This window comes from Equus asinus, chromosome 5, assembly GCF_041296235.1.
Source record: "Equus asinus isolate D_3611 breed Donkey chromosome 5, EquAss-T2T_v2, whole genome shotgun sequence".
Classification (NCBI taxonomy): Eukaryota; Metazoa; Chordata; class Mammalia; order Perissodactyla; family Equidae; genus Equus; species Equus asinus.
In genome coordinates, this window is record NC_091794.1 from 31,974,043 (window position 1) to 32,262,400 (window position 288,358).

At 37.7% G+C, this 288,358-nt stretch overlaps 3 protein-coding genes across 5 annotated transcripts in view; 1 reads left to right on the top strand and 2 right to left on the bottom strand.

The window, feature by feature from the left end:
- Positions 1-45,861: 45,861 nt before the first annotated feature.
- IL1RAP (interleukin 1 receptor accessory protein) lies at positions 45,862-173,012 on the bottom strand. 3 transcript variants are annotated; one of them, XM_070509205.1, is made up of 11 exons: positions 172,416-173,012; positions 131,119-131,183; positions 94,615-94,900; positions 91,881-92,067; positions 78,934-79,099; positions 76,807-76,878; positions 74,173-74,299; positions 71,715-71,863; positions 58,681-58,830; positions 57,213-57,356; positions 45,862-47,163 (listed from the first exon to the last, which is right to left on the bottom strand). In XM_070509205.1, the coding sequence occupies exons 2-11, from the start codon at positions 131,180-131,182 to the stop codon at positions 46,445-46,447; spliced, it is 2,064 nt and encodes a 687-aa protein (XP_070365306.1). In that variant the 5' UTR covers position 131,183; positions 172,416-173,012; the 3' UTR covers positions 45,862-46,444. The 3 variants fall into 3 exon arrangements, with proteins under 3 accessions (XP_070365306.1, XP_070365305.1, XP_070365307.1); XM_070509204.1 differs by lacking the exon at positions 172,416-173,012 and adding an exon at positions 141,870-142,007; XM_070509206.1 differs by lacking the exon at positions 45,862-47,163 and adding an exon at positions 51,098-54,671 and having other exon boundaries at positions 172,416-172,591.
- Positions 173,013-244,232: 71,220 nt separating this feature from the next.
- TMEM207 (transmembrane protein 207) lies at positions 244,233-267,039 on the top strand. Its single transcript, XM_014843385.3, has 5 exons — positions 244,233-244,491; positions 246,369-246,406; positions 252,256-252,300; positions 253,156-253,298; positions 261,924-267,039. The coding sequence occupies exons 1-5, from the start codon at positions 244,423-244,425 to the stop codon at positions 262,058-262,060; spliced, it is 432 nt and encodes a 143-aa protein (XP_014698871.3). The 5' UTR covers positions 244,233-244,422; the 3' UTR covers positions 262,061-267,039.
- An 8,435-nt stretch (positions 267,040-275,474) lies between these two features.
- The window catches only part of CLDN16 (claudin 16), a 20,931-nt gene continuing 8,047 nt past the window's right edge, over positions 275,475-288,358 (bottom strand). The window contains exons 2-5 of the mRNA XM_014843384.3: positions 284,370-284,472; positions 280,848-281,012; positions 278,186-278,377; positions 275,475-277,492 (exon numbers count right to left, since the gene is read on the bottom strand). Of these exons, the coding sequence (XP_014698870.1) occupies positions 277,359-277,492; positions 278,186-278,377; positions 280,848-281,012; positions 284,370-284,472 (594 nt within the window). The 3' untranslated portion in view covers positions 275,475-277,358. The remainder of the gene's footprint in view (positions 277,493-278,185; positions 278,378-280,847; positions 281,013-284,369; positions 284,473-288,358) is intronic.

A 288,358-nucleotide genomic window follows, 5' to 3' on the forward strand; every position in this document is an offset into this window, starting at 1 on the left:
ATTCCCAGATTTTGCATACAATAGATCATAATATTTTTCAAATAGGAGTTAACTTTTTATCTGCCAAATTAAGACATTTATGAGTAATATCACTATTGTTATAAAATAAAGTACATTATGACATCAAATATTGCAAAGAGTATATCTAAGAATAAAGGACACTTCTTTAAATGAAATGCTTTTAGCTTTGTGAAAAATTTACTTCATTATTCATATTTTCCTCATTTTGCAATGGACCAATGGGACGCTTATTAGTGTTCAGCACTAGTTCTAAGACCAGTAAAAAATTCCTGGTGCTTAAAATCCGGAGGTGTGAATTTGAGGTTCAGAATAAATCACTTAACCTTCTAGAGACCCAGTTTCTTTATTTCTTTCTACCTATCTAGGTAAAGAAGATTGAAGACCAAATGAAATGATGCCCCTTGAAAATATTTTGTAAGCTATAAATCTCTTTATAAATTCTGGATTTGATGTCAGGGAGAGGGGCACCGTGAATCTAGTCTTTTTCATCTAAGGGACTGGAAGTTGCTTTAAACTGATATAGGAAAGCTAAATTTGGGGGGAAAGATCAGCAGTTTAGTTTTGGATGTGAGTCTGAGGTTTCTATTAGATACTCAAGTGGACATGTCAAGTAGGCATTTGGATATAAGAATTTGGAATATATGGGAGGGAGAAAACCTGGAGATATAAATTTGGCAATTGCTAGTCAATCGGTGGTTTACACGTCATGAAGCTGGAGAAGATCACCAAGAAAATAGACAGATACAGAAGAAATAGGTCCAACGTCTGTCCTCTGAGCATGCTGCTTGTTCTGATATCAGAGAGAAGAGGAAAGTGAAGGATGCTGAGGAGGAACAGTCTTTGATGTCAGAGACAATCCAGGAGAGCAGAGTGCTGAAAACCAGGTGAAATTTCTCTAGAAACACGACGTTAGAAGATCTCCTTGATGCCCTTTGTCACTCAGGCATATGAACTCAATACCCATTCAGCCACACCAAATGTAAAACCAATACTTGCCACTGAGTTACCAGGAACAGAAGTTAAAATGTAAAGCTGCTTCCATAGACAATCCACACGTATGCACACTAACATAAATTCAAACACGCCCCGCAGACTTGAAATCTGAGCATTCCAAAGTGTGTAATGAGAGGGTAGAATTTAACAAGGTGCAGGTTTTCACAGAGGCACAGCTTTAAGGCACTCAGAGGAAGCATCAGCCGCCCAGGAATAGAATCGGTACATACGCTAAACCAATGCTTGGAGATTTGGAAATCTAATTCAAAGTTTGCCAATGGTCTAATTGGGTAGTATGCCAGTTTAGTGAATCAAGCTGCAAGTAGCTTAGCAATGTGTCACGTTTTAAATCAACTTAATAAGGAATTCGCAGTTGTATTCAAATGTTAAAATAATATTTTGCTTTCCTAAAGGAACTTTTCCCATTTTGAAAAGATCTGCTTATGCCATCTTTTAACAGTGAAATCACCCATCATCATTAAAATAGGTTTTGAATTTCAGAAACTCAATTTATATCAAACTGTTAGGTAACATGCTGATGACATGATATAAGGCACACACAGCCATCAAGCCTTAAGTCAATTACAATATCTACGTTCACAGTGCGTAGGAGAGCAGTAAAATCTAGGGCAAACACCCACCACATTTTAACAACTCTTTCTTAAACTTCAGTCTCAGTTTCAGCAAAATCTTACCTTGAGACACTTAAGTTATATCTTAGTTTGCCCTGGTGCTGTCTGACCCTATTGACATATCTCACCTTGTTCTATGACTTTCCCCAAGTTAAGGATTTGCTATTTACCTCCCTCACTGCTGACTGGCAATGCCCTCCAGTGGCCACTGTGGAAAAATAGCCCAAAAATAATGTCCCAATTCTGCAATGGAGGGTGAGAATATGAAGTAACTGGTACTGAGAAACTGTTGCCAGGGTGTTTCAGCTTGAACCAGTTTTCTTTTGTTTCTTTCTTTTTTATTTGTTTCTTCTGGTATGTATCTTTCTTGATATTCTTTCCAGACATTCTTTCTTTCTTGACATTATTTCTAAATGTATAAATCTGTATCCTGTATCAACGTGATTTTGATACAGACTTAGAAAGAATTTATGACGTAACGGGGAAGCAAAGACAGACGGTGTGATGCTATTTTAAGCTCACATGGATCCTAGAACAAAGCAGAAGATTATTTGAAGACATTTTCATTCCTGGAGAATAAATGCAAAAAACAGGATTACCTCATTCTTTTCCTAAAATATGTTGCCTAGTGACCAAGTTGAATCAATTGTCAATTGATCTGGTGGGAATCTCAATAGATGGTCTGTTTGACTACCCTTTATAAGGAAGAATAACCATGAGCTTGTGAAGCTCTGTCTACCCAGGGGAAGGAGTCTGTGGCAAGAAGAAATTAGAGAGGGGGAGTGGAACTAAGGATAGGAAAGAGCTATGTTAAAAAGAATAAGAGAGTAATAGAAAGGTTCAATTTAATTTGGATTATTTTTGTTTAAAAGATAGGAAGGAATAAGATAAAGAATGTGTGTATATTTGCCAGGCTTTATATATGTTAACATGTTTAATCTCCACAACAATTCTATGAAGAATCAAGTATTAATATCATTCTCCTTTTATATTTGAGAAAATTGAATCAAAGAAAGTTAAGGAATTTGACCAAAGAAAAAGATAGTCTGGGTCAAGAATCCGTTCTCTTAAGAAGAGCATTATGAAAAAAGAAAATTAAAAAAAAAAATAGGAAAGAGAATGTAGACGTTTGGAAATAAGTAGTAGGGACATTAAAAAAAATTAATGTACCCACTTATGTTAGTCAGCTCGGGCTGCCATAACAAAATATCATAGACTGGGTATCTTAAACAACAGAAATTTATTTTCTCACAGTTCTTGAGGCTTGGAAATCCAAGATCAAGGGCCAGCTGATCCAGTTTCTGGTGAGGACTCTCTCTTCCTAACTTGTAGAACACCACTTTCTTGCTTTGCTCACTTGGGCTTTCTTCCATGCACGTGTAGGGGGAAAGAGAGAGAGAGAGAACACACTCTAGTGTCTCTTTTCTTATAAGAACACCAGCCTTCTGGGATTAGGGCCCCACCCTGTGACCTCATTTAGCCTTAATTACCTCCCTAAGGGCCCTGTCTCCAAATAGTCACATTGGGGGTTAAGGCTTCAACATATGAATTTTGGGGGACACGATATAGTTCATAGCACATTTTTTCCTACCTAAATGAAATAAAAAGCTAAAAAACACATTGAAAATATTCTTTAATGCAATTAAATTTAAATTTGCGATGCATCTAAATTTACATTTAAAGTTTAAATATATTAAAATGTATTTAAAATACATTTAAAATTACAATACATTTAAATTTCATCTTGCATAGGCGACATAACCCAGAACTGATCCAGTATTCAATGGGAGAGCAGATTCAACTTATAAAAAGATCAATTAGCAAAAAAAAATATAACCAGGCCTTAGTTCAAAGCCTCAGAAACTGGGCTTCTGGAAGCAGGCTTATGGCAGGAACCCAGGGAGGCCCTAAGAGATAGATTAAACTAGAACTTAATCTGAGTAGGGTATTTTAGACTCAACTTCCACCAATTTGAGCTCTTCATTTCCATCCCAACATACATCACTTTGCAGCTAAAGGTGTCATTTGTATTCCCCCGAAACAGACAGTGAGGCAAATATTCAAGTGATCCCAGGAAACACAGAGGTGTGGAGAAGTAAAATAGGAAATGGAAGCACGCCAGCTAAGGCTCATTATAAAGCCAGTTACCACTATGGGCAACTGGAGCTAAATCCTGCCTGGGAACTCTAGAATCTAATAGAACAGAGTTCATGGGTCCATCTCTGAGGGAGGGGGAGCTGGAGTATTTATCTGTCAGCTCCCCAGATGTCATTGGTTGAGAGCTGTTTCTGGGGCCGTACCTGTGGCATTTCCATTTTCCTGGAGTATAGATCCAATATGCTCCCATGGTCAGGAGAAAAAAAAAAACCCTCAGGCGAGCAGTAACATACATTCATAGTAAGTTTTGAGGCAAAGCCATCTTCTCTAAATTGTTGTTTATCACCACTGATCTCTCCAATCTATTTCCAAGTCTTGTTGCTTCTATGTCCTTAGAATCTCTTGAATCCAGCCACATCTCAACATCCGCACTCCTACCAGGCTAGATCAATTACCATCTCTTGCCTAGACTGTTGCTCATGTTTCCAAAACAGGCCTTCTTCCCTTCAGCATGCTTTCCTGCAGTTTATTCTACACCCGGGAGCTTGCCTGATATTTATACAATGTAAATAAGATGATGCCATTTCCCTGCTTAAAACACTATGAGACTTCCTCCATGCCGTCTGCATAAAGTCTGAACTTGTTATCATACTTTGGACTTCCAATCATGGTCCAGAAGGTGTATTTCAGGTACCCACCCCCTCCATACATTCATACACACTCACTCTTGACATTGTCTCCCGAGTGTCCATCGTGGTTGGCAAACATGTTCTTGGCCTAGGAAGTGGGTCTCTGTAACCCTTCTCAGGCTTCCCATCCTTTAAGAAAACGATCTCAGCAGAGACAGGGAACCCAGGTATATTATTCCTCTTAGATGATCTTTTCTTAGAATAACATAAATAATCTCAGCATCCCAAACCCTTCCTTTAGTATCATTGTTTCTTGTGATGGTGGCAGTCTATTCCACATTTTCTCTGTTGCTTGAGCCCCAGCCCAGAGATGACTTGACAGTCCATTTCTTCTTTTAGGTTTGAGAGAAGTTTTTGCAGACCCTTCCCAGGCAAGCTTATGTTGGCGGGTTACATTTTGAGTCCATGGTTTGGAAAAAAAATTTAAACTAATTTACAGAAAATAACAAAAGCTGGAATTGAGAAGACTATGGGTTAGTCACACCTCAAAAACAAAATGCCAACCTCTGATTCTCTTTTCTGTCTGGATGCTGGGTCTGCAATGCCTCCTATAAGCTGCATGCAGCAGGGACCTTATGTATGGCTTAAGCATAGCATGGTTTTGTTGTAACAAAAAAATCCTCTTCAGTCAGGGACAGATTGCTGAGACTGAAGCTTTGGGTTTGAGAAAACCCCAAAAGGTGAAAATTGACCCACATCTGCCAACAAAAAGGGCACTATTTAAATGCTAACACTCATATCTAACCCCTTAACAATAAGATAGGAATTAGGAGTGAAGGAATACCATTTCTCCTTTATGAACTCTGAATAAATCTATATTGCACATGATCTAGCCCCTGGTTATCCTGAAAATTCATCTTTTACCATGCTTCTTTCTCCCAATCTACTTTTTTTTTTTAAGGTCTCCTGGCATATTGAGCTATTCATAATTCTCTAGACCTTTTCACTGGCTCTTTCCTCGGCTGCCTAGAAGGACTGTCATTCCCTACTTCCACCAGGATTGCTTACTCACTCTCCAAGTTTTATTTTAGCTGTCACCATTTTTAGGAGACTTTCTGAATTTTCCAAGTCTGGGCTTTGCCTTCTTCTTTGTCCTCTTGTGACACTTTGAATAACCTTTAATTTCATGAAAAATACATTAATCACACTGTCTTAGAATTGCCTGCTTACTTGCCTGTTTCAACCCCCAGATAGCAAAATTATTGACTGCAAACGTTTCCTCTTGTTTTCACTTAAATCCCAAGTGCCTAGGACAATGTCTGGTACAGAAAGTGCTATATGAACTATAATGCTATAAATAAATAAAGATGCTATACTAAATGAGTGAAGTGGAGTTGATGTGGCTATCTTCCCTCACCTTCATCATGTTCCTCATCTTTCCTAATCTTCCCTCACAGTGGGTACCCATCCTGGTTTTATGGCCTGTCCTCAACATCCAGTTTAAGTCAATCTAAATGTCCTGATTTTTCAGCTTAAATGAGCAGGTAGACTCACCCATAACTCTCACCTTCTCTCACTCTGATCCAGGTTAGATATGAATTTCATGACGATTTCCTGGAAGAAAGATGCTGGGATGTACAACTTCAGGAAAGTAGTAGCATGGTTTGAAGTTCAGTGGAAAATTCCATGGGACTAAGGACCCAAAGCCTGTATCCTCAGCGACTCCCACCCTCCACCAGTTATATTGTCTCAATGACCAAACCCTGTCAATTCTGTTTCAGAAATGTCACTAGAATTTGAGCCCTCTCCACCTTTACTGCCACTGCTCTGGTTCAAGTTCTTTTCTTAGAATCTTTTACCTACAAGACTTTCCTTCTGTCATCCAATCCCCCACTCCTCCCCACTCTCCACTCCACTTCATTCCCCACTCTCCAGCCAGGTTTATCATTAAAAACAAATGTTATTAAGTCATGTTCTTTTCAAAATTTGGATCACCATTGCTTATCGGAAAAAATATCTGGATAAGGTATTTCACAATTTGTGTAAGTAATAAAAGACTACTAACTAATGAACAACAATGACTGTTTCAAATTATTTCTGTAATGACAATTGCTCCTCATGCACCCAAAATTCTTGGAATTCATTCCAGGAGTGTCCCGAAAATTATTTTTGAAACTAGTTTTTGCTGTAATATATTTTCCTATTACTCTGAGCACTGTGATATTTAATCTTTTGCTAAGAGTATCCAGTTGCAAAAGAAGTGCAATTCAATTTCAGAGTTAATTTTTATTTAGGACATGCAAGGAAGTAGACAGCAAGGGAAAAAAAGTCCTCAAACTGTTAGGTGGTTGTGTTTTAAGCTCCCACCACCAGGTGGCGCTAGATAAAACTTTTTTCAAGTTTTCTGCGCACAACCTATATAAGAAAGAAATAGGGTAACACATATGATATGATTTTTTTGTTTTGAATCCTTCATTTTGGCTGTTCCTTGGTACTTCCAGTAGATTCAGCTCTGTAAAGGTGGTAGCCTACCATATTAGGAGGATTCCTTCAGTTTTCTCAGTTTTCCTAAAATCTTTCTACAACTCTGGAATACTACAATTTGAGACTGTGTATGTCAGAAATTAAACTAAAGCTTTTTTCCTGTTCTAATAAAATAAGCAAAAAACAAAACAAAAGACTCCGAGGAGAGGTAACTACTTTGTCATAGGTTTTAGTCTAAATTTTCTATGCCAGGGAGGTAGGGCAGCCCAGCCCAGCCCAGCCCATTAACTGGCCGTGCAAGTTAGTGGTTGAGATTGGATCCCCAGGGAAAAAGCTAGCGTGGTTTTCTGGCCCAGCCTGGTATTCAGGATGAGAGGATCAAAAGCGAAAGTCTAAGCCCAAGGCCTGGGAAAATTCTGGGGCTTAAAGTTGACGATGCCTCATATAATTTCCATGTAGGAAGGCTGAAGTAGGCCATATGTTGGGCATGAGCAGGGTAAACTGGAGAAGAAGTAGAATAGGGAGGGCATTACATGAAGAGAATCCTGGGAGATTGGGAAATTTACCACCAGACTGGTTATTCCCATAGATTTCAAGGCTGACCAGCTAAAAGATACAGGGTCCGATAGACATTAGTCTCAGACTCACGAATACCAAAAATGAAGGGATCTTAGAAATCCTATACTGCAGTGATTTCAAAATACTCTATGAGATTATGGCTTCATAGAGTTTACTGGAAGTAGTGAGGGCAGTGGAGAGAGGGTTGAGTGACTGGGGCTCTGGTACTCTCTCCAATTCAACTAAGGTGAGTTTTATTTGTTTAATTTACTATGTTTCCATAAAAGATTTCCTTTTGGGAGAAAAAGTATTATTTTATATATATATATAAATATAAATTTTATTTACATGTATAAATCATGCTTTTTATATAATTTTATGTAATTTCGAGGGAGAAAGGCAGATATTAGTACGTACAAATACAGGATGGTAGAATGGTTAGAAGTCCACTTTGCTAGCTGGTCAAACTACTCCCCTCAGAAAGAGCTTGACTTCCCCAAAAGCGTGTAATTGAGACAATAGCAGTGAAGTGGGATTTGATAATTCTTGAAAAAAGAGCTTACTGCAGTAAAAAGACCAGAGAATAGGTAGAGATGATGGTCCCAAACCCAAATGTCGACCCACTTCTTACCCAAGGATAGCTTGCTAATATCCAACTTATGTTTTTAGTGTTTAGAAAGATTTCACATTCACTGTCTTATTTAAAACCTATAACTCTTTGTTGGTACATATCCAATTTACCTACTCTGTCTTTTTTTTCAAGCTTTACTGAAGTATGATTGGCAAAAATTGTACATATTAAAGATGTACAATATTATGTTTTGTCATATGTATATATTATGAAATAATTACCACAATCAAGCTAATTAACACATCTATCACCTCACATAGTTACTTTTTTTTGTGGTGAGAACACTTGAGGCTTCCTTTGTTAGCAAATTTCAAGTTTATAATACGTTATTATTAACTACAGTCACCATGCTGTACATTAGATCTCCATAACTTATTCATCTTATAACTGAAAGTTTGTACCCTATAACAAATGTCTTCCCTTTTTCTCCACTCCTGAGTTCCTGGCGACTACCATTCTACTCTCTATTGTTATGAGTGTGACTCTTTTTTTCTTTAGATTCCACATATAAGTGAGAAGATGCTGTACTTGTCTTTATATTTTGTCTTATTTCACTTAGCATTATGTCCTCAAGGTTCATTCATGTTCACAAATGGCAGGATTTCTTTCTTTTTTAAGGTTATGTAATATGCCCTTATACACACACCACATTTTCTTTTCCAGTCATCTATCAATGGACTTTTACTTTGTTTCCATATCTTGGTTACTGTGAACAATGCCACAATGAACATGGGAGTGGAGATATCCCTGTGAGGTAGTTATTTTATTTCCATGGATATGTACCAAGAAGTGGGATTGCTGGATCATGTCGTAGTTGTATTTTTGATTTTTTGAGGAACTTCCATACTGTTTTCCACAATGGCTGTACAAATTTATATCCCTATCAATTCCTGCATGGCTCTCCTTCTCCACATCCTCGCCAACACTTATCTTTTGACTTTTTGAAATAGTCATCCTGACAGATGCGTGTGAGCTGTTATCTCATTGTGGTTTTGATAAGCATTCCCCTGATGATTAGTGATGCTGATTATCTTTTCTTATATCTTTGGCCATTTGTATGTTTTCTTTGGAAAAATATCTATTCAGGGACTTGGCCCTTTTTAAAAATTGGGTTGTGTTTTTGTGGTTTTTTGCTGTTGAGTTGTCTGAGTTCCTTGTACATTTTGAATATTAACTTTTTTTCAGATATATGGTTTGAAAACATTTTTTAAGCATTCCATAGGGTACCTTTTCATTTTGTTTATTGTTTCTTTTGCTGAGCAGAAACTTTTTAGTTTGGTATAGTCTCACCTGGTTTTTTTTCTTTTGTTACCTGTGCTTTCGGAGTCAACTCCAAAAAATCATCACCAAGACCAATATGAAGGAGTTTTTGCCCTGTTTGTTCTATTAGGAGTTTCACAGTTTCAAGTCTTATGTTTAAATCTTTAATTCATTTTGAGTCAATTTTGTGTATAGTGTAGGATGAGTCCAATTTTATTCTTTTGCATTTAGATTTCCAGTTTTCACAAAATCATTTATTGAAAAGGCTATCTTTTCCCCATTGTATATTCTTGGCTCCCTTGTCAAATAGTAGTTGATTGTATATACGTGGATTTATTTCTAGGCTCTCTGTTCTGTTCCTTTGGTCTATGTGTCTGTTTTTTATGCCTATATCATACTGTTTGATTACTATAGCTTTGTATATAATTTTAAATCAGGAAATGTGATGGCTCCAGCTTTCTTCTTCTTGCTCAAGATTGGTTTTACTATTAGACTTCTCTTGTGATTCCATACAATTCTTATGACTTTTTATTTATTTATGCAAAAAATGGCATTGAAATTTTGATAAGGATTGCATTGACTCTCTAAATCAGTTTGGGTAGTATGAACATTTATAACAATATTAACTCTTCTGATCCATGCTCAGGGAATACCTTTTTATTTCTGTGTGTCGTCTTCCATTAATGTCTTACAGTTTTCAGTGTACAGATCTTTTACTTCCTTGGTCAAATTTATTCCTAACTATTTTATTCTTTTTAATACTATTGTAAATGGGATTGATTTTTAAACTTCTTTTTTGAATAGTTCATTGTTAGTATATAGAAATGCAACTTATTTTTGTATTTTGACTTTATATCTTGCAATTTCACTGAATCTGTACTGAATTTATTAATTTTAACAGTTTATTGATGCAGTCTTTAAGATTTTCTATCTATAAGATCATGTCATCTGCAGAGACAATTTTATGTCTTCCTTTCTGATTTGGAAGCCTTTTATTTATTTTTATTCATTCATTTATTTATTTATTTTTCTTGCCTGATTGCTCTGTTTAGGACTTCTAGTACTATGCTGAATAGAAGTGGTGAAAGTGGGCACCCTTGTCTTATTCTTGACTTTAGAGAAAAACTTCTAGCTTTTCACCATTGAACACAATGTTAGCTGTGTGTTTGTCCTATATGGGCTTTATTATGTTGAGTACATTTCTTCTATACCTAATTTGTTGAGAGTTTTTACCACAAAAGGATGTTCAACTTTGTCAAATGCTTTTACTGTCTATATTGAGATGATCATATGATTTTTATTCTTCATTTTTTAATGTATGTATCACATTTATTGATTCAATCTCTTTACTTGTTATTGTTCTGTTTGAATTTCCTGTTTTTTCATGATTCAGTCTTGGTACATTGCATGTTTCTAGGAATTTATCCATTTCTTCTCAGTTATCCAATTTGTTGATGTATAATTGTTCATATTTTCTTACGATCCTTTGTATTTCTGTGGTATCCGTTGCAATGTCTCATTTCTCATTTCTTATTTATTTTATTCTTCTCTAATGTTTTATCAGTTAGTCTAGCTAATAGTTTGTCACTTTTGTTTATCTTTTCAAACAACCAGCTCCTAGTTTCACTAATCTTTTCTATTGTTATTCTAATCTCTAATTTATTTTGGATCTGATCTTTATTTTCTTCCTTTTGCTAACTTTAGGCTTAGTTTTTTTCTCTTTTTCTAGTTCCATAAGGTGTAAAGTCAGGTTGTTTATTTGAGATCTTTCTCTTTAAATAAGTAAGTGTTTATTACTGTAAAACTCCCTCTTTGAACTACTTTTACTGCATATGACAAGTTTTGGTATGTTGTGTTTCCATTGTGTTTCAAGATAGTTTTGATTCTTCTTTTGATTTCTTCTTTTACCCATTGATTGATTGTTGATTTAGTGTTGGTAATTTTCATATATTTGTGAAACTGTCAATTTTCCTCCTATATTGATTTATTGATCCATGGCATTGTTCCCTTCTCAGGGGGGTCAGAGGCAGTGATGGCTGTTGGTTACTTCAGTGGCAAAAGCTACCGATGTCCTCCATGGAGCGGGTCCCTGGAGTCTGTGCTGACAAACACTACTAGATCCTTCACTGTGAAAGCTTTAGGGAGTCTGTGGTTGTCACAGGGGCTGTTGAGGTCTTCTACAGGAAACCTTCTGGGGTCACCCACAGAGCAGACCACTAGGCACCACAGTAGCACCCACTGTGTGGCTGGTACTGATAACCTCCACCCTTTTCTTTGTTCCTAGCCATCTCCAGATGTCTTAGCTATGATGATCTCTCCAGCAATCCTTTCTGTGCAATTATTCTCTTTTTTGCTCCACTGTGTTTCTTCATGTTCTTCATTTGGCTCTTGAGTGTTTCCAAGGTACTTTTTTTTTAATTTCTGAATGGCTTTCTATTTGGGGGAAGGGGGTCCTAAAAACTGGTATCACCTACTCCACTATCTTGCTGACATCACCCTTCCTTATTCTATCTTTAGTTATTATGATTATTGTGATTATTGGGTTAGTCCTATCAGCCTTACTAGTTTATATGTTCCTTTTTTTATTTACGTATTTTCTGTTTACTCTTAGCACTGCTCCTGGCTCACAGTAGACCTCATGAACATTTGTAAAATAGGAAATATCCAGTGCCTGGCATATATTAGGCACTCAAAAACTGTCTGTATATAATTGGTTCAGATGAAGCATTATAATGTACAGCAAAGTATGTCTGTTAGCCCTTAGGAGCAAGAGTCATTTCTTTTAATCTCCTAAAGCTGGTTTAGCTAATATACTTGTTCCAAATGTTCACTTGCATATTGGAATAAGGAGTCTATTCCTGGAACAAACTAAATTCATAGGCTCTGTGAGAGCAATAGCTTTGCCTAGAGCACCTCACTGACATTTATTCACAGAAGGAAACCACCCTAGCATCAGAATGAGCTGAGCAAGCTGTAGGTGTTGCAAATTAGGACTCCAGTTGGGAAACCCACACAGCACATACCAACAAAAAAATCCCACAGCTCGTCTTAAGCTAAATGCACAGATGTATGTGGGGAATTCCTTAAATAGCAGGGGTGGGTTGTAAGTTTAGACTGTGATATCTCAACTGTGTGCTGTGGGGGTGTGGATAGGGGAAGAAAACTAAAGCAGCAGTGCAGGACATTTTCAGTTGGAAGATGATAGTAGGAAGAACTAAATACCCAACATTTGAGAATATCATACTTCCCTTGACATAACATTTAGATAGAAAGATAAATAAATGCATACACATACACACAGAGAGAGACACACACTATTTATATTATATTATATTCCTTTCCCTGTTGTTGGACAGAAAAAACAAGGTGGATTTATTTGGATTTCCAGTGCAAAAGAAGAGGAAAGAAGCCACAAAACGCATGCAACTGGAAGTTAAAACAATGTACTCTTTTTTTTTTCCAAGAGGAATACTTAATATATAGTGCTTTATCTGGGAATCAAGATATATATGGATCTGGGAACCAAGGGGAGGAAATAAGATCCTGCCCTCTCACCATTCCTTCCTGATCTCCAATTGCATAATTGGTCCTGCTTGTCACTGTACTCTTAGGCATTGCCAAATTAAAATTCCTGGTTCTCTTTGCCCATTTATTTGTTTCAGAGGAGTAAACACTTTTATCAGGGGCCACAGTAAGGTTTCTCATAAACTCAAAACTGCATCTACCACTTGCTTTCTTCTGGCTCCTCATGCCAGTGGATCAATAGGCAAAGTAAGGAATTGATGTAGTAAGAGTGCAATCAGCCCAGATTATTAAGAGAAGTGATGTTTTCTGCTACCTAATGTAGGCAGGAAGGCATTTGTTTGGAACTACGATGTTGCTTCCATACCCAGTAATGATAGTTATTGGACAATAGCAGCAACCACAGCCCAGGCAAGCCACTAAGGGCTTAGAGCTTACCAGGGAATAAACTCAGACCAGCCAGCATGAGTAAACTCTAGAATGAATAGTTGGAGACGAGGAAAATAATGGAAAATATCAGTTACAGCCTCATTACTGCATCAGGAGCTGGACTATATTTTAGTAACTATTTTGCTTTAAATCTTAACATCTAAGTGCCATTAAGTGGCTACTATCTAGACGGAGACTTGGTGACAGATTGGAAAAAAGTGAACGCATCTTGTTCTCACAAAAATGGGTACTCCATATTGCGGTATGGCAGCCAGATATAATATATTACATGAGAGATCTGAGTGGTGTACAGGGTAGTCTCCATCAGATCTGATCTATGGACAATTTCAGATCTTCTCAACCTCATCTCTCTCTTGTTATAGTTACAACTGTGTGCCTCCACAGCTTCACACATATGAAATTTGACAGTGCCTCATCTCATATCCACACCATACAATTCTTGCCTCCCACCTTGGAGCTTCACTATCATGTTGGAAATGGGAAGCTGTGGGACTCCACTTAAACCTACGTATGTGTAACCCAGAGGTGTGGAAATTTAATAAGCTATGGGGAAAATATTTGCCCCATAGGATAAGAGAGTTGGAGTATAAATGATTCCATTTTTCTCTCCATGAAGAGGCTGTCCTGATATGAAGATTATATGGATTCTAAAAGGATAGTCCCTTGGGATTGACCAACAGTCACATTTAGTGGTGAACTACTCAATAATACATCCTTCCATTTGCTCTCCCTCTTTCCTTTCTACTCTCCCCTTCTCCCTGATTCTTACACTATAGAATCCTTCTCCTTAGTAAAGGAATAGCATATAAGCCTTTACATCTTTCTCAGTTTCTCAAGAAACCCAGGCTAGGACACATGGACTGTGCTATTTGTCGATTTCCATAGACTTCTACACATTGAAGGATGTTTCCATCTCACCTGTAGGTGGAGCGCTTTGGAACCCTTCAAAAGTCAGCCTCTATTTTAAACAGTTTTTCAGTTTTGATGAACTGAAGTCCATGAGCACATTAACCAATGAAAAGTCTCTTCTTAGAGCATTTCAGGAAAATCTAGGCTAAAATTACATCTGATACAGCACCAAAAAGAGTTCCTAACCTGGTTCTGTCAGTCGTCCTAGTTTTCAGGCTGCTTTTCTTCCCACATATTAAAAATAAAAACAGACAAAAGAGCAAAGTCAGATTCAGAAGAAGGAGAAAGATAACAAGGAGACCATTCTTTACTGAATAGCACAATGCTGCTGTACAGGTGTAGGTGGTGTGTGAAACAGGGTCACTCCTTCCTGCCTGGGTCATCTGGTTAGGTGAGTACTTGAATTAATTCAGACAAGTCTCAGACTAGATCACCACTGGCACCATCATCATCATCATCCCCACATCATCATCATCACAGCAACAATAAAACCACACTAGGTTAATGTGGGAAAAAAGAGGGTCTGCGAGAGAAGGGGCTTCATAAAATGTAAATCTCTGTGTATCTGAGGTTACTAATTATAATTATTTTCAGCCTAGAGATTCTTAGGTTCTCTCTGTGGGCTTTCTAAGCAGGCGATATAAGATTCTAGGGGAGGCATGGATTTTGAGAAGACTTGTGTCTCGTCCTGTCTCTACTACTTACTTCTTGGTCTCTATGCGTGCTCCTTCATTCCTCAGAGCCTCAGGTTCTTCATGAGTAGAATGAGGATAATAATAAAGTCTCTCACACATACTCCCCACAGAGATGTTGTGAAGATCAGGAAGATAATGTTTGTGCAAGCATTTTATTAATAAAGAGCAGGATAAATATTATTATATTATTAATATTATTAGTTGCTATTAATATTCTCCCCCTCAGCCTATTAAGGCATTTTCCTGGTTGAAGAGGTGATTATTCCACATTATACTTGGCCAAGCAAATTACAAATATATAATTGCCTCCTTGAGCTATCCATAATTAGGTTGAAGTAAAAACTTCATCTTCTGCAGGTTGTCAGAATGAAAAATCTTTCTACATTACCACCATGGGATTTTAAGCTCACCAAAGCCTTGTGGGATATTTCCAGCCCATTGAGAACAGACACACATAGTTAATTATGGACTATTTCTTCAAATACCAAATTCTTAAATGACAAAAAAATCTCTAACCCAGAGATAGAATACAGCTGATTTTGAGCTGAGAAAACTGTAAAAATAACTTTTGAGCAAATAATTTTAGCCTCTCTGTATTTCAGTCTTGATTAGCTTGAAAATATGAGTAAAGGGACATATTGATAGAGTTTGGAGGAGAGAAGATAGAGTGGGGATTGAGTGAAAGAAATGGAGTGGAAATAGTGTGTCTCCCATGACATTTTCCCTAAGCTCCCTGGAAAGTAATACTTTTGCAATTGCAAAGTAGCTACCCTTCCACAGGAATTTAAAACAAAATTTAAATTTATCTAAAATATATACTTAAATAACTTCAAAAACTTAGCATATGACTTCATGTTTCCAGTTCCACATGTAAGGAGTTCCAAAATCACCACTCCAGCCTAACTAGTAAAAAGATGACAGCAATCAACAACTCTTCTTTGATTCATAAGAGAGGAGGGGACAGAGGACAAACCACTGCCCTAAAAAGTGGAGAGATCGACAGTCGTATACAGGGAGTCATGGCTTACAGAGCAGAGACTCATGAATGAAAGCGGTCCTAGAACCAAGGCAAGGGTGGGAAAACTGAACTGTCATTAACGAGTTGCTGGAGGCTCTGACAACTGTGAGTTGTCTTGGTGCAGATAACTCTGAAAGTTAAAAACTCCAGGGGGAACAGCCTTAGCGGGGGTCAAGAAAATACTGTGGGATTCACTTCCAGGAGCTTGATCAGGTTTTCATACAAAACATAAGAGAAAAATCTCCTGCAGCTTTCAGCATGGGGAGGAGGAAAGGAACCATTTTGAAATATGCCAGAGCACTCTGTTCCTCTTAACAAGACCTGCCCTCAGAGAGAATTAGCAAACCAGAACTTAACCTGCTGGGGTATTGTCAAAGTGTAACTGACCAGAGAAGGGAAATACATAACTTGGACCCACTGTAGCCATCATGTCCCACCTAAGGGGGAGGAAAAAATTGAGAAACACTTGTAAAGTTCACAATTCAGAGGGATAGGCTAACAAAAAACTGAAACCTAATCATAAGACTGTAGAACACTTTCCCTCCTTCCATACCTCACCACCACATTACTAAAGCCCTATTACAGCAGTTCATTTTACTTAGTACATCATGTTAAGCTATTACGAAAAAGTTACAAAGCATAGCAAAAGGCAAAAACACAATTTGAAGAGACAAAGCAAGCATCAGAACCAGATATGGCAAAGATATTGGAATTATCAGATCAGGAATTTATAGCAACTGTGATTAATATGCTAAGAGCTCTAATGGACAAAATAGACAGCATGCAAAAACAGATCTAAAATGTAAACAGAGAGGTGAAAATCCAAAGCTATAACCAAAAATAAATGCTAGAGATAAAGAAAAAAACACCGTACCAGAAATGAAGAATGCCTTTGATAAGCTTATTAACTGACTAGACGTGGCTGAGGAAAGAATCTCTCAGCTAGAGGTCATATCAATAAAATCCTCAAAAACAGAAAAGGAAAGAGAACAAAGACTGAAAAAAACAGAACAGAATATGCAAGGACTGTGGGCAACCATAAAAGGTGTAACATATGCATAATGGAATAGAAGTAAGAGAAAAGAGAGAGAAAGGAACAGAAGAAATATTTGAAACAATGACTGAGAATTTCCCCAAATTAATGTAAGACAACAAGCCACAGAACCAAGAAGTTCAGAGAATACTAAACATGACAAATGACAAAAAATCTAAACCTCAGCATAACATTTTCAAATTGCAGAAAATCGAAAACAGAGAAAAAAATCTTGAAAGAAACCAGAGGAAAAAATAATACTTTACTTACAGAGAAACAAAGATAAGAATTCCATCTGACTTCTCTTTCAAAATCATGAAAGCAAGAAAAGGTGTGAAATATAAGTGTCAAGAAGACAAAACCAGGAACCTAGAATAAGCCTAGCATTAAGGCAAAGAAAGGAAATAAAAGGTATATAGACTGAGAAGGAAGACGTAAAAACTTTCTTTGTTTGCAGATGACGTCATCGCCTATGTAGAAAATCTGAAAGAATTGACAAAAACCTTCCAGAACTAACAAGCAATTATAGCGAAGTTTCAGAATACAAGGTTAATACACAAAAGTCAATTGCTTCCCCAAATATCCACAATGAAGAAGAGGAATTTGAAATTAGAAACTCAATACATTAGCACTAAAAAGTGAAATGCTTAGGTATAAATTTAACAAAGTATTTACAAGATCTATATGAGGAAACTACAAAACTCTTGTAAATGAAATAAAAAAATAAATAAATGGAGAGATATTCCAAGTTCATGTATAAGATGATCCAATATTCTCAAAATGTCAGTTCTCAATTTGGTCTATAGAATCAATGAAATACCAATAAAAATTTAAAAAATTATCTTATGGATTTTGACAAACTGATTTTAAAGTTTCTATGGGGAGGCAAAGGCTCAGAATAGCCAACGGAATACTGAAGGAGAAAAATAAAACTGGATAACTGACGCCACCGAACTGTAAGACTTACGATAGAGGTACAGTAACCAAAACAGTGTGGTATTAGTGAAAGAATAGACAGGTTAATGGAGCAGGCGAAAGAGCCCAGAAATAGACCCGCATAAATACAGTCAACTGATCTTTAACAAAAGAGCAAAGGCAATACAATGGAGCAAAGATTGTCTCTTCAACAAATGGTGCTAGAATAACTGGTCCAGTTTTGGAACACTGATAACACCAAATGCCGGTGAAGATGTGGAGCAACACAAACTTTTACTCATTGCTAGTGAGAATGCAAAACGGTACAGTCACTTTGAAATACAGTTTGGCGGTTTCTTACAAAACTAAACATACTCTTACCATATGATCCAGCAATTGCGTTCCTTGGTATCTACCCAGAAGAGTTGAAAACTATGTCCACACAAAAACCTGCACGTGGATGTCTACAGCAGATTTATTCATAACTGCCAAAACTTTGGAGGCAGCCAAAATGTCCTTCAGTAGGTGAATGGATAAATAAACTGTGGTGCAGCCAGACAATGAAATATTATTCAGTGCCAAAAAGAAATGAGCTATCAAGCTATGAGAAGAAAGAAGGAAACGTAAGTGTATATTACTAAGTGAAAGAAGCCAATCTGAGAAGGCTGCACACTGTATGACTCCAACTATAAGACATTCTAGAAAAGGCAAAACTGTGAAGACAATAAAAAAATGAGTGGTTACCAGGGTTATGGGGATGAAGAGATGAATAGACAGAACACAGAGAATTTCTGGGGTGGTGAATATACTCTGGATGATATTATAATGATGGATATACGTCATTATCCATTTGTCCAAACCCATAGAATTTATAACATCAAGAGAGAACCCTGAGGTAAACTATGGACTTTGCGTGATTATGATGTGTCAATGGAGGTTCCTCCTTGGGAAAAATTAACAATCTACAGAGTGATGTTCATGGTGGGGGAGGCACTGCTTGTGTGAGGGCAGGTGGTATAAGGAAAACTTTTGTATCTCTCTCTACTTTATGATAAACCTAAAACTGTCTGAAAAATAGTTTTTTTTGTTTTTTTTTTTTTTTAAAAAAACCCTTATTATACATGTCTATTTATTTATTTTTTTGCTGGGGAAGATTTGCCCTGAGCTAAGATCTGTTGTCAATTTTTCTCTTTTTGCTTGAGGAAGATGGTCTCTTAGCTAACAACTGTGCCAGTCTTCCTCTATTTTGTAGGTGGGTCACTGTCACAGCATGGCGACTGACAAGTGGTGTATGTCATGCCCAGGGACCAAACCCAGGTCACTGAAGCAGAGCTCACCAAACTTAACCACTAGGCCATGGGGCCAGCCCCTTATACATGTTTATTTTATCTTTAACCATGTTTCCTTCTTGGAAAATAAAATACTACGAGGTACAGGAAAATTGGAGAAAGAAGTGCACACAGGTGTCACTTACACTGACAATAACTTCCATATAACTAAACCCAGTAGATATTTTGCAGTCTTTAATTTACTTGTCTTCTAAGCAGCAATCTTTTTTGAAGAAACATCTTTCTTTGGCCTTTGGAATACTTCATTCTCTCGGGGTTTTTTTTCCCTACCTTTATGATCTTTTCTCTTAATCTTCCTGATTCTTTCTTCCTTTACTCAAGATGTAAAAGATGAATTAATTTATGACTTAGTTTGGAGTACTCTTTCATTTCTTCCAACTCCAAACTTCCTTTTTAAGTGATCTCATTTTTACCCAAGGATTCAGTTATCACTTAATAAGATGATTTAGAGTACGTTAACCCAGAGCTTTCGTCTGTACTCTTAAAACTAGCTGCCAACTTGACATTTCTACTTGGATATGTCAACACTACCTCAAGCTCAACATATCTAACACTGAACTAATGATTTTTCTAATCAAATCAAAACATAACGACAATGACCCAAAAAACCCTACAAAACCCAAACCCTGTTTTATCAGTGTTTAACAGTGTTCTTTATCTTGATGAAAGGTAACATCACTCATTCAGCTCTGCAAAAAAAAAAAAAAATAGGATTTATCCTTTTATTCATCAATTTGACCTCCTGTGTGACAGACACTGTTTTATATGCTTAGAATAACATTATTATAAAATAGACAAAGTTCCCTGCCCATGTGAGGGGAAACAGTTTCCTGCCCTCTACACTCACCTCTCTCCAGTCCTACCCTCTTTACCACGTAATGGTCCCTTAAATCTGTGCACTTTGCTTCCATGTAAGTGCCTGCTAGTCTCAACTTCTGACAATTCTCATTCATAACATTGCTAAAATAGTCTCCTGACTGGTCTCTCTTCTCCGCTCTTGTCTCTTTCCATAAGCACTTTTCTCCATGTGACCAATATGATCTTTACAAAATAGAAGTCTCATAATGCCCTTTTCTGTTCATGTTCAAAAATCCTTTCACGTTTCTCCATTCTCTCAAGCTAAAGACAAAAATACTTAACACAGTTTATAAGGCTCTGCATGATTTGGCCACCAATAATATCTCCAGCCTGTTTTTTATTTTGCTTTTCTTCACTCTTTCTTCTCTTGCCGCACTGAAATTTTCTCACATGTCCTTGAGAACACAGCAATCACTCCCCACAAAGCTTTTGCACAAGTTGTTCCTCTCGCCAGGAATACAGGTCAACTCCATTCCCATCCCTCTTCCATAAGTTAACTCACTGTAATTCATAACTGAAGTTAATTGTTGCACAGTTAGGGAAGCAGTCTCTGAGCCCCTATACTAGTGATTTTTAATTTCATAAGACTATACACTTCTTCTTTTGAAGTTACTGGAAATAGTTGTAATCACATTATATCATAACAAATCAAAATAGGATGAATGGGAATCTTCCTTTGGTAATGATAGGATAGATTGTATCCTCTTGCAGATAATAATTTTAAACATTGGACAAAATCAAGAAAAAACAATAGAAGGTACTGAGGAGTGACGAAAAATAGACAAAATGGAGTGAGTCTATCCCTGAAAGAAGGGAAATATGCTGGGTGAACTTTACATTAATGTAAATTTCTGCCTAAGGGTTTGCTCCAGTTTGCACACCACAGGGCAGTTAGAATCTAGGCACAAAGCCACTATTTGACGAGAAAAGGGCAGAGTTTGAGGCTACTGGAGTGGCTTAAAAGTGAAGTGGAGAATCCTGGGAAAGTGGAATACACAGAGATAGAACTACAAAAATCTGCATATTACTCAACCCAAGTCTTTGATTGACCCTTGAACTATGTATATGCAGGATAGAATCCAGAAAGCCGACAGGAAAGCAATATCTAGAAGGGTGAAAGAGCTAAGCAGAGACTGTTAGAACGAAAATCATGTTTCATTGGAAGATAAGAGCATCCAGCGTCTCCACAACATATTAGGAAAATATCCAGTATAATATAAAAAATGATGATACATAAGAAAAAGCAAGAAAATATGATCAATAGCTTAAAAAAATCAATACAAGTAGACTCCAAGATGATCCAAATGTTGGAATTAGCACACAGGAACTTTAAAGCAGGTATTATGCCATAAAAAGGTTCAAGTACTTAAAGAAAAATACAGTTATGATAAATGAATAGATGCTGAATATTGGGAACTTAAAGGAGATGGAGAGATGGAAACTTAAAAGAAAGAACTGAATGAAAATTTTAGCCCTAACATTTACAAGATCTGAAAAATTTACTGTATGGACTTGGGAGTAGATTGGACATGGCAGAATAGTGTGTAAGTAATCTTGAGGATGAGTTAATAGGAAATTCCTAGTCTGAAGAACAAAGAGAAAAAATGGTACAAAATAAAGGAACAGAATCTCACTGATCTGTAAGGCAATATCTAATAATCTAACATACATGGAATTGAAATCTCAAAAAAAAGAAATAAAATTGGATAGAAAAATATTTAAAAATAAGGATGTCTGAAATTTCCCTGAATTTGCTGAAAAATATAAGTTATTGGTCAAAGATAAAAAACAATCATTGGCTTAACTCAAAAGAAGTCAGCAAACCTCAATGATGGTAGTAGATACAAGGAAATCACACATGGGTGTCTTGTAATCAAACTACTGTAAACCAAAGATGAAGAGAAAACCTTGAATGTAGACAGAGGAAAACAACCCGCTACATACAGCAGAACAAAACAAATATGACTGACTTCTCATCCAGAAACATTGGAAACTGGAAGATGATGGAATAGCATCTCTAAAATGATTTATTATAAAATTACTTTATCCAAAATTTTTTATACGAAAATATCTTTCAAAAATAAAGCTAAATAAATTTTTTTAGATAGATAAGAATGAGAGGATCTGCTTACAGTAAACACACACTGCAATAAATGTAGAAGGTACTTCTTCAGGCTAAAGGTAACAGACATCAAGTTGAAATTTGGTCTAAAGGAAGGGATGGAGAGCATATAGATGGTAAATATATGAGTAAATATAAAGGACTATATTTTCCCTATATAATTTCTTTAAAAGATATGACTGTTTACTGCAAAATATTGTAAGACTATCCTGGGGTTTATTGGGTATATAGATATAATAAGTAAGAAAAATATCACAAAGTATGGGAGATGTTAAAAGAACTATACCTTTCCAAAGTTCTTATAATGCATTTAAATTATGCAATATTAGCTCTAAGTACATCGTGATAAGCTAGAGATATATATTGTATTTCTCAGAGCAACTACTGAAAAATAATGCTTAAAAAAACCAAAAAGAGGATTAAAATTAAAATTCATCTGATTAACTCAAGAGAAATAAAATGCCAAAAAAAGATGGCACAAATTGAAAGCAATTAGAAAATTGGCAAATCTAAATCCAAACACATTAATAATTACTTTGAAACTAAATGGATAAAACTCTCTATTTAAAATTCAGACTCGATATAAAGGCAAGACTCAGCTATATGTTATCTACAAGAGATATATTTAAACATAACATAGCTTAAAAGTACAAGGATGATTGTGGCCGGCCCAGTGGCGTGTTTAAGTTGGCATGCTCTGCTTGGCAGCCTGGGGTTCGCGGGTTCGGATCCCAGGCATGGACCTACACACTGCTTATCAAGCTGTGCTGTGGTGGCATCTCAAATACAAAACAGAGGAAGCTTGGCACAGATGTTAGCTCAGGGACAACCTTCCTCAAGCAAAAAGAGGAAAATTGGCAACAAATGTTAGCTCAGGGCCAATCTTCCTCACCAATAAAACAAAAGAACAAAAACAAACAAAAAGTAAAAGGATGACAAAAATATATAGCATTCAAATAGTAAGCATTAAAAAACTGGATTGGCTGTGTTAATATCTGATAAAATCTACTTTAAGAAAAGAAATATTTCCATGGATAAAGAGGGACATTTCATCATTTTAAAAAGGTTAATTATCAAGAATACATCATAATCCTGAATGAAAGACCATCTAATAATAGAGTTTCAAAATACATGAAGAAAAAACTAACAGAACTAAGGAAATATAGGCAAATCCATAATCATTGCTGGAGATCTTAAGAACAATCTTTCAGCAACTGATAAAAATGATAGACCAAAAAATCAGTAAGTACATAAAAGTTCTAAACAATATTATCAACTATATTGGCTCAATTGGCATTTGTGGAACAATAGACCCAATAATTGCAGATAAAACATTATATTCAAGTGCACATAGAACATTCACCAAGGCAGACCATATGCTGGATAATAAAACAATACTCAATATAATTAAAATTGAAATATTTTAGAGTGTGTTCCTTGACTGCAAATATTATAACGAGGTAACAAGTTATCTACAAAATTTTCAAGTATTGGGAAATTTGACAACTCACTTCTAAATGACCCACACATCAAAGAATAAGTCATAAGGGAAATTATAAAACATTTGAACTGAATAATAATGAAAATATAGCATATTACAATTTGTGTAGAAGGAAGTAATGAAGAACAGCAATCAATCATATAGACCCAAACAATTAATGTAGGAATAATTGGTTGTTTGCAAAGAATATAATAAACTCCTAAAAGAAATAAACAATAAAAAAGAGAGCACACAAATTGCAACGTTAGAAATTAAAAAGGGGATATCAACACCAATCCTAAGTCACTAAAAACTAATAATGGAATATTATGAATAACCTTATGAAACAAATTTAATAACAGATCAAATGGACACATTTCTTGATAGAAATAATTCACCAGAATTGGCACAAAATAAAACAGAAAATCTGCAAGGCATTGAATCAACTGAATATGTTGAATTCGTTACCAAAAACCTTCACACAAAGAAAACTTAGTTCTATATGGTTTCCAAGGGTTTATTCTAGCAATTATTTATGGAAGAAATAACACCAGGCTTTACTCCTTCAGGTAATAGAAAAGGAGGGACGATTTCCAAATTACTTTGTGAAGCAAGGAGCATCGTGATACTAAAATCTGATAAAGATATTACAGTAAGATATTTTAGACCAATCCCATCCCCCTCCCATCCCCCCACCCCCCAAGATAGCCAGCCCTGGTGCTCTAGTGGTTAAGAGTTGGGGGTCTCACCACTGCAGCCTAGGTTCATTTCCCAGTAAGAGAAGCACACCACCAGTCTGTTGTCTGTTATACTGTGGCAGCTGCATGTTGCTATGATGCTGAAAGCTATGTCACCAGTATTTCAAATACAAGTAGGCTCACCCATGGTGGACAGGTTTCAGCAGAGTTTCCAGACTAAGACAGACTAAGAAGGCCCCAGCCACCCACTTCAAAAACTTGGCCATGAAAACTCTATGAATAGCAGCAGAGCATTGTCTGATGTAGTGCTGGAAAGGTGAGAGGGTGGCACAGAAAGACCAGGGCAGGGATCCACTCTGCTGTACACAGGGTCGCTAAGAGAATCAACTTGACAACACTAACAAACAAATCTCCTCCGCTCCATGAAGATAGAAGCAAAAATTTTTAATAAAATACTGTCAAGTTAAATCCAACAATACATAAGAAGAATCATACATTGTGATCCCTGTGTGTATCTCCATCCTACCAAATACATTGTCCTTATTGGAAAAATTTCAAATGACCATCCCCTTCCCTCCAAGATAGAAACAAAGCACAGATATCTCCCCTCATTAATATTATTCATCATTGTATTGGAGGTCCTAGTCAGCGTAATAAGGCAAGAAAAATAAACAAAAGGCAGAAAGATTGGGAAAGAAGAAGTAAAACTGTATTCACAGATAACATAGCTGCTTTTTAAAAAAATACATGCCAAAGATTGTACAAAGTAACTATTAAAATTGATTAATGAGTTTAACAAGGTTGACAGATACAAAACCCACTTACCATTATCAATTATATTTCTATATAATAGTCACAAACAATTGATTAAAAATGTCTGTGTATTTAAAAAATACACATTTCTTTTAAAAAACAGTTCTACTTACAAGAGCATCAAATCACAAAAATAATAGGGATGTATTTAACATAAGACATGCAAGACTGAGCAAATATAAAGAGATCTAAATAAAAGAAAGCTATACCACAATATGATTGTGGTATATCACAATCATACCAAAATTATATCACAACGGGAAGAGTTACTTTTGTTCAGAGGTTAATTCTCACAAAATTGTTTTGTATATTCATACAATCTCAGTCATCACAGCAGCAGGCTTTTCAAGTTGACTTTGCCAAGGTGATTCTAAAATTTATATGAAAATGCAAAGGACTTAGAATAAGAAAAACAATTTTGGAAAAAAAGACCAAAAGTGAAGAACTTACATAACCTGGTATCAACATTCACCATCAAGCTACAGTAATCAAGACAGTGTGGGATTAGCATAAATATAGACAAAGGGATCAATGGAACAGAATGGCAAGCACAGAAATAGATCCACAGTTGCACAATCGATTTTCAATTAAAGCACCAAAATAATTCAATGGAGAAAGAACAATCTTTACAACAAATGGTTTTGGAACTACCAGATATTCAAAGAAGGAAAAATGAACCTCAACCACTGCCTAAAATCATAAATATTGCTTCAAAATGGGTAATGAAACAAAACTTAAAAGCAAGCTAAAAATAAAAGCTTCCAGAAGAAAACAGGATAATATTTTCTGACCTGGGGATAGCTAACTTTCATAGATAAGATACAGAAATTGGTGGCCATAAAATAAAATAATTATAAATCAGAATTCATTTAAATTAAAATTTCTGTTCATAAAAAGGTTACATTAAAAAATTAATAAGCAATGCACATACAGGCAGAAAATATAATAATATATGTGTATTTATATATGTGTGTATATATATAAAATGTCAGTGTATTCATGTAACATGTGAATTTTAATTTATTTAAATTATATTAAAATAAATCTATCTTAATACTCACAAAGAGAAAAGATATATTGCATAGAGGGTAACAGCAGCATAGACGACTGCTGACTTCTCACCAGAAGTCTTTAAACTGTTAAGCTTGAATGAAAAGAAACTGTCTACCTTGAATGCTACATTCAGTAAAAATATCTTTCAAAATAAAGACATTTTCAAACAGACAAAACTGAGAGAATTTGTCTTCAGCTGACCTGCACCATAAAAACTTTTCGAAATGCTAATTGAAATTATCCAAGCTGAAGAAAAATGATACCAGATGGAACTCTGGATCAGAAGGAAGAAATGAAGAACATCAGAATAGATAAATATCTGGGTAAATATTGAAAAAGGATCTTATTTGCATACATAGTTTTACATTTAAAATACCATTATATATTTAGAACAAAATAAGAACAATATATTATGACATACACGATATATGGAAGTAACATATAAGACAATTAGAATATAACAGATAGGAGGGGGTGAAAATGGAATTACATTGTTTAAGATCCTGTGAAGTAAGATTCTGTAATAGTATTTAAAGATAAACTGCAAATACTTAAAGGTGTTTATTGTAATCTCTATAGCAACAACTGAAAAATAGCATAAAATAATTTAGCTAAAAAGCTAATTAAGAGGATGAAAAAATGGCAATATCCTGCCCTCCAAAAAGGCAGGAAAGACAGACTAGAGAAACAAAAAGTAAATAGGGTAAATGGAAAACTTAAATCATAGCAATAACTACATTAAATGAAAATGAACTAAACACTTCAATTAAAAGGCAAAGATGGTCAAACGGGGTTAAAAAAAGATCTAACCGAATGCTGTTTACAAGAAACACACTTTAAATATAGAGCACAGACTGGTTGAAAATAATAGGATAAAAAATAAAAAGATACATTATGCAACGCTAGACATAAGAAAGGTGGTGTGGCTATATTAATATCAGACAAAGTAGACTTTGTAAGATAAAGTATTACTAGAGACAAAGAGGGAAATACTATAATGAGAAAAAAATCAGTTAAGAAGACATACTAGTCCCAAATATGTATGCATCTAATAAGAAAGAGACAGAATCCTTACTTTGTCTGACTGTTAATGTGAGGAGGCGATGCTGGAAACTTCAATAGCTGTGTTATTAATCAGGGAGGAGTCCAGTCTTAGACTGAAGCCAAGACTTAGGACAGCAGAGGGAAGAGGTGGTAGGAATGTATGCGTCCACACCCTATCTTACACTATTAAACTATTATTCATGTCTCACTGGGTCCTGTCTCACCTCTAAACTGCCAGTTATAGATTAATTAATGCTTTTCTTTATCATTTAAGTCCATTTTTGTCAAATTTCTAGTATTTGTAGTCAAAGGCATCTTATTTGAAGCAGTGAAAAATAAACATGCAATTGATAATTAAATAAAATAAGCGTAATCCTGCAAATGAATTAGAAAATCAGTTCCCATTGGCAAATACTGAGGATTCTGAGGGTCTCTGAGTCACCTACCGTGACGAAACTAATACTGGGGAAGCATTCAGCTTTTTCTAGGACCCTCAAGGTCAAGTAGATGCACTGGGAAGAATATGGATTTTATGATCATGAAAGATGGCATTTTCGATTCTTCCTTTTGAATATTTTAGCTGTGACTAAAGCAGATGTATCTTGAGACAAGCAGAGATGCTGTATTAAACCTCTATTTATTCTTCAAATCACCACTTTGATACCCTTGCCTCTGAGCAAACCTCCGTCATCACATCCAGTTGGAATCAACTCTCTTTCCCAGGCACCTGCTCCCCTTCTATCCTTCTATCTGTTACTCCGTATTGTAATTCTTTATTTTGTCTTCATTAGCAACTCAACCAATCGATATAGCACTTGAAGATAAGGTTCACAGGTTACACATCTTCATACTCACCTTATCTGGTTTAGTGCCTGCTTGAGTGAATGTTGAAAGAAATTCAATTGAGTCAAATCAGACAAAATCAACTCAAATTTATATATTTGTGCCAATATTGATCTTTTTTCAAATCTACTATTAGGGTTTCTTGGACCTACATGTGTATGTGTATAAAAAAGTTTTTTTAAATTAAAAGCAATAGAGACTCTCTTAAGGTACTTTAAGGAAAGTGAGTTTATGTTAAGCACATAAGGTTCAGTAAATGATGAAAGTGCTCAGAGGAACCTGGAAAATTTGTTGCTCAGTTTCATGGAAACCCTACTATGAAGCATCCATTGACATCTAGCAGAAGCAAGAGTTCAAGACTTCAGTGATCAGCTATTAATATGAATTTATAACTTCTGATAAAAATGGAGACATTTACAAATATTAAAGCACTAACATGATATTTGAAAATATCTGTGTACGCACCACTCAGTTGATTAACACTGTCATATTTGCTTCAAGTCTTTTTATTTCCTAAAAGAAACAAAGCACTATAGAAAAAGTTGAACCCCTTTTCTCCCATTCTCAGTCCCATTTCTCTTCCTTCTCTCCAGAAGCAACCACTAACATGAATTTAGAGTACACCAATTTCTATGCTTTTACACATATGTATCCCTCCACAATCCATATGTATTTCCTGTTTTACAACTTTTTGAAGAGATTATATTTTATCAATTACTAATATATTTGAACTTATTTTTACCATCTTAATTTGTGTTATCTTTATTCTGCTTTGTTTCCTCTTTCCCTTTCCTTCCTTCTATTGGATTGACAGAATTGGCTAGGCTGGTTCCAAACTTTATATCAGTTTTCCTGCTTGGGGTTCTTCCAAATAGTTCAGGTGGTGTAAATTTGGGCTGTGCACAGGTACAGGACTAAGATCTCAGTTTCTTACTGGTGCCTTGGTGCATGCCTATGACCTCGGGAGCCATTGCTCAGTAGGCTGAGATTTCAGAGATTTTAGGACCCTACAAATATACAGAGCAGCACTTACTTGGCTTCTGGTTTACACTAAGAGCCCAGCTACAGTTCTCACAGTATGTGGGGACTGAAGTCTTGACGAATTTTTGCATGTAGCATTAAAAATTCAAGCCACTAATGCACATAACCTTACTCTCCCAGAGGCGACAAGGCTTCAGCTCTTGCTCATTGCTATGGCTCTGGGATTATTTTTCACGTCTGGCCTCTGGATGTTTCTCTTGCTTGCTTTGTAGCCTATCTAACAGTTTTTAATTTATTTAAAACGTTAACCAGCATTACTTTGTGTTCAGAGTCAGAGCAAGAGGTTCTGCTCTGTTAAGTCTGCTCTTTAGCCCAGAAGTCTGGCTCTTTTATTCCCTCAATTTCTGCCTCTTTTTTAGTGTCTGCCTATTAAATAGCCATTGCCCCTGTGAGCAGATATTTTCTGCTAGACCACATCTTATGTTAGTGGTCAGCTCATGGGTTTGCTGCTCTCTGGCCAGTCTAAATTAGTGAGCTCACTCAAAGAACAACCTAAGTCAGCTTCTCTTAGTGGAAGAGGTAGGTTGGGACTTGAAAAGACGTTAGGCCTAGAAGGCACTGTTATTAACATGTTTAATATATAATGTAAGGCTCAAGCTTATGAAAAGACTAATAGATTGGGTATCACTTAAGAAATAAAAGTGAGTGTCAAAAAATAGCTAAGCAAAATTATTTGTTGAAAGAGTGAAGGCATCAGTGAATGAATGGCCTGTGTTCTCATACAGGCTGTTCCTTCATTTGATGTGAGCAAAGCCTTTTTCTGTCCCTCAATTTCCTCAACTTTAAAATAGAATAAAATTGGCTCTGCCTACTTCACAGGTTGTGATGAGAACAGAATCACAAGGAGATAGATATGTGGAAATATTTTGAAACTGTAATAGTTATATAATGTGATTTATTGCTATGGCTATTGTAATAACATAACAAAAATTATATTTTGATGCACCAGGCCATTTATATAGTCTTATTATAATCTGTAATCTTTAATGACAAAATAATAAAGCTTATTAATCATCAAGCCATTCTTGATCATATTTCATTATTGTAATATGTCAATGGTGCCAAAAACATAAACAGCCATTTAAGAATCACGTTGATTAAAAATGTTATGAGGCAGCCTGATCTGTGAAGAAAGCTTAGTCTTTGAAGTCCGCTTTGTCTCGTTTCAAAATACTAGCTCTGCCCCATGATGAGCTGTTTGATCTTGAGCAAGTTATTTTTTCTGACTCTTGGTTATCTAATTTTTCATACTGGGCTAATTATACTGGCTTCTTGTTGTCGCTGGGATGATTGAATGGCATGATGTATGTAAGGAAGAGTTGGTGGACCCCACTCTCCATTATCTCCCTCTCCCTAGCCAGTCCCCAGCTGCCTTCCAACACAATCCTTTACAGCTAGTTTCAAGCTCAGAGAGATTGAAAAGGTCTATATAGTTGGAAGAAAATATTTCACTCTTTTAAAGGAAAACACTGACAATAAACCACTTATAAATATTTATGATAACTGTTTATAAACTACAGCTGTGGCTTTTTGCATACAGTTTATTTCAGAAATGTGCTTCAAGAGATACTTGCTCTCTGTGGTTAATTGAACTTGATAGTTAATCACTGTGGCCTGTTTCATGCAATTAATGTAATTTCCTTAGTAGTTTTGAATGCAGATATCTAGCCTAGGATTCTCCAGATGAAAGCGTGTGTAAGAAAGCAATGTAGTAGTTATAGACATGTTGTTGACTATGATTCTGTCACACTCTAGAGGGAAAGTTTATGTTATCTTTGTTTTCTCTCTTTTAACTCTTCAAAAGGCAATACGTTTCTTAAAAATAACTCATATGGCATGTCTTTGAACTACTTTTTCAAGTTGGCAAGTAATAATACAGTATTCGGAGAAGTTCTCTCTGTGCCTTTTGTGTGTAACCTTTCTCTGTTCTGTTCTGGGTTGTTGCCTAATTAACAATAATTTATTAATTAATTGATTTATAGCTCTGAATAAAAATTTGAAATTACTGACTAAAACATATGAAAGGCTCTTCCTAAGGGTAAGCAGTTTGATAAAATGTAACAGGAAGTAGACTTCCTTTGAAATATTTCGATTTTAAACTTTTCTTTGTTTCTCTCAAAGGCAGGTTTTGTCTTCACACTATGTGACTTGTGGTGAATATGGGCACTGTCATAATTGAATGAACCTTTAATTGTAGACTTTCAGTGGTTTTCACAAGGAAGAAGAATTTCCCTTTAATTATCTTTGGCTAATTATCTCTGCATTAATGACCTGAATGCTGTTATTCATCGTGTAGGAAGCGTAAACAGAGGCTTAGAGCTGAGGGGAACAGTCCTAGACAAGGGCTTTTCTCCCAACTGTCCAAGAAACTCACTGTTCCAGTTACGGGTCCTAGAAGGCTCAATCATTCTCAGGAATTTGGGCTTTGATTAATGGACTCAGGACTTCTGACTCTCCATCATATAAAGTGATTGTATTGGTCATGGTTCTTTTATTTACAAATGGAAGATGCCCACTCAAACTGTCGTAAGGAATAAAAAGGAAATTTATTGGTTCACATGACTGAAAAGTTCAGGGATAGAAAATGCTTTAGTTATTGCTGGATCCGGGACTCAAAATAGGTCTTCAGGAGTCATTCTCTCTTCTTCTCTTGACTCCTTTTTCTCCCTCTGTTGGCTTCATTCAGATGATCTCTTCCCACAACGTAAAGAAGGTGTTAGCAGCTCCTATTCTTTCAGTAACCCCATCAAAAGATCCTTTTCCTTTCTGAAAACCTCAATAATAGTCCCAGTTCAATTTCTCTGGACTGATTTGGACTATATGCCTTTTATAAACTAATTATGGAGGCCAGGAAAATACTACTGATTGGGTGAGCTTAAATCATATACCCTCTTCTGGATCTAATCTTATCCATAAAACAAAGATTGAGAGCTGGATGCCCTAAAAAAATCAGAATGTTATTACTGTGAAAAGAAGAATGGCTACTGGGTTGCAAAAAATATAGATATCTTAGTCAGGCATTTGTCAAACGTGATATTTTTGTTGAGCCTCAAATAGTGAACAAAGGTTTACAAGATGAACAAGTAGTTGTAGGAGGTAGAGTAGTGGACATTTGGGCAAAGAGGACAGAAAGACACAGGGGTGGCTAAAGAGTATACTAGTTTGGAGAAGTCGGAATAGGTTGTTGTTGTGGCCAAATCTCAAAGTAACCACCTCCATGCAATACCACTTCTGGAAGGAGCACGACACTTGAGACACTAGGCATTCCAAAGGCAAAGCATTTAAAAATGACACTGTGAAAATTTAGGGTTGAACAGAAAAGTTAATATTCAACAGCATCAAGGATGCCTAGGTCTTTACTTCAAAATGGCTTATAAGGCACTTACTGTGTGTGAGACTTTGGGGAATATAGAGAATGTAAGCAAACAGCAATAATCATTGTTTCAAGGAAGTGTTAATAGGGGACTGTAAAACATGTAGACAAATTACTGCATTCAGGGCAGGAAGTAAATAGCCTAGTTCTTATTCCTCACTTTCCATCAATATGAGTCAAGAAGAGCTCCAGAATTGTTTGTGCTCCTGGCGAGATCTCTGAATCTCTTTAAACTCAGCACAAACTGTCTCACCATCTTTTTATTCCTAGAAAATATTGGGACCTCTCCCGTCATTCTCTGTCCCTGTTTGCATCATCTATGACCACAAAACACCTAAGATTCTCTGATCATCCCAACACCATTAAACTCTCCTCCTCATAGGTCTCTTTTTACCCCCCATCCCCAAACATGATGCAATCTCCCATCCATTTCTCTGCTGGGATCCATAAGATTAATTTCATCATAGGTAACACATGAACCGTAGACTCCCAAAACACCTTCATCTTCTGCATTATAATCCATGCATGGTTCCGTTCTTCCCTGTTTCTGACCTCATTCCCTTTCCGTCTCCAACTACTACACCACTTTCACTAAGTCCTCTGGAACTCACACTTATGGTCAGTCATCAGCAAGATTTTTGATATCTTCCATCTCTTCTCTGTAAATTACCTTCTCTTCTTACTGTAACGGAAGCTGGCCTGCTCCTGAAGATACTGTTTTTCCTCTAGCCTTCTCTAGTAGTCGGTGTTTTCTTCCCACATCCCTGATACAACTGGCCTGGTAGTAAACTAAGTATCCTCCTTTCTCTTGGTTGCTGCTTCTGGAATCCTCTAGCTTTAGGTTTCATGCGTACCGCCCCGACTGCATCCTGAATGCAGTCATATACCAACCCCCAATCCTTCCTCCTTATTTTGTGATTTTGACACCTGCCTCACTGTCACTCTTTCAGTAGTACTGCCTTAAGTCTTGGTGATTAAAATATTCACATAGATTATATTTCCAATATTTTAGCTTCTCAATTCCTTGATCTCCTCCTTTCTAGTGGTCTTATCTTCAATTTTCCTCATTCTCTCATTACTAGTATCTTACTTTTAAAGTTATGAGGGTAAATAATTTCAAATTCTCCATAATCTCAGTTTCAAGCACCCATTTTCTGTCTGTCACCTCCTATCTTTCTAGCTCACTTGGCCTAGTACCCTTATTCCAACAATCTTTTGACTTTATCAAGATCTCCAACCTATTGATCTCATCACTTTCCATTATTCCTAAACCCCCTCATGTCCTCACTTCACTCTTTATGTGGCTTAAATACCACAGTTAATCAACATAATCATGCCTCTGGGCATTCTCAATCCCTGTTTTAGTTTAAATCTATCTCTCCACTTACTTACCACCTGCACATGTGTAGACAAATGTAGTGGGGAAAAACACACAACCATGCTGACTGATCTCATATCAATTTCATGATCACCATCCTCAAGTAGACCTTTATTGCTCCCCAGAAATAATACTACATTGCCTAGAACCATTACCTTTCATATTTTCCTAGATGACTATTTCATATCTGGCCCTTTTATCTCAAATATCCAGCACCGAACATCTCTTCTCCCATTCTCACACTGATTATTTTATTTTTTCACTTACAAAACAACAGAAGAGAACCAGAACAGACAGTCCTCAAGTTATCAGCACTCCATCTACTCATCTACCAGCATCACTCCTGTTGCTCTGAACTCTGTGCCATTTAAGGAAACCCTTCCACTTGTGCACTAGATTTAATTCACACAGTGTCATTCTTCCACCAATTTTCTTTTTTCTATCCTGCATCTTTAATTTTTTCCTCTCTACCTATCTATCTATCCATGTGTAACTAAATACAAGTACTGAAAAACAGACAAGTATGTGGAATGTTCTCACATCAAAATCAGGGCTACCATTCTGAAGTGAAGCTTTATTGTTGTTATTCACATCAGTGTGAGAGAAACAACAAAACACTTCTCGATGCCACTTACAACTCAAAGATTCATCTCACTTCTCTGTTCCCTTTTATAGCCAAATTCCCTTAAAAATTATTTGACTTTCTGTACCAAATTCTCTTTCCCCTCTCTCTTCATCCTTGTGTGAGGAGTTTGCTCCTACCACTCCAGGAAACTCTTCTTGTCAAGCTCACCGATGACCTCTGTGGTGTCAAATCCAATAGTCAATTTTCAATATTCATCTCACTTGATCCAGCCCTGTCATTTGACATATTGATCATTTCTTTCACTTTGAAACATTTTTTTCACTTGATTTTCAGGACTCTACGTTCTCCAAGTTTTCTTCTTTTCAGACTCCTTGTTGGTTCCCTCTCCTCATCTTGACCTTCCATCACTGGGATGCTTCAGGGATACTCCTTGGACCTTTTCTTTTCCCAAGACATCAACTTTTTCTAATGCCTTCTGATGTTTTCAATATGAATATATCCTGCCCAGGCCTTCTCATGAATGGCAGTTTCCCAGCACTAAGCTGGCTCCTAAACATCATCACTGTAAAGTCTAAAGCATCTTGAACTTAAAAAAAACTGAATCTCTAAACTTCTCCCTCTCTCAAAACCGCCATTCTCTCTTTCCAGTTGCTTGGGCCAAAACTATAAATTTATCCTTGGCTCCTCTCAAACTTTCATTTCCTTCATCTAATATGTCAGAAAATCTTGGCAGCCCAACTTTCAAAAACGCATAGTTTGCAACTGCTTCTCAGCGCTCCCTTGTGAACATGCTGATCTAAATCCCCATCATCTCTCACATGCTTTACTGCAGTAGCCTCTCACCTCCATCCTTCTTCTCCTATAGTTTTCTCTCCACAAAACAGAGTGTCCTGATAAAATATTAGGTATATCATGTCACTCCTCTGCTCAGAACCTTCCAAGAGGTCCAAGATCTGGATACCTTCTGTGTGCTACCAAGATCCTCTCTGTCCTTCCCTACTCTGTTTTATGCTCAAAAGGGCTGAACTTGTTAGTTTGCATCTACAAGATTCCTTGTCTCTGGATTCTGGTTGTTGGATTCAGCAATGAGAGGCACTAGCCAGAGATTGGTGGACAGAAGGAGAATGAGGTCTAGGTATTCCTCCTGCTTCTATCTTCTAGACACTCAACAAAGGTTGGCTCTTTCCCTCTACTGAAACTTAGCACTGCTGTCCAGCAGCCCGCTCCCTACAGATACCCTGGTTTCTTTTTTATTTTTTAGGAAGATTAGCCCTGAGCTAACTGCTGACAATCCTCCTCTTTTTTCTGAGGAGGACTGGCCCTGAGCTAACATCCATGCCCATCTTCCTCTACGTTATATGTGGGATGCCTGCCATAGCATGGTTTGCCAAGTGGTGCCATGTCCGCACCTGGGATCCGAACTGGTCAACCCCGGGCTGCCAAAGCGCAACGTGCGCACTTAACCGCTGCAACACCTGGCCGGCCCATACCCTGGTTTCTTATAACCACCCCTTCCTCTTGCCAGTTTAGGCCTAGGGTAGTAGTGCTTCCCATTATTACTAGTACTGGGTACTATACTTTCTCGTATTAGGTTTCTTAAACCTTGTCCACACATTTGTAAATAGAAAATTTGTTAAACTATCCTTAAATTTCTCAGTTTGTGTATGCCATCTGTTTCCTGCTGGGACTGTGGATGATACATTTGCTGTTCCACTCATAGTAAATTGAAAGGTCCTCATAATGGTCTACAAGGATATACCTTATTGTCACCTCACTCCAGTGCCTCTGACTTAATTTCCTGTTCTCCCAATTGCTCCTTGTACTCCAATCTTGCTATTTCAATTCAACAGTAAGTCTTTCAGTTGAATTGGAGTGTTGAGTGCGTATGTGAATGCAGAAAAAAGTAAGCTGATGAAGATAGGCTGAGACCAGAAACCTCCAAATGTAGGGTAAAATAAACCAAAACAAATTTTATCTTGTAGGAAATGAGATGCTACAGAGTCATTTAGACTAGTCACAGCATAAACAAGAGTTTGGAGAGGGAAGACTGGAGTCATTGAGAAAAATTAAAAAGCTGTTATGAGAGGTGGTGAGTCCTGAACCACAGCAGAGGTGATGAGCATGGACAGCGGGATTGTAAGTTGTATTTTCATGTAAGAGTTTATTGACCCATAGAGGAAAAAAAATACATTATGCAAGGCATTTGGAAGAACTGATCTCTTAATTACCAACTGACCTTGAATCAAGACTCAACTTTATTTCATTTTTCCAATATCATCTGGATTTTAAAACAATAAACAGGTTGAATTTTTTCTGCTTGAATTCATTAGCCAGAAATACTCTACGGTACACTGTAGGTGGAGAGTGTTTATCACAGCTTAGTGTCCTGTCATTTTGAGCCTATTTAATAGCAAGATCACAAACAGAACATCTGCCAATGAGTATGATGCTGATTCCAGCATCAGCTGTTATTGCAGAGTAGGGATGGGAGTCCTTAATGCAAGGGTGGCAACCAAGCCAGGCATAGCACAGCTGGGGCTCTTTCCACTCCTATTTGGTCATGGATCATCTGTCCTCAAGCAATGCCAAGGGCCAAATTTAGTGGTGCTGAATGTGGTGTTGGGAGGCCCAGGTTTCCAATATCAGTATTCATTTTACACAGTGATGAACAAAAGCCTAAAATGGTGCCTTTTATAAAACACTGCATCTATAGTGGAGGGTAGATGGAAGAAAGAAAAACAAGGCTCCGTTTGTTTCCACTGATAGTGGTCAAGATAATTATTTTCTTTCAGGACATGTTAATGGAAAATCTGTTAGGTGCTTGTCATCATAAGTGCTCAAATTAGAGATTCAATATGTAGAATCTGTCCTTGGGAGCTTAGAGGATAGCGGGTGATGGAAATATATAGAAATTTATAATACAATAACAGAAGCATTATGAACAAATACAAGAACAGAGGAAGGAGCATTCAACTCTCCCTGGGAAAGTTTCATAGGTTTGAAAGAGTTGAAAGAGCTTTTCCATGGAGAGGGAGGAGAGTGGGCAATCCAAGCAGAAGTAAAATTAACAAAGACACACAGAGCATAAAGTACATGGCATGTTTAGGAAGTAGAGTGTTTAGTGCGAGTATAGTTTAAATTTATAGAATTCTTGTGGGGAAGAGAACAATTTTGAAAGACTTTTTGGAAGTAGAATCAACAAGAGTTGACAAAGCAATTGACTCAGGATGAATGAAGAGGAAGACCTCTGAGATTTGGTTTCTGTTTGTGAAACTCAACTTAAGAGAATCAAATTTCTTGGACATCTGACTTCAGATTACTTGGAAAGAACCATGGATTGTACCTTGAAACACACAGGAAAGTGTTACTTTGTTATTATTACCCTGACTCCTAGAATATCAGACATGGAAAGGTACATAGTGATCCTTGTATTGTGTTGATGACAGACTATAGAGCAGTTAGTGCTTTGCTTGAGGTCTTAGAGCACAAGAAAACAAGGTAAGTATTATAGCATGGATTAGAACTCAGATTTCCTAACTTTTTGGATGTTGCTGTTTTTATACACTATGTAATTTCAAAATTAGGCCCCATTTATTTTTTTGGCATGATGAAATATAGGGACATATATCACAATAGGAGAGTCACTTAGGTTTTTTAAGGGTAAAAGATAAGGACACCAAGCTTTTCAGAAGACAAAAGCTAACATTTTTTCAACCTAATTTACAAAGTAGTGGCCTTGGAATTTGAGATTCAAATTTGTTTAGAGAAATTGGAGACACTGCAGTTGAACTATGCACAAGCTCCATGTAAACTTAACGTATCTTCTCACAGCTACTGGTTCCAGACAGTGTCAGAAAACAGATAAAGGAGGAGAACAGAAATTAGCTGTTTGGCTTTACAAGTGAGAAATGTGTATTATAGGAACGAGGTTTAAACAGACATCTTATGATTCCTTCAGTAGAATCCTTGCATCTTTTAAATGTTCTTCCAAATCTCACTAGACCCTGGATGCTGCTGTGTGTATGAATGAGGAGAGGAGAGAGTTATTTAAGCATTACTCAGTGAATCAATGAAGTATAGAATTATAACATCTTACAGAATTTGTAATCCAACTCCATCCATTTTGGGGGCCCAGAAGTCTGAGATATAGAGGAAAAATGACTTGATTATTAACATATAACTATTTCAGTTCAGAGCTAAGATGAGAACCTGGGTTACTTCAGAGAAAGCAATTACTTGCTCATCCTTCCTCTTGCGGTGGCTGCTTTTTGGAATCAATAGCCACTTCTAATCTCTTTAGAAGTGAGCCCACAATAAAACTTCTATTTCAATACTCAAATCTCAGACCAAGAACATGGCTAACCAGCTCCATTCAGCTCATCTGTCTGCAGCTTTCAGAGCTTGACTGCCTCTTTGTCGACTAGAACAGACAGAGAGGATGGTGAAGGGGAGAAAAAGAAAGAAGAGAGAGACAGAGAGACAGAGGCAGAGAAGGGGAATGGAGGGAGAGAGAAAAGAGAGAGACAGTGAGAGACAGAGATGGACAAAGATGATCAGGATTTTTTTTTAAAAATATTTTTTCCCATTGCACAATCTTTCACAAGGCAGAAGAAATGTCCAAGCCAGAACAAACGAGTTAGCTTTCATTTAAGTTGTGGCAGCACTATAGCTAGTTAGCTTACCAGGTTAGGAATGAATTTAGGAAGGCTGAGGACCAGTCACTTTTCTTTTCAGGACCTCAATTTATTCAACTGAAAAATAAATGTTTGTCTATGTTACAGTACTGGCTTTAAAATATGTCCATAAATTCTTTGATACTCTTCCCTTCAAGAGGCAAAGCTGAATTTCCCTCCTCTTGAGTTTGGGCTGGACTTAGGGATTCATTTCTAACTAATAGAGTATTGCAGAAGTGGTAAAATGTCACTTCAGAGACTAGGTCATAGAGGGCATTGAGGCTTCTTTCTAGCTCTCTCTCTGTCTCTCTCTCTGGGATCTCTTGCTCCAGGGTAAGCCAGCTGATGTATCATAAAGATGCTCAAGCAGCGCAAGGGGGAGGTCCATATGGCAAGGGACTGAGGCTTCCCACCAACACTCGTGTGCCTGCATTTAGAAGTGCATCCTCTAACCCCAGCTAGGTTTTCAGGTGACCGCATCCCTGGCCAACAGTATGATAGCAACCTCATGAGCAACTCTGAGCAAGAACCACCCAGCTAAGCCTCTCTCAAATTTCTGACATGCAGAAAATGTGAAGTCATCAATAGTTGTTGTTTTAAGCTGCTGTGGGGTAAATTGTTACATGGAAATATAAACCAAATTTAGGTGTTTTTCTACTTCTTACTTTTTCAGAGGCTATGATTTTTTAATAGCCTTCAATCTTTAGAGTCATATGAAATTAGATTATCTATTCTCTAATTTTTAGCTGTGAAAGATTACAGTTGGACCATGAGCTCTAGAAAGTACCCCAGTATTCTGCAGGTTAAGGGAGTTCTCTTGAACCTCTTCTTTTTCCCCAGCTTTCTTTTATAACATTGATAATAATAATAATAGTAATAATGCCGCTACCAAGCATGTAACTTACAGATTTTAAAGGTTCGTGTTTATTGTATAATTTTACCCTTACAACAATCCAGTCAGGTAGATATTGTGTTATTCCCACTTTTATATATGAGGAAATTGAGAACTTGAGAGGAAAAGTGTCCGATTGAAATTCACACAGTTCATAGAACTGGTATTCTAATTCAGGTCTTCTGACTCCAGTTTAATATTTTATCCACTATATTAAGAAACTCTTTAATAGAAATGGCCATCCAATGTTATTCCCCAAACCCTGACACCCACCTCACATTTTAGCTGTCCAGTCTGATATTCGGGAATTTTGACATACCTCCCTTTTCTTATACGTTACTGAGAGTTGTAAACGAGTGGGTAGGTTCATTTATTCTCCTTTTTTCCTTCTGGTTCTTCTTAGAAGTCACATAATTATCTTTGCCTATAGCCAAATGTGTGAAATTTTTAAAAAAGTGATGTCCAATCTGGTTAAGAACCACTTGTCAAAAGTGTTTAAAAACATGATACTAAATTATAAATTAATTGCAAGCATGTGGTACAGTTTTGGACAATAGAAAAGTAGTAAGTTATCATGTATGTTCTTATGTCTTAAATGAAAAATAAATAAATACATATCAGATTTGATTCGCTTGTTTGTTTCAATAAAGCAATGGAATATTAAAATTCCCATCACTTAAAGAGTGATGGATAAAATAGGATAAAAATAGCTTGTGATCTGAGTCCAGAGTTTATTTGGAATCTTTCTATTTTCTTTCCATGAGCCCGTTTCAAAGAGCTACTCTTTCCATTTAAATATTTTTAAGTGTTCGGAATTGTCCAAGAGAAAAACTTTGCAAATTATTCTCTAAAGAATTTGAGTGTGTTAATATCTCTTTGCTACACTCTGAAATAAGTTTTTTCTTTGTTTAACATTTTAACTTATTAACATAGCTCAAGGCTTCTTAACCACTGATCTTCACCAATCAGAGAGCTTTTTCTCATGATCAAATGATACTGCACAACATTAGAGAAGTCATATAAAAAATCAAATCTTTAATACAAGCACAGAATTCAAACCATAGAGAAAGCAGATGCATAGATAGCAGCAGACTTCACAATATCCACACTAGCATTTGTCTCTTCCTTCATCTGAGCTTTAGCGTGTTCAGTTTGAATTCCCTATTTAGCTCTTCAGATAAGTGGATCAAATGATGCTTTCTAATGACCGTGTTACATGCTCTACTGTGTTCTAAATGTCTTCAGTTCTAAGGCTCCCTGGATATTCAAAAATGAAATGGCTCATTGGAAGATAATTTGAGCATCACATTCTTAGAGAACTAACTAAAGCCACTGAATGGAAATTAACCAAATACAGAAATTCGCCAATTTTTAAGAAGGCTTCCTCTTAACAAGAAGTTGTAATTATTTTGCATTCCTTCAACAACTTTTCTTTGGGGAACATTTGCGGACAAGGTCTACTCTTTCCTGTATACTGTTTTTTCATGACTACCTGACTTGATACTTGGGCAAGCTGAGGTGGGGTGTTGGCAGCAAAGTCCTTCTATTCCTTCGTTATCGAAGTATGTGATATATCTCAATTTGAAGGTCTCTTGCCTCTTCAGGCAGTCTCAATATCTCATTCTTAGACTAAGACAATGTGTTGTGTTCACCAAATTCCATTCCACTTTTATCTTCCTGGGAACATAGAAAGGTTTCATGTTCCAGCCTTCCCTATGACTGTATCAACACTCATAGCTAGTTTTGGCCAATGAATTGTAAGTGAGAGTAATAAGTGTTATATTTATGCTGAAGCATAATGGCAGGAAGCCACACATTTCGGATGTCAAAGCTACAAAACTCTAAGCTCCTATGCCGGACATGTAGCATAAACAAGAAATAAGACTTCTTATATGAAGCTACTGAAATATTGGGGTCATTGGTTAGTATGGCGTAACTTTTCTGGTTGTGATTAATGTGTATGATGACTACAGCAATCCTCCCTGGTCCCAAGTGTCAGTGTTTGAGCTTTCGCATATTAAAAATATGCTCTACCAACCACTCTTCTATTCAACTGTCTCCTTGTACCGAGGCAACTCCAGGGGCTAAACATTCTCTACATTGTCATCTATTGCCTGTAAACACCTTGTTAAAAGGATGATTCGTAGTCTTCCTTGGCTGGAGAAAATCAGAGCCTACAAGGGTAAAAGAGGAGTTAAAGAGAGAAGAAAGTTAATGGTTCTTAAACTTTTTGTGCATCAGAATCACCTGGGAAGTTTATTCTAACTCCAAGTGCAAATCTGCCCCATTCTAGAGACCCTTATTTAGTTAATCTCGGATGGGTCAAGAAATGTGCATTTGAATATGAATCCAAAATGGGTCTGATGTGGATGCATCAAGGATTACACTTTGAGAAGCCTTGGACCAGACTCTGATAAAGGCTCTCTCCTCCTACAACCTAAGCAATAATATAAAAAATATAAGGAAGGTTTGAAAGAATTTTCATAGGTAGGAGTTTGATCCATGGAATACCATATCTGAATTATCAAAGGCACTCTATTGAAATGCAGACTCCCAGACAATGCTCAGTATCTAATAAACAGGTCCTCTGAGGGGAGAGGGGCCTGCACTGGAATCTTCATTGTAAGATGCCCCCCAAACGATTTTTAGACATACAATATTTGAAACCACTGTCATGAGGATTGTGTGTTCTTCTATGCATATCTTTATGATTAGTTCAATGTATTATTCATGACTTTTTCATGGACATTAGTTCAGGAACATTAGTTTTACCAACCACTTCAAATCTTCAAACTGGAAGTGAACATATTATTACTAGAAATTTGACTAGTTATAAAACGAGGTAACAGGAACTCAAGTGTAAATCATCTCCGCTGAAAGATTATATTTGTTTTTTAAGGTAAATGGTGAATATATTTTTATTTCTTATTAAGACAAATGCAAATCTTTTATTTTGTGGGAAAATTATAGAACGATCATAGAGTCTAGAAGACACAAAAATGATTTTACTTTTTAAGTGCTTAAATAAATGTTATAATATTTTAAAATAAAATTATATAAAATCATAATATGACAAGGCCAGATGACACATCAGACACTTGATATGACATTTAATTAGCTGTGTGTGGGTTTACATTAACTGCTTTTTTAATGTGAATATATTATGGTTCACCTTAAATAGTTCCAATTAGGTGGTTTTGTAATAGAAATACTTCCACTTGAATCTTACAGGGATAGTTCTAGAATTGGCACTGGATCAGATGTCAGAAGCCTAGATTAGAGGTCCAACCTTATCCTCCAATTAGCATTTCTTTAGGAAAGTCACTTAACCTGGATAATATGTTCCTGTTCTATACTGCTTTCGGGCATTTTGTGACAGTAAAAACAAAAAAATGTATATGAAATCAATTTGTAAGCTATAAATCATCATGCAAATGTAAGTTTATGCAACCGTGAGAGAGATTCCACTATGGGTGCAGTACTGGCCAACATTTACTGAGCACTCACAATGTGCCAGGCACTGTGTTATGCACTTACATGTATTATATCATTTAATGCCCACAAAACACAATGAGGTTAATTATATTATCTCCATGTTAGCTGTGAAGAGATTGAAGCCCAGAAAGATCATAGTCAACCATATAGTTAGGAGAGAAGTAGGACTCAAGTCCATCTCTAATTGACTTAAAACTCATGTTCCCGAATAGACAATATCTCTAAGTAACGATATCTACTTAACCTACAATCATATCATTTCAATTATAAATATGCATGACCCATGAGGAAATTTTCTTTTCTTATTATCATTTGCTTCAATGAAGTATATGACACTGAACATTATATTCAATTTTCACATGTTGGGTCAGGGAATAATAACATAACCTTCTAGCCTTTCTCCATACAGTGAAAGCATGGTCCATTATCTTTCTGACCCCTGTATAGCTAATGCCCAAAACTATGACTTTATACTCCTTACACTGTACTTATATTGTCAATGGAAATTGATGCTGACCAAAAATTAGCTTTTGAGAACACCACAATTATCTAGCTACTCATTCACAATAAGAGCTCGTTTAATTTCCATGCCTCTGCCACTAGTCCTTTCGTTTATTTTTCTTCTCTAAGAAAACAATTCATAAATGACAAAAGTAATTTCTCAGTTTTTCCAAAGATGTTTTATAGTTTGGGACACTATCCTAATAAGCAATAGTGCTGATTATTGGTAAAACCATTCTCTCCCTTCTTAGGATTTGGAATGACTGACATTACCCAGTGTTAATATATTTGGAGAGAAACTGCTATGTGTCCTCCATGTGAAGATCCTTGAACATCCTTGAAGAAGGATGGATTAATCTCTTTGAGAATGAATGCGATGTAGAACATGGGTGGTGCTCAATCATTTTCTGCTGGATATCCAGGTAGGGTAACCTGTCATTTCCTAACTACAAGTTCTTCGATGAGTCACATTTACTCTGGAGGGCCCTTATTCCTTCATCTTATTGTTTCAACAGGAAAAGGATCTAATAGTTTCTTGTTTCAACAGAGAAGGGATCTTCTGCTTTTCTCTCCAAGAGGATTAGTGGCATGAAACTTCTGGTTTCTTTCTCCATCCCTCATTCACTGTTAGTGACAGAAAGGCTGACACTCATTGGGCTATAGCTCACCAGCAGCCAGGGTTAAGGTATTGAAGGTGACTGTTCAGGTCTGGTGTGGCCTTTTGCTCTTTTTACTCTGCTCCAGTTCAGGGATAGAAAATTGTGCTTCTAATTTTCTTACAGTAAACCCGCCAGGCAGGGACCCTCTACAGAGTAGATGGAGGGCACAATATTTTCTAGCTTTTTCTCCTCAGTGGAGTGTTGGGTCAGATCAGCTTTATTCTGAGGGTCTATCTAGATGTGTGCCATTTGAGGAGGAAATAAAGTTCTCCCACTATGTCCTTAGGGCCAGCCTCTGTCCTCCCATCTCAGTAATGTCAGGGACACTTAAATCCCCATTTCGACAATGTTCTTTGAGTGAATACTTTCATTCTGAAACTATAAAGTGTGACCCTCAAGCTAAATATGTGTTGATGTGTTTTGGTTGGTTTTTTCTTTACGTTTAAGCCATCTTGTAATTGAGAGATTACATAAAAATCTGGACTTTTAGATTCCGTTGAAAAACTAGACTATCTGCCAACAGCAGGGCTAAGTCAGGGGCAACAATCAAGATGGAGCTTAATAGTCTGCTCCCTTTTTACAAAATATTTGCTCTTCAATTACCTACAGGGCCAACAATTCCTAATATCTCCCTGACTTGTAAATCAAACGTCACGTTCCCTTTACGATTGTGTTAAAATGTTTAGAGTAAAGAAATGCTCATCTGTACCTACGTCCTTATACACATGGGTCTTAGAGGAAGAGCCTGTGTATTATGTTCATATCTGTTCCTCTTTTTCTCATTTTTCTTACCTTCTGATCCTTATAGGCACTTGAATTGACTGTTCCTTCTCAGAACCCTAAATGGGAAGAAAGGATTCTTGCACCACACTCTACATAAACCCCTGACAATCCTGAATTTTTCACTTCTCAGTTCTACAAATATAATGAGATCTTTGCGCAAACTTCCATTTCATTTGAAACATTTCTCACTCTCATTTAGTCTTTTCCCAGATCTCTCCTAATACACATAAGAAAGAAAGAGACACCTCAACTTCCCTGGTACCTAAACCAAATCTTGATTTCCCAAAATGGAATAATCTTCAGATGTGAATTCCAGAGACATAAAAGGTAGAGGGGAGAGAGGGAGGTAAAAATTTGTTAGTACAAATAAAATCACATAAAAATATAACTTTATTGATGCCAACAATTTTAGGCAGTTTAGAGAACATTAGTTTACAGTGAGACCGAGAACACCATATATCCCTGTGTGAGTGTGTTTAGTTTTTCCAGGGAAAATATGCTGTAGGTTTTCTGTTGAGCTTAGTCCTACAGCTTCCACCAGAACCAACTCCATTCCATAATGCTCCCTTGGGAGACACACCCTGTAAGTATCATAGCCCAAGTAGCCCTGACTGACTCAGAACATGAAGTTTATCAACAAACTCAAAGGAAACACATTTAAATTTTTTGCTCAATTTTAAACCATTGGGCAGGATAGAGGAACAGACTTTAGGCGACTTTCACATACTGACCTTCTAGGGCCCAAGAAGAGTGTGCTCTTCTGAGCCCATTAGAGGCAATAATCTGGATTCAGGTCCTTCAGGTCTTTTGTCTCCTAGAAATAAATAGTTTTTAAAAATCAATAAAGGAGACACAATCTGATAGTCCATTAGATGATAAAAATGTCAACTATTCCCATAGGTTCATGACACAAAGAAGGCTGGTAGAGACAGCAGCCACCACCCACCACAGAGTAATTATAGGATATAAAAGTCATTGTTATTGGATAAATCCGTGAAATGGTGAAGAGCAAGGGCTGAGATCTGGGGTGCAGGGGGCTCCAATCTGGTGCCATTTTGTATCCATTGAGTTTCTGACTCTTGGGAAACAGGCTTACAGAGGTGTGTCTCCCACTGTGGTTGGGTATGAATCTCTGCCCGGCTCTTGCTCCTCAGGTGACTCTCTCCTTCACAGTAGGTGACACAGCAGCGACAGGCTGCAGAAGACTTTCCTCTGTGTTTGGACATCGTGCCTGGGGCTGGGGAGGCACCTGCAGCCCTCCCTGAGCTCTGGAGTTCTGGGGGATCTTTCAAACGACTTCTCCTCCTTTGAGCATGGTCCAGACTGATGTCAGACTGGGAAGAGCAGCTCTCATTCCAACCAGAGCTGGCACTCAGACTTCTCAGGGGAAGAGCCAACCGCAAGGCCTTCCAGAATTTAGAGCCAGAATGTTTGGACTTTTCTCCCTTCCAGCTCACAAAAGACACAGACTCTTTCAGCTGCAGGATGCTTGGGTGTGGGTGCTCAAGGGGACGGTATTCAACCACAATGAGTTTGGTGGCAATGGAGTTCTGGCACATGACACCCAGTTTAAACTCCAGCATACTGATGCTCTTTTCTGTCACATAATCTGGGCTCAGGACAACAATCATCCTTCGGCTCCTCTGAATGAAGTCAAAAACTGCTTCCACTGTATCTATAGGAAAATGGAAAGATAGGACAACGCCTAGTGAAAACTTATATAAGTTCCGGTTGATCATTGTCCGTCCTACAAAAGACATCAATGAATAAACACTTGAATATATGTTAAATAATCTGTCCAGTTAGGGAATCTCATTTATATCACTCTTACTAATGGTTGCTAAGCATCTGCTGCCTTCAAGGATGAGGAATTAACTACCTCCAAAAGCAGCTAATTTCAGCTCTGTTTGTAAAGTGTTTCTTGTTTTGAATTTCTTCTGTGCAACTTTTATCCGGTGGTCTTAGATCTGACGCCTTCAAATATTCGGAATATTTCCCAACTATTGTGATCTTACTGTATTTTCTTCTCATCTCTAGATTAAAGAACTTCAGGATTTTAATCTTATTCCCCATATGACGTGGTATCAAGTCTTTTCCCCATTTTTACCATTTTCCTCTGAATAATGTTCAGTTTACATGTGTGTGTCCTAAGAGTAGCATCCTGAACAGGACTGAATACAATGCTTCAGACATAGTCTGATCAGCAAAAAGCAGTAGGGAATTACCACCTCCGAACATCCTCTATCCCAGTTGCATCTCTTTATACTTAAAATTTTAGGACACATCAGTTTATAATATTGATCCTATTGTCAACCAAAACTCCCTTTCTTTTATTCTTCTGTGTGAAGAATTGGTCTAAAAATCAATTAAAGGAGAAACAACAATGATGACAGGTAAGAATTAGTCAATTAGTTAAGACTTCTGGCAAAGTATTCAATTCTAATAGTTACTGAGGTGGATTTGAACAGATCCCAATGGAAAGTTCTTGAGTTAAATGCAGTGTTCAACTCACAGTGAGATCTAGGAGCTTAATCAATGTGATTTTCTGAAGGAAAGGAATTCCAAAGGTGTGAATCACAGCCATGGACAACTCTGAAAACAGGTGCTACAGACAGAGGATGAGGCTGAGTACCTGTGCTTTCGGGGCCAGGGCTGAAACAGTGATGGAGAGAGTTTTCAACCTGTGAAGACAAGCTGAAAGTTTGCAGTGAATTTGATCATATGAATTTGACAGGGAATGGAGGAGCTGTGCTTCCTGCCAGATTAGTTCTTTCCACTTAGTGAATTTAACATGAATTCGAAGGGAAATTGGAAGAGACGTGTTCAACTTTTAAGAATTTTTGACTGGCTTTTATCAAGAGTGCAAAATGTTTTAGAGAATTTTTGTTTTGGTCCTAAATGATAAATCTAAATTTTCACTTAGCTTCAAAGCCCGTGTGTGTGTGCATGCACGTGTGCATGTGTGTGTGTGTCTTTTCAAAACTCCTCTGTCCCCTTTTGTCCTACTCAGAATCTTATGTAGCTGTCTTTCGTAAATCTGAGAATGTGAGAGTAGGAAGTCTACTGCTCCTCCTGTCTCATGATAAATACAATATAACCTTAAGACAACACGGGTAGTTTTTCATCAAAAGGAATTTGTGTACTCAAATTGTGTGTGCGTGTGTTTCACTTCAAAACAGTGACTTTAGGAAAATGTATGTTTTGTCCAACGGGGATACCACTGTTGAAAAGAAAACACTGTCCTACATCCTCTAAACAGAGAGACTGTGTTTGTTTTTTCCTTTTTTAAGATTATTGGTACCCTACCCTGAAAGTGTGGGATTTGCATTTGAAAGAAGGCAACACTAAAGAAACAGATATGGACTGGGGAATTCTAGACATTGAGGAATGGATGTAGGAGATGCTTCTTAGATGGGAGTTGGGCTATTCCTAGGAGACTTCACATAGTACTTTGAAACAAGTTGCCCCCTTTATGGCATATTTTAATATATTCCATACTGTCAAAGCTTCATATTTGAGGATGTAACTTGTTATTACTTTTTAATGCTGAAGACTCTTTGCAGAGGGAGTTGTAGATTAGGCCATTTATTCTGTTTGGCTCAAAAAAATGAGGTGTGAATATATAGTGATGAGACCAGTTTTCTTGTCTGGGACTAGACTGGTTTTGAAGTCATGTTTTCTGGTCTAGAACTTTTCAATACTCTAAAATACTCCTGCCTTTAAAAGTCATAAACTTCCTGGAATTCACCCAGAAGAAAACTGGGGCTTTAATTTTGTTCTTTGGCTAGGTTATCAGTGTACAAAATAGCAGCAAACTTTCTCTCTCTCTCTTAAAATTTGAAGTGAAGGGAAAAATAGGGGGCACCTAATTTGGAAATGGATCTCAATTCAAATATTGGTTTCTCCATTTATCTCTGTGTCTCTGTTTTTTTTTTTTTTTTGCTGAGGAAGGTCAACCCTGAACTAACATCTGTAGCTAATCTTCCTCTTTTCTTTCTTGAGGAAGATGAGCCCTGAGCTAACATCTGTGCCAATCTTCTTTCACTTTATATGTGGGTCGCTGCCACAGCATGGCTGATGAGTCATATAGGTCTGCACCTGGTATCTGAACCCATGAACTCAGGACGCTAAACCAGAGTGTGTCAAACTTAACCACTATGCCACAGGGCTGGCCCCATTTTTATCTCTGTTTTTATCTTAATATCTTCAAGTCTGAGTTCATCCATCTGTAAAAATGCATATAATGTGAGCAAACTTGTAAAGTTGTTAAACAAATTAGAGATACCCATCTGTTAATGTCTAGACATGCTAGACATTTGAATTAATCGCTGATTAAATTATTATTCAATTTCTAGTGCACTTAATAATAAAATAATGTATTGACTAATGTTGATTCAATCTGAATCAATTCTTGATGGTAACTTTAGAGAATCAGCTTAACATGTGGATTTGTAAGAGAGTAGTAAGTTTTAAAAATTCTCTCTGTACATTTAAAACAGAGATGGATTAAAAATGCTACTGAAATACTTAATTTCCTAGCCCATTGCTAAAGAAACTCTATATTCCTTTGGTAGAAACAGAGAAATAAAACAGATTAAAGGGTGAATGTGTCTCTCCTATACTATGAATTTACTTGTTTCAAAGACTGAGTGACATCAGTAAATGAATGAAGAAAATATCTTGAGAGCTTTAACAAGGTAACAGCCAGACATCCAAACTACTGATATGGAAACTGCTGATATTGAAACTACATAGTCACCACTGTGTTCTAGGAGCCCGTTCATTATGTTCCGGGTTGGAAGCAACTTCAGGCTCATCGCCACCATCCAATGCACAACGCCCCTACACAAAATCTCAATAAGATCCATCAAATCTCTGCTTGTACACCCCTAGTAATAGCGGGCACAGTATCTCCAAAGATAGTGAAATACATGATTGTCCCACTCTGCTTTAAAGTTGTTTCCTAATTGAGTAGAAATCAGCGTCCTCATAACTTCCATCCATTGATCCTAAGTCTACCCTGTGAAGACTGGTTTGAAAGAGAAAAATTCTTCAGGAGGAAAATTTTTACTAATCTAACCAGTTCAGGTATAGGGACTCAATAAATATTCTTAGAACAAATGAATAAATAGGGATTTAAAAAAAAATAAGCAAGAAAGACTCCCTGTTACTGTGGACTTAATATTATTAACTCAAAAGAAAATGCATTTCCAAATATTTATCACCGATTTCTTTGAAATTTGTGATACAAAGGCATCTTCAATTCAAATTATTGCCCATTAACTAAAAGTATGGCATTAATTAATTGATGTCATTCCAAAGCCACTTCCTTGGGGTTGCATTAAAGCCTATAAAAGCTAAGAGATTCCTGTAAGTTACCCAAGTTCCAAGTCAAATAATAAAGAATAGGCTGTGTCTTTGTTTTAAAACAAGCTCTCTCTCCTTTCTCTCCCTCCTTCCTCTCCTTCTCTGCCTCTATTATTCTCTCTCTTTTTCTCTCTTTCCGTCTCCTTCTACACACACAAACACACACGCATGCACACACACACACACACACACACACGGTATACTAGAACAATCCACTTTACTTAAGTAACTCTTTTACTCACATGTAAAGAAAATGTTCTTGAGATGAAATTCCCATTTTTCTCAGACTTCTTTCAGAGAGAGAAACTTAACTAAGGTAACTTCTCACATTTTTTTCCATGTGTCTCATTAATTCTCTTTATTCTCATTTCTTATGCTCATGCATGAAAATATAGACATAAAACACATGCACAAAATAAAACTCAAAGCAGAAAATAAATGGTTTATTTTTAAAATAAACAAATTTACAAATCAAATGGAAAATACAAAAGTTTATGAATAAAATTAAAAAAATATTAAAATATTAAAACCTATGGAAACAAAATGGATAATTAACAAGTGGAGTGATGGTTTGTTTCCCAATACAATGGAGTGCTTGTTCGTTAGAATGCTAGAGAATTATCTAAGTTACAATACAGAAGAGCATTAAATAAATTTCATATTTGTTTAATTAAACACACTATATATCATTGCTTTTTGTTAAGTTGGGTGAAGAAGGTCTTTATATCATTTATCTAAAACCATTAAGTTTCTTTTTTTAACACTAGAGAGCAATTTCTTCTCACTCTCTAAATTATGTTTCCCCATTTCCTTCAAATATTCTGCATTGGGCATCTTCTGGGACATAAAACAAACAAAACATCCTGAAACAAAATTCTCTTAGAAAGGAACATATCCTTTAGAGTTGAGATGTTTTGGGACAAGTTCAGTACCAAAGGCAGGAATCTAAATAGGAAAAAAAAAATCAAGAAATTGCTAAGGGCACCCAATAGCATTTGGGATAAATATGGAATCCAAAAGTGCAAAAAGAATGCAGCATTGGCAAGAGAATGGCCCCTTGGTGATGGGACTGTCCTCCATTTACCTAAAGCTCATTCAAGAATTGATATTCAAAGCTAATGTGGAGTCAGCTCTCCTCTGGTCTTGTGAGTGAAGGGTTAATTGGAGGAGTAATTGTGGTTTGTAATAAAGAAAAGCATTAACAAGGCTAAAAAAATTAGATCCAAGAAGGACTCCATATCATAGTTTTATAGTCAAGAATTCATGAAGATTTTCTTTCAATTTAAAATAATCAATAACTCTTCTATATAGAAACAATTTATTATGGACTTTAATACTGCAGAAGGACATTTAAATGTAGAAGACAGTTTTAGACTTGCTTATCAACATTCATACCACTGGGATAAGGGTTTCCTTAAGTTATGAATTACAGTGTTTCTTAGGATACTCAGGCTCACTTATAGGTATTTTATTTTATTTTCCTTTATTAGTCGATAGTCAAAACAGAGATTTCTCTCTCCAGTAGTTGAGCACTGAAATTAACATAGCTTAGTTTCTAAGAATGTGTGCTCAGAACATGGCAGATGATCAGTCAATGCCAGAGGACTGGCTACTGCTTAGCAGTGACCACGGAAGTTCTGTGCACAACAGACTTCACTGCACCCAGATCAACTGTAGCAGTCGTAAGTATTTATATTAATTTAGGGAAGGCAAGAGCTAACAAGGACTACCACTCCATGAGCTGTGAATTTACAAACAACATTAATGTACAGAAAACACTAACACAAAAGCATTACAGTAAAAACATAATTTAAAAACTGGACAAGAGTTCTAGTGGTTTGTAATAGTGTGCCAATGGCTTAAAGTCATAGGCATGTATATATACACATATATATAATTCATGTGTATATATATGCAATATAGATATATATCTATATATAATTCATGTGTGTGTACATATATTTTTTAAAAATCTATATGTAACATAGATATTTACCTCTATATACTCTGGACTTAGTTTTCACTTTTCCAAGTCTTAAGAACAGTAAAATTTCACTTAAAACAAACTAAAACAAGTTTCAATGACAGTGACTTTTCCAACTGACTTGTTTGGAGTGAATGTATCCACTGAACCAATGAATAAAATATGGAAAATACTAGGGGTCCAATCAATTCTCATAGAATATTAATGCTTTTAAAAGCCATTCTCAAGGTCACTGAGTCTAACTTCCACACTTTACAATGGGGAGACAGAAACAGGTGAGAAGAAATCACTTTCCTAATAGTCACATTAGCAAAGCTAAGTTTAAAAGACAAATTGCCAAACACCTGTTCTGTGCTTTTCTCACAAGCCAGAAAATGCGCTAAAAGCATTTTGCTGCTATTTTACTCTCTATTAGCACCATTAGGAGAAGCTTCCTATCGGACTCTACCAAGTATGGAGCCACCCGCAAACTCTGAATGACTGATACCAGGTATAGTAGATAGGGAAAATGGCGTGATAAATGTGAGATGACTTACAGATATTGAGGACTTAACAAAAAAATTGTGATATATTTCTCAAGTTGATAAATATAACATCAATTACCTGAGATAGAGGGCACAGGGGGTATAGTAGGAGAAAATTCAGGCAAGCCCTTTAAATCAATTAGAAGGGACATTTCAGTCATACTGCTTGATATCATCCTAAGTTGATGTCAGTCTTGCTGTGATGGTGTGTTGTACAGGAGAATGAGCAAAAGAGCTCACTATCCTCAGCTAAAGTAAATTTAGGCCCTGATTATCTATCCAATGGATGAGTAAAAATTTAAAAAAACAGAAAACTATACTTGGAAACTCATAATGACCCTGTTAACAGATGATTTAACTTTAAGGGGTCTTAAATCCACAGCAAAGGCTGCCCCATAATTTAAGATTATAAAAAAGAGGGAAAATAGAAGGCCAGCCCCAGTTGCCTAGTGGTTAAGTTCTGCATGCTCTGCCTCAGTGGCACAGGTTTGGTTCCTGGGTGTGGACCTACATCACTCGTCTATCAGTGGCCATGCTGTGATGGTGGTTCACATTCAGAATAGAAGAAGATGGGCAACAGATGTTAACTCAGGGCGACTTCTTCAGCAAAAAAAAAAAAAAGAGAGAGAGAGAGAGAGAGAGAATAGAGACATGTAGGAATACAGGATGCAGAGGGAGAAATTCACATCAACCAAGTCTTTGCCTGCAAAGAACATGGTGATATCAGACACTGGTGACAGACTGGTGGCACTATCATTCTAAACCTTACCATTGCCTGAGGAAACAACAGCCAGTCAAGTAGTTGCCCTGAATTTATCCCAACGGGGATGCTTCCATAGAATTTTTTTCTGTCCATGACACAATAAATTGGGAATAAAGAAGGGGGAACTCTTCCTTCCTGGAGTGCCCTTGGGTCTTTTTACCCCTCTTATTGTCTCTTTCATACGTTTTTCAAGGATGAATAGGAGAGACCCTGCTCGCCACTTCTAGACCATTTGGAACTTTTCTTCACTGGCATGGCCACCTGCAGCTGCTTCCAGAACCTGCCCTGTGGATACTTGGATTTCTCCCCTTTCCATTTAATGACTGTGAGCACCGTCTTAGCCCTCTTCAGCTCTTTCACCTTCGTCTCCTTCACAGCTTTGTACTGTACTAAAATGACGTTGATGTTGCCCCGAGAGGCCATGTTTTCTAGGCCAGCCTTGAGCTCCAGGAGGGCTTGGGTTCCCTGGAGCACGTAGTTGGGGCTTAGGACAACCAGGAGGCGTCTGCTTTTCTGAATGAAGCTCAAGGTCTCATCTGTGACAACTGGGAAAGAAAACACCATTGGGATTAGTGTTGGCCAAGAACTCCCCAAAAGCATGAGGCTTGAGGAGCAAGCGTAGGGAACTTAGGGTGACAGCCTGAGAATTGAGGTGAAAATTCTTACCAAGAAGCTTTGAAAACTTAATCCATAGACCCAACCACTCTATTCACTAGATGCTGCTCTCCTCAGGGAGAATATAAACTACATGCACATATTCCACCACCCAGAAAATTCTAAACAGGCAGGAAGTCAGCATGTATTTCTGTGACCTTGGTCTTCAAAAGCCTTATGCAGGACATGAGGAATAAATGGGTTGTACTGAAATCAATTTCTTCAAACTGTGTGGCATGTTGTGGCTCAGTCAAATCAGCTCCTGAGCTCTTTGTCCCCAAAGACATCCATGTATCAACTCTTTAGTGCCAGCAAACATTCAAAAAGATATACATTATAGAGTCAAAATTATAGAAATTCATTTTTCATTAACACAGGACAGCAATAGTAGGGATCTTCATTTTTTGAAAGCCCTTCTCTGTTCTGGACACCTCCCCAACTCAAACTGGTATCACTATGTTTTTGGAATAGAAAGTTAAAAAAATTTAGCCAATTGAATGGCATTTTGGCTGGCATCACATTCATCAGCTCAGCTTTCTATTCTGCTCTCTAGTCTGGAGCCTAAATTAGTCCCTGTATCTTTCTCCTTAAACTCCTATCATTACTGTGAAGCCATGTGTTTCGGCAGCTGCTAGCTGATGTGTCTGCCTTCACGAACTGGCAAATGCTTTCTTCAGGTCAAAAAAGAGAAGAAAAAGCAGGGGAAATGGAAATGCAGTGTAATTTTATTCTGTCTGATTAGTTCCTGTCACTAAATTCTTGGGAATAATCCATCTCCTCGAGGTTGCTTATCAAGAACTGTATAATGCATAATCCTTTACCTGAGGTTCAGATAGGAGCCAACTCTGGGGAATGCACTGGTGTTGTGGAAAGCTATTTCACGGCTTACTATACTTCCCTAAGCAGTCAGTTTGCCCCTTAATCTTCCACGTACAGAGGCAGTGGGGAAAGATTTGCAATTAAAATAGCATATGTAGCCTGGAGGAGAATCCAGGAATGAGTAATTGTCTACTCCAAGCAGCGGTGCTGGAGGTTGACCATGTGTGAGCATGGAAAGAGACCCAGAGGCAAAGAGGACTGATTAAGAGCAGCAGGAGGGATGCAAAAGATCACAAGGATCAACCATCAAAAGCAAGACGCAAGAGTAAATATGGAGAACTAGAATTCTTCAAAGAACCGCCAATCCCTATTGGAGTGTTTTATATTGTTGTTAGACTGTATATCTTTATATAACTTTTCACACAGTAGATAAATATTTGTTGAATGGCTGTATGAATGAATAAATGGATGAATAAATGATTCAGGACTTTAAGTCTTAAAATGTGTGGAATTTATCTGTACAATTGAGTCATTATTTCCTGGCAAAATTACACTGAAGGAGCTTTCTGCTGTAGAACACAAGCATGATGGAATTTTGGGTGATGACTGAGAGACAGAATAATTGACTCAGCCAACTCGAAATGAGAATAAACACTTAGGTCTTATTCTGTATCTCAATTATCCTTATAACATTTAAAAAATATTTAAAAAATTTTAAATTAACATTCAAAAAAATGTTAAACGTTTAACATAAACCAGATTTTAGAGGAAGAAAATTAGTTTGTCATGAAGATTAGAGACATTACATGCATTTCAACAGTAAGAAGTTTAATAATGGCTTTGGCAATGCTATCATGTATTTATTAAAATAGACTCAAATGGACTACATTTTACGTGTTACTATGTGGAGCTGAAAATAGAGGTGTACTTTTCTTTTAAAAGGTTTACCAATTCAAGCTTTTTTTTTTTTTTAACTTACTAGAATATACTGGCCTTTGTAAAATTTTAAACTTGTCTCAAATGTATAAGCTGATAGAAAGTAAGAGGAATTTGAGTAGCATTTGATTGCTAGGGAAAAAAACTGAGAAAAAGGAAATTAGCAAATGCCAATGGGAAATATTCTGATTATTATCAGTGAGTAATACAAGGAAAGATTCCATGCAGTCTCCTCTGCACTCATTTTTAATAAAATTGAAGAAACCTCAGTCTTTGTAAAAATGTATTGTTTAAACTCAACCTTTGCAAAACAATTCTAGGCAAATAAATTAGGTTAACTAAAACTTCTAAAACTTTAAATGTGAGTAAACAGGGCATTTAAAGCTGTGGCATTGAATAGAGCTCTAATCCACTGTGCATGCACACTTCTCTGACACTAAGTTTTTAAAGCTTCTAAGGGAAAATACTGCAATACCAAAAACTGCACTCGAATACTCTACATCTTACAATGTAGTTACATTCCTAGAGAGTCTCTGTCAATTACATCAAAGAATTGGACATTAAATGTCCAAAGATGCCAGCGTAGAGCTGAGCCATGACTCTCATACATGATCCAAAGTTAAGGATCCTCTTAGCCTTTCAGGGTAGCATCACTTGTACTCATCTGAAACACCTACTTCCCCCAGGTAGACTGTCTCGGTCAAAGATGCACAGCTTGTATCCAAATTCATTCTCCAAAACTCCACGGAGGGTCAGTAATACAAATTCTTCTTCTTCAGCATTCCTTGCATAGGATACATAAATATCATATTCCTTCCCATCTAGCAAAAGGAACACAGATCCAATACAAATTAGGAAAGCTTCTCAATAGTATTCCATTTTTTCTTAAATTGAACTTCTGCATATTAGATATTTCCATTTTTCACATATATAAATTATCTGACAGATTTCAGTGTGATTTCCCACTTGTGACAGGTCTCCAGGCAAAATGACTATTTTAAGGTGTAATTGCAAATTTTATCTGATGTGTCTTCTACTCTCATCTCACTGAGTTCGGTTTTTATAGTGGAGAATGAGTAAGGCTTGTCTCATTCAACTATGAATGAACAGAATCAGGATGCACATAGTTAGTCAATCATAGGTGCTGGCAATTAATACCACACAGAAAATTTCTAGTTCCTGTTCTAGGATGTCCCTCACAAATATATCAGAATTATAAAGTGAGCAAAACTTTTAGAAACTGTCTAAATTATTTATACCTGAAGATAACTATAATTAAAAATATACTTAGCTTCAATAAACCGATCTTTCCCAAAGTCGCCTAATTATAAAATCACTTCTCATTAAAAATAAAGGTTATGTGTCTCTTCCACAAACCTACTGAATGAGATTCTTTATGGGATGGATCTAAGAATCTGGATGTTTAAATGTCCCATTCTTGTCACCACACGCATGTGCACAAGAACAGTGCTTCTCAAACTTTAATGTATACGTGAATCATTTGGAAATATTGTTAAAATGTAGATTCGGATTCAGAATAGGGGTTATGCTTAAGATTCTCCTTTTAATAAGCTCCCATGCGATGCTGATGTTGCTGCTGCATGCATCACCCTCGAGTACAAAGAGTGTGGACCTGTACTGTCCAATACAGCAGACACAAGCCACTTGGAGATACTGAATACCTGAAATGCAGGTGGTCTGAATTGAGACATCCTGTAAGTGTAAAATACAATACACACTGAATTTTGAAGTTATTTAGCACCAAATGTAAGACTAAAATATCTTCACTAGCTTTTTAACATTAACCCCATGCTGAAATGTTAATATTTTTAATACATTGGGTTGAATAAGATACACTATTAAAATTATTTTCACTTTCTTTTTACTTTTCCTAATGTGACCACTAGAAAGTTATAAATTACTTATGTGGCTTACATTAATTCTATTTGGACAGTGCTAATCTAGACTAAATCACATATTGAGCCAAGAAAGCAGAATTAACACACATTAGAAAGATTTTCAATAGTAAGGGCTGAGACAAAAGGTAATCTGATTAAATCTTCCAATTAATCTAGGTTTTACCAAGCCAATATGTTTTCTAAAGATGACAGTAGAAAAGATTTACATCCAGCTTCCATTACTCACCTAAAATGGTTTCATCTGTTCCAAAATGAGCCCGGTAAAATAGGACCATCTCCAGCCAGTAGACATGGTAAATGACAATGAGGATCACCACTAGCAGGACTGTGGCTCCAAAACCACATGCCAGTTCCACTGTGTATCTTGGAGCTATCACTGGAGTGAACAACAGAGAAACAGAATTGATTTCTGTGTGGTGATCACAGAGATCCATTATCCTGAAAATAGCTGGATAAGCCAAGTAGCTGAGCAGTGAACCTGACGTATGTGTGTGAACAAGCAGAGATAACACGGTAGAGTTTAAACCCTATGTTTTAATACTAGACATATTTATCTATTTGTTTCCAGTACCTGGCACAGAAGGCATTTTTAACTATTAGATGACTGAATAGACTTTGATGATATACAAATTAAAACAGAACCTTAGCATTGGGAATGATTTAGAAGGTCATCTAATTCACAATCTGACACCTGAATCTCCTCAAAAATATTTGTGAAATATGTAATTCCATCCTCTGTTTATCCATCTCTTGGGATGGAATCCTTACTACTGCCTGGACAAGCCTAGGATATTGATAGAATTTTAATTGTTGGAACAGTTGAATTGAGCAAAATCTCAATTGAGCAAAATCAAAAATTCCATTAGTCTTAATTTCATCCTTTTGTCCAGTGCCGTATGGAAGAAATTTAATTCCTTTTCCTTTATACTTGGAAATAGGCCTCAAAAATCTTATTTTCATTAGGCAGAAACAGAGGGTATCCATCAAATGCTCAGTAGGCTTGGCTCTGAAAGTATCTCCAGGTCTTCAGTTCTAGGATACATATTCCAAAGATTGACTTGCAACACCCAGGTGTGGACAGATTTCAACATTATCTGCTTATTTTTATACTATAGGCACCTTAGCAGTTTCTTTGGAATTATTCAGAAATAGAGTGAGGTAATCCCCAATTACCTAAAAGCTAGATATTAACTCAGCCCTATAAATAAGATCTGTAAACCGCCAACCACCTCTGTCTCATTTACCAATGCTCTTTCCTCAAAAACATCAGGAAGATTTAATTTCATGCCTTTGCTCATGCTGTGGCTTCTGGCTGGAATATTCCTTTCTCTTTCTTTAGTCTTCAAGACCATTCTCAAATATCACTATTTTGTACGTGCTTTTCTAGAACAAAACTCTTCTCGCAACCTGACCTCTGCTTGGCAGAAATTTCCACTGTTCCCTTTATTTACAATTTTATTACAGCATTTTTATTATATTGTAATTTGTCTACAAGCTTGGATCTCCACTCTCTCTCACTCCCCACTAAACTCTGCCTCGACAGTCTTCTGGGTAGAGACTATGTCGCCTTCATGCATCCTACCCTTAGAACACCCAGGATCTCAATGAACATTTCCAGATAAAACACGGTACACTTCTGGGATGTTTAAAAGAAATCGAGTACTATACTGAGTATCAACAACTTCATTTGGCTGCTTAGTAGCTTGTGATAATGAAGTTGAAGAGGTTGAAAAAGGAACAGAATATTTACTGAATCTGAAGCAGGAGTGGCTTAATTATGTAATAGTTGATTTGACAATTACTTTTTAACATCTACTATTTGCCAGAAGCTGTTGGGGATACAATGGTGGTGATGTCTGGTCTCTTTGGGATAATATTCTAATGCGGGGAAATAAATATATAAGACAATTATAAATATATAAGACAATTAGTTTTACATAGTGATCTGTGCTGTTAAGGAAATAAACCAGGGTGGGGTGATGGCGGTGACCGAGAGCTGGGGTTGGGACAGGAGAGGTAGATTAGCTAGGGTGGTGAGAAAAGGCCTCTGTGAGCACCTGAACATCCTAGGTGTTAAGTGTTTTCCGAGACAAGGTGTAGAAGAATTGTGTTCAAAGCCAGGGTTGTTATCAAGGTTCCCTGACTCCAAAGTCCAGAGATCTTTGCACAACGCTACCAGGAAGTTCAATTATTGATCAGACACTAGCAGAAAAATCCCTTCGAAAATAGGTATCTACCCTAAGGGGAAAATGGTAAGCAGCCTGGAGCTGAGCCTGAAGGTCTCTAATTAAAGGGCAAATCACGGAGTTTCGAGTTCATGATACCAAACTCAGGAGACTAATCCTACCGCAGATATAGCCTGGGACTCAGTTGTGCAGAAGTTTGATCAGGTACTCTGGTACTCACTCCATGAACAGTGGGGGTTTAAAAAAAGAAAACTCCATCATCAAATGCCAGAAGCTAGGTCAGTGCACTTGTTGAGAGCTTACTAAGATCAATTTGGGTAGCTGGCATGAAAACTGCTGTCTGCTTGGTATTTCTGAGTACAAGCTATGTTAACAGTACATTGAGGTAATTCCCACTGTCATCTTCATTATTTGCTCAGTTATTTTGGCTCCCTCTGGGTGGACATTTTGTAATAGGGAGAAAAAAAAAAAGGTCAGTGGATGCACTTACCTGAAATGGATTTTGTAAAAATATCAATAGATATCTTGCTTAATGATCAGGAGATCAATTACTCTCATAATTTTCCCTCTGCCACACTCATTTTACCACTGCCTATTTTATTGCTTGTGGGGCTTTTTAATTTTGTTTTGTGCCATAAAATTACATGTGTCATATTTACAGATTATGTTTTGTGGGGCCATGTTGATGATATCAAGAAGTTCTAATGCTATTTAACTAATTGAACTCTTAAGATAAATAATCCACAGGCCTGAATTTTTAAAAGGCTTGAATCACATGCAGGAAGTGCTCTAAAAAGCTTTCACATAAAGCTTTGCTGGCTTGCAGCTAAAGGGTGACCCTCAGCCCACATTTTCTGTCTGCCCCAGCTGGAACCGCTGATGTTTTGGCATAAAGATTTTATTCTGATGCAATCCTAGAACAAAGGGTTTCCAATCAGGAAAGGGCGATGCAATTTGCCCAAACTGGACTTTTCAACTGCTTCTTTCTTTGATCTCACTGATAATCTGATTCAGGATGTAGCCAAATTTAGCTACTTGTTCTGCTGTTATTCCCTGAATCAGAATTCCCTCCATCCCTTTTGCAATTCTATAAGAATACTAGCTCCAGAGCCCAAATTTCCAGCTAACTACCCTTGGTTAAACCAGTCCAATATTTTAGCTCTAGTCTTTTTCCCTGTTTCAAGTTATTGGTCTACAATCTTGTTTCTCCCTGGAAACCTAAGTTATTATCTTCATCTTCGGTATTGTAGTTGGGGTCTTGCTATCCATGAGACTCTGAACCAAATAGCAGCGGCTTGGACTTCCAAGCTGCCACAGAACCTGTCTGTTCTTTGCTAAATTGCTGGGAGTTCTTGATAATTTTTAGAACTGTGGTAATGACCATTTTCCCAAATCACAAACAAAGAGAATGCTTTATTTAAATGATAGTAAACCAGAGACCTATGACTGCATGGATCTGCAGACCTGATTTGTTTGGGTATCACATGTGTTAAAACTTGGGTACTTTGGACTTTAGCTTCTGGCCTTAGAGGAATAATTGATACTGGAGTAGCCTTCTCTTTATAAGATTGAAAATAACAATTTTTCAAATATGGATAACTGGTAGTGCCAGAGGGTGATCTGTGAGTGAAAGGATACAAAAACGATCACTATGGCTTTTTGCCTGAAGGCAGTTTTGGGACTGCAACACAGAAAGGGGAAAAACAAAAGAAGTACAGTGGTTACAGTGAGCTAAGGAGATGGAAAATAGAGTTCAGGACTATTGAATTTTCAGGCCTGGGTACTGGAGAGAAGAAAACAGTGCAGAAAAGAGCTCTGGAAATCCACAAATATTTGGAAAAATACAAAGCTTTGTATATTCAGGGTGACACTTCACAAGGTCAGTCAAAGAGTAACTAACAGTGAAAAAAAACTACCGGGAAAGAAATGACTACTAGGGAGCTAGGAAATGATCAACTCCAGGAGTCCATGTAGGGCTGGAAGACATTTCAGTTAAGGCCACTTAGAGAGAAGAAACTTTAAGGAGACTATTAAGTATTAAGTATTAAGGAGAGACCTCAGATAGCCTATGCCTTAGATACAGGTCCAATTTAGCCTTAGAGAAAAGGCTATTTTAGACCTACTCTAGCAAAGATAAGCAAAATGCTTCCAAAAAAGCAAGCTGTTATGCAGTAAACTAACTACCCGCTACAACAAAACTTAACACTGACTTACAAAATTCAGACACTCAATAATGTAAGATCCATAATGTCCAGCATAGGATTAAAAAATAAAAAACTAGACAGAAGAAAAAGCAAAACAAATGACCCATAATCAGAAGAAAAATCAGCCAATAAAAACAGAACGACAATTAACAAAGATGACAGAATTAGCAGCTCAATGCTTTAAAATGAATATTATAAATGCGTCTGTTGAATTTTTTTAAAAAAAGTCCATGAACATTATAAGAGCAAATAGGAAATATCAATACAGACATTTTGACGGAGAAACACAAATTCAAAAACTGAAAAATAAAATTCTGAAATTAAAAATGCTTTAAATTAGGTATCAAAAGAGAAATGATCAGTGGACACCAGAAATTATCCTAATTGAAACACAGAGGGGAAAAAAGAATGAAACAAAAATGAGAAGCTCAGTAACCTGTGGGACAACACTGAATGGTCTTTCCTAAATTTAACTGCAGTACCAGAAGAAGAGAAAGGAATGAATAAATGAAAAAAATGAGCAAAATATATTTGAAGAAACAATGGCTGAAATCTTTTCAAATTAAACAAAAAATATAAACTCACAGAACCAAGCAATATTAATAATTCAAAATAAGAGCCATACAAATAAAACCACACCAAAGGATACCATAATATAATTTTGAAAATCAATGCAGAAGAGAAAAATCTTAAAATTTGCCAAACAAAAAGAGATGAGACAGACATAAAGGGAACAATGATAAAAAAATCCAAACTGCCCAATTCACATTAGAAATATTAGCCAGAATACACTGAAAATGACATCTGTAAAGGGCTGAAAGAAAAAAAAGAAAAAGAAAAGCAAAACTTCCAACCTTCATTATATATCCAGTAAAAATATCGACAAAGGAACCAGAGCAACAGAATGAAGAAATGAAAATCCTTCCAACAAATTGTGCTGGAATTGCATATCCATAGAAGAAGAGACTGAACTTCAATTCCTACCTCATACCACATCCCCCTAAAAAATAACTGGAGATGGATCATAGACCACCCCCCAAAAAAGCTGAAACGTCATGATTTTGGGGCGTGCAGAGATTTCCTGGAACACAAAAAGCGATAATCATTAAAGGAAATGCTAATAAATTACACCTCATGATGAGTAAGAACCTCTGTTCATTAAAACATACCATTAAAGAAAGGAATTGGCATGACACCGACTGGGAAAATGTATTTGCAAAACATGTACCTGACAAAGGACTGGTATCCAGAACAGATACAAAACTCCTAAGATTCAACAATGAAAACGCAAACAACCCACTTATAAAATAGACAAAATATTTCAACAGATATATCAACAAAGAAGATACCAAGGACCAATAAGCACCTGAAAAAGGGCTCAGCATCTTTCGTCATCAAACTTGAGTTATGCAATTTGTCACTATGCAAACTTTAACTAAAAAAAAGCAAGAGAATTGTAAATAAACATTAAAATCTAGATAATACAAGATGCTTAAATGTTAGGTGATAACTTTACTGATGTCTGCAACTTCTTTAGAGGTATTAAAAAATGAGATGGGGGCTGGCCGAAGTGTGCTATACTTCGGCAGCGCAGGGTATGTAGGTTCGGATCCCAGGCACGGACCTGGCACTGCTCATCAAGCCAAGCTCTGGCAGCATCCCACATAAAATAGAGGAACATTGGCAACAGATGTTAGCTCAGGGCCAATCTTCCTCACACACACACAAAAATAAGATGCATTAATGGATGCATAGAGGAATGGATAGATGCATAGATACATGATAAAACAAAGAGCAAACAAGGAGCAAAATGATGGAATCTAGGTGGGGTACATGACTGCTCACTGTATAATTCTCCCAAATCTTCCATGAATTTGAAAACTTTCTTAATAAATTATTGAAATATAAAAAGTAAGATGAAATAAGACACTTTCAGATTAAAATAAAGCCAAGAATTTGTAACCAGCAGATGTGCACCACCAGAAATATTAAATAGTTCTCAGACTAAAATGTTATCAAGAATGAATAATGCCAGAAATGGAAAACACGTAAATAAATACAAAAATCTTTTCCCTCAGTTCTTAATTTCTTTAAAAGATAATTATTTAAAGCAAAAATAATACCAATGTATTGTGGTATTTATAGTATATGCGAAACTACAATATATTATAAAAAAACAAAAGTCAGGAGAGAAGAAATGAAAGTATGCCATTGTAAGTTTCTCATAAATTATGTAAAGTGATTGATTCAGGATGGATTGTGATAAGATCAAGATAAATATTGCAAATTCTAGAGGAAAAAAAAAAGGTAGAGCCAATAGGCTAAGAGAGGGGATAAAATAGAATACTAAGAAATTATCAATCCACCAGAAGGCAGGAAAGAAGGAAAAAAACAAAGAATAGTTGCAACAAGTCCACAACAAATAGCGAGATGGCAGACGTAAAGCCAATAACGCTAATAATTATATTAAAGATTAATGGACTAGAAATGGAAATTAAAAGAGAAAATAGAATAGATAAGAAATCAAGACTCAATAATATGCTGTCTATAAGAAATATATATTAAATATGAAGACATTGATAGATAAAATAAAAAGATGGAAAAGGATATATCCTACAAATACTAATTATAAGAAATTTAGAATGGCTAAATTACTATCACACACAGAATATTAAGAGAAAAAAATAAACAGAACACAACTTAAAAGAGTCAATTCATCAAAAAGGCATAACAATCCTAGATGTGTATGTACCCAATAACACAGTTCCAAAATGTGTGAAGCAAATACTGACAGACAGACGGAATTACAAAAATCCATAATTCTATGTGAAGATTTCAATACCTCTTTCTCTTTCAAAAATTGAAAGATTAAGTACATTAAAAAAAATCAGTAAATATACAGAAGACTTGTACATCACTGACACCAATTGATTTAACTGACATTTATAAAACACCAAAACTACAGCATACACATCTTTTTCAAATGGATGTGAAATATTTACCAAGACAGACAATCTACTGGTACTTAAAAAAAAAGACACCAATAAACTGAAAAGGAATGAAATGATAAAGAATTTATTTTTTGGCCACAACAGAATTAAATTAGAAATTAGAATCAAGTGTGCAGCCATGTGCTAAATTCTTGTTACCTGCTCCCTCCAATCTCACACACACACTGGGAGTTGAGTATCTGAAAGATGAGAAGAGGAAGGCTTGGACCAGTCAGTACCAGAGCCAGAACTTGAACTTAGGTCTGTCTAACACCAAAATATATGTTCCTCCCACTCCACCATACAGTTTTCCCAGAGAGTTCTAAGTCAGAGAAACCCTTCCCTGACTTGTAATTATCTAAACTTAGATGACAATATGAAATATTACCAATTACTTTACCAAGATCAAGAGTGAACACAAACTCAGTTCTAAAATTCAAATAAATTTTAATAATTACATAACATAATAAAAAAAATGTTGTCTGGAAAATCCCCAAATATGGATAAATTAAGTAACACAGTTCTAAATAAACCATGGGTCAAAAAACTTATAAGGAAAATTAGAAAATATTTAGAATTGAATGATAATGAAAATTCAGCATTTCATCATTTGTGTTTCAGCTAAAGTAGTCCTATGAGAGCAATTTGTAGCTCTGAAGGCTTACATTAAAAAGCAAGAACTATTTAAAATCAATGATGTGGCTTGCATCTTAAGATTGTAGAAAAAGAAGAGCAAATTAAATGCAAAGTAAGCAAAGGAGAAAATGAATGAAATGCAAAATAGATAAAAAAATAGAGAAAAATAAATGAGAACACATTTGTTCATGGAAAAAAATAGTAAAATTAGGAAACATCTATCTTGAATGATGAAGAACAAATGGGCAAAAATACAAATTACTAATATCAGGAATGACAAAAGGAGAAACACTATAGATCTTGCAGACATTAAAAGGATAATAAGGAAATAACGTAAAAGAACTATGCCAAAAATGTGACAACTTAGATGAAACAGAAAAAAATTCTTTGAAAGACAAATTCCAAAAATTGAAGAAGAAACAGAAAATCTGAATAACTACTAAAGAAACTGAATTCATAATTAAAATCTTTATCATAAAGAAGACAACAGGCCCTGATAGTTTCATAGGTAACTTTCAAATATTCAAGCAAGAAACAATATCAATTTTACATATAAGTTTTTAGACAATAGCAAAGGAGGGAACATCATCCAGTTCATAACACGAGGCCAGCATAAGATCGATACTAGTCAAACGTATTACAAGAAAAGAAAACTACAGACCAATATCCTTCATGAACAAAGATATGAGCAAAATCGTCAACATGAGCAAAATCCTTAACAAAATATTAGTAAATCAAATTCAGCAACATATAAAAAGGAAAATAATTCATGATGATGTGGGGGTTTATCCCGGGAATGAAAGATTGGATCAACAGTTCAAAGTCAGTCACTATAAACCATCACATTGACAAAATTAAAAAGTCATATGATCCTTTCAATGGATGAAGATACAAATTTGACAAATTTCAACAGACACTCATTATAAGAAAAAACTCTCAGCAAACCCAAAACAGAAGATTAGCCCTCATGTAGGATCATCTACAAAATACCTACAAATAACATCATACTTAACATAAAAACTGAATGCTTGGTCTCTAAGACTGGGAACAATGCAGGAATGGCTGTTCTCAGAACTTCTACTGATCACAGTACGGAGGTCAAAAAGAGTGAAACAGGCAGGAAAAGGAAATGAAAGCTATAAAGTTTGGAAAGTAAGGAGTAAAAGTCTGTTTACTTATGGATGATATAGTCAAGTGTGTAGAAAAAGTTAAGAAACCTAAAAAAGAAAACAAACAGAAATTCTATTTAATTAGTGTATTTGGGAAAGTTCAAAGGACCAAGATAAAAACATAACAATTAATTAATTTCACTTCTATTTTCTATCAATCAGCAATTGGAAAATGAAATTTTAAAGATACCATTATATTAGCATCAAAAACACAATACTTAGGGATAAATTTAACAATATGTGTGCAAGACCTGTACACTCAAAGCTAAAAAGAAATAGCATTGCTGAGAAAATTCAATGGGACCTAAATAAACTGAAAGTTATATCATGTTCATGGATTGGAAAACTCAATATTGTTAAAATTTCCATTGTCCCCAAATTGATTTATAAATTTAATGCAATCCCAATGAAATTCCAGCAGGTTTTTTTTTTTTTTGAGGAAGATTAGCCCTGAGCTAACATCTGCTGCCAACCTTCCTCTTTTTGCTGAGGAAGACTGGCCCTGAGCTAACATCTGTGCCCATCTGCCTCTACTTTACATGTGGGACACCTACGCCAGCATGGCTTATGCCAAGCGGTGCCATGTCTGCACCTGGGATCCGAACTGGTGAACCCCGGGCCGCCAAAGTGGAACGTGCGCACTTAACCGCTGCACGACCGGCAGGCCCCCAGCAGGGTCTTATGTAGAAACTGACAAACTGATACTAAAATCTATACAAAAAATATATGTCCCTAGAATAGTCAAATCAATCTTGGAAAAGAAAAAAGGAGAACATAGAGTATCTGATTTTATGACTTACTTTAAAGCTGTTAATCAAGACAAAGTAATGTTGAAGTAAAGATAGACAAGCAGATTAATAGAACAGGACAGGGAATGTAGAAATAGACCCTCATTCAGAATTTATTTTTCTTTTGGCCAAGTTGTCATTCAACTCAATAAAAAAAGTAGAGATTTTTCAATATGAGGCTAGAACAACTGGTTTCTATATGGAAACACCACCACCACTAAGCCTTAATTCATATATCACACTATAAAAAATTAATTTGAAATGAATCATAGGTCTAAGTACAAAAGAAAAATCTATAAATCAACAATTGCTAATATAAGATTTAGAAAGTACTAACTATACGAGAAGAAATTGGTAAAATAGACACCATCAATTTCTTTCTTTTTTTGTGTGTGAGGAAGATTGGCCCTGAGCTAACATCTGTGCCAATCTTCCTCCATGTTGTATATGGGACGCTGCCACAACATGGCTTGATGAGCAGTGAGTAGGTCCATGCCCAGGAGTTGAACCTGCCAACCCCGGGCCACTGAAGCACAGCACATGCACTTAACACCATCAGGCCTGCCCCCATCAAATCTTTTAAAATTCTGCTCATCAAAAGAAAAGGAATTCACAAACGAGGTGAAAATATTTACAAGTCATATATCTGACAAAGGTGATTATACATATACACATATGTATCTCCTACAACTCGTTAACAAGCAACCCAATAACAAAATGGGCCAAAGATTTTAATGGACGCTTCACAAAAACAACTATTAATTAATGGTCAATAAATCCATGAAAAAATGCTCAACATCATTAATACATGAGAAATGCAAACTAAAAACACAGTGTGATACCAGGACCCATCTACTAGCATGGCTAAAATTTAAGTTTGACAGCTCCAAAAGTTGATGAGGAAGTAGAGTGCCTGGAATTATACACATTGCTAGTGAAAGTGTAAAACAGTATAATCTGTTTGGAAATAGGTTTGGCAGGTTCTCAAACAGTTCAATATACAACTTGCCTTAGTCCCTACCACTTTCCTATCAGGAAACAATGCATGTTTAATCCATTTACATTAGCTGCCTCTCCTTGAATACTATTGTCCCGAGTAAGACCCAGCTTGCTGAACTCCTCTCATTCTAGGCCCTAGCCCCTTCCTGTCATCTTTTTGATGAAGTACACAGAATGCTCTGCCCATGAATTCGGAGAAGGACTCACACATAAAACATATGGATGTGGACACAGACATCACCTCTGAGTTTCAGAATTAGCTGGCCCAGAATAAAAGTAGACAAACCCACAACATCTCTGATACCACTGGATGTACACAGACCCGACTGGATTATAGGTCACCTTCTAGCACAGATCATCTGGTCTAGTGGATGTACTTTTCACTTCACCTTCCTGATGACGTTCATACTAAACCATTCAGAGCAAGACTTCTGTGAAGGGAGTTACTCAAGTAGGTCTGGGGGACAGATTTGCGCATCACTCCTAGATTAAGCATTATTTTAATTAATTGTTTTGATTCTCTCCATCTGACAAGTTACTAACTCATGTCATCCTCCATAGCTATTTCCCAAAACACATGCCTCAGAAGATGAGTCCCACAAAATCCTCCATACTTAAAGAATCTGGAGTCAAATATGTTTGAAAAAATCCTTCCTGCTATATTCCAGCCCCCTGCAGATATTCACACACAACGTTAATCTAGTAGAGACTCTAAGGGGCCCTGAATTAAAGTGACTTGATTGGTTTTGTTTAACCTAGACTTTGACGATACTTACTTGATTATAAAAGCTTTTGTCAAATAACACCTATGAAAATCTCGTGGAAATAATTGTGAGAGGAGCTAACGCTTGTCGATCATTTAATATACGTGCATATATGCCAATAACTCTGCTGTGTACTTTAAAAGGAATTTAAGAGGTAGTGTAATTATTTTGCCTACTTTAAGTATAAAGAAATTGAAGCTCAGAGAAGTTAAGTGACTTTTTTCTAAGGTCAGAGAGTCAGGATGCACAGAAACCAGAATTCCAATACAGGCCATCTGAGTCTAGAGTACAAATAATGAATTGCAATATGATAGAGTCTTAGCGGTGTTCTTAGGAACTAACTTTGGGAAACACCCCTTGATATTATGTAGTTCAGCCTTCTCTCTTTACACTGGCTTCCAAGGTGCAAAAGCAATGAACTATCCAGAACCAATCCACTGAGACTTCTTAAGAGGCATATACACTTCGGGCCTTTGCTCTTTCTAAATTGTAATGAAATGTTAAGGTGAAGCCTTTCATCAGCTTTAAAAAAGGTTTAAACCCATTGTAAACTGTAACATTTGTAAATTAACTTTTTTTTTTACTTTTGATATAAATATTACAGGCTATATCTGAACTAGAATCCAGGATGATTCTGAACAACTTGACTGAATGTGTGATAAATCATCACTATCTTTCTCCAGATCACTGAAAAACATTCTTGAAGGGATTAATTGTCTGCGATTCTGCGTTATGTGAGAGACTCAAAGAGAATTTTAGACACAGTCTGTTTCAGGAGCAACAGCTCACACAATAAAGCTTTATAATTTTTATTTGTTATAGAAAAATATAGTAATATCAAGATAGAAATTATTTTTACATCATTTTAAGTCATAGTTTAAATAATTTTTATTTAAGCAACTGTGGCTAGTGGTATATTATATAAACTTGCTTGAATATTAATACATAGTGTTTAAAAAGATTGTTTTAAAATTATATTTTTGAGAATATAGCATACTTTACTTGCATACAATTACATGGCTGCTATTTATGCTTCATTATTATAGAAAATGCTTCTAAAAATATCGATGGGCACATAAATCTCTTTCTGTTGGTCAGGAAAAATTCCCAAAGTATTAAGTCATATGGTATGATCATTTTTACGACTCTTGAACTCTGCCATCAGTGATTTCTAAAAGGGTCTTTACAATTCACCAACAATATGTGATTCTACCAGTTTTATTATATGTTTAGCAGTTTTGAATATTTTCTTTATTTTTTATGACTATGCCTCATTATCACAATAATATGAATTTTTTAGTCACATTTGGGCACTAAGTTACTAAAACTATTAGAAACGATATTTTGAGTATCTTTACATACATAGGAACTTTCTCTCAAGAGTTTTCATTCAATTTTGATTCACTACTATACGTCAGATGTACTAGGAGCTGGAGCGCTCTCCTTCTCAACTTCTTTTTTTCCTTATTCACCACAATGTTACATTTGGAGTTCACGGATTCATCCGCTGAATGCATCCATTACCTTTCTGTTTCACCTTGGCTGGTTTGTCAACCTCCCCTTTGGCATTTCTAGCATGACAGACATAGTTGCGCTTGAGATCCTCAGCAGTAACTTTCTTGATGCTCAAAATCTGAGTTCTCCATTCATCTTCTGTTAGAGTCTGACTTACACTAGAAACAGGGGAAAGAAAATCAAAGCATTAGTGAGACTGAAGGGCCATGTGCTGTGTGTGAATCAGACAAGTAGACAACTACAGAGCCCCTAGGGGAGAGTAGACTGAATTCAATATGCTGAGCTGCCTGTGATCCAACAGTTACAAAAGGAGTATAGCTTCCAGATCCAACGCTATTCTTTACCATCTATATTACACACAGTCCCAAAACCTAGATCAAATCTCAGCATTGGCATATCATACTATAGATCTCTCTTCAAGGCAAAATATCTCCTTCCCTCATACTTCTGAGGCAGGAAGCTTTTGAGGCCAGAACCATTTGGATGTTGGTCCAAGCTTTACCACTTACTGACTATATACTTGGGGCAGGGTAACAATCTTTCCACATCTTGAGTTCTTCCTTTGAAAAAGAGGAAAGTAGCAATGCCTACATGGTGCATTACACGTATTAACTTTCTCAAGAATTCTGAGGATTGAGTATGTTAATGTGTAAGTACTAGAACAATGCTTAATAAATACTCATACAGGCTATTACTATTATCCCACAATAATAGTTGATGCACTTCAGGAATTCCCAAAGCTTGGCTTTTGAACATACGTAGAATATTTTGATCAAAATACTGAAAACTCACAGTTAAATCCTAATATATAAAAAGAAGAAACTTCTCAGAGCAAGTGAACTTTGTAAAAATAAATATATCCAAATCTCAGGAAGGCAGAGCTCAAGTGCTTTGGGTACAAGATCAAGATTTAAAAATCCCTTTGAACTACTTTGCTCAAAAGGGGAAAAAAATATCTCTCCTACAGCTGACCGCCACCCAGATTCTCCTTCTGATAAGGCTTATGGTTAGTCTCCAGAACTTGGTTAAGGGCTGCCAAGGGTTTAGCCTAAGCTTAACTACACGGCTCAGCTATGAACATTACGTGTTTCAACAGCAGCAAGGAGCAACAGCATGACTTTCATTAGTATTCATTCATTATCATTATGAGGCTAGGAAGCACATTGTTCAGAATTACTGAAATGATCAATAATTCTTCCTCTGTGCCTCCAGCCACAATTTATCAATTTTCATCAATTTACTTCTGCCAAAACTGCTCCAATTTTAGGAAGCTGCTTCTGTACCTCTGAATATGCTCTGCATCTCTAACCTCCAGGCTTTTGCATATGATGCTCCTTCTACCAGGAATAGTGTTTCCATTTCTTTAGTTAATTTCTTCTCATCCTTCAAATCTTTATTTAGGTGCTGTACCATCTGAGAAACATCACCTAACCCTATAAAACTGCCTGGAATCCCCAAATAAAACATCCCATAACATCCAATACTTCCCAGTCATTGCATTCATCACATTATATTGAAATTTCTGCTCTATCATTGCTACTCCTGTAAAATCTACCTAGTTTGGGACTAAGTACCTTGCATAGTACTGGATGCAAGGTGGACATTTTATAACTTCTGCAAAAAGTCCGAGTTTACTATTAGGAAAGAAATATCCTTTAAATTCTAGAAGTTCAGATAGCCTAAGATCTATATGCACATCCTGATAAGGATTAAGGTCCTGGAATTACTTTGTCATGTAGGTGGTCAGCTGCTTATTTCTATTAATTGCTGCAGAGAACCAATTGTTCTCTTGCAGTGGTATGCTTTATTTATAGCGGAACCTTTTGTCTTCAAAGATCCATATTTTCCTCCTTACCAACCAATCCCCTTCAAAAGAAACTCATGTTTATTTAAAAATAAAATGACTCAGGTTGTTATTTTAAGAGTGAGCTATATCACTACCCCATGCACTTTTAAAACAAAATTTAAAGAACATAAATGCATTTGATCAATATTAAAAAAATACCCATCAACGATAAATGTGACATACATACTGTGTGAATTAAAGAACAGGAGGAAGAAGATAGGAAACACATGCCTAGTGTAAGACAAGAAACTAACAGTTATCTGAAGCACGAATACATTCGCCTGAACTCCAAACTTGAGAACGAGAAGAACAGGGCCACACTGACAGGCTTTCATCTACCCACAATCCTATATTGTAGCCTTTTCATTCATGCAAGATATGCATTCCATCTACTTTTAAGTGGGTATCATAAATGTGTGATCAGCAGATGGCATCTGGGCCTCAGGTTGCAAGTCCAGTAATCCTGCTTTGGAATGCAGCCACTAAAGACTTGAAAATCTTGCTGACTTTTGTTAACGATAGGCAAAAATGAGAATTTTAATTTTCATTGATTAGTATACACCAGAGGGCATTAGATTGAGGGACAAAGGTTAGTCACCCCCCTGCCTGCGCCAAGGATACCTTTCATTAACAGTTACGTCCAGAGTGGTGTCATCTGGCTTTTTTCCATCAATGGTCCACCAAATCTCATTGTGAGAGTCCTTCAGGAAAGTAAAAAAGACTTTACAAGGGATGAGTAGCTCCTCTCCTAAAAAAAACAAATTAACCCATCAGTTTGTAACTTTCACATGGCTATATAGGTTCTACTCTGTGACTAATTAGAAGCTATAAAAATTACATGCACCTAAAACCCTACTTCTGACTAATTTTCAAGTGGGCTTCTGTAAGGCAATGTACCATACTTCATTCCCAAACAAACAAAACCAAGAAAAGAAAGGCAGAAACTTTGTACACTAGAACAACCATCTTTTGATACAATCAACGTATGTTCTAAAATGAAAATACTTGTTCAAAAAGGCTCCAACACGGGGCCTGCCTGGTTCGTGCGCTCCACTTCCGTGGCCCAGGCCGGTTAGGATCCTGGGCACAGACCTACACACAGCTTATCAAGCCATGTTGTGGCAGGCGTCTCACACATAAAGTAGAGGAAGGTGGCTGCAGATGTGAGCTCAGGGCCAGTCTTCCTCAGCAAAAAGAGAAGGATTGGCCGCAGATGTCAGCTCAGGGCTAATCTTCCCTGGAAAACATTTAAAAAATTAAAAAAAAAAAAAAAAAGAAAGGCTCCAACAATATTCTTTTTAATCCCAAACCTCCATGGATTGCTCTTCTCTGTTATTTCTTTCATGAAGAAAAGATAACCAAGGAAGCGTTCTCCAGCTCTTTAGTCCTTGGCCCAAGGAAATGGGGCAATGCCATCACTGAGAGGACTAGCCAGGCTGGTTGTGTCTTGAAATGCTCAAGCTATTAGGGTGCATTCAATAAATTTAAAAACAATTTACAAACAGAAAATTCTATGTTATCCTGAGATGGAACATGAGGTTAGGGGGGCATCTCCAGGTTGACAATGGTAACAATAATAATAATAACAGCCGCAGCATACTCACTATATAATTCACTGTACTAAATATTTATGCTTATTAATGGTCTTATTTAATTTTAAGAAAATACCACGAGGTATTTTTTAAATTCATGTTTTACAGATGCAAAAACTGAAGTCTAAAGATATTAAATGCCATTCCTGGATCGAATTGTTCACAAGTGGCAGACTAGGATTTGACCTAGACGGACCTTCCATTCCAGTTTGCCCAGGACGGTTCTGTTTTACGTCTGCTTTCTTAGTTAGTCATTAATATTGACTGATCTTACTCTCCAAAAGTGTCCGGGACTACATGATAAATTTTATTCTCCTCCTAATGTGAACTCAAGTTTGTGTCTTTGAGTGGTTATACTCTAACTTCTCTTCCTATGCCTGGTTCCGAGGTCTTTCCCTTCCAGTTTTCTCTATCAATATGTAGGAAGACAAGGTGAACATGGATTCAGGAATGTTTTTGTAACCGTGATCTGATAGGTAGATAAAACATATTTAGGTGATTAATAAGGGTGCACCGTGATAGTAGGAAGAATGTTCATATTATTGTATAAAGCCACTGCTAATTCTAAAATATTTGGTCCATTTGGAGTTGGCAGACACCTTACTGTGTTCTCTGGTTTTCTACAAGGCAGATCACTATTTGAAAGCTGCTTTTTTTTTTTTTTTTTTTTGGTGAGGAGGATTGGCCCTGAGCTAACATCTGTTGCCAATCTTCCTCTTTTTTGTTTTTTCTCCCCAAAGCCCCAGCACATAGCTGCATATCCTAGCTATGAGCCATTCTAGCTCTTCCATGTGGGATGCTGCCACAGCGTAGCCTGATAAGCAGTGTGTAGGTCTGTTCCCAGGATTGGAACCAGAGAACCCCAGGCCGCCAAAGTGGAGCACACAAACTTAACCACTCAGCTGTGGGACTGGCCCCTGAAACATTATATTAATATGTATATATATTTTTTTTATCGGGTATTTTTCTCCGCCTATGTTGATCATGGCCTCTATTATATTTAGTACATTTTAAACAAATGTTCTTTTATACTCTTCATTGGGTTTGCAGTGAAGTTATTGTAAAAGATATAATATATAGAAAATGTTAACATTTTCTATGGTTTTCAACTTAACTGTGGAAGGCTTTGAATCAGAAGAATAACCAATTATGCCTTATTTGGTCAGTTACCAATGATGTTTGTCTAAAGTGAAAAATTATGAAAACTAAAAGGAGACTCAGATGTCCACAGCAAACACTCAACAGTGTTCTGAATCAGGGTCCACTATTCCACCAGTTGTTGCCTATTATATTCACAGTACTGACTCCAAGCTCCATCCCCTCCCCTTTGTAGTGGAACAGAAGCTGAAAGGATGCCTTGTGCTTGTTGCAGCTTTGGTAAACCAAAGCTCTGTGCAAGCTAAAGTTTGCATCAAATGGAAATCCCCAATCAGGAGAAGAAAACTGCTCCCAGAGGAAGAAGAGAGCAGCTGCCAAGAGAGAAGTAGAGGATCCCTGAGCTGCCCATGAAATCGATGAATTAGCTAGTCCCCAGAGTTGCCTTGGTTTCTGACAACATTTCAGTTTCGTGCATGTGTCTATTCTCTTGAGTTAACCTATGTGGCATTTTACTCCTTGTAATTAAGAGAATTTAACTGCAATTCAGAGGCACAACTATAATTACCCGGTTCTTTCTCGTAGTCCACAAGATCATTGGGTGAATGGATCTGTGGGGGCAGAGCATCTTTTGGAGAACCTGTGAGAGAGAGGAAGGAACAAAGAGAGATGATGTTAAATCACGTAGTCTTCATCCCTCATAACCCATTTCAAAAATCGGCTCTTCTGTGAAGCCTTGCCCAATTTCCTGGCATAGTTTGTCAATTCTTCTTGAGAGGGCCTATTGTCCAATATATATAGTCAATTACAACACTTCAGTCATTTAAAACAAGCAAAGAAACAAACATAACATATTGAGTATCCTCCATATTTCAGGATAGAATATTTAACCAGTGGTTTTGCTTTCCAAAGCTTATGTGAGATACACTTGTCATACTACACAATTAATTGCTCTCATGTTTTACTCAATTGTTTCTTTTCTACACATTTCTCCTCAACATACCCACAGTGTCTAGCAGGGGATATGGTTAAATAAGTAGGTAATAAGTGAATAAATAAGTAAATGGAAAATTCAAAATCACAATTGTGAGGCCAGCATGTACGTCCACCTGATGTCTGGGTATCAGTTGAATGTTCATTCACAGGATTACTGCTCTTTATAAAATCCTGTATTCCTAAATTAAAATAAAAATCTCCTGGAGGGGCTTTATAGTGCAGTGTTTAAGAGCAGAAGCTTCAAATATTTAATGACCAGGGTGTTCTAATACTGACTTGGCCATATACTAACCATATGACCCCGTTTTTTCACTAAATCTTTGAAAAGCTAATTTTCTTCAACTCTAAAACGAGGATAATTAAACTCATCTCATAGGTTCATTGTAAGGATTAAATTAATTAATGCATATTAAAGCATCCACTACTGGTATATAATAAGTACTAAATACTTCAGTTTTAAAAAATAAAACTTATGTTGCTTGAAAGTTGGATAAGAAACATCCATCTTCCCATATCTGTGTTTGTCAACTTCTATATCATAAATCAGGGTGACCAAGCATGCCTGTTCTTCACTTCCCCAAAATGGATACATTTAAGTATATCTATTAGAAACAACTGCCAAGATGAATATAAGGTTATTCATTTGACTTTTAAAGTCCACTCATGCTAGGTTCTAAATTTAATTTGATTTTTCTTCTGAATTAGTCTCCAGTCCAGCACTATTCAGAAAGTAAGCAGAGAGGAAAAGTGATTATAGAAATGTTTGATTTGAATTTTTTTTGCACTATATTAAAGCCTTTAAAAAATTTATGCTGAATCTGGTGTCAGACTAGTAGAAAAAGCCTTGAACAAAGAGTCTGAAACCTTGGATTTAGAATCACTTCTCCTACTTACTCGTGGAGTGTCTCTAATCAGGTTACTTCCTGTCATTGGGCCTCAATGTTTCCATCTATTAAAAGACAGGGTATGAGAAAATCTCACTCTGATATGCCCTCACTTTGAATACAGTGGGCACAGCAGTATTTAGGGCTCTCCTCTAAGTCCACCTCTACTGAACTGGTTCTCTTGATTTCTGGGTTTGCTGGGAGTTTCTTGACTCTGCCTAGTCATGGTTCACTCCACTTCCCTAGTTTCTCACTCTCTTTCCTCTCGCTGCAAAGCAACAGTTGAACACTGCCAGCAAATAGCTTTAACACTAGCTACAAAAGTTCCCATACAGAAACACAGTTTGTTTAATTCAAGTAAAATACTTTTTTGACAATAATATTAACTACGATTCATCGAATCTCTACTGCTTGCCTGGAACTGCATTAGCATAGTACGCACACTGTTTCTAATATTCTCAGCTAGCCTGAATGTTCGGTATTCTTAGTCCCAGAGTACAGAAAAGCAGACTGAGACATTGATCAAAGCCCTATTGCTAATAAATGGCAGTGCTATAATTAGAAGACAGATCTGTCTGGCACTCTTTTTACTGCCCAAATTGCCTTTACTTCATTCATTCACATATTCCTTCAGTAGACCAATAGTTACTGAATGCCTACTATGTACAGGGAATTGCTGAAGGCTCTGGGACAGTGCAGTGAACCAAAAAAGATACGCCTCTTTTCTTTAGACAGTTTACACACTTGCTTGTAATAAACTATTAAGAGACTAAACAAGATTTTTGTTGTGCGCAGTTAATACAAATCCTGCTTACCTACCACCTTTACAGTCAGAGTCCGGCTGAGATGGAAGGTACGCCCATTTTCTGGATATGTGACAACACATGTATAATCTCCATTATTTGAAACCAAGGCTATGAGAAAACTCAAATTCATGCCTTCAGGTACCACATTATGAAAGTCCTCTATTTTACGACAACCCTAAAAGAAGTAGAAGAAAATGCATTTACTATTTAGATACATGCATAGAAAATATACAAACATATATACACATCTAATTTTGCACAGAACACACAAATATCTATGCTGGCTGTGTCTTTTACAAAACAGTTTTGGTCAAGTATGTTTCTGCAAAAGAATGAATGCAATAAGTTTCATTATATTTTCTGCAAAAGAAAATAAAAATTTTGAATGGAAATATGAATTCAAAAGCATAAGCTTCCTGTCTCAGGATCCAGTATTCAAATTCTGGGAATTCCGTGTTAATAGTGAAGGAAAGTTAAAGTTTTAAAAAACATCTAAGGCAACTTAAACAACTGCATGCTCTGTTACTTAAACAAACAATTCTTTTTCATTTTTCTACATTTCTTCACCGATTTTATTATTGCAGGAACCCAGTCACTCTGTTTGACAAACTAGCTCCCAATTTAGATGTCTGATTGTGACATTCTTGATCACTCTGTTGAATCACTATATCAATCATTTCCAGACTTCTTTGTGTTTTCCTTCTATTATGCCATTTGTCACAACTGAACATGACAGACTCCAGAATCTAGAAGTAAGAGATATTTTATGAGTCTTACCAAGAGTCAAGAGTTTATTTCTGCTCCAACTCATATTTTTATATAACTTTGCTGATTTTTAAAATTTTGAGATTGAAATATCTCATTCAACATAACTAGAATCCTACTTTGGATCTCTCAGCCCCACTAATTGTCTATACTGTTTTATTTTTTTCTTTTAGAGCAAAACTTGGTACAATCATCTGCGACAAAAATATATGTTGAACATTTATTTTTAGAAAAACTGTGTTTGTTTTTCTTCTAAAAATCACTAATTCATCTGTGACAAAAGAGATTAGGTTATCTCTAAGGTCCTTTAGACCTTTAAAACTCTGGAAGTCTATTACTGGTTTGTACTTGCAATTTCCTGTATTCACATATTTAACCTTAATTCTTGTATACTTAAGGTTTTCTTACTTCAATTCCTGGAGCATGTGTTTTGAAATATGACAATTACACTAAGTGGCATATTTTGTAATTCTTTGTCACAGGAAATACATCTTTTAGAACAGCACTAAACTTTTGATTCATGGAGATGATCATCAAGAGGAAGCTGATATATGTGCAGTTAAGTTATTTCCTGAATGCAATTTATCCTGGTTTGATAAGCAGTGTTTCCAGACACTTGTCACATTAGCAAAAGATTTCAGTAGCCTTAGGTTATCACAAAGTATAAGGCCACAAAGGCCTGCACTCTTACAAAGAATTTATGTCAGATTTGGTTTAAATTAGTTTAGACTATCTATAGAACTCTATTTGATTTTTGTGGCATCTTTCATTTAAACAGTTCAAAGCTATTTTCTTCTCTCATTTGTTAGCTTAGCTGTTCTTAAATCCCTGTGAAGTAGACAGATCAGACTAAATATGCTCTAGTGTTACATGTGGAAAGAAATGAGACAGACAGATAAAGAGATGTTCTAGATAACACAGAGCAGAGCTAATCTCAGTTTCCCAGACAGCTGAATAAAGGTCCTTCTCTAGCTTCTTTAACAAAAATGAACATCTCTTCTCAGCAGTCAGTTGAGGCTAGAAAAATTATACTGACACATGTACTTACGTGTTCTCCATTATTTCATCCATTCCTTATTCCAAGATTAGAGAGTCTGGAATGCTCTCATGCCCATTTTATTGATGAGAATACGAAGGCTTAGAAAGGATAATTGCCAATGTCATAGCCCCAGGCAGCGTCAGAGCGGGAATTTGAACCTAGATCTACCTGTTTTGAAGTCCTTGCTTTTAATCCCACCTGACACTGTCTCCCCATCCTATACTGTGGTCCTGCCCACAGGCTATGTCTGGGGCCAGCCACTGTGCTCATAGTGTGATGTGGCTCTATCATTTATATGAAGGTGATTCCTGCAATTAGTGGTAAATTGGAAAAGAATACTTTTCAGGATAAGTTAGCTGTTCGTACTGAACTTGTCAACAGCACTTAAGAATGTGTTGAAAGGAAATTTGGTTTTGACTCACCAAGTATCATTTATGTAAAAACAATTTAAAAAATTAACACATTGTTTTAGGCTTTACAGTATGTGGCTACAAACATAAAGAAATGTTTCTGACTCAGTCTTTTCATTCATTCACTCATTCATTCATTCACCTTTCGGGATTAACCAATAAACCACGTGCCAGGTACTGTTTAAGGTTCTTTGAATATACTACTGAATAAAACAGAGTCTGACTTCATGGACTGGTAATTAACAGAGAAATGACATCAGACACATCTAAATAGCAAGGAAAATGGTACAAAACAGGTGCACATTGACTTCTTGCTAGCTCCCCATTTCTTTTCATCTTATTCCAAACCCATAAGGATGAACTTAAAATTTGGGTTGAATATGCTTAAGGCTATTAATTGAGCTTGTGTCAGTGGTTTGATTGCTTTTTCTTGGGATTTTTCTCTTCTTTCCATAGCGCAGAATAAAAATGTAGGCCAGGGAGAGCTGCTTTGTCTAGAAAAAACTTCAAATTAAGGTATATTACATAAAAAGCAATGGGAAAGTTTGGAGTCAAATCTATTCCGAAAAAGCTGACCATTCTAAATTGTTAAATTAAGTAGGTTTTCGTTTTGTTTTCTTTTGCTTTTTGGTGAGGAAGATGGGCTCTGAGCTACATCTGTGCTGATCTTCCTTTATTTTGTACGTGGGATGCCTCCACAGTGTGTCCCCATGAGTGGTGTGTAGGTCTGTGCCAGGGATCCAAACCTGTGAACCCTGGGCCACCAAAGCAGGTGAACTTAACCACTATGCTATTGGGCCAGCTCTGTAAATTAAGCAGTTTTAATCAAAAGAAATAAAAAGTAAAGAGCCATTTCAAAGCTATTAGACCTAGAGCCTGTTAGAAAAGGAAATGAAGGAACTATTTTACATTCTAGTGTGCCTGTATGGAGTGCAGGTAGCGTCAGGGCATTGTTGAACTATAAATACCCATTAACTTTGGCCTGTAGTGTGTGATGAGCTCTCTCTATTTCTTAGAAGATGCATCTCTAGACCTTAGGCGCATGCACCTGAGACACACAGGATATTTTTAAACATAATAAACTGTTCCTGAAAATAAATCCTGCAAATTTTATGATGATTTCAAAATCATTTATATGGAATCTAGAAAAAAAGATATGAGCAAAGATCTAGATACCCAAAGAATAAAACAAAACCATGTTTCCAAATACAAGAAATACTCCACTATGAAGCAACCACTTGTCTGACTAGAAGACAAGTCATCCATTTAGTTGACCCATCAGTTCCTCATTCCGAATTCAAAAGAGAGAAGTTAAACAGGAGAACAACTTTTCAACAGCATGATGGTAGCCATGGCAACCTACCGCACTGCACCGTATAGGTAAGGAACAGCACAGAAAATGACTTTGAAAGGAAATAAATCACGGTAGTGATGTGTGTGGTGTGGGTGGGGGATGTCATGACTAAGTAACTACAAACATTTCCATTCAATAAGACTACAACTTTTAAAGAACTGTGTGAGGGCACAAAAATGGAAAAGACACAGTTCCTAACCAGTAGGTATGCACAGTCTCGTGGAGAATTGCAACAAATACTACGAAAGGCATGTTGGCGTGAGGGAGTGAGGGAAGAAGATCAAAGAGAAAAAATTTGGAAAAACCTCATGCAGGAGGAAGACCTGGGCTGGATCTGAAAAGATAAGTAGAATCTTAACAGCTGTTCAGGAGGAGGGGAAACATGGAGAGGGACACTCCAAGCACAGGAAAAAGTGTGAACAACTCCCTTGCTCTCATATCATTTTGTCCTTCCCGTTAGTACTTAACTAACTTTATTATAATGATCTGTTTTCATGTTTATCTCTTGCTGTAGGAGATTTACTCCTGTTGGGGCAAGTGGGGGTGGAGGAATCCTATACCCACATGGCCAGCAACATGCCCAACACTTGGCACATGGTAAATGCTCCATACATTTATGTCGCATGATAAATGAGAGAAGCAAAGACACAAGACATGGAGTTGAAAGCTCATGTAGTACTAAAACGATAATAAGAAGATGAGTAAATGGAAGACAAGACATGAGATGGGTGTGTTGTAGCATGGGTGGGTCAGTGGAAGTGAGGATACAAAGAGTTTAGCTGAGATATAAGGTTGAAACAGTTAGGAGTATCTATTGACAAACTGCATCCAACATTAAGTTGGTATAAAATACATCACACTTGTTCACAAGTCTATACATCAGTCACTTCCAATGAACAGAACTAAGTCATTCAATCTTTACATAACAGATATTTACAAAATCCCTCCCAAGAGTCAGGCTCTGTGTTAGGAGCAGAACATACAGTAGCCAGTAAAAACAGAAATGGCCTTTATTCTCATGGAATTTTCCAATCTCGTCTAATTCACTCAATTATTTAATCAGTTCCTAAATACAAAGTATATTGGCTCAGTTTTGTGCTGTGTGCTTGGTATTCAAGGAAAAGAAAAAGAGAGAGGTCACTACCAACTAGAGAGGAGAAAAATGCATCATTACAGAACAAAGATGAGATGTAAATTAAGTGCTATCAAAATACACAGTGAGTGATTCATTCACCCTAATTCAGCCTCAAACCTTCATATTTAAGCTGGATTTCAGTGTAAAGGAGGACTCTTTGGCTCTCAGAAGCCATGAAACTATACGTAAAATGCTGTATGTATATACGCATATATGGAATTAAATGTGTATAGTTTAGAAACAAAATATGATATACATCCCCTTAATACCAAGGTTAAAGATCACTATATAAGGACCGTAGGGAAAGGAAAGAGATAAAGAACCAACCAAACTAAGTTGTCAGATCAAATTGAAACAAACACTTTAAAAATAAAGTCTATTACACAGACCTTGGACTAACTTCTCAACAATATGTGCTACACCAACAAGAAGGCCAAGTCTGGTGCTTTTCCAGAAAGGTGCTTTCCTGGCACTTTGTCAGGAAAGCAAAGATTTTTCTATTTTCTGAAAGAGATTTATAAACAATATCTGACTAGTTCTGATTAATTTCACACTTAAAATTAGAGGTGGAGGTAATATACCAATTTTAATGATCACACTGAGTACAAGGACAACCAGCTTTTTGCAAATTGATATCCAGAATGATATCCATTCTTCTAAACAGCAGTTGAGAGCATTTCAGCAGTTGCTATAAATGTAATATCTGAAATACCCAATAAAGTGGTTCCTCTGCTTCTCAGTAAGAAGGAGAAAACTGCCTTTGTTTTTTCTAAGTATCTCTGGGGAAAAAAAAATTCAAATACCCAATTATAACAATGAAGAAGAGAAATAAGCCAGTATTACGAAAGTTAGGATGGTTTGCCATATTTTAAAGCTCAGATCTCTCAATAAACCTAATAATAACAGTAAAAACAACAACAGAGATCTCACTTACCTGTGTTTTCACTGCTATATATTTGGAAGTCCCTATTTGAATAAAGAGGCAACCTCAAATTTATGCACTTGTTGTGTTCCAGAAGTTCTTTTATAAGCTGGCTATTTGAAATTCAGTAAATCACTTACAAACCATGGTTTGCTTTCTAGGCTAGTTACAAAACTTGGCTTATTCAACAAACATTTACTGCACAGGAGTTTAACTCACAGGCTTGTTGAATTGGAGAACTGTGAATTCCGGGCCCTGAATGAAGAAAACACTCCCATGCAGAAGAGAGGAGGAAAGAAGAAGAGAAGACAGGTAGAGAAGGAGAATTCAGTTGTGCCCCATCAGCCCTGCAATTCTGGAACAGAAATTGTTGATTTTCTGTTCCCTCCAATCTCAGTTTTTCTGAGCCCCCCTGATATCCCAGGGCCTTCTATCCACAGGTTTCCTTCTGTCCCACAGTCCAGCCTACAACTCAATTTGTATTCAAAGATTGTTCTGCCCTTCAAAGTGCCCCAAGCTCTGAAAGTAAAGACTGGACCACCCTCTCTGTGTCACTTCTTCAGAGTACAGGCTTTGGAAGCACAAAGAACTGGCCTGAAATCCCAGATTCTCCCATTATCAGCTGGATCTTTTTGAGTAAATTATATAAAATAATCTATAAGGATAGGCTCTTGATAAAGATTGCAGAGGGTTGACTCTTGGCTCCTAGCTCTGCGACCTTGGATGAATGACTCTATATTTTGGTTTTCTTAACTATAAAATGGAGAAAACAAGAGAGTCTACTTCATGTTGAGACAATTAAGTAAATTAATTAAGCATGTGGAAGAATTCCTATGCTCAATAAATGTTAACTATTATTATTTGCCTCTCTGAGCCTCTGTTTCCTAATCTGTAAAAGAATGTTATCTACCTTGAAGGATTGCAATGAGTATTACATATGATAAAATATAAAGGACCTAGCACAATGTATTGTACTAGTAAAATGCAAAAAATGTTAGATTTCTTTCCCTCCTTTCAATTCACCAGTTTTCACCTTTCTGCTAAAACAAAAGCAAATTTGCTGGAACTGATTATTGAGCCTTTTAACTCTCATAGAGGTATTTGTATTCCTAAAAGAGACTATTTCTACAATGTTAAGGCAGGGAATTCAATTGATAATAAATGAAAGAGAACTACTATAGGAGGGCCAAGATGTCTAGGGGGGTGTAGGAAGCGGCTGCAGAAGGCACAAAATAGAAAGCAATGGCAGATTTGCCATACAGTGACAGGAGAATGCAGCAACCCGGAATCCTGATTTTCTTGCCAAGATGGATGGACCTAGAGGGTATTATGTTAAGTGAAGTCAGACAGACAAAATAAATACCATACCATATGATTTCACTTATACATGGAATCTAAAAATCAGAACAAATGAATGGACAAAACTAAACAGAAACAGATTCATAGATACAGGAAACAAACTAGTGGATACCAGAGCGGGGAGGGATTGGGAGGCAGGCAAAATATGTGAATGGGATTAAGTGGTACAAACTTCCCATTATAAAATAAATGAGTCATGGGATGTAATGTACAACATGGGGAATATAGTCAATAATATTGTAATAACTTTGCATGGTGACTAGACTTATAATTTTGATCATTTCATAAATGTATACAGATAACGAATCACTATGATGTACACCTAAAATTAATTTGACAGTGTATGTTGTTATTCTTCAATAAAAACAGCAAAATTTAAGCTACCCTTGGGTGACTTCAAACTATGCAATTTTTATTAAGCCTACTTAATCATATCCTAGAATTTCCCTAATTCCCATTCATGACAATAATCACACAAAATTTAACTTAGAAACACTTACAAAAACTTATGCACAAGGTTAATAATAATAAATCAATCATTTCTTTTGGGAAAAAAAAGAATGCTGATTTTGTTCTCAAGACGGCAGAACTCTTAGGATTAAAGGTGTCAGTCAATTATCCAAAGGTAGAGAAATAAAAATCAATAGCAACCTTTTCATAGTCAGAGAACAGAAAGTATAGCTGGTTACTGGTTGTCCTTTTTAGTCACCTGCACATTATTGGGTATCTGCTATGGCAATGGTTTTACCACTATGAATTTCTCGGTCTTCTTTCCAGGCTTTCTGATTTTATTCACCCCATGAACATTCTCTCCAGATTCTGACTGTAGTCCTTTTCTCTTCTCATTTTATTTTGTCTTATTAAGGGCTTCAACCATCACAAATATGCATCCAATTCTCTCTCTCCAGCTTTGATTTTTCTTCTAAGCTCCAGACCCATACACATGTAGCCACTACCTACTGGTCACTGCCACCTAGGAGGCTCAGAGACACATATGACTTGATATGACATTATCTAAACCTATTACTTGCTCCCCACACCTGCTCCTCCTCTACTATTTCATACCTTGGGTAACAGCACCAACATTCATTCAATCAGGAAAAGCAGAAATCTGGGAATCATTGGAGATACCGAGATGGATATGGTATAACTTTGCCCTCAAGAAATAGTCAGTCTCATAGACTACATGTATATAAATCTCTCCCTCTTCTTAAAATCAACAATATATTCTCTTTGGCACTCGTGTAGAACTTAGAATTCTACTTTTTTTTTTTTGAGGAAGATTAGCCCTGAGCTAACTGCGGCCAATCCTCCTCTTTTTGCTGAGGAAGACTGGCCCTGAGCTAACATCCATGCCCATCTTCCTCTACTTTATATGTGGGATGCCTGCCACAGCGTGGCATGCCAAACTGGGCCATGTCCTCACCCAGGATCCAAACCAGCAAACCCTGGGCCACTGAAGCAGAACATGCACACTTAACCACTGAGCCACCAGGCCGGCCCCAGAATTCTATTTTCTGATAAGAATAGTATTCTTATTTATAAACTTGTCTGAATTAAATTGTGAGATCCTCTGGGACTATTTAGGAGAAGACATACATCTCATTAATTATTGTGTTCCCCTAAACCCTGACATATTACAGTGAATACAGTTGATCTTCAGCAAGTATGTGTTGAATGTATACATGGATGAATGAGTACAGAACAAGAAAGAAAGTGAAAAGTGACATTGAAACATACATAAATAAATAGCCATGGGAGTATATAAGGGAAAAATTACTTCTAGCTATAAAGAACAGGGAACATTTCATGAAAGTGGTAGAATCGCACTGTTCTAAAGGAAGAAGAGAGAGCATTCCAGGCAGAGGGAATGCATGAGGAAAAAGGAGAAGAGAAAATGATAGAATATGAAAATAAAGTCAATTTTTTTCAGATCACAAAGTATTCAAAATATAGAAAAAGTGAATAGGGTTAGAAAAGAGAGACCTTGGACTGCAGACAGATGAACACACATTGTTTTTTAACTGGAAGATATGTTATACTTATTGATGTAAAATTGTCAATATAATTCTTTTAATCTTTTTTATGCTTTTTACTATGGAAAATTACAATAACAAAGGGAAAAATACAATGATCCCCTGTACTTACACCCAGCCTTAAAAGTACCAATTCAGGGGGATCAGCCCTGTTGCTGAGTGGTTAAAGTTCTATGAGCTAGGCTTTGGCAGTCTTGGTTCACAGGTTCGGATCCCAGGCGCGAACCTGCTCCACTTGTCAGCCATGCTGTGGAGGCATCCCACATATGAAGTAGGGGAAGATTTGCACAGATGTTAGGTCATGGCTAATCTTCTTCAAGCAAAAAAAAAGAGGAAGATTGGCAACAGATGTTAGCTCAGGGCGATCTTCCTCACAAAAAAAAAAAAAAAAAAAGAAAGTACCAATTCAGGCTATGTCTTCTTTCATCTATACCCACTCACTGCATCCCAAGATTATTCCAAAGCAAATCACAAACACTATATAATTTCATTTGTACATATTTCTGTGTGTATCTCTAAATGACAAGATGCCTTCTGCAAGCATAACTAAAGTGCCATTATCACAGTTTAAAAAGTATAATAATTAATTGATATCATCAATATTCTGTCTGTGTTCAGATTTTCCTGATTTTCTCATAATTTGTTTTATAGCTTGTTTGAATAAAACATGATCCAACTAAAGTCTATAGATCACAATTTCGTTGTTACATATTTTAAATCTGTCTCTTTAGCTCTCCTTCTTTCCCTATCTCCCTTCCTCTTAATCATTCATTACAAAATAAAACATATACAAAAAACACTCAAAACATATGTATCAGCTAGTGAAGTATTATAAAGCCAACACCTTTGTAATCACCACTCAGGTCCAGCAATAGATGTTGCCAGGCACCTTTGAAGACTTTCCACATGCCCCATGTCAATCACAGTTCCTTTACTACACTCCAAAGTAACCACTGTCTATACTTTCGTAGTAAAACCACTTCCTTGTCTTCATTTACAATTTTATCACCCATACGTGCATCCTTAGACACTACAGCCTCATCCACTACAGTGTTTTAAATGTTTCTTTTTTAAAAAAAAAAAATTATTTTTTTGAGGAAGATTAGCCCTGAGCTAACATCTGCTACCCATCCTCCTCTTTTTGCTGAGGAAGACTGGCCCTGAGTTGACATCCGTGCCCATCTTCTTCTACTTTATATGTGGGACGCCTGCCACAGCATGGTTTGCTGAGCAGTGCCATGTCTGCACCCAGGATCCAAACTGGTGAACCCCAGGCTGCTGAAGCGGACCGTGCGAACTTAACCGCTGCACCACCAGGGCGGCCCCTAAATGTTTCTTTTAATCTATACATTCCTACTCCATGTCTTTCTTTTTCTGACAATTTATCTATTGAATAACCAAAAACATTTGGCCTATAGAATTTCTCACAGCCTAAATTTTGCTAATTGCGAACTCAGTACAGAGTAATACATTCCTCTGTTGTCTATGTTACCTGCAAAATGGCAGCAGGATCCAAAAGTTTTATCAGACTCAGATTTAATCCATTTGGCACAATTATAGGTAATACTGTGTTCTTCCATCAAAAGGAATGCGTCTGGCTGTTTTTCTTCTTGTGATATTAGCAGTCATTGATGCGTAATGCTTAGATTTATTAATTCACTGGGAGTTGCAAAGTGATTATATATTTCTATAAAAACATACTTCCCAGCACTATTTCATTACTCAGTGTACATTTCTAAAAGGAAAGGCAGAATAAATACTGGATTTTTTTCTCTTTATTTACGAATTTTCAAGATAACAAATTGATTTCCTATCATCATCCAAATGCCACCAATTAACTATTTTGAAATATCATTATAAACTTATGGATTTAAACTCAATTTATGGAATTCAACCAATTGCAATTAATATCCTTACTGAAGTTCAAATTGTTCCATCTTTGACCAGTGGAAAACTCTGAAAGTTGGCTTTTAACTCATTAATGACAAACAGACACAGATGCTAAAATTTTCAACTATGATTATGGAATTGTTTCTTTCTTCCTTTAATTCTGTCAGCTCCTTCATGTATTTTGAAATACTATTATTAGGCATATATGCTTTTATTATTTATATGCCTTCCTGATAAACTGACCCTTTTGTTATTCTGAAAAGTCCTCTTTAGCTCTGATAACAGTCATTATCTTAAAGTTTACTTTATAAGATATTGTATATCCATTCTAACCTTCCTAATTTTATTGATCATTTATTTTTGATTTAAAAATTTGTCTCTCCCTTCCATTTTCTATTCATCTTAAGGCATTATCTATCACATCATTTTGCTCTTACGTTCCTCTTATTTTAGTTTCACTTCTGAAATGATCATTATCTTCTTTCTAAGTTTTTACTGAGTTATATAATTTCTGCACTTTCTTTTGAGGAAAATTAACCTTGAGCTAACATCTGCCGCCAATCCTCCTCTTTTGGCTGAGGAAGCTTGGCCCTGAGCTGACACCCGTGCCCATCTTCCTCTACTTTATATGTGGGAAGCCTGCCACAGCATGGCTTGACAAGTGATGCGTAGGTCCACACCTGGGATCCAAACTGGCAAACCCTAGGCCGCTGAAGCAGAGCGCCTGAACTTAACGGCTATGCCACTGGGCCAGTTCCTGGACTTTTCTAATTATCATTTATTTACTTGATTCTTTCTCCTCCTGTATCATTTTTTAATGTCTTTTAGCTCATTTTTGAAATAGTAGGTTACAATATGTCCTTCTGGCATGCTTTTTTTTCCTACAGAAATATTATTTTGCTTCTTACTCTCCTTTTTCTTATAACTTTGAATGGGATTTTACCTTGATTCCTCTTGTTGCTCATTTTCATGTGAAACTAGTTTTTTTCTGAGGTTTAGACTTTGGCAGAATTTTCTAACCTCACAGAGATCCCTCTTCAAAACTATGGTCTTGAGGTTTCCCATCTGTGTTCTGCTTCTCCATTTTCAGCCGGTCTTTCTCTTTCTTTCCTTTATATTGTCCTTATCCTGTTTACTTTTGATTCCACTCCCAGCAGTTTCTCCCCAGTGTGGGTGGTTGTTTTTCAGAGTTCTGAGGCAGTAGAACTATTTCAATCCCCTCAGAATTTCTCATAATACGCCTCTTGGACTCATCCTCGAGTAGAGAGCAAAACCCTTCCCAGTTTCAGCTGCTATTCTCAGGCTGGCTCACCATACTTTCCAGTGAGCACCCGTTGGCACTTTTGGGCTTCTCCTGTTCTCAATCTGCCAGATACCACACTATTTCCATCTGCTCCCTTCCCTAGAGACACTGATGCTATACGGTCATGTTCGTGGTTTGTCTCACTTGCTTTATTGAAAGTTATTCTTGTGGACAACTTGTCACTGAGTTTTAACTGTTGTCCAGGAGTTTTTGGCTTTGGCTTATATGGACATTTGAAGAGATTAAGAAACTATCCTGCTGCCACCAGGGCCACATCCAACACTTTCATTTTTGATTAAATACTTTCCAAATCTCTCAGATGTGGGGAGATCACAGATGGACTGTGCCCACAAATGAGGGCAACGTGAAAACACATACAAGTAATAAAATACAGTACTGACTAAGCAAGGAGATGAAATTCACCACTTCACTTGGCAGCTTCTAACTTCACTCCGCAGTGAGTGGAAGTGGGCAACATTTCTCAAGTTGTATTTCAGAGGAAGTTAATAGAAATAAGGTAGCTCTAGTAGTCCAGTGAAAGTAATTTAAGAAATGGTGGGTTGAGCCAGAGCTTTCTCCACTACTTCCTTTAAAATGGTACAAAGTAAGAAAGTGGTAAAAGACTTGTATAAAGTTGTTAAGAAAGAAATTAAAAATCTGATCAGAAGAATCTGTTTCTACATTAACTCAACAAATTACTATTGCCATTTTAGAGAGGGTAAAATGCCCTCTCGTTTGCTTACCATATACCAAGTGACGGTTGGTTTGACACTGGGAGGAAAAAATCCATCTACATTTGGACAAGTGATCTTCTGAATACCATATTCTAAATACAGTTTTTGCACTGGGAGTTTCATGGAAGAATTGAAACAGGTCTCTTTCTGAACAACTTCCAGAGGAAATGCAACTTTGCTGCAATATGTGGTGTTCCTGAAAAGAGAAATATGCAATGAACGGGCAGTCTCATTTGCACTTATTTTAATGCCCCAAACATATTAAAATGAGCTAAGTGAAGTAATGCTATGTACTGAGGCTTTATTTATATGTGTAAGTTCATGTAAGAATTAAATGTGTTATGGAAGTATTTCCTATACCAGTTGAAATCACAGAATAAAACAGACACAATTAGCTACTATTGATATACTAAAATATTTACATTTTTAGATATGTTCCTAAATATGTGCATTTGTATGCATGTATATGTGTAAATATGTTTAATTTTACCCTTAAAACATTCTCAATAATACTCAGTGCTGGAAAGGCAAAGGTGAAGACAGCATATTAACTCATGGCTGATAAAGGTATAACCATAATTTGGAAAATAAAAAATATGCTTCCCAAGCCATAAAAAAAGCTTTAGCTTTTGCTCTGGTAATCCAATTTCTGGAAATTTTTTCACGTGATGGAAGTACGGAAAAATGAGAATAGAGAGAGCACATGATCAAACATATCCACCCAGTACCAAATCAGCAAGGAAAGCATCGGAAAAATAGAAAAATCTATGAAAAAAGAAGACTGTAAAGAAAATTATGGTATGACAATACAAAGTTGTGGTATTCATCCATAAAAAAAAAAAATGAAGCACAAAGGAAAAAAACTAACAAACACATAAAACTGGTTAGGATGGCTGGGGAATTCCATTTACGTTTTTAATGTTTGCACAGGTCCTTTCCTCTGCTGGGAGGGCTCTTTTCCCATCATCCCACCTTTCACATGAGGTCTTCTGTGTCATCCTCTACACACCCCATATCTAAATTAGGTCTCTCATTCTCTGAGCACCTTGGACATTTCCTTAACTGAATTTATCACAGTTCAAACAAGGGCATGACCATGTGTGTTTCCTTTTATTCCTTGAGTCTAGTACAGTGTCTAAACTTTTAGTAGGTGCTGAAAAAATATTTGTTAAATGAATGGAGTGATGTAAAACTTGTGTCTACATACAGGAAAACAATAAAAGGAACATAGATAATAAAAATAACTGATTTTTTAGGGTGATGGGTAACTGGGTCATTCACTTTCCACCCTTTTTTGTGATTTCTATTTATGGTATCAAACACATATTAGATACTCAATGACTAAAGACTAAATACAATGGAAGATGTGGGGGCATGCATTCCTCTGCCCAAGATGGGAAGAGAGGGGGTTTAAATGACAATGGTAATGAAGTGGGAAGACAGAGTGGCAGGCATGGTCTCTACTTACAAATAACAAAAGGTCTACCAGATATAAGGTATTCTATAGGTGGAAGTTATAGAAGGTAAATTTCCGTTTAATAAGACACATGCTCTGACTTTTTAAAAAAGTGATGAACAGTGGTTAGCCTGGCTTTTTCAGTTCCAAAAGTCAAATCTGGATGTTATCTTAATAGGGGTATTGAAGCGGGAACTCAAGCAATAAAATCTTAGAAGATGAATCTTAACTTTATGGCCTTAAAGACATCAGGCCTCCAATTTCACATGGTTCAGTTTAAGGTCATTGTCAGTTTAGGAATCCTCTCATGACAATGGGAAGCCTCTGTTGCCCCCACTAGACAAGTTTAATTCTAGATTTTCTTTAGAGACGTAGAAGATAGGCAGACAGGTAAACTGAAGCGATAATCTGGATATTGGTAAATAACAGTAAAGTTATACTCAGGCCTTAACAGCCATATGGCCCTGCTTCTATAATGTAAAAGGTAGAAAAGTTTAGGGAAGAGCGCTAAGAAACAAAAACTAAAAAGGGACCTTGGGGAAAAATGCAGCAAAAGAACTAAGCCTTGAAATGGTTATTCTTTGGAGGAGCCTCAGTTTTTTTTAAAGTTTTTTTCACAGGAAAAATAACATTTAATCTTTAGGAAAAGAAAAATAGGTATATTGTGGAGTAAAATGCAAAACCTACATGAACTTTCAAGAAAAAACGTGTATTTGATAGAAATTTTGTAGGGTGCTTTGGATTATATTCTTAGATTCCTAGGGATCTGGTGTTTATGTGCTTCTTAGAGAAATTCTGGTGGAAAAGTTTGAAAAGCATTGTTCTAAATACATGTGATGCCTCCAACTATTCTTTCTTCTATAAGGCATCCCGAGGCTTTATTCTGTGCCAGGCACGTTGAAAGATGCTAAGAATAACAGATATGAATGGGTTCTACCACCCTCCCTGCTCACTGTCTAGGGAAATAGATATCTCCAGGTGAAACAGAACTGTATACAGGAGGTTCCAATGGCAGGGAAAAGGAACAAACAAACAAGGCTCCACCTGTAGACAGTGTTGACATAGGTCAGGGTTTGAAAAGGAACCACTTATGAAGAATGTTCTCAGGAGCACAATCATTTTCTCTGCATGTCTCTTTCAGCCAGCCTCAGCTAAGCTCAGTGAGGTGAAATGTAACTTTTTCTAGATGCTTCCTTCCCCTCCCCAGCTTCACAGCACATGCATCATCTGGATAAAGGCCCAGGAACTAAAGGGAAAAGAGAAAGTCACCACCAAGAGTCAGGCTACCTTAACATGCAGGTATAGTTGCCCGTGTCATTGAGGAGGGTAGGCCGGAACCAGAGCACGTCTTTCTCCTTACTAATGCGGTTCTCAGGGAGGCGGAAGTTAATTGGCTCCTCAAGGTCCCGGTCCTGCCTAGTCCAATACCAGATCAGAGTCAGGCCAGCTGAATGGGCTGTGCTGTAGTTATATTTCAAGAAATGTTCAAAGAGTGGGCACTTGATGCGAGCTGGCTCATCTTCAAACACTTGGATCTGCCTCATGGTATCTAGTCCCCAGTCATCGCAGCGTTCTGGAACAACCAAAAAGAAAGAAAAGGCAGATGAGTCACCTTAGCTTAAAGGCCTCCAGGGAACACACCTCCTCAGGATACCCAATCTTTTCCAGGACCCCGTTCTCTGGTTGTCTTCAATCTCCTCTTTCTAATGATTGCACGTAACAGACACCTGGGGTGAGAAGAAATGACTTCCCCTCATTCCTTTATCATCTTTTCACTATCTCTTGGACAACAATTTGATCTGATTACTTGATTCTGTTGAACCCTTCAAGGTTTGTAGGGGAGAATCTCACCTAAAAAACAAGTCATGTGCTCTTTACCTCTCTGGGCACAGAGAAGATTCTAAGGAGAAAACCGTAAGAGCAAAGACAATCCTCCAAGACCCCCAGGTCTCCCCAGGTCTCCCTGATTTTGAGACAAGATCTCACAATGGCAATATAAGGTGAGTCACATATACAATTTTAGATATCCTGGCTGCCACACTAAAAATGTAAAAAGAGGCAGGTAAAATTAATTTTTATAATATATCTTGTTAAACTTGATATACCCAAAACACCTTCAAAATATTAATGGTCTATTTTTTATTTACATTTCTTTCTGTACTAAATCTTCAAAATTCAGTGTATTTTACACTTATAACACATCTTAATTTGAGTTAATCATGTGTGTCTACTGGCTACCACATTGGATAGCAGGACTGCAGACCTCAAGAAGTCAAGAGATCTTAGCGACACTCACTGGGGAACCAAGATGCTAGAGTTTAATGACGCAGAGTCAAATTAAATTTGTAATGGCTTTTATAATTTATTTTTTATAATGAAAAGTAATCATTTGTGCATTCAGGAAAAAAATGATAATAAATGACTTTTTTTAAGCGTGACATATGAATGGCGGGCTCTAGATGTCACCATATGAAGGCAAGAATAGAGGACAGAGGCCAAGTATGATGGAGTCCTGTAAGGCCCAAAACAAAGATCCTAAATTAGTTTTATTTTCCTTGCATCCCTAACATACAGACATACACATACATATGCAACTATCTATCTATTTCTTTAACTATGTAATCTTTTCTACATTTCAGTTGACATCTAAAACTTTTCATGCTAAACATAACAACTGGAAAAGATATACTTAATGTCATAAGTAATGACATTTTAAAATAAAATGGTTATATCACCCTTTCAATTACATCCAATGGAATAGTGATTTGCCATACACAAATATCCACCTAAAAATATGTAAACAAGTTTTCTTTTAACCATTGGTGATCCCATACTGTTCCTTTTTCTCCTTGAACTTATATTAATTCCACTATCTCCCTTTTCTCCTCGAACTTATATTAATTCTACTATCTCCATACATAATTTTACTTTAACGGAATATATTTTTATGCTTCATATTTTTTAAAACTTTCATTATTTTACTTTTCTGTGCAACATATAATGCTCTAAGTGTTAAAAATTCTTTTTTATAGAATGAATTTTCTTATGACTATAGTATATACAGTTTAAATAATACATATTTCAACATTATAAGTAATTATTAAATATGAAATGTAAAATTTTATTGGAAATCATCTCAATAATCTGCATGAGCTATTTTTTAATGAGAGAGGTTAGGTATTAGTTAAAATTTTTTGACGTATATGTAAGCACTGAGGAAATGTATCCATAGCCAAGAACAAAAGGAGTTTAGTTCTTATAAGGTCATTCAATTCTTTAAACTCCTTCTGAGCTATATGCCCCATTTATATTTTTATCATCAAAAATTATTTTTAATGACCTGTCACTTGACATCTCTGGAAGCTAGAGTTTGCTAAAACAGACCTGATTCTTATTTCTCCCTGTCTCCACATGCTTTGCAATTTGATACTATGAGCCATCCAACCAAAAAGGGGAGTCCATCCCCCTCCTTTGAATTTAAGCTGTCTTTGTGACTTATATTGGCCAGAAAAATACAGCAAGACTGATAATATTTCCACTCCAAGCCTAAAACCTAAAAGCTTTTGCTTTTTCTCTTGGAACCCTGCTGCCCTCATGAGAACAAGCCCAGTGCTGTGGACTGAATGTCTGTGTCCCCCAAAATTCATATGTTGAAGCCCTACTGTGATGGTATTTGGAGGTGGGGTCTTTGGAAAGTAATTAAGTGATGAAAGTGGAGTACCTCTGATGGGATTAGTTTCCTCATAAGAAGAGGAAGAGCCTTAACTCCTGCCCCCACCCCCATCTGTCATGTGAGGACACAAAAGAAGACAGCCTTCTGCAAACCAGGAGAAGGCTCTCACCAGACACCAAATCTGCCAGGGCCTTGATCTAGGATTTCTAGCCTCCTGAACCATGAGAAAGAAATGTTTGTTGTTTAAGCCACCTAATCTATGGTATTCTGTTATAGCAGCCCAAACTAATGAAGACACCCAGGAAAACTTGCTAGTAAATAAGACACCACATGCCGTAGAGTTGAGGCACCCCAGCTGGCAGCTGGCCCCACTCCAGAAGCACCACTGTCTGGCCTTCCCCCAGTCGACCAGAGATGCAAGAGCAAGCCGAGTCTGCATCAACCGAGCCAAGCTTGTGTTAGCAGACCTGCCCAGGCAACTGACAGACTCATGAGCAAAACTACATGGATAATAAATAAAATGAAATTTTGTCACTGAAGTTTGTGGCTGTTAGGCAATATTTTTAGGGCAGCAGATAATTGATAGAACTAAATTACCGGCTGTTTTAATTTTGATAAAAGAAAGAATTTGAAACTTTATGATGAGCAAAAGGATTTGTAAGTAATAAATCCATAAGTAAATAACACATCACTGGGAAATTTAATAAACTGCCTTTTCCAGGACTCAACAAATGACTATTACTTATAAATGCTGTGCTGTCATTTAGAAACACCTTTTAAAATCCAATATACAGAGAAAGTATTGGAAAGATCAAAATGTTGTTCACATCATCACACACATGATAATACAACTTCTTTTACTAAAACATTTCTCTTATCACATTCTTTAAATATATTTTCATTCAGACTGCAAAGTTGCAGAATTAGCTCATTCAGTTTATAGGAAATTACAACCATAGTTTTTCAGATAAATATGGCAGATTGAAAATAGGCATCCAATTTCGCTCCTTTCTGAAACTCCACTAAAACTAAAACAATTTTTAAAGACATAATACCAAATAACAGCAAGAACAGGAGAAAAGACAGCAGCAACATCAAAATGGACAAACAGTAACCAGTTTAGCCATTTAAAATGACAAACCCTAAGCCAGCAGGGGAAGCTGGAGAACAAACTCAGCTACAAAGCGGAATGCGGAAAAGACGTAGGTTAGTGTCGCTTGTGGTGGGTTTTTTAAAGGATATTTAATATAAGTATATTTCACCATGTTCCCTTTTCCTCTGTCTTGGCAAATATGAAAGCACAGAGATTGAGACTCCCTTAGCTTGGGTTTTGATGTGGATGACATACAGGAAAGCTGTGTTATTTTCAGTCATAGAGAATTGGGATTTGGTTGTTACCAATATGAATAATCTATCCCTTCCTGGCAAATGCAATCAGGTTCCTCGAAAATGAGGACATGGAGGAAGTGGTAAAATAAGGAGAATCAGATGAAAGCTGTGTCACAAAGTAACATCCTTTGTTCCAATCCCTCTCTCCCAACACCCAATAAACATTTCCCCCTCAGCTCCAAGGATGACAGCAGTCAGACCTTTAACTTCCAGGCAGCAGACTGGATGAATCTTCTATGGAAAATCTGGTTAGCTTAAGAAGATCTAACAATTTTAATATCAGGAGTTCTTAACAAATTGTACAGCCACATCATCCAACAGAAAAGTTCAAGGTTAACAAGCCTCACACTCACATGTAGAATTTTCAATCAGTTTCTTAATCATTTCTACTTAAACATGAACAGATAATCTCCACCACCGAAGGAAACATCCAAAGAAACAAAGTAAAAGAAACTTTGAGAAAGCCATTCAAGGAACAGAAATCTTAAAACAAAACAAAACAAAAAAACTATCATTAACGTCCTCACAAAGTTACAGAAATTTTACATTCGTGAAGCACAAACAGAATGATATAACAAAGGAATATTCCAAAAATAAAAAAAGCTCATTAAAATCAAAAACATGATTGCAGAAAGTTAAAACTTAGATGTAGTTTGTTTGGAAGTTAAAGTTAAGAAGTTCTTGAAAAGTAGAGTAAAAAGAATTAGAAAATAGAGAAGAAAATTAGAAGGCCAATCCAGGAATCTCAACACCTCAATAATAGGAACCCTAAAAGAAAAAAAAAAAAAGAGGGAAGAAAACTATCAATTAAATAATTTAAAGGAAAAGAAAATCCCAGAAGTGAAGTACATAACCTTCTAAATTAAAAGGATTTATCAATTACTCCAGCACAGTGGATGAAAACAGACTTAGACCACAAAGACTTTTTTTTTTTTGGTGAGGAAGATTGGCCCTGAGCTAACATCTGTTGCCAATCTTCCTCTTTTTGCTTGAGGAAGAATGGCCTGAGCTAACATCTGTGGCAATCTCCCTCTATTTTGTATGTGGGATGCTGCCACATCATGGGTTGATGAGCAGTGTATAGGTCCCTGCCTAGGAGCCAAACCCACAAACTTTGGGCTGCCAAAGCAGAGCACACAAACTTAATCACCATGCCACCGGGCTCGCTCCACAAAGATAATTTTTAAAACTGTAAAAAAAGAGAAGATTCTATAAACCACCAGACAGTAAGAAAGGGAGAGAAAATAGTCACATACAAAAGACCAGGAATCAGAATGGCTTTGGAACTCTCAAAAACAAGACTGAAAACTAGAAGATAATGAAGCAATGCATCTGAGGGAAAATTATTTCCAATCTTGAATCTAAACTCAACAAATCAATCAAGTGTGAAGGTGACTTTTTCAAACACATAAAGACTTAGTAATTTTACTTCCCAAGTGCTCTTTATCAGGAAGCTTCTGGAGGATTTGTACCACTAAAATGAGAGAAAAAACAAGAGAAAGGAAAACATAGGATCCAGGAATAGGGGATCCAATTCAAGAGAGAGCGGAAGGGATCCTTAGAATCACAATGGGGATCCCAGGATAACAGCTATGGAGCAGGACTTGGTAATGAACCAGTGTGAGCAGAAAGGAATGGAAATCCCTAATAAAGAAAAAAATAATTGCAACTGATCTGATGAGCTTAGCAATGTGGAAAATTATGCTGAAAGGCAATTGAAAAGTATGAAAATGGTTACCCAAAGATACAAATTAAAGTAAGCATCTGAAAGCAAGGCAATTAATAATTCCTAAAACTAGGAAAAGTAACAGAATCATAGTTCATTAATATGTGAAGGCATAATGATTAAATGACTTGATTCAATCAAATATTGTAATCACATTATGTAGACAGGTATGGGCAGGAGAATCAGAGAGGACAGCTGTTTAAGAGAGATAATCCTAATTTACTATAGTGAAAAAAGTTAAAAGATAATGCCTAGGATTGACTAAATGAAAAATTACAAATATACACAAATTGGTTAGCAAAATATAGACAGGGAATACCAGAAGAAATAAATAAAAGACTCAAATGTGGTTGGCTCTGAGCAGGAGAGCTAGTGGGATTGAGTAAAGTTAAGGCAGAGAGAATAAAAATTATTTTGGTATAAACCTTTTAAGATCCTGGCCTTACAAAGATCTCTGTGCATGATTTTCTTTGAACATAAATAAAATAATACTTAGAAAGAAAGTAAAGAAGGTAATATCCACCATGTAATACAATTGGCAAAGCAATTCTCAGTGTCGAACCATTCTAATTCTATCTACTTTTTGTTAGAATAAAGTTTTGATTTCATTTTTTAATTCCAAAATTGTGTTAACATGCATTGGAATGACAGTCATTTCATTTTGAATTATAAGGGATAGTTTAAAAGAGAAAGAGAGAGACAGACAGTTGGACAGCTGATGGAGTCTGGAACTTCATCATATTAAGTTTGTTGTCTGGATGAAATAAGATGCCTCTGCCTTCTGTATTTCATAAAAATATTCTTTATGCTGTTCCTAAAGCCATCTCTCTCCAGAGCTCTGCACTATTTGTCTAACTTTGGATGATGGTAGAGTCAAGACCATTAAATGAAAATCATCATCCTTCCTGCAATCCCACTCTATATCTCAATTTAGATCACCCCAACTTGAGCCAGTAGACCACAGTTCTGATGCCACGACTCACTCTTAACAGGAACACTGGTAAATTGGAGAGAAAGAGGAAGCCCTTCTTGGGGTTAACGGTACCTTGATTAAAGGAAACTTCCTGACACCAAGATTACAAATTGTCTCTTTGGCCCTTGGAGGTATTTATAGTCCTGGGCAATGATTAATAGTAAGGTAGATGATAAGTGACAGGTAGATTATTCTTTTGTAAAGTAGGAGAATGCTGATTGTGAAAAGTGGAGATGGAAAAAGAAAGCTAGTATGACATCTCAACCGCAAGCATGTATTCAGGCAGACCAATGTAAGACGAAGTACGAAATGCAGTTTTGATGATACACTAGGGCAGACTGTGGCAGAGACCGGCTAAATGTACATTAATCTTGTTTCCTTTTCCTTGCCCCATCCAAAAACTACATATCCTTAGCAATTGGGTTGGGGCCATGTGATTTGACTCTGGCCAATGGAACACTGCCAGAAATGCTGTATAACCTGAAACTCCCAGCATAATCTTTGGTGCTCTCTCCTTCCCTTTCATGGAGACTGTGAAGGCAAGAAATTTTTGAAAAGGGTAGCATCACAAGATGGAAGGAGCCTGGATCCCTGCTATTGCTTGAGGCAGAGATTTTCAGGAATGCTGCCTCACTTCCAAGGGGTTGTGACGGAGTGAAAAGTAAACCTTTCTTGTGTTACGCCACTGAGATTGGCAGGAGGTACTTGTTACGGCAACTTGTATTGGCTATCTTGACTAATAAAGGAAGGTAGAATGTTGCTTTCAAAATATAACTTATTAAATCAAGAGCAGACACTTTTTAAAATAGCACTTGTTAAAGGCCCTTACATACAAAAATTTAAATACAGATCAATCACCTAGTTAGGCTGATTCCGTAGACTTAATATCTTTTTGACAAAATTAAATGCAATACAGCTTAAAGGGGAAAAGAAATCATTATACGTGCTATGTATCTCCGTTACAGAACATCTTATGGGCCAAATGAATATATCTATAAAGTGAATCAGACTTTTACAATAGGGACTGAAAGCACACATATTAGTATTCATAAACATAAGCAAAAATGGTATTATTATTGAGCTTTTTCTTTGGGGTATTTGACCATTTGAAATTAGTTCTGTGAGTTTTTAAGTTTCCCTAGCCAGCAACCTGAGGGTATTTTGTCAGAGCTTTTTAAATTATTCAATGAACAAATAAAAATAAAATCTATGGCAACAGGCTGGAGTGTCATGTAAAACCAAATTAATTATATGATTCACTACAGGCACCAGCCAAAGAAAAGACTGGGGAAAAAGCTGTTATGCAAATAGATTTGTCTCTAATAACAGCAAAGGGAATTTAGCAAATTACTGGCACAGCGAATTACTTTTTTGTTTAAAATGTCCTTTCTTATCCAGTTTACTCCACAGTGGAAGTCCTCTCTAAATTGGCCCCTCAACATGGGGGAACCACAAAGTCATCATTTCCCTCAGCCAAAGGATTTCTTAAGGCTGAGGCTTGGTGGCACAGAGGACTAATGGAAATGTGCAAAGCCGTGCAAAGCCAAGTCACTGGAAAATCCAACCCACGCTCCTGACAGCAATTAGCATTTATATAGCAGGGTATACATTTTAACTAATTAATCTCACAACACCCTCTTGGGCTTTCATGCCCATTCCCACATTACATGCCAGGAAATGGAGACAGAGAGATTAATTGACTTACTTTTGCCTGAGTGGTAGCACAAATAAAAGCTGCCTGAACATAGATCTAGGATGCTTGTCCCAAATCTATGCTCACTCATTCAAAGCAAGATATTTCTCACAGGAAAGCTATTCATATATTTATATTTATTAAATATTTATTGAGAATCTGCTGTGAGCAAGGCACTGTACTGGGTGCATGTAGATATAAATACTTAGGGAGTTCAGGAAAGGTTTAAATTTGGGAGACCTAAGGTGGAATTAATTTCTATATGTAATTATTTGCCATGTGCCCCTTACTTGCTATATGACTTTGGACAAAATGCTTCTCCTCTCAGATTCAGATTCTGCATGTGTAACAGGCTCATCCAATAGAGTTATATGAGAATTAAAGGGCCTGGCAAATGAAAGGAACTCAGTACATATTAGCTAATCTGCATGATAAATCTGAATGAGTCCTTGCCCAACAAGAAGTTAGCAATCTTGGAAAAGGAAAGATAAAGATGCAAAATTAACTAAATGAAAATACCTGGTGGAATGAATCAACTGTTAGAACAGGCTTCTAGGCAGGAGCACAGTTACTATCATATCATATCACATCGCATCATATCATATCACACCCGGGGTAGGGGGTGGAGATGGTAGTCTTGAGATCAGAACCAGTCCCTTTTAATCTCCCAAACTGGGAGCCAACGTGGATGAGGCCCCTTTAAAAACCATCACATCAGCACATTCTAGTAGTTCTCTCTAAGCCTGAGGGCAGAGACTGAGTCTACGAGAAGGGCTGGTTTTATATTCATTCTGGTAGTTTTGCTTAATTTTGTTTTTTTAGTGGCATGCATGGTTCCTCAGGAATATTAGCCTAGGACTGTGATCCTGAGAGAATCTAAGGTGTGGGAAAACTGGTTAAGCTAGCTGGCAATGTTGAATGAGAATGATGGATATGAAGAGGAAATCAAGTTAAATGTGGGCACATTTCTGAGGCAAGACACAGGACTGCCAAACACCAAGAATTAGCAGGGGCCCTGACAGAGGAGGCATGTGGTCAGAGCATGGAGCACTAGTGTTAGGGATAACACACATGGTCCAAAGGCAGGTCTGAACACCTACTGCCTTTATTAATTCATTTAAAAGTAATGCACTGAGCATCCTTTCATGGGCCAGGTACTAAAGCAGGTGCTTGGGACACATCAGTGAACAAAACAAGTCTCACAGGGCTCCCCTTCTCACAGGGAGACTGACAATAAGCAAACAGCATGCTAAATAAGAAAAGTATAGAGTATATTGGAAGGTGATAAGTTAACGGAACAAAGAAAAACCTAGAACTTCGTAAGAGGGATCAGAATGAGAAAATGGGAGAGAGAGGAGAGTCAGGAGTGCGCAGTTTTAAAGAGGGTAGTCAGGGTAAGTCCCTCAATCATTACGAACCTCAGTTTCCACATCCAAAAAATGAAGCTCATAATAACAGTACAGAGTAATTACAAAAACTGAATGAGAGGGGGCTGGCCCCGTGGCCAAGTGGTTAAGTTCGCGCGCTCCGCTGCAGGCGGCCCAGTGTTTCGTTGGTTCGAATCCTGGGCGCGGACATGGCACTGCTCATCAGACCACGCTGAGGCAGCGTCCCACATGCCACAACTAGAAGGACCCACAACGAAGAATATACAACTATGTACCGGGGGGCTTTGGGGAGAAAAAGGAAAAAAAAAAAAAAAAAAAAACTGAATGAGAACTAGGATATAAAGCATCTTAGACACTGTGAAGTTCTATGTACATATTAATTACAATTAATCTGTGGACTGCCATTTTCCATGTGACCTGTGGGAAACTATTTCCTCTCTCCCAGTCTGTGGCAGAGACTGCTGGACATATCCCATTTACCATTTCCCCATTCTCCCCTTCTTCTAGAGTACAGGAATTTTCAGCTGGGCATATAATTATTCAGAATAAAGGCTATATCTCCCAGCTTTCCTCTTACTTGGATGTGGTCAGGTGACTAAGTTTTGGCCAATGGAATATATTTGAAATTGTCATGTAGTAGATTCTAGAAACCATCACTGAGAGATACTGGTATGTTCCTATGTTTCCTTTGCTCCTGAAACCCTCTCATTTCTTCCATCCTGCTGCTTGGAACATGGATGTGACAGCTGGAGCTATGTCATGGACCACAAGAATGAAGGCCATACCCTAAAGATGGTGGAATGTGAAACTCAAAGGAGGTGGGGCTGTGAATAAGGTATGGGGCTGCCTTATCAGTCCTGAACTTTCTACCTCTAGATTTTACATGAGAAATAAACCTTTTTATATCCTTACTACTCAGAGTGTGGTCCAGGACCCACCAGCATCATCAGCATCCCTTGGGAGCTTGTCAGAACTGCAGACCTTCAGGCCCCACCCAGACCTACTGAATGAGAATCTACAATTTAACAAGATTCTTATGTACATTAATGTTGGAGAAGTATTAGTTTAAACCACTGTTATTTTAAGTCTCTTTATTAACAGCTGGTCATCACCCTAACTGATAACAATGTCCAATTTCATTTGCTAAAATAAGCGGGTTGTTGAACTATTTCTGAGGTTTTACCTACCCCATGAGTCTATGTCTCTTTGATTAATATTTACATTTAAAAATATATTCCTTTTTGTTCCTCAATGGAAAAAATATTAAAAATATCTGGATATTTTTCTAGCAGTGCCCTATTTGTAAAGGACCAGTTTTCAAAAAATCTACAAACTACATTTCCTGGAGTATAATTTAAGCGGAAAAAATATTACTAAAACTTCGATATTTTTTGATCAGGGGACAGTTTCTGAAATTTGATAGTTGTCAACTAAGCCAACAAAAGGAGAGAGAGAAGTTAAGGGTGGGGAGGAAAGCTGGAGTGGCTGTGATCATCCATCAGACATTCTCATGTTGCTTGTACTGTTCAACAATACTGAGCTAATAACTCGGCAGATGGCTTTCCTGGACCAGATAATTAGACATACCTTACTCCCACCAAAAAAGGGAGTTTTTTGATTGAGTCATTTGAAAAAATAGGAAATAGCCCTGAGCAAATGATAAGATTTGCCAGCTAAGGAAAGAATGCCAAATTCAGAAGGCGGGTTGGGGGCAGGGGGATCCACAAGCTCCAGCTTCAGTTTTGCAGGGGTTGTTCAAGTTTGTTCTAGAACAAGTTTTACTCTTAATAGTGTTAATACCCCTCCCTACAACACTGGGCATTTACTTTGACACTGTCTAAAGACTGCTATTGTTTTGCAATTAGACGTAGTAGGCCTAGCTAGTTTAAAAAAAAATGTGGAGAAAGTCATTACCAGGAAATCATAAAAATAAAGAAAAAGAGAAGGAAGTGGTGTAAAAGAAAAATGAACCCTCCTAGACGAAAACAAGCAGACCTATGAAGTTTAAATTCAGAACTTCTACCACAGTAGGTGATATTTAAAGTTATAAAACCAAACTACCTAAAGGATGACTTAGAGTTGGGATCTTTTTCTCGAGTCTAATTATTGTTACAGGACAAGCACTCTAGAATCTCTTAAACAGGTTTGTTTTCGTTCCAAACCTGCCACGTGGAGGTTCCTCTCTTAGTTGGCAAACATGAGCGTCACTTTCTACAGTTTCTTTGTGGCAGAGGACTTGAGGAAAATGCCTGGATTCTCTAGAGAATTCTACAGTTCCCAGGTCTAGAGGAGCTGCTGAAGGTCTGCAGGCTCTTTCTCGGTCTCCATCAAGTCATTTTACAACTGGTATTTGGAGCTCCAACAAAAAGACCCATCATCATCATGTGTTAGCGTCCAAGAAGGGTCCAACAGCCACCCTTCCTGCTGCTGTGCATAATAAGGAAGAAGATGGAATAGCATCATCTAATAGCCACCTAGAAAAGGCTCCGCTTCTCTCATCAAAGTGACAGCAGGGGTTAGCAGGCTAAAGAATGGATTCTGGGTGTGCTGCCTCTATACCCTGGTTCCATTATTTTCTCTAAAAAAAAAAAAAAATCACTGTAATGAGCATCCTCGTGTGCCTGAAGGGAATGATTTTCTTTGCAGGGCTTTTGTGAAAATAAATAAACTGGCTTATGTCAAGTGTGGCACAGTACACTGGGGAAACTCTAAACAGTATTTATCTGGATTTTATGGTTTTTTCCCACAAGTAATCTTTTCTAATCCATGATTAAGATGTAAAGATCCAATTACTATTCTCATATAACAATCAAACAGCCTTTGCTCTCTTTATTTTCATTATTACGTGATATTTATTCAGGGTCCTATGAATACTAGGGGCTATTAACAAAATGTAGGGAAAAACATGGTCTCTGCCTTCAAATTTCCATTCAAGAAACAGATCATCAGCATTGGAAGCAAAGGTATTTTGCACATTTTCATAGAACCCCAGAACATATGGGTCTTAGATCTGGTTGTCGCCTCCACTTCTGGTAGGATAGCTGGTAATACCCCCTTTCCACAGATGAGGTGACAAAAAGTCTGAGGGATGGGCCAACAACATGTGATAGAGGTGAAGAGGGACCAAACCAAGTCTCTTATAAATCCCAAACTACTTTCCCTACGGAGTACACAATAGCTAGTCTCCAGAGGCTGACAATCCCAGCTCAGTCCTTTGTTCTGCCACTTCCTAGCCATGTGAGTCTGTGCAAGTAAATGAAATAGTCCTACGTGTTAAAGAAGGTTGGTTTGAAGAGTAAATGACACCACACTTTTAAAGTGTTTGGCAGAGAGCTGGTCAGTAGTCTCCACTATTATTAATATTACATTTCCCTCTTTCTTAACTCCAAACTGAGTATGGCCAAGTTCAAACTGAATATGGCTCAACAAATGTTGTTAACATTTAAGCTACGGGGACTCGCCTCCAGCAAAAGTGTGTGAGGGTGTTAGACTACAAGGGAGTTTTAAAAACATTTGGAGCAACCCCTCATTTTACAAATGGGGTAACTCAGCCCAGAGAGCTAATTTGATGAATGACACAGAGCTCACAAGTGGCAAGCATAGAATCACTTCTTTTCAATCCAACTGTCCTGTCCTTTCTACTACATCATCCTGGTAAAACATATATTCCAAATACATATCTGCAGAAATAGCCCCAGTTGCTAGTGGGAATGTAAGCAGTACAATAGCACATTCCCCTTCAAAATAGGATGAAAAGGGCAAAAAAGCAAACGTAGGAAGATGGGAACAGACAACATTAATAGTGGACCATAGAAGATAATTTTGCATACATTCCACATGGCCAAGCCACACGATTCTTCTTCTCCCCACCTCTCATTTTACAGGTCAAGAAGCTGATATATGAGTGTTGTCTTGGAGGCTCAAAGTAAGGTAGGTGGTGATGCTGCCTGTAGGTGTGGAACCTGGAAAGAAAGATCCTTCACCTCAGTTTCCTCATATGTAATAGTACATGAAGCTAAAAAGAAGCAAATAAAAGTACCTAACTCCACAGAACTGTGGTTAGGGTAAATAAGATCATACACAAAAATACCACATGTCTCAGGTGCACAGTAAGAATTTAATAAGTTTCAGCTATGATTATTATGTTGATTTTTACAGAAAAGGACATTAAGACCTAGAAAGATAGTAGAGAAAGCAAATTATTTTGTGCATTTGTTTTTTGAGTTTTCAATCATTTTACCAGAACCAGGACACGAAATTCAAAACTAGGGTATGAGTCCTAAAAAGCAGAAAGCAGGCTACGCATGGACTGACTTCTTAATTAGCAAAGATTGCTGACGCCATCACTTTTCCACTCAACAACATGATGGAAATTTAAAGCCCTCCAGCTAGGGGTCTCTATTTCTTCCATCCCCACATCTCACTTCCTGAATGGAGGCCCTGGGAGGCTGGTTCACTGAAAGTACATCAGGGGCCTTCAACATTCAATTAGGAGCTGTTCGATTCCCCTACCTCAAGATTTGCAGCCATATTCTATACACAACTACAAAGTCAGAGGAAAGAGCATCTTGTGAGCCTCGCCAGCAACCTCCCCAGTAATTCCCAGGAAATTCCCTGGAGTAAAAGGGTGTTTGAGATCTTCATCATCTGCCAGAGGAGGAGACTCAGGCTATGATCCTGCCGCTGCATTTAAGAGAGCCATCACCTGTGAAATGCCAGTGCCATTTCATTCTATTTTAATAACACGTCAAGCATGTAGATTTTGCTTGAAGGCTGGTAGTGACAAGCAGAAAACAAAAGATTCTGAGAGAAAATCGGGGGAAGCAAGCATCAAAAGCTGAGAACATGAGAAACAGGGTTTGGGGAAATGTCTGATAGAAAGAATTCATGAGGTAGGGGTTCTGAGTGGCTGGGTTTTCAGTGGTCCCTCATTGAGACAACAGTGTCAGCTCCCAAGGGGAGGAGCAGGGTCTCGGAAAGATAAATGACGAGAAGAAAACATGATCCAAGTCTCTGAAGTCACCTATAATCCACTATGCATCTCAGAAAACCACTACCCACTGGGGCTGGAAGGGGGCCTTACAAATCCTCCAGTTCCATGACACGTTATTCAGATTAATGTCTGATACCAGAGGCCCAAGGAATGCAGGAACGAAAGAATGGGTTAGGAGCAGAGGCTATACGAAACTTTCCAGATTCCTAGCTATTTGCCCCGTATCACACATGACTTCTGCCTATAAAACCAACTACAAAAGAGAGTTTACACTACTCTTACATCAGTCTCTGTTTTTCTTTTCTCCTGGTATGTCAGAAGTTGAATTTTTATACGTATATTTACGTCCAGCTTCTTGACTCACTAGACTCTTAAGGTTGAGAACATTCGCTTCTTACACATTTATTGCTGAAGAGAAAGCAGAAACGACAACCCAACCTTTCTGAACTCCAGAGCTCTTAAAACACAGGAAGCAAAACAGGAGAAGGGATTTTTCCTATAGGAGGCAAAAGCAAACACTCTAAAGAAATCAAATGTAGAATTTCTTATATAATATCTCTGTTATTGTCAGCCTCTTTCACACGGTACACACATTCCTTCTCCATGCACACTCCCCAGGGAGGTTCTATCTGCCAAGGTTCTGCCACTGGAAAACAGCAAAATAATTACCCTAAAGTAGAAAAATGAAAATAAGAGAAGTAGGTGCTAGATCAGGAAAAGGGTCTGTAGTCATACCAAGGGGATTTTTGGAGCTTCATGGTACAACTATAACCACCCAGGAACATATCTCTGCTATGTGTGTGCGTGTACCCAGCTACACATCCCAAGGCAAAACTGTCAAGTCTGGGACCTTTGTCTCTGGGGACTTTCAGCCTCCTATGTTTCCCTGCCTCGTGGAGAAATTGATTATGAAAGTGGTTGATTAGAAACACAGTTTTTCATTTCCATACTCTTTGAGTCAGGAAAATGTTCTCAACTCATCACTTAGGAATCACTGCCTTCTTTCCCAAACCACATCCCATCAGAGAATACAAATCCATAATTGTCAACAGAATCCACAATAATTCATATTTTATATGCAGGATCAGACATATTCTATTCTCTGATTACAGAGGTAGGGGTCATTGCCCCATCTTGGGATTTGGAAAGAGAGGCTCAGAGAGTGACTTGGGAAGCTCGCAGGGTCATGAGGTAGCAGAGCTTTCTGATTCCAGAACCAGTCCTCTCACCACTGAGCTTCTCAGGCTCTCTGCTATCATACTCAGACCTCTGGTTTCTAGTCTGTAGACTTTAGAGACAACTCCTTCCCTCAAATATGCCACTCACATTGATTCTTTATGTTAACAAACATCTGAAACCATGTTCCTTCCTTCTGTTTTACAGCAAACTAGCTACTGAGCTTTACTTTGACTATAGGAATTCACTTTCAGACAGATATGTTTAAACTTCTTTGCCATTAAATATAGTTCCTGAGGTATATTTTGTAGTATTCTCTACAGAGAATAACAACATATGGTCAGGAGACCTGATTTCTTGTCCTAACTCTGCCAGTGTGACCACCATTACTATTATTATAACTGCCACCGTCACCTAATATTGAATGATTTCTATATGCCAGGTATGAAGTACTTTACATTTATTATCTCCTTTAATTCTCATAACAACTCTTCTGGATGGTTTTAGTATTGTCTTCATTTAACAAATGAGGAGCATAAGCTTTAGATAAGTTAAAGAATATCTACATGATTACACAGTGTTAAATTGATTAAACAAGGAAGCCATTCGACTAAGGGGAATTTAATGCTTAGTAGCCTCCCTAAGCAAACTAAAACCCAAGACTGTAATGCCTCAAGGTCAAGAAATGGAAACCTAAGGACAACCAATCACAAATAGCCAACTAGACTTTCTCAAATAATGCAACCGCTTAAGCTACAGTCAATCAGATAATTTCTTTGCTTACACTTCCACCTGTTCTCTATAAGTCTTTACCCCTAGCTCTTGTGGGTAAATTACTTCTAGCCACTTCTGGTTTGGTGCTGCCCAAATTGAATCAATTTTTGCTCAGATAAACTCTTAAAATTTTTAATATCTCTCAATTTATCTTTTGACAATAGCAAGTTAGAAAAAAGGATTCTAACACAGGTTTGCTTCTTCCCAGAGTCTAAAATATAACGCTGACTGTGGCCAAGTAACTTCCCTTTTCTTGGATTCAGTTTTCTCATGTATAAAAAGGTGAAACCAGATGATCTCTAACTCCTTCCATGTCTATAATATGTTGGGTTTATAATCAATGCCAACTTCAAGAGCGTTTTCTAGCCTAAATCCTAAAAATGTAAAATCAAGCCAGTTTTTCACGGAAAAGAGCGGGGGTGGGGTGGGTGGGCACTAGTTAATAGAAAGTAGAACAAACTGAGTGAATCTCTTTAATGAGGAGCATCAAATCCTTGATTAGTGGTTTCCAGCATCAGAAGGCACATGTCACAGCCAAGAGGCAGTGGGGCAGATCACATCTGTCTGAATTAGGGAGTGTTATTAGGTAGTCTTATTTCCAGTAGAAACTCTGAAGCTATCTTCATGCTCAACTTTCCCTCATAACACCCACTTTTAAAAAGCAGAGGAGTCAGAAATGTCAGCTTGTCCTCGAAGGCAGCTCCCTCGGGCGTTAGCTGCCTCTGTCTTATTAAGTATAGTCAGGCATGACTCAGCTCCTCCATCAACTGTCTGGGAAGGAGAACATTTCATGCTGGTAGAAAATCACCTTAAGCAGAACAATGGCAGGCATTTAAGGTACACAGTTAGGGCTGGGTTACTTATTACTCAAAATCAAATCACCCTTTTCCTACCCTAGACAGGAAAGCATAATCATATCCAATAAAGAAACAAGACTGCATCTGCTTAGAACACATCAGATCACCCTGTCACCTTCGGGTACAAGTATCAGCCACTCAGACACCTCTTCTGTCTATGTCACAAAGCAAGGTGAACTGTGGGTTATGTCATGTCCTTCAATCAATAAACTCCGTCAGTGAGAACCTACCACAGGCAACAGTTTATAATAGGCTTCAATCGTGGGGGATAAAGATACAAGGAAGACATGGTCTTTGCTCTCAATGATCTCATTACCTAGAGAAGGTGAACAGACAGGTAAACAGTTAATCGCAATGCAAAGCAAAATGAGGTAACTGCTAAAAAGAAAAGGATGCAGCATGCCATAAGAGAGCAGAAGGTGTTCTTGATTCTGACTGCGAAAGGGGAGAGGTTCAATGAAGTCTTCACAGAAGAGATGGCATCTGATTTAAGATGAAAAATGAATGGAATGTGCACCGACAGATACAAGGGGAGGAGTCCAGGCTGATGGAACAGTGTACGTAAGGGCATAGAGGGTGAGGGAGCCTGACCAGTCTGTCACTCAGCTGGGGCTGGATAACAAGATGTGGGAAGATTTAGCAGAGCATGAGTACGGATGACTAGGGTTATACAGGGTAAGAAATTCCTACTCTATCTTGATAGCAACTAAGAGTTACTGATGGTACTTGAAGAACGAAATGATACCTACTAATGATAACTATGGCAGAGACAAAGACTGGATTGGGAAATATGTTTGTGCCTTGCGGCTGTCTGATGGGTCACACACATGCAGTTCCACATGTGGCAAGAATGGAATTTTTTTATCCATGTGTTATCTCTGCTTTTATGAAGACAAAAGAGGCAATTACAGCAACCTGGGAGGGGGTGTGGGAGGAGGCAGTGAGGCTAATCCCTTCTGTGATGGTCCTTTTGCTCTGCAACTGATGGAGTGGAAGACTGTGATTTATCAAGGTGAGAAAGACATTGCCCAGTGCCTGTTCCTTCTCCATCCTCCAACCCCCATCATCATCACTGATAACACATGGGGTTGTAGAGGGGTAGCCACTTTATTACAGTTTCTGGAGCTAATTATCCAGAAACTTTATTTTTTTCTCTCTTGTGGAGCCTATTCTCAAGGTATTTTAATAACCAGAAGCCTCAATGTATGCCAAAGTATGGTACACCATCTATACATCCCTTATGGCACTCAGAACATCATTCCATAAGTTACAGATGTTTCAACACCTGGGTTCTCTCTCCGACTACCTAAAGGTTCCTTATCAACAGGACAATTATTCTTTTCATCTTCATGGCCCAACTGTGCCTGAAAAAGCCAAGAAGCTCTGTAAACATTCTGAGCAGGGAAGAGAATAGAGGAAGATCAAATGATGCACCTGGCAACAGGACTGGAAAATAACTGGAAAAATTAAAGGTTAGCAAAGACAAGCCACAGCCGAGAAGAAAATATTTAAAAATCACAGATTTGTTAAATGACTTATATCCAGGATATATAAAGAACTCTCAAAATTCAATAAGAAAACAAACAACTTAATTTAAAAAGGGACAAAACATTTCAACAGATATTTTATCAAAGATATACAGAGATCAAGCATATGAAAAAATCTCCAAAGTAATTAGTTATTAGATAAACACAAATTAAGAATTATGCAAGATACTACTACATACTTATTAGAATGGCTAAACTTTTAAAAACGGAAATTACTAAGTGTTGATGAGGCTATGCAGCAGCTGGAACTCTCATCCATCCTGAGGGGATTGCACAATGAAGTACAACCACTTTGGAAAACAGTTTGACATTTTCCTGCTTTGTTAAACATACACTTAGGTACAACCTAGAAATATTAGTTCTAGGTATTTACCCAGGAGAAATGAAAACTCATGTTCAGACAAAAGCCTGTGCACAGATGTTTATAGCAGCCTTAATCACAACTGTCAAAGATTTGAGTGTGCCAAATGAACTTTAAGTAGGGAATGAATAAGCAAATGGTGGTGTATCTATATAAGAAAATACTACTCGGCAACAAGGAATGAACTTCTGATACACTCAACAATATGAATGTATCTCGAATGCGTTATGCTAAGTAAAAGAAGCCCAGTCCCATAGGACTCCACCTAAATGACATTTTGGAAAAGGCAGAATTAGAGGAACCGAAAACAGATCAGCAATTGCTGGTGGCTTAGGGTCAGGAAAGGTTGACTGTAGAGTGGAAGCACAAGAGAAATTCTGGGGAGTAATGGAACTTTTTCTGCCTCTTAACTATAGTGGTTTGCAGTTGTACACGTTTGACAAAATTCATAGACTTCATACACCAAAAACTGAATTAAAAAAAATAAAAATAAATTTGAAAAGTTCAAGAGTTGTGCAGAGTAAAAGTCAATTCAGATAATTCCAGCCTCTTGATTAGAGATTTGACTTTACTTGTACCAATGGGCAGGGGGCAAGCATTCGCTTATGGACTCATTCCACAATGCCTTTTCCCTACCATCTCCAAGCAATCAAATCACATGAATCCTCCAAGACCTAACTTGGTTACCATCCCTCTAGATAGAGCTGGCTGCTCTCAGTTTGAAGTTATTTCTTTCACTTCTAAACCACAGTAGCAGTTTCTCTGCTCCTCTCTTGTAAGACTAACCACTTTCTACATTGCATAATTGTTATTCAAGGTAAATGGCTGCTCCCCTGCTAGATTGTGAGCTCAGAGACAGGGCTTGGGTCCTTGTCACCCAGCATATTTCCCAGGACACAGAGTTTGGTGGATATTTGTTTCTAAAGGGGTGGAATAAGGAAGCTCACTGTAAAACAAGAGATCAATAACTGCATAGAGATAAAAGTCTGTGCTTCCTCAGAACTCCCTGATACACACACCATGCTCTCCCACACAAAATAATCTCATAGCTGGTGTAAAGAAGGAAATTTTAGCCATTTACTATATCCATCCATTCATTCACTGAGTATTTACTGAGCACTCAGTGAGTGCAAGGCCTTCTTTAAGGCACTAAAGACACGGAGGTGAATAAAACTGTGCCTGTCCCCATGGAGTTGTCATTCCAGAGAAGGTAACAGATATTAAATAACAAATTAACTAGGTAATTAAGCAAATGATTATACAATGAATAACTTAATTGCCTCTGAAATGGGTACCATGAAAAGAAGCATGGGGTCATATGAAAGAGTATATAAGAAGGATCTCACTGAGCCTGAGTGCTTGGAGAGACTGGGGGGTGTTCCCTGAAGAGGTTGCTTTAGAGCTGAGTGCTATAGAATGAAGGTGTGAGAGGCAGAGTTGAGAGGAGACTGTATGAAAGCCTTAAAGTAGAAAGGAAACATTATATGTGAATGTCTGAAGGTATCTCAGGAAGCTTCATTGCCAGGATCAAGAAAGGGGAACACAAACAGGTTGAAGCAACAGGTAGAGACCCAAACATATAGGGCCAGATGAGCCACTGTAAGGAATTGAAATTTTATGGTAAGAGTAATGAGAAATACTTCCAGGATTTTCATCAGAGGAGATATTTGATTTAATTTACAATTTTAAATAGACAACATTGGTTGCCGTGTAAAGAATGGATTGTAGGGAGTAAGAGCGGAGGAGGAACAGCCAGTTTTGAAGCTACTGCAGAAAAGTTCAAAAGTGAGATGGTGTGGTGTGGACTGAGACGACAGTTAAGATGGAGAAGTGGACAGAGCCACATGAAAGAAGACCTGAGACAGACTGATGAAAAAAGCACAAAGAAAAAGAAAGCCAACTCAGTCCAGAAGCTCAAACTTACAACTTCAATTATGGGGTCCTGGAGGGCTAGAATCAGAAGGAACTAAACAATTTTACAGATGAGGAAATGCAGATTCAGAAAGATTAAGGAACTTGTCCAAGGTCACCCAGTAAAGTAGCAACAGAGCTGAACCACAGTATCAAGGTGTTTTATGTTCCTGCGTTATTTCTCATTCATACCTTTTAGAGCCTAAAAATTCAACCTCTTACTTTATTCCTCATTTTTAAAGCAAACACAGTAATGGTGCCATCATGAGTCATGGTGAAAAACAGAGACCCCAAGACACTTAGACATAAAGTAGAAGAGACTGTAAATACCATAAAGATAGGAATAGGACCTCTTAGTTCACCATTGTATCCTAACGCTTAGCAAATGCCTGGCTCATCGAAATATCTCAATGAACGAATTTTCTTTTACAATTATATTGAAAAACACAATTGAAAAATAATACAAATCTCAATTAATTTAGGGTTATCAAAGCCAGACTAAGTGGCAGAGAATCATGGGACCATAGATGGGTTTTCAAGCCACTGATTTTGTAGAATACACTCTACCTGCCTTTGAATTCTTAGAAAATTGATAAGCAACTAAATATCTGGAGCAAATGAAAACCTTTCTGGGCAAAAGTTTAACTACATTTGGAAATGTTGATTCTTGTGGGCAAACACCCACCACTGAACACAGAAATCTCAATCCTAATCTTACAGAGAACTAGTTGGTGCTTACCCACATGCCAAGTGTGTGGTGTCATTTTCAGGCCCATTCAACTGAGCTTCTGTTTACTTATTTGCTTTTGCTGGTTTCAGAAAAACTTTGAAATATATTATCTCATTGGATCTCCATAACAACTCTAGGAGGTAGGCAGGGCCAATATTATCATCTTCATTTTGTAGATAAAGACAGAGTCACATGGAACCAAGATTTGACTTGAGTCCAGGATTTTTTTTCTCCACATTATATATTGTGAATTATTCAGGCCATTTTCTGAGCTCCCATAGCACTGAGATTTAAATTTGTTACACTAACAAGAAAGGAAATGTTCAGATGCTCCTCCCCTAAATCAGAGATTAAGCACTTGAGTCCTGGGAAGACCTGTGAATTCACTGTGACCTCATCTGCTATCCAATACTTCAAAAAGACATTTACAATGGCACAGCCACTTTATAAAATAGTTTGGTACTTCTTCAAAATGTTAAACACAGAGTTACCATACGACCCAGCAATTTGACTGCTAGGTATATACCCAAGAGAAATGAAAACATATGTCTACAAACACACTTGTACACAAATGTTCACAGCTGCATTATTCATAAAAGATAAAAAATGAAAACAATCCAAATGTCCATCAATGGTGAATGGATAAACAATGGAATATTATTTATCCATAGAAGATAATGAAGTACTGACACATGCTATAACTTGGATGTACCTTGAAAACATTATGTTAAGTGAAGCCATAAGACTAAACCAGTTATAAAAAGCCACATATAATGATTCTATTTCTATGAAATGTCCAGAATAGGGAACTCTATAAAGAGAGAAAGTAGATTAGTGGTTGCCTAGGGCTGAGGGAAGGGGGAAGAGGGGATGCAGATTGGCAGCTACTGGATACAGTGTTTCTATTTCGGGTGATGCATATACTCTTAACTTAGATTGCAGTGATGGCTACAAGGCTAACATAACTGGTTTCTATTGCTTTCAAAACATGGAGTCTTTAGAAAAAATATAAAATAATGTCCTTGGTAGTGAAAGACTTGGAATCCCCTGAGTCTACTAGGAAAAAGAATAATAGGTTGGGATTGGAAGACAAGAGCTTGAATCTTGGTTCTCCTGTTCACCAACTGCCTGATTATGGCTGAGTCACCTAATCTCTCCAAGTCTCCGCTTCCTTATCTGTGAAATGGGATAACGATATACTTTATTGTTACTCTGATGATCAAATCACGCAAGCTTTTTTAAACTATGGACACTATATGATGTCATTCTCCACCGTAATGATCAGTTGGTATGACAATGTGAACCTTATATGGCACACACTCTACGTCCAATACTACGTATGTGTATGGCATGGAGAAATGAAGGAATGCTGGCAGATGGAGGAAGAAGTACTCATTTATTTAACACATATAATCATGCCTACAAATATTGAAATACTGGCAGCTAGTTAAGTATACTCTGTAGTACTGATTTCTTAAAAAAAAACAAAACAGAAAACTGCCTATTATCAACAGAAATGAGCAGATAAAGTAGGCAAGAATTAGGGTACATAGGTACTTTGTGGGCTGAGTATAAAGCATCGGCAAACTTTGAAGCAAAGAAGTGGAGGCTCGCTGATTCCAAATTTCAAAAATTTGGGCAACTAATCTTTATTTTCTTTTGACATTACATATCTAGCAAATACACAAATAATAGCCACGGTTATAATGCAAGAAATTCAATGGCAATATCTCTTTTCCCTCACAAGTCTCCAAATTTAGTAGTCAACCAAGGTCATTTCATGAATACTGAAATTATCTCTCTCTTAGGGAAGTTATAAGCATCTCAATTTATAGATAGAAACAGAGTCAATGTTTCCACAATAGTATTTCCCAATTGCTCCTTGCTTATCATCCCAAGAATTCCAACAGTTCAGGTCTTCTTTGTTTCTTACTTCCAAAAATTGTTACTCTTTATTTCTAAATATAAATACAATTAGATTGTAATATATTCAGATGATACATAAAATTATTTTAAAAGGGGAAAACAAACTCAAACATAATTCCACTTTCTAAAGATAAGGACTGTTAAGATCCGGGTGTATTATACCAAAGGTTTTCTACATATGTGCACACATGTGCATACACACATGCACACAGTGGTGTGCAGTAAATCAGCCAGGGGGTGGGGTGAGAGTCTGCCTTATAGTGTCTGTTTATCAATTTCAGTGGGATAAATACTCTCACCTTGGCCCATTTCAAACTACCCACAATCTAACAACTGGCTCACAAAATCCCTAAAAATTGAACAACTAGCTCTCATAAGCTGGTGCAATCTAGCTCCAGCAGAAAACTGCCACAGTTTTTTAAGTTTCAGACTAGTCCTGCTGGATGGCACTGTTTTTAAACAGAAGTATCTATCATGAACTCACTTTCATATCAGCAAATATAAATACATATTTTACTTTCAATGGCTCAATATTATTCCATTTTATTGATGTAACAAATTATTTAAGCATCCCCTATCAATGGATAATTACACTGTTTACAATGTTACCTATTTTAACAATTGTATGAAAAATACAGTTGTGAATATATCTTGATGCATTTCTCTGATTATTTCCTTAAGATATAAGTGTGGAGGGTTCATTATGAGGTCAAAGGGAGGCACTTTGGTATCTTTGAAATAAATAGCCAAGGTGCCCTCCACAGAGCCTACTCCAGGCACACTCTCACCCACAGGGTATGAGAATACCACACCTGATCACTAGACCCCTCTGTCCTGTCCAAGGCAGGATCATTCTTGTTAATTGTTGCTAATCTAACGGGTGAAAAATGACATCTCATTGTTAGTTTAATGTGCATCTATCTTCTTACTTATGAACTTGAGCTTCTTTTTAGTGTGATCAATTTTTTATCTCTTTGGAACTGCCAGTTAAAAACCTTTGCTCATTTTCCCATGGAGTATACTTAATATTGGAAGGATTTCTTTTGTGTGTAAGAGCTCCTTATAGTCTGATGATATTAACTGTCGGTGTCGCAATCCAATGTACACATCAGGATAGATGCGGAGAGGGCTGATGGCCACTCTGAGTTTATTATGACCAGTGTTTCAATATATACATAGCTCGCATCTGTTAAACATACACAGGGGTTCTGGATGAAATAATTAGCGAATGCCAAGAATTCTTAGTGGTTTCTCAAAGAGCCCTCCCTCGGCGTCTGTTTTGATATTATCATGTTATTGCTGTGCTTGTATATTTTTATCTCGGAGCAGGCAAGGTCTCTTAGGCAACAGCCCCTCCTGCGCCTGATATCAATATCGTTTCTCCATCTGTGCCCCCGGGCGGCCGATTCCTGTCTTAGGTTGCCTCCCCTTGGAGGTCTTACCCGTCATTGGCTAACCGGCCTTCTCACCTCTGGGTCACAGTTTGTTGGCAAGCTTTTTCCAGTGACTATTAACCCTTCCTGTGTCGGGGTGGCTACATTTACCATATACCTATATTTTCCCAACTTTTCATTCATCTTTAACTTATAATAGGATGATGCTACACTAATTTGTCAATCTTTATGGAGCAAAATACATCAAAATTTATTTAATGGCCCCTATCTTTGATGATATAAGTAGAAAAGCCTTCTTCATCCCAACATTTTAAAAATGTTTGCATATATTTTCATCCAGTACTTTTAGAGTTTAACTTTTACATTTAAATATTTGATTCAACTGAAATTTGTTTGGTGGTGAGGCATAAGGTAAGAATGTAACTTTATTTTTAAAGAAATTATCCAAATGTCCTAGCATTTAAATGCATCTTTTCCCACTAATTCTGGATGCTACCTTGGGCAGCTGCCAGCTGCAGAGCTGGCTTCCTTTATTTTCTGGATTCCTGTTTTCACTTCAGTTTTGTCCTCTGAGGATTTCTTCCCAACTCAGCAATTCATGTTAAAAGATAATTTATTTTTAAATGCAGCATTTCTAGCTGCTTTACAGCAAAAGGGTTGTTTAGGGGACCTTGTCCACCATACTGAGAGAAACTAAAATCTTCTCCAATCTATTTCCCACATGGCAGCTAGCATGCACATTTAATAATAGATGTCACAGACCTGTTCAAATCCTTTCAATGACTTTTTATTGCAGTGAAGGGAAATGTAACAATACCTTGATAAGCACTGGGCCCTGCCTACCCCTTCCTCCTCAGCTCATGCCGCTTTCTCCCTTGCTCCTGCCGCTCCAGCAACACTGGCAGCTTGATCCTTAGGGTTCAGGCCTTCTGACATGCCATCTCATGGCCTTCTCTCTGCTTTGCATAGGTGGTTCTTTCTCAACAGAAAGAACCTTCAATTCTCTTCTTCTAAAAATCATTTAGTTCTCAATAGAATGTCATCTTCTTAAATAGATCTTCCCTAACCACCTGACAATGGGAGTATTGTCCAATTACTTTCTATCAATGTAATGCCCCATGACTTTTTTAAAAAGTGCTTATTTACTTCTATTCTGTCCCACACCCTCCCCAAGACTGTAAGCTCCATGAAGGCAGAGATCATTTCTGTCTTGTTTACCAATAAATATAGGCAAGCACAGTCAAGCACATACCCACACATTATGAATGAATGAATGCAAAGTGTCTTACTCATCTTTACACTCCCTGTGGTACAAAGTTTTTCGCGTATCAGGTGCCCAGGAAACATCTGCTGAGATGGGTTTCACATCTAATCATGAAGGACCAGCCTCCCTATATGTGGAGGTTATATAGATCTTCGACCTTCTTCTATTAAATCACAAAGCTGCATTCTCAAAATAAGAGGGAAATATTTATCCTTCTGTGATAAAAGTCTCCTTCTGTGATAAATACATGAAATGCTTTAAAATGGATAACTAGCCTATGGAAACACTGATTTCTCTGGGACTGAAGAGAACTTGTGCATTAAACCTGAACAAATTTTCAGTTTGTAATTCTGGAGAGTTCACAGCCAGTGAAATAATGCATCTACGTATGGATTGGTGATAATGCCCCCAGCCCAATCTTTTGTGCTGGCTGTATCCAGGTGACAGTTGTTCCAGCTGTTTTGCTGCCACACACACACAAACACACACACACACACAGACACACACAAAGTGACAGTTTCTCAGAAAAATAAAACATTCTAGCTCCATCAGGAATAAAATGGAACTTGGAGTGAAACCACCATCAGATTTCAAAATTCACACGCAATCACTGCCAAAATCTAGCAGGAGAAAAACTGATATTTTTAGACTGAAAAGAATTTTCTAGACCTGTACTCCACTGGGTACCAAAAAATCTCTGAGCCATGTGTAAACATCATTTACAAAGTCCGTTAACACCTAGGAGGAGGGACAGAGCCTGCTGAAGTTGGGTAAGAAAGAAAAAACAGGGAGTTACAGCTAGTATCTCTGAGTCACATGGGAAGCCCCATAAATAATGCCGAAGCAGCCAGGCAGCAGACTAAGGTTAAGAGCATCCCCCTCCACTTAAACTCACTGTATCCGCGCTGAACCACCTTCCACCATCCATCCGTGATCTTATTTAGAACTGATGTCCTTTAGGAAATCTTTTATAACTGTGGGAAAATTTATCCAATCGGAATAAATGCAATTGAAAGGTCCTGCAGATGTTTCCGGAATCTTGGAGCAGCTCAATTTGAAGTAGTATTTGCAACATGAAAAATCACGTGCTATGTTCTCTGTTTTTTTAACAAATTGGTTGAATGTTTCTTTTCAAAGATGTGTGCTCCATATTGTCAATTACTGACAGGCAGCATGACTGGCTTATTTAGCAAGTGAAGAGTTTTAATTATACAAATTCAGTGGCAGCATGGTATCGTGCAAATAGCATGCATTTTAAAGTCAAACGGGTATACAAGTTTTGCGACATAATAGCTATAGTAAGCTATTAAGTTCTTTTGGGGGCGCGTGGAAGATTAGCCCTGAGCTACCTGCTGCCAATCCTCCTCTTTTCCTGAGGAAGGCTGGCCCTGAGCTAACATCCATGCCCATCTTCCTCTACTTTATATGTGGGACGCCTACCACAGCATGGCTTGCCAAGCGGTGCCATGTCTGCACCCGGGATCTGAACCAGCGAACCCTGGGCCGCCGAAGCGGAATGTGCACACTTAACTGCTGCGCCATCGGGCTGGCCCCTAATTTAGGTTTTTAATTCACTTTTATGATCTGGATTTCCTCACTGGTAAAGACAGATGAAAACATCTATCTCTAGCTCATGGGGCTGTTCATAAATTTATGAATGTTGTATATATACATATTCTCTAGTTCAATTAATGTTACTTCCCTCAACTTCCTTCTTTGTATTACAAACACACACACCTCCACTACATAATTATTACCAATTTACAGAGAATTAGAATAAAAGACATTTAAAGCTATGCTTAGCTTAACATGATCCTCTTTTAGTGATTATAAAATTCAATATTGTATGACGCTTCATGGCTATTATTGCCGTCATCAATTATCGCTGCATTGTAGATGAGAGGAAGAACCTTTTTAATAACAGGATATTTGGAGTAATAATGGTGAAATAACTAAGGATTTTCTCTAATAAAGCAACCAGGAACAAAGACCCTGTCTTCACTTTCTTCCTGAAATTCCCCTTAGTATCTCACTAAGAGCATTGTATGCCGTAAGAGGGACTCCTCCAACACTTCCATTTACTAATTGCTCTATTCACAATTTCCACGATTTCAATTATTCTCCAAACAAATTATTCTCCTCTTAGACCTGAATACAACCTGCGTTTCTACTGAGCCTCCAGCAGTACATTGCTACTAGGAAAGACATTTTACAGCTCAGTGCCAACTGCAAACAATAGCAGACTTTTCTGCCTTAGACCTTACATATGCAGAATGCAAAAGGGGATCCAGAGTCCTATATTCTTGCCTGCTATCTCCTCTCCCTTTGTTATCATGGAGGCTGCACACGGCTCTGTGCCTCCACCATCTCTGCTATACACTTCCTTCAGAATACAAGTATCCCGGTGGACAAAGCATTATTCCTGGAGATGCTGATGGCTCTCATGGCTGGAGGTGCACTAGATGTAAGAAAATCTCTATACTATTTTAAGGCTTCTATTTCCTCTCATTATTTTACTATACTAAGAAGGAGGGAAAGAGCCAGAATGTCAAAAAAAATAAGAACCTAGAAAACACTGAACTCTTCTAAAAGGATACCATCCAATGTAAAGTTCAGGAAAAAAGGGGGCATATTTAAATGTGTACTAAAAAAAGTTTTTTATGATCTGAAAAAGTATACACCTGGGTTTGCAGCTACTCCAACAAGTCCGTCTGTGGGGAGACTGTCTCTGCATTTCTATCTTTTTCCTTGTATCTCTCTCTCTGTATATATCTCTATCACTTTCTCTTCTCTCTCTTACTCTCTCCCTTTCTATTCCTCTTCTCTCCTCCTCCCTGCTCCTTCTCTTCACTTTCCTTTACCTTGAGTGGACAGTAAAAAATGCTTCAGAGGCATTTAGAATCAAGCCATGGATATCATACAGTCTTGCATAAGAGAAATTCAATTTTCCCTTGGGGACCAGACAGATCAAAAGGTTCAAAGCAACTTAGAAAATATGAGGATAAAATTAGTGCTTTCTCTCTGAAAAGCAAAAATTAGTTCATTAAGCAACTTCTGGGGCAGGCTAGAGTCTCAAAGGAAGTAGAGGGACAGACTGAACTCAGGTTCATCAGTTTAAGCTATTAGGTATAATGTGTTTAAATAGCAAACAAGTTTGCAGTCAATGATTAAAGGTTTCTCCCCAAAGTAAAAAAGGGCAAACAGAGCTAAGGTAAATAATAGTTAATAATGGTTGAAATTCACTTGGGAACAACAATTTGTATATCTGTGTTTGCTTTAACAATACAGTCCTATAATTCAACTATAGTTGGACTTGCATGCAAGTTTAAGCAATTACGAATCAAATAAAACCCATGATATTATGTTAATAAAGAGCTGTATTTATGTAGAAAAACCACTAGTGACTGAGGGATGCACTCTCTTTCCATTTCTTTCCTCTCGAATATCTACACTTACGGCATAGGCCCCACAAGTTCCATTGAGGAAGCAGAGTTGGCAAATATTCTTCACTTGGTCCCAAACTTTAAAGGGACCACAATGTTCTGTTATATAAGCTAAGGGAAAAATGCAAACATCACTACCTTGGTGTACATATCACAATGCACACTCCTGCCTAACTCAAGGAGTACTTCAAAAAATATGAAAGTATCTCAGAAGATAAAAAACAACGGACTGACGGGCAAAGAACCTCAAACTATCATTCCAGATCCTACAAATACTGCAGGAAAGTGACATATATTTCTCAATAACGTACAGAAATACCAAGAGTTTCGAATCTGACAGAAGGAGAAATGAAATTTATGAAACAACAGAACTCAGCCAAGTCTAGATTATTGAGGGCGTGATTATTTTATCTTTTTTCTCTCATTTTGTATTTCCATTGTTGCTACTGCCTCTAAAACAGAGAAAGACAAAAGAAGCAAATTCTATATATCAGTTTTTATAGGTTTGGATGACAAGTACTTGAAGTTATTGACTGAGGTTCCCAGATTATTTATAAAATGTATCCATCTTTTTCTCTGTCCCTAAAAAATAAATGAGAGATAGCAGCATCCAGTGGATTTAAAAATAAAGCAATCAATATTTTGTTATCTTGAGAGTGGATATATATTTTATTTTCTAAAGAAGTTAATCAGCTAAATAGAAAAGAAATTTTAAAAACAGTGGAATAATGGGGCCAGCCCAGTGGCACAGTGGTTATGTTCTCATGTTCCGCTTTGGCAGCCCAGGGTTCGCTGGTTCAGATCCCAGGTAGAGACCTATGCACCACTTGTCAAGCCATGCTGTGGCAGGTGTCCCACATATAAAGTAAAGGATGATGGGCATGGATGTTAGCTCAGGGCCAGTCTTCCTCAGCAAAAAGAGGAGGATTGGCGGCAGATGTTAGCTCAGGGCTAATCTTCCTCAAAAAATAAGTAAATAAAAACAGTGGAATCGGAATGGGTGAGAACTGGCCCAGGAGTGAGACACTGATAATCAAGTTGGTGATTTGGTTCTATAAAGCTCATCTCAAGATGGCAGAAACAAATGTTCTGGGGGGAAAAAATGCAGAAACAAAAGTGATTCAAAGGGCAGAGTAAATTCTTATAAACCAGACACTGTCACCTACAACCACGAACATCTATGTATTTCCTGTAAAAATACTGACTGACTTCCCTTAACTACATAGCCACGTGAGGGAAGAATCAGGTCATTTTTCTAAACATAGAATTATCAGTGTGATACAGGAAGCTGTTCTAGAAAGTTTATATTAGCGAAGTCAGCATCAGGCCAATAAATTGTGGCACTCAAACCTCTTTTCAACACCCACCTCTGGGAAGTATACGTAAATTAAAATAAACGTCAGCGTGTTTCAAAACACAACTGCAGCTAAAAAAAGGAAAAAGGGTGAAAATACTTGCTCCTAAGAGGCAGTATTCAAAGAACAACAGGGTGAAATGTTGTAATTCCAATGACCTTTAGGTATAAGAATAAAATGAAACTGTGTTCTTCAGACACTCTCCAAATGTTTGGACTAAATTGCACAGAAATGAAGTGTGTTCAGGATGACCAGCCATGAGCAACAGAGACAGGACTGAATGTCACAAGTACATCCAAGTATGGAGTTTTTCAAAAAGGACATTCAAATAATATGAGCTCATGGGGGCAGCAACAAATTGAATTTCTACCAAAAGCTAAAAGAACCATTACATAGCACTGAAAATATTATATGTCCCGGCAGAAGTGAATAAGAGAGAATTAAAAAAAAAGAACAAGCCAACTATATCTACAATACATTAAACAAGAATATTCTCTTTACCTGCAGGGATTGCTGTCCTTCACAATCTGTTCCCAACCTACCTTCCAGCTTGGCTTCTAAATGTCCTCATGCCACCCCTTCAGTTGCACTGCACTATTCTGTTCTCAGATAAGAGACGTATTTTCTCCTTCAAAAGAACAGTTGTTCTTTGATTGAGAAGTCTTCCCCAATACCTCTCTACAGGACTGATAACTTTCTCTACCCTCTCATGGCATTCTATTTGGTATTTATTTCGTCTTCTTTCTCCCAGACTTTACTGCAAGATGCTTACAACAAGAACTTTTCCTTATTTACCCTGAATTCTAAAATATAAAATGGCCAAAGACATGATCTTTAGAATGAAGTGAAATCATTGTAAGATAAACACTTGTCATTAGAAATTCCTTAATTGAATAACAGGAACAGAGTACGATGTGTATATCCATGACATACAATAATGTCTATAATGCTCTTTAATAAAAAAGTAAGAAGGTAGAATTGGTTGGGGTTTTGCTCTGGTTGGTTGGTTGGTTGGTTGGTTAGTTGGTTTGGTTTCTAAGTAAGGACACAGTGATACCAAGTGATTAAACGATTTCTTTAATATCATTGAACAACTCACAAAGTAGAATAGTCAGAACTTAATGTCCCTTGATTCCTGGTAAACTACAGTGTTTTTACTTATTTATTTATTTTGCATAGTATAATTCATTCTCAGTAAGCCAAAAGACTATTTCCATCCTCTGCAAATTTCCTTAAAATAATGGAAAAGAAATTAAGAGATCTTACCTCCATTAGCAGAACCAAATCCTAAAAGAAGGTACTGTGGTATAAAGGGAAGAGCTCTGCTCTTGGAGTCAAGGCAGCCTTCAAAATTCAGCTCTATCAGGCATGCCACCACGAGCACTGTTAATTGAGGCCACCTCCCTGGCTCTTCATTTCCTAAACTATAAAATGGATGGAAGAATCTCTTGCACCCTCCCCCGCCAATGTTTTCTGTGAAGTTAATGACAATGTGTGTAAAATTTAGCTGCGCATCTGGCACAGAGTCAACAATTTGTTGACTTTGAAATACAAAGCAATATTCAAAGATATGTGTGTGTGTGTGTGTGTGTGCCCCTTTTTGGGAATGCATTGCTATCATTTTGTGTGGTCTGTGTAGTAAATAATTTTGATATGGTAATATTTTTAAAATCTGCCATATTAAATGTGGTGCCATTTTTACTACCTCCCTAACTTGAAATCATAAGTTCCAAATATTTATTTCTACTCTAAAGGTAGTTTTAACAGTTCAACTTTCTAACACGCTGCCAGTGCAACACATCAAGAGAAAAATGTGTGATGAGATGAAGTTTGCTTTTGGAATTCTTGCAAAGGAGAACTTCCTCGGGTTTAGTATTGGACGTGTTTAATACTATAACAAACAAAAAATGGGAATATTGAGTTTTATGCTTACATTACAGTGATTTTCCTCCTCAAGAAAACATCTTGGAGGAGAGGGGAGTAAAGATATTCCCTATCTAGAAAGCAAAGAAATCGATTACTGAGTGTTTCTTTAGCATTTAGCTAAACCTGTGACCCCTTGGATCTTAATCTTCTTTCTAAATTGTTCATATGCTAGTAGAATCCAAGAGGCGTATATCTGGTAAAAATAACATGGATCATGGGAACTGAAGAACTACTTGAAGTCACAGTTATGCTAAGTATCAGCTTTGTGACTTTGGGTGATTCACTTAATCACTTTGATCTTAATTTTCTAATCCAAAAAGGAGAGTTACAGCCTGATTACTCCATGGTTTGTGTGTGAGAATCAAAGGACATCGAATATGCAAAATGCAAAGTGCTTTCTCAGCAGAGAGCTTTATTATTACCACTTTAACTTCCACATTATAATTACATTATCACTATTATAACTATCTAAGCTTTAACTCCTTAAAAGAAAGTAAATACCGTTTTTTGATTATTTGCTTTTATCACCACCTGAGATGAAACTGTGGCTCCCATCTTCCTGAGTGAAGAAGGAAATCACAGTACTGCTACCAGAAGGACTATGTTCTGAAGACAGAACTGTGTGCCTTTAAGTCCAGTTTATACCACATGGAACTAAAGGTCTTATGTTGTTATGGTTCCTTTTTTAAATTTGAGACTTTCCTTAAGAGAAAGGTCCACATGGAAGGTCCTAGAACAAGACAAAAATCATACTAATATCATAGGCATGTACAGTGCTTTAGGGTTTTCAGGTGATTTTTCCTTTGTCTTCACATTGATCTTGATTCCAGTAAGATGAGTACCTGATGCACAGCAGGAGCCTCATGAACCACCAACAAGTCTGCCGCCATCTACAGTGCTGTAAGAGGCAATACCTTTCTGCAGGAGAGGATGTGCAATGATCCCTTTTTTCCCCTAGTAGTCCAGAGCCAGTAGCCCCTTTTATTTTTGTCAACAATGCTTCCTTTTTGTTCCTCTCCCTCCAACTAGGAAGCACATCACTGACACAGACACAATATACCTTTTCATAGAGAAGGCAAATGAATATGTGCCAGATGGGCTGAGGGGATTACAACATGTTTCCTGCTCCCATGGTGACTCAATGGGGCTGGTATGAGAACTCATCTTATTCAAGAAGTCAGCTTCCCCGGCAGAATTATGAGTCACAGTTCCTGGGTAGAAAGCTCACTTTCCAACAGCATTTGGGGTGGGTTGAGGGGGTTCCTTGGATGGATTACAGAAAAGGTCATTCAGAAAAGCAACACGGCTAGGACTGCTGGGGAGGCACCAGCATCCACTGGCTTCTGAGACTTCACTGATCTCTCTGCAAAAGTAACACAGTCACCTCTCCCTTTTCCTTCAAGGTGAGGACCACACTGATGGATTGCTGGTATGAATCTCAACAAGTTCTATTACAAAACTGTCCATTTTGGCAAAAAGGGATGCAAAGGGACATTTTTTCATCCATTTAATATATAGCTATGGAGTGCCTACTACATGTCTATGCGTCAATCATTCTTTCAAGTGTTTATTAACAAACAAAAAGGACAAGTCCCTATCCTCAGGTAACTTAAAAGCAGAGAAATAGAGAGAGGAGGAGGAAGGGAAAGAGAGAGAGAAAGAAAGAATGGAGAAAGCACAAGGAGTCGGGGGAGGAAAAAGAGGAAGAAGGAGGAGGAAGGAAGGAGAAAAAAGGAAGAGGAGAGAAGAGAAAGAGTTACTATGTCGAGAAATGATGAGTGTTATCAACAAACTAAAGCAGTACAAAGGAATAGAGAGGGACTGGCAGGGCTATTTTAGTTAAGATGGTTAGGGAAGCCCTCTATAAGCAGATAATATTCAAGCATAGAACTAAACCCAATAAGAACTAATTATAATCAGGGGTTATATTCAACATGTTTAAAAATCAGGACATCATGGCACTGACCAGTCAAATGGGACACTCAGTCAGCCAAGACAGATGTTGGCCTAAACAAGCAGTAGAGCTGTTTACTAGCGTATCTCAGCTGAATATCAGCCCTGGTTATGATACAAGCTTTCCTCTCTGAAGCCCCCAAGCGCCAACAAGGTGGGAAGTTACCTGTACTTCTCTCAGCTTTGAGCGGCACTCTCTCCTAGTTCTACCCCTCCTTTTGTGCTATTTTTGGCTTCCAAGAAAATGCTTTAAGTGGCATAGAAAAACTAAAACACACCCAGAAAAGATATCAGGATGGTAAGGGCTCAAATCCACGCCATGTGAAGAATACCTGAAGACATCTATTGAAGAACACTCATCAAGGTTATATGATCACTATTCTAACATTTCTGAAGGCCTCTCACACAGAAGAGGAATTAAAGCAATGAGATTCAAAGTACTGCCAAGGTCTTCAAGAAAATTATACATGAGAAGCTTTTTTAAACGAAGATATCTAGGTTTCCTGAATTAAAATTAAGAGAACCATCGGAGTAGGTGTATTCTATTTAAATCAAGAATCTGAACCAAAGAAATGTATGGTATGACAGAGACAAATTTCAGGAATATGTACTAAAAGTTTCTAAGAATCTGATCAGTCCAAAGACATAATGGATTGCACTCGATGATCGCTTGTTAGAGTTACCATCAAATGATTCTGAACAGTAATTCTGGAGATGAGAGGAGACCTGAAAAGACGAACTTTCAAATCCCTTGTAATTCTGATTTCATATGATCAGGTTCATGATGACTGAGTTCGGTTATTCAAACTCAGTAAAGGTTTTGGCTGGCTCCTCTTATGAAGTAAAATCCAAAGAAAGAGTGAACTTAATGACAGGTACTTTCTTTCCTAGGTAGAGGGAGTAAGACAGAAACCTATCATGATTTATTTGTTCTTACAAGGTCTTAATGGAGTGTTATCACTGGCTGTCTACCGCCGGCTCAAATTTGGAAAACAGAGTCAGTCTACCATCACTGTCATTTCTTTTCCCATAGGACCTGAGGTAAGGGAAAGAAGGAGGGCTCTAGTTGGCTTGGATGTGAAAGTGAGGGAAAATTCCTATATTTATACACACCAGACCACTGCCTCAAGTGTACTGTGTCCCACAAAGACCAGAGATATCAGTGGCTCATCCCATCACCAAAATTCTATGATTCTCTCATATGTGTGATTCTGTGCTACCACAGAAGACAGTGGAAATAGACAACATTATGTTTTCTTAACTAATTTTCAGAAAGAGTTGACACATTACCCTACTCATGACTTGCATTTTAATAGACTGTCAAAAGCCATTCACTTACCTGAGGCATGACTTTGCAGGATCCCATAAAAGTAGAGACTCATTACACACCACAGAAGTCCCATCCTGTCAACATAAGTACAAAGGTAAGGGAGGTTACTTATTACTCTCAATTCCTTAAATAATAATTAGTGCATATGCATGCTGACCATAGACTAGGAACTGTTCTAAGAGTTTTACAATATTAACAAATCTAATTGCCAGGACCAACCAATGCGATAGGCTTTTTTTTAAACGCCCACATTACAGATAAGAAAACTGAGACAAGTTTAAATAACATAACCAAGATCTTTTGGCTAGAAACTAGTAATGATCAAACTCCAGCAATCTGACTCCAGAAATGTCTTTTAATCATTGAATATAACTGTCTGCTTTAAAAATCCTCTGGACTTTTTTTACCAGGAGTCACATTTCTCACAAATAAATTTGATCTTGTTACCCTTCTTTGAATTCCCTTAGTCTATGCACAATTGGAAATATTTTATGATCCAGGCACTTTTTCTTCTTAGTGATGCACAGAAAGTCTAGAAATCCTCGATTCAGACTTGGTCTGCAGTCTGCCACACTCTGAATTTATAGTAAGAGGAAATACATAAACCTCATGCCCTGCTGTGCCTGCTCTCCTCTTCTCACTGGAAGAGACAAATGATGAGGCTGGAGTCCAATTTCTATGATCTTTAGCCTTTCTGTTGACAACCAGCTGAGACAGCCAACTAGCAAGAACCATGCCCTTACATTTAGTTGTGTGATCTTTAATAAAGAAGGCCTGGAGATTTATCAACTCTGTGAAATATTTCTTTTCCTACTACCCTAGACATATCCGGCCCCTGATAAAACCTCTGTAGGGTTACAAATACTGAAACATGGATATTTCTGAGAAATTCCATATTCAAGACTTCTGCTTTCTGTTTTGAACACAACAGACATAAAAGGGTGCTTATGGACATCTTGGTCACTTGTCCAGATCATATTTCTAGTAAGTGAAAGAGATGAGATTTATACCCACATCTGGCTAACTACAGGTATATTATCCCAAACATTAGCCCATGCCACAAGTTCTACAACCACAGGGAACGACCATTTCAAAAAGATGAAAGAGGCATTTGAAAAATAGGGTGAGAATATCATAGCATTTAAAAGGGGACACTTTTAAGAGTGCTACACTGAAACAAAAGGTATAAACTGGTACTGTCTGAGCAATCCAGACTGTGATCACTTTACAGGACAATGCGAGTTTCCGATGCCTGTCACCTCTCTTGACCACACACTAACAAAAATCTCTACTTCATATTGTGTTTCCTTCTTTAGCATGATTGTACACAAATTACTGGTGAGTCTACTATATCTTAAACAATCATTTTGCCTCAGATTAAATTTCTTTTTCTTACGATCATCACTCCCTTCCGATTCCTATGCCATTACCTTAGGGAACTCTTCTCTCCTCCAATCATTCATTTATTCGATAAAACACGTAGCGAACACTTTCTGTTTACAAGTCACTATGATACAATTGCAGGGGCCTCTGGAGAGCAAGAGGTAGGGCTTCCTCTAAAGGCAATTCTCCCGAGCAGAGGAGATAAACCACATGCGAACCACTTCAACATCATCAACCATGAACAATCACACGCAGGGGTACTGTAGGATATGCAAACATTTATCAGACAGAAGCACTAGGCAGAGTCTAGCAGACTTAAAATGCGTACAAAAAACCCCTACAATACAAAGTAAACAGTGATAAAAAGAGTCAGAGAGGAACAGATAAGTGTTAGTGAAGATTAGCAAAAGAAAGAGATTACTCCAGCCAAGGCAATCAAAGAAGACTAAACATAAAAGGTAGAGTTTAACTGAGCAAGAACTGGTCTGGAAATTTAGAATTGAGGGAGAAAGAAAGTGTAGGGCAAAGAGACTCAGTGGAGAATAATACTCAAAGATAGGGAAAGCATGAAACATACATAGGAATAGTTTATAAATAATTCAGTTTGGTCCAGCGCAGGGTATTAGGAAAAGAACTATAGGAGATTTTGTTGGAAAGTATGAAGTATTAGGATCAGAATACGGCAAGGCTTTGAATAGCAGGCTAAGGAATTGGGGTTTAATTTAAATAGCAAATAGGGAACCACTGAAGGATTCCGATTAGAGGACTGATATGATCATCAGGTTGTGCCTTATGGAGATCATTGCTCCAGGCATGTATTGGATGGATTGCCACTAAATTCTGTCTTGAAATCATTTTGGCTCCGGAGTCTGTCATCACAATAATTGTTATCCTCCTAGCTTTGTGTCATCCCTAAATTTGATCAGCATGCCACCTAGGTCCACATCCAAGTCATTAATAAAAGTAATTAATAATTCTGCATGAATCCTTGTCAACGGAGAGCAACTAGATATTTTACTGCAGATTCAGGGCACAGTAATTTCAGCCCCAAATATTCAGCTAAGCTAAAGCACTCTAGCCTCCCAAATTGCTTTTGGCTGTTAAAAAAAAAAAAAGCAAAAACCTCACACCTCTAGATTTTCCCAATTTGCCTGTTTATAAGCCGCTGCTGCTGAATCTCTAAAGTAACACTTAGAAGATGTTCTAATTAGTGTGATTGAGGGCCTTAATTGATATTCCCATGAGTAACTGGATTATGTAGGAGGCAGCAAAGAGTCAGGTCATCCAGGTAAGGCTAATATAAAGATAACCTGTGTGCAAACACGAATCCAGGGCCAGTCCTGCCTGTGATGAATTAGAATAAAGCAGACTAAAAAGAAAATGAATATGCAGGCTGATTTTGACAGACTAAAGGTACCAAGGTTAGTGAGAGGTGATTGGCTGGTCTAAAACCTCTTGGAGAAAAGTGGTTCATTTAACATTGTCTTGCATCCTGCCTCAGAATTTTATTATTGTGACTAGTAATACACTTCTGGTTCTTGTTTTTTTGGAGGGGAAGGGGCTGGGTATTTTCAGAGAAGGAGAAGCTCAAAGGAACCTGCCTAATAATGCACGGTTTCTCACGGTCTGAATTACAACCTAGCTTTAAATTATTGTGATGGGGTTTAGGAGACTCTACCCTTGCTTCAGATGATTGGAACCCACACATAATAAATTTCCAGTCAGCTTTTCCCACATTATCCATTTTACTTGCTATATGATCATTTTCATACTTCCCCTTTTAGGTATTGGTAGTTCTTTCATATTTCATAGCTGTTTCCCAGTATAACAACTTAGATGCTTTTATCTTCTAGCAAAATGTTTCAAATACGGACTTAGTTCTAAGTAATCAACAAAAATGGTAATGATGATTGTTAGTATGTGCTTAACATCTACCCCTGCATATAAACCCTTCCCTTGTCTGCATTCTGTAGGCTTAATAAGCTTCAGTATCTCTTTAGCTCTGAGCCAGCCCTGACTACTGGATTCTCTCACTGGGCCAGCAGGTGACAGGCTGAAACTAGATTTGCTGCCCCAAAGCTGGTGTTATCTCTGAATTACCATTGGTTCAGCCTTCCTTCTGAACAGCAGCATTTTACCAGGCCACAGGACTAGATTTCTCCCTCATTCCCCTGATTCCACATACAGCTCCACACTCAGATAACCGCCACTCTTGGAAGCCCACCAGCCTGGGCTGGTGGGCCTTGGACCTTCAACTTGGTGTTCATCAGCACTCTTTACCAGGAGCCTGCATTTTGTCCTCTGTAAGGTTTTGCTCCAAGCTGGAAAATCCTCTGGTAACCATGAAGCTGCTATCAACTGCTTTATTCCTGGTTGATGAGACAATCTTTGCTATGACCTGCCCAGTGAAGACTTGGCCATTAACACCAAGGCACAAACACTAGACGATCATCCCTATGCCAGGTCAGCCTTGCAGCCAAATCACTTCCTTGAGTCCTAACCCCATCCAGATCCTTCCTTTTCCCTTCTCTAACTTACTGATAAAGTTTGAGCAGGTCTTGCATCTATGCCCACCTAAGATATGACAGACAAGCCTTTGAAAGACATAGGACAAGTTATTATTAATTATCCCATTTTACAGAAAAGGAGATAGCATTTATTATGAAATCAGAGTTATTTTCCCCATCAATCTTTTATGTAATTTACAGTCTTTTGAACCATAAGAGGATGGTTGTGCAGAATATTTCAGAAACTAATATTTATTAGTAAACAAAAATTTCAGTAAAGTGACATGGAAGGCTCTGATTCCGGGTAAAATGAAGTAAGCATACTCTACCCTGTCTTTCTCAATGAATGCAGCTATAAACCTAGGCAGAACGCATGCAGCAACTATTTGAAGACTCTAAAAAGTAAATAATAGAACACTATTTCCAAGTATACATAGGATATTCACCAGGATAGGCCGTATCCTGCACCACAAATCAAACCTTAACAAATTTAACATAACTGAAAGCATATCCTCTAATCATAGAATTCAATCAGAAATCAATGGAAGACAAATAGTAGGAAAATTTCCAACACATAGAAATTAAGGAATGTAATTCCAAATAATCCATGGGTCAAAGAGGAAATCTCAAGGGAAATTAGAAAATATTTTGAGGTGAACAAAAATGAAAATATAAAATACCAAAATGTGTTAAAGCAGTTAAAGCAGTGCTTAGAGGACAACTGGTAGCATTAAAGGCTTACATTAGAAGAGAAGAAAGATCTCAACTCAACAACCTAATCTTTCATTTTAAGAATCTAGAAAAAGAAGAGAAAAATAAACCAAGCAGTAAAATCAAGGAAATAATGAAGAGTCGTGATCAAAGAATTCAGAAAAATAAAAAGTACAGAAAAAAATAATGAAATCAAATTTGATTCTTTGAAAAGAACAACAAAATTGCTAAACCTCTAGCCAGGTGAACCAAGAAGAGAAAAAAAGACACAAATCACTAATATCAGAAATAAAAGAGGGTACATCACTACTGATCATGCAGGGATTAAAATGGTAATAAGGCAATACTAAAAACTCTAAGCACATAAATTCCACAATTTAGATGAAATGTACTGATATCTTGAAAACCAAACTACCAAAGCTCACCCAAAATGAAAGAGACAATCTGAATAGTCCTATAATTACTAAAAGATATTGAATTTGCAGTTAGAAACCTTCCAAGCTTTGGTTTCACTGGTGAATCCTATCAAACATTTAAGAATAAACAATATCAATTCTACATAATCCTTTCCAGAAAATAGAAGAGAACAAAAGAGTTACCAATTCATTTTATGACACAACATTGATTCCCAAACCTGCCACAGACAGCACAAGAAAACAAATCTATAGATATCCCACAACCAAGCAGAGTTTATCCCAGACTTATCCCAGACTGGGTTCAGTATTTGAAAAGTCTAATGAAGAAAAACCACATAGTCATATCAAATGATGCAGGAAGAGCATCTGACAGAATTCATCATCCATTCATGATAAAAATTCTCAGCAAACTAGGAATAGAAGGGAACTTCCTCTAACCAATAAAAAGCATCTACAAAAAAACTACAGCTAACATTACATCTTATGTTGAAAGACTGAACGCTTTTTCACTAAATCAGAAGCAAGGCAACGATATTCATTCTTAGTACTATTCAACATCACAACGGAAGTCCTAACTTGTGCCGTAAGGCTATTCACAGATGACATAATTTCCAACATAGAAAGTCCAATGGAATCTATTAAAAAAAAACAGAGCTAAATAAGTAAGGTCAACAGACAAAAATTAAACATAATACTATATACTAGTAATGAACAATGGGAAACAAAAATTTCAAAAATGATTGGTTATAATAACTAAAAAAAATGAGATGTCTAATTAAACATGTATAAGATCTGTATGCTGAAATTTACAAAATATTAATAAAAGAAACCAAAGAAGACCTAAGTAAATGGAAATATGCAGTTGGAAGAATGGTCCTAGGCCCTAAATCTCTGGAACCTGTTATGTTACCCTACTTAGCAAAAGGAATTTTACAAATATGATTAAGATTATAGACTTTAAAATAGGGAGATTATACTGGATTATCCAGATGGGCTCAATCTAATAATATGAGTCCTTAAAAACAGAGGACTTTCTCTGGTTAAAGTCAAAGAAATGCAGCAGAAGGATAAGCCAAAGAAATTGGAAGGCAGAAAAAAACTCGATAGGCCTTTGATGTTTAAAGATAAATGTAGCAACATGTCAAGAAATGCAGGCTGCCTTAAAGAGCTGAGAGAGACTCCCAGCTGACAGCCAGTAAGGAAATGAGAACCTCAGGCCCACAACCACAGGAAGAGAAATTCTGCCAACAACCCTGGAAGTGTGTTCTTCCCCAAAGCCTCTAGAAACGAATGCAGGCTTGCTGACTCTTCGATTTTAGCCTTGTAAGACTCCAAACAGAGAACCAGCTAAGCCACACTGAACCTGGAATTCTGACTCACAGAAACTGTGACATAACAAACAAATGTTGTTTTAAGACTAAGTTTCTAGTAATTTATTACAGTGGTAATAGAAAACAATACAAAAGACATATCCTATTCGTGGATCAAAAGATTCCACATAGAAAAGATGTCAACCTCCCCCAAATTAATTAACAAATGTAATGAAATTCCAATCACAAATCCAAGGTTTGTTTATAGATATAGACCAGCTGATTCTAAAATTTACATGGCAAGAGAAACGCCTTAAATACTGAAAACCATTTTTTTTTTTAAAGATTGGCACTTGGGCTAACAACTGTTGCCAATCTTCCTTTTTTTTTTTTTTAAGAATTGGCACCTGGGCTAACAACTGTTGCCAATCTTTTTTTTTTTTTTTTCTGCTTTATCTCCCTAAACCCCCTCCTTGTACACAGTTGTATATCTTAGTTGCAGGTCCTTCTAGTTGTGGGATGTGGAATGCCACCTCAACGTGGCCTGACAAGTGATGCCATGTCCGCGCCCAGGATCCAAACCCTGGGCCGCCACAGCGGAGCACCCGAACTTAATCACTTGGCCACGGAGCCGGCCCCTGAAAACCATTTTCAAAAAGAAGAATAAGGTTATAGGAATCACGCTACAAACAATCCAATTTTTAAATGTCAAAAGTCTTAAAGAGACACTTTGCCAAAAAGGATATTGAGAAGGCAAAACGATGTTCAACATAATTAGCCATAAGTGAAATAAAAATTAAAACCACAAAATTAGATACTACTATACATCTTTCAGAATAACTAAAGAAACACTGACAACAGCAAGTGCTGAAGAGAATACAGGGCAAATGGAACTCTCCTGCTGGGACTACAAATTGGTACAGCCTCTGGAAAACAATTTGCCAGTTTCTTATAAGTTACACTTACCATAGGATCTAGCAATCCCCCTCCTAGGTATTTACCCAAGAGAAATGGAAACTTACATTCACACAAAAACCTGTACATGAATGTTTACAGCAGCTCTATTATTAATTGCCAAAAACTAGAAACAACTCAAATATCCTTGAACAGGCAAATGGATAAACAAACGCTGGTACATCCAAAAAAGAGACTATTTTTCAGCAATACAAAACAAGGAGCTATTGACAACAATTTGGATGAATCTCAAAGGTATCATGCTAAGTGACAAAAGCCAGTCTCAACAGGTTACCAACTATCCAACTCCATTTAAATGACATCCCTGAAAGGACAGTGAACAGATCAGGGGCTAGAGGTAATAGGAGGGAGCGACTGTAAAGGCACAGCACAAGAGAGTCATCTGGGAGAGAGAACAGTTCTGTATCCTGATTGGGGCCGTGATAAAATGAGTCTATACATCAGTTTTTATTCATAGAGCTGTACTTCAAAAAAAGTCAATTTTATTGTATGTTAATTAGAAATGTATTTTTTAAAGTGGCATGATTTTTCTTTTTTTAAGAGCTCCACAAATGATTTGTGAACCCTTTTAGACAGTTTAAACAAATGAAAGCTGTTTTAACCTAAATATGGTTTCTATTTTCAAAATTTACTTTGAAAATAACACAGCCCTGTCGTTAAGTACGGAATGTTCCAGGAAAGTCTAGCCGTAGAGGTACATAGAGAGATCAATGAACTGTCCCAGCTTTCAGCATATCAAGCCAGTGTTGCTAATCTCGATACAACAGCAGAGTCAAAGTTCACACTAGAAAACATTAGCACACTCCTCTTAGATATAGCCTTCCCCTTTCTTACCAAATAGCTTCAAAGTGCTTGGAACTCTGAGAGGACATTTATAACATAATATAAGAGAGAACTACAACTAGGTTTTCAGTGACATAAGGTGAAAGAGAACCTTAAAAAGAGCACTGAACTTGGAGTTCTAAGTGTGACTGTTTGAGAGACAGCCTGAGAGAAGAGGAGAGGAATATTCGCAGCAACCACTCAGATAGCATTATAATCTGGTCACTGTCTTGATGACTAATTTAAGACTGACATGCTAGGCATCCATGGGCACTTCTTAAGAGGACGAGAAGAGAGTTCCATTGTACCGTTTCCCTAGTGGGTGAAGAATTTGCTGATTAAGTATTCTGTATTTAGAGACACTGAGGCAGGAGTTATGCATGGGGTGATAGAAACTAATAGCTACCTCATCAGTTTGTTGGGAAAAGTCTACTTGATAATACCTGTAGAGTGATTAGCACTGTGCTGGAACATAAATGGCTCTCAGAAAGTGCCGGTTATCATTAGCTCTTATTAAATGAGATGAAATATGTGAAACACTTCAGAAACCAAGGAACAGGAGATGAACGTGAGTTACCATTAATATTATTTACAAAAAAGAGCTCAAGTGACTTAGTTCAAGTTGAACGTCGACCATTGGACAAAACTTGCCATGTTCTACTCTTTCTAGGTACTAGGTCCAAGATCAGTGCTATTTCCCCAAATATTTCAGAGAAGATAGTTGCAGTTGTAAGTCCAGCCTCTGTAACTTACAGAAAAGCCAAGACTGTTACAAGATGCTCTATGATGAAACCTGAGCTTGGAGAAACCATGGGCCAGGATTCTCTAGTCCTGGAATCCCTCATGTCTTAATGAAAGTAAAAACCTCTGCCCTGACCATCTCATAGCATTGTGGTAGAGGATCAAATGACGTCACATGCGGAAAGAGACTTCTAATTATAAAGTGCTATACTAACATAATGTGATATGACACTGGCTTTTATTATGAAATAAGCTGGACTTTTTTATTTAGTTTAAATTTGAAAGAATCCAAAGGGATGGAGATCTCAAAGCCAAAAAGGAAATATGTTCTAAATTGCTTAATTCAAATCAGAACGTGGATTACCCCTGGTGACATTAACAGGGAGGGGCAAGAGTGAGCCTTCTGAAGCGGGATAATGTTCTATTCCTTAGTCAGGTGATGGTTACATGATGATGCATTTGTAAAAATTCATCAATTTGTATACTTAATATTTATGCACTTTACTGTTAATATGTTCACACTTCTGTAAATTATGAAAAAACGTGTGCTTGACTGAAGTTAAGGGTGGTTTAAAACAACAGGGAGAGGTTAGAGAAAGGTATAGGATAACACTGTAACCTTTTAAATCAAGAAAGCAGCTTAAAATCCAACACAGAAAGTGACAGGGAGTCATCTCGGGAAGCTTCAAGGCTGGGAGGACAATATTTATGATAAATATACCTAACATTCCTTCTAATTCACTCAACAAATATTTATCAAGCTCTAGACACAGTCTGAGGGAGGAGGCAGGAAGGAAAACGCTCCTGTCCTCGTGCAGCTTGCAGTCCTAAGGCATATAAACACCCAGAGCACAGTGCTGCTGCAGAGACATTCCACAGCCTGTGAGAGGATAGAGAGGGAGCAGCTCGCCGGGGAAATGCGATGTCATCTGAAGTTCAAGTAGGGAATTAAGCAAAATTATAACCGCCACAGACACAAAACAATCACATCACCTTGCAGACTAAGATTGTCACCTCCAGGTTAGAAAATTCATTACTTTTCACAGCATAGAAAAGCTTCTGAGCCATCTGAGGTTTTCTCCCCTTAAATTTCATATAACTACATCGCCACTAATAACCTCTCTAATTCAAAGGGATGGTCTGAAGATCACGATCCTGTCCGTGCAGCTCTCAAGAGAAAGACATCACCTACACATGGTTAGAAAGGCCACAAGTAAGAAAAACGTGGCCAAGGTTTCATAGATTTCTCCATAAAGACTGTACGCTCCAGCTTCTAAGTCTACAGAATCGAATTTTGCTCAAATCAAAAAGTATTTATTGAGCCCCGATTTCATACACTATAATAGAAACTGTGCAGTATACAGAAAAAAAACACACAGTTCTTATAATCATAGATCTCATAGTTTGGGAGCAAAGTCAGACTTATAAACACAAAATAAACAGAAAGGAAAAAAGTAGCAAAAAGAACAAGTAAATGGTCAAGAATAATACAAACACACCAAAATGCATGGTGTAAGCTATCATATCCCATAGTGAGCATTCTGCCAAAGGACTATACGGCCAAATGATTTTGAAAAGTGACATGCCACATATCTCTTCACATGAGCATTTTAAAGGCTTGAGTACTCTACCAAGTAAATACTGGTTGACTCTTTCAACACAGCACTTACCAAAGTTATTTGACTATGAACCCCTTCTGAATGCATTATACCTCTTAGGGTTCCATCAGAAAGACTGACAGAAGACAGGGAAAGCTCTAATTAGAGAAAGGAGAGCCCAAGCCCTAATTCCTCAATCCATAACATGCAGATGCTTTTCAAAATCACCTAACTCCCCTTGAAACTAAACTGGCTACTAGAGAAAGGAAATGAATCCGAACTTTCCCGCAGCCTCACCTTCCCTCTGCAGCCTTTCCTGGTGCTCTCTTATCTTGCGTCTGGCTAGAAGTAAACTAAGCCTTTTCTAAAAACTCTGGGCAGGTATCTGCACCTCCCTTAGAGCCATGAGAAATTTCTGTCCTGATCTGTTTTATTCAGCTTTTTTCTCTTTTCATCTCTCTTTTTGAACTAGGACTCCAAGTTTGTGTCCACAGTATATAGTCCACTGCTGTTACACAATAAACACATATAAATACAAGCAGCTGCTGAGTAGTAGAAAGAACATCTTCCTAGGACACAGTCAACCTCTGTTCTAGTTTGCTGTTGGTCACTTTTTAACTGTGTGCCCTTGGATAATTTGCTTAACCCCTGTGGACCCTGATATCCTTATCAATAAAACAGGATAACAAATATTTCCTTCATAGGCTGCTCTAAGGATCAAATTAGACAACATTTTATGAAAAGCTTCATAAATGGTGAAGTGTGATACAAATATGACTATTGATACTTTTATTTTACACACGTGTTCACATGCACACTAGATTCTTTAGCAAGGCTGCAGGCCATCCAGAGGATGCAGTCCCCTCCAGGAGTGGGTCTAAACAGACGTCACTGTGAGCTCTGTGACTCTAGTCAAGATCCACTGCCTAATGGTGAACCTGTCTTCTGAAATTAGACTTGAAGGCATCTAAGCCATCCTTGGTCTCACAACACAGTCAGTTGTCCTTTCACAAGAGCACTTCCTCGTGTCATCTTCCCGCTTCTGGCAGAAAAAAATGATTGGCTTGCTAGAGATCATCCATCGTAGCCTAGAGCTTCACCTGCCCTTGTGTTCAGGGACCTGGAAGCTTCAGTAGCTTCAGCTACACAGAGACCCTGCAGCACCCAGGGGTTCCTCATTCTCAATTACACAGAGAAACAGGATGAGTCCCAGGTCCTAGTCCGGACTCCTGCATTATTTAGCTTATTAGTGACTTTGCTGATGCACTTTAAAGTCCTGGTGCCTCAGTTTCCACTAGTTTTATTAGGAAGAGTTACAGTCAAAAGCTAAATTAGAACTTTCACAGAAGACTCACCGTGTCCCAGACCAACGCTGCGCCAATTGTGAGAAAGCACGGGGGCTCCAGGACAGCCTCCACCTTCAGGCATTCTGTCTACTGGAGAACGCTGCCCATTTGCCATCCTCCCCATCCCCATCCCCAGTCTTGTCCCTGAAATGCAGAGATAATATTCTAAGTCTTCCTGGGAATCCACAGAAGCCAAAACTAGAGAGCCTTAAAGAAAATATCATCTCTCTGTACCCAAAGTGTTAAAGAAAATCCCCTTATGAACTAACACTGAGGAGGTCTGTGTGAGTCTGTGTCCCTGTTGAGAAAATTCTATGGCTTCTTTCACTGAATTTTGGACACCAGGATCATCCTGACAGATGGCAATGTGTACCCACCAGTCCCATAGTCTGGGATGTGACCTCAGTCCACCGGATCACTCTGGATGGAGAGAAGGGGTCGGGGGCTCCGGCCACTGTTCTTTACATATGCACTTAGCACTTGGTGACCTCACTGCAAATAAAGTAAGAACATGCAACCCCCCCTTTCATCAGAATGAGAATGATCTGAAATTGTATAGTGCTATTATCTACTGATCCATAAACCACTGAAGACTCAAGTGACCCTAATTTTAACAAGTACACCTCACCTTCCCCATACAGCTACTTAGAAAAAACTCCACCCTCACAGAGAGGTGCTCAAGCAGTGCTTAACATGAGGTTTTAAAATGCCTTGACAAGAAAATTGAGCTGGAGGGCAGAACATACAGTAGAAAAAAAAAAAAATGACAGAGTACAACTAGGGCATTCTCTGGCTGCAACATAAGCTTTTCAGGGACATTTTTTCCCATTGCAAAGCTAATAAACAATAACTGAGCACCTACTATGTGAACCCTCTGTGCTAAATGCTAAAGGATGAGAAAGATTTTAACATGCCCTAGGCATCCAGGAACTCACAACCTAGTACAGCTCTCCAGCACACGTGTTGCTAATTACAACCTTGTACTTAAAAGCCTATTCTTTTAGTGAAATGTTCCAGCCCTGGCTCTGCCACTTAGTGACTGCAGAACATTGAGTGAGTCACTTAATCCACCTGTGCCTGAGTTTCCTCAACTGTAAAATGGGGAGAAGAATAGGACCTACTTCATATGTTTGTTGACAGAATTAGATGAGTTAACATACATAAAATGCCTAAATGAATATTTGCTATTATTATTTCTTTAACTGTACCAAGTAGTTTAGCTGTGTTTGCTCAGGCTATTGTTAAGTATACAAATCAGTCCAGGCAACAAGCTCCAAGGAAGGAATTACTTGCATTTTACTGGGGGGAAGGGGTTAAGGCGGGGAGACCCCTTGAATGGCATTACAGCTGGACACTGAAGACAGGCAAGGCTCTGAAATGCAGCCATGCATAGGGCAAAATTAAAACAAAACAAGCTCTACTTTTTACCACTGAGCAGAGAACAAGAAGGAAAACTTGTTGAAAAACTCTAATTAGACAAATATTATCTCGCAGTTAGGAAGTCCCTAAAACCATGGACTAGGAACAGCGATTAGAAATAGGAATTTTATTCTGCACATCATTTCTAGGGCATCCACTCCATGGAGCCGCTAATCCCATCAATGCATGGTTACCACCTTCTGGCCTAGGTAGCAGCACTAGTGATTATAGGAGTTAACAGGACATTACCCAAGCAATGGGGCCATAAAAAGTATGTTCGATTATGCCGACAATGCCAGTTCAAGAATGGATGGCTTTCTCATTAGCACAAAAAATATTTTTAAAACACTTTGCCACTCACAAAGTTTTTTTCACATACACATATTCATTTAAACCTTTGAAGACTGTCAGGAGTCTGATATTTACTATCAATCCCATTTTACAGAAAAAGTAGTGATTTCCCCAAAGTTCCACAGATAATAAATGGTGAAACCAGTGCAAACTCAGATATCTTCTTTCTTTCTTTCTTTTTTTTCTTTGCAGGGAAAGATTTGCCCTGAACTAACATCTTGTTGCCATACTTTGTCTTTTTTTTCCTCCCCAAAGCCCCAGTGTATGGTTATTTATCCTAGTTGTAAGTCCTTCTAGTTCCACATGAGCCACTGCCACAGCATGGCAAGTGACAAGACAGGTGGTGTGGGTCTGCAACCAGGAAACAAACCTGGGCAGCTGAAGCAGTGACAGCACTAAACTTTCACCACTAGGCCATCAGGGCTGGCTCATCGAACTCAGATAGATATCTTGACCCCAAATCTCATGATCTTTCTGCTGTATGCTCTCTCTCTGCTCTGGTTGTGACTACTTTAAACGTTTGTGTTAGAGACACGGGGCCACAGAAATGCTATTTTCTACTGGGGTCTGAATGTCTATCTTCTGCTTAGCAAACTGTCTCAGCATTCGTCATGTTCTAAAGAAAATCCCATGTTGCTTCATGCCATTGATCTGTAGCTGTCTCCAACAGAAGGACCTGAATGCCTGCTGTGGCCCTGGGAATTTTAAATAAGAAGTCAATGAGAGATGCTGGTAAGTGGATCTGTAATTGTCTAGGGGCGGATAAAACCTTGGTGGAATAATAATCATATCAATATGCTGGCTACATGAATGATCCTGCAGTGAATTACAACAGGGTACTTCAACTCCGAAGCCTAGGGTGGCACATCTGCATAATTAATCTCACTCTGCAATAACCCGGCAGGGTCAGCAAGATTGGCATTCTGCAGCCAAAATTAATGTCTTATTATTTCAGTCCCCTTTGGTGTTTCTTCAGATTCCGGAAAATAATATCAGATGTAGCAGCTCTGTTGACAGAGAGACAGGGTTTTAAAGGGTCACCAAGTTACAAAAAAAATCCTCACATAAATCCTGGTAGGTAGACAGAGGATAAATTCAATACATAGTCCTAAAACATCTACTAAATTTAAGGCTCTTGATATTTTTTTAATTTTATTCTTGGATTAACTTAGATCCTCCAAAGACCACATATTGATCCATATTGTCCAGCTTGGGCTTCTACAGAATCATTTTAAGAAATTACATTTTGGTACTGTGTCCTCATTTTAGAGAAACATTAGGTTATTAATATTAGGTGAAAATTAGGTTCAAAAGTTATCTTTTTCTACAGAACTTCTCAGGGCCTTTAGAATGCTAATGCACACTGTGAGTCTAAATTACTTAGGAATCACTTACAGGGCTCCTCAAACTTAATTGACTTTAGGAATCCTTGTTTAAAATATCTCCGAGCATTAGGATTCTTGGCACAGTTTAGAAATGCTGACCGAAGTTCTTTCAGGAAAAAAAAAGGGGTTTCATCTGTAGAAGGAACCCGGCAATAGACCAAGACCAAGTGATGAGAAATTCCTGTAAATTCTCTCATGGGGTGTATTAGAAAAGCTCGTAGGGGGAAAAGGGCCATGAATTCTTAATTGGGGAAAAAAGTGGGAAATTCAAAGCAATTTTCTAATTTCCTAAGGTATCCCTATGGCAAGCTGATGGAGAAACAATCGCATAATGACTAGCTAAAATGAGAGATAAGACGTGCTGGTGGATTTAAGTATGGTAATGCTTTGCTCGGCCAGTATAGCTAACTGGAGTTGATTATGATTTCACTTCTTCTAGCATTTTGGATGCTTAAACTCTGCTGCCAAATCAGAACATAAGATACCATAGAGAAAGAGTCAGAAAACAGAGGGCTCTCTAATTTCTCCAATTATCTAAGGAGTCAGCATACATAAGGAGACCTGGCAAATAACCCTTTCACCTCTGTGACCCTAATATATGATAGAAAAATTAAAAGTGCTATTATTTTTAATTGGTCTGCCCTTCTCTGAAAAAGAGAAAGAGGAGAAAATGCATGTATTCATTAGGGTGACCTGAAAACCAGTAGTTTTTTGTATGTAAATATTCTTTCTATCCACTGATGCTTGAAAAGCAGACCGAAATCTTGTTCTTGAAAGGAGAAATATTTACTAGATCACAAACAAGAAGGCTGTAAAAGCCTTAGGTAAGTTTTGGGTGCCATGAGGACACCTGTAAGGGCTGACTGATGACAAGGACCAAATCAATGTTCCTACACAGCACATCTTAATTCTATTTCCTTGATGTCCTTCAAATGACATTCTGGATCCTCCAGGGTCTGGCAGAAAAACTCCTCTATCCAACGCTTTTCTGTACCACTCCTCATATAACCTGGACTCTGGCCATACGTACACATACAGATGGTACCATAAATCACCCCTGTGTCTTCTTTCCCTTTTATTCATCCCTTCTGCCTAGAATGCCATGCATCCCCTCTTCACATGTACAAACACTGCCCATCCTTCAAGATCTATTTTCAAATCCATTTCCTTCATGAAACCTCCCCGCTTCTCTTAGCCAGATGTAATTTATCCCTTCTCCCTACAACTTTCCCTATGGTCACAGTAACGTAATTCTTTACCTTGTACTACAATTATGTGTGTATGTCTTCTCTCTTGGATCCCTTGAGAACTGGTCCACCTCTGATGAATGTCTGTCTCGTAGGGCCTAGCACGAAGCCTGGCATATGGAAAGTGCTTAGTACTGTGTGCTGAATGACTGCGGTCTTCTGAAGAGAGTGATCCTATAGCCTGTTTCTCAGTCTAGGAAAATACTATAACTCTTTCATTTGTTTTCCACACTTCGGGTCTCTCAACACTCATTTCTTTCTCCAGATCATCTTTAGGGAGGTGTTTTCTCACTAAATTCTGTTAGACAATTTACAAGAATACCCAGGGACTGTCATCTGTTTTGTCAGTGTAAGACTTGGTTATGCTTTATAATACATACATTTGCGTTTATCCTGTGCATGATGACACTGAACAAGAGCGATCCCCAGTGAGCTCCTGCCCAAGTGTCCACATAGGGAACTCCTGGGACTAGCCCTGGAATATTGTTTAATTTGAATTCACAGTGTCTCATTCAACATTATTGTAGCTCATTATTCTTTGGCCAGGGTGAAACCCCCTGAGCCTGCTGCTGCTGGGCAAAAAGAAAATTCCCTTCTTCCTAACTGTCATGTTCCAGTGGCTGGCTGTATTTCTAACTGCCATTCCTAACCCCTCAGAAGCTCTGAGGAGGCATCCAGACTTAGAAAGGAAGAGCTGATGTGAGGATGTAACAGACATCCCCTTGGCCCCGTCCCATCACTCCCCAAACCCTACACTCTGGAGTTTTTAAACCTGAAGCATGACATGGATGAGGAGAGAGGGGTGTGGTCCAGAGAAAGCAGAGGAAAGTAGAGAGTGGAGAGGTTACAATCCAAGCCAGGAGCACGTCTGGAGAGGAGAGGACTCTACGAAATTTAACCTGGAGAACAATATCTGTTCATTCATTCAATAAATACTCTCCAAATCCCTACTGTACGCTAGCTACCTTACTCAACTCAAATAACTCATGCTTTAACAGTATACACAGTGCTTCTTTCCATGTCCTGTTTTATTTGACATTCACAACACTTCTTCAGGAAAGAATATAATTTTCCTGTTTTACAGATGAAGAAATTAGGTGCAAAAGGGCGAACTGTCTTACTCAAGATATCATAGCAATCAAATAGCAGAGCTTGGTTTTAAATAAGGTTCTCTGATTGCAGCAGATGATCTGCCTCGATTCTTTGACATCTTCTCCCCAATGCCCATGGCAGGCTAGAAACCAAACACGTGAAGGAAGCATTCAATATTTAGTTTGCTGTGTTTCACAAAATAACCCAAAAGATCAATTAAGAAAGATAAAGATTCACTGGGGCAAAGGTCATGGAAAACACCAACCTACATTAGTAAAATCTCTGAATTATAAGCAAAAAATATCTCACTGAAAAAGCGGTTTTCATTACGTTGAAAGCAATGGAGTGGCACAAATGAGACGTTTCTGGGAATTGCACAGACTTAGATTATTTATAATTGGTGTAGCATCACTTGTATAAATGAGGGCAACACATTAAAAGGTTTTAAAGTTGTTTTCCGCAGTCAGTTTCCCAAGAAAACACCTTTGTGTTTCAAATCCTGGGCAAACCGACCTTTACTTATCACCTATAGGCAGGATGTTGAAATCTCAAGGGCAGTTTTTAAGAGGTAGGTTAAAATGCTAATGACGGTGGTTGCCAGGGGTTGGGGTAAGGAAGGAATAGGGAGTAAGTGTTTAAAACGTACAGTTTCTGTTGAAGAAGAAGAAGTTCTCGAGATGGATGGTGGCCACAGCTGGTGACACCACAACAAGGTGAACGTACTTAATACCACAGAACTATGCAGTAAAACATGGTTAAAATGGTGAATTTTATGTATATTTTACCACAACAAAAAGTAAAATTTTAAAAAATGATAATGAATTATCAAATCAGATTCCATCACGAAGGTATATAATTTGTTATAGAAGGCCAAAGTCAAACCTCAGCTGAATCTCTGGTTGATCATAAACTCAGAAAAACATTAAGACTTTATATCTGAACTGCATTAGTTAAACATCCTAAAATACGTCCTAGCCTCTGTAAAAACAAATACAAATTAAAAATAAGAGGTTTAATTCTCCTTGTTGAAAACAAAGGAAGAGAGTTCCCCCTACTCCTTTTTGTGAGAGCATTTACTTGAGAAAGTGAGTAACTGTTCCACACTTTCTCCTCTCTTTATACAAATCCTTTTGAAGACTAGATAAATCTCCTGTCAGCTTTGGGACCTAGGAATGTCTTTCTCAAAGATCTGGGGGTCATCTCTTTGCAATGTAAACACCAAGACAGAGGCGCTATCTCCCAGTTTCTGTGGGAGGGCAGGAGCCTAGCTTCCCTGAGGTGCCTTGCTCCAAGTTGCAAAACTACTTCCTGACAGATGCAGCAATCCCGCTTCTGGGTATTTATCCAAAACAACTGAAATCAGAATCTCGAGGAGATACCTTCACTCCCATACTCAATTGCACCACTATTCACAATAGCCAAGATGTGGAGATAACCTAAATGCCCATCCACAGATGAATGGACAAAGAAAATGCGGTATACACATACAACGTAATACTATTCAGCCTTAAAAAAGAAGGACATTCTGCCATATGTGACAACATGGAGAACTCTTGAGGACATTATGCTAAGTGAAATACCCAGTTACAAAAAGACGAATACTTCATGATTCTACTCATATGAGTTAACTAAAATAGTCAAACTCATAGAATCAAAGAGCATAATGGTGGTTGCCAAGGGCTGGGGGGAGAGGGAAATGGGAGTTACTAATCAAGGGGTATAAAGTTTCAGCCAAGAAAGATGAGTCAGATCTAGAGATCTGCTGTACAACATGGTACCTATAGTCAACAATAAAGTACTGTAGACAAAAATTTGTTAAGAGTGCAGATCTTATTTTAAGTATTCTTACCACAGTGAAACACAATTTAAAAAATAAAGATATGAGCGCTTTGCCCTTTGGATAAAGCCAATTAACTAACACAGAAGATCACCCCAATTACCAAGTAGAGTGGGAATGAACTGAGTGTGACAAATGTTGCTACCAAGTCCTTATTTGAGGACAAGTTACTGTTTATCTTGACAACATGTATGCAATGGGCTACTTGGCCATATAAAAGGGTGAGTTTCTTTCTGTTTTTGCAATATCTTAGTGGATTTCCTGTGATACGCCTCACATTCTGGTTTAATGCTTATTCAATAATAAAAGTGTTTTCTTTGTTACCTTTGTGGAGAGGATTTCTGGGTTGAGAGATTTTGTTTTTAATTAAATTTCCCCAGCACCTCCCAAACCTATAACATCTATAATTTTCACTAAAACAAATTTTAAGGGGAAAAAAAAACCAAAACACAGACACACATGAGAGAAAAGACTAATTTTTGTTATTAAAAACTGGCAGGAAAACCAAAAGAAAGGGGCAAATGAACTTCTGGAAGAAAAGGAAAGACAAATTTTAAAATAACAAGTGAGCACTGCTGTCTATGAAAACAAATTACAGTTAATTGCACATCCAGGACAGGAAGAAATTTCCCTACAGACAAGCTTAAGCAAACAGTTTGCAAAATGACTTCCAAAAAGAAAATTTTGTGCCTTTTGAGGCTTTCAGCTCCAAAATGGACATGCTACAACCATTGGTCGACCAAAGACAAACAATGGAAGGATAATAGGGGACAAAGGTAAAAAGAGACCTTGGGAAGGAGGAAGGCAGGGAGGGAGGGAGAGAGAAAAAGAGAGAGAGAGAGAGAATGAGAATATGAACGAGAATAACAGTAATCAGAATTCATGGAAACTAGTTCCTCAGTGCTCTCATACACTTCCTGCCATTTCTGTATATCCAGTACCTCACGGATTTCTCGAAACAAAATCTCTAGGACAATTTTGTTACATGTTTGTCAGTATTTATCCCCTACTACTTTGCATTATGGCTATTCTTGTACAAGTTTCATCTCTTCTACTTCATTATAAGTGTTGTGTCTTAAAGGCTTGACAGCAAAATAAGTTTCGTTTTCTTTTTTATAATTCATTTTTGATTCCATTACAACACCAAATGGAGAGCACAGAACTAGAAAATATCTTCTAATAAACTAATAAACATAAGTAGAAAGAAGTTTTCAAACAATTTCATGATCTTAATAATCTAAAAGAAATGGATGAAACAGGCATTACACATTCAAGATTTGTTTGTAATGACAGGAGAAAAAATAGCAAGTGTCCACTGGGTTTGTTCTTATATAGGGCAAATAAGCGTCTGTTTGGTTATTTATATATTTATGATTTATATTTATAATTATATTATTTATATTTACATTTATTTTATTTTACTTACTATATTGTTATAGTTACTATTTTTGTTTTATCTATTTATTTCTTTTATTTTGTGTATTTATGATGTTTATTTTATTTATTTATATTTATTGTAATTTTACTAAATACACTCAGTATTTTTGTGAAGGATCAGGGACACCATTATACTAAAGTTTTGATTATGGGAATAATGAGCGGAATGAATAAGAAAACTACAAAACAAAGATGTAGAGACTAGAGGAGAAGACAGAAGTGACAGACAATAAGAAAAACAATAATGCCAGGGAAAGTGGGAAAGATGGAGATGTTGGGGGAAAGAATCTGAAGGGGATTCTTTTTCTGTCTATAAGGGAGACAGAAAAAGCCCTTGTGAAATTATGAAGCTTCTCCTTTTCCAAGTTTTCAAAAAGCAAATATAATCAACTAAAACAATGTCATTTTCCTGAGATCAGTTGCACCAAAATCTGATTTTAGACCTTACCCTGACCTTGTGATCAGGCTTCCAATTCTTGAAACAAATACACAATTAGGCCAGTTGTACAGATATTACCTATTAATTATATTACCCTACTAATAAAATACCAACACAAAGTGTTTCCCTGTGCCTTAAATATAATAATACCCCCAAAGCAGAGAAGAGTAGCAAATTTAGATGGAAGGCAAAAGGCATTTATAAGCAGCTATGTTGAGGGCAGTGAGAAAGTTGAGCTATTAAAAGTAAACAAGAAAACTAAATAACCAAAATACAAACAAGCAAAAAACCCACAGGGATCTCAGGGTCTGTGGCCATTTAATGTTAGAGTGAGTCTTACACATTTCAACAGATCCTGAGGACATCATTATGCACAGTAAAACATAATTTATGTTCAAAATCATAGCCATGAATTGTTAATTAAATGTCTAATTTCTCAGGATACTCACTATAAGACAGCTGCGCGGAATGGAACACACTTTAGAAAGACATACTGTTAAAATGGTTACAACAAGATCTTTCACCATAGAAAACCTGAGGAAGCCTTGGGCCAACCAACTCACTTAATAGACAGAAAAACAAAGACATAAAGATAACATGATTGATCCAAAGTCAGTTGGTTGTTGGAACTAAGCAGAGCTATAATCCAGGAACAGTGACTGTTAACGCTACTGGGTTTGTGGCTACCCAACAAATACAAAATTAGTAATTAGGAACTGAAACTTTAACTTTTCATAATGTTCTATGACCTAGAAAGCAGCTATCACTGAGTATTTTCAGAGAGTTGAGGTTTTACCTTAAGAAATACTGTGATCAGAAATGTGAAGGTCAGTGGCCCTGGTGGGGACCTGACAGTTAGTTAGAAGGCATAGTTTTCCTTGGAGAAGGTGGTCCTTCTAAAGCCTACGAGAAAGAAAGGCATTTTGTGTTGGACAGGAACAGAGCTACACAAAAGGGAATTTAAGTCCAACACACTTACCATGGGGAAAATAAATCATATATGTATTAAGAAAATCTCCTTCCTAGCATGTTTTTCTGGTCATCAAACTCTATTGTTTACAATCAAACAACTTTGAGAATCTGGCCTGATTCTTTTTCTAAAGACTCATCATTGCTAAATAAACAGACTAAGCAATGCATTTGAAAGCAAATTGCACAAGGAGGCAGGAGACTTGAGTTCAAGGCTCGGTGTAACTCTGGACAAGGGCCTCGGGGTTGTTATGTGTAAAGAGAGTGAACTGAACATGATGATCTCTAAGCTTCCTCATGGCTATGATTCATGTTTCTAGTCAGGTCTTAGCAAGTAGAAATGAGACCAATAGGGGAAAGATGAATACCCCATAGTATGCAATATAGTTAAAGTTTCACATATTTGCAACAAAGGCTTGTTGCAATAAAGGCTTTCTGAGTCCTATTTAAAATAGAGGACTTATTTTCCTAAGCCCTATCCTCCACTTGGCAGTTTTTATTCTCTCCTCCTTTATCCATCTTGTTATCAAGATGACCTCTAGAAAATCAGTAAGGGCCTTGGAAGTCAAATAATGTTATTTGGGATGCTATTTGGGAGGCCCGAAAAGAGAGGTGACTTTCATGAGTTCAATAGCTCGCTTGTGAAAACGTGAAAAGATGGCTTTTGATTCCCTGTCCAAGCCTTTCTCTGATGAAGCCATGCTGCCTCTGAACTCTGAAAAACTACTAGGAAATATATCTGTCTCCTAAAAATAACGCAACATCTATATACTGGGAAAGAGTCAAGTCTAAACAAGCAATGGTCATGTGTCAAAGGAAGACAGCTACTTGGACCCAGGAGCAATGAGTGGCTGCTGCTCTCTTTCCACAACTTTGTAAGGATTTATGGTGTACATGGGAAATCTTGGACAAAGTACCTCCAGGCAGTGTTGAACCGGATCTCTAAGGAGTCCTTGCAGCTATGAAGCTTTTAACATGTTTACTTCCTGGGGACAGCGGGGTTAGCCTGACTTCAGATAGCTGTGAGCTCCTGAAGCTTCTCTGTAAGGGATAGGACTTCATAGTGTGAAATATACAAACATGACAGATTTGACCAAAGCGTACTTAGCTATAACATTTCATTTAAAAAAAAAAATTAAACTGAGTTGGAGATTGGTAAAGTCTTTTTAAGTCCTAAGGGGAAAGATGACCATATTTAATTGAAAAGCATTGTCCATTCTTCGTTGCAGCACTGGTGGGAATGACCTACTGCCAGTTTTGCTATCTTTCTTTTTATTCTTTCCTATCAAAGCTGTTGATCAACTGCCGGACACTTTCAATCACTGTAACACTCCTTCCTTCAAGAACCAAGGAACGGTCTCAATGCTGACACTAAATCAAAGGATTATCATTTTTGAACAGCACAGCTTTCAGATTAGTAGTAAACTAATTTAAAAAAAAGAGAGAAAATAGAAAAAAATGGAGCCTTGCACTCCTGACATCCTGGCCTGCAAGCGGCTCTCCTTTGAATCGGCAAAAAAGAAACAGCTCTCAAAGACACTTTCTCATATGCTGCCAACTGCAGAGGGAATATTTTTCGGGGGATGCTTGTCTGGTCTGACTCAGACTTGTTTTAGGGTGTGTCTTCATTCCTCCAAGAGGTCGGCCCTGGGCAAGACTGCATTCATTAGTAATTAAAAGAAAAAAAAAAATCCAGAGCTGGCAGCCAGTGGGAAATTTTTCTACACGGATGAGCACCTCCCACGTGCTCTAGTCACAGACACCACTGGGCTGGTGGGAGGGCCTGACGGATCCGTGCCAGGCCCAGACACAAGTCTTCCATTCTGACACCGAGGGCTGCCAAGTGCGAAGGAACCACATCCTTCCTCATCCTAAGTCCCCTTCTTAAATCGAGTAGTTGTTCAGGCGGGGAAGCACAGGGGGGAGAGAGGAGGCGACATCACTAGTTGGTGTTAATTATAACAAGGGGAAACCTTTATTCCCAATATAAAGTTTCTAAGGGAATTCAAGACAGAATCTCAAGGCCGGAAAAGCCCTCAAATGTCATTTTGAGTCAAACTTCTTTTTCCAATATTCAAATCTCCCTGTAACATCCTTGCCAAGTGGATGTCGAGGCCCTCTTTAAATATCTCTAGCGATGGTAGCTCATTACCAATTCACTTTTTATATGGCCCAAACATTGATAAGTGTCTCATTATGTTGAACTGGACTCTGGAACTGGGTTCAGTTGTCCCAGTTGAGGTCTGTGGAGCCACATCAGGCAGATGCCTCTCTCTTCTACAGACATCTTCGGGCATCTAATCCAGTGGTTCCAGTACTTGAAAGCAGCATTTCCCTGTCTCCATAGATCTCCCTTTCAAAAATGGGATACTAGTTCAACAAACACCATATGATTTCACTCATACGCGGAGGATAAACAAACACACACATAGATACGGAGAGAAGAGATTGGTGGTTACCAGAGGGGAAGGGGGATGAGGAGGGCAAAAGAGGTAAAGGGGCACATATGTATGGTGATGGATGGAAACTAGACTTTTGGTGGTAAACAACATACAGTCTATACAGAAGCTGAAATATAATGACGTACACCTGAAATTTACACAACGTCATAAACCACTGTGACTTCAACAAAATAAAAAATAAAATAAAATAGGAGACTAAGGCTTTTGGGAATCACTTCTTCCCCTACTCTCCTCTCCAAAGCTCAAAGTGAGAAAAGCACACTGAGGAAACGAAAATGCCATTAAAACAGGAAGAACTGGCATCAATCGATTAAGGTACTTCCAATACTGTCTGGGCTTAAAAGGAAATTGAAAAAAGGAGAAAAGAAAGCAATAAAAGGCCAGAAACTCCAATGACCAGTGGGGTAGCTCACCCAAGCTTGGTTTCTAGGGAATTGTTGGACAGATCAGCGTAGCATTTAAACATCTATTACAAGATGCTCACATACGTGTAAGCAAATCGGATGGGGCTGTGGGATAGAGGGCACGCACGCCTCAGCACATGGAAGCAAAGCTCAAGGTTTCCGCGTAGGTTTGGAGTCACACAGACCTGGAGCCACCTCCTCTGTAGCTGTGCAAGCTTCTTAACCATGCTGGCTCTCAGTTTCCTTACTGATGGATGGGTCAGTAAAGCATTTCCTTGAGTCAGGCATGAGGACTACATGAGATAATTTTATAAAGCACCAGACACATAGTAAGCACTCAAATTTGTTACCTATTTTTTTTTCTTATTACTAGAAGTCTAGCTTTTGATTCTACCAAACTTTTCCCTACATACTGTAGCAAATACAAGGAAGCAGAAAACCCATATATCTGGTGGGCAGACATGAAGCCAGTTCTCCTGTGGGAGAACCAAAGCAAGAGAAGCATCTCGTTACAGTAGGAAGTACAACACTGTACTAGAACTTGGAAGGCCAGTCATAGACAAGTTCAGCTGACTCTAAACCAGGCACATCTCTCTCTGGCCTATTTGCAAAGCCAGGAGTTTAGCCATTTTGATCTTAACAACCCAGAATTCTCAGAGAACCATCACAAGTACTCCATTTAACGGTAGCTGGGGAATCCTGATTTCTATTTTTTTTTTTAAAGATTGGCACCTGAGCTAACATCTGTTGCCAATCTTCTTTTTTCTTCTTCTTCTCTCCAAAGCTTCCCAGTAGATAGTTGTATATTCTAGTTGTGGTCCTTCTGGTTGTGCCACATGGGACGCCACCTCAGCATGGCCTGATGAGTGGTGCCATGTCCGCATCCAGGATCCGAAACCCTGGGCCACTGAAGTGGAGCACGCAAACTTAACCACTCGGCCGCAGGGCCGACCCCAAAAGCTTGATTTCTATCTGCCTCCTCCTACTCCCCTGAGCCACGTCTTCACATCAATAACTGCAATACTCCTAGACACCCCAAAGTGCAGAACCTGAGGTTGTTACCCCAATTTGATATGCCCTAGGGATCCGTCTAAGAGGACGAAACACTGAAGGGGTGCACTGAATGGAGGTTATAGGTTTTGTATTCACTTGCTGTTGGCTGTTGAAATCTCAAGTGATACAGCACTAGGTGTAAGTGTGTTTTAAATAAGTCAAGACGAGTGAATGAGTTCTGCTGTGTTTTGACAAGGAGGAAGCCAGGAAACACGGTTTTTAAACATTCAGGAGTATGTGCTTGGAAGCCCTGACAAGGAAGACTTATGGGATGACCTAATTCAAAGATATGTGGATCTCCTGGGGATGCTAAGGTACCTGCTCAGGTATGCTTTTGTAAAGAAGGCTTTCCTTTTGATCCTGTGTTTGGTGCTCTGTGCTTTGATAGAAAACAGTAAAAATCCTGCAAGGTGAGGAATCAGTCAGCTGGAACTGTAACATCTGGGTTACAAGGAGCCTGCTTTCTGGGTGGAAAGACACCTTAAAGGTAATGAAGTCCAAAAATTATGGACAGATTTAGAACAGGGACACAGCAGAGCCAGAGATGTGTCCCAAGAAGGTTATCAGGAAGTGGTGCATAGAGTGAAATGGAGAGACCAGCGCTGGAAAGGTACCCATTGAATCTATGGAACTGCAGTGCGTGCTCTTGAATCAAGAGCTAAGTGGTCACTCGGTGGTTATCACAACCTCTGAGCTTCAGTTTTCTCATTTATACTAATGCAGACCAAACTGACCTTGCAGAGTTGTTGTCAAACCAAATGAGATAATGGACATGGAAGTACTTTGCAAATTGTTAGGTACTTGGACAAAAATTCCCAAGCATAAGGTAATACTCCCATTACTGCTCAGTAAAGCTAAAAAGGCATTATTTTACTAAGTGAAATAAGTAATACTTATTTTTATATGCTCTTCCTCTCAAAATGATATTGACGTGGTCGCATAAGCCAATTTCATTCCAGTTGATGCTCCAATTACATATACACTTTCTCTTGCTCTTCACATACTGGAGGCAGAATCATCAGGGACTTTTAAAGAATGGTTATCTAGGTATGCCATAAGGACAGTATAGTCAACAATATTAGCCAAAGGTCACACCACCTTGGATTGCAACGTACACTAACATTTTTAATTCCTAGGATGGTCCTGAACAACCTCTTATGATGACTCTGAGTCACCTCTCTCTGAGTCACCAAATTTTCTTGCCTGGATTATTATAATAGGATGCTCATTTAATTGCCCCACCTAAGCTCCAATGCTTTGACATTCAATGGCAGATCCGTCTAAAACACAGATCCGATAATGCCCCTCCCTTGCTCAAGAATATTCAGTGCTTCTCCTTGACTTAAAAGATTAAGCACAAATTTCTCAACAGGGTATTTAAGATGCTCAACAGTAGGGCTTTTGCTGATCTTTTTTAAGTCTTATTTTCAATGACCCCAGTGCTCATATACCATGTCCCAGTAGAACTGGGCTCTCCCCAAGCAAGGTGACCGCTTCCCCCCTTCACTTTATGTTTTCATCCTATTCTCTTTATCTGCAGTATCGCTTGTAGTTTTTAACTGAGTCAACTTAGTTCAACAGGAATTAGGTTTTCCAGAATCTCCTTCTCTGTACGGTTCCTAGTTAGGCCTGGTCACAGGGAAATGTGCATAAGATTTGGATGGGAGAAGTGAAGTCGTAGCTGTTGCTTTGGGAGGCTCCAACTAGGGGCCTGGGTACCACTGGGTCTCACGCATGTGATTGCTGATCTGGTGGCTCACCTCCTAGGTGGGGGCAGCAGCCATGCTCTCTGTTCCTTCAGCTCCTGCCAGATCTCCCCCTTCAACTTCTCCAAGTCCCAGGCCAGGCTGGTGTGAAGCTCCATGGCTAAGCGCACCGGCTCCTTCTGCAGGCCACCCACATCATTGGGGTTAGGTACCGTAAGAGATAGATAAGGGTTGCAGTTTGTCCTCATGGGGTCCAACTGCTCTTTTCCACTTCACTTCCAGCGTTCCTTCCTGACTGCCTGCCTACCATAGGCAGAGGCAACAGTCTTCCACAGACTCCTTCACGGGCTCATTTGCAGAGTCCTTAGTGACTTTTTTTCTGATCTCTCAATTGTCCCCTTTTGAGACTTTAATTGCCAGCTCCTCCCACAATTGCAGGTCTAATCCCTATGATAAAGCACATATTCCACATTATGATTCCATATCATTTCCGCTCCCGTGGTCAGACCCTAACTCATACACCACTCCTCCCTACCAATCTCTCTATGTCCAAAACCTGTCCATCACTTCAATACTCACTTCAAATACCACTTCCTCATAAACCCTTCCTGAGTGACATAGTTGTCTCTCCCTTTGAAACCAAAATGTTTTACCACAATCTTTTAAAAATTATGTAATATGCTCTTACATTATTCCAAATAGTATACGAGTTGTATTATAAACCTTTGTGCATACCTTATCTTTGATAATGATCTACAAATTCTTATTCTTCAGGGGCAATGCTTATGTGATTGCATTTTAATCTCCTTATCTCACCAGTGTCTTGCCTACCAAAGGTTCTCAGAAAATGCTTATTGTCCAAAGGAGTAAGTGAATTATCCACGCTACTATTCCCTTTTAACAACACAGGTAGGTGAAACCCAATGCTGCTGGGTGTAGTATAGCCTCACGTATATGCAGACTATTTCTATAGCCACTTTACCTTTCCATTCTCTTCCCTTAGAGAAGCCTCTCTAGTCCGAAGTCAATGTTGTTTATTCTTATCATACACATGGCTCTAATAAACCTCGTGAGCCAGCTCCTTAGTCTACAGTAAAGCAGAAACAGCTAATTGAACAGGGAATGGAGAGAAAACGGCTAGAGCAAGACATGCTGAAAGCAAGAAGGACCAGACAATGAAAGAGAGAGAGAGGACAGAAAATTTATGAAAATCAGATTACACCAATTTAAAAGTATACCGGTCTGGGGCCATTTAGTATATGCGTAAATGATCTCACCTCAATAAATTCCAAAGGATTACAGTCCACTCCAATAAACTGTCTCGAATCACAAGATTAAGTAACGCCACATATTTTAGAATAATCTCCTTCTGAAATTATTTTTAAACAAAAATTAAAAAAGAAAGCTGCACATTGAAAGTTCACTGTTTCTGAAAAACCCCACAGCAGCTCCCATTCTCAGGAAAAAAAGTGTTTTTTATATTGTCATGCATTCATTCAACACATAAATAGTGGGTGTCAGCTATAACTCAGGCACTGTTCTCATGTGCATATGTGTGTGTGTGTGCACGCATGTGTTGTGTAGACCTTTCCTCAAAGGAAATCATCAAATTTAGCGGATGTGGGGGGATAAAAGTTACACCTTTTAAATAGCCTATAAAGCAAAAAAGAAAGAAAAGGAAAAAAGGTCATTGTAAATCAGCACCAAATTGGTTTCTTATAAAGAAGCAAACAAATGCAACCAACAAAATAGGAGTCCAGTTCATGGCTACCAGCTTCTTCCAGGGCAAAACAAACTGTCAACTAGAATGAAGCCTCTTGCCTTCCCCACACAACCTTTGCCTCACTTCTCTGCCAAACACCTCTTCACTGCAGGGAGGGTCCCTGGAGACTCCAAAGGTGCTGCAACCCTGGACAACTTGCTTTGGAAGAAAAATGTGGGAAAACACGCGTAAGAACTTTTGGATTTTATCATCCTAGCCCCCGAATACACACAGAGAGGCAACTCTGGTACTTTTTATTTTTGCCCCCTGGCTTACAACTAAAATTTAAAATTCACGCAGGGTTGCAATAAAGATTGAATGAGATAATGAAAATAAAGCAGTCAGCACAGCTCCTGGCACACAAGAAGCGCTGGATCAATATTAGTGATGATGATTAGCAAGAGGTCCTAAACTTCCGGCAAGCTCTGTAAATTAGCCTCATTAAGTGTTATCTGGGGCAAAATTGGAGTCTTCTGCTGTTTTTCCCTTGTCACCCAGAGGGCTCGGAGGCCATCACTAGAATACAAAATCACTTTCCAGTTAGCCAAGCCTGGCTGGGGAGAAGGATGTGCCGGGTGAGAAGAGCTGCCTGCATGGATGTCAGACGCTTGTAGGAGAGAGACAGGGCAGTCCACAGCACCTTTGCTCCCAAGTCAGTCCCCAGGACTGGCCCTTCTATCTACAGGAGGGCACTGCTGAGGGCAATGTGCCAGAATGGGTTCTGGAACAGCATTAACATCACTGATTATATCACTGGATCTTTGGCTTTGATTTTTCAAGGGTTGTTAATAAAAAAGGCACAACTGAAAAACTGCCTGAGTAAGTGTAAACATGTTTGGGGAGGTTATTTTAGTTCAAAAAATAATAGAACAGCTCGAATGGACTGAGCACTAATTCTGTTGCAGGCGCTATGCTAGGCACTTTCTATACATACCTAATCCTAACCACAGTTCTACCCAGGTGAACACAGAGGAGGAAACAGGTTTAGAGATATTAAGTAATTTTACCACATCCCAGAGGTAGTAAGCAGCATCACCCCGCCCAGGTTGTCTCAGTGTAAAACCATCTTTTTTACCACTGTATGCTAATGAAGTGATATGACTTGGAAGAAGAGGTCACCCATTCATTCACTGATTCAATACATTTATTGAACTATTCCATCATATGAGGCACCAAGAAGTGGGACAAATAGAGAAGAATAAAATATTCAGGGTCACTGCTTACAATCAAAGGGCAGAATGGTATAGATAAGCCAGTTAAGCTTGCCCAAGTCCAAATACTGACTCTACCGCTGGCACTCACTCTGTGACGTTGGGCCTCAGTTTTCTATACTGTAAAATCGTGATTATAATAGTACCTGCCCATAAAGTTATTCTGAAGTTTCAAGAAGCTAATATTCGTAAAGCACTTGAAAGATGCCTGGCACATGTTATGTTTAGCTCTTATTAAGAGGCGTGTTTGAAACTAAATATGCGTGTGTCAGTAAAGACTTGACGGAGGAGTTCTACTTCTTGAAGAGTTAGGCACCATTTAGACTTACAGAGCCAGAAAGAGGAAATTGATCTTATATGGAATTGAATTTGCCTTTCACATGCTCACTTTCAGCACAGCGGATTTCAGAAACTGGTATCTAAAATCTTATAAGGAAACAGTTCTAGGTCCAATGTTTTGGGGGACTGATTACATAAAACACCTACACAAGAACTGTAAAATTTCCAGCTGAATTGAATTGAGCAACAGTGCATACATTTCCATCCATTACTTAGTGCATTTGGAAATAAGAATGATACCATCCAGAAAAAGCAAAGGAATCTCGTTTTTGCTTATTTTATCTGTTTTGTTTTGGTTTTGAGACATTCTAATGAGAAAGAAAGGGTATGAATGACACATCAATGAAACTGAATTGTCTTTCTCGTCTCTTCTTAGGAGCCCTATATGAGATCAGAACAGTTTATCTCCTCATTTTATAAATAAGTTCTTCTATTTCCTTCACTCTCCGTTCGAGGCTCCAAATATGTCAAACCTGGTCACCATCCTACTTCAATCCTTTCAGTGACTTCCCGCTGCATTTTGTATAAAAGGCAAACTCCTCACCATGGCCTTCAAGGCCAGTCTGATCTAACCCCAGCTTACCTTAAAGCCTGACTGCCAGCCCTCTCTCCCGCTCACCGGCCCCTGCCACCAACCATGACCTCAGAGCTCCCCTGGCTCCTTCTCAGTGAGTTTTTCTTTTTTTAGCTCAAATGTCACCTTCTCAGAAGTGCCATCCCTGACTACCCATTTAAAATTGTACCTCCTCCACATCCCTCCAACGTTGTTGTTATTGTCATTGTTTTAATCTCAGCCTCTCATTTCTTATCCTGAAATCACTTGCATTTCTTCTGTTTACTTGTCTGCTTACTCAAATTTTTTTGGTCTCTCTCCCAAACTATCCTTACAGCAATACTAACAGCAAGGAATTACCTCAACACCTCTGCTTCCCAAGGCATTCTGGACAACTTCTAGATATATATACACACACATACATATACACACATATGTACACATACATACAAATGTTTATTTCAATATTCTAAATATATATACACACATATATATGTTTGTGTATGAGTGTATATATAGGTGTGTGTATGTGTGTATTTATATAAGTCAGTCCTGGTGGTCTAGTGGTTAAGGTACGACTCTCTCACCACCACAGCCTGGGCTCCCTTCCCGGTCAGGGAACCACAGCACCTGTCTGTCTGTCTGTTGTCCCACTGTGGCAGCTGCATGTTGCTGTGATACTAAAAGCTATGTCACCAGTATTTCAAATACCAGCAGTGTCACTCATGGTGGACAGGTTTCAGTGGAGCTTCCAGACTAAGACAGACTAAGAAAAAGGTCCTGGCCACCCACTTCTGAAAAAACGGGCCATGAAACCTTATGAATGGCAGCAGAGCATTGTCTGATACAGCACCAGAAGGTGAGAGGATGGCACAGAAAGACCAGGCAGGGTTCTGCTCTGCTGTAAACTGGGTCGTTAGGAGTTGGAATCAATTCAGTGGTACTAACAACAAATGTCTGTGTGTGTGTATGTGTGTGCATGTATCTAAAACAAATTTTTTATTCAATATTATATATATAATTTGTTTCCTTGTCCAGTTCTATTTATTTCTTTCCACTCCTTGAGGACAAATAATACTAACATCTATCTACACATCTATTTATTTATTCATCATTTACTCACAATTAGGCAGCTGCTATTTGCTAGATACTATACTAGCACCCGCCATACAGCAGCGAGCAAAACAAAGGTTCCCGTCCTTGTGGATGTTACATTCTAGCGGGGGGGGGGGGGGGGGGGGGGGGTGGGGGGGTGAACTAAACAATAACAATAGACAGGCTAAATAAATTAAATAGTATGTGAAAGCTGCTAAGGTGATACCTGCTAAAAAGAAAAAAGAAAATGTAGAGCGGGATACATGAGATTAGGAATGGCACAGGTGGAGATGGGAAGCAGGAAGAGACGCCATTTTATATAAAGCAATCAAAAGAGCTTCACTGAGAAGAGATTGAGCAAAGGTTTCAAGGAGATGAAGGAGTTCGCCATGTAGTTATCCGAGAGATTGGGTGAGAGAGGAAGCAGAATGCAAATCATAGGAGGCCTTGCAAGGCATTTTAAACACGGGCTGACACACTGAGTGAACTAATGTGTGGGTACTTGTGCCAGTCACTGTTCTGGGCACTTCATATGGATTAACTTTAGTTCTCACAACAACCCTATGAGTTGTTTATCATGTTTATCTCATTTTACACAGAGAAGTTAAATAATTTGCCCAGGAATACACAAATGGAGCCAGAATTTGAACCTATGTCAAAAGACTCCAGATCCCTACCATATACTGCCTCTCGGTATAGAAAATTCTAATCCCGTGATTCTCAGACTCGAGTGCAGAAGCCCTCGATATGTGTTTCTCTAACAAGCCATCCACATGATTCGGATGTGGATGGTCCATGCACCACAATTTCTCACTGTCTAATTCCTCCTCCACATGAAAGCTTTCCAGACACTTAAGGTAAATATCACATTCACTTCCTATCCCCACCATCCCCATCATTTGCCAAACTGGGAAAGATTTCCTTAGACTAGCCGAGGGATCTACTCGATAGTCTCCCTCTCCAGGCGAGTTTCATCATCAAATGGCTGAGTCTGTGGGGTAAACAGCAGTGCTGAATGAAGAGGGAGGAATGAATATTTACTGAGGGCCTTTTAGGTGCCAGGCATTAAGTGCTAGGTGTTTAATACATTTTTTTTTTTTTTTTAAAGATTTTTTTTTTTTTCCTTTTTTTCTCCCCAAAGCCCCCCGGTACATAGTTGTGTATTCTTCGTTGTGGGTTCTTCTAGTTGTGGCATGTGGGACGCTGCCTCAGCGTGGTTTGATGAGCAGTGCCATGTCCGCGCGCAGGATTCGAACTAACGAAACACTGGGCCGCCTGCAGCGGAGCGCGCGAACTTAACCACTCGGCCACGGGGCCAGCCCCTGTTTAATACATTTTATCTTACTTTAACCTCTCTAATATATATAAATATATAGGTACAGAAGCAGATTTAGATGTAGACGTATATCTGTCTAGGAGATAGAGCATGCTTATTACCATTTCACAGATGAGGAAACTAAGTCCACAAAGGCAAAGCAAGCAGTATGTAGGATTCAAATCCAACTCTGACTCCAAAGCCAGCCAACTTCTCACTCCTCTACTCTATCCATTCAACCCCCACCCCCCCGCCATTGTCTCACTCTGTAACTGGAAAACCAAAGTCTGATCTTCCGGAAAAGTGCTATTTAGTGAGTATCACCACTCTCAGGTGTCCATCATTTCTCTAAGTTGAAAGAACTCCTATATTTATTTCAATGAGAGCCAAGCTTCTTCCACGGAGGCTAAATTAGCTCAAAAGAAGAAAGCAGAAAATATGCACTCATAATGCTAAAATCCAAATGAAAGCCAAATATTTTATCCTATTATTTCTTTGTAGAAGATTACGGTGATTGATAGTGATACAGAGCTTGCTTTACATAAAAAGGCTCTCTTTTCATTTCCCAAACAATAAACGTCAGTATGCCTAACCCAGCCGTCTATTTTTCTCTGCCCATCCCCTAACCCGGATCCTAAGAGGAAAAGTTTGCAAGTCATGGAGTGTGGCAGAATCACAGCCTTAAAGACATAAGAGGTGTCTTTTGGGATCTGACTCCTCGTGCAGTACTCAGTTGTGACTCTCACTGAGGCCAAGGAGGCTGCTGGGTATCTGGGACTTTCGATATTCCACATTCCATGACATGCAGATGCCTCTGTGGAGAGAAGAGTCAGTTCTACTCTTAGCTTCTCATGGTACCTCCTAAGTCATCACTCTACAGGCACAGATTCATAGAACACAGGGCCCAGGAGAGTACCTTGTCCAAACTCCTCATTTTAGAAGTAACAAAAAGGACTTTTAGAAAAAGAAACACAATTAACCAGTACCGGCCACTGGACTGAATCGCTGAAAGGAAAAAAACCTAACCTTGGGGTCAGAAAGCTAGGGTCCAAGTCCCAGCTCCATTATTTGCTGGCTGTGTGGCCTTAGCAAATATTTAGCCTCTCAGACTCAGGATGTAAAATGTTGTTGGCAACATTTGTCTTGATTACCTCAGAGTATTGTTAAAAAAAAGGAAAAGAAAAAACTATATGTATATATGTATGTACATAATAACAAGCATTTTGAGGGCTTAAAGTTCTATAGAAACAAAAATTGTTATTATTTGAACCTAAGTCATCTACTTTCTAATCCAATATCTATTTGGGCATGCGAGTGAATATCATCGCAGTTGTTAATCAAAATCAAGGTTAAAATCTCCAGGCACCAGGCTCCTAACGAATGTTATGGCATATGACTGACACCTACCAAAAGCCAAATGAAATGGGTTTTCTTACCCCCTTTTTATAGATGATGACAATAAAGCATAGATGGACCAAATAACTTGTGCAAAGTCAAATCCAGGAAAATTGGTCTGATGCTGAAGCCCACAAGGTTACACAGCTACAATTTTAGGTCCCCACAGCATCTAACCATAACTGGTTGAAGGAACTGTGCTATCTATGAAAAGAACACTGTCAGAGATCAGAGTTTATAAAATGACTGGTTCGCTTTTCTGTTGCCTTTAGCATTGATTGGGAAAGGAGGAAGCCAGTATAATCATAAAGACTCATGTGCCAGCCAGGTAGAAACCACAGGCATCTCCTGGATATAAACTAGACATAAAAGGTCACCTGTCCTTATGTCCACTTATGTCAAATAATAGTTGGACTGATGAGAATTCTTCACTGCTTTCAGAAAGCTTGAGATCGAAGCTCATTGCAGCTGCCCACTTCCCTGGAAACGTCCTTCTTTCTTTCAGGTAATTTATTTATAACACCTGACACTGGCCTTGCTGTCAACATATGCAAGCATGTACTTCAGTGTCATCCCTCACTGTGTTTGCCGCAAAATGCCCTTTATCATTAGGACAAAAATGTCTTTTGCCATCAATGGGCCAGTGATGTCCAAACCTTTTAGAGTCCGTGACTCCTTATCATCTGTCTGATTTTGTGACCGCAAAATTAAAGGAAATTAAAGTTACCTTATTAGTCTGTAGAGACAGACTTGGAGATAATTAATGATATGATAAAGTAGGAGAAAACTGGAAAGCCAATGCTGGGCCTACCGGACATAGTACAATCCATCATCCACTGACCTCGGCACCCTTGACATACAAGCCACTGCACTAGGAACGGGGCTGGGTAAACGGTGCTCTCAGCTGCTTAGGTGCTAATCAGGGCCTCGGACAAGAACACAAAGGAACAAATTACTGGCCTACAGTAAAAAAAAAAAAATCCCAATAGAGATAGAAAGAAGATGTTATAGACATTTAAAGGGGTCCCATGGATGGGAAAAATCAAGAAAGGATTTGAGCAGTATGTTTGGGAAGGAAAAGAGAAAAGGAGATAGCAGCTGAGATGATGTGGTGTGAGGGGACATTTATGCGTCTGGTTATACAGGCCTCAGATTTTACGGTGTGGCATCTAGTAAACGTGATATCGTACACTAAGAGGCTTTGTGCTCAGGTACACGCTGGTTCTAATGCTTACTGAGGGGATAACCTTGGACAAGTCTGTAAGTGTCTCAGAGCCTCAGTTCTCTCATCTGTAAAAGGCAGAGAATAATATATATCTGAGAGTTATTTTTATGCTTAAATGAAATGACAGAAGTACATGCACCAGTGAATGCTGATTTCCCTTGCCCTCCTATGTTTGAGCAGAAAATAGATCTCTTGGCACAAAACAATAAGAGTATTTTCTCTTTATTCCCTTTTCCCATTTTAACCTTGACTTTTACAAAGAGATATGGTGATAGAATTTCAAAATATAAAGAAATTTGAGACGAAAAATCACACTGTATCATAGCAGAAGAATCTTCTAGAGATCATCTAGTCCAGCTTCTTCACATTTTAGGCCCAAAGGTAAAGAGACTTCTCAGTCACAGGCACGGTAAGACCAGGATGAGAAGGGCAGGATGGGGATGGGTGGGTCACTGGTCCTAGTTTGAGTCCTCAGTTCTGGTCCAGAGCCACCCCTAGTTTCAAATCTTCCCTGGCACTAAAGTGAAATGCATGGATGAGTCTCAGCATCACTATTTGCTTTGGGCAATGTGACACAGGTCCTGCTACTTCACCTGTCTGAGCCTCAGCTGCCTCAAAAAACACATAGGATTATTGCAAGGATTGAATGAGATGATATATGTAAAAACACTTAGTAAAAACCTTGATGGAGTTCAGTAAAGGGTAGCTATTAAATTTTGATTTTCACAATGGAACAGACTAATAAATTGAAAGAATTGATAGCAGAAGAAAGAATTTATGTTAATTAAATGCTTCCTGTGAATAAGGGGCTGAGACAGGGACTCAAGCTTCTAGGCAGGCATCAGCGTTCCTGCTCCCCTGAGCAGCTGACGAGACTGAGGCTCATCTCGGTACAATAACTTGGCTCAGGCACCCGCCAGACTCTAAAAACACCACACTGCCACAGCTGCCAGAGATAGCCAGAATGAAGTCAGGCTAGAGGGAGGCCTCCTAACCACCCCATCAGTGTAAACTGTGCATTTTCACTTTCAAAAAACGAAAAAAAAAAAAAACCTGAACAAATGAGTAGCTAACCTGAATTAATATCAGACACCAAGTGTTCGGTAACCTTCCTATTCTTCGGGGTTTTTATTCTCCCACAGAACAATTTCCAAAATGGGCAAAGAGCACAGTAGGTGGCTCTCTTTAATATTTCACTGGCAAGGTGACAGTGACTCACCAGATCCTACATCTGTGTCACCAGCAAAAGCCTGACAAAGTTGAGCAACAAATGAAACTATGTGTATGTTGGAGATAACCTTTGTTTTTTCTGCTTGCCTCCTCCTCTGATTTCCTCCAGGGACCTTCTGCTTTTCTAAGTGTGCCAGGTAAGATGACACTACCTACCTACCTTTTGGCAAAAGCAAACATATGCTTCCAAATGCCAAAAGCAAGGAGCAAAACGTTTCTGCCAGAACTGCATTTGCAAGCCTGTCTGCTTGCTGCAAAGCAGGGAAACCTGATGGCCTGTGGGGAGTCTCAATGGATAAATGGCCCCAATGTCTGGGCGCGAAGCAGACCTGTTCATTTTCCTACATAAGCCTGCAGCCATCAGTTTCCACAGGGAGGACTGAAACTCCAGACCAGCGATCGGCACCGCCAGCAAGTAGTGGTCTTTTCTGCAAATGCTGCCTCTGCACACTGCTCTCTATATTCCATCCTTTACTCGTGGAATTGGCGAAAGAAGTGAAAAATGTTATGGTCACTCACGGCTTTTGTTCCTCAATCTTCTTATCACCCTGCACAAGAATGGTAGAGGGAAGAAACTACTCAGAGCAGGAAGAAAAACATGACATAATTCTAAACTCTAGGTCTTCATGGTACCCTTCCTCCTGGGAATTGAAGGTGCATTACATCAACACATGAGAGTAGGAAGGCTGCCCTAGAGATCACCACTTTGAAATTTCCTCTCCTGAGAGTCAGCCCCACTAAGAGCGTGTTTAAAGATTGTTCCCTTAGCAAGGCAATATCCTCTTTGGGACAGAAAGGATACTTGCAATCACCAGCCAAAGAAGGTCAACCAAACAACTGAGTAAACGCTTAAAGATCCCATTGGAGGGGTGTGGAGGGGCGACAGGAAAAGTCCTCAACTAGAAGTCAGAAAGTGTGAACTGTATTCCCAGGGCTGAAACGTAACTAACCACGTGACCCTTGGCAACCTCTCGTTTCTCTGAGTTTCATTCAGTTTCCTTCTCAATAAATTGAGACCAGCTAAGAAGAGAGATCATTTAATGAGCACCTGCTCACTACACGGACTTCACATTATTCCACAGAATGTAATCCTCACAGAAATCCTTGGGGTAAGCACTTTTTCTGGTTTTTTGGCCATTTTAGAAGTGATTACAACAGAAGCCCTAAATGGTGAGATAAACTGCTTAGTATTACACAGCTACATAGGAATTACAGCTGGAATTTGAATTTGACCACAAAACCAGATTTTTGATACTTTATCATATCATTATATTATCCTTCAACCATTAATATGCCTGCCATGTCCTTTTCTCAGGGCTATTGTAAATAACTAGAGAGATAATATATATATGGAATACACTTGGGAAATTTTAAAGTTCTATGTATATGTATGTATGGTTTTGGTAAGGAATAATCTGGATAAGGAAGAAAGGTATAACTGGGTATCCTTTCTTTAAAGACTCAGAATCAAAAGGAGTCAGCTTTCAATCTCCCTTCCATCCCCTTGTTCTGACCTTATTTTGAACATTTTCCTCTTCCCCACAAGTCCCCAGTCTCTCAGGCACGCGTTCAGATGTATCCTGGCCAGCTCATCACAATGCATACACACGGAACAGGCTGATGAAAGTAAGTGATCCCATCCTTGGCAAATGCCTGGCGCCAGAGGTACCTAAGGGGGCACCCCCAAACTCTTCCCTTTTGTCAGGATGTAGCACATCCCCTCCCACGTACTCATCAATGCCACATGCAAATGTGATGCTCTGTGATGCAGGCAGCCAACTATAAATGCTGGACATTCAATTCAGGGACTTACAGTATAGCCAGGAGATAAGAATAAATAATTGCATGAAGTCAATCAGAATAAAATCAATTGTCCTGAGCAAGCTGGGGGTATATGAGGGACATTATTTCATTTTAAAATACCAATAAAGGAAGCACGGTGCGGGCACATGTGGCTGTTTGTGTTTAAATAAGGTAAGTTTGCATCCCGAAGGGACTGAATTTAGCAGCATCACTGCATAATCCAAAAGCATACATGAGAATTTTGTTGTTGTTTTCCTATAGTAGCTGAAAAGTATAAAGTTGCTTGTCTGACCTGAGGCAGCAGAAATAAAAGGCTCCGAATAGTCTGGAACATAGATGGAACTTCTAACATCTCTTGTCTTCCTCTCTCTCATCAAATTCAAGACCCTCTTTGCTAATAAAGGATGCCTCAGATCACAGCTTCACAGACCTGAGGCTCGGCCTAAAAACTAGTAGATATTGGCATGACTGAGAAACATTAATTTTATATTCCAAGTCAAGCATCTATGATTAAGTCACAGGTAGACGTTATTCAGAAAATACCATAAAAGAGCTGTTGAGATCCCAAAGAAGAAAACACCACAACATTCCAGGTGTTTTTTTAAAAAGTCACTGTAAGGTAACATGAAATCACCTTTCTGAAACCCACTGTCTCCGGGGTTCCTATATAACACTATTTACAATAGTTGCCATTAATCCCCAACTGACCAGGTGCCAGCGGAGGCACTCTGCTACCCCATGTCATTTGAGTTACCCCATTTCAACCTCCGAACAACCCTAAGGGCTCCTTGTGACCGCTATAATCTCCATTTTGCAGCTGGAAAAAAAAAAACGAGTATCAGTAAGACCGAATAACTTGCCCAAGTTCACAGAGCTAACACGCGGCAGAGCTGTAGTCGAAACCAGGGAAACCCTCCTCCTCCTCCGCCGGTAGCCAGGCGGAGGATCTGTGGAGCCGGGCAGCAAAACGCTTCACAATTTCACAACCAGGGAGGGAAGACAGGCTGGGATCTGGCTCTTAAAGGAAACGGCAGAAGTTTGCTTTTACGTTGATGGTTTTTCTCTTTAACTCAGCTTCCTTTTCCCTCCCAGTATTCAGAAGTGACAGGGGCTATGGCTCCGTTTAGTCAGCTATTCCTAAACGACGGACATCCTATCCCCCCCAGGACCACCAGTTCCGCTCCCTCCCTGGCTAGTGAGAGGACTGTGGTACCACACGAGGTCACCAGGGCCCAGGGTCCCTCACCTCTCCACTGAGTCCACCAGGAGCCTGACGGACACCCTCGGCAGGGGCATCTTTCTGAGAAAGCAGGTCAGGGGAGGAGGGAGCGAAGCTGCAAGCAGCCTTTACCCAGGCTGCCACAGCTCCAGGCTGCAAGCGACACGATACGGAATGGGCATGCTGGGACGCACTGCCCTCTTCTATCCTCGCTGCTCACGGCAGCGCTCTGGAGAAACCAAGGCTGGGGTACACCACAGTAGATCCCTTAAAGGGCGGGGAGTTGGGAGCAGCGACGCGCTGCCGTCCCAGTACTGCGTTACTTCCATCCCTACAAAGCAAAGATGGGGCTCCGGACAGTTGGGTTCGAGTCCTGGCCACAGGACTAATCAGCTGTGTGATCTACCCCAGCCGCTGCCTTCCTCTGTGCCTCAGTTTGCCCTTGTGGAAAATAAGAGGGTTGAACAAGACGATCTCTAAGAATCCTTGGACCCGGAGATTCTGTGGATCTGTGATTCCTCCGAGCCCTAATGGCAGCGCGAGACTCACCTTTCCTGGTAAGCAGCAGAGCCGGCGCAGTGAAAGCGGCGGGATGGGTGCAGAGTAGCCCAGCACAGCTTCTTTCCTTGCGTCTGGCCAAAGCGGAGCCCTGGGGTCCCCGATCCGGCCAGCCTTCCCCCAATGAGCCTCTTACTTTCCGCCGCACTTTCTTTTTCCCCCCTTGGGGCTCCTCCCCCGGCGCGGCGCGATTGGTCGCGCCGCGCGGCCACGGCTCCACCCGCCGCCTTGGCTCGCCCTCCTCCGGCCCGCGCTCTGGGCTTCCCGGAGCGGCGGCCGCGGGGCGGCACCGAGGGCAGCTCCACCCGCGGCGAGGAGGAGCCGCGCGGGGCCAGCCTGCCGGCCGACGCGAGGCTGCGCTCGGCCCCTTCGCCTGCCGCCACCCGGGCCGGCTTGAGCGCGCAAGAAAAGGACAGTGCCGGTCCTGCAGCTTGGCACGCTGCTCGGCGCTCTAGGAAGCTACGCGCCGCACTACACAACAGAGATGCAGCCGTGCGCCCATTGCAGGATTCTGGTCTCACAGTCAAGATCAATGCCACCCTGCCTTTTCTTCCTGGCTCTGTATATTTAGCTATCGTGCTGCCCCAAGGCCGTGAATCAATTCAGGCTACAGGATTTGTGCGCCCACCTTGTGCGAAGCACAGAGAGCGACAGGAAGAAACTCAATCGCGGAGGTCCGGAGCTCTCGCTCCGCTGTAAGTGACAGTCGTAGAAAGAAACAACTGGTCATGACGGCAGGACTGAATGTGTATTTTCCACTGGTGCCTGGCACAAAGTAGGCACGCAGTATGTGTATACTGAATGAGTGAATGAATGAATGAAGTTATAGAGGGAAACAGTCTCAAAAGAATTATTCCCTTTCATTCATTCCCATTTCTCCAGGTTTCTGCAAGACCCCCCGGTTACCTTCTCCCTCTCTAGATTACAGTCTGTATAATTATCCTGAAAAGCTTTACAATGACTTTCATTAAGTCAACTCCTTTGTTCAAGAACCTTCTGTTTTTCCCTATTGGTAGTTCGTCACGATTTCCTCCTGATCGGCAAGTCCCTTCATCACTTGTCCCCGTTTCTGAGATTCGCTAACAAGGGTACTAAGGTACTAAATTGACTCGTCTTTTCACACATGCCTTGCCCACAGCCATCTTCTTGACTTTTCTTCCGCTCTTAGAGTTATCTAATTGTCTTATTTATTCAAGAAATAGAGATCCAGAGAAAGCAAGGAGAAGGAGAAGGAAGATGTGAATGAACTAAAGGGCTTCAGTGAACTAGCGGTTGGAACTGGCAGGTGGCGATTTCTGCACACCTACTGAAGGTGGACAGCAGCGCAAAACTCAGACGCCGCCCCTGCCTCGGGGAGCTTAACTCCTGATGGCAAAATCACAGTATAATCAAAGCTGGAGAAATGTTCGTGTTACTTCGTTTATTGATACTCCTTATGAAAATTAATCCTGAGAAATTATCCACCTCTGGTTACCAGGCGCATAGTACGTGATACAATATTTTTACTGAACCAAAAATGAAATAATTCAAAAGAAGAAGTTACCTTTATGAAGCAAAAATAGAACTGTTCTTTGATTCATTATTCATTCATTAAACATATTCAGGGCATCGAGTTTTTTTCTTATATAATACACTTACCAAACACTTGTATAATATGTGCTTATGCTGTAGCAGGCACTTTGCATATATTTGCTCATTTAATTCTCACAATAATCTATAAGGTACTATCATTATCTCCAAATTATAGATGAGACATAGAGAAGTTGTATCATGCCCAAGGCCACCAGCCTACAAGTGGGAAATGCAAAATGAGACCCAAGGCTGTCTGTCTTCTTGCTCCAAGCACCCCACGATACAGTCTCATTTGCTTCCTAGAAGTCATGACTCCCTAAGAGGCACATGCCAGAGATTCAGAAGTGAACCAGATATAGTCCTGGACTTTGAGGGGCCACTCGTAGCTTAATGAGAATGACAGGCATACAGACAAATAATCATAGTATTGTACATTATAATTAGAAGACAACATAAGTGGTTGGGAATGAAAATGATTAGATTAGATAACAATGATTAGATATATATGCTGTATAGTCATACAACAAAATATCTGCTGTCAGAATTAACATGGGAAAATACGTCTACAAAGGAAAAGGCTTACACAATATAATTAACAAGATTGTGTAAAAGTTATGGAAACACGTGGACAGTAATTGAAAGGAATGTAGAAAACGTTAATGTGTTAGGACTATGGGAGTGTCCTACTTTTCCTTTTTAAATTTGCTTTAACGTCAAAACGTTATTGCTAACAATTAAGAAAAAATGTTTTAAAACTCACATACTAGTCATTCAGTGAACCATGGTCCCCTAAATGAATGAGTGAATGAGGCTACAAACTCATTGGTGTCAGTGCCTAACAGTGTTGGGTACGCAGGAAACACTCCATAAAATATTTTGAAATTGATGGAAGTATCTGGAAAAGTATTATTACTCTTTTCTTCCCTCTGCTACTATCCACCAACCTCTTTTTTCAGGTTGTCTTTAATCATTTTGCCATAACTCAGAATTTTGCTGGTCCCTAAACACAATCCAGTCAGACTTTTGTCCCTAACACTCTGTAGTTAAGTTACATAATGACCTTTTCTTTGCCAAATTCAAAGGTCAATTCTCTGTCTTCATCTTACTTGACCTAGTAGCAGCATTAGACACATTTGATCAGTTTCTCCTTCAAATTTCTTCTTACCTGACTCCTTGTTTTCCATCAATTCATCCGCTGCTCCTTTCCAGACTTTTTGGTTGAATCCTTTATTTCTTCATGATCTCTGAGGGCTGGAATCTCCCAGAGTTCCAATCTTGGCATGCTTATATTCCCACCGTAGGGGTTCTCATCCGGACGCCCAGACATGTAGCTTTCTCAAGCACCTGTATGATAATGACCTTTAAATCTACAGTCCGAACCCCAGACTCTATGTACCCTATTACTTCCTTCATATCTCGTCTTAGATGTTTCATATATATTTCAAACTTTGCTTATTCAAAAAAAGACTTTTTATTTCTACTCCTCGCCAAATCACCTCCTCCTCCAGTTTTTCCAGCTTTGTAAGAAACATGATCTTTTACCCAGTTGCTCAGGCCAAAAAGCTGGATTCATCATTGATGCCTCTTTCTCTCATAGTTCATATGCAGTCCATCAGCCAATCTTTTGTTTCTCTACATTCAAAGCACATCTCAAATCTAACCACTATTTCTCTCCTCCAGCACAGCCACCACAGTCCAAGTCACTGTCCTCTCTCCTCTCACTGGTCTCGCTGCTTAAACTCTTGCCTCCAGAGTCTTTCCTCACTCTTCAGAGTGATCCTTATAAATGCAAATCAGAATAAATACAGGTTAGTGGTTGAGGGCAAGGACCTTGGAGCCAGACTGCCTGGGGTCAAGTTAAATTCTGTAACATATGAACTCAAGTTACTTCACTTCTTTGTGCTTAAGTCTTCATCATCTGTAAAACAGAATAATAATACTACTACATACATCATAAGGTTGTTGTGAAATTAAATGAGTTAATATAAGTAAAACACTTGGAACAGAGACTGGTACATATGAACTGCTATATAAATATTAGTTATTATTTTTACTAATAATAAGATGTCATGCTCTGCTCTCAAATATTCAATGATTTCTCATCATGATTAGAAAAACTTCCAGAGTCCACACCATGGCCTACAAGGCCCTACATGATCTGTCACTGAGTCACTTCTTCAAATCTCTCACTGTATGCTCTTCACTGTTGCCCAAACACATAACGTGTTCCCATGCTGGGCCCATTGCACTGGCTGTTCCCTCTGTCTGAAATGCTCTTCCCCCATGGTTTGCTCCCTCACTTCATTCATATCTTCATGCACGTCCCTGCTCCACTGTCATCTTCTCATTGAAACCTTTCCTGACAACCATATCAAATTCTTCTCCTTTTATTCTCTATCTTAATTATGTTACATTTTAATTTATTTGTTTATTGACTGTCTCCTTCATTAGAATGTAAGCTCCAGAAGGGGGATATGATGTTTCCCCAGCAAATTGGCAGTACTTTGCACATAATACTTATTTCATAAACATTTGTTGAACTATGAATCCAGTCCAAAACTCTCATGGTTAAACTGAGACCCAAAGATATTATGTGACTAATTTCTTGCCCCTCTCTTTGATTTACATTTTTGCAAGGCTGGAATAATTGGAAAAGAAGACATGAAACAATAAATAGCTTTTCTTGGCTGGGAGCAGGGTAAAGAAAGCACAGTACAGAGACATTTTACTTTAAGTTTTTGGAAGGAAGGTGAAGAGCAGGATTGAGCCAAAAGGAGAGAAAGTAATTATGTCACCTTCCATAGCCTTTTATGTTCCCACCCTTTATACTTCTCAGCCCTTTTTTCTTCCGTCCCCAGCCAACCCCCACAGCTGTTCTCTGGCTGTCCATAGCCCCTTGGAGTACTCAGTGATGCCTTTCTCCACTCCCACTGGAGTGCCCTTGTTTCCAAGTTATTTCTCCCTCTTCCTCTTTATTGCCTCTGTCACTGATAAAACCCTCCCTCCCTCAGTTTGGTTCACTAGGTATGGGAATACAAGGAGACTGAACAAAGTCATGTTAAGGTGGAGATTACTAAGGGCTCAGCTCCATCTTTCAGAGGTATATACTCATGTACCCAGACACATATATCTAACTATTGAAATCCCAGTAGTTTGGAGGAGGAAATTTGGTTATAGAGTGGGAGGCCTTCTTCATTCACTTCACTCAGCCTAGCAGGCTATGTTATGTGCAGTTCAGGAAGAAGAGAGGTGAAAGGGGGAACTCCTGGATCCCATCCAGAGCTCTCTTTGCATAGGGATGGACGTGAGCCCCATGAAGGAGAGTTTCTCCCACATGAAGGTGTCAAAGATAAACATAACCTGACATTAGTTAAAGTAATGGAAACAGATTTTATTCAGTAACTACTGACAGTAGATGAAAGAGCTGAGCTCCATTCCGATGTGTGCAGAGGAAATTTGGGTGTTTTAAAAGGAGAATGAGGGAGGGGGTAGCATAGGGTCTCAGTAGAGTCAGAGAAGTGAAAAATTACAAGGAATTGGTCAATATAAATATGATTAGGCCAGCTGGATCTGCTGGGTGGCAGTTACTGAAGTTAGGATTCTGTCCTCCCACAGAGCCTGGAAACAGAGGCCCTATCCTTCCTGATGATTACATTTCAAAGGAGTGGCTCTCAGGTCCTTGAGAAAGACATTTCTGAGTTATAAGAGATAAGTATTCACAATTGTAAGTCCATTTTAGGAAATGCTCTAAGAAAGAGAGGTCAGGGGCTGGCCCAGATGCGTAGCAGTTAAGTTCACACGTTCCTCTTCAGCAGCCCAGGGTTCGCTGGTTCAGATCCTGGGTCCGGACCCACACACTGCTTATCAAGCCATGCTGTGGTGGCATCCCACATATAAAGTAGAGGAAGATGGGCATGGATGTTAGCTCAGGGCCACTCTTCCTCAGCAAAAAGTGGAGGATTGGCGGCAGATGTTAGCTCAGGGCTAATTGTCCTCAAAAAAACATAGAGAGGGAGAAAAGAAAGGGAGGTCAGAGGCTTATCATCAGATGTTGGCTAGAACAGATAGTAAATTTCCTGGCACCCGTGAGCTTTCTCAGGCAGGCATTTTAATGGGAGGCTGGGGTTATCACAGGGGCACAGCATTATGCTGCTAGAAGCCATGCTAGAGCTTGGTCAAGTCTACCACAAGAGTTTGGACAGAGTTGTCATAAGCCAAGAGTTGTGCAGTTCTCGGTGGTCAGTAGATTCTTGCACAGGATACCTGTAGTGGGAGAATCAACACCCCATTCTCCCTGTTGCTTCTCCTTTAAAATTGGCTTCTCCTCCCATGGAACGTTTGTCTTCTTGGTGATGCTCCTCCAGCACCGCCACAGGAGCATTTCTAGATGAATGACGGGGTGACAGCAAAGACATGTTTTCTAAAAGACAGCCTGAGTCTTCTTGGCTTATGGCCTAAAGCTCCTGGAGACTGTTAGAAAAGACCTAATTTTTTCTCCTTGCTTTTCTCCTTTCAAACAGAAGCTTTGAAGCAAAGGTCAGGATTTTAATAAAGTCTTGGAGGATAGTTATTATGCAATGTTGACACTTCACTATAGCAGGAAATTTAAAGACAAGAACTTTGCATGCAAAAATGGGAAACTTACCTTCATGGTTCTAACTTGGCCTTATAAGTAGTTAACAACACATTTACCAGCTTCCAGCCTCTAAAATCTAATCTAAATGGAAAGCATGTTCCTCATATAGATACTTTCACCTATATTATTCCATAAGCCAAACCAGTACAATATCTTTTAGGGCAGACTCAATCTAAATTGGTCACCATCTGGTGAATAACAACCAGTCAGTGCCAGTGAAAATCATGCTAATATTTGCTTGTTCATACAGCAATATGAGAGGGCTGTGCCACTTCACTCTTTTTTTTCTGTGCAGCAACAGGAAGACTGAATGATCCCTTAGCAGGCAGGCACTTGTTATAATAGTCATCTCCAGAGACAGATTTTCAAACAGTCATCTGAGATTTAGAGACTTTGTATGGGATTCTATCTGTGCCACCAGCATTGAGAAATTTGTATTATCTTTTATTCATTCGTGTATTCAAACATGTGTGGAAAATTTGCTGTATACAGGTACTGTGAATGATGCTGAGATAGTGTAGACATGGCTCTTTCATTTAGAAAAAGCCACAATGTCTACATAGACTATACAATACAAGGTTGAAATAATATCTACTCTTCAATGAACAACTATTATATGACATGTCCCTCAAACATGCGTTATTTCTAAACCTTGAAATAGCCTTAAAAGGCAGACTTAGTTTTCCCTACTTTTAGTGATGAGAAAATAAAGTCAGAGAAGCTCACTTGCATAAGGCCATACAGCTAATTAAGGTTGAACCCAAGAGCAAACCTCAGTTTTAACAGATTCTAAAGGCCATACTTTTTCATGCTACACTGAGGTCCATAAGAAAGTTAAAATAAAGTACTCTTGGAATATTGAGGAAGGAAAATTGCTTCCTTTCCCTTCTGTTTGGAGGGGATCACGGAAAGAAGCAGGGAGGTGTCACTCGCAGGGACTGGAACGAGAGGTGGAGTTAAGATTTATGGTGACAAATATGGTGAGGGCTACTCCAGGACAAGGGAAGAGCATTCATTTGCTCATCCATCCAACTATGATTCGATATATAAATAAAATAACTGCAACCTGACGTGGTGAGTGCTTTCGGAAAGACAGCGTGGTGTTCCATGTGAGCCCAGAGGAAGGTGTTTGCACCTGGCACTGTGAGGAGGGAAGGGGGAAGCTGGGGGAACACTCTGGCACTAACTGGAGATCATGTGGGAGATAGTGAGAGAAAAGGCTGGAAAACTATACTTTAATCAGATATGGGAAGAAAAAAGAGGGGAAATACTATTGAAATTACTCATTACCAAGCAAGAGCTGTGACTTATTTGCCTTTCTATCCCAGAACGGTGCTTGACATCAAAAATGTTTGAACAAATAAATGAGTTACTGGTGCCTGCTGAGGGCCAGGTGCTCTCTAAGTCTGGTGATTTTGACAAATATTTTATTATATTATCATCACAGTGTCTCCATGAGGCAGGTATTTGTTTTTTCTATTTAAGAGATATGCAAAATTCTCAGGCTCGGGGAGGTAGTACAGCTTGCCCAATATCACAGAGCTAGGAGGATATAAAGCTGGGTTTTAAAGTTTGACTCTAGAACTTGTACTTTTTTCCCACTCTCTGTCCTTCTCTAAATGCCAGGCTAGAGCCATGCTGTTTTGTTAATATCTGTGTTACTATTTTAGATAAAAATTTTATGGAAGCATAGCATAAACACATAAAATTGCACTAATCATATGTGTACCACATGATGGTTTTTCACAAAATAAACACAACCGTGTAACTAGTATACAGATCAAGAAAATCATATTACCACAGGTAACAGAGATTGACGTAATATGGTAGTCAATATCTTCATTTCTGTTGGGGTGAAAATGCTCCCCCTGAAGTTTTTATTCATGCACACACTGTTCACAGGAACTAGTGAGCTACTGAGTCATAGCCTGCCTGGAAAATGAGTTAGCCAATAAACGATATCTTCTGTTTGGGGAGCATAAGCATTCCCTCAAGTCAGAGGTTACCTCTCTTAAGCAACAGGACCAGAGGCATACCTGGGGATTATCGGATCTTAGGCAAATCTGGCTGCCTCTGCATCCCAAGCAACACAAAGAGAAGCAGAGTGAGACTTCTGCACCTCATTTTAAAAATGATCTGTAATTAACATGCTGGTTTGCTGTATTTCTACAATTCTTACCTGTAAAAGTTAAAGTAGTCAGAGAGTTAGCCTGGATAGGGGAAAACTGAAAAAGGTAAGGAAGAGTGGAGATATCAGAGAATAAAGAGGCAGAATGGTGCACTGAACTGATGCTGGGTGACCTGGATTCCAGTCGAGATTTAGCTGCTCATTCTCTGTGCGATCTGGACACAGGCACTTCTGCTTTCTGAGCTTCTGATTCCCTACCTTTAAAATGATCATGTACTTGCAATATTGTGCTAGAACAGTGGCCATTAGCCCTCAGGAAGCACCTACATCATTTGTTGATTTTTTATTTTGTTCTATTGTTTTTTGTATAGTTTATTCTGTATTTAAGAATTAGAGATGCCCAGTCCTTATGCCAACCTGTGGGTTGTGGGCTTTGTGTGAAATTAATCACCTCATTGCAGAAGTGATTCTAAAAATTGAAATTTGCTTTAGGGAACAACTGGACTTGTTGATTCCTCAGTTACCTTCCAAGGCTGCATTTCTAAGATCATATATTAGTTCAAACATAAATTTGGAAAAGTTCACAGTCACTTAAACTAACTCCAAAAGAAACTGTATAAAAATTGTATATATATGTATATATTTTTTTTGAGGAAGATCAGCCTCGAGCTAACATCTGCCAATCCTCCTCTTTTTGCTGAGGAAGACTAGCCCTGAGCTAACATCCGTGCCCATCTTCCTCCACTTTATATGTGGGACGCCTGCCACAGCATGGCTTGATGGGCAGTGCCATGTCCCCATCCGGGATCCAAACCAGCGGACCCCAGGCTGCCAAAGCAGAACGTGCGGACTTAACCACTGCAACACCAGGCCAGTCCCTAAAAATTGTGTATTTAAGATATATTTATCTGAGACAATAACCCTACAATTTTTCTCACAAGAGATAATTAAATTAAATACATTTGGTAAAATTTGCACACTTTTATTGGTTGATTATCACATGAAGTCCACGGGAAGGAAGAGCAATTAGAGGTTATTCGACTGTGTTTGTGTATGCTTATTAACTTTAAATGAACTGTAACATTGCTTATTTAAGATCTGCTTTGTTAGTTGGAAAGATTATCATGTGAAGATACAGATTGAAACAATTCAGAGATTTAAACAATCAGTAAAACATAAAATCCAGGATTGTGTTCCATAGAAAATGCACAGTAAACTTAAAAAGATAAATTTCTAGTATGAGAGCTGTGACAACTATACACACTCAACATTTATGCTATGGAGTGCAAGATGACTTCCAGCTGGGGAATCAGGAAGATTTTATGGAGTGGCATTTGAGATCAGTCTTGAAAGATGGATAGGATTTGTCAAGACGAGAGGGAGGGAGGAGGCACTTAGACAGTAGAAACAGCAGGGGCAGAGGTATAGTGGCATGAACCTGCACAGCAAAGAGAAAAGAAGTGATCCAGTCTTCTTGACTGTAATCTTCATCCCTGGGAGTAGGTAGAGATAAAATATGAAAGCTAGTTAGACATTAGCCATAGCAGGCCTGGCTATGTTAAAGGCATCATTTTTTGAAACCACAGGAAGTCCTTGAAAGCTGATGAATAAGGGAATGAGTTGTCTAAGGTCACATAGGTAATAGAGGAGCTGCCCTAGAATTCAGCTTGTCAGATCTGAAGTCTAAAGATCTTTTTTACCGTCCCCATTGACTGAACTGGGGTCAGTAGGGTCCTGGGAGAATACTCATGCCAAATACACCACACTTAAAGACCCCCAGACTTTTCTATAACAGCCTCAGTGTCTGGAAGTGGGATTCTTTAGAAGTGAAAGACAGGAATAACATTTATAATGACTTTTCCCCTGGTGGCTTCAAGGCCTCCTCCAGGGCAGAGAGCACCAGTTACTTATCAATGCAGAGCAGCAGCATGCGGTAGGTTGGCATCAGGAAGCACAGAGGGGCATTGCATTAGAAACTGTAAAGAGAATTTAAAATTGATGGAATGAAATTATCCAAGTTGGAATTTGTCCAAGGTCTCAAGATTTAATATCACCACTCATCCTGGGTCTTTGTAAAGACCCTCTGTGGTTAGAGACCTTAATTTTACTGTTCCCGTAAAATTCATGGGACAGCATTTCTCAGCCTTTCCCCCCCAAACCTGCACTCTACTTTCTTTTCTTGGCCACAGTGCTTCCAATATGGCTTTGATTGCTGCTGCTGACACCAAGACACTTTCATTGCCCCTCAAGGCCATTTTATTTATTGGTGCTATGTTTCCAAAAGATGCATTTCCTTCCACAAATATGTTCAGCTGGCCACGTAATAGCATAGGCTGACATTTTGGTCACCACTCAGGAGAGCAGCAGATTGTGTAAATTCCACAGCTCCAGCATGTCAATTGTGAGGTACCTTGAAAAAATCTGTACAAGTTGACCTTGCTTTAAAGAAAGAGTCATAGAAAATATATAATCATAGAAAATACAGCAAGAAGTAGAATCTAGCATCATTTCAAAAGTCTGAAAGATCTAATTAACTATCAGGCACACATATATGTAACTTTTTTGCAATGAAAACTAAAGCATAACTAAAATAAAAATTATATAGTGTCGTCCCCGTGGCTGAGTGGTAAGTTTGTGCACTCGACTTCGGTGCCTGGGGATTTTGCTGGTTTGGATCCTGGGCACGACCTAGCACCACTCATCAAGCCATGCTGAGGCAGAGTCCCACATAGCAGAGCCAGAAAGACCTACAACTAGAATATACAACAATGTACTGGGGGGCTTTGGGGAGAAGAAGAAAAAAATTAAAATTAAATTAAATTAAAAATATGTATAGAGACAATATTTCAAAATATTTGAAAAGTCATGAGACAAACATCCAAATTTCTATAGTTAAATAGGCAAATATGTGATCAAACTATTAATAAATAAGATAATGTAGTTAGGCAAAAAAATACGGAACAGCATTCAACTTTACTGGTAATCAAAGAAATGCAAATGTAGACAATAAGGAACATTTTTACACTTATTATTGAGAAAGACTTAAAACTAATTTTGCTAGTGAAATTTTAGGATTACTGGTGCACTGCTGCATTTCCAAATGCTAAAGTTCATATGACAAATCTTTGAAGAAGCAATTGGCAATTAAAGTCAAGATCTTAAAAATATTATATTCTTCAAGCCACAATTTCAATGCTGAAAATATACCTAAAGAAATAATTCAAACAATGAGGAAATTGTATCCACTTAGATAGTCATTGCAAAATAGAAATGATAACCCGGGGTTAATGTCCAGAACATATAAAGAGCTCCTACAACTCAACAACAAAAAAACAAATAACCCAGCTACAAAACAGGCACAGGACTTGCATAGACATTTCTCCAAAGAAGATACACAAATGGTCAATAAGCCCATGAAAAGATGCCCCATACCACTAATCATTAGAGAAATGCAAATCAAAATCACAGAGATACCCATCAGGACAGCTGCTAAAAAGACAAACAGAAAATAACATGTTGGTGAGGATGTGGAGCAGTTGGAACACTTGTACACTGTTGGTGGAATCTAAAATGGTGCAACCAATGGAAAACAGTATGATGATTCTTCAAAAATTTTAAAAATATAATTGCCATATAATTCAGCAATTCCACTTTTGGGTATATACTCAAAAGAATTGAAAGCGGGATCTTGAACAGGTATTTGTACACCCATGCTCATAGCAGCGTTATTCACAATAATCAAAAGGTGGAAGCAACACAAGTGTTCACTGACTGATGAATGAATAAACAAAATGTAATTATATACATACAATGGAATATTATTCAGCCTTAAAAAGGAAGGAAATTCTGACACATATTACAATGTGGGTGAGTCTTGAAGACATTATGTTAAGTGAAATAAGCCAGTCACAAAAAAACTATATGATTTCACTTATATGAGGTACACAGAATAGTCAAATTCATAGAGACAGACAGTAGAATGGTAGTTACCAGGGGCTTGGGGAACGGGGAAAGGAGAGTTGTTGTTTAATGGGTATAGAATTTCAGTTTTGCAAGAGAGAGAAAAGAGGTTTGGAGATTGGTTGCATAAGAATATGAATATACATAATACTTCTAAACCGTATACTTAAAAATGGTTAAGATGATAGATTTTATGCTGTGTGTCGTTTACCACAATTAAAAAAAAAAACCCAACAATGACAACTTAGTTTTGTTAAAAAGTAGAAAAGTTTTAGTTAAATTTGAAATGTCATGTGATAGAGTATTATATAGCTATGAGATGTTATAATTGTACACTGTATAAAAATTCTTTTGGCATTTAACTTGTAAACACAGAGCTCAAAACTCTTATATTTATAGGCATGCCGCCAAGTACAAAACTGAAAAGAATTGAAGTGTTACAATGGTAGGACTGTATGTAAACTTTGTGATGTTTTATTTATATTATTCTACAATAATATTATTTATGAAGAAAATAAAATTGGTACTACTCCTCTAAAAAAGGGGGTGTCAATATCTTTTCTCTGTGGGAAAGGATTAAAAATAAATGTTCTCTCTCCCCATGAAAAAGTGAACAAATAAGTAATTTGTACAGAGAGAAGCTCCTTTAGGAAGAAAAATCAAAACACAGCATTTAGTTTGGGATAAAAGCAAAGAAATCAACTGAAATTTAAGTCATGAACTATAGAAAATTTCAAGGTTACAAAGAAACAGAGTATTATTTAACATTTTGTGCTTTAGTATATCTAATCTGTGATTCATTTTTCATATTATTATTATCCTTTTTACTGAAAAGTGTTTTCTTCTCTTTTAGATGTATGAATGTATGAGGTTAGTAATTTTCCTTTGTATTTGCTCATACTTAACGCTGCAAAAACACTTTTCTATTGGAATATATCTCCAATTTTGTAATGGATGTCAACAGAAAAATATGATTTGGTATATGTTCTTTGTAATAAGTAATCTTTAGAGGGTACCAATGCTAGCTTTAAATGTTTATTCATTCTATAAATGTACATTTGGTTTTTTTCCACTAAGTAATTTGTGATAACGGATATTTAAATCAGCCAGTCACAAACACATCAGATGTTTCTGAGAGGTTATTTAACATACCACAATTTTACTGACTGTAAAAATGAGGTAAGAACTCTTATCCCTTTGTGACAATCAAATATTTTGTGAAGGTAAATGAAATCATATGAAACTGCCATGTATGAAACAATTAATATTTAGACGGAGAGTTCATTGTGACGGAGGCTACTGGACAGAGAGAGAGGGAGAGAGAGAGAGTATAAATTTCCCAAAAGTGTGGCTCTATAAACACATGAAAGTGGAACTACAAGAAAACAAAAAAGGAGAGGAAATGCCCATCAGGCACCAGGACACTTGGCCAGGCTTCCCTCTGATTTGTCCAAGCCTCAGCTTGGGTTAGATTTCCAACTTTTTCTGACTTTCTGACTGGTAGTGGATTCTTGAATAAGTTATATGACTTCTCTGTGCTTCAGTGTTTAAACATGAAAAATGGGGATTAAAAAAACATCTATCTCAAAAGGCAGATTACTGTGAGGATTAAATAGGATAATGCATTTAAAGTGCCTGCCATTGTGTCTGATGCATGATATGTCAACAGAAAAAGGAAGTTCTTGCCCCCACCACTTCACTTAAAACGAATTTGTAACTTGTCTCTTGTTCCCAAGGAACCACAGGTACCCTAAAGGAACCACAGCTAACCCTAAGTCTTATTCTCTCCAAAGTCTAATGCAATTCCTTAGATTTCATAGTACTTGATATACATTTATTGATTAACACAAATATTCAATAAACACTTTTTGCTCCATCAACATTGCAGCAGGGGATGTATGGTTTTAAAATGCTTTCCTGATTTATTGTGCAAAGTCAAAGTTACCAAAGGGAGAGTAGCTGAGGAGTCAGCTCCTATGTTACTATTTAAAAACAGGGAAAAGTTTTCCCCTGGAATTGTCATAATAATTACAATTCTTTATGTTTCGCACTTCAATCTACCTTAAAAAGCATTATCATCTGTAAATTGATCCTCAAAACAGTTATGTAAAAAACCTAAGAAGCAGGAATTATTATTCCCATTTTAACACAAGGCTCAAATTGGTCGATGTAATTGAAGATAGATAGTAAATATCAACAAAGGGACCTGAATCCAAGTCAGCCACACCATGTTTTCCTTGTGATGTTGCCCTGGTGTAGTCTTGTTCTGTCTCAAGCCCTCACACAGCCTTGCAATCCTGCCTTTATTATTTGCCTATATCCATGTGACACAGAGCTAGTCGGTTTCTTCCTCACCAGACTTCAGAGTGTCTAGCTGAGTCTCCACCTAGTACTGCAGTGAGGTTTAATAAGACAAGTTGACTTCCTCTCGAGAAAGACACAAAAAGACAATTTCATTAAAATTGTGTAATCATCATTATTATTTCATATAGACTACTCCACCAATGTTTTTCATACTCCATTCGTATTAAATAATCATCACGTTTTGAAGTTCTCTACCTTTGAAAACCCACAACTCAGTGCTGAGGTTTCGGAAAGAACCTCACTGTAAAATGAGTGGGTGAAATTGTCGAGTCTGCAAACTAATTAAATGAAGGTGGCATCTCAAGAGGGAGACCGCCAGCATCTTTCCCAGGCATCATTGATGGCAGCTGTCTGAAATAAGCATGAATGTCGTGTGATTTGGTTTCATTAAGCCAGTTCTGCTGATATAACAAGGTGATTATCTTGTCACCTAAGAAACGCTGATGTATTAGGCAGCTTTAAATCATGTGGCTGTCTTTCTCATTCCATTGGCGTGTCTTACTCTAAGGTATAGGGAGCAAAAATGATTCTCTGGAACTGACAGACAACACAATGCAGGGATACAGAAACCACACACTACAGTCCACCTGCCCTTAACTTTTAGCCTTGCATCCCTTCTCATGCCCGCAGCCAACAATCACTGTCTACCACGCACCTAGTATGCACAAAGTACTCTGCAAGGCATCATGGAAAAGGATGTTCTGAATCAGACTCATTCTCTGAATCAGACTCAACAAATTTTTGGAATCTCAGAGGAGGTAAAAATACACAAATAGATATCACGGAAGGAAGATGGGATGAGAGTTATAGACAGTTATAGAGTGCAAAGGAGTTCAGAGAAGTAAAAAAAACATCACTCCAATTGGTTCCATCTGGCAAATCATCTCCTCCATGTATATTTCTTGATTTTAAACAATTCTGTTAAAATCCTAGCATCCACACTCTCATTTTGTATCCTATGTTAGTTCTTCCTGAATTAATCACCATCAAAACATAAAGGTCTATTGAAAGTTCTCTTTTTGCCTCTCCTATTCCTACTCTTGGCTTTAGAGAGAAAGGGGTTAATTTTACTCATTAAGTGGTTTTAAATATTATTTTATTTCCGCTAATGAAGGTCTTGGCATCCATATAGTTAAAATTTCAAAGGCAATAGGAAAAAGTAGATTTGTCCAACTGTCTGGATTCAAGCTCATGACTTCTAGCTTAGGATCAAATCTTACAAAGGGTGGTGAAGGAGGGACAACATCTGACAGCAAAACTTGCAGCCCATTACGGAGAGTTTGAAAGGTCAGACTGCAAGTGACCTGTTCTTATATGTGAATTTCATGATGACTAAAGAGCAAATGTTCTGAAGAGATTAGCTGGATAAGGTGACTATTATAAACTCGCCGTTTATGTATGTCAGGACAAATGGAGCAGCATGAGAGCATTTCTTTTCCTGAATTTCTTTGAAGTATGACAGAGAAAATTAATTTGAGACTAGAGAATAGGAAAGGAGAGTTATAAATTTGGAGTCTGACAAATAAGGCATGCTTACACAATGTGCCAAGTCTGAAAGAAAAAATGAACTTAATAGAAAATCCCAAGTCCTCGTGAAGAAGATTCTTCTCTTAAAAATTTTTTCATCAGTCAGGTTTTTTTTCTATTTTGTTCATTTTTTGTTGTTATTCTTGTTTTTATTGTGTTTCCAAAATTTTGAGCCACAATCAGATCATCACTACTATCATCATGGAAAATAAATACGTAAAAACCGGGTGTAAATTTTTACTGAGTTATGTACAAGCTAGCATATAAACACTTTAAACTCCACTTTAAGCTTTAAGCCCCAAGGGGAAAAAAATATAAGAAATCTACTAAAATTAAGCAATATCATTTATATACATCTATTTACATATAGACGATATGTATATAGGGCAAGGATAAATTTATGGTTGATTTTTCATATGCACATATCCACTAGTGCACACACACATCCCACACACACCAGGCAGTACTCTTACTATATATATGTATGTATACACACAAACTCACATGTGCAACACTTTATATAGCGCTTTGTCCATCTGCTTAAGAAATTTCCACATTCCCTTCAATTATAACTAAATGTGAGCATGTTTCCCATTTAGGATCAGGTAAATCCATCTCTATGTTTCTGCCCTGCTCGTGGTATATAGTACCCAAAACACAGTAGGCATCCAGGAAATACTATTTGAACTAGACTGGATTGAATGATGAACACTGCAAATGCTGAATTAAATCAACATTACGTTAATACGATGTATAACATAGGCACAATGAGACAGTTTAAATTTATAATCAGAATAGTCCAAATCCTGGAGTTGTGAAGTATTATGGTATAGTTAAAAGAGCATATCCAGACATGGAAGTGACAGAAACTGGCTGTGAATTTCAGCTCTGCTACTAAATAGCTTTGTGACTGGATTTATCTAACATCTCTCAACACTGTATACCTTGTTAAAGTATGAAATAGCAAACTAAATAACATGTACGTAGTTAGTACTTGTTAGTGAGTATTTGATATATATTGCTTACTTTCTCCTTTTCTGTTCTGACCAAACTTTAGCCATTTGATATTTGGAAATAATAGCTTTGTCTTTTGTGGATTTTAAATGTTCACTCCCTCTCTTACTTAAAGGAATATTAAATGCTTAGAAATATTAGACCTTTGAGTTAGTTCAGTTATGCTATCAATTATTTTCTTCAGCAGACATGTATTTTCCAGTGAAACAGGGAACTAAAGTATCCACTTACATGCGAGTATGTTAATATTGGTGGAAACCCCCAGGTGGAATCATAATAAAGCCGGCGTAGCTGTTAGGTGACTGAGATGTGGACTTCAGGCCTATGTGATCATGGACAAATGGGTTCTCCATTCTCTAGACCACAATTCTTCTATCTTTAAAATGAAGGAGTTATAATACCATATCTAAGGGTTATCCTAAGAGTTTTGTGATTCTGCCTGCCGAAAAAGATTCCTGTTTACTCAAATCTATGGAAAACAGCAGAAATGGAAGGGGAAAAAAAGATAGTCATTTAGCCTAGCTAAAGAATGGATTCATTCTTTTGAATTTCCTCTGTTTCATAAGTGTTGAAAATGGAAGTGCACCCTTTTTCAGACAATTGCCCCACAGCTAAAAACCTTAAATCTTTGATTATGCTTGCTTTGTCATTTGAATTATTATTGCCTCGAACACTGATGGTTAATCTTAATCTCATGTTCTCTCTTTGTGCAGCCCATCCATCCGCTTTAACCAGTTGCTGACAGTTTCCTGCGTGCCAGCTGCTGCGGTGCTATGAGCACTGCGCAAAATAAGACACGGTCCCTGTTGTCATGCTGTTCACAGCCTAGTGAGAGACAGAAAGAGAGACAAGACAACTGAGGAAGAGTAAAATAAGTTCTCTAATTAGGGCATGGAAGCTGGCTCCAGAGTATTGAAGGGAGAGTGATTATTTCTGACCGAAGGAAGCAATGCTTACTAATGTAAAATAAATTAATTGAAAATTTCCACACACCTTTCTCAGGATGACTGTTTCCTTAAAAAATAATTACATTTGAGAAAGAAGCAAATTTAGGTCCTGCATTACTACCCATAAAAGGTTTTGTGCCAAAGGACTGGATCCCACTTGCCTTAATGAGACAGGAGTCAGATACTGGAAGAAGATTCTGACACAAACTGCCCCAACCCTTAATCCTGTGTCCAGTTCATTCATTCATTCATTCATTCAGCAAATATTTCTGGAGCACCTTCTCTGTGTCAGGTACTGTTCTGGGTTCTGAGGATACAGAAATAATTGAGCTGAGAAAGACTCACCACTGTTCTTGGAAAAATAGCTGACTCTAGGACTGGGGAAGAAAATATACAAGATGAGCCTGGAGCATGTTGTATGACCAGAAAATAAGAAAGTCCTAAAAAAAAAATTGATGGGAATATGTCAAACGGGCACAGGAGCAAATGAAAGAGCTCCCAGTGATCAAAGCTGGAACAAGTTGAACAACAAAACAAATAAAGGAGCATTGAATGATAACCCAAAGTATGAAAGAGAATATCCTCGAGTTTATACTTATAAAAGGAATTGAATGAACTAATAAATGAATGAGAAGAGACGAATAGCCCATGCAGAAGAATTCCAAATAATTTACATAGATATTCTGCCCTCAAGGAGTTGGAGCATAACTCTCCCCTCCTTAAACGTGGACTATACACAGCGACTTCCTTCCAAAGATTACCATATGGAGGGGAGAGTAACAGTACAGTGGAGAAACCTGACAAATACTACCTCAGCCAGGTGACCAAGGCCCACACAATCAATCCAATTTCTTGTTAATAGTGTGCACTCTTGATATGACGTAATGAAAACGGCACTTACCTCTGTGATCTTCTTCTCAAAACCCATAGCCTCAGTCTCATAATGAGGAAAATATCAGAAAATTTCCAATAGAGAGGCATCCTACAATAGATCAGACCAGCACTCTTCAAAACTGTCAAGATCATCAAAAACAAGGCAAGCCTGAGAAACTGTCCTAACCAAGAGAAGCCTAAGGAGATGTGACAACCTAATGTAATATAGTATCCCGGATGGGATCCTGGATGAGAAAAAGAACATTACAGAAAAACTAAGAAAATCTAAATAAACTGCAGACTTTAGTTAACAATAATAACTAACTGTTTCAATATCAGTTCATTAGTTGTGACAAATAAACCATGCTAAGGTAAGATGTTAATAATATGAGAAACTGGGTGCCAGGTTAATGGGATCTCTCTATACTATCTTCTCAATTTTTCTGAAAACATAAAACTGTTCTAAAAAATTAAAGTCTATTTACAAAATTTCACCACTTAATGGAGCTTACTAACATATAAAAAAATTGTAAAATATATAGCAGATGAAATAAATTTCATATAAATGTAAATTGTAAAATATATAGCAGATGAAATAAATTTCAGAATAAAGCAGAAAAACAGTAGAGTGCCGGGGGTGATATAATTCTATCTAGAATGGTAGAGAAGGTCTACTTCAGAAAGTGACATTTAAATAAAGACTTAAAAGGTGAGGCAGTGAATTACATAGCTGACTAGAGAAAGATATTCCAAGAAGACAGAATAGCAAGTGCAAAGGCCCTGAGGTAGGAACAAATTTGTCATGTGTGAGGGATAGCAAGGACACCAGGGAGGCTGTAATAGAGTAGAAGGTGGCCAGATCACGTAGGGCCTTTTAACCATTGTAAAGTATTTATCTCTTATTCAACATGAGATGCAAAGCTGCTGGTGGATTTTGAGCAAAGGATTAGCATAATCTAATTTATTCTTTTAAAGGAATCTCTTTGAGTGTTGTGCAGATCATAAACTGCAGAAGGAAAGGCGGAAGCAGGTTAGGCTATTGCAGTAATCTAGGCGGGAGATGATGGTGGCTTGAGCTAAGGTTTTAGAGGTAGTGTTCGTGAGACGCGGTTGATTCTGGATGCAATTTTGATGTAGAGCCAACAGATTGCTGAGTGTTTGAATGAAGGGTGTGAGGGAAAGACTCCACAGAACAAGGTTGGAATGACTATTAATTAAATTTGAGAAAGTTGTAAAAGGAGCAGTTTTATGATAGAAGACCTGAAATTCATCACCAAGTTTCTTTTCTTCTGCCTCCCAAATACATTTCAGATTTGCCTCTTTGCTATCTCTGCTGTCACCACTCTCATCAAACATCTATCACTTTTTCTCCTGGCCCTTTGTCATAGCCTGGTAACTAAACTCTCTGCTTCATTCTTGTCCTCCTGTTGACAGTTCCCCTTCTGAAAATGAATACGGTCTTTTAGAAATGTAAATGGATTAAATCATCCACTGCATAAAGCCCTCCAAATGATTTCCCTTCACCTGCTGTAGCTCAGATCCAAAAGTCTCGTCTGTACCTTCAGCCTCATTTCCTGACTCACAAAATTCCAGTCACATTGGTCTTTTCTCAGTTGCTCATGGCAAGCTCTTTCCTTCCCAGCCCCCCTCTCCACTTCTTACCTCCCACCCCACACTGCCTCGCTCAGGGCATTTGCACAAGCTGTCCCTTCTGCCTGGAATACATTTCACATGATTGGCTCTTTCTTGGTCTTGCCACCTTGGCCTCAGAAAGCCCTCCTCTTCGTTATCTATTTAAAACAAACTTCCTCTGTCTCAGCAGCATGTTTATTTCTTAACACAATTTCTCTTTTGTTTCTCTGTCTCTCTCTCCATCTAATCTATAAACTATGAAATCAGCGGCCAAATCTGTTGTTTAATAATTTATTTCAAATGTCTAATATAGAGCCTTAAACCATATTAGGAGCTCAATAAATACTTGATGAATTAATATATTTTGAGCTTTTCTTGTTATTTTATTAATACATTCTTTGGGCAGATCTGCAGCCTCTGCTTTACACCCTCGTTTGGATGCTAAACTATGGTGTCTATAGAGTTCATAGAGAAACACCGATAAATGCTTAACCTGCAAAAGCTGCTTGGTAGTTAGCCTTCGTGATAGAATCGCATCGAGTGGGCCTCTGTTCTGCTCAAGTGGAGTAAAAATAGGCACTGCTTAGCAACCAGCATTTTGTACTGCACTCTCTCCTCTGAGGAAGGCACAGCAATTCTGGGGCTGAAACAGTGAGGGGATTTAGGAACTGGTAACGATATTAAACAATTAGGGAAATGTGATTTTGAGAAAAGGCCTCAAAGAATTCCGCCAGAAAGAACATGAACGTGATGTGCTAACATCAAAAGGACCCTTTTTACAGGGAAATTTTGCATCTCTTGAATTAGAGAGTACACCCAGGTCAGAGTACAGAAGGTTCGTCACATAAACCAAAACAGACTCAGATTGCACACAAATTCTCTCTGCCCCTCCTGTGGAACTTGATTCACTGCTCTTTTTACCACACTCACCAACCATGGGAATAAAGTGAAAACCATATTTTAAAACCAGTTTTTAACTGGGTTTTGTTTGTTAGTTTGGGGTTTTGGTTTTGATTTTGATTTTAAATCGAAGCTGCCAGCTGGTATGGCCAAGTCTCGATTTTATTTCTGCTGCTCCATCTTTGTGAAAATGTGGGCAAGTCACTTTTGCTCTCTGACACCCATTTTCCTCAACTATCAAGGGAAGTGATTCAGTGACCTCCCAAGTTTCTTTTAGACCCAAGATTAAGTGATGGAATTATCTTATTTTCTCAACCGTCCAGCTTCCAGAAGCAACTATTAGCATGCTATTTATTTTAAAAATGCAGTAACTTAAGAGACTTAGAATAAATAAAATGCATTTGCATTTTCAATACCAGGACTCTCACTGACGCTTCTCCTTTAATTCTCCCTACAATATTTTGAGGAAGGTCATATGCATATTTTACAGACAAGAAAACTAAAGGTCACAAAAGCAAAATATACAGCCCCAAATTACACAGATGTAACTATGTAATATTAGCATTTTAATCTTGATTGTCTGATTCTTAAGTATAGAGAACTCCTCATATCACAACTGAGTTACAGTAAAATGATAAAAGTAAGTTAGCAACTAATTGTTTTTCTGCTCCAAAGATATCCTTCAATATATACTCTGTGATCAGCAATGGAATTCCTATCATCATTTCTCCTTAAAAGTGGGCACCAAGCTTTCTCCGTAGAGGGTGCTGAAGGGACACTGGAGAAGGAAGACACTTCCTCTGCGCATGGGGATCAGCGAGGTGCCTGTGAGACCATCTGGTGGAGCCTGCCCCAGCCATGGGCCTGAAACGCAGTCTCTCTAAAGTCTTGCAGCCTCTGCCTGGTGATAACCTTCCCGCAGCCACCTGTCTAGACTCTCTGGGTGAGCCTAATCGCCTGTGGCCCAGAGGGTCACATGCCCAGCAATGGTTTCATCTGTGACCCTCTCCCACCTCCCCAGCATGGCCTGCCTGACTCAGCAGCATTTCTGCCCTGTCAGTGCCAGGACTCCCACTGCACTCTGACAGCACAGGTTGCTGTCCCTCTGCAGCTTGCTTGCAATCAGAGGGTGACCTGTGGTTTGCCCTCCAACTCCAGATCAGTTTCAGCTATCTCTGTTATCCCGTGGCTGGACCACACCTTCTTCAGTGAGGTCTGAACCTGCTGCAGGTTTGTCCTTTCTTGTGGACTCCATCAGCCCCAGGATACCATATAGAGGTTCCATGGTAACATTGGTTTATAGCATTATGTAAATTTCAGGTGTACATCCTTATATTTAGATTTCTGTGTAGATTACATCATGTTCACCATCCAAAGACTAATTGCTATCTGTCACTCTACACACGTGCCGTTTTACTCCTTTTGCCCTCTACCTTCTCCCCTTTCCCTCTGGTAACCACCAATTTAATCTCTGCATCTATGTGTTTGTTTGTTGTTGTTTTTATCTTCCCCATATGAGTGAAATCATACAGCATTTGACTTTCTCCATCTGATTTATTTCACTTAGCATAATACTCTCAAGGTTCATCCATGTTGTTGCAAATGGCAAGATTGCATCTTTCTTATGGCTGAGTAGAATTCTATTGTGTATATACACCACATCTTCTTTATCCGTTCAGTGATGGGCATGTAGGTTGTTTCCAAGTCTTGGCTATCGTGAATAATGCTGCAATCAAGAATAGAGGTGCAAATATCTTTTTGATTCAGTGCTTTCATGTTCTTTGGATAAGTACCCAGAAGCAGAATACGTGAATCATATGGTAGTTCTGTTCTTAATCTTTTGAAGAATCTCCATAGTGTTTTCCATAGTGGCTGCATCAGTTTACATTCCCACCAGTGGCATACGAGTGTTCCCTTTTCTCCACATCCTCTCCAACACTTGTTATTTCTTGTCTTTTTAACTATAGCCGTTCTAATGAGCATGACTTCTCATTGTGGTTTTGGTTTGCATTTCCCTGATGATTAGGGTTGTTGAACATCTTTTCATGTACCTGTTGGCCATCTGTGTGTCTTCCCTGGGAAAATGTCTATTCAGATCCTTTGCCCATTTTTTAATTTGGTTGTTTTTGTTATTGTTATTGAGTTATATATAATCTTTATATATTTTGGGTGTTTCTTTCAACAATGTTTTATAGTTTTCAGTAGAGATCTTTCACTTCTTTGGTTAAGTTTATTCTTAGGTATTTTATTCTTTTTGTTGCAATTGTAAATGGGATTGTATTCTTAATTTTTCTTTCTGCTATTTTGTTGTTAATGTATAGAAATGCAACCTATTTTCGTATGTTGATTTTGTGTCCTGTGACTTGACTGTATTCATTTGTTATTTCTAAAAGTTTTTTAGTGGATTCTTTAGGGTTTTCTATACATAAAATCACATTGTCTGCAAATAGTGACAGTGTCACTTCTCCTTTTCCAATTTGCATCCCTTTTATTTATTTTTCTTGCCTGATTGTTCTGGCTAGGACTTCCAATACTATGTTAAATAAGAGTGGCAAAAGTGGGCATCCTTGTCTTTTTCCTGCTTTTAGAGGGATAGTTTTCAGCTTTTCACTATTTAGTATGATAGCTGTGCTTTTGTCATATATGGCCTTTATTACGTTGAGGTACTTTCCTTCCATACCTATTTTGTTTAGAGTTTTTATCATAAATGGATGCTGTATCTTGTCAAATGTTTTCTCCACTTCTGCTGAAATGACCATGAGATATCTGTTTTTCATTTTGTTAATGTGGTGTATCATGTTGATTAATTTGCAGATGTTGAACCATCCCTGGAATAAATCCCACTTGACCATGGTGTATGATCCTTTAAATTATTGTTGTATTCAATTTTCTAGCATTTTGTTGAGGATTTTTGCATCGAGGTTCACCAGTGATATTGGCCTGCAATCTTCTTTTCGTGTGTTGTCCTTGTCTGGTTTTGGTATCAGGGTAATGTTGGCCTTGTGAAATGTCTTAGGAAGTGTTCCTTCCTCTTCAATTTTGTGGAAGAGTTTGAGAAGGATGAGTATTAAGTCTTTGAATGTTTGGTAGAATTCACTGGAGAAGCCATTTGATCCTGGTCTTTTGTATTTTAGGAGGTTTTTGATTACTGTTTCAATCTCCTTGCTAGTGACTAATCTATTCAGATTCTCTATTTCTTCTTGATTCAGTTTTGGAAGGTTGAATGATTCTAAGAATTTATCCATTTCTTCTAAATTATCCAATTTATTGGTGTATAGCTTTTCATAGTTCTCTATAATCCTTTATATTTCCATGTTGTCTGTTAGAATTTCCTCTCTTTCTGATTTTATTTATTCGAGTCTTCTCTCTTTTTTCTTGGTGAGTCTAGCTAAAGTTTTGCCAATTTTGCTTATCTTTTCAAAGAACAAGCTCTCAGTTTCACTGAATTTTTTTCTTTTGTCTTTTTAGTTTCTATTTCATTTATTTCCACTCTGATTTTTGTTATTTCCTCCCCTCTACTGATTTTGGATTTTGTTTGTTCTTCTTTTTCTAGTTCCTTTAGGTGCATTGTTAGATTGTTTATTTGAGATTTTTATTGTTTCTTGAGGTAGGTCTGTATTACTACAAACTTCCCTCTTAGCACCACTTTTGCTGTATCCTATAAATTTTGGCATGTTGTATTTTGATTTTCATTTGTCTCCAGGTATTTTTTTTTTATTTCTCCTGTGATTTCTTCATTGACCCAATAAATCTTCAATAGCATTTGACTTAATCTCCACATACTTGTGGTGTTTCCAGCTTTCTTCTTGTAGTTAATTCTAGTTTCATACCATTGTGGTCAGAAAAGATGCATTGTACTATTTCGATCTGCTTAAATTTATTGAGGCTTGTTTTGTGGTCTAATATGTGATCTATCCTGGAGAATGTTCCATGTACATTTGCAAAGAACCTGCATTCTGCAGTTTTTGGATGGGATGTTTTGTATATATCTACTAAGTATGTCTAGTCTAATTTGTCACTTATGGCCAATGTTTCCTTACTGATTTTCTGTTTGGATGATCTATTTATTGATGTAAGTAGAGTGTCAAAGTCCCCTACTATTATTGCGTTACTATCCATTTCTCCTTTTATATCTGTTAATAATTGCTTTCTGTATTTAGGTGCTTCTATGTTGGGTGCATAGATGTTTTCAAGTGTTATGTCCTCTTCTTGGATTGTTCCCTTTATCATTATGTAATGCCTTTCTTTGTCTCTTGTTACAGTTTTTGTTTTAAAGTCTGTTTTGTCTGATATAAGTATTGCTACCCCAGCTTTCTTTTTATTTCCATCTGCATGGAGTATCTTTTTCCATCCCCTTGCTGTCTGTTTGTAAGTGTCTTTAGATCTGAAATGTGTCTCTTGCATGCAGCATATATATGGGTCTTGTTTTTTTGTCCATTCAGCTTCCCCATCTCTTGATGGGAGCATTTAGTTCATTGAAATTGAAAGTAGCTATTGATAAGTATGTACTTATTGTCATTTTGTTACTTTTCTTCTGGCTGTTTTAGTAGTTTTTCTCTGTTCCTTTCTTCTTCTCTTGCTCTCTTCCGGTGTGGTGTGACGGATTTCTTTAGTATTATGTTGGGGTTCCTTTATTCTTATTTTTGGTACATTTCTTTTATGTTTTTGGTTTCTGATTACAATGAGCTTCACATATAAAAGCCTATGTAAATAGCAATCTATATTAAGTTGATGGTCTCTTGAGTTTGACCTCTTACTAAAAGCCCTACTCTTTTACTCCCCTTCCCCCACATTTTATGTTTTTGATATCATATTTAACTTATGTGTGTGTGTATTTCTTAACCTCTTATCACGGAAACAGATATTTTTAGTACTTTTGTCTTTTGACCTTCATACTAGCTTTATCAGTGATATTTTCTTTTGATAATTTTCTTATGCCTATTTGTTGTCTTTTCTTTTCCACTTAATAAGTCCCTTTAAAATTTCTTGTAAGGCCAGTTTAATGGTGATAAACTCCTTTAGTTTTTGCTTGTCTGGAAAACTCTCTATCCCTCCTTCCATTCTGAAATATAACTGTGCCAGGTAGAGTATTCTTGGCTGTAGAGTTCTTCCCTTCAGCACTTTGAACACATTGTGCCACTCCCTTCTAGCTTCTAAGGTTTCTGCTGAGAAGTCAGCTGTTAACCTTATGAGGTTTCCTTTGTATGTAACTTGTTTATCTCTTGCAGCTTTTAGGATTCTCTCTTTATCATTAATTCTTGACATTTTAATGTGTCTTGGTATGAGCCTCTTTGGGTTCATCTTGTTTGGTTCTCTATGTGCTTCCTGTACTTGGAAGTGTCTTTTCTTCCTCAGGTTAGGGAAGGTTTCATCTATTATTTCTTCAAATAGGTTCTCTGCCCCTGTGTCTCTCTCTTCTCCTTCTGAGACACCTATAATACAGATGTTATTGTGCTTGAAGTCTTCCAAAGGTTTCTTAGACTGTCCTCATCCTTTTTAATTCTTTTTTCTCTTCAACTTGGGTGATCCCCTCTACTCTTTCATCCAGATCACTGATCCATTCTTCTGTGTCATCTACTTTGCTGTCATTCCCCCTAGTGAATTTTTCATTTCCATTATTGTATTCTTCAGTTCTGATCAGTTCTTTTTTGTATTTTCCAATTCTTTGTCAAAGTTCACACTGTGTTCATCTATTCTTCTGAATCCAAGAACATTAAGCATCCTTATGACTATTCCTTTACACTCTTTATCAGGTAGATTGTTTATCCCTGTTTTGTTTAGTTCCTTTTCTGAAGATATGTCCTGTTCCCTTATTTGGAACATATTTCTTTGTCTTCTCATTTTGCCTACTTCTCTGTGTTTATATCTATGTATAGGTAGATTAGCTACATTTCCCAATCTTGGAAATGTGGGCTTGTGTAAGAGATACCTTACGGGGCCCGGCAATGTGCTCCCCTCTCGTCACCCAAGCCAAATGTTCCAAGAGTGTCCCCTGTGTGGGCTACATATGCCTTTCTGTTGTGGCAGAGTTGCTATTGTTGCAGGTGCACAGGTAGGCTAGGCTGTCTGCTAGGCTGGCTGGTTGTAAGATTCATTCACTTGCAGCTGCTTCAGTCACTTTATGGGGCAGGGCAAGCCCCTACACAGCTGGCTGCAAGGTCTAATAGCACACAACTACTGCTGCTTTGCTATCAAGCAAGTAAGGCCCCCAGTGTGGCTTGTTGCTAGGCTCAGTGGCTCACAATTGCTGTAGGCCTCCAGTGTGGTTCCCTGAAGTTCACAGCTATTGTCAGGTCTCTCAGCACAGACGGGTGGGGCCAGTTACTCTTACTTTTTTCATGATTAATAATTCTTTATATTCAACTACCCCTGTTTAAGCTAAATGGTTTCTATTTATCTCTTGACTGGGCCCAGACTGCTATGTCATTGGAATTAAATTTGTGGTACATTTCAACAGAGTATTTTATTTATTAGAGGGAGAGTGAAGCTCTCAATCATTAAAAAAAGTAACATGTTAGAAAATATCATATTTTGAAGAAGATAACTTTCAATAAACATTGATCTCAGTTAGGCTCATCCTAACTGACTTAATGGAGCAAGAATGGAAGATTGTCAAAGACGGGTCTAGCAACTAATCCCAAGGAAGGATTAAGAAGCAATTTGAGTTACTGAAAACGGCATACTCAGTTTTGGTTCCAAATATCTGTCCCTTCTCTCCCTATTTTTAATATTGTGAAACCATTTTGGAATTAAAAGAGAAGTGTAGGAAATCAATACAACTGAGAGTGAAATTGACCTCTCGCAATCCTTAGAAAGTTTGCCTGGACAGTTCTAGCCTTTAAGAGCTTGTGGCGTATCCATCTTAACTTGAAGGGAATTCTCTAGCGGAGTGACACAGGAATTCATCTTGTGTCTAATTTGGTTCAATGTTTCTGCTACTGGATAAAAACAAAGGGAGAAGACTTATTAAACTTCCAAATAACAGATGCTGGGAAGAATAACAAATGTATAAGTATAGAATAAAGAATCACAAAGATTCATATAGAGTTGAAGCTAAACACTCTATAATTTAACAAAGCTAAAGGAAAACTGAGTCTTCAGTAGATTTATATTTTAAGACAAGTTCCTAAAATTTTATAGCTCTCCTCAAAGGAAAGAAAGTTTGTTATTTTCTCAATAAGAAATTATGTGCATTGCTTGTCTCTGCTGATTTCTCTTGGTGAAAGTGAAACCCTTGATGGGTTTTCAGAAAGATTCATAAATATACAGAATTCACTCTCTTGATCTTATTTCCTTAACAGTGCCTAAGGATCAGACATGGGCTGTGCCTACAAAAAACCATAAATCTGGTCAATTCAGGTTGAAAAGAAAAACAAACAAATGAATGAGAAATAAATCAAGGAGATGTCAGCTCCAGAACAACTCCTCGCATGATTCAATTTTTCAGTTTCCATGTCCATATGAGTGTCTTATGCTATACACATATTACAGACAATTTGAGGTGGATTTATGGAAGTTAGAAGCAGACACTATGAGCCCATAACGGAAAATAAGCTACCATATATATGTGCCTTAGATGAAGCCACTTTAAAAAATTTATCATCATCAAGAATAGTATAATAATAAAAATCTGTAAAACTTTTTATTGAGATCATCTTATTTTTCAGGTACTATGGTAAGTACTTTACTTGTCTTGGAGATTAAGTAACTTGCTAAATTCATACAGCTGGAAAATTAGAGATATTTGATTTGAATCCCACTGTGTCTGGCTCCAAAACAACTTTTCTGCACTGCCAGAGTTGAAAGAAGCCTGGGGATCATTTAGTCCACACCCTGTTTTGTGGGAGAAAGAGGCCTGAGAAAAGAAATGATGTATATAATGTGCATTCACACGTATAATATGGACTCACAGAATCAGACTTCAAACCTATGTCTCCTCACTTTTTGTCTGTTATGTTTTCTATCATATAAAGCTCATAAGAAATATTAGATTCTCCCTGATACTGTAGAATGTGTGTTTCTGAGTCTGCAGGGTTCAGAGGGGTGGGGTACAGGGAGAAAGATGATAGTTGAATGACTTTCAATCAGAGTGTGTGGAGTTTGTAACGTTCAGATATGGATAGTCAGTTCAATAGATATTTTTTGATGTTTACTATGGGGCAGTTACTGTGCCAGGTGCTATAGGAGGGCAGTAAATCAATCAGGCATAAGTCTTCCCTTCAAAACAATTATGGTAGAGTAGATGAAAAGTATAAATCTATAAACTTGTTTAATGCAAGGTAGCCTTGTTTAAGTTTATAAGAGATTTAAATAAATTTTTTAAACTTTTTGCTGAGGAAGATATACTCTGTGCTAACATCTGCTGTCAAATCTTCCTCTTTTTTTGATTGAGGAAGATTAGCCCTGAGTTCATATCTGTACCAATCCTCCTATATTTTTTTGTATGTGGGACACTTCCACAGCATGGCTGTTGAATGGAGTAGGTCAGCTCCCAGGATCTGAATCTACAAACCCAGGCTGCTGAAGCAGAGCACACAGAACTTCAACCACTCAGGCACGGGGCTGGACTCCATAAGAGATGTTTTTTGGAAGAGTATTGGCTTGGTTAATTAACTAGTGTTTACACTATATTTTAAGTTCTATAGCATAGTGTTTAAGAGCTCAGTCTTTGGATTATGCTGCCCCCTGAGTTTGAATTCCAGATATTAAACTAGTCAGAGGAAGGCAAGAAGGAAGAAAGGAGGGAGGGAGGGATGCAAAATGTTACAAGGTATAAAGGAGATACTAATCAATTTCATTGCAAAAAGTAGTCATTGTTGTCTTCAGGAAAGTCATGGACGGTATCTGAGCTAAGCTTGGAAGACGCCATAGAGTTTCAATATGTAGAGTAGGATAATCTATTCACATTCAAATTCTTATTCTCAGAGTTGTAGTAAGCAAATTATAAAAATGAAAAGCCAATTTAAAATTTATCTCTTTTCATCATTCTAGGTGGACATGTAAGACCGTATCCTAAAGCCTAGGATGGAGGTCACCAACTTGCAACCTGTGGGATGAATTTGGCTACAGTTACCTTTTGACTGGTCCATGAATTTTAGACCTTTAAAACTATTTGCAAACCTTTAAAAATCAAAAAATTTTGTAAAAAATGGCATTTTCTGTATCTTCAGCCATGGCAGAAACAGCCATGAATGATTAAGATCCAGAAACTTTTTTCAAGTTTTCTGGACTCTACAAACCCTCCAGATTCATGCAGGATCCTAAGGGAGGGATGAGACTACTCTGCCCCTCTAAAAACAATAACTGAGATAAAATTTCCTGCCAATCCTTCTGGGTAGAGGTAAATCCAGATACATTTGATTTAGGATAATAAAGTAATGTGAGGTTTTGGCATGTGAACAAAAAATCATCTTTTCACAAGAATAGGTGGAAGTAGAAGAAGTAGAAGGGACCATTCCAGGTTGAGCAAAAGGGCAACAACTCAAAATCTGTTCAGGGAAGGTAAATAGGTGAAGGAATAATTATGTGGAGTGGGATAAGGTGATGGTGACAGGAGGAACACAGTGGGAAATGTGGAAAGCTAGGTATCTGTGGTCACATCATAGAAGTTCTTGAATGCCAGACTAAGGAGTGTCCATTAAGCTCCTTCCAAAACTTCTTCTTTTTTTTCCCTAAGGAAATGAGCTAACATTCATCACCAATCTTCCTCTATTTTTTGCTTGAGGAAAATTAGGCCTGAGCTAACATCTGTGCCAATCTTCCTCTATTTCATATGTGGGTCACCACCACAGCATGGCTGTTGAGTGGTGTAGGTCCATGCCCGGGATCCAAACCCATGAACCTGGGATGCCCAAGGAGAGCATGCCGAACTTAATGGTTATGCCATGGGGCCAGCCCCTCCTTATTATTTTTGGAAAAATATCTTTCAAAAATGTATTAAACATATAACAATCTAAATAATAATTAAAAGAAAAGAAAAGAATGTTCAGTCACAATCCCATTCAATAAGAATGGTTCCTTTTTCCCATTTTTCCCTTAAGTTCTCATCTATTATTCATCATACTCATTAAATAATTTCTAAAATTATTTAGGGATATGATGTGAAAAGTAATTTGATCCCGTAATCATCTCTTGGTCTAATAGTGTTTTAGTGCTTGGCTTTCTCAAGTGTTTCCGTACACGTTATTATTCAAATCCCACTTCAACCCAAATGTAGGTGAACTGTGTTTGTGAATAGGTGGAGATGAATCCCATGTTCTTTACTTCCAGGTCCATGTTCTTTACAATATTCCCCAATCATCACTGCATTTCATTTAGTCTTGGTGCTCTGGACCATACGCCCTCAAAAAGGTTATACTCCACAGTACAGGCCTAGTGAGAACAGGCTGACCTAGAAGAAGGTATGTTAATCAAGATGAAGCAGGTATTGAGCAGGATAGTGAGTGACCAGCCTGCAAGGGCAAGGTATATATACTAGGAGTGAGAAGTGGAACATGAGTGAGAGATGTTCAGAGTCCTAGCAGGCAGGCAAGAGGCAACTTTGGGTTGGGTACCAGGTTATTGAGCAGATTATAGTCTATGTAGGAAGAATCTGCAAAGAGTAAGAAAAGGTCTATATCCATAGACTGCTGGCCATGTTAAGAAAACAGAGATTCAGGAATTGTAATGAAGATTCAAGGAGAAAGCTAGAGTCAGAGAATTATAAGTGACAACACTTCTCAAACTTTCAAGTGTCTTTGAATCACCTGGAGGTCTTTTTAAAATGCAGATTCTGATTGAGTAGACCTGGGGTAGAACCTGAGATTCTGTGTCTCTAACAGGCTCTCCAGTATTGCAGATGCTGGATGGTCCTCTACAGAGTAGCAAAGCTCTAAGGTGAAAATAGAAAGTCAGGCCAGATTAGCTGCCAGGATCCTAGGGTTGCCTTAGGTGAGGATCCATCCCTACTTGAACTAGCAGGTGGGAATCACTCAATCTCTGCTATGTAGAATGGGAGGCTGAAAGACCTCAACACAAGGCTAAGCTTGACCCACTACCCCAGGCGCTGTTTGATGATGGCTGTGATGGAGAAGTCTCCCACTTCAGCAAGGAAGAACTCCTCTGAGACCCACAAGCCATGCAGAGCCATTCTGAAGTAATAATTTGATATATAAACACTTTTTTAAACAAGCTTTCAAATCCTTGAAGAAAAATTAGAGTCATTTTAGACTCTGCCATAGGTCAGTGGAAAATAATAAGTACTAGTTTTTTTTTGTTGTTTTAAACTGGCAGTAAATTTGGGAGCATGGCTCAGCTTCTGTAGCTTTCCCAAGAGAGCTGAAAATAGGACTCACTGGCAGAGAATGTCATCTGCTGTGTTTGAGATTAAAACAAAAGCCAGATGGGCCCCAAAGACAGAAGAAGAGGTGGGGCAGATGGAAAATGCCCACCATGGGCTATATAAAATGCAGGATGAGAAACTTGCTTGTATTTTATCCTTTTGAACCAAAAGGATGTTAGGGAAGTATTCACCTTGAAATGAGGAGGGCAGCTGTCTAATGTCAGAGACAAAGCTGGGCCCTAGTTAAAGTGATAAGGACAGATTTTAATCAGTAATATACTATTGAAATAGACAAAAGAGCCCAGCATGAACTGAATTCAACTTTGATTTGTACAGAGGTGACTGTTCATTTAAAGGGAGAATGGGGGAATATGGAAGGGAGTGAGTGAGGGTTCAGTAGAGTTATAGAAGTGAAAAATTACAAAAAGCAGGAAAGAGAGGGGTGTTCCACGTGAAACCTATCTGAGTTTGTTAACTTATGCTTATCAAAGTTAGGCTCCTGGTCTCCCACAGGGGCTGGGAGACAGGGACCCTATCTTGAGGTGTTGGCTGGAACAAAGAGTAAACTCTTTCAGCAGCCTTGAGTTTTCTCAGGCAGGTACTTTAAGAGGGGCTAGGGTGATCCTAGCAATTCAGCCTTAAGCTGTTAGAAACTATGTTTCTGTTTTGTTTAAGTGTTTATAGGCCAAGGGTAAGGTCTAGTCAAGAATAGGGCTCAGAGGAAAAAAAATCTTTGTCACTAAGCCATGTGACATTGAGGGTGCTGGGAAGTTCCTACATAGTTCCACTTTGGGGAAACTTTAGAGGCTGAAAAATACGTCCTTTGACATGATGCAATCACAGCAATAAAGATATCATAAATTATCATCTATATTAAAAAGAGCAAGGAGATCTCGTCAAGATGGTGGCATAGGCAGACTCTGAACTCACTTCTTCCCATGGACATAACCAGGTTACAACTATTTCTGGAAAAAGTACCCTGGAAAGAAAAGTGAAAACTGGATAAAAAGAACCCCAACAGCAAGGGACAGTCCTGACTGAGGAGAAAGAAGCAGAAATTCCTTCTGGAGAGGAAAAAAGCCACCGTTGTGAGCAGCAGAGCTTCACAGCTGACCAAGAGGAAACCACCCTATGGTACACAGCCCTCCTTGGAAAAGTGGGGACCTTAGCGGGGGCACATCACCACTATGAGCATCCTTCAGACTCAGAACAACTGAGACGAGTGTCCTACTATCTGGCTTCACTGGTTATTAAATGAAACAGGGGAATACCCCCAGAAAAGCTATCAGATGAAAGCCGAAAAAACTCAGTTCTTAAAGGGCCCATGCACAAACTCACCCATCTCAAAGAGCAACCTAAAATCACCAGAAAGAAGGCTTCACAGTCCTTTGGTGAAAAAAGACTCACTTGGTAGGCTCTGGGTGCATCCAGAGAGGTGAGTCCTCTCTGGAGACTGAGACATTGGTGGTGGCTATTGTTGTCACCTAGTACAGGTGTGCATGCCATTAAAGTTCTTCCCCTGGCCTGTTGACCTGGGGTCTGACACACCCACTAGAGTGCAGATTTAATCTAGTTCATCCAAGGCAGGCAGCTGGCCCTAGGGACTGGCCCCACCCAACAGCAAGCCCTCAGGCTACTTCTTGGCCTGCACAGACTGGGTGCCTTAATCCTCTACAGGCAGGCATTTGTGCCCACCTTTGTGGGGCAGGGCTTGTGTGAGGACCAGGTGAACTGTGGGAGGCATTGGTGGAGAAGTGGGGGCCTCTAGAGTGGGGCAATGGCATACGTTCCAGGGGATCAGGAAGTTTGCACAGACCAGGACGATGTTGATGGTGTGTTTGGAGCTGTGGAGGATGGGGCTTGTTAACAGCAGAAGACCTGTGCTTCACAAATAGCCATAAAGAGGTTCAGACTCACCTTCCAAAGCCTGAAGCAATTGGGTGCTACTGTGCCTAGGGCTAGCACTAGTCAGCTGCAATCTGAAGAGAGCTGACAATAGCCTTGCAGGCCTGAGGCCTACAGCAATTGTAAGCCCCTGAACCAAGCAACCAACTACACTGAGTACCTGCTCAATTAACAGGAAAAGTGCAAGGGGAGTATGCTATTAGACCTTGTAGCCAATGGTACTAAAGCTTCCCAGATGAGATTTACAAACAGCTGGCCAGGGAAGAAAAGACTAGACTACTTGGGTACCTGCAGTAAGAGCAACCCTGCCACAGAAGAAGGACACAAGCATCCCACACAGACGTCACTCCTGGATCATTTGGACTAGCGATGAGAGGGAAGCACACTGCTGGGCCTCAAAAGGCAATGCTTACATTAGGCCACTTCTCCAAGCTCAGGAGATGTAGCTGACTCAGCTAATACCTAGATATAAGCACAGAGAAAGAGGAATAATGAGGAGACAAAGGAACACATTCCAAGCAAGGGAACAGGACAAAACCCCAGAAAAAGAACTAAATGAGACAGAAATAAGCAACATACCTTACATAGAATTTAAACAAAAAATCATAAGGATGCTCACAGATCTTGGGAGAACGGATGAACTCAGTGAGAACTTCAAAAATGAATTGGAAAATATAAAGAAGAACCAATCAGAAATGAAGAATACAATACTTGAAATGAAAAATTCACTAGAGGCACTCAATAGCAGAGTAGATGATACAGAAGAATGGATTAGCAAGCTGGAAGAAAGACTAGAGGAAATCATTCAAGCTGAACAGATACAAGAAAAAATAATTAAAAAGAATGAGAATAGTCTAAGGGAATTCTGGGACAATATCAAGCACACTAACATTCATATTATAGGTGTCTCAGAAGGAGAAGAGAGAGACAAAGGGGCAGAGGATCTATTAGAAGAAATAACAGCTGAAAACTTTCCTAACCTAAGAAAGGAAACAGACATCCAAGTACAGGAAGCACAAAAAGCACCAAACAAGATAAACCCAAATAGGGCCACACCAAGACACATTACAATTAAAATGTCTGAAATTAAAGATAAAGAAACAATCTTAAAAGTGGCAAGAGAAAGGCAACAAGAGATATATAAAGGAAAGCCCATAAGGCTATTGGCAAACTTCTCAGCCAAAACACTACAGGCTAGAAGAGGATGGCATGACATATTTAAAGTGCTGAAAGGAAAAAACCTACAGCCAAGAACGCTCTATACAGCGAGGTTATCATTCAGAACGGAAGGAGACATAAAGAGCTTCCCAGACAAGCAGAAATTAAAGGAGTTTATCACCAAGAAACCAGTTCTACAAGAAATACTGAAGGGACTTTTTTAAGTGGGAAAGGGAAGACCATAAATAAGGATAAGAAAATTATCAAAAAAGCAAAACAGGCAATAAAATCAATGGTAAAGGCAAAAATATAGTAAAGGTAGCAGATCAACCTCCTAGAAAGATAATATGAAGGTTAAAAGACAAAAGTACTAAAATTACCTATTTCAGTGATAACGGTATAATGGATAGACACACACAAAACAAGAAATTAGATATGATTTCAAAAAGATAAAATGTGGGAGGGAGTAGAAGAGTAAAGCTTTGAGAAAGAGGTCAAGCTAAAAAGACTATCAACTTAATACAGATTGCTAGGTATGTAAAGTATTATATAAGAACCTCATGTTAATCACAAACCAGAAACTTATAATAAGTAAACAAATAAATAAGAGGAAAGAAACCAAACACCTTACTAAAGAAAGCCATCAAACCACAAAGGAAGAGAGCAAGAGAAGAAGAAAGGAACAGAGAAGAACTACTAAAACACCCAGAAAAAAAGTAACAAAATGGCAATAAATACATATTTATCAATAGCTACTTTAAATGTCAATTGACTAAATGCCTCAATCAAAAGGCATAGGCTGGCTAATTGGATAAAAAAACAAGACCCACATAGATGCTGCATGCAAGAGACATACTTCAGACCCTAAGACCCTCACAAACTGAAAGTGAAAGGATGGAAAAAGATACTTCATACAAATGGCAAAGAAAAGAAAGTGGGGCTAGCAATACTTATATCAGACAAAATAGACATTAAAACAAAAACTGTAACAGGAGACAAAGAAGGGCACTACATAATGATAAAGGGAATAATCCAACAAGAAGATATAACACTTGTAAATATCTATGCACCCAACATAGGAGCACGTAAATATATAAAGCAATTATTAACAGACATAAGAGAGAAATAGACAGTAACACAATAATATTACAGGAATTTAACACTCCACGTACACCAGTGGATAGATCATCCAAAGATAAGAACAATAAGGAAATACTGGTCTTAAATGCCACATTTGACCAGATGGACTTAGTAGATATATATAGATATGTTCCATCCAAAAACCACAGAATACACATTCTTTTCAAATGTGCATGGAACATTCTCCACGATTGATCACATATTAGGCCACAAAACAAGTCTCAATAAATTTAAGAAGATTGAAATAATGCCAAGCATCTTTTCTGTCCACAAAGGTATGAAACTAGAAATCAACTACAGGAAGAAAATCAGAAAAGCCACAAAAGTGTGGAGATTAAACAAAATGCTACCGAACAATGATTGAGTCAATGAAGAAATCAAAGGAGAAATAAAAAAATACCTGGAAACAAATGAAAATGAAAATAAGACATGCCAAAATCTATAGATACAGCAAAAGAGGTTCTAAGAGGAAAGTTTATCACAATTCAGGCCTACCTCAACCAACAAGAAATAAACAAACAATCTAACAGCACCCCTAAAGGAACTGGAAAAAGAAGAACAAAGCCCCAAATCAGCAAAAGGAAATAATGAAAATCAGAGCAGAAATAAACAAAAGAGAGACTAAAGAAACAATAGAAAAAGTTAATGAAACCAAGAGCTGGTTCATTGAAAAGATAAACAAAATTGACAAACCTTTAGTTAGACTCACCAAGAAAAAAAGAGAGAAGGCCCAAATAGATAAAATCAGAAATGAAAGAGGAGAAATTACAACATACACCTCAGAAATACAAAAGATTATAAGAGAATACTATAAAAAGCTATACACCAACAAATTGGATAATCTAGAAGAAACTGATAAATTCTTAGAATCATATAACTTTCCAAAACTGGACCAAGAAGTTAGAGAATTTGAATAGACCAATCACCAGTAGGGAGATAGAAACAATAATCAAAAACCTCCCAAAAAATAAAAGTCCAAGACCAGATGGGTTCCCTGGTGAATTCTACCAAACATTCAGATAAGACTTAATACCAATACTTCTCAAACTGTTCCAAAAAATTGAAGAGGAGGGGAGGCTTCCTAACTCATTCTACACAGCCAACATTATCCTGATACCAAAACCAGACAAGGACAGCACCAAAAAAGAAAATGACAGGCCAATATCACTGATGAACATCACTGAAAAAATCCTCCATGGAATACTAGAAAATTGAATAAAACAATACATTTAAAAGATCATACATCATGATCAAGTGGGTTTTATTCCAGAGATGTAGGGATGGTTCAACATCTGCAAATCAATCAACATGATGCACCACATTAACAAAATGAAGAATAAAAATCACACGATCATCTCAATAGATGCAGAGAAAGCATTTGACAAGATAAAGCATCCATTTATGATAAAGACTCTAAATAAAATGGGTATAGGAGGAAAATACCTCAACATAATAAAGGCCATATATGACAAATCCACAGCTGATAGAATTCTCAATGGAGAAAAACTGAAAACTATCCCTCTAAGAACAGGAACCAGGCAAGGATGCCCACTTTCACCACTCTTATTTAACATAGTATTGGAAGTCCTAGCCAGAGCAATCAGCCAAGAAAAAGAAACAGAAGGGATCCAAATTGGAAAAGAAGTGAAACTGTCGCTATTTGCAGACGACATGATTTTGTATATAGAAAACCCTAAAGAATCCACTAAAAAACTTTAGAAATAATGAACACAATCAAGTCATAGGATACAAAATCAACATACAAAAATCGGTTGCATTTCTATACACTAACAATGAAGTAGCAGAACGAGAAATTAAGAATACAATCCCATTTACAATTGCAACAAAAAGAATAAAATTCCTAGCAATAAACTTAACCAAAGAGGTGAACGATCTGTAAACCGAAAACTATAAGACATTGTTGAAAGAAACTGAAGAAGACATAAAGAAATGGAAAGGTATTCCATGCTCTTGGATTGGAAGAATTAACATAGTTAAAATGTCCATACTTCCTAAAGCAATCTATAGAGTCAATGCAATCCCTATCAAAGTTCCAACATTTTTCACAGAAATAGAACAAAGAATCCTAAAATTTATATGGAACAACAAAAGACCTCGAATAACCAAAGGAATCCTGAGGAAAAAGAACAAAGCTGGAGGTATCACACTCCCTGATTTCAAAATATACTACAAAGCTATGGTAACCAAAATGGCATGGTACTGGCGCAAAAACAGACACACAGATCAATGGAACAGAATTGAGAGCCCAGAAATAAACCCGCACATGTATGGACAGCTAATATTCAATAAGGAAGCCAAGAGCATATGATGGAGAAAGGAGAGTCTCTTCAATAAATGGTGTTGGGAAAACACGACAGCCACATGCAAAAGAATGAAAGTAGACCATTATCTTACACCATGCACAAACATCAACAAAATGGATTAAAGACTTGAATGTAAGACCCCAAAGCATGAAACTTTTTGAAGAAAACATAGGCAGTAAGCTCTTTGACATCAGTCTTAGCAGCATATTTTCAAGTACCATGTCTGACAAGGCAAGAGAAACAAAAGAAAAAATGAAAAATGGGACTACATCAAACTAAAAAGCTTCAGCACAGCAAAGGAAATGATCAACAAAATGGAAAGACAACCTAACAATTGGGAAAAGATATTTGCAAACTGTATATCAGATAAGGGGTTAATATCCAAAATATACAAAGAACTCATACAGCTCAACAACAAAAAAAACCAACAACCCAATTAAAAAACAGGCAAAAGGTCTGGACAGAGATTTCTCCAAAGAAGATATATGGATGGCCAACAGGCATATGAAAAGATGCTCAACATCATTAGCTATCAGGGAAATGCAAATCAAAACTACAATGAGATATCACCCGACTCTGGGCAGAACGGCTATAATTAACAAGACAGGAAGCAAGTGTTGGAGAGAATGTGGAGAGAAGGGATCCCTCATACACTGCTGGTGGCAGTGCAAACTGGTGCAGCCACTATGGAAAGCAGTATGGAAATTCCTCAGAAAATTCAGAATGAATCTACCATGTGATCCAGCTGTTCCACTGCTGAGTATTTATCCAAAGAATTTGAAAACACAAATGCATAAAGATACATGCACCTCTATGTTCATCGCAGCATTATTCACAATAGCCAAGACTTGGAAGCAACCTAGGTGCCCGTCCAGGCATGAATGGATAAAGAAGATGTGGTATATATACACAATGGAATACTACTCAGCCGTAAGAAATGATGAAATCTGGCCATTTGTGACAACATAGATGGACCTTCAGGGTATTATGCTGAGTGAAATAAGTCAGAGGGAGAAAGTCAAATACCATATGATCTCATTCATAAGCAGAAGATAAAAACAATGACAAACAAACACATAGGAACAGAGGTTGGATTGTGGTTACCAGAGGGGAAGTGGGGAAGGAGGAGGGCCAAAGGGGTGATTAGGCTCACATGTGTGGTGATGGATTATAATTAGTCTTTGGGTGGTAAACATGATGTAATCTACGTCAAATTTGAAATATATTGTGATGTACACCTGACAGTTATATAATGTTATAATCCATTGTTACTGCAATAAATAAATAAATAAATCTGAAAAAATTAAAAAAATAAAAATAAAAATAGCAAAGCAGGGGCCGGCCCCATGGCCTAGTAGTTAAAGCTCCATGCACTCTGCTTCAGCAGCCCGGGGTTCACAGGTTCAGATTCCAGATGCGGACCTACTCCACTCATCAGCCATGCTGTGGAGGCAACCCACATATAAAGTAGAGGAAGATCGGCACAGACATTAGCTCAGGGCTAGTCTTCCTCACCAAAAAAAAGAAAAAAAAAGCAAAGCAAATCCATAAAATATTAGTGCAAGAAGGACTTGAGGAGTTCATCTAGACAGATTTATCCTCACCATCTCCATTTCTGGTCCATTTCATAAATGTGGACAAAGTAATTCAAGAAAAGGTAAGTGTCTTTCCCAAGACCATCCTTAGTTGGGGGAAAGATATGTGTCAGATATATATTTTAGGCAAGCAAAAAAAGGAGTTGCTGCAGCAATGTGAGGAACTTGGTTTCACAAATACTAGGATTCTCCCCTCCTAAACGGAGTTTGCAACGCCTTCCCAGCTCTCCCCACACCCACATCCATGCCCATTCTCCTGCAGCATCTATAGCCTCAGGTATAGTGGGAGGCAGTGAGTCCCGATGCCATCTGTGCTGCTAGGATGCCCTGGTATTTCCACCCTCCACCCCCTACGTCTCATCTCCACCCCTATATTTTTTCTTTAGAAAAATCTGCACTGGAAGCAAAGAACTGTTTGATCTCATTCCTCTCCCCGTTACCACTCCCCCCCACACACATAAACATATATTTCTCCCTTGAGTCAGTTTGTCAAACCTTTTGTTATTTACCCTTTAGCGTCACAAATAAGTCTGGTCTTGCCAACTTTAACCACATTGCAGTATTATTTATATAGCAGCAATTGCTTCCTACATCTGTGATGATAACCTCGGGGAAAGAACTAGAGCACTGGCTGGTCTTTCAAGTGTTTCCTTTTTGCTTAAGTCATTAATGTTCCAACATTCGGGGCAGGTTTTCTGCCATGGCGTTTAGCTGCTAAATTGATGTTACATTAAAGTGATAAATGATGCTATAAAAATGAGGAACCCCAGCTGAGGGATTAATGTGAGGTGCCCTTTAGGAAGGATTTGGGTTGTGTATTTTGAATGTATTTGTTATGAGATTCCTTGAGCATTTTAGTAATACACCAGGTTTAAACCCTTGCATTCTGATGTTGTCTGTTTAAACAATGTCAGATCAACTCTCGCTTCATAGACACCAAAGATAAATCTTCTCATTAAATGAAGCCCTTTTGGTCCTATCCAGATAGAAGCCCTTGGTAGGAAAATGATTAAGCGGCTCCTCTGAACTCATTACCATTCATTCAGTCCACCGCCTTCCTCTTCCTGATCTCTTCCTTTCTCTTTCCCTCCACAAGAGCCATCCTGCTTTTTCACTCCAGATGGGTGCTCTGACATCTTACCATACAAAGGTGGTTTGGCAGAAGATAAAATCTTCATCGCTAAGAATTCTGCTATTCAGTCTTTTCAGGCTTTTCCCTAGAAAGGGGCTGTTTTATGTTATCAGACTGTTGTTCCAGGCCACTTAGGGGTTAGTTAATGAAAAGCTCAAATATTTTCCCAGTTTTATCATAGGTAGATTTATTTAATTTTACTTTTTACATTTGTGAGAAGCTTTTAAACTAAAACTTTCTCAACCATTCCCCTGAGTACCAGTTCTTAAAGTCATTGCATCATGATATATGTGCTAATATTTGCTATCAAGATAATTACTTTTCCATTAACTAGAATACTGACATTAAATTATTCTTTAATGTCACCTTAGTGAGTAGATCCTATTTCTTTCACGTTTTTAATCTTATGTCACTATCTTATATTCTTTTACTAGCACTCAAAAACACTTACGATGAAGGATGACGTAGGTATAAGAGGCGTCATAGCAACCAGAAGAAGCTGCAATTATTCTGCAGTACTATCAATTTGGTTTTGCAGGGAGCTATGTTCTGGAAAAAAAAAAAAAAAAAAACAGCAACCTCCTTTTCAAGTTAAGGCAATTAGAAGTCTGTGCAGATTGGCTGTTACACGGAACCTTCAAAGCACATCTGAGCCCAGTTAGCTTCTTATTTGCAACAGAGATAATGTAGACTGGTGGAAAGAGAAGTGGGGAACTCAGGGAATTTTATTTCTAATTCAAGCCAAAAATGCTTTGGTGGATTTCTCTGTATTTTCTACTTTATCGTGAAAGTCCTAATTGAAGAACTAGAAATCTTCTCAAACTTACCAAGTCTTTTTATTTCTCTACTTCCCTTTCTTCTCCTTTGGATTAAAATTGATTTACAATCGGATAGGTTAGGTGTCTTTGGGCACATTCAGAGACACAGGAAAACTGAATTCTTAAAAATCAAAGCCCCAAAGTAAATCATGATGATAATTCAAAGATCACTTTCTGTTGATGGCTAATCTGTAAAATCTGTGTCCTGTGTTAAAAACCCCAACTTGAACATCTATTTAAGAAGTAGGAATACAGTAGGAATACTGAAGTCTGAGCTTTGATCTATGTAGATGACCATTTTTAATTCTCCATTATTCATCAAACACCAAAATCATGTTTTAGTTTACTACTATCGAAAGCCAAAAATGCCTCCACTCTATGTAAAGCTTTATTACACAATTACTTGTGCCTGGTTATTATCTTTTCTATTTTTAAAAATAGTTTTGTTACCACCTCCATTTCCCCTTCCTTTTCTATTCCTTATCTTAAAGACTTTTAAGAGTCCCTTAGTGACATAAATGATTTCTCGGCATTAAGATATAGCCCTTCATACAATCAGATCTTCTTCATTCTGGCTAAATCTATTGTCTTTCAGTTTTCTCAGCAATCTGCTGAGCTACTTTTGGTTAGATCCCTGGATCCAGGGGTCAGATGTACTAATCCTCACACCCATCTATAGAACGATGCTTAATTCCCCTGGAAAAGATAAAGCCGATAAAAAGTATGGAGGGAAATAAAGAGAACACAGGTGAGAAAATTAGATGGTATATAGAGTTTTAAATTTTAATAGAGGAATCTTACAAGAGATTACTTATTGTAACAACAGCCACACTTTTTCCCACAATTACTTATCTCCCACCCAGAATATTCTAATAGCTTACTTCCTGGTCTCATTCCTTCTTAGCATATGTCCCACAAAATAAAACAAAATATTATTATGGGAATTCCTTACTTTAAAAAAAAAATCTATGTTAAAGTTTTTCAAGGTGTGGCCCATGAAGATCCTGATTTAGCATTCCTAGAGGAACGAAAACGTACGTTCCTAGTCTTCTCCCAAGTATAGTGGGTGGGAACATTTAACAAGACCCTTTGGCCATTCTTACACCACCAGCTATTAATTTATACAGTACAGTCTGAAATACCCAGCTCGCCCTAAAATGTGGGTAATTTCTCACTAGCTTTCTTAGTCTCTGGATTAACCAGATTCTTTTGGCTTGAGAACCAGAGACTCCCTCCAGGTTACTCAGGATGGTTTACAAGCAGGACACATCAAAGACTGAGGTAACTCTGGGGGCAAACCACTCTCTGACTCTCACAGGAACCCCATGGTTTCTCGACGTGGAGCTTCTTTCCACTTACAATTTCAATTTGCCATGGCCTGGATTCTATCTTACAGTTTTTTTCTCTGTATGTTCTCTTCCAGCTTTATCTTCCACTGAAAGTTTGTGTTTCAAATAATCAAGAGAGGGTGTGTAATTGGTCTCATCCATCTTTCTGGTCAAGCCAATGCATGGGTTTTTTTTTCTAATGAGCTGGTGGAGTAGCTGATCTCTAATCCAATGAGCATTTGGAGACAAGGTCACAAGGTAATGATCATGGCTACCTAAGAGAAAGTCCTCATTGATATCTGGATACATGGGTGGCCTCAAAGAAGAGGCTGTGTATGGACAAGTATTGCAATCAGTAAGCCAGTTGTGTTCTCTCTCCCTCACCCTACATACACACAGCCAGTATACTTTATTTTCCTAAAAAAGCACGCTAGACTTTCCCATGTCTTTGCTTTTGTGTGTATATTCCTTTCAGTCTGAAATGACCTACTTTCCCAGTCTATATCCACTGAAGTCTTATTATTCCTTCAAGGTTCTTTCTCAATTTAATTTCATGAAGGTTTCTCAAACTTTCCAAACAGAATTAAACTCTCCATAACCTATTCTCTCAATGTCCCTTTTTTCTCTGCCGATAGTTGAAGTCTATATTTTTTACCTGTAATTAATCTCATTTGGATAGCTGTGAACCGCTGGCGGTCAGGAACCTTGTTGAATTCATTTATGGTTCCTCTACAGAGTGAAGCACAGTAAGCATTAGGAATCAAAACAGTGTTTTTGAATTTTATTTAATACTGTAGCTAATCCAAACCTATAAAGTTTAAGTCATTATTTTGGGCTTTGGTTGTGCCTTAGATGGTATTACATTCACTATTGTTGTATCAATTATATATTGTTAAAATATTTAAATACTGTTATGTGAAAAGAAAGAGTGAGAAAAACAATATCAATGATATGCATTCCTTCAAAACAATGGAGATTTTAAGGGGTATTGTGTGTCTTATAGTTTATCTGATAAATAAATTAACATTATAAATATCAAGCCTTATTACTTGTGCTTCTCTGGGTCTTATTTTCCCCATTCATAAAACAAAGGGGTTGGTCTGGATGGTCCGGATGGTCTCTAAAATGCCTTCCACTTCTGACGTCTTGTACTCTTAGAGGCTTTGTGTATCATTACCAATATCACTCACGTTCCTTGTCATTCCTCTCTCCTTTTATTTCCCCATCCATTAAAAATTTTTTTGCTTTATTTCTTCTCCCTCATCTCTAAAGATATAGTTAGGCCTCCAGAGCCATTGCAGTGCACTGTTCAGACTCTGCTTGTTCTCCGCCTTCCCTGGGTTTATAGTGGGACTTCCATTCTGACCCTATTATCTTCCATTTCAAGCTACAATGGAAGAAATGCTCCACACCTCGGATCTTTATTAGTTTAATTTCCTTCAATCTAACTTAATTAAAATGCCTGGAATATTTTGAGTAAGTACACAATCTAGGCGTCATGACAAAACACACAGGGACTTCTAGGAAGTTTTCTGGAGCACGGGCACTGGGGCTTCTCTCCCCTCCTGCCTGTCCTAGGGGAGCCCCAGGTGGTGAGTCAGGGTTGCACTAGCAGAACCCTTGCAAGATTCTGGAAAATAAAATTCTTGAGAAGGGCAGATTATTCTTCTTGTGGAAAATGCCACGTTGTAAAACCAGAAGCTGAATGACTGAATTTGCAGCAGTAATTATCTCCGAATGATAATTAACTGTTTTCTTCAAGTTGTCGGAGATTTAAATGCCTCCTACTTTGCTGTAACTGAATCTGTTAGGATGAGTGTGCTTTGATCTTCTGTTTGGATTCCAGAGAATGACTGAAAGCTCATTTTCCTTTTCCTTCCTGGGATTTTTGCATTCATTCCCCACTTTGCTTTGTAGTCTGTGATGGGAATTATTTTTGAGTAACTAGTTTTTTGGTTTTTATTTTTCAACTTAAGTGACCGGGAATGAATGTATCAATGTTTAGACGTTAGTATTAACATAATTTTTAACATATTGTGACAGTTAAGATGCCAAGCTTTTTGACATCAGATGGATTTGGGTCTAGTTTGCTCTCTGCCACACAGTGGTGTACACATGGTGGGATGCAAGAGTGATCTACCTCAAGTGTAAGCAATAAGAGGGTGCACTGTTGGTAGAAAATTTATAACAATAACAAAACTGACTAAAAGTCAGTCTGATTTCTATTATCATCATGTGTAGGCACTTTTTTTAGAAAAGATTGGCAGCTGAGCTAACATCTGTTGCCAATCTTCTTTTGTCTTTTTTTTCTTCTTATTCTTCTCCCCAAAGCCCCCCAGTACATAGTTGTATATTCCAGTTGTAGGTCCTTCTGGTTGTGCTATGTGGGACTCAGCATGGTTTGATGAGTGGTGCCATATTTGTACCCAGGATCCAAACCTGTGAAACCCTGGGCCGCCAAAGCAGAGTGCGCGAGCTTAATCAGTCAGCCATGGGGCTGGCACTTCTAAGAAATGTCAGTAAGAAAATACTCCTCCTTGAAAAAATTCATTTTTTGGTCCAAATTCTAAACCATTGGTTCTCAAAGTATACTTTGACCCAAGGCCACTGGTTGTACTAGAGAACCTTTCTGGGGACTCTGAGGTCAAAACTATTTTTATAACACTATTTTAATAGTATTTTATAATGCTATTTTTATAATAATACTATTTGGTATTTTAATACTAAAAATAAAATTTTTGCCATACTAAAAATACTAATCTAGGAAATTGTCTTTTTCTCTAGTGTTTTCTCAAGAGTACAGTGAAGTTTCCAGAAGCTGTAATGTGTAGTACAACACATTGGATGCTGAAGCAAATAGGAGTGTTTTATATTAGCTAAAATGTAAAGCAATGTACTTTCATGCTAATTTTAATGTAGTTTTTAATTGAAATACTTTATGTTAACATGTAATATGTTTATTACTGCTATTTTAAAATGAGTTATAAATACTTACTTAATTTTTTTCCATTCTAATTTCTAATATGGTAAATACTGCTGGATATAGTCCACAAAAATAAAAGATATTTGAGATTCCCAATGATTCTCAATAGTTTAAAGGATCCTGAGACCAAAAATTTGTAAACCACTGTCCTAAACAATTGTTGGGGTTAATTTTCTCTTTTATAACTGCAAGATATTCCTCTGAAACAATGGATTATATATTTAATGTATAATATAAATATGCATATTAACAAGCAATCAGTTGATGAGCATTATTTCAAAGCTTTACTGTTATAAACAGATCTACAATTAAGATCATGTATAATTACTTTCATGTTCACCTATAAGGTGTCTATACAATATATCATCCAAATGAGGACATTTTTGAGGCTTAAAGGGCAGGGGTATTGGTGATTATGCTGGGACAGGACAGTTGTAAACCAGGACTATATCTGAGGCAGGTTGACATGCACCATAGCTCCACTTATATAGCACTTAGTATATGCCAAGCATTTTACATATATTACCATATTTAGTAATCATGGCAACCAAGAAGCACTTGCTATTATCATCCCCATTTTACAAATTAGAAAATTCTAACATAAGAGCTATTAAATATTTTTCCCAAGACCACACAGTTAAGAAATGCAAAACCAAGATTCAAACCCAGCGTGGCTCCAGCCTTCTATGCTCTTAACCATCACATTATATTGTCCCTCTTTGAGAGATGTGTGAGATTACTAAAGGATAAATTCTTAGAGTTATAATTGCAAGTAAAAGGGTATGTGAATTTTTACGTTGATAGATATTGCCAAATATCTTTACAAAAGATTGAACCACTATTCTCTAACCACGAATGCATAAGATGATCTATTTCCCCATATTCTCACCAATATTCTATATTAATCTTTAAAAAAAATTAATTGTCAGGGTCAGCCACGTGGCCTGGTGGTTAACATTTCATGCACTCTGCTTCAATAGCCTGGAGTTCATGGGTTTGGATCCCAGGTGCAGACCTACTCCACTCTTCAGCCATGCCATGGAGGCATCCTACATACAAAGTAGAGTAAGATTGGAACAGATGTTAGCTCAGGGCTAATCTTCCTCAAGCAAAAAAAAAAAAAAAAAGGAGGATTGGCAATGGATGTTAGCTCAGGGTGAATCTTGCTCACAAAAAAATAAATAAATAAAAAATAATAATAATTGCCATTCTGATAGGCAAAAAATTGTATTTCAATGTACTGGCATTGCTCCTATTCTGATGGTAGTTGAGCATTTTTCATGTTTTTAAGAGTTATATGTTGAGATGGTTAATTTTATGTGTCAACTTGACTGGGCTAAGGGATGCTCAGATAGTTGGTAAGACATTATTATTGGATGCGTCTGTGAGAGAGTCTCTGGAAGTGATTAGTACTAGAGGCAGTAGACTGAGTAAAGAAGATCACCATCACCAATGATGGAGGGCATCATCCAATCCACCGAGGGCCTGAAGAGGACAAAAAGGTGGAAGAAGGATGAAATCACTCTCCACTGGAGCTGAGACATCCATCTTCTGCCCTCAGGCATCAGTGCTCCTCATTCTCGGACTTTCAAACTCAGACTGGGACTTACACCATTGGCCCATTGATTCTCACGGCTTCAGACTCAGACTGAATTATGCCACCTGCGTTCCTGGTTCTCCAGCTTACAGATGGCAAATCGTGGGACTTCTTGGCCTCCCTATAACCATGTGAGCCAATTCCTGTAATAAATTTCCTCTTAGCTATATCTATATATACCCTATTGGCTCTATTTCTCTGCCAGAACTCTGACTAATACATATATGTTTCCATTTCAGTTTGTAATTGACGCACTTTTTCAGTAGTATTGTTCATCTTTTGCTTACTGATTCATGGGAACACTGTCTTCAGGAAATCAGACCAATTATCTGTCATATATGTTATAAATACCTTTCCTCTTCTTTTATTTATATTACTTTGACATTCAGGCTTTTAAAAAATATTCATATAACTAAATTCAACAATCTTTGCTTTCATGGCATTTGAATTTTCTTTTATACTCCGAAGGACAGCCTCACTCCATTTACAGGTATGTGCGTGTGTGTGTTTGTGCACATGCGTGTGTATAACTTTCAGAATTTCTTCTTGGTTCTTTCGTGGCTTAATTTTCACATTTCAATCTGTGAATTACCTGTCATTTATTTTAGCATAGAGAGTGATATAGGTAGTCATCTTTATTTTTATTTTCTAAATATACATTTGAGATTACTATATTGTCATAATACACTTCATCTATGGTAGCATTAGTTATCTCTCATTTCTCTACTTTTTCAAAAACATCCTGGACATTTTGCTTGTCTAATTTTCCATGTGAATATTAGCAAAAGCTAATCTATTTATAAAACCCAAATTCCATTCATACTGTTAATTAATTTCTCTATTATTTTAATTTATAGAGATTTAAATTTTTATAATAGTTCCCAAGGAGAAACTGGGATTCTTTTTCATTCTTTCAAGTCTTATTTGAATAGTTTTAAACTTGTATTCACATAGCTCTTGTTTGACTATAGGAGGAATATTTATTTTTATATAATAATTTTCTACACAGGAATCTTACTGAATTCTAATGTCACAGTTCTAAATATGAATACACAAACAATGATCAAACATAAAATAAATCTTTCAAAATAAAAGAGTAGAACAAAATGAATAAGCAGAGAAAATATATCACCAGAGCTAATACAGATAATTCAAAAAAACTAAAGAAAACTTTATGCAAAGACAACACTAATCAGAGGCCTCACAGAGATTAAAGAGAATATTTCATAAATAAAACAAAAACAGAATACCATGGAGAAGGCGCAAATGAGTACAAGGAAGGGCTCTTGGAATTTAAAATAATTGCTCAGGTAAACAATTCAAGAGAAGTGTTGAAAGAGGAATTCAGGGAAATCTCCACACTTTTATGCAAACAATCAAATTGTGTATTTTAGAAGAAAAGATTTTTGTTAGTGTTATATCTCTATCTCTTGAGTTTTGTTTTCTAATTCTAGTTTACCTAACCAATCAGTCAAAGCAACTTTCCAGTATTATTGTAGGCCAAACAGGTTCTGGTTTATTTTGATATAACATATGAAATCTCTTTAGTTCTTCAAAACCAAATAAAAGGCTCCCCTCCAAAGCTCTCTGTGGTGTGTGGACAGAGGCAGTAGCTGTTTGTTACTGACTGTGATGTTTAATTTTATATATAAACCTGACTGGACCACAGAGTATCCAGACATTTGGTCAAACATTGTTCTGGGTGTGTCAGTGAGGCTGTATCTGGATGAAATGAACATTTGAATCCGTAGACTGAGTAAAGCAGATTGCCCTCCCTAACGACGATGGGCCTCAATCAATCAATTGATGACCTGAATAGAACAAAAACGTTGGGTAAGAGGGAATTCCTTTACCTGACTGTTTGAATTGGAACATCAGTTCTTTGGTTGTTTTACTGCCTTCAGACACGAAATGCCACTTCAACTGTTTCTGGTCTAGAGCCTGCCAGTTTTAGGACTAGAAAGGCAATATTAGCTCTCCTGGGTCTCCAGCTTGCCAGTTGCAGATCTCAGACCTTGTCAGCCTTCGTAATCATGTGAGGCAGTTCCTTACAGAGTGTGTGTGTGTGTATGCGTGTATTCTGTGTGAAACAGAAACTTATTGGCTCTTTTTCTCTGGAGAACCCTGATTAATACACTGACTAGGTTATAAATAGTGCAAAGTAGCCATCCCATGTCTCCATAATTTGGTAAAAATATGCTGACCCTTGAAGTAAAGCAATGAGCTACAAAAGAAAGAATGAACAGACAGAAATCAGGAGACCTGAGTTCTAGGTCAGTCTCTGCCAGGACCTCTCTGAGATACTGTCAATCACTTGATTTATCTAGAACTCAGTTTCCAATATCCGTAAAATTTGGGGTTAGAGTACACAAACTCTAAGATCGTTTACTGCTATACAATTCCATGACTTTTAACAACTGCTTCATCCACTGTTTTTATTAGATTTGATATCAAAGTGCTAGAATGGAATCATTTATTCATTTATCCATCACAATTTGTATCATCCACTTCTCTACGTTTTACCTATTGAAATTCTTTCCCCTCTTCAAATTCAACTCACTGCCCTTCTTGAAGTAAAGCTTTCTCCTCTAAGCAGAGTTAGTCTCAGCTTATTTTGGCTTCCACTGCATTCTTTGCCTGCAGATGTTATTTTTGTTTAAGTACACAGTATATTGTATTACAGATTATCTACTTACACATCTTTTTTGCTATTAGACTAGGAATTCCTAGAGAATAAAGACTACCTACTTATACTCTTTCACACAAATTCTGAAGTGAGCACCCAAGACATAGTGGACACTAAAGATTGCGTTAAATGAAAATTCAGCTTAACAAAAGTTGACTTATCAGGGCCAGCTCAGTGGTGCAGCAGTTAAGTTCACATGTCCGTTTCAATGGCCCAGGGTTTGCCAATTTGGATCCTGGGTGTGGACCTACGCACCACTTGTCAAGCCCTGCTGTAGCAGCCATCCCATGTATAAAGTGGAGGAGGATGGGCACAGGTGTTAGCTCACGGTTAATCTTCCTCAAAAGAAATAAGTTGACTTACCATGTAGCAGACACAACACTACAGACTATAGGTAATCCAAGGCAAATAGGACCTGGTTCATGATACTTATATTGTAACTGAAAGTAGAGAAGATGAAAAATCGAATTAATATACAACAAACTAAAATGGAGTTTCTCATTCTCAACTTCAGCACTGTTAACATTTGGGGCCAAATAATTCCTATTGTGAGGGACTGCCCTGTGCATTGTAGGGTGTTTAGCGTCATTTCTGGCCTCTACCTACCACAAGAATTCCCTGAGTTGTGACAACCAGAAATGTCTCCAGACATTGCCAAATCTTCCCTGGTGGGCAAAATAGCCCTTGGTTGAGAACCACTGAGTAAAAGTAAGACAGCGGGCAAAAAGTAATAAAAACAAAGTGCTTTGGGATTCAAAATAGGGAGAGACATGCCCAGTTGGTAAAATCAGGAAAATTTTCATGGAAAAGTCATTTAAGATGAGCCATTATTAGCACTATGTCCACGGCATGTTTGAAATTTTGGCTAAAGTTTTCATCCCTTGAGCTCTGGGCACGTTTGATTTGTTATTTTTGAGCCTGAATGTCAGCAAAGGGCTTTTATAAAACTAGAGGAAAATTATGCTATGGATATTTACTAATATGTAAAAAGCAAAGAGAAAATACTATTTTTAGCTGATTTTTTGTATATTTTCCAAAGGTCTCTAGATTTGCAATGTTTTTGCTGTTATCTTGAAATTCAACTTAATAGTGTTGTTTTCTTTCTTTTTGTTTTGAGGAAGATTAGCCCTGAGCTAACACCTGCCACCAATCCTCCTCTTTTTTTGCTGAGGAAGACTGGTCCTGAGCTAACATCCATGCCCATCTTTCTCTACTTCATATGTGGGACACCTACCACAGCATGGCTTGCCAATCAGTGCCATGTCCACACCCAAGATCCAAACTGGTGAACCCCAGGCCACCAAAGGGGAATGTATGAACTTAACCGCTGCGCCACCTGGCTGGCCCTATTAGCGCTATTTTCTTGATTAAATTTTCTTGTTTTCATCATATAATGACCCTATTAACTCGTAATAATATTTTTTAGGCTTAAAGTTTATTTTGTCTATTCTTACTATAGGTAAGCTAAGCTTTTCTTTGTTTAGATGTCATTGGTATCTTTTCCCAGTCTTTTATTATAAATTGTTTCATTGTTTATGTCAGGCTCTTCTCTTGTAAATAGCATAGTTTGTTGTTGCTTTTCTTTTAATCCATTCTGAGAATCTTTTAACAGGCAATTTTATACCGTTAATATTTAACTGGAAATTTTAGATTTTTGCTGCCTAATTTTACTATATTCACTCAGTCACTTTATTTCTATGTAGAATTCTATGCTTTCCATACCATGCTTTCTTCTTTGCTCTTTTTCTCTTTTCTCTTCTTCAATGGGATTAATCTTAGAGAAATATAATTTATTTCCTTTTTTTGTCACTACTAGTTTCAAGATTTTACATTTTCATTTGTATTTTTTTTTGCGTTGTTACTTTTAACTTCTGGATTTGACTTAAAGTTTAATCAATAGCTTCACATTTCAAACAGAAGATTATATGAATTCTTTAATGTTTATATTTACTTACATATTTTCCAATATTTTGGTCTCTGTTACTTCTTGTATTCCACTTCTTCCAGGATTTAAAATCCCTTTTCTTGAAGGAGGACCTGTCAGTGGAAACTCCCTCAATCTATATTTATCTGAAATTTTCTTCATATCACCCTCATTCTTGATAGATTACCCGGGCAGAGAATTATAGGTTGACAATTTCTTCCTTTCCACTCTGTGAAGATATTATTTCATAATCTTGACCTCTATTGTTTTTGTTGAGCTATCTACAGTTAGTCCAATTTCAGTTCTTTTGTATGTAGTCTGTCTTTTCTATTTAGTTACATTTTCATATACTCTTTGATTTGATATTCTGAAATTATACTAAAAGGTGTCTAGGTGTGGAATTACTTATTCTTTATAGAACTTACGCTTCTTGAAAACTGAGGAATTTTAATTCTGAAAATTCTCAACCATACTGTCTTCAAATATAGACTCCCTTATTGTCTATATTGTCTTCTTCTGGAACTCCTATCAAACATATGTTGGACATTCTTACTCTATTCTCCCTGTCTCTGAACCTGTCTTCCCTGTTTTTAAGTCATTGTATCGGGGCTGCATTATAGATGGTTTTCATCAATATGTCTTTCAATTTTCTAATTTACTCTTCAGTTCTTACTAACCTCCTGAAAACTATTTTTATTGTGATATCATTTTAAAAAGTCCTCTTTTCTGTGGTATTTTCTCATGACCCGGGTTGTGGAATGTCTCTTTGGAGTGGTTTTATATTTGCCTTTGTAGGCACACACTGGTTAGGGAGCAATATTTATCTTAATTATTGAGGTGGAGGTTTCTATATCTTGCAGTCATTGATAATTTAGACTCTAATATTCAAAGGCTTGGGTCCAGGTTTACAAGCTCTCCTTTGTTTTTTCATTTAGAATCTAGACAGAAAGAAGCTTCATTGCTATCTATCTGCTTCCTATGTCAGTACATAGATTTTATTCTAGTTTACCCTTTTACTGAGGTTTCAACTCTCTTAGGGCCCTAGCTACATGCATCAATCTTTTCCCAACTTCTTACTAATGTGAGGTTGTTAAAACCCAAGTGCTGGACATACTGAGTCTGATACTCAATATTTGTATCCAATGTGCCTTATGGTTTCCAGAGATTTGGCCTATGAATTTCCCATTTTTAATTTTTACCACCTGGGAATTTACATTCAATCTTGTTAGTTCAGCTACACATTTTATATATTGTATTTAATCTAGTATCTCTAGTTGTTCATAGTGGGAGGAATTTTATAGTCTTTTAGTTCACCATTTTACCAGAATCAGATGAGCTAGCACCGTCTGTCAAGATCAATACTTTATATATTGAAAGCTCACCATGCACAAGACATTGTAGGAGAATAAGACAACACCTTTCAAAGAACTTTTAACTCAAACTTCTGTTATGGTAATGACCACAAAATTTCTCCATTTACAAGTGGTAGGAAACCAGAGGGTTACTGGGTTTATCAAAAACCATTTAGCAAGGGGCTGGCCCCGTGGCCGAGTGCTTAAGTTTGCGCGCTCCGCTGCAGGCGGCCCAGTGTTTCGTTAGTTCGAATCCTGGGCGTGGACATGGCACTGCTCATCAGACCACGCTGAGGCAGCGTCCCACATGCCACAACTAGAAGAACCCACAACGAAGAATACACAACTATGTACCGGGGGGCTTTGGGGAGAAAAAGGAAAAAATAAAATCTTTAAAATAAAAAAAAAAAATACATAAAAATGCTTTTTAGGTATTCAAAATGAGAAAGTCCATATTTGAATGACTGAACTATGGTAACAATGGATTAATCATTGTAGTATTCTTAAAACAAAATATACTCTAAGCAAAAGGTAAAATAGTTTATTAAATTTCATTGTTCATGCAAAGCAGAGCCACAGCTAGGATTGGAGTAGGCAAATAAAAAAATGGATGTATACTCAAATTCAACATATAGGTTTTCTCCGGAGCCAAAAAATAAGAATATTTGTTTGTTTATTTGGTTATTATAAAAAAAAAAAAACCATTTAGCAAAACTTAGAACAGATACCCAGACACCTCTTTGGGCTTCAATTCTAGGATTTTCCTATAAACCACATAACTTCAAAGAGCAGAAATGAAAGTCTAGGTCGTAATAATACAACAAATCACTTATTGTGGTTCTAGAGATGTTACTAATAAAAGAATTATGAGTAAAAAATAAAGATGGTGGAATTATATTAAAGTGAGAATTATGGACAAGTTCTTTGAAAATCTGAGATAAAAAAGAAAATAAATTATTCACAGCATTGAAATGCAGAGATTCTCAACAATCACTTTTGGTATTTCTCATGCTGTATTCATATATGCCACCCAAATGTGAAATTTCAAATACAGTGTGCATGAATAAGCTGATAAAATACCTTAAAGCAGAATACATTTCAGTATTCATTGCTAAATGGTTTTGCCAAGGAAATTGACTCGATAATACTTCATGAAAAGTGCCGGCTATTATCATGTAATTTCAAAGTCTAGTCTAAAACTGTATTAGTATTTCAAGAATGGAATAAAAAAATACAACCTTTACATTTTTAAGTCATTTATTTCCTTTCTGTCCTTTCCTTCCCAGGATTAAGTGAAAGTTAAGTCTTGAAATTCCAAATAAATTATTTTTGTCATAGCTTTTTACGTATATGTCAGTTATAAGTCATATCTGGATACAAATTCTTATGAACAAATGGGTTGTGAGGAGACAGAAATAAAAGTAACTGCATGAAAGACCAAATGTAATTTAAAAATTACTCCTCGTTCATTTAGTGAGGAGTAAAAAGCTTATTAAAATCAAAAATTATAGTCTCAGTGGGTTAAGTCTTAAATCCATAAATTTTAGAGGTATTTTATTGCATAGCTATTCTTCTAAGTGATGAGGACCATAAAGAGCTTTCAAACAGCCTCTCTTATTGTAGGCTTATTATATACTTAATTGCTTTCTCTAAAAAATGAAACTGATCTGTAAGTTAATAAGCAGATAGGATAATTTCTAACTTAGATCCCTAATTCCAAGCCCACTTGAAAACTATACAAAGAAAAACAGACTTGGATGACATGATATATCAGCAGATGATGATTGTTTCAGCCCCAACTAACAGGGGTGGCAACAATGTAGGTTAAGTCACCGATCAAAATCCAATCTCTGCAAGCTTCTTAGGTTTCTCTTTTACTTTGGCAAAATGGGAGCATTAACGCTAAAATGCTTCTTAATAACAAACGCTAGTAACAAAATTATCTATTAAGATAGCTGTGTCGGGATTCTGCAGATAGCACCTTATTTTCTGTAGAAATATGGAGTTTATAAAGAATTTCTAAAGAGTTCTGGTAATATATTTCGGACTGAATTGATGCTCAGAGAAGCAAAATGACATTCCCAAGCACAAAAAAACTAATTAATTTCAAATAGAAATAAAATTCAGACTTTCTTTCCTCTATAGCATGAGTCTCATACACGGGACATGCAGGATAAATATTTAAGTAATTGAATACTGCTTCTTTTATCACAACCTTTTCTCCTTCCCTATAATCTAAAGTATAATTCTCTCTGGAATATATGATAAAAATGGAATAGAACACTTTATAAAGAAAGCAATGTGAGTTCCAGTGCTGATATGGTTATGTGAACCACAACAGTCCAATTCTCCTGCTGATAACAATTATAAATTCCAGACAAATAGAAAAAAGACAGCTACCTTTTGTTTACTACGGAGAATAGACAAAAGTAAATAGACTTTGGAAAGGAGTCAAAGAATGGAGAAGCAACAACATGAGGGTGTTTCAGGGTTTTTTTCCTTTGGTAGCATTCGAAGGTGAACCACAGCTGCGAGTGACACAGTGTGAGCAGCTAAAGCTCCAATAACTCAACTTTTTTCTGTCTACAGGAAACAAGCAAAGGAACATAAGTGGGCTGGGGGTATGGACAGATGGAAGACAGCTGGGGAAAAACTCTTAATTCTGGGAATGAATTCACAAGTCTCAGCCTAAACATATGTACAGGACTGACTCAATGGAGTGATGTTTCAAGAAACTGAACTGAGACCTGAGCCACTATCCTCAGAAGGTGAGACAGAACTTATAATCTAAATATAACTAGATTAGATGACTACTTAAAGAAAAACAAGAACATTTTCCAGAGAATTATAGCAAAAGCCACAGGAAACAATAAAGCATTCACAATTTCCCTGGCATGACCCAAAAGTAACTGACATACAAAGAATCAGGAAAGATCAGCCATTTGAAAAGACAACAGACGCCAACGCAAAATGATGTAGATGTTGAAATGATCAGACAAGACTTTAAAGCAGCTATTAAACTATGCTCAAGGAGTGAAAGAAAATATATTAGAAAAGATAGGAAATATCAGCAAAGAAATAGAAAACAACAAAAGAAGTTTAGAATTAAAAAATAGAATATCTGAAATTAACACACGCAATGATGGACTCAGTAGCAGCATGGAGATGATGGAGGAAAATATCAGTGAACTAGAACATAGATCAATAGAAATTACCGATCTGAAGAATAGAGAAAAAATAAAATTGAAAAAAAATGAATAGAGCCTCACAGAACTTTGGGACAATATAAAAAGGCTTAACATATGTGTAATTGGTGTCCCAGAAGGAAAAGAAAGAGGTAGGAACAGAAAAAAAGATAAAAAACTAATGGCTAACAAACCTTAAAAATTTAGATAAAGATGTACATTTACAGATTCAAGAAGGAAAGTAACTCCCAAGCAGGATAAATCCAAAGAAACTCATGTCTTTAGAAATCAGAATCAAATTACTAAAAATCAAAGACAAAGAGAATATCTTGGAAACAGAAAAAAATGAACAGTACATACAAGAGAATAATTTAAATGTCTGCAGATTTCTTGGTATCATATACACAAATTAACTCACAATGGATCAAAGACCCAAATGTAGGAGATCAAACTATAAAACACTTAGAAAAAGCTGTAAGTGTAAATCTTCATATCTTTAGATTAGATAATTCTTTTTTAGAGGTGACAACTAAAACACAAGCAATCAAAGAAAAAAATAAATTGGACTTCATCAAAATTAAAAACTTTGTGCTTTAAAGGACACTCTCAAGAAAGTGAAAGGACAACGATCACAATGGAGAAATACACTAGCAAATCAAATATCTCATAAGGGAGTGGTATATAATTCAATAGTAAAGAAATAACCAAATTTCAAAAATAGGCAAAGGATTTGAATAGACATTTCTCCAAAGAAACTATGCAAATGGCCAATAAGCACAAGAAAAAATGCTAAAAGTCATTAGTCATAGGAAAATGCTAATCAAAACCATATTTCGATACCACTTCACACCAACAGATGGTACAAGTGAGCCCTCATAGACAGCACACAGATTCTTTTTATGTGCATTATAATAAATCTTTGTCTACCTCAATTTCACAAAGATATCTTCCTATCTTTTATACTAGAAGTTTTATAGTTTTAGTTTTTTTATTTAGGTCCATGATTCACTTTGAATAATTTCTTTGTATGAGGTGAGGCGAGGATTGATGTTCATTTTTTTTCCGTAAAGATATTTGGTTTTTTGGCACTAATTTGTTGAAAAGATTTTCCTTTCCCCATTCAGTTGTGTTATCACCTCAATATTAAGTTTTGTCAAAAGCTTTTTCTGCATCTATTTTTTTGAAAATATGCATGATATGTTTATTCCTTTAGAGGAATTTAAATTAAAAACACCATGATATATCGCTACAAACTCTTTAGAGCAGTTGAAATTAAAATTACTATACCAAATGTTGACAAATGATCATATGGGTTTTCTTCTTTATTCTGTTTATATAATGAATTATACTTGTCTTTTTAAAACACGTGAAGTATCATTGACACATAAAATGCTGTACATATTTAATGGATATAACTCAATAGGTTGAGGATAAGGATACACCCATGAAACCATCACCACCATCAAAGCCATAGACATATCCATCACCTCTCTAAGTTTCCCTCCACCTGCTCATTACTGCTACTAGTACTACTACTGCCATCATTATTTTTATTTCTGTGTAGTAAGAACACTTAACATAAGATCTACCCTCTTAGCAAATTTTAAGTATATCATACAGTATTGTTAGCTATAGGCACTTTGCTATGTAGTAGATCACAGGACTGACTTATCTGGCATAATGTGAAATATAAAATAAAAATACATACAATGAACTTTATCAAAATAAAAATTTTGCTCATAAGAAAATAAATATGCAAATGACTGAGAGGAAATATTTGCAATGCAAATATCAATGCATATATCAGACAAAGGACTTGTATCCAGAATATATTAAAAACTCTTCCAACTGAATCACAAGACAGACAACTCAATTAAAACCATTGTCTGTATTTGAACATGTTTCCTGGAAGATATACAAATGGCCAACAACATATGAAAATATGTCTAATATCTTTAGTTAGAGGAATTCAAAGAAAAAAACAGCATGATATATCACTACATACCCTTTGGAGCAGTTGAAATTAAAACGACTATATCAAGTGTTGGCAGAATATGTGGAGCAACTGTAACCATCGTACATTGCTGGGCAGAATGTCAAATGTTACAATGTACATTGAAAAGAGTTTGAAATTTTCCTAAATAGTTGAAAATACACCTCCCAGATGACCCAGCCATTCCACTCCTAGGCATTTACCCAAGAAAAATGAAAACGTGTCCCCACAAAACTTGTATATGAATATTCATGGAAACTTTATTTGTAGTTGATGAAACCTGCAAACAATCTAATGTCCATCACAAGACAGTCAATAAGCAAACTGTGGCTAATTGAATGTTACTCAGCAATATAAAGAAAGGGACTATTAGAACATGTGACAGCACGGATGAATTTGAATGGAAGAAGCCAGATATGAAAAATCTCATACTGTATGATTCCATCTATGTAAAGTTCTAAAGACGGCTTGTATTCTACCATATCAGAAATCAGATAGTGATTGCTTGGGGACTGGTTGGAAGAAGGGAAGGATTACAAAGAGGCTTGAGAAAAACTGGGGGTTGGTAAAATTGTTCATCTTCTTGATTATGGTAAAAGGTTCACAGATATATACATATGTCAAATTAGCTGAACTATAGATTTTAAATAATTTGCAGTTTACTTCACATTTATTATACTAACAATAAATTTGTAAATAAAACCAGAAACAAGAGTGAAATGAAGTAAATTATTCAGTAAAGAGTAAGTTCTTTTCAATTTATCTCATTTAGTTTTTCAGACAACTTTTTTATAACTGTTAGATCTGGTGATAACTGTAATCAGTGAATTTTGACACATTTCTCATAATCTTTTAGATATGATAGGAAAATATGAGCCATATTGTTAGATGGACTCGTTTGATAGTTTGAGCGTGGGTAATGTATCACTTGTCAAATTTTACAAGAAAATGATGGATTGGAAAAGAAACAGTTAGCAGGCGGTAAAAACTCACTCCCTCCATCTAGCAAATACTTTCACCCTTTACTTTTACCCCTACCCCAGGCAAGATGGAAATCTATTCAAATTAATTAGATTCAAGGCAGTAATGGTCCTTATGGGAAGGAGATCACTGTACAGGTTAAGAGTAAAAACAGTCATTTACTTCTGTCTCTATAATTTCTTCTAAATTGTTAGATATGTGAGTTGTCTCAGGCTGACACTTCCATATAGATCCATTGTATCGAGCTCTCTCTTCTACCTTCTATTTTGAGGTAGCTCAGAAAGTAAGTTCACTTGATTATCTTCCTTTTTTCTCTCCCCTCCTCCTGCTCCTCCTCCTCCTCTTCTTCCTTCTCTTCCTTCCTCTTCTCTGTCCTCTCTTTTCCTCTCTCCCTGTCTGTCTCTCTTTTTTTCTTTTTTTGAGGAAGATTAGCCCTGAGCTCACATCCACTGCCCATCCTCCTCTTTTTGCTGAGGAAGACTGGCCCTGAGCCAACATCCGTGCCCATCCTCCTCCACTTTATATGTGGGACACCTACCACAGCATGGCTTGCCCAGCAGTGCCATGTCTGCACCTGGGATCCAGACTGGCGAACCCGGGGCTGCCAAAGCAGAACATGCGTACTTAACCACTGAGCAACCAGGCCAGCCCCATCTTCCTCTTTTACTAATACATTCTGTCCTCATCCATATTGAAGAAGAATTAAATTGACCCACTAGGATGTTGAAGTACTTCATCTCTTCCCTCCTACTTCTCTCCTTTTTTGTACTAAACTAGGGAACTTGAACTTTATCCTGAAAGCTGTTAGAAGCCAATGCATATTTTTTAAGAAACAGAATTACTTGATTAATTTTACAGTTTTGAAAGATAAGTTTACCTGGGAGGTTATATTGGGAGAGGATAAGAGAGAGACAAAAATAGTACAAACAAAATAGTACAAAAAAAAAAAAATACTACAGAGATCCAGTCCTGAGCAATAGAACAAATAGGGTGAGCAGGAAAGGAGAATAACGGTATCAGAGGACATCATTGTTTCTGCATTCAGTGATGGAATAAATGGAGAAATAACACACAGAGAATACTCAATAAATGATAGCTGGATATAAGATGATGTATTGTGGATACATGAGCTGTGAGTATGTTTAGCTAGAAGTGTAGATGGAACTCCCAAGTGGAGATATCTATGGGGTAGTTGACTATATAGGTCTGCAGTTCAGAGAGTTTTCAACTAGAGCTGGAAACATTTAACCTGCGGATGATAGTTGAAACCAAGGGACAGGATGAGGTCATCTAGGGCCCCTTTAGTGAACAAGGTAAAGAGCTAAGGATGGGCTACTGGAAATGCTTATATTGAAGGGTTAGTGTAAGAAAAAGAATCCAGAGAAAATGAAGGCGAATCTGAGAGGCAGAAAGAAAGCCGGAGGAGAGGGTTGCCACAGAAGCTCAGAGAGGAAAAATATTGGGAAGATGCAATGGCCAACAGTTTCAAATGCCAACTTGGAATTACCACATTTCAAGTGAAGCAACTAAAGTGTTTAATCTAGAAAAGGTAAAACCATAAGGTAAGAGCAGAAATAAATGCAGAGTTGGTTTTCTAGTATCTGGAGACAAATCATGTATAAATAGTAGATTGGTTTCTTGTGGCTTCAAAACCAAGGTGTAGAAGGTCCGGAAAGAAGGATTTCAGCTCAACTTAAGGAAGAAAACTTCTGCATTTTGGGAAAATTATCTGAGGATAAAATAGGCTGCGCCCGTGGAAGTTGTTAGACTAGACTGTTGGGCCACACGTCAGAGGACCAGAGATCCGTGTACACAGACACCAAATATCTATCAGCATCGTCTAGAAGTACTTAATAAATAGTGGGTTGAATAAGAGGTAATCGGAAATATTTAGCCATATTTAATCAATAAAAATGACAGTTTTATATGGTTCTATCTAATATTTACTGAATAAAAACCAGATGAATAAATAAGGAATAAATGAATATTGGGCTAGGAAGTCCTTTTGATTTTCAATCAATAAAAATATAGCTCTTTTTAAAAAATTAGTTCTAAAAACTCTAAGGGAAATAACAGAAATTGACCACAGAGTTTGCCAGAAGGAAAAATGTTCCCTTCTTCCTTTAAGCGGAAATTTTTGAAGGGGTCCAAAAGCAATATCCTAGTTATTATGTATATATTTATTTACTTTAGTAAATTAATTCAGAGATATTGCATTGAAAATCCATTGTAAGTTTTATAAACTGAAAAGCAAAATTATTTTATTATTATTATTATTGTTATTATTATTAACACTAAAAAAAGAAAAAATGTTACTTAAATGTACCTCTAAGTCAGGAAATGCAATAGCAGAATACAATTCTTTTTTAATTTAAAAATAAAAAATGTTATTGACCAATTCTGCTTATATGATTCAATCTCCATCGGCTTTTATCATCCGCTTATAAGGATCTTGAGCTATTCAGAAGGAAAGAAATTGCTAGTTGTTGATTTTTTTTAATGATTCTGAGTTACTATGAGCATAATTTCCTCATGTTGTTGCCTGGGAGTCATAAATGTCAGCACAAGCGCAATTTTTTGTTCTTATTTTGATTTCTATTGACTAAGCCTTTCCCTTTTCAGCCACTTAGCGTCACCCTATCACAACCCAAATTATAGTCTAAATTACAAAGACAAAGTGCTCCTTTCCTCAGTCACAATAGAATGCAGACTCCACGGAGCATAAATTGTTCCCTAGGGCATGCAGTAGCCAGTCTTTCTTTTCTTTCACATTCCTCATTCAAGAGAATTTCAGGCAAAATTGTGTGATAGGAAAATGAATATTTTGCTTCTTTGACATTTTGGTACATTTATAGTCCAAATTATTTTCATCATTCTGTTAGGAATCTGATTAATTATCAGTATATCTAACATCTGAATACAAAACTAAGTAAACACATGGTTAATTATTAATAATACACTCAAGTACACATAGCCATTTTCTGGATCCAGATGTTATTAACTGCAAGCACTTCACTTGACATTTGCTCCAGCCAGAGTCATCTCTAGATGAGATATTAATCATGGTGTCGTCTTGCTTAAAAATCTTCTAAGTAGTTTTATTTCCTGAAGGGAAATACTTGTCCAGTCTCCTTATTCCGATATTTAAGGCCTCCATGATCTGGCACTACATCCCTGACTCTAGGCACATTGCAGTCACTCGTTGCCATTCTCCAACTGCATCTTACACAGTCTTGACTCTACCCCTTTGCCCACTCTGTTATTTCTACCTGAGATACCCTTGCACTTCAGTTTACAATGCATCTTGGATGCATCTCCAATATCATTTCCTCTGTGAAACCTGCTATGAAATAGACAACATTTTAAACACAAAGCATTGAAAGTCAGAAAGGTTTTATCATTCTCTGTTTAATATCTCCTAAGTGTGGAGAAATGTTTCCTATAATCCATGTCCCCCACAGCATTATTGTCTCTCATGTTTCATTATCTATAACTAAGTCACAAAACATCCCTAAACTAATTATTAACAAGATGAATGAGTGGACACCATAAATGGTTGAGCCATTCATGGGAATGGGAGAAGAATAAATAGTTCAATAAAACCAGTGTTATAAGAAGGGAGGAGTAGATTTTGGGTAGGCCTTCAACATTGTTTTCAGCTCTTTGCAATGCAAAATTAATTGCTATCTCTGTAAATTCCAGTTGCATTTTCTTTAAATAGTTATCAGAGAAAACCTATCTGTCAGCCTGAGATAGAGATAAGGAACAGAGTTGAGATTTCATCTCTTTATCCTGGTATCTGGCATACATTGGGCACCAAGAAAGGTCTGTGGAAGCAAATCTTATCTGCATAACCATGACTGGTATTCTTCAACAACAGAATCATGACTCTGTACCCTACGTCAGGAAGGCAATACATGGAAGTTAAAAGGAGAAGAAGAGCATTTGTGTATGCACACTGCTGGAGCTCGCAGTCATCTGTTTCTGATGCTACTCGTGTTACTTCCTAGCGGTGTGAACTTTGGCAAGTTACATAAGTTCCATAGCTTTGCACTTTCCATCTGTAAAATGGAATGACTTCATATGAAAATAAAGTATAGTAAAACTTAAGTGAATCAATATTTGTAAATCACTCCAGAGACAGAGACTTAGTAATTAGTAGCTATAGTTAGTATAATCTCCTTGTATCAGAAAGCCATGGCTATTTTGGTCAGTGCAGGGTATGGAAATAAAATAAGCTTCCTGGAGCATGCACCCTTTCTACAAACAAAACTGAGCCAAGTTCCGTGTGGATAGATGGGCCTAGCAAGACACATTTGCCTTTTAATAACTTTCATGGCAAACAAACTTAGCAAGATTGATACACTCTGAATTCTCCCATTATTTCTTCTGAATTTAAACTGACAAACAGTTCAAAAGATTTTTTTTGTTTATTCTTTTCAAAGAAACATTGACTCTAAACTTTATGTGAAAAAGGAGAAAACCAGACACCCCAAAGTGAAAGCAGGGAGGGGAGTAATGTGAGATATGAAAGGAAAAGTCAGAATATTTACCCCTCACGCGTTCACAGTGGTTTGAGTAACGCTTTGTAAAATCAAATTTGGAAGGTGGAATCCTAAGCTTTTAATATTTGACAGGAAAAAAATTACGATGAAATTTGTGAAAGGAACTAAGAGGTAAAGTTTAATGTCTGTCACATTATATTTAACAGAGCAGTAAACTCAGCTATTTAGCAACTGCATGTTTATCCAATGGTTTCTAAAACCAGAATTTGTAATTTTCAGGAATTCAATAAAGTTTCCAGTTAACAAAACAACTCTTACTTTTACTCATATCTAACCTAATCACGGTTTGTCAATTATTACCGTAAATGGTGGCACTTAAAGCAAATGTTTAACTCTAAGTTATGTCAAAGCACTCTTCAAAGCGGTATAATTTGTGTTAAATCTGCAAAGGACTGCATTTAATGGTCCCTTTCAGACATGGCCTCTTAGTTGCTGGTACAATCTAGTAATGAATGTAGAACAAACCAATGTCAAGTTTTTCCATTCAGAAAGCCGTAGGGACGCTATCTCTCCACGCTGATCTTAGATTCATCTGATTATTGTGCCTTTGTAGCAGTCCTGAGTCCCTTCTTCCTTCTTCATTATGTTCCTGGTTGGCCCCTTCTTATATTCATGTGACAGTAGCTTGGTCAGTAAAATTCCAGTGAAAGTAACCTAAAATTTGTGCTTATTTTTCCCCCTCTCATGCAATCTGCAAGATGCCCTCTTTGTAGAAGAATGTCTGGTCCCCTGCTCCCATAGCCTCGTCCCCTGCTCCCACAGCAGTTTGTTCTCTAGTCAGCCAGTTGTTTGTAATACTCCTAAGCCAATCTCTAAGCAAGCTCATTCGCTCATTACTTAATCAGTCAATTAGTTCATCTATTCAACAAATATTTATTGAGCGCTTAGTATGTGAAAGGCACTGTTGTACTTACTGGAGATACACAATGAACAAAATAGGTAAAACTTCCTTTCCTCATGAAGTTTTCATTTCAGAAGAGGGAGATAGACAGTAAATAAATGTAAACATAGTATGACAAATAGTCATATCCCCCAAATTCTTTGGAAAACTTAAAGGAAGAGAATAGGGAGCGTTGGCTGGGAGGAGGTTGTTGTAAAATCAAATATAGTGAACAGGGAAAGCCTTACTGAGAATGTGGCATTTGAGCAAAGAGCTTGAAGAGGTGAGGGAGTAAGCCAGATGCATAAATGAGGGAGGTGCCTTGCAGATAGAGGGAAGAGCACCTGCAAAGGAAACCAGGCAGGAGAATACCTGGGAAGTTCGAGAAAAACAGAAAAGTGACTGTGCCAGGAACAGAGTGAGTCAAGTGGAGGTCAGAAAGGGACCTTGTCAGCCTTTGTAAGCCATTACAAGGACGTCCTTTTCCACTTTGAGGGAAATACAAAGCCAATCGAGAGTTTTGTGCAGAGGAGTGACAGGATCTAACTTACAGTTAAGCGCGTCACTGTGGTTGCTATATTGAGAGTAGATTGTGAGCAGGCAAGTGTGAAAACAGAAGCACCTGCTAGGAAGCTATTGAAATAGTTCAGGTGACAGATGATGGTGATTGGTGAGTAGTTCAGGTAAAAAGTTGCGTTGGAAGTAATGAAAAGTGGGGGGGAAGGTCTGTATATATCTTGAAAGTAGAAACTATAAGATTTGCTGATTGATTGGAAACAGTATATAAAAGAGAGAACTCAAAAATGTTTACAAGTCTTTTTGGCTTTGTAATTTACTGGAACAGAGAAGATTTGTGGGAATAAATGGATAGAGGGAAGATGCGGAAAACCAGAAGATAGATTTGGGGCAAGCTTATTTATAGAAGTATAGGAGACATCGAAATGTGGATGTGGGTTTGGCAGTTGGTTATATGAGTTAGGGGAAGAGATGTGGATCAGAGATACGAATTTTGGAGTTCTCAGTTTATGGATGATAATCTATGAGACTAAATGAGATTCCCAAAAGTGTGAATGTATATAGAAAAGAAAGCAGTCTGTAGCAGCTTTAGGATACCTTTAACATGTCAAGTCTGGGGAGACATGGGAAAATCAGCAAAGGAGATTGAGAGAAGCAGTTGATAAAGTGAGAGGCAAATCAGGAAATGTATTGTTCTGGAAGCCAGTGAAGGAAGTGTTTAAAGGAGGAAGAAATGATTACCTACGTCCAATGCTGCCAATAAGGTCAAGCATGATGAAGACTGAAAATTGACCATTGGTTAGCAATATGATCAATACTTCTTCTCACTGGAGAGAAGAAGCAAATGATCAAACTGGACAACTAGACATGCGGCCTTATTTAATATCCTCCTGATGTAACCCTGGCTCCCATAGTTTCCATGAACTGAACCGATTTTGGAATTCTTATTTTACTATACTCCAGTAATCAATTCATTATGGCTGTGCCTTGTCTCATTTCATATTGGTATTTTCAAGTCAATCTTTTAGAAAAATTGTATGAGGAGATAAGTCAATATTATTATCATTGTCTTGTAGAAAATACAGTTTCTAGAGAATATAAATGTTTCATTGTCACACTTCTGGTTAGTGCCAAAGTTGTGACTTCAGCTCAGGCCTATTGAAATCTAGAACCTTACCCTGCTCCATTAATTTCCACAAAGAGAGAGCCTGAAAAATTCCTTCTTATTTATTGGACCGTCCTTTATGCATTGCCCACTTCTATTGATGCCTCCTATTAATTCTTACATAATCCCTTGACTTTTGATCCTTAGATTTTTTTGAACAGCTGCATGCCGTGACCTTTAAGGACAAATATCGATATGACTTTAGAGCTTCAGGGAATTTGGACTTCTGCCAGGCTCTGAGTCCAGAGAATCATTTCACATCTCCTCACGTGCATCCTTTCCTGGAGGCTTTACTTCCTCCCAGCATAGGAGAAAGGCTGGCTAAATGACCAGCACTGTACCATTGAACATGTATCTACCCATTATCTTGTTACAAAGATGAGGATTATAGGGTCCAACGTCCAAAGTGCTCAGTAAGTCTTGTGAGTGTAATCCCATACATCATCACAGTACACATCCTCTTTCTTCTTCTTCCTGATTCTTTCCAAGGGTTCTGCTCCCTTCCACCCTTATATTCAAACATAAAAAGTCCATAGAATCTTAGTGACATAAGAGATCATATTGTTATGAACAGCAATCACCCATCTTCAGCTTGACTTCCCAGTGATGGTAACTCATTACCGTAAAGTCACGTGCGTAAGGATGCAGTTGGACAAACTTACTGGATTAGTCACGAAAGATAAAGCGTAAATTGCAAAAGTTATGCAGGCAGTAGATTGTATCAGTGTCAATCTCACGGATGTGATATTGTACATTAGTTAGGCAAGATGTTACCTTTGGGGAAAACTGGGTAAAGCATATATGAGACCTCTGTTTTACTTCTGAAAACTGCGTGTGAATCTACAATTATCTCAAAATAAAAAGCTTAAAAAGTTATATGGGTAAAAAGACATTCATAGGCAGACTTCTTTTTCCAAGACCATCAAACTGTCATGGTGCTGGGAAGGGAATGCACAAAAGAAACCACTATCTTACCATGTTGACCTTGGAAGTGGTAGGAGAAATTCACAGAAATAAACAGAAAAATAGCAATCTGGGGAGAGAAAAGTGGTGATGAATATGAATTTTTATTTTAGCATCAAATATAATAGTGGCGTTTGCAGTATTATTGTGACTATAAACTCCACCTCCGCTCAGCTGCCGTACTCCCAGTCAGCCACCTGCTACGGGATCACGCATTTTTTTCAGAATTATTTAATCTATGTATCTGGTTGGTCATAGTTTCAGTTTGCAGAGCTAAACCAAACATCCTGCCCTTGATTCTGTTTCATCTCTCTTCTAGTCATCTGACCTTCCCTTCCTTTCCAGGAATTCTTAAAATCATTGACTTCACAGATGGAAATCAGGCTTCTGACCGCCTAATAAATAAGTTCACCAGTGAAAAGCCTATTTTTCATTCTGCTTAATTATAGGCTTCAGAGACACTCAAAATGAAGGGTGTCTTAGGGACAAATAATACTGTAGGCTTGGTTTACTTATCTCCTGTTGGCATTGGCACCAAGCCCTTCCTCTGCTTTGAAATTCATGGCTGTGTCTGTGGCTGCATACTAAACAGACTGAGGCAACCACACAGCCTGCTTCGCCCGTCCAGCTGCAGCTCAACTAATACATACACCTTAATGGCCAATTCAGAACAGTAGTTTAGATAATTAACATGACTGGTTTGTTTCTAATGCAATCTACGTATGTGATCACAAATGAATACACGTATTGTCATTTGAATTGCATTTGGTAAGCTATACTGGGCCTTGAACTACAACATGTTTATTCTGAATTCTAGATGATTGGCATCAAAATTGGCCTTTAGAAATGTACGTATGTATGTATAAATGATTAGATGACATATAAAGAATTTTCTTAAAATCAAAAATACAAAACAGTAAAAAGCAAATTTCCCTCCTTCTCTTGTTTCCTCAGACTCTCATTTCCCTTTTACAGAGCCAATTACTATCAATAGTTTCAAGCAGAGACAATCTGTGCTTCTATGAGTACATATGTGTAGGTTTTATGTAGAGAGCAAACATTATAGCTATACTTCCCTATTTATTGCATAAAAGGCAGCACGATGTACACATTGTTCTACAATTTGTTTCTTTTTGTTAATGACAACTCTTAGAGGCCTTTCCATAACAGCATCTGTGATCTGCCTCCACTTTTTTTTTTTAATATTTATTTATTTATTTATTTTTGAGGAAGACTAGCTTTGAGTTAACATCTGCCACCAGTCCTCCTCTTTTTGCTGAGAAAGACTGGCCCTGAGTTAACATCTGTGCCCATCTTCCTCTACTTTATATGTGGGACACCTACCACAGCATGGCTTGCCAAGTGGTGCCATGTCTGCAGGGGGGATCCAGGCTGGTAAACCCCAGGCCGCTGAAGTGGAACATGTGCACTTAACCCCTGCGCCACTGGGCCAGCCCCTGCCTCCACTTTTTAAAAAGCTGCCTAATGTTCTGTTGAGTGGATATAATCATTTTGTATTTAACCAGTCACATTGATGGATATTTGCTGCTTCCAATATTTTATTACCAACAATGCATTGGTGAACATCATTGCATGTAATTATTTGTGCCATGTGTTGTAGTGTCTGCATGGTACATTCCTAGAAAGAGAATTCTTGGCTAAAAGGTATATTTAGGTTTTAGGTTAATAGATACCGCCTAATCGTCTTCCAAAGAGGCTGTATAGTTTGCCCAATGATGTATGAGAGGATTTGTCTCCACACCATACAATCGACTTTTTGAACTTGCCAATCTGATTGTAATTATAAGTTATATTTATCTACTTGTGAATGTGGTTAAGCATCTTAAAAATCCTCTGTTACATTCTTTCTACCTCACCACTCAGTTCTTCATCAATCCCCGAATAATATCTATTCCTCTCTGATTTAAAATGGCAGCTAAAATAAATCTCCATGTTTATTTTAATCTATTTCTGAACTTTCTATTCTGTTACATGTATCTTATTGTTTACAGGCATTAGTACCAATTTTTCTAAATTTCTATACTTTTATAATAAGTCTTATATAGCAGTTTGGTGCCTTTTTATTGGTTTTTTTTTTTTCAGAATTTCTCTAGATAATTTTGCAAACTTATTTGTTGGTGGTTGTGTTGGATGTTTCATTAAAATAAACATTGAAATATACCCTGTTTAAAAATAGGGTGAAGGGGCCGGCCCCAAGGCCAAGTGATTAAGTTCACAGGCTCTGCTTCAGCAGCCCAGCATTTGCTGGTTCAGATCCTGGGCGCAGACCTATGCACCACTCATCAAGCCATGCTGAGGGAGCATCTCCCATAGAAGAACTAGAATGATCTACAACTAGGATATACAACTACATACTGGGGCTTTGGGGAGAAAAAAAAAGAGGAAGATTGGCAACAGATCTTAGCTCAGGGCCAGTCTTCCTCACCAAAAAAATAAATAAATAAGTAAATAAATAGGGTGTGATCACCATGAGACAGGGAAAACTTTATGCCCAAGATCAAGTTAGAGCTGGGCCTGAAAATGATGTGTAGGAAAAGAGGAAAGAGGAATCAACAAAGGAAAGAAAACTAAATAAATGTTCCAAATATGAGACTCTGTAAAATACCCAGAAATATCCCAGAATAAAACATGCACTTGAATATCATTAAGTTATTTAAGCAGCCAGGTAGTTTTGCAGCTGCTTGTATTAGCCTTGCTTTTAAGGGCTTGACAAATAGTCCCAGAGTTCTGACCTTAGACTGAAATCTCTAGCACTCTCTGTACCTGTGAGCATGCAGGCAACATTCCTACCCACAGCGTGCGCTCAAGTGCTCTGGTAGGAAGCCTAACTTAGAGAGAAGCTAACAAGTTCTGAGAAAGAGGGAGACCAACACAGACGGCAAACCACTCTCTTTGAGCAGCTTGTTTTTTAAGTATGTCAAGACCTTTTAGTTTCACTTCAGTGATCTCAAAAACAGCTACCTTGTGTTTGCCACTATTCCAGGTAACCATCTCTCTTTCTGGAAAATGATTGTCATAGGTACTCTAAGACTTGATTTGTTATAGATTTATTCTTTGGGTAACTTAACTACTACATTTAAAAGATTTCTTTTAAGAAAGTGTTACTAGCATCTTGTGACATTATATTTATTGGTTAAAGTTCAGAAAACAAAATAGTCCATGACATTAGTCTTATTTCTTCTTTATTTAGTTCTATTGCTGTTGAAGTAATAGGATGCAATTTAATCTTTACTTAACTTGGTTATACTGTAAAATTTTTTGAATCAAAAATGGCACTGACATAGCAAAATGCTATGGCAGGATTAATTTAAGACATGTTTACTGTTGCCTGTGAACATACTTGAGGCTGGGTGGGTTTTCACTGCCGAACAATATAGACAGAACCATCTTAGAATTTATTTTGGTTCCTCTGTTCTAGCATCTCATTCTGATTAATACTTGCATTTATGTATCTGTGTTACTCAAATGCGATGTATCTGAAAGATTTAGATCTGAAATATATTAAGACTTTGCTTGCCATTTCATGATAACCCCCAAGTCTGCCAGCTGATGCATTGACAGTGAGGTGGTAATAATGTAATACTGTGTACTCCTTGCTCGGGTATAGCACAGGAGAAGACTAGGAAGTGACTTGAAAGTGAAATGATGGCTTTATTTGTTTATCTGTTAAGCTGGATCCCAAGTGATTTCATCTACTCATAAATAAACTTTCTTTATGGACAAAATTTGAATGTTCATTTATCTCTCAGTTAGTATGCAAATCTATTTGCTGTTTCTAGCAAAAGAGAGTGCAACTCATTTTCTGTGCTTGTAAATTGTTCATTACCATGCTCTCTGATGGCCAATTCGTGGCTCCATCTGCAACTCCACAAATCTCCTTGCCCAGCTAAACTTGGTGGAGTAAATATAAGGTGCTGAAGAAGATGAGTTTGGGATTAAGGAAAAAAAAGACATATCTCACACAAAATTCCCAAGTCTATCATTTTAAATTTTGCAATTTCTTGCTTGTATTTAGTTTTGTATGCTATGGTCCAGGAAAACAAATACTTCACTGATTTCATCAACCCAGTTTTTAGGGTCGCACGTAAACGACATTTAACAGTTTTCCCATTGTACCCAGAAGGAGTCTCCTTCAAGGAATAAGCAAACATACAAACAAACACATCCTCTGGATAAGAGTACTTTCTTTTCTCTGTGATGTGGATTATTGTAACCTATAAGGTTCAACACAGACAACTAAGATAATTGTGTTATAAGGCTTATAGTTTCAGCCTTCTAAAACAAAGCAATCAATGTTATCGCTTTTGCCCTCTTCTTTGATAAAGGGAGAAATGTAAATCTCAACAGGGATGCCGTGTGATCTTAAGTCAACCTTAGACTTCGAGCTGGTTAAAGTCACTCCGTCATGCATATATTTAGCATCCATTAATGTTAATGGAATGGATTTCTGTTTTCATGTCCGGAACTTGATTCCTTTGCATGAAAATCATACAAATATTGAACCGCCTTCTTGTAGCTAAAACGTGAAAACAAAGAAAAAAGGCAAGATGCACAAAAGCTCTTTAGAGCAGGCAAATCTGCCTATAGAAAAAACAAGAGGTGTTTTAACATCCTTCTACGGTAGCGTGTAGGATAGGAATCTGGCCCATAACGTATATCTCCTGTCACTGTTGAGATGGAGAACTACCCAGAGATTTTTTTCAATTAAAATTCTGTGCACCAACAATAGACTCTGCTACAGAGCTTTTAATTAAAAAAACAAACGAAATGCCATAAACCCACATTGTCTCTAGTCACTGTTTGTATTAAAGGATTAGACTGATGAGATGTTTGGATTTTATTGTTCTTAACATGTTTCAGTTGGTGCTCTCGGACCCGCCGTGTGAAGAAAATGAAACGTAAGTAAATTGCAAGAGGCTCCATGTTCTTATTTAGCATTTTCAAAATTCAAAGGATAAAAAAGGCTCAAGTCGTTTGAGAAGCTCCAAATGAGTTCCAAATGATCATTATCATCATGCATCTATGGTTGCATCCATACCCAAGAGTCGCAGTGATGACAGAGGACAGTTTTTTGGATAATTCAGTTTCAAATATCAGCAAACTAACAAAATTTTTGACCTGCTTGTGCGTATATTTCAAAGGGATTTTGATATAAATTATGTGGATAATTGACTCAATCTTCTCACTTTTTGTGCTGTAGACTTAAGGGTTCCCAGAATTCCATTTGGGAGATGGGGAGAAGGTGCCATAAATAATGCTGGTGATGATTAATGATCACTGTAACGTACTGTGACTTAGTGCAAGTGTCAGAAAAGCACTTCTGCCAAAGACTGTCTTCTCCTGGGTGCAGCCCTCATGGCCAGCTAGCTGTTTTTAATTATCATTGCCTGTTACCCTCAAGGCCAGGGTCTCTGGCCACTGTCTTCAGATTAAGAGGCCATGCTAGGTGGGGTGCTTTTCTTGGCCCTGGAATCATTCACCTTTCTCTGGTGGATCATCTCATTATTGACAATCTGCTTATTAACTCTGTACTACTCTTTCAGTTTTGCATGACCCTGCATTGCCATTTCTTTGAATTAATTTTGGACTCGCCCTTTTCTTTGTCCTCTGTGGTTTGTGACATAGAGTTTTTGATTATTGGTGGGCTTACATAACTCTGGACCTCATGGCTGCCTCATCTTGCCCCTTCATCTTCTGCCTTTGACCCAGAATAATACAATAAAGAAATTCATGATTGAAAAGGATCATAAATATTGAGTCTAATTCTCCAATCAACATGACAGGAAAATATGGTATTGAGGAACTTTGTAAGCTGTCTTGAGAGTCACTGAGGTGACTGGTCTCCTTTTCAAGTGAAGAAATTGAGACCCAAAGAGAGATAGTAACAAATTAATTACAGAATTTCAACCAGTATTTAGGTACGAACTTTTTTGGCTACATCATTTTGCATGCAAGTGTCTGTTATATTTATTTTTATTTAATACCATTGCTTTTGAATGAAAACAAGAAACCACCTCAAACAAAGTGCAAATTAGCAGAAAATAAAGACAGAGAAGGCAAGAAAGTGGCTGATTTTGTAGGGAGGTGGTATAAGGTAAGTGAATGGATTGTAAGTAGTCATAGTATCTCCAGCCTGCTCCCACCACAAGAAGGCGTTTGTGGGATCTATTATCAGTTCTATTTAAATTTGTTTTCAAACACCAGACTGTTTTTTTCTGATCTAACCTACTCAATTTATTTTTGTAACAGCATTTTTAGTATGAACAATGCATTGCTATGTTGCATTTGTATAAAATTTAAATACACATTAAGTAATTTAGTATGTGAAATAAAAATGACAGAGCCTCCTCATAATTATACCTTGAATCCTTTCTCTTTCCGGAAATAACCAAGTACACTTATGCGCATGTATGTACATAAATAGAGTAATTTATTAAATATAAGTATGATCATACATATACAGGATTCTGTAGATTAATCACATTAATAGATTCCTGATGATATGCCACCATCTTACCTGACTTGAGAATGTTAAGTATTTTGCTCAAGAGTAAGCAAGTAAAAGGCAGAGCTTGGGGGCTGGCCCGGTGGAGAAGCTCTACTTTGGCAGCCCGGGATTCATCGGTTGGGATCCCAGGCACGGACATAGCACCGCTTACCAGGCCAGGCTGTGGCAGGCATCCCACGTATAAAGTAGAGGAAGATGGGCACGGATGTTAGCTTAAGGCCAATCTTCCTCAGCAAAAAGAGGAGGATTGGTGGCGATGTTTGCTGAGGGCTAATCTTCCTCAAAAAAAACAAAAGAAAAAGGCAAAGCTTGGATTTGGACCTAGGACTGACTCCTGAGCTCAGAATTTTAACTACAGAGCCATATTGTATATCCAATGTTTAAATGAAACTATACACCTGGCGAAATACCTGAGGGATATATAGTCCACATATTCTTCCAGATACTATACAATTTACCCCGGCTTAGTTAGGTCAGGCCACCAGTCTCTGGGTGATATGATTTGGACCCAGTTCTCCCCCAAATTATTGTAGCTGAATTGCTCTTTGGCCTGTTAAGGAATGATAAAAAGAGAAAAAGATCCATGAAGTTTGTTGTTGCCTTTGTTCTAAGAATACTGTTAAAAAATTGTTTCTATTGTTAACAGTGGCCTCTTTATAAAGCCCGATAGTTTGAATTTTTTCTGGTTTCTATACCAGGAGTAATTGTGCAACTGGTGAGTGAGTAATGCTGCCTTTTTGTTAATTTTAGAGGACACTCTATAACCAATTATCTCTCTCATCCTATTAACTGCTGGAAAGCTTAAGCCAGATCTGGAGTTCAGTCCTAATTTTATATATGAGATTTACTACATTCAGTTCACAAACTCATCTCGCTCTTGGCTTATTCTCTTTGATGCTCTCCATGCTCTCATTTCTAATTTTGTTTTTGTATTTTTCACATTTCCTTAAAGCGTTTTGGAGCACAGGATACTGCACGCATTCAGGCAGTACTCCACACGGTAATACGAGGCCGGAGCTGGCTTTTACTCGTCCCAGTTGCAGTCCTGCCTGGTGGTAGGAGTCACGGACTCCACGGCCAGACCATTCGGGTTTAAAGCCTGCCTCTGCCACTTCCAGCTCTGTTATCTTGGGCAAGTTACTTAACCCCTCTGTGACTGAATTTTCTCAACTGTAAAATGAATATTATAATAATGACCCCAACTTGTAGTGTTATAAGCGTGAAAGTGAGTTAGTTCACATGAAGTTATACAAGCAGTTTAGGAGAATACCTGGCACAGGAAATTTTGGGTGATTCTAGCAGAGAAGCCAATGGAGCAACTCTGCCATTTTCTTCTTGAACTTATCAAATTAATGAATTTGTAGGTAATCTTAGGTCCACAAATTCTCAGCCCTGAGAAGAATAAAGATCAGCTAATCGAACCATCTCTGTAGAGCAGATCTCATCTCACGTCCAAGTAAAGTAGGGCAGTAGTTGTTCTGGTAGGGGCAGAAACGATCTTCAGCAACTGCTTCTAGAGAATGCTGATTATTGGAAACGTCTTCCTTAAACATCATAGCCAGTTCTCATTTCTCCCTGACATTTTTCCTTTCAGCATCATCATCCTAATTTAACCAAGTATACATATATATATATTTATATATACATAAATATTTGACTAACAACTTTATTTTCAAAAATATAATTTGTCCTACACTGAAGAACCTGCATCTGAAATTTGAGTAATTACAATATTGCTACAGTTGAGATGATGCTTTATTTTTTTTAAGAATTAAAAAATTTCTGTTTAAAAATAGAACTTGAGAACGACATAGAAATAATGGTAGAGGAAAGAAGCACAAGGAGTCGGAAGACCTATATTCTAGTTTAATTTCTTTGGTCAGCTAGTGACCTCCCCACTGACATTCTCACTCTGGGTCTCAGTTGTACAGTGTGCAAAATCCTAAGGATGAAATAAATGACCCAAAGGTGCCTGCACTTCTGAAATTACATGATCGCTTTGCATTTCTCCAGCTAACTGCCTCCTGGCCTTTTTATTGTATATCAGAACCCCCGCCAGTGGGTGCATGGTGTCAAAAAGAGAAAGCAAAGTAAGTCAATTTGGATAATTAATACACCTGCAAAAAATATTGACTGGCTCAAAACTTAGAAATGAGAAATAAAATAATATTTAGAATTGACATTATAATAAGAATATGATCTATTTTTATATGGAACAAAGAGAAATAGAGATTTACATATGGAGGGACATGAAACGCTCCTGGTCATGAGCTTAGATTTCAAAATTCAAAAACAGAACCTTCTGCTCTTTTGTTGGACCAGGACACTAAGAGAATTTCCCTAAATCCATCTCTAAAGTGGGATACTACATCTTTAAGATTTCTATATAATATTTAAAATTTTTAGGACTACAAAAGTGATGTGGGTACATTATAAAAATTCAAACAATATAGAAATATTAGAAAGATAAAGTTCCTCATAATACCATCTTCAAGAGAAGTAAGCATTATTGGTAGTTTGGTGTATATGCACATAATGGCTGTTTTGGTGAAATCATTGTATTTGTGTAAAAGAAAACACACAAAGTAGAGCTGAACCCTCTATGTCATTTTACTCAACAAGTTTTTAATTATAAAAATAAAGCTACATCCTTTTTGATGACTGGGTAATATTCCTTTGTAAGGATATGCCATTAATTTTTAAAAATTGTTTTTTGAAGTTATGTTGGCTTACAGCATTGTGTAATTTCAGATGCACATTATTATATATCAGTTTCTGTATAGACTGCATCATGTTCACCACCAATAATCACTTTTATCCGTCACCATACATATGTGCCCCTTTACCCCTTTTGCCCTCCCCCTATCTCTTCCCCTCTGCTAACCACTAATCTGTTCTATTTATCCATGTGTTTGTTTATCTTCCACGTATGAGTGAAATCATATGGTGTTCATCTTTCTCTGTCTGGTTTATTTCACTTAGCATAATATCCTCACAGTATTTTTAAAATCCTTTATTGGTGATCATTTGTCTTAGGATGCTTTTTAAAGTCATACTTCAGCTGCCATTTTTTCCTAGCCATTTATACCTCTGTGCTTTGCTAAACCCTCTAGGTGCACCAAAAAAAAAAAAAAAAAAAACCCCACAGACACACACAAATATACCCCAAAACTTGTTGTCTCAGTGATTGACTTTTGTCTTCAATTGTTGGGGTAAAATTTTAAAGTTGACATTTCACATATGTTAAAAAGTCATTTCTGACTAGTCTGATGATAAACATGACACTCTGCCTCCTTTGAGATGCTGGGAGCAATAAATTAACTGACATTTATGAATGCTTTCAAGCTGAAAAGTATTGAGTGTTATTTTAACAATGGCTGAAGAAGACATGATTAAATATAGCTCCATCTCAGAGGCTTATCGGGCTGTGATGAACAGGTTTCCACTGTTTAATCCCAGAATACTTTAAAAGTGGTGTACATACGGAGCTACGAAGAAAGTCCATCAACAAACATACATTCAGTTCACCACGTCTGGCATAACAAGGGTCTCTGGAATGAACAGCACATAAGTGTCTACACCTGGGGAGCTAAACCTCCTGAAAATCAAACTGCGGACTATGTTCTTGTGTGATCTCTTAACACTTATCTCAGGAACGATTGAGATGTGCCTTGATACACAAGTGGTTTGACCATTCTGACCAATGAGATCAATTTGTAACTCCTTAGTGATTGGTATTTATGGCCACACTCATTCATTCTCCTTCTATCCTAATTCTTTCTCTAACCAGGGGTGCAGGCCTGCTATTCCATACCAAGAAATTAAGGCTTAATAAAGATTATAAACCTTTCCTGGAGAAAGTACATTTTAAAAAACTCAAGGCCTCTGAATAAACAGAACAGTGGAAGGGTTATCTGCCTAATACCTAATACCTATGACATCTTAGCCTGAAAAGTTAGTCACTACTTTCTCAGTGCACAACAATATTCATAACTCTAGAATCAAATCTATTACAGTGCAATTATCTGTTTATGTATCTGACAGTTTTACATTTACCTGTATTCTCAGTGCGTTGAATGAAGTGGGCATATGTTGAACACTTGCTTAATTGTTTTGGCGGGATGCAGTGAGTAGGTGATTGCTGGGGAAACAGATGTGGTCAGGACAAATATTATGATCCAAAGGATGGGCTTTGCCCATCCAGAGGTCCAGTGCTAACTGTTTTTCCTTTACCATCAGGTGCATAAACTATAAAGATCAATACCCAAATGGCTGGTATATCTGGTAAGGACATCCTCAATCTGTTCCATAAAACCTTTTGTGATATATAGACACTCCTTCTCCTAAATAATTGAGATGGCACATGAAATCACCCAGCTTAAAAAAAAAATTAGGAGTAACGTGAATCAATATATGTAGAAAGATCACTTTCCCCTTGTTGGCCAGTGTTTACTTAAAGACTCCATATTACAGGGAGCTTACTACTTATAAGAATAATAGTTTATTCCTGAGTGCAGAGATCTTTAAAGGTAAAATAATTGTTCTTTCTCTTGAAATCTCCCAGAACGACTCCTCCACTGATTTTAGTTCTGACCTTAAGATAAGACTGCTACCTCTTTTATAAGCTAGTCCTTCAGAAATTTTAAGAGAATTGTTAGAATCTCCTAAATCCTGACTTCTATGTTTTCCAAACTAAACATTACCAGTGTTTTCAGTTAGATGGTTAGCTCCTCAAAGATAGGGACCATGTCTTGTCAACCTTTGAATGCCCAAAACCAGCATCTAAAATCCGTTCCATTGCTTAAATACAAGTGGAATGAACGGATGGATGGCTGAACGAAAGGAATAATGAATGAATGAATTAAGGAACCAAGTCTGCTCCTCAGAACAATCTTCTAATTTCCAAAGAGAAACAGTCATGATCACCTGGCAAAATCGACCCACTCTGAGCTCAGTGAATATTCCAGGTTCAGTGAAAAATGGGCAAGTGGTAGTGAGGGGATTGCTTAAGGAATTCAGCCTCCCAGATTGCTTGCATTCCATCTCTCTGAGTTCTTGCCCCCTTTCCAGAAAGCAAGAGAAGCTCTTCACTTCCCTGCATGCTCCATCTTACTCCTCCCCTGCTTCTTCTGAAATCAGGCTCTTGCTGCTGATATTCCTGATGGCTCTTCTCTGTGGAGCAGTGCTTTTCTGCCTCCAGTGCTGGCTGAGGAGACCCCGAATGGGTTCCCAAAGACACACCATGGCTGTTTTTGCTGTTGGAGACTTGGACCCTGTCTGTGGTAAGCTGTCTGCACACTTTTGGACTTCCTCTTTGAGACCTCATGGTTTTGCGCTGAATTGAACAACTAACCTCTGAAAAGCAGATTTGTGAACTTACAAGACCTAGCTTATTGGAGACTCAAAGGCATTCACTGGGGAAGAATCTAAGTGAGAAAACTTCAGAAGAAAGGAGACCTCAAAAGAAAAAAATGTGTCTTACGGAAATGACTCATAGTTGAATATGGTATAGGATGTAAGCAGGTTGCTCAGTCAACAAGCAGAAGGGAAGAGACATACAGGGCTGGTCACTCCAAGTGAGTGGTAGAGTTTAAGGCACAGAAGAGTGTCTCTGTGCTTTTGATATCAGTCTAGCCTACCCTGTGTTCACAGTCTCACCTACTAAGCTCTCTTTGCCTCATTTATCTGCGGTAATGTTGAACCACACTTTCCAGATTGTCTGCTGCCAAGGCAGAGCCTGAGATACTTGGAATTGGGCAGGCAAGTGTCAGTACTCATGTCCCTTCTTTGGCAGCATTCTGATGCCACCTCCTCCCAACTTACAGTCCCAAAACCCTACCCTTCCTATTATTTTCCAGTCTATATTGGGAGGTAAAAAAATGGAGGAAATGGAAGTTTTAGAGTTACTTGTAATTGCCAGCCTTAGCTATAAGTAGAAAAATGACCCACTTATGATTTCTGGGAGGTGACAATTGATAGTTTATTTGTTCGTTGTGAAGCGTTGTCCTCCTCCAGAGACCATCTGTTGTGAGACTCTCCCCTTAAGGTACTGTATCGCACACCACAGTTGCCTCAAGTGTGCTTGGTAGGGACGATCAGCCGCCCTTCAGAAACGTGGGCCAGCATAAGATTTTCAATAGATAGAGCAGGGCGTATCTTAGGAAAACTAACAGCTAAGGAAAAAGCAGGGCAAGCATAAACTAAAATGGTTTAATATCAAAACCCAGTAGAAGATTTAGTGATTATATTCACTATTGGCTTCTTTTTCTAAGTCATTATTTAACAAGGGAAACACATTGTCAATTTGAGAAATGGTTATTTTGGGGAAGGACAATTACAGTCTCCAATGAAAACAGCTCTTTCTCCTAAAATCAAAAACACTTTCCACTGAGTATACAGGGAAATAGGGTCCTTCTAACGAAGGACCTTCTAACAAAATATGTTAGTCAGAGATTGACCTTCTAACGAAATATATTAAAGAGATAAGCGTGTTTACATTGGTCTATTTTTCTTTATTTAACCAGAGGTGTTTAATAAATAAATGCAATTATGTTTCCTCCAACTTGACTTGAGTTTCTCAAAAGGAGAATCCACACTGATTTTCTTAGCCCTTCTCTCACTCTGAGGAAAACTCTTTTACCAGACTACCTTGAATTTTAAAAATATTCTGCTTTTAATTTTCAGTAAGCTACCCAGTTGTACCGCTATAATTTTTAAGGCAGTCTATGTGCCATGATTATATTTCCATTTATCTGATGTTTTTATATTTCCTGGATGGTGGTTTACATGCATGCTTTTGAACTTGCCTGAACAAGTATGTGTGAGAGAAAGAGTCAAAGTTGATACACCACTTCAATAATCTGCTTGCAATAGCACTGAGCGCAGGGTGTTAGAATGACATTCTCTATACTACCTTGAAGTTATTATGGACAGGAAAAGACAATACTTGGGAAGAAATTGTCTTTTAAAAAACTAATATAGTCACCATTTATTTCACATCCACCAAATTCTAGGCACTAGGTCAGGGGCTTCTAGAATATTATTTCTAATTCCTAAACACAAATTCAGAAAAGCAGCTATTACTTCTCTTAGAGGATGTTATCTACTTTCTCACTTTACTGGATAAATATACCACATAGATCTTTGTTGCAGATTAATTAATAGACTTAAAATTGTCTGAAATTGCTAGAGGATAGGGAGCCAATGAAAATTTGGGCAGGACACCATAGCTTGGCCACCTTATCTCTGGACACTGAGTACAGTCTTATAGCTTGAACCTCCAGATGTTTCCATTGGGTGATTCCTCAATGGTAGGGATTGCTCTCCAAATCCCTACTCCTTTCCTCACTCTATCCTTTCCTCCCTAATCCCGTTGGTATTGTTCTGGATCTTATTTTGCTCAAGAAACATTCAAACTCCTCCAGCTTAAGTTGTATTATAAAGTTTACTTTTATTGATTTCCATCTTAGAGGGCACAGGCTCAGTTGCCCCTTCCCATTTATTTTTTCCCTTGACTACACTGGTTGGGTATTAGGTTATCCCATCGATCACCCCCTCCCATCCTGTCCCAGGAATGCTCAGGGTGGCTGGACAGGCAGTGAACAGCCATTCACATAGTCTTTGATGTGGATATGGACTCTAGAGTTTGCTTCTTGGCATTCCTGTTTCTCCTCTCTAAAACAAAGTACACAAGATTAATTTAGGAAGTGGTATCTCTGTGATTTCCAATCACTGCTTCTTAACTAGCAATTTTTGGAAGTAAATTCCTGGAATCGATATTGTAAGGCAGTCAGAAACCCAGACTCAATGATTTCCTTTCCCCACTGGATCCTCATTATACTCTCACTTCTCCAAATGAATGATTCTTCCTACCTAAAATTTCCTTAAAAGGAACTGCTCTCCCAAAGGGAAGGGAGGGAACCACCATAGGATGTTTGTATGGCTACAGAGGGAGGTATTGGCGCAGACCACAGGTTCTACCTCCACAGTCCCCACAAAGTTTGTACTAACAGCTTGGAGTTGAGTCCAGCTACTGCCAGATTCATACACCCACACTGCACTTCTGAGTCTTCCTCACAGCCACTGGTCAGAAGCGGGAGAAGAAAATGAGAACTCACTTGAAAGACACTTGTGACATCTTAGAATATGAAATAGGGTTTCTGGACTCCCTACGACCCTTTGAGCATGAACAGGACAATAGGACTTTCCTTCCTGAATACAGAATGTAGGAAATGGGTCATTTAAAACATTTTAATAGAGAGAATAGATTTGATATATTAACCTTGGCTTCCTCTTAGACTTTCATTTTATTTATTCAGAACTTATTTAACATTATTACTGCTATTTGCTGAATAGATTAGTTGAAACAGTTCTGCTCTCCTGGCTTGTGGGTCAGAGATTTGACTCTCAGGATCTCCTGGAAGTTGCCCTCCACCGAGAAGAGCTGAGAGGAGAATTTTAACCTACTATCAAAGGCTAGAGTGAACTGAACTTTACTGATGTTGAAATATATAAAATAGGAAATTTCTCTCACTAGCAATTCCTAACAACATTATATGGCTCAGGTTGCCAATTATATTGACTAGAAATATTAAAGAGAGAAAGAAAAATACTTGGTTTGGGGTCCTTATAAAAGGTATTTAAGGAAGGTCTTGCCAGCCCAGCCTATCCCAATGTGTGATGAGACTTCTGTCTGGGAAAGATCCTTAGGAATCTCAGCCAGAGACCCAGGCCCCAAAAGCATCTCCTGGGCCAATAATCATGGCTTTTCACAGTTCTCTGCAGATCTGTGCTCAGATTTCTCAGTTTTCCTTCCCTTTTCATAGGATCTACATTTCCAGGTCCATAGCATGTTATGATGAAGCTCTTTATGAACCGAAAAAGGTGAATTAATTCCTTTGATCCTCCCATGGAGTGTAAGGAAAAAGGGGAGATATTGTTAGAGAAAGAGGAAGACCAGAAGAAAGTCAAGAAGGTGGAGAAGGGGAAGGATGAAGAACGAGAGGAGAAGGAGCTCACTATTTGAAGTTGGAGATAATTTAAGGACTGAAATGAAAACTTATCTATTTTATACAAGCCATAAAACCACGTTATTTTGTTTTGCTTCAGGCCCACCTCCTTTTCCTGTATCCAGCCCCAGGGTCTCCTAGATAGTCCTTTCTTCCATTATTATTCTGCCCCCGTCCTGACTTATCTTCTGAATTCAGATTTCCTTACCATCTCTGATATAACCCCAGAAAGGATCTGCTCAATGCCTATATGTCTTCTTGAATGGGATCATCCATGAAGTAGTCTCTGAGGCGTTCTCATTCTCTTCTCTCAACCATCAGATCACAGCAATTCGAGCATAATTCAGGTGGGAATTTTTTCAGCACTCATGTAGGGGTAAAAATGATTTCTTACTTCAATGTTTTCTTATCTCACTATCTTATCTCTTTAAATGATGCTTTTGCAATCCCTCCTATCTGATAATTCAGCAGAAAACAAGAGGAGATTTTCAACCAGTTTTTTTTCCCCACAAATGTGTAAATGGAGAGTGAAAAACTGGACCACAGAAAGTGAATTTTTTTAAAGGAATGTATGCAAATTTTTAGTAAAAGTGGGGAAAGAAGAAGATAAAAATGTCAAAATTCTTTATAACCATCTGTATCCCAAATCAGGATCAGTGCTCTCACTTTATAGGATCAAGAACTATACGAGAGGGTGAATAGGTAGAAAATAAAAGTGATTTAAAAAAAGAAGAAAAAGAAAAAGTTTTGAGTGTTTTAGGTTAATAGTTTTGTTTATTTTTTAAATTTAGTTTTGAAAAAATATGTAATGACAAGGAGTTTTATAGTTTATTATAAATGAAGGTCTTTTAATTCACTGAAAATGTTTTCATTGAAAGTAGGTTGTGAAGCTATATAAAAGCCCTTATTTATGAGGAAGTAAGACATTTAAAGATAATAAAGAGAAAAAGTCTGGGGTCTTAGAGGTAGGACAAGGACAAAGGACTTGATGCAGAAAAATAATCCAGTGTTCCTCAGGAAAGAGAATTTGAGAGCACAGGAGAGGGATCTCCACCATTGTCTGTCCATATTTTTTAACAAAACATAATAAACTTCATAAAATATACATTGAATCCTTTTCCATCTCATCTGGCTCAGAGCTGGGTCCCCCCAGTCCAGACAAACAGCAAGCAGGTGCCAGGCCTTTCCTGGGGAGACAACTCTCCTGGGGACACTCATCTTGGCTTAGTGTCTCCTTGGTCTCATCTTCCTGATAACGCTGCCCTTCAACTCTCCAAACTTCTTGACCCCGTTTATTCTGCAATTTCAGAGATAATCTCCCCTTTTTCTTGTTGCAGGCAACTAGAAAGACTGGTCTTCCAGCAATGATTAAATGCGAGGATTCTGAGTTGGGGAGGGGAAGGAGGACTGGACAGAGACAGATAAGAAGGAGGCCCTCACACGCTCTGCTCCTTCCTTCCCGCACCTCTCCCAGGATCTGATCTTATTTTTGGATCCTTTTTGAAGTGTCATTTTCCTGTACTTTATGTTCTACATGTAAATATTCTGTGACTCATTTTAGGCAAGGGAAGAAGGGGTATTTCACTCACACACTCTCTTGGAAAGACATGATAATAGTAGAAGCTCACATTTATTGAGCATTTGCCTTGCTTTGTGCTAACACTTGACATCTCACATCTCATTGATTCTTCCCTGCAACTCTATGAGGGGTTTGCTACCATTCTGAACACTCTAGAGATGAGGGGAGAAAGGCACTTAGACGTTAAGCAACACAGTTAGTAGATGGTAGAACTGTGACTTGAATTCAGGCACTCTCAACCACTTTCAGATGAGAGAAAGGGATGAGATACAAAGGGAAAAGGGCAGAAAGAGGTGGAAAGGGCATGTTAAAATGAGTCAGATCAATTGGAGTGATTCTTACAGGTGTGAGAAATCTGAACTCTGGCTAAAAACTCAGCAGTTGAGGGTATTGGTTTTACAAAATTAAACAGAAAACTCTAATACCTTCACCAACAGTTCTGTCAAAGCCATAGGACTTTTACAGGCATTTGTAACCACATTTTCTTAGGTTCTTAATCTGTTAAAAAGTAAAAATAATGCTTGCTTGCCTCCAAATCACATGGTATTGTATGTAAACTTGCTTTGAAGAAAATTGAAAACTGATATAATATGTATTTGATTTTACAAAAGCTCTCGAGCACATAGGCTTAGCTATGTTTATCAAATGAATTACCTGTGGTTTTTAGGACAAGATTAAGGGCAAAGGCCAAATTTGTAGTAAGGAGATGACAATAAAACTTTCTTACCATGGCGAGCAACTGTCAACATCCCGTTGCCTGGAGCATGATATTGATAATGGCAGTGGTGGAAATTTATTTGAGCTAATAATAGTGTGGAGTCAATCTGGTTGACCACTCCAGGCAGAAGGATAGCTAAGATACCATTGACTTTGTATTGAATACGCTAGGGGCAGTTCACCCGGAAAATGGACGCTCAGCACAAGTGTCCACACTGGAGGGAAGTACGAGGGCAAGTACACTTTGCCAATGTTAACTCTGTTTTATTGAGTCCCTTGGACTTAGCTCTTGTCATCCTAAACTCCTAACTGCAAAAGACTCTAACTCCAAGAAACTTTTCATTTAATAATTTCTGTGTTATAACATTAAAAATGATAATGACTAAATCATTATTTAACCATTAAAATAGGATATATTGGGAAATAATATCATAAATAAAAGAAAATGCTTGAGTATTCCTAGCCTAGTACAGTTCTTGATATATAGTGCTAATACTAATACTAGTGATAATTAAACTTTAATGGATAATTGCTGTGTGCCAGGCTTTGTTTTAAGCACTTTACCTTCATTTAGCCTTATTTTTATAGATGTAGATACTATCATTATCCTTTTATTGCATAAGAGAAAACTGAGGTCCAGAAATATTATGTAATAGCCTAGGAATAGATTATTCAATTAAATAAATAACTTTTTAAGAAAAGTGCTGAACCAGGAGGTGAAACTTATCTTCCAAATATAGCTCTACCCCTCACATATTATATTAATACTTGAATTATTATACTTTGCTCTGCAAACCAGTGAGATAGAAAATAAGACAAATTTGTGAAAATTCATGATTCTAAATAAACGTTACCCACCCCAAAGGAGTGATCTTGAGTAACCTACCTGCGGATTCCGGTGATGCAGCTATTGCCTAATACGTAACTATTCTTTGAATTGTTTTGATACTTGTAGCACTTTCTTTGGAATCTTCTCAATGGTATCAAATCTTAATCCTTTAAGGAAGAGGTCAGCAAACTTTTTCTATTAAGGGCCAGATAGGACATATGTTTGGCTTTTCAGGCCATATGGTCTCTGTGGGGACTATGCACTTCTGCCATTGTAGTACAAAAAGCAGCCAGGGACAATATGTAAATGAGTGGGCATGGCTGTGTTACAACTAATTTTAATGTACAAAAACAGTCAAAGTGCCAGCTTTTGTTTAAGGACCTAGTTTCTTCTTTAAAGGTGAATTTAAGGTTGTTAACTATTGTTTTGGAAAGAAGCAATCAAATCATTCTGATACAGCTAAAGACTCAGGTGAACAAAAGGAAAAATACAAAGAGAGAAATGGTTATAAAATATTACTGTTGATTTCCTGTATGACAGTTTTTCAGGGCCAGCCCCGTGGCGTAGTGGTTGGGTTTGCACAGTCTGCTTCAGTGGTCTGGGGTTCACAGGTTCGGATCCCGGGTGTAGACCTACACAAGCCTGCTATGGCAGCATCCTACACATAAAGTAGGGGAAGATTGACACAGATGTTAGCTCAAGACCAATCTTCCTCACACACACAAAAAAGAAAACAATAAAACAGTCTTTCAAGGAAATATTATAAAAGATTTCCAAAAGAGGTATTGGAATAAGTGCCTAGGCTCTTAAGCTGATCAATTTGAGGAAGAAAATACTTATTTTTTGATATTTAGTGGCACGTAGTGTGCATAATCCGAAAGTCAAGAATTTTGATTTCAAAATTTAAAATTTGCCTTTTCTTTATTATGTGTGTATACTTTAATTGCAAACTTTTCACGACTTAACATTTTTACTATTCATCATAGAGAAATGCTTAAAGTAATTAATTGTATTAGCTGCAATCTGCAGAGTGTAAATATAAAATAATGAAGTTCAGACATAATTTTTAATGTTTCTAGTGAGACTTGCATTTCCCATGATGGGAAAATTAGCTAAAATGCCATTAGTGTTTACAGGAATCTTGTCTTCTGATCTACCAAAAAGAGTATGCCTTCTAGATTCAGCTGCTAAATTGTAAATATTTCTTCATGGCTTAGTCAATGACGATATAATCAGTCCATGAGAGCAAATTTTCTTACTATGGTGACTATTACCACTGCAGAGAGCAAGATGGTTGTAAACTTTTTCTCAAGGGTGCAAATAATTTTCTGCCGCTCCAGTGATCCAAGAAATGCCAGATTTTATTAGGCAGTTCGTTGCACTTCTGTTTTATGCTGACTAGAAAGACTATAGCCAGCCCTGCTGGTCTAGTGGTTAAGATTCAGCGCTCTCACCACCACTGCCTGGGGTTCATTTCCTGGTCAGGGAACACCACCAGCCATCTGTTGGTTGTCATACTACAGTGGGTGCATGTTGCTGTGATGCTGAAAGCTATGCTACCAGTATTTCAAATACGAGCAGGGTCACTGTCCACCACATGAAAACCCTATGAAAAGCAACTGAGCACTGTTCAGAACAGTGCTGGAAGATGAGAGGATGGTACAAAAAGTCCAGACAGGCCTCTCCTCTGCTCTACACAGGGCTGCTAGGAGTCAGATTTCACTCAAGGGTACTAACAAAGAAAGATTACAAGTCCCCATCTTTCTCTTTCCAGGGATGGAAGCAACTGTGAGTCCAACTGCTGGAATTCACCATCAAACTCAAACTCCTGAACTGTATCCTGTTTCATGCTTTGGCATGTTAGGCCCTCCACCTCCATATGAAGAAATTCTGAAATCAAGCCGATTTTAGATCTGGATCATCAGTTGAAAATGAAACAACACATAAAACATTAACCAGCTTAGATTAGTTTTGCTTCTTGAAATCAGGTTACTTTAATCAAACCTTGCTCGATAACAGAGACGGCACTGTGCATGTGCCAGGTGGGAACCCATAGCCCCAGGACAACCCAGGAACCAAGAATCTTCAGAAATGTTGCCACTGGAGTCCTAAAGTAAGAAGAACTTCAGTAAGGAAAATCCAGTTTCCAGCAGCCCAAGAAGCTTGATTACTAGCCAATCAGCTTACATAGACCCAGCTACAGTTTAGAAGCTCCCAACTCCTTAAATTTCACCCCAACCTTGGATCAGGAAAACAGGTTTGAGAGCTTTGCCTCCTGTCTCCCTGCCAGTCGACCTTGCAATAAAACTCTTTCTTTTATCAAATGCCAGTGCCATAGTATTGGCTTCTATGTGCATCAGGTAGTGAGCCCTTGCTGAGTAACAAAATTATAAGAAACATTTTTAACTCCAAAACATGAAAATTTAGGAACAATTCTTTAATTTTGTGAGAATTCCCAGAGATCAATTAGTATGGTCTGAAAAAGGACAAATAGATGAAAGAAGAATGAAAGTTAGGAAAGAATTTGGGTCAGGGAGGTATTTCAGCAGTAAGTTAGTGGACCCTTAGTGTAACACCGCTGGGTTACACTTTCATGCTACATAACGAAGTTACCGTTCCTCCTCAGTACTCAGATAGGCAGTAGTTAGTGCTGGGAGTAGTCTCTACTAAGTTTAGGATTCCACTCCAGTACACACCACAGCTTTCTCTGCCTCAATATCTCTGTTTTAACCTGACCTCTCTCCTACTACAGAGTCAACAAAAATCATAATTTAGCAGTGGCCCAAGTGTAAATTCAGACATGTCCAGACCCAGAACCAGAAAGAGAATATGTAAGTTAGGATGAGGGAAGAGAGTAGGAAGATGGATCACTTGTAGTTGAAGGATGACTAAAGAGGAAGAGTACAAGTCTCAGTCCAAGGAGTTGTTTGTTTCAGTCTGAGAAGGGAGAAAATGTAGGTGGAAGATGGAGGAGATTATTTAAGCAGTGGGGCATGTGTAATGTCAGAAGAAGGAGAAGGCTCCCCATGCGGGTGAATGCAGAATCCAGAGCCCACAGCCCTTCTCCGATGCCTCGAGGCTTAGCATTTCTTGGAGAACCATGATGAGATCCCCTTGGCACAGATCCCAACTTCTTAGTGAGAACACTGACTCCTCTGCACCAACAGTGAGACACCATCACACTGGCCATGAGAAAGGGGACCAGGAAAAGAAATCCATGGCAGATGCCATATGGTCTTCAGCTGACAAATTTGTTGAACAAAACAGTTGACATCTCCATTTGTTTGTCTAATAGACCTCTCAAATTTAACTTGACCAACCTTATCTCCTAATCTTTTCCCAGCCTTGTTGATCCAAACCTTCCTCACCTTGATTGATGGCAACAGTCACCTTCCAGTTGCTCAGACCAAAGAACTTGGAGTCATCCTTGAGTCCTCCCTATGTGTCATTTCTTACATTCATTTTGTCAGGAAATGGCTTGCCTTGGCCCTCCCTTCAAAACAGGTCTAGATTCTAAGCAGATCTTACTGCATCTCTGGTGTGAGCCACTCACTGGCAGTTCTTGCCTGGATTACTGCAATAGCATCTAAATGGTCCGTTCGCTCCCAGGTTTTCCCTCCTGTATCCTATTTCCAACACAACAGCTAGAGTAATCTTCTTCCAACATAAAGAGAATCATGTCCCTTAACTAAATTCCATCTCGCTCAGAGAAAATAACAAAGTCCTCGACACGTGGCCCTGTAGGATCAGTACCTCTCTCAGGTCTCCTCTCTTATGACTCTCACCCTTACTCAATTGCTCCAGGAACAGTGTCCTCAAACCTCCCAGGTGTCATCCTACCCCCATCTGTCCTTTTGGGCCTTAGTACTTGCTGTTACTTGTTGTTCCCCCAGATATCAACATTATTTCACCCCTTCACCTCCTCTAAGTCTTTGTTCAAAAGTCACCTGCTCCATGAGGCCCACCCTGATTACCCTGCTTTAAATTGCAACCTCTGCCAACCTTGGCCCTTCCACCTCCTTGTCTCAGACACACTTTTCCTTTTTCCATAGCACTTATCATTTTCTACTATGCTACATAGCTGAATTCTATTGATAATCTGATGCTTGTCTTCCCTTGCTAGAATGTAAATCCACGAAGGGAGGGATCTTTGTGTTATCCACTGATTTTTACCTGAAGCGTCTAAAGTAATCTGGCACTTAATATGTATTCAAACGAATCTTGTAAGTAATGTTCCCTAGTTCTGGAAATTCCCAAAAATGACTGGATCAGAATTTGATGGCGTGAGGCCTTTTGAAAGTGAGTGTGAGTAGGAGCCAGAGATAGCTGCTTAGTGCGGTTAAAATAACCTCATTAGTATCCACTGATGAAAGAGGCTGAGGGAGCTTGTGTTAATGTACCCTAATAATCCCCGATGTCTGTGTTGGGGGGCTTTAGGGGGTACACACTGCTTTCAGATTTTATTCTCACAACAATTTTGTAAACTGGTTATTCCCAACTTCAAGTTATATGTGGTAGACTGAACATCTCCACTCTGTTTTGAAATCTGATACGATTACAGTAAATGAGTAAAAATGTCTTTAATTCACAAGAACAAAGAGAGTGGCAAGAAGATGACAAAGAAAATTAGCAGCAAGATTTTAGTACATGGAAAGATGTACGAGATGGATACAGCTGGATAAATAATCATTGACTGGGGTTTCAGGTTTCTCCATTTTGCTATGTGTCTCCGAGGAAGAAACAGAATAATCAAGCAAATTCATGCTGTAGCAATGCAGAAATGCTCAAGAATTAGAAGCAGGAGAGGCGAACAGAATTCTGGAAATGAGGATGAACTTAACCTACAGAAAGATAGCATTGAAGCCACCCAGAGAAGAGGCCAGTTCCAATCAGAACATGACAACAAATAGCTGTAGGAGGGAAAGAGGGATGATTAAGGAAAAATGTATAATGAAAATGTGGTAATAAATTAGTGATTGGTAAATGGAAAGTGGAGAAACTGAAAAGACGAGGCAATTATAAATCTATGAAAAACAAAAGTTGGATTAATCCCCCCAAAATGGTTAAGCTATGAGTAATGTACCTAATATTGAATTTTAAAATGGGAGTTATTTATATTGGCAAGCTAGGCAGAGGGGTAAGTGTGTATGGGGGAAGGTGGCAGGATATAATAAGAAAGCTAAATCCTAATCTCAGATTGTGGAAAGTCTGTGAATAACATCTAAAATTAAAAGAAAAATCAAGAAATAATGGTAAAGTACATCATTTGAAAATTAGGTCATAAATATCTGAAGCAAAACACTAAGAGCTGAAAATTATTGCCTCAAGAAATAGGACTTGGAGATAATGCTATGTGAGATCAGGTAGAAGAGAAGTGCTAGTTTTTATCATGAGCATATAGTACTATTTGACTTCGTTTTTTTCTTTTTGGTGAGGAAGATTGGCCTTGAGCTAACAATTGTGTCAGTCTTCCTCTATTTTGGTGTGGGTTGCTGCCACAGCATGGTTGATGAGTGGTGTAGGTCCACGCCCAGGATGTGGGCCAGCAAACTCCACGCCACGGAAACAGAGCACTCAAACTTAACCCCTATGCCACCAGACTGGCCCCAAGTACTATTTGACTTTTAAAACGAAATGTGTGTGTTACTTTAATAAAAAGAAGTATAAAGTTAAAAGAATAAATGTTTGGCAAAGTTAGAGCTTGCAATTGCAAGCGAAGGAAATCATACTAGCAGAAGGAAAAATAAAATGTTAAGCATAAATGTCTTTAGGTGATAGGGCTACAGGTAACTTTAACTTTTATTCATGTTTCTGAATTTTCTAATTGTTCAATAATGTGTGTGCATTACTGTTATAATTGAAAACCTTGACAAACTTCTGTTTAAAAAAGTAAAAACAAAAGGAAAAAGTATATATACACATATCACTGCCTTCGTTTAACAGATGAGAAAATGTGGGTTCTGGAAGGGTAATTGGCTCACCCAACGTGCATAGCTAATTAGTCCGAGAGACAAAACTAGAGACAGACATTTTGATCTTTCGATTCTTATTCCAGGTATTTTTCCACTATGATTTTCTATCTTCAAAAGTGTTTCTAAAAATAAAAATCAGAGAAGTGGGTTATAATTATGTTTATGTCAAATAAGTAACTCTAAGGAAAGAGTTTTTGTTCATATCCTGAGCTATGTATGTTAAAATCCACTCCAATTACCGAACAGGCAGTGGTTATAATTAACACCTAGAAAAGTATAAACGCATCTGGAAACAGGGCTAATGATGTAGCAGCTGGAGTTTGCTGAAGACATTAGTGAAAGTTCAAGTTGAAGCGATTGGAATTTATTTTTGAGTAGTGTCAATGCGAGTCTAACCAAACTACATACTTGGCGTGTGGTTGGTCAGTTTATTTTGGGAGTGGGGGAAAGGTGGGTAGGGCTGGTTTATTTGGACTGTAGGCAGGTGGGTAGGGCTGGCAGAAAAATAGTTTGTTTTCATAGGAACGTTTCTGACAAAGATCTCTTCCCAAATATCACAGGTTGCTTTTTCATCTAATGCCTAAGAAATACTTACTAAATGACTGCTATATGTCAATTACTGTACACAGTTCTGGATATCTTTCTTCAACATACATAGTATCACTTTTAAGGATACTAGAGTTTCCACCGCTTTGCTCTGACCTCCAAAAACTTAGAAGTTCTGTAGCAGCTGCTCTTTATGGTCCACTGAAAACTACTGTAAATAATAAAATAATAAAATTCATGTGGATTATGTGATCATCATGACGTTTAAAGAAGAAATTTCTAAAGATAAACGTGTGTTCCTTTTCTGTCATCTCATCTCTGAAAATCTTTACCTGCATCCTAGTTCATCAATAAATCGTTAAAATTCTGTTTAACCTGGCATCTCAGATTTTAATTCTGATGAGACTAGGTTTTGTTTTTCTTCCCGTGTTAAAGAGCATTCAGTTCTTAAATGAGGTTTTTCTTACAGCTAAAGGGTGTAGCTATTTCTTTGCACATCCAGCAGAGGGCATGAAAGCCTATTTATGATTCTAGCCCCTTAGCTTGGTTTGATTTAATGGCTAAATGAGAGCACGAAGCTGGGTTACTATTGATAACAGATTTGTGACAGACCCTAGTAGAGTAGAATAATAATGAGGTTCAGATCTGCAAAGAGGAATCCAGTAGTTTAGCTCATATGGCTCCCAATGAGGCCGAGCATCAAGTGAGATGCCTGCCATCAAAGAGTCTAGAAAATTTGAAATACATTTCTGCTTCCGAGGATAAGCCCTGTGAGCATGAGCTGCCTGCAAAGGCGGGGTAATTTGTGTATACAGCGCTCATGTGGTGTGTAACATCTACAGCAATGACCCTACAGGGCTAGCCTATTTCTTTTTCACCTGACCACAAATTCCCCTTTAATTTTCAGTTTTGTAGTTCCAGAATTTGTTTCATTTGTTTTAGGAGCACAATTTTTATAAAAGACAACTTTAAAATTCAATATCTTTCACGGAAATGAAATAGAGCTGAGATAGGACTGAATAGCATTCATGTGGATGATGAAATGAAACTCAACCAGAATATTATATTTAAGGCAAAATGTGAAATAGTTCAGGTTTATATAAAAGAAAATGAGACAATGAAAATGTGTTGGCTCTGAGACCCCGCTTTCAAGAGAGAGTGATTTTTTAAAAATCAGAACAAAGAAAGGAAATAGAATACACATTCCAAAGGAATCTTTTACTTTTAAATTCATTTTGCTTTGTGATTTTGTACAAAATAACTTTATACAGGCTTTCTTTTTTTCCTATTTATTACTAGGTCCTGGAAAATAGTAGAATTTTTTGTTATTTTACTAAATGTAGTTCTGGGAAAATGAAATAATAGTAATATCCCTTTATAAAATGGAATAGCTTGGTGATGAACAAAATTTAATTTTTATTTGTGCATTTGGAAAATAGTTATCTTTTTCTTCCAAAATTATGCCAGCCTACACCTACTATCTGACTCGTGAAGCAAGTAGTGTATATCAATCAAGATTTCAGATTTTTATATTAATAAGATGAAAAGTGGTATTGCTCAGAAGCACTGAAATTATTAATGAATGTAGCTATCTTAGTTTTATTATCATATTTATTGAGAGAGGGTTTCCTCTTTGGAAAATCTATTTATGGGATGTAATAAGTAAAACAAGGAGAATTTCCCTTTGTCTAGTAATTAATATAATTATATATTTCTTTATATTTAATAATCATTTTATATTTTTTCATCAGACATGAAAACTGAAGTCATGTAGCAATTCAGATTATTCTCTCTTTTATGTATCTAAATATGGGTAGATTTTTAATGTTAGAGTCTTAGGTACAACCGACTAATTTCTTCCTAGATTTAGAAGAACTGGAGCTGTCATTGTCTTCTTGAAGAATATTGAGAGACACAAAACAAGAAAGCCCAGGGACTTAGTTTAAATAATCAGTGGATGATTGCATGCTTCCTTGATATCATGTGGAATGCTTGTCACCTGTGACATGACTGACAAAATAGATCAACGCTACATGCAGAGAGTTGGACGGGGATGGACTCCAGTTGGAAGGGATGGGATGCCAGTCTCTTAAGGATGCCCAAACATTACTGGGATGATAAGGAGATGTAAGGACTATTTTTTAAAGGAGAATGTGAAGTTGAAAGCAATCCTTTGAGAAAATGCTAAATGTAAAAGGGGCAGCCAACCCAAGGGACACACTCAAGTAACAATAGATGGTCACTAAAAAGAATGAGTGTGTGTAACTGCAGGTTTTGTTCTTTGTTTGAGGCACACATATTTGGGATCAGAACGAGACTGTGTAAGGCTTTAGAAAAGAGTTAGTTTCTTTATAAATATATTTTTAACTATAATTTTATTAGCATAAGGAGAGTATTCCATTGAAAAGGCAACCAGAATTGGCATATGCTCAGAACAGCCATTACTGGGACAGTAGCCCCATGTGATTAAGCCTCCCTTGCATTTTTAGTTCCCTGATTTTTATTCTCCACAAATGCATTTTTTTCCCCTTAGTTTCCCTCATCTTTGTCTGATTTTGACAAGGTTTGCTGACTGCTTCATTTTCTACTGTATTAGCCAAATTAGGTTATTTTGTTTTTATTTACTAAACTTGAAGCTTTCCCTTCTTCAATAAAAGAGTCCCCCTCTGATTTCCTCCTCTAGTCAATACTACCCTTCAGCAGCTTCAGAAAACAAAGGCGTTGTATAATGTTTGTTTTAATTGAGGGAATGGAAACTACAATTTCCAAGTAAAGTGCCTCTCCACTCCTTCTCCCGATTCTCTGGGCTACATAGACTTAGCTTTGCGTGCAAAAACTTCATTTAGAAAATGGCAAAAATGCTTTATGATTTCTCCCCGGTTTTCTAGCTTTATCCAACCCCTTCTCCAGCAAACTCAGGCAGACAGTTAAAGGGTCAGGTCTGCTTGGCCTCATCTCCCTTTATCTGTACGAAGGCTGTATCACAAAAGCATCTCTTTCTTTCTTTTAAACTCCCATTTTCCTTTTCAATCCCAGTTTTTCTTTTTCTCCCCCTAAGTATTATCAACAAACCTTTACACTTTTAGTTTTTTGGAAGGAGTTGAGGTTTTGCAAAGGAAACCTTACAGTACTTTTTATTTTTCAAAAGTCTCCAACTCTGATTCAAATAGAGTGTATAGGAATTAAAATTACAATATTTTACTTAGGAGTCATATTGACTGCAAAGTGTGGACAACTTCGGATCTTAAATTTTGGATCCAATTGAAAAGGACATTTTTCAGACAATTGAAACAACATAGACATCAGGAAAATTGATGGTAAGGAATTGTTAATTATTAATGATAACGATATCGTGGTTATATTGTTAAAAAGTCCTTATCTGTTAGACATATATAGTGAAGTACTTATGAGTGAAATGACATGATTTTTGAGATCTGTTTTAAATAACCAAATAAACAAACAAATATTCTTATTTTTTGGCTCCGGAGAAAACCTATATGTTGAATTTGAGTATACATCCATTTTTTTATTTGCCTACTCCAATCCTAGCTGTGGCTCTGCTTTGCATGAACAATGAAATTTAATAAACTATTTTACCTTTTGCTTAGAGTATATTTTGTTTTAAGAATACTACAATGATTAACCCATTGGTACCATAGTTCAGTCATTCAAATATGGACTTTCTCATTTTTGAATACCTAAAAAGCATTTTTATGTATTTTTTTTTTTTATTTTAAAGATTTTATTTTTTCCTTTTTCTCCCCAAAGCCCCCCCGGTACATAGTTGTGTATTCTTCATTGTGGGTTCTTCTAGTTGTGGCATGTGGGACGCTGCCTCAGCGTGGTCTGACGAGCAGTGCCATGTCCGCGCCCAGGATTCGAACTAACGAAACACTGGGCCGCCTGCAGCAGAGCGCGCGAACTTAACCACTGGGCCACGGGGCCAGCCCATTTTTATGTATTTTTATTTAGCGTATTTTTAAATCAACTCAGTTTCAAACTTAAACGTATTTTAAATTGAAACTTTACATTGTATCATAAGTGGAAAACTGGTTCTTTCTCAAATTCACATAAAAATAAATAGATGGTTATAAAATAAAAATCCAATGTACCACCTAAAAATATTTCAAATACTGTTGGTAGTAAAACTTTGAGAAGCTCATTAATATATGTTTTGAAATTGAGATTACACCACAGCATGAGACTAAAAGTAAAAAACATAATTTCCAACTGCAGGAATAAATATTCAAACAATTGGTGCTTATAAAAAAAGTTGGTCAACTGTTGATCAACTATGTCTAGTGGTGTATGACACCAATTATTTTCTTTAAATCCTTTATGCTATTCCTACTACATTATTATCAAAGTTACTTGAAACAGTAAACATATTCATAGAATGAGGGAATTAAGCAAGATGACCTCAAAAATTCTTTCTACGACTAAATCATTATTATTCTATGCTTCTAAATCATTATTGTAATGATTCTTTTCTAACTTTAAAATTTTTCTTTTAGATTTTAAAAACATTGGAAGAAAATAGATATCCTTCTGATTATCACTCTGTGTGGGTGTGTTGTGTGTGTGTGTGTATGTTCTAGTTCTTTTTCAATGGAGAGAATTAGTTAGATACTCTGTGGTGTATTTAGATTCCCATTTCTATGATTACTTCTCTGTAAAGTGAGGGCTTAGTGAAGATAGGGTGATGTGAATAATTTAACAAGTAAGTGTCACTATGGAAGGCTAATTAGTAAATAGAGTAATAATCCAGATCACATTCTCTCCTTTCTATAAAATTTTTTACCATATTTTGCATTATTAAAAAATTTTCTAGAATATTCTCACTCTCTTCATTTCTTTCTATATTTTATATTTTTACATATTTTCTAAAATTTGTATAAAGAGAAACAAAAGAAGTCAGTTATTTTAAAATTTACTGGTTTGAGTGTCAAATTAAAAATAAACCTTATACCTACTTTTTCAGGACCTCACTTCAGTTTTCTGGGGACAAATGCCAACCAAAGTATCATTATTTTTACAAGAAATTTGTTAAAGCTAATAGATCTGCTCATCGGGAATATGTATAAGACATTGTTCCATGACCCTTTAGTCTGTAAATAAAATGTTGCTTACGGAAATTATTCATTTTGTTTTGTAAAATAAATGTATTCAAAAGCCCTTGGATTCATATTTAAATTGAGCAGCAAACTTGATTCCCAAAGTGAGAAAGTGACAGAGATTCCTACTGTGCTTAAAAAGAAATAGTTGTTAATGCTTTCAAATAAAATGAAAGACTAAGTCTTTATGACATCCTAAGCACGATGAAATTCAACCTACGTTCAAAGGAATTAAACTCAGGGAGACCAAAGAAACGCTCTTCAACATTATACTCCAATTGCTCCACTTGATCCTGATCGCAATAAGTATCATCTATGTGTGTGTGTGTGTGTTTGTATGTGTAGTCAGTCAATTGCTCTTAATAATACATTTATGAGCTATATATTGGTTATTACATTTTAATACCATATATCTGAAAACTTAAAGCTTACGGTATAGAAATAAGAAAATTATATGGTGAAAGATGTAATTGGAAAGCTGTACAGTTATACGATCCAGTCACCTTGTATGAAAATCATCCTTACCCAGATATTTTTCTAAAAGTGATTTTTAAACTTGGGTCAGTTAACTGGGGCTAAGAAAGCTGAAAGGAACAATCTAGAAAGCATGTTAAAAATGAGTCTGGACTTCTGATATAGCATTGTTCTTTGATTTGGATGCTGATTGTGTAGTGAATTCAGTTTGTAAAAAATTATCAAATTATATACTTATGATTTGTGAATTTTTTTGTATGTATGTTACATTTAAATAAAATGTACAATAAAGAAAACACAAAGGATTATTAAAATAATTTAGAAGAAAAGAATGGAGAACATCCTCGTGATTTGGGTAGACAAAAATTTCTTAATCAAAACACAAAAAATGGTGACCATAGAGAAAAAAACGATGAACTGGACTACATTAAAAACTTCTTTTCATCAGAAAATATCATTTTATATATATTGGAAAATAGCATTAATAGAAAATGCAACCCACAAGCTAGGAGAAGATATTTTTAACACATATAGCTGACAAAACACTCACATCAAGGATATACGAAGAATGCCTACAAATCAATGAGAAAAAGACAGATACAACAGAAACACTGGCAAAGAAACTGAACATAAAATTCATTAAATGGAATCTCCAAATGGCTAATAAAAAGGTGCTTGACTTCATAAGTTATTAGGAAGATGAAAGCTAAAAACTATAGATTTTTGGTTTTTGATACCACTACACACCTACCAGAATGGCTAAAAAGAAAAAGATTGACAATACTAGGTGTTGACGAGGATGTGGAGCATCATATACAGCTGTGGGAGTGCAATTTGGTGCAAGTACTTTGGAAAACTGTTTGGCAATATCCACTGTATCTGAATATATGCACACCTGGGATGGAGAAATTTCATTCCTAGATATCAGAGAAAGGAGTGCATATGTCTTCCTAAATTACGTACAAGAATGGTCATAGCAGCACTATTTATAGTAGCTAAAAGTTGGAAACAAACCAAATATCCATCACCAGTAAAATGTATTAAACACTTGTGGTATATTTATGTAATAAAATACTGTACAGCAATGACAATAAACTAAACCACAGCAATAACATAGATGAATCTTGAATTTCACAACATAATGTTGAGTGAAATAAGTCAGACACAAAGAATTAAATATACAGTAGTTCAAAACCAAACTAATCTACAGTGTTGGAAGTTAGGATGGTTGTTACCCACAGGATGCTGAGGATGATGATGGGGAGGCGAGGAGAGAAGTTCTTCTAGGGGAGGATAATCTATTTTTAATGTGGATACTGATTATATGGGTATACTCACTTTGTGAAAATTCTTCTAGCTATAAACTTATACTTTTCTGTATGTACTTCAATGTTAAGATTACTGAAAAAGAATTTTGAATGACTGTGTCAGGAAAACACAAGAGCCAGCTTAAAGAAGCCCCACTGACCAAAGATTAAAAGTTTAAGTATTGAAATAATAATAATTATAGTGGATTAAAACTCATTGAATCAATGAAAATTTACAAGTTCATAGTGATACTCAAAAATAAAGAACAATTGAAAAATCACGCAGTGCGCATTAAGCTGAAAGATTGACCGCATCTCCTCACTAGCCCAGGAAAATCCTGACTTAATTACTAATGGCACCCACTTTTACTCTCAAATTGTCCTGTTTGGACACTAAATTATATACTATCCCACTAATAAACCAGCCACCTACCTTGTATTAATGAATTGGTAAATAAAGCGAAAGAATTGAGCATTCATCCTACCTTTTTGGGGTAACTAAACAGACTCAGATGAAGAGACTTACAGGTTTACTTTACAGAAGAATTTCTACTACAGAGACAGATGACATAGAATTAGAAAATCATCTTTCTAAAACCCTAACAAATGTATTGACTCAGAGAATGATTGTCAACTGTTAAAAGTGTTATTTTAAAATTATTATTATGGTTGATAGGAAAAGGGATATTCCTATAGTTCCAAAATAAAACCACAATAATCACTTGTTTTTGTTACTAAAGGAAAACATATATATATATATATATAGATAGATAGATAGATATAGATATAGATATAGATGAAGAATGGAGGTATCAATTTGTTATGACCCTAATCCCAAGAAAAATTTTAGCATAATGAAGGCTAAATCAACAAGATATTACATCTCTGGATATGCTGTCATGTCACTTATGGCATATTCTAGAAACTATTTAACTTGATTCCAACAAACCTTTAGATTTAAATTCCAATTTACTAGAAATACAAGACAGAGAAACAAGCTACATGACATCACCAGACAAATCCGGAAGATAGAACAAACTGTCGGAAAACTGGTTCAGTGTTTTTTAACAGATCAGAGTCAGTGAAAACAAATGTAGTGTGATTAAAAAGACTTAAGGGGCGTAACAACGAGGGGATTGCCGATCCTGGTCTGGATAAACCAGGTTTATAGTGCATTTTGAGAATCTTGGGGAAATTTAAATATGGATTGGGCATTAGATAAGATGGAAATGTATTGCTGTGAAAAGGCAGAGAGAGTTAATGGGGAAAAAAAGTAAGTTACACAGCAACACATCCAGAATGATCTCTTAAAAAAGAAAATAATTATGTCCATGTGTGTCTTTGTGTGTGTGGGTATAAATGAGAATATCTGGAAGGATGTACAGATATTCAATACGGTTGTAGGAGTAGTGATGTTCTAGATGGAGAGAATTTGAAGCCCCTGTATTTAAACAAGATACATTTTTGGTTTGTTTATGTTTTCCAACTTTCTACAATGCACGTGTACAAGTTTTATAGTAACAAAAGGCTAATTTCAATTATAGTAGGATATTAGAAACTAAATAGTTAAAAAAAGGATAGGTAAATACAATTATCCAATTTTATAAATTTTATTTTTTCTTATTGCCCTTAACAGGATATGACTAAATTATAGTACCCAGAATTTAGTGCGCTGATGTTTCAACCTAATAATCTCGTATGTGTATGCTTTGAGTTTATGGTACTTTTTCTTTCTGGGCATGTGAAGCCACCACCATGTCAATTACTACTTCTTCATTATTTAATATTTGTATTGCTGTTCACTAGTTGGTATACAAAATATATTCTTTGTTATGCTTTAGATTGTGATGCTTCATCAAATTATATTCGAATAGGAATAACATTCCCAAAGAAATTAAAAGAAACAAATACTAATATTCCTTCCAGGGTATACAAAACATTTTTATTGAGAAAACATTCAAAACAGCCATAGATGTGGAATATTGCCTTAATCCTCTGAAATATTTCCTCATACAAATAAAATCTTTAAGGAGGGAAAAGTTTGAATCTCTAAAAGCTAATGAACTATTTAATTAATTTTTATCTTGCCTTTCCCCAGAAGGATTTCAAGAGACTTATTAGGATATACAAAACATGACCAATATTATATCATAAAATAAAGGTGGAAATAAAAATTTTAAAAACCAATGTTGAGAAAAAAGTACAATACAAAATAAGTTTTAAAATGCATAGAATAATACTTATGTAACTGGTAAACATGATCTAGAAATAACTTTTTACATTTAAATTACACAATTAATAATATCCATGAAATAAAAGTGAATCAATTGCTCTTAACTGTAAGATTAGATTGGAATTTCTCCTAAGAATACTGGTAAAGAGACACCGTGTGAAGTCATAAACATCATTCTCAACAACATTAATATATGTATTAGGATTTTGTCATCTCATTTTCACATTATTTTTAGCTTTTAAATTTGGAACACTTCTTTTGGGGTCCTGAGAAATTTACAATTCAATTTCCATTTTTCCAGAGAACTGATTTCTAGTTCAGTTGAGAGTCTGTTAAAGTATTGCAAGGGTATTAATGCTATTCATGTGAATTACAAGGAATCAGGAAACTTGAGATGAAATTTTATAACCTTTTTAAAAACCCTACTAATTAAAAAATTCAAGGTGATTACATTATGAATATGAGTAAAATCCCTTTAGCAATCATTCACTGATTTAAGTATGTAGATAATTCTATTTTTTCAAAAAAGCACATATTTTATGAGGAAAATTGATTTTTCCAGTAGAGAGTTGTGAACCTTTATTTCTTTCAATAAATAAATGTTTGCTAAATTTTATCATGTAGGATCTTTTGCTGGATGCTGAGGATCCAGCAGTGAGCAGACACTTGAATCTGCAAATTCTAAAATGGTAAATTCATGAAACGCATTTGGATACCCAATCAATAAATTAGTCAACTTCCTGGCTTAGCTACTACTGCTCTGGTCTAATAATTCACCAATGTTTAGGCAAAGTTGGAGTAGTGATATAATAATAGACAGATCTCTTATGTTGTTAATGAGGAAGAAAGTCATCACTGATTCTGGTATTAATTTAACACTGTGCTTTTGACATCTAGAGTGTGGAGGGGAAACTTCTCATCTTTAACTCCCACCAGTGGCTAGTATATTAAGCTGTTATTCTCTTTTTCTACTTAAACAGAATCAGAGCAATGGAAGGCTTTGGCATACTAGTTTGAATTTGGAAGAATCATCTTCTTCAAAGTTATCAAATAACTCACTCAGCTGAGAATACAGAAAGTGAACCAAAAGCCTGGGAAAGAACTAAAAGCTTGTCAATCTCTTCAAAGATTAGAATCTCTGGCTTCTTCTGAAGCTTGCTTTCTATTCTTAAAACGTCTTTTTATTTTAATGTCACCATGTCACAATCTCTAATAGCAATACAGAAATCACAAACAAATATTTTTCTATCCTAGCAAACTTATCTTAAAATATACGAAAATGGTGTGTGTGTGTGTGTGTGTGTGTGTGTGTGTGTGACAGAGAGAGAGAGAGAGAGTGAGAGAGACAGAGAAAGAGAGAGAAGGCAGGAAGAATGAGGAAGAACATGAGAATAATAGAAATGGAGACGTGATGGAGAATCAAACTGTTTGATTAAACTGAGCAATTAATTTAGTTGAACATGAAGCCTAAATAACTGTTCGTGGATTGACCCTATTCTGTTAACCTGAACATATTGATTGATTAGTTAAATAGCACATACACACAGACTGATATGTGGCACTTTACACTCTTGTGTCGATAGCATACATTTTGGCAGTCTCTGTCCGAGGGGCCACATATGACTTGGCCATGGAAACATCTGCAGTTGAATAGGCCTTCCTCATGGAATAAGGATAGTTCCTCTCAGGTCCAACATCTGTTTGAAAGAGAAAAATGTAGATACAAAAATAAATATGACTCCTTAAACTTTGGAAAATTAAAAAAAAAGTCATTTTATATATGCTTTCCTAAAAGAGGCAAGAATATGAATATTCTAAGAAGAAATCATCTATGAAGAAATTGAGAAGAAAATCCAAAATTTTCATCCTGAAAGTTAATTTTAGATTTAAAGATCAGCCAAGCAATTTCCCTTTTTTCTTTCTGATGAGGAAAGGAATTCCTTTTGTTTTTTAAGTGATATCTTTGTTGTTGTTGTTGTTGTTTCTGGTGAGCTAACATCTGTGCCAATGTTTCTCCACTTTCTATGTAGGTTGCCTCCACAGCATGGCTGATGAGTGGAGTAGGCCCACACCTGGTATCCAAACCCAGCAACCCTGGCCACCAAAGCAGAGCATGCAGAACTTTGAGCCACAGGCCAGCACCTTTAAGTGATATTGGACACAGTTGTAGCTGTGGGGTTTGGGGGGTTTTTCCCCAACAAACAAACCACTAACTGGGTAATAAGATTTGAGTATTGCAAATCATTTGTCTTTGAACAATTGAAATTTTTAATGATAATAGGTAGACATCAAGTAAGCAACATTATTTTGGGCTGGTGAGATGTGTTTCCATTGGGTTGGGAAGAATGATACTGGAGGCAAAGAAGTATGTTATTTTATTTTGTTCTTACCTCTGAAGAGGTATAAGCAGCACGTGAGGATAGCACCAGCCAAAAAACAACCGAGAGCCCCAGCCATTCCAAGCCAACAAGACCAACCAAATTTATACTGATTGCCAAGAAATATATTGTGGAAAACCAGAGAAGAGCGTTCCACGTAAACATCAACAGCGTACCACACAGAGCCAATGATTCCTGGGACACCTGAAAGAAAGGAAAGATGCCAAAAATAACACAAGCCTTTTTTAAATTTAAATCTAAGGGGATCTGCCTGCTGCCCAAAATGGATGGCATCATTTAGAGGGATAATAATGATACTACGGATTCATGGTCAACTCAAATTTTGGTCACCTCTTCTATGTCTTCCATTCGCCTTCTATCTTGTATTTCTTCCCAATTATATCTCAGTTTATGCATAAAGAGAAATGCAAAAATTAAATAGTGCAGGACTCATCTGTGCAAACCTAAAATAGTCACTGCGGTTTTCTTTAATTTTCCTATCTTTTCAATGCTATTTTAGTGTTATATAAAGGAAAATATTAAAAACAAAGGACAAAAACACAAAATAGCAGGTGAATAATACGGAGCATATGTTCATTCTATGTTAATTTTTTTAAAATTGAAAGTATATGTCTTCAAGAGTATTCTTTTGCTCCCCTGCCCCAATCACCCAGACTCACCATTGAACCTATGCCAGCTACATAATCAGCACCCACATGGAAACTATGCTTTTAAAGTCATTCATTTTAGTGTGTGAGATTAAAAACAAATACCAGAAAAATTGTCTTCATTTTAAAATAAATCTCATCTACCATCCACATACCATAAGAGAAGAGTCTAAGAAATTTTACTCCTTTTACATAAAATTTAATCCCCACAGGTTAGTCTATCTGACAATTGATTGGCTGGAAATGATGCCACTAGAGTCTTCTTGCTTTAAAGGTATAAGTTCATGTCAGGGACTAGATATGAGAAAAAAACGTAGGGAGTTGTAGGATGAAACGCTATGTAAAAATGGTGTTTCCGAAATTTGTAGCCTCCAAAAACCTTTCAGATTCTTTTTCTAGGGAAGCTGTGATATCTACTTAAGTCACCGTTTCATTGCATTCTTTTCCCAATTGTTCAATGCAAGAAGTTTAAGAAGGGCCAGGTCATGAACATATAATCTCCTTTAGATAACAGGGTATAAATTATAAATTACCAAGCCTTTCCTATAATACTGTAACTTACAGGTTTAGGATGGAAATTCCTTTTTTGAAACTTAGAAACAGATTTTGAAATAGATATATCTCATACTAATTTCAAATGATGGTGCCAAGGCTTTGGCCATCTCTGGCAATTTAATTTAGTCATTTCTTCAGCCATTCCTGCAGGAATTTTCACCATCTACTTGATTTTCTTTAAATTTAGCTTGTTTTGTCATTTTATAAAACATGGAATATCCAGATGTATCTCAAAAAATATTCTGGAACAAAATCACATAGCATTAAATGATGTTTAAATTTGTTAAATAAAACATTGTTACATACAAAGCTTTATGTTATTACTACAGTGGATATGGAAATGAATATCCTAAAAAGGAAAAACTACGAAATTCTTGTTACTTTTTAATACAACCTAAGAAGGATCAGGGCCTTGACTCCATATTTGTGTGTGAAAAATTCAGGGAGGCCCTAGTTTTGACTGTGTGGTGGGTTAGGCTCTCTGCTATGGGCTTACTCTGCCCACGTTAGATCTTCACAACAGGAATTCAGAGTAGATATTATTGCTGAGGCTTCACCCTATTCTGCAGACCAAGAAAAGGTGACAGGTTAAGTAACTGGCCTAAAGTCACACATCACACATATATCTCTCCAGGTATTTCTAGTTCCCAAATCCCTGTCCATTTGCCCTACATTGCCTGGTCAGGTTCCCACTTATATTTGCTTTGCTAACTTTTTGCTGCTACCAAAAAAGAAGACGATTTTGTCTCTGGAAGATGCGCCCATTGGTTTTCAATCTTCCTGCATATTGATGTCTTCAACAGTGTACTTCCTCCCAACTTGCATTAAGATCCAAAGAAGCCATCATGTTGTGAAAAAGAAAGACTGAACTTTCAATTTGATGGCAGACCTGAGTAAAATATCAATTTTGCTGTTTCTCTGGTAAACACCATGTGAAGTGATTCTTGACTTATCATTCATCTTACTTGATCTATCAGTCTTCAGAACTCCATTTATTTCACCTGCTTTTTGATTGGAGATAATAATATGATCTGTTTATTGTTACATTTCTGATCAAATGAATTGGAATATGAGAAAAGTCTAACATAGGACTTGGCACAATTTAGTTCTTTGCTAAAAAGAATTGGGGGGGAGGTAAGTACAATGGGGCTTACTTTAGGAATAATCACAAAAGAAATTATTTCTAAAATTTAAAGCATTTTATAACTTTTTAATGGTTAAAAAATAATGTGAGGGCTTCAATAAACTGTGATCTGGGATATTAACAAAAGATTAATTATCTGATTCCAAAGCTAAGGAAAGGAGGACTGGTAGATGGGTTCTTTATTCCTTCAATCTAGAAAAGAAAATCACGTGATCCTGAAATGAACTGCTTCAGAACAGCAGCCTTCCCCTCCATCTTAAGATCTTAGATGAGTGTCTCTACCCCCATCACTAGTCCAGACCAGTACCTGCTATTAGTAATGTCATCCCGGCAACAAAGCAGATGCGGACTTTGATGTATGGCTCATCAGGGAGGAATTTCACGCAGTCAAGACCAAGGAGGAGGGTGATAAATCCAAATCCAGCTAAAATATCTGCAGTAATCATCAACGCCCGAGTTGCCACCAGCTTTACTGGAAGATCAGGGCATGTGGTTACAGCAGAGTCAGAGGAAGGAAACACGTTAATGCACAGACGTACACCAAAAAACAGGTAACCACATATATTAACACATGCCCCCTGAAAGAATCAGACTTTAAATTTGCATGAACTTGGAAATGAATATCCTTTATTTTTTCATAAAATGCAAAAATATTATGAGACTATTGACATTATCATCTGTTTCCACACTGATTATTACATAGTCTTTTCAGCCTCCTAGCAAAATGCCCAGCATGTAGTGGGAACTCAATAAATGTTTCCCTTTTTATCTCCTGTTCTGGACTGAGTCTTGTTCACAAGTATTATAGCTGAATGCTGAATTGAAAGTAGAGTGTCAGTTCTGCAGAAGTTACCTAATACACATTCAATAAATAAATGATCACTATCTTTGTTTGAAGTTTTACTGAAAACAATGAAAAATAATTGGTCAAAATTTGGTATAGGGAAGCAGGATAAAATACTTGAATACACGTCTTGTCTATTTGGGCTGATGGGAGCCATGAACAGATGTTTAGAAGGAGAAGGAGCTTCTGTTATTAAGTAGATGACTATTTCTGGAAGCCAGACCATATTCTGTTTCATCCCTTCAGGCTGTAAGCCTGTTTGGCCAATATTCCATATTAACCTTCAACCTTGCGTTGTCAACTGAGCACATTTTAAAGCTATATCCGATGAGAATACACAGTAGAAGCTCCAGAGGAGAGAAGATCAGGTAAATAGAAGTGGAATCATGGCAGTCGTCTTCTACACTGTAAGCATCTTCAACTGTGAAAGCCTCCTGAACTGAGTCTTAGTTATGCTAAATCAAAAATCGGGAAATTTTGCCAAAAATGGAGAGTTAATTACCTGAAGCCAGAACTGCTACTATTTTAGCTGGCTAATGGAGAGGAATAACAAAATTTATTCCTTTGATGGTATAGTAATTGTTTTATTTTCATAGTGATTTGAAGTTTCCTTGTATTTTAAATAATTTTTTCCCAATGGTGACATAAACGTAGGGCCTGTTTAGTAATAGGTCATTTGTAAAAGTGTGACCAATTTTCCTTCTTTAAAATAAAAAATATTTTTGTGATCCATCCAAGAGAGGACATCAATGCATAAAATCAACTTCTACCTTATTAATAGGTGAATATTTGAGATCTCAAAATGTGGCATTATTCAAAAAGTTTAGGCTCAAATTTCAAATTTAGGCCAATTCTAGGGTTCATTTTTCTCAAAATTGAGGAAAGAAAAAAATATGTAACTCACTAGGTGATGTCAGTTTTTATTTCAACAGATCTTCTTGATCCTCAAATGGTATGTACTGATGGGCCTCCCACTCAGCGCTCCAAGTCAAGGGGTCCCACACTTAGAAGTGCCTCCCTTGAAATGTTCTAAGCCCCTTTTGAAAGCAGGGATCATCCAGGTTTGCCATCTGGATGGGGTGTCCTGAAATCATTGTGGGCCCTGATCGTCCCCTTTCTGACCCTTGATCCCACACAGGGCATGATTCAGATGCTCTGTGAAACTCCAGGACTTATACCTACTCTGTCTTCCAGGCACCCCATGGCTAGCCCCATTCCAAGAGGGCAGCTTTGCAAGCAGGTTGCTAAGGCTGGCCAGCCAGAAATTTGGGGGGATAGTCTGAGATTTGGCTGCTAGAATAATGTTAAACACTCTAATTAGAGGGAGACTCAAACTATATGAACAGGAGCCCTGAAAAAAAAAGATTTATCTGGGTCTGCATACTCTAGGTACACAGGGCAATGGAAAAGGTTATCTAATTGTGATTGTATAAAAGACACTAAAGACTAAAGATAAAATCCTACTCCCTTATAGGTAGCATGCTAACTTAGAAGGTATAAATATATTATTTTCTTAGAATACATTTTCATCTTTGTTGTCTTTAAGCATACGATAGAATTTTTAAAGGAAAGTAATGGGTATGTAGATATTATTTGAAATTTAAAGGTAAGAATATATCCAAAGAAAAAGATGAGATAGCATAGGCCAAATATAAAAAAAGAACTTTAAAGCCTAAAAAAGATAAAAAAATAACTTTAAAATATATATAAACAATGTTTTTCTCTTTGCAGTGAGCTTATAAGTGATTTTATTTCTTCCTGCATAAATGTACATAACGATACTTAAAAGTTTGAAATATTTCATCTTTCTTTTTGCTTCTCAGCTCTAAACACAGCATGGCATTTCTGGAATAGTCTAGCGTCCACATGGACTCCATTCCTATTGACCAAATCATACTTCTTTACAGATAGAACTAGGTTAGTGCAAGGAGGGAAAAAGAGAAAGAATTAAGAAATTTTTTTTAAAGAAATGAAGTAAAGGCTTTACAAACTAAGTTAAAAAATGTTCCAGGTGCTCAAATCCTAAATGGTGGAGGGAGATATTTTAGAGCACTGCTCTTTTTTAGTGCTTTTCCCTGGACTGAAATAGCTATCCAGGGGAAAAAGTCACATTCCAAGGATTTACGTTTCATTGATCTTGAGAAAAGAAGTTGCCATGTTATATCATCACCCATCATTTGCTTTGAAAGAGACTGAAACCAATTTGCTTTAATAACAGCACCAGCATTTCTTGGCACGATTTGATGTTCTAAATAAATAAATAAATGGGATAGAGAAGAATTGGGAGAATCAACAGTAAGATTTTCTAATCTATGAAATCTCTTTACTCATGGAAACATGCGCTTTGCTAACAGCAATTATAATTTAAAGCGAAAGGTAAAGAATTTGAAGCCTCTGGTTTTACTATTTCTGCTAATAACGTCATTTTTTTTTTTTTTTTCATTCCTGATCCCATAGTCTGTGTCTCTCCTTGCCTATCTACCTCCTTATCTGTTTTTCTGGCTCTCTCTCTACCTCTCTATCTCCACCTTCTCTCTTTCTTAGCAATTGTTCCTTTGAAATACTGTAAACTTTCTCTTTGAAATAAGACATGGCTAAAAGACATTTTGGAAATGCTTTTCATCCAATCTGTCAATTCCAATCACAGAATTACAGCACCCTAAATAATTCATTTCCATTTAAAAAGTGTTTACTATGAGCATACTGTGTATAAGTCACTATGCCAGGCCCTTTGAGGGATAGCAAGATGAATAAGATAATGTTTTTACCATAAAGGAATTCATAAATACATGGGAAAAGATAAAATAGACTAAAAATATTTCAATTCACATTTCAGAAGTAAACTAAATTTCTAGTCTAAACATTTAAAACTTGACAGAATCTTAATACAGTACTGTTGAAAACAAAAACACGCAATGGAAACCTGAGTTCAATGTACTTTGGAATTCCCTCCCTGGCAAGGGGGGATGTCAACGCCATACGTACAGGAGTGTTCGGCAAGTATAGAATCATAATCCTCACAGGTGCGAATCCCGTCAAAAGCATTTGTGACACACTCCCACCAGAGGCCTCGGCATTTTGAGCTCACCTAGATGTTGGAGAAGACAACATGTGAAACAACTCATGCAGACGCACTTCAGTCCCCCTTGATCAAAGAAAGAACTTGGCTGTGGTGACTTTGACAGCAAAGTACAGTGGTTACAAGCGTGATCAGAATTTCATTTACAACAAACACAATCAATGCACTTTAGAGTATTTTCCCTTAGGCACTAACAAGGAAAGGCTTTCCCGACCAGGAAATGAAGTCACTTCCTGATTTGGGGTGGGGAGAGGCTGGATAAGCCATGTCTAAGATGGATAAAATCAGAACTAAATATATGCCAATTCTTATGGCTGGTTCCATCACTGAGTCATAGGTTAACATGGAGACAATTCATTTCACTTTCCTGTGCTGACATTTATTCATTAAAAAACAATTTTAAAATCAATATAACAATAGGTGGTAACTGTGACATCTAGAGTTTATTAGGAACGTACGTTAATTTTTCTTCATCATGAACAATAAGTTCCATGAAGAAAGATGTTACTATATGTATATGAGGCTCGTAAATTAAAAATAATTGCCAAAGAAAGGTGTACATAAAGACGCCAGTAAATGAAATATAAAGACCCCAGAACTTCTTCCTCCTTGCTCCACTGACAGACTACAAATGCTTAAGTTATGATATGGATATGAACAAACTGAGCATTAATTTCATACAGTCTGACTGGTGTAAACCACTTTTACTTAGAAATGCTGTGCAGGTGATTCTAAGCATCCACTTAGAGCTAAAAGGTACCAGTGCTCTGAGCTTTCACGTACTTTGTTCACGGACTGTAAGCCACGATAGATTTCTTAGAATTGTAAACATGCCAACAGAAAATAGCTTCAAGTATTCTTGACAGAGCTCATGCATATGGAACAGAGCTAATATGATTGTTTCTTCTGACTCAATTACAGATTCACATTACCTTGGAAATCTGGGAATAGTCTAGTGAGATTTAACTGAGAATTATCTTGGAAAATGAAGACTTCAATTCTTCCTAAAAGAAAGAATAAATAACAGGGCAGAGCAGGGAGAGAAATGCAAAGGCAGGGGAATTAAGACAGGAAGGAACATAAAACACTGATTTGCAGAAGAAATCATATTAGTGAATATTTGCACTATGAAACGCTCCACCCCGTGTTCTGTTTTGAAGCTGTGTTGTGTGCCAAATAAAACTCTACTGCTTGCTACACCATCACAATTTTGAATGTGGTACTTCTGTTATCCCTTTATATGTAAAATACTTATAACTGGTAATAATTAATAATTCTGTATTGAGTCTATACTATTGCAATTACTGTTTAGCATATTATTATCTCAGTTATTCCTTAAAGGACCCTGTGAGATATAAATTATTATCATCTATTTTACAAATAAGGAAAATGAGGCACAGGAAAGTTAAGTGATTAACTCCAAGAAAGCCTCATTAATAAATGGAGGAAATAGGACTTGAACACAGCACTCCGATTATATGTTTTCAAGCGTTCCACTACACTTAACCCCCATTTTCAAAAGTTCCAGTCCATTTCAGGCTACAGAACTCTAGAAATGGAAAGTGAGATAGCTTTGGGTGAAGTGGTAAACCCTAACTTTGTTCTCATCCTATGACCATTATTCTACAAAACCTCACTTTGGCTTACTCTTCCCGACGTTGAATTTGGAAACACTATTCTGGAATTTATGGAGTATTATCTGAGGAACCTGAGGAACCATAGAGACCGAAAATTTAGTGAAGAAAATCCATCTGGTGAAATTAAACAGATCAATTTCTAAAGAAGGATGTGAACATGGAAATTTTTATATGCATGAAATTTAAGCCAAACTTTAAAAGATATATATTTTAGATATAAATTGACGCTCTTATTAGCTGTGTTCTATCCTTGGTCAAGATCTCACCTTTTTTGAGCCTCATTCTCCCATCTGCATAAAGGGGACAATGCTAGGATGGTTATAAGAATTAAAAATAACAAACACACACACAATATAAATGATTTTCTCAATAAATAATAATATCAGTAAAGTACCAAAACATAATAACCTGAGTAGTGACCATGTTCAGCTTTACTAACTAGCCATAATGAAAGTGGAGAAAGGTAGGTGTCGTGGGCTGAACAATGGCCCCCAAAAAGATATATCCATGTCCTTATCCCCAGAACCTGTGAATGTGACCTTATTTGGAAAAAAAGGACTTTGCCTATGTAATTCCGTTAAGGATCTTGAGATAAGGAGATCATCGTAGATTACCAGGGTGGGCCCTAAATCTAATGACAATGTGTCCTTATAAGAAAGACAGAGGAGAGATGCAGACAAAAGAGAAGGAGGTAATGTGACCAGGGAGGCAGAGACTGGAATGCTGTGGCCATAAGAAGTGCCCACAGCCACCAGAAGCTGGAAGAGGTGAGGCATGCTTTCTCCCTAGAGCCTTCAGAGGCAGTGCAGCCCTAGTAACACCTTGATTTCAAACTTTTGGCCTCCAGAACTATGAGAGAATAAATTTCTCTTGTGTTAAGGCACCAAATTTGTGGTAATGTGTTATGGCAGATCTGGGATTTGAACACAGTGGAGATGATTTCTACTGAACTATTGCACCGTGTCAGAAAACAGCCCTTCTCATAGCCTGTTGCCCTTCGGTCTCTCAATCAACAGGAACATACTGGATCCAGTTTATTCCAACTTGAGCTAGTTAGGTGGATTTGAAGTCACCGCTTTACAATTAGACAGTGACTGTCTACGATTTCCTGCTGTCTAACTCAGCCACTAAAACAAAGGAACGAATCGACTCCAGCCACTCTTGTTACATATGAGATTATTTAAAAAGTGGCCTGAGATATACATGTGAGAATACTTATGTTACACTGAGAAGAGTATTTCTTTCTTGCCAAAATAATTCAGTAGTGGTGTCATTTTCAAGGCTATTGATCATTTACCTGCAATGACCATATTTAGAAAAGCAATGAGCTCATTAGAAGAAACAAAGAATCCAATTTCATTAGGTATTAATGCTCAGGGGCACACTACTAGATTGCTTGGTATTCGCACTCAGTTAAGGTATGTGAGAATAGTGGCTGAAATTAACTAAACTTCTGTGTTAATATGGCACTTACTGGAGACACACTTAAAGGTGCCTTTGTGTACAAAAGACAAGGTTAAAAGATTTTACGCTATTTGTCATATTTAGGAAAGCCCTCTTTGTCTATAATATCCACTCTTCACTTACTTATCCCTCTGTGGTACAATGGCTTATAAAGAACTCTCTAAAAGGCAAGTAAATCTAAGTTCTTAAAAGTTTTAACATGAAGTTCTTAAAAAGCAAACTGATGCTTAAAATGTTATAGTTAACCTTTCTGAAGGGACAAAAATGCAAAATGTTAACTAATAATTTTTACCTCACAGGATCATTCAAAACAGAGGATTCCAAATTTAAGCTTTCTCCTTTTAATGTGCAATTTATATATTAATAAATAGTATAGAAAATGATTTGTGTGTTTTTTCAATGAATATCTGTTGATCCTGAAGTGAGGAGAGGATTGTCTCCTAAATCTGGAGAAGTCCGTTCATCTAAGGTGTGGCAGTAGAATTACAAGCCGCAAGCATGAGGCCAGCATAAATCTCTTAATATTAATTCGTTGCCAATAGTACAGAACAGTCCAGGGCTCTGGCTTCCCTTGGAAACTTGTCAGTCTGGCCACCTGGACTCCATGTCCCATTTGGCAAGAATTAACACCTAAATGGGAGCTGAGTGGCTGCTCCCCTGTGGGTGAGGCTTGTGCTCACGGGTTCCTCACTATTCCTACCCAGTCTGCCTCTCTCACAGATCTCAGCTACCTGGTTCCTATAGGCATCTGAGTTCCCCCCCAACACCGACCACGACAGTATATAATAATATGG

Coding starts and splice junctions, on each gene's coding strand:
- IL1RAP (XM_070509205.1), bottom strand. CDS start 131,182: ATGGGACTTCTGTGGTGTGTAATGAGTCTCTACTTTTATGGGATCCTG. Junction 79,100..91,880: donor CAACCGTCACTTGGTATATG/GTAAGCAAACGA, acceptor TACTTCTTTTAG/GGTTGTCGTAAAATAGAGGA. Junction 76,879..78,933: donor TCTGACTGTAAAGGTGGTAG/GTAAGCAGGATT, acceptor TCTCTCTCACAG/GTTCTCCAAAAGATGCTCTG.
- TMEM207 (XM_014843385.3), top strand. CDS start 244,423: ATGTCAAGACCTTTTAGTTTCACTTCAGTGATCTCAAAAACAGCTACC. Junction 244,492..246,368: donor TGTGTTTGCCACTATTCCAG/GTAACCATCTCT, acceptor AACATGTTTCAG/TTGGTGCTCTCGGACCCGCC. Junction 252,301..253,155: donor CCAAATGGCTGGTATATCTG/GTAAGGACATCC, acceptor TTCTGAAATCAG/GCTCTTGCTGCTGATATTCC.